General features: G+C 48.2%; 12 protein-coding genes and 2 pseudogenes across 22 annotated transcripts in view; 6 read left to right on the top strand and 8 right to left on the bottom strand.

Annotated features, from left to right (window-relative positions):
• The window catches only part of Slc39a14 (solute carrier family 39 member 14), a 46552-nt gene extending 37058 nt beyond the window's left edge, over nt 1-9494 (bottom strand). For both annotated transcript variants that reach the window (XM_032917529.1, XM_032917530.1), the window contains exon 1: nt 9342-9494. The gene's annotated coding sequence lies outside the window, so the exon portion shown is untranslated. The remainder of the gene's footprint in view (nt 1-9341) is intronic.
• Nucleotides 9495-18181: 8687 nt separating this feature from the next.
• Nucleotides 18182-79398, bottom strand: Piwil2 (piwi like RNA-mediated gene silencing 2). Of its 2 annotated transcripts, XM_032917983.1 has the most exons (23): nt 79248-79398; nt 76629-76865; nt 73808-73895; nt 73540-73678; nt 72401-72607; nt 71584-71694; nt 62436-62553; nt 61661-61785; nt 60511-60591; nt 60127-60240; nt 52225-52413; nt 51527-51611; nt 48993-49082; nt 47338-47478; nt 44919-45032; nt 43629-43817; nt 42119-42220; nt 41074-41190; nt 40457-40545; nt 39825-39930; nt 23519-23772; nt 22611-22718; nt 18182-20439 (listed from the first exon to the last, which is right to left on the bottom strand). In XM_032917983.1, the coding sequence occupies exons 2-23, from the start codon at nt 76818-76820 to the stop codon at nt 20283-20285; spliced, it is 2916 nt and encodes a 971-aa protein (XP_032773874.1). In that variant the 5' UTR covers nt 76821-76865; nt 79248-79398; the 3' UTR covers nt 18182-20282. The 2 variants fall into 2 exon arrangements, with proteins under 2 accessions (XP_032773874.1, XP_032773875.1); XM_032917984.1 differs by lacking the exons at nt 22611-22718; nt 79248-79398 and having other exon boundaries at nt 76629-76848.
• Nucleotides 28824-30262, top strand: LOC116913692 (annotated as a pseudogene). Its single transcript, XR_004389637.1, has one exon. The product of XR_004389637.1 is annotated as a histone deacetylase 1-like (transcript).
• On the bottom strand, nt 73114-73259 carry LOC116914201 (annotated as a pseudogene).
• An 11630-nt stretch (nt 79399-91028) lies between the features above and the next one.
• On the bottom strand, nt 91029-95805 carry Polr3d (RNA polymerase III subunit D). Of its 2 annotated transcripts, none has more exons than XM_032918004.1 (9): nt 95687-95805; nt 95296-95465; nt 94564-94607; nt 93538-93689; nt 93272-93396; nt 92866-93034; nt 92253-92518; nt 91940-92092; nt 91029-91795 (listed from the first exon to the last, which is right to left on the bottom strand). In XM_032918004.1, exons 2-9 carry the CDS (start codon nt 95458-95460, stop codon nt 91673-91675), a joined length of 1197 nt encoding a protein of 398 aa, XP_032773895.1. In that variant the 5' UTR covers nt 95461-95465; nt 95687-95805; the 3' UTR covers nt 91029-91672. The 2 variants fall into 2 exon arrangements, with proteins under 2 accessions (XP_032773895.1, XP_032773896.1); XM_032918005.1 differs by lacking the exon at nt 95687-95805 and adding an exon at nt 95636-95663 and having other exon boundaries at nt 91673-91795.
• A 17379-nt stretch (nt 95806-113184) lies between these two features.
• On the top strand, nt 113185-124416 carry Phyhip (phytanoyl-CoA 2-hydroxylase interacting protein). The gene is made up of 5 exons (XM_032917638.1): nt 113185-113460; nt 117258-117442; nt 118747-118921; nt 121062-121179; nt 122390-124416. Exons 2-5 carry the CDS (start codon nt 117278-117280, stop codon nt 122922-122924), a joined length of 993 nt encoding a protein of 330 aa, XP_032773529.1. The 5' UTR covers nt 113185-113460; nt 117258-117277; the 3' UTR covers nt 122925-124416.
• Nucleotides 124417-130497: 6081 nt separating this feature from the next.
• Bmp1 (bone morphogenetic protein 1) lies at nt 130498-175387 on the bottom strand. Of its 4 annotated transcripts, XM_032917586.1 has the most exons (20): nt 175051-175369; nt 166755-166868; nt 163011-163175; nt 162721-162838; nt 162268-162446; nt 161746-161851; nt 159680-159804; nt 159038-159153; nt 150036-150138; nt 147884-148000; nt 147538-147683; nt 147204-147399; nt 146444-146569; nt 145638-145798; nt 145109-145289; nt 141479-141604; nt 135849-135976; nt 135264-135477; nt 133597-133847; nt 130498-131184 (listed from the first exon to the last, which is right to left on the bottom strand). In XM_032917586.1, exons 1-20 carry the CDS (start codon nt 175214-175216, stop codon nt 131050-131052), a joined length of 2973 nt encoding a protein of 990 aa, XP_032773477.1. In that variant the 5' UTR covers nt 175217-175369; the 3' UTR covers nt 130498-131049. The 4 variants fall into 4 exon arrangements, with proteins under 4 accessions (XP_032773477.1, XP_032773480.1, XP_032773478.1 ...); XM_032917587.1 differs by lacking the exon at nt 130498-131184 and having other exon boundaries at nt 133662-133788; nt 175051-175381; XM_032917589.1 differs by lacking the exons at nt 166755-166868; nt 175051-175369 and having other exon boundaries at nt 162268-162483; nt 163011-163125.
• A 735-nt stretch (nt 175388-176122) lies between these two features.
• Sftpc (surfactant protein C) lies at nt 176123-179093 on the bottom strand. Its single transcript, XM_032917862.1, has 6 exons — nt 179047-179093; nt 177722-177880; nt 177342-177467; nt 177009-177119; nt 176516-176672; nt 176123-176297 (listed from the first exon to the last, which is right to left on the bottom strand). The coding sequence occupies exons 1-5, from the start codon at nt 179086-179088 to the stop codon at nt 176526-176528; spliced, it is 585 nt and encodes a 194-aa protein (XP_032773753.1). The 5' UTR covers nt 179089-179093; the 3' UTR covers nt 176123-176297; nt 176516-176525.
• A 5858-nt stretch (nt 179094-184951) lies between these two features.
• Nucleotides 184952-192077, top strand: Lgi3 (leucine rich repeat LGI family member 3). The gene is made up of 8 exons (XM_032917778.1): nt 184952-185555; nt 186353-186424; nt 187050-187121; nt 187461-187532; nt 187646-187717; nt 188579-188748; nt 188906-189070; nt 189958-192077. Exons 1-8 carry the CDS (start codon nt 185350-185352, stop codon nt 190773-190775), a joined length of 1647 nt encoding a protein of 548 aa, XP_032773669.1. The 5' UTR covers nt 184952-185349; the 3' UTR covers nt 190776-192077.
• A 6715-nt stretch (nt 192078-198792) lies between these two features.
• On the top strand, nt 198793-202595 carry Reep4 (receptor accessory protein 4). The gene is made up of 8 exons (XM_032917499.1): nt 198793-199418; nt 200168-200240; nt 200612-200688; nt 200781-200901; nt 201339-201452; nt 201604-201739; nt 201867-202021; nt 202113-202595. Exons 1-8 carry the CDS (start codon nt 199387-199389, stop codon nt 202176-202178), a joined length of 774 nt encoding a protein of 257 aa, XP_032773390.1. The 5' UTR covers nt 198793-199386; the 3' UTR covers nt 202179-202595.
• Nucleotides 202596-205907: 3312 nt separating this feature from the next.
• Nucleotides 205908-225601, top strand: Hr (HR lysine demethylase and nuclear receptor corepressor). Of its 2 annotated transcripts, XM_032917497.1 has the most exons (20): nt 205908-206009; nt 208173-208768; nt 209999-210648; nt 211298-212084; nt 213283-213433; nt 213521-213705; nt 215349-215513; nt 216861-216950; nt 217099-217214; nt 218359-218440; nt 219070-219233; nt 219348-219584; nt 219790-219955; nt 220160-220229; nt 220507-220637; nt 220778-220897; nt 220992-221107; nt 223729-223893; nt 224133-224261; nt 224417-225601. In XM_032917497.1, exons 3-20 carry the CDS (start codon nt 210037-210039, stop codon nt 224477-224479), a joined length of 3549 nt encoding a protein of 1182 aa, XP_032773388.1. In that variant the 5' UTR covers nt 205908-206009; nt 208173-208768; nt 209999-210036; the 3' UTR covers nt 224480-225601. The 2 variants fall into 2 exon arrangements, with proteins under 2 accessions (XP_032773388.1, XP_032773389.1); XM_032917498.1 differs by lacking the exon at nt 205908-206009 and having other exon boundaries at nt 208037-208768.
• A 4333-nt stretch (nt 225602-229934) lies between these two features.
• Nudt18 (nudix hydrolase 18) lies at nt 229935-232726 on the top strand. The gene is made up of 3 exons (XM_032918018.1): nt 229935-230181; nt 231139-231352; nt 231559-232726. The coding sequence occupies exons 1-3, from the start codon at nt 230020-230022 to the stop codon at nt 232152-232154; spliced, it is 972 nt and encodes a 323-aa protein (XP_032773909.1). The 5' UTR covers nt 229935-230019; the 3' UTR covers nt 232155-232726.
• A 3010-nt stretch (nt 232727-235736) lies between these two features.
• Nucleotides 235737-252850, bottom strand: Fam160b2 (family with sequence similarity 160 member B2). 2 transcript variants are annotated; one of them, XM_032917690.1, is made up of 17 exons: nt 252736-252850; nt 246406-246484; nt 243844-244016; nt 242819-242923; nt 242608-242730; nt 241090-241335; nt 240818-241014; nt 240470-240578; nt 240171-240247; nt 239705-239894; nt 238924-239069; nt 238692-238820; nt 238481-238571; nt 238216-238359; nt 237784-237924; nt 237508-237608; nt 235737-237388 (listed from the first exon to the last, which is right to left on the bottom strand). In XM_032917690.1, exons 1-17 carry the CDS (start codon nt 252778-252780, stop codon nt 237250-237252), a joined length of 2235 nt encoding a protein of 744 aa, XP_032773581.1. In that variant the 5' UTR covers nt 252781-252850; the 3' UTR covers nt 235737-237249. The 2 variants fall into 2 exon arrangements, with proteins under 2 accessions (XP_032773581.1, XP_032773582.1); XM_032917691.1 differs by lacking the exon at nt 252736-252850 and having other exon boundaries at nt 243921-244016.
• Nucleotides 252851-256662: 3812 nt separating this feature from the next.
• Nucleotides 256663-273047, bottom strand: Dmtn (dematin actin binding protein). 2 transcript variants are annotated; one of them, XM_032917542.1, is made up of 15 exons: nt 272857-273047; nt 272577-272651; nt 271891-272046; nt 270679-270723; nt 270224-270323; nt 269830-269886; nt 269402-269554; nt 266931-267055; nt 265740-265848; nt 258938-259002; nt 258732-258780; nt 258579-258586; nt 258331-258396; nt 257991-258071; nt 256663-257872 (listed from the first exon to the last, which is right to left on the bottom strand). In XM_032917542.1, exons 1-15 carry the CDS (start codon nt 272872-272874, stop codon nt 257759-257761), a joined length of 1221 nt encoding a protein of 406 aa, XP_032773433.1. In that variant the 5' UTR covers nt 272875-273047; the 3' UTR covers nt 256663-257758. The 2 variants fall into 2 exon arrangements, with proteins under 2 accessions (XP_032773433.1, XP_032773434.1); XM_032917543.1 differs by lacking the exon at nt 272577-272651.
• Nucleotides 273048-281704: the final 8657 nt, after the last annotated feature.

Genomic DNA, 281704 nt, shown 5'->3' with positions numbered 1-281704 from the left:
CCTACATCAACAAGAAGCTGACTTCTTCCCAACCTTGCAAGCCACCCTTCCGGAAAAGAATGATGATTTGGCTCTTCAATTTAGTTTTGTAGGACCCTCAGCAAAGCCCGACTGGCCGGCAGGAATGGGTAATCACAAAACCTATAGTGGTGCACTAACATGCCTGCCTGTTTCCACACACAACACCACACACTTCCACTTCCTAGAAATATGAATGGCAAGTTCTGGTCACAGAAGGCAGACCCAAGCTGAACAGGTCCCTACTCTAATTGGATCTCCATTACCCCTCCTACTGACAATGTTACGAACATGACTACCTGAGCAGAGGGGTCAGAGGACACTCAGGATAGTAGTTTCTACTGTCATTAGCTTTCACCCAGGTGGCCCCTCGGCCTTTTAACATCAGGATACATAGTATGTTACAATATGTAACTATGAGTTACAATAATACAGAAGCTACAAAGTTAACAAGACTACTGCTTAGGACATATGCAAAGCCAGGCAGTGTCACACGCCTGCAAAGCCAGGCAGTGTCACACGCCTACAAAGCCAGCACTGGGGACACCGAGGCAGAAGACGGATGAGACTGAGACCAGCCTGGGTTAAACAGAGATCCCATCTCAGAAGAAAGATGTGGACTGGAGAGATGGCTCAGCAGGTTAAGAGCATTAGCCCCAAGCCAGACCACCAGAGTTGCATCCTCAGAATACACAGGCTAGAACCAGTTCTTGCCAGTTGTGCTCTGACCTTTGCCCAGATGTGTGTGTGTGTGTGTGTGTGTGTGTGTGTGTGTGAGCACATACAATCAATCCATGAATGTAAAAAGAAAAAACTTAAAGACAGATGGAGCAGCTACTTAGTATCTTCACTGCTAAGTTTTCTAGTTCTAATTTAAAAGGATATACATACATGCATGCATGCATACATACATTCGTGTGTGTATGTGTGAGTGTGAGTGTGAGTGTGTGTGTGTGTGTGTGTGTGTGTCTTTGCCTTTTCTCTCTTTTCCATGGATACCAGCCAAAACTCTAAGCAGACTTGGCCCAGACACTCTGGCTGTTATTTGTTTTTCTTAAGACCCTCCCCACACTCTTCCTGCAGCTGTGATAGCTGAAATGTCCTGAGCTTCTTCCTGTCTTCATCCCCTTCCTTCTAGCCAGTGTTAGCTTTACAACTCACTTGGCCTGTTTTTCTTTTGAACTCTAATAAAATGGTCCTTGAGCTTTAAGATAGATAGATAGATAGATAGATAGATAGATAGATAGATAGATAGATAGATAGATGACAGCAGATACAGTGGAGTGTCATGGAGTGCAGGCAGAGCTAAGAGGGCAGTCAGAAGGAATGATGTCAGCAGCCATTCTCTATATCCTGATGACACTGTAGATACAAGTGTCAATGGTAGCCAGGGACACCGCCTCTACCTCTGGATTCTATCATCAAGAAGCTCAGTGCAGTAGTGGTATGTGTCTTTAATCGCAGGGCTGGGGAGGCAGAGGTAGGAGGATCTCTGTGTATTTGAAGACAACCTGGTCTACAGGGAGAGTTCCAGGACAGCCACGGGCCACACAGAGAAATCATGTCTCAAATAAAATAAAAATTTCTATTTTAAAAAGCTCAGTGAAGTCAAATCTACAGTCTACATGCAAGTGTGTGTTTAGGTTGCTATCAAGACAACAGGAGCACAGCCTGCAGACAGTCTACACCCCAACAATGATAAGTGTTCACTGTTGAAGAAGGAAGCTATAAATAACAGGGGAAGGGCTTAAAAATGAAATGACTTGCGGTAGAGTGCTTGCCTAGCAAGCGCAAGGCCCTGGGTTCGGTCCCCAGCTCCGAAAAAAAAGAAAAGAAAAGAAAAAAAAATAATAAAATGGCTTTATGGTATGAAATTAGAGATATTTGAAGGTCAAGGCATGGCAAACGGGGCACTGACAGGTTTTGCCCTTTCCCCCTCTCCCCCTTGCCAAACTGTTAGATTCCATTCCTAAAGCTAGTCACCTCAGTCTACTCCCTTATTTGGCCTCTTCCGTCTGCTGAGGCTAACTACCAAGGTCCAGCTCTCAAAGTATTGAAGCCCAGCAATCAAAAGCCCCCTTTGGTTACCCTAGTTAACATGCCCAATTAAAGTAAACTCATCCTAGCCCTTTACCTAGATAAACTGCCATCTGCCTATGGGCCATGGCTGTCACTCCTACGCAGAGGCAGTCCTTTGTCCCTCAGGACAGAATCACTTCCTCTCCCTTGTTCCAGTTCCCTTCTTCCTTGTCCTTTGTCTCTTATTCCCTGTCCTTTGTCCCTCTGGAGCAAATTAATCTCCACTGTGCTGAGAACTTGGCTGTGGTGTGTTCTGTGCCTGAATTCCAGTCCTTTTACTATTAATATAGACATGGATTAAAATATCAACCGAGGGGCTGGGACATAACTCAGTTTGTAGCATATTGGCCTAGCACACATGAAGCCCTTGGTTAAAATCCAAGGCTGAGAGGCTGGGTGTAGTGGCACACACCTTTAGTCCCTCTGGGAAGGCAGAGGCAAGCAGATCTCTGTGAGTTCAAGGCCAGCGTGGTCTATCTATACCTTGAATACTAGGACAGCCAGGGCTACACAGAGAAACTCTGTCTTGAAAAACAAAACAAAAAGGCCCAAGGCTGAGTAAACCACACACCTGTAATCCCAGCAGGATTAGAAATTCAAGGCCATCCTCAATTACACAGTAAGTTAAGGCCAGCCTTGGCCACATCAGACCCGCTCAAGATTTTTCTAAATCATACCATATACGCAGAGGTACAACAAGTACATGCTATAGCTTAGCATCATTATGCATTCCCTGCTTTGCCTACTAAAAGGGACATGGGACATCAAGCAAATAGGCCTTAGGCTCTCTACCAGGCTAGCTCGAGAAGGGGCAGAGGAGGAAGTGGTAAGATGAAGGATTATCTTGTGACATTAAAAAAGTAACTGCTGGGGGAGAGGAAGAAGGGGGCTTATCCAAAGAGCACACAGGATGACAAGGAAACTCTTCAAAGGGGCAGGGATAGGTGCAGCTCATTGGGAGAGCACTTGCCTTGCACATGGGAGCCCTTGTTTCAATGGATGATACCATGAGAGGCAGAAGGGAATGGGAGGGTCATGACCATGAAATCCTAACCCACCGAATCAAAGCTAACACAAGAGAAGGGTCAGTTCTTCCTTTCAGCAGAATCTCAACTAATAAATGCAGCAGGAAAGACAGAAACCAGAAACAGAATCATTAGGCAAACACACAGTAACTACTGTGCAAACAAGATCCGCAGATGGATGGTACAGCTGCCGGGTCACAATACCCAAAGAAGTAGGACTGGACAGTCTCAAAGCACTGGCTGCAGTGACAAAGGGGAAAGCCATAACTAGTGAGGAGTTGTAGCACACACCAATTTAACCAAGGAATTGGCAAACACTGTAGGTAGGGACTTCTTCCAAATTCCTGATGGTCTAAATCCCAAAACAAGGGCTGATGACTCTGTGTGGAAGTGTCCTGGGCTTCAGCCTGGGATGACCACAGAGCAGAAGGCACTTTTCCTGAGACACTCTAACCCGACTCCACCCCTCCCCTCTGTCCTTCCTAGGTGGTAAAGAAGAACCTAAATGCATGATGGTCCTAGTCACAATAACTCACTGGAGGGCAAACAAGATTATTCAGCAAGAAAACACATGAGCCCACAAGCCTAACAGCTGAGTTCAAGTCCAGAGCTCCCATCAAAAGATTCCGATACCATGAGTGAAGACATTCATCTGTAATCCTAGCACTCCTGTGATAGGACGGGAGGCACAGACAGGAGAATCTCCCAGAAGCTTGCAGGACAGCGAGCCTGGAATATGCAGCAAGGACAGAGACATAAAAAAGACCCTGCCTAAGGGGTGGGTGGGGGAACTCCCTCATAGAAGCAGGGAGGGAGAGAGAGATGGGACTTATAAACGGGAAACTGGGAAAGGAGATAACATTTGAAATGTAAATTTAAAAAATCCAATTAAAAAGAAGAGAAGACCCCGCCTGCACAGGTAGAAAGACAACAGGACAACCCTGACGTGATCCTCTGACCTCCACAAGCTGTGGGAAACACGCACCCACGCATGCGTGCACGCGCACACGTACAATGAATACTTAGTATGATTCTCTAAAAGGCTTCGACAATTCTTCGATGACATTCTTGCTCAAAATGCAAGGCAGCATCCTAGAAAAGACCAGGGAACCTCTGTCAGAGATGGGAGGAGACACTAAGGAGAAATTCAGTGCGAGGTGGGCAGCACACCAGACCCCAGACACAGAGAAATGGTATTAGTATAGGGTCTGTGACATATTGAAAAGACTTACAGCTTATGATGCTGTGCCAATATTTGATTGTGTGCTCTTGGTAAATGGACCCCAGAGTAAGCAAATCTATTTCTACAACTCCCATGTATGTCTAAAGTCAGTACCCTAAGTTTAAAACAGCAGCTGGGTGTGGTGGCTCACCTGTGATCCCAGCAGTTAGGAGGATCACTGTAAATTCAAAGTCAGTCCAGGCTACGTATAAACTCTAGGTATGAGATGAGGCCCTGCCTCAGAAGGAAAAGAAAAGGAAAGGCCTGTAACTCCAGCTTCGGGAGAAGGTGATGTCCCCCTCTGGCTTCCACCACCTCCTGCATAGGCACATTCGTAAATTTAAAAACAAACAAACAAACAAACAAACAACAACAAACCTTCAAAATAAATAACACTTTAAAGTGAAGCCTAACGGGACAAGATATGAGAGCCAGCAAACCTACACCTGAGACCCAACCATCCCTAACTCCAGTAGCAGGGGAACCCTACGCCCTCTTCTGGCCTCTGTGAGCACTGCATGAAAGGAGTGCACAGACATCCAGGCAGGAAAAGAAAATGAAAAACTGTAAAGCGTGAAAATGAATAACCTACACAAGTAACAAAAGTAAAACCAGAGAGTTACTAATTCAAATCAGGTGTCACCTAAAAGAAATAGGATTCTAAATACACTTTGTAAATGTCTAACTAGACGGTTGCGTCTCACCTCCTGCAAAGGCTGTCTTTTAACCGTTTGCATAGGAATTCCACTTCACAAAACTTCATGCTTTGGGAGTGCCACTTGGGTGCAAAGTTATTCACTGCAGCCCGGTGTGTAATGGGGAAATGATGAACGCCCAGGGTTAACACAGATGTAAAAGATGAAGGGCAGATAGCACTTTTACTATGGAATATTCCACAGGGGCAACAGAGTAACAGCTGTAATGCAGGAGCCTGAATAGCAAAGTACCAGTACAGCCGTTAGGACCTTAGTAGGCAATGTCTGAAACGCTGCCCAAGAACATTTATTTTAAAAAGGGACCGGTGAGGGAAACAGGACAACGAATGCTTTCATTTTTGACTGCTCTGATCTTTGAGCTACATGACTATACATACAGTCTAGTGAAAATTATTTCATCAAGCAAACAAAGAGGGCTGGGAATGCAACACACAGGCAGAACACTGCCTAGTGTACCCAAGCCCCTGGGTTCTGACCCCAGTATCACAAACAAGGCATCACAGTTGATATGGAGCTATGATTTTCATAGACAATTCCCAAGTCTAGTCAGAGGACTAAACCCAAAGTGGTCATGATGTCCAAGTGTTAGCCTAGCATACTGGGAGAAAGTGAACCTAAATAATTACAATCACATAGAGGGTTTTTTTTAATTATCTCTTTACATTTATTTTGTGTACTTGTGTACAAACAGTGCACAGTTAAAGGACAATTTTTGGGAGTTGGTTCTCTCCTTCCACTATGTGGGTCCTGGGGCTCTAATTCCAATGTTGAGCCTGATACACACTTATCCACTGAGCCATTCCACAGCACTCCAATCACCCCCCTTTTGAAAGTTACACATTCAAGTCTTTAGGAGAAAATAAACTCCTAAAACTCTGTATTGGACCAGTGAGACAACTCAGTAAGTTGTCCTGTGGCCTTCACTTGTACACAAAGCACATGTGCCCAAGGACACACGAGCAAATAAATCATGTAATTTAAAAGCACAACAACAACAAACAAACAAACAAACAAACAAACCCCCTTGGTACCAAGGGATGAAACCCAGACCTCGTACAGACTAGGAAGTATTCTACCACTGACCAACACTCTCGCCTTATCTTCCTTCCACACTGCGCTCTACTGACTAATACCCCTCACTTCTTAATTGACAACTTGTAATAGATCTTTTTATAGTGATATTGGATGTCCTAGCGGTTGACCACAATAAATTTAGGAGCATCGCTTCATTCCACCAAACTCTAGTCTCTCCTGGACCTGCTCTGGCAGAAAGCTAAAGGGCCTAAGGAACTCTGGTGGCCATGGTTAGGGGTGAGGGCTTCTCTGACAGGTGAATTCCATACCTGCCAGGCCTTCTGGTGTGATATACATTGGAAGGTCCAGTAGGGGGCCCTGCTTCCCCAGCTGGTCTGGATGAACCAAGGGCCCTCTCTAGAGATTCCCTGGCAGTTGGGTTTGGAGTACTTGTGATGGACAAGCATGACGCCCTGGCTGGCAACAGTCCTGAGTTAGCAGACTCTGGACTTCTTATCTCCTGGCATTCTGTCAGCCTGGAAGTCAGAGAAGGCTCTAAACTCTAAGGTGTGTGTGTGCAGGGGGGAGGGGGATGCAGCATGACCCTTTTCTCCTTCCCGGCCGATTCTGAACCCTCCCTCTCTTTCCTCCAGAGGCTGCAAGAAAATGGAAGGGCTTCCCCCCCCCCCAAACTACTCCAGAAGTGCTGGGCGAAAACTGACCCCCTTCCCAGGGTGCCAAGAAAAATACAAGACTATCAGTAAATTCACCAAAGGGCCGGGGCCACTTCTTTGGTATTCACCAACAAATCTCTGTCATTAGCAAACAATGTGACTTGAGGACACCAATCAACCTCTCTGGATCCAGATTTCATTTTAAGTCACTCCAGACAACAGGGCAGCCTGTGGTTCTGCAAAGTGGCAGGTGTTACTTTCTTTGGGCATTAAATGGACCAGAGAGAAGACATCTGGTAGGGTTGTGAGGTGTGGGGGAAGAGCACATGTTGGGTGCAGGGAAGAAAAGAGGAAGGAGGTAGGAAGTCTTTGAAACCAGGACCGATCCTGTGATTGTATCCTACAATCCTGTATCCTACAAGTATCCTACACAAACAGGGGTGGGGATGGAGGATGGAGAGGAGAAAGGGTCCTTCCTGGCCATCACTAAGTCTTGAGGAGGAACAGTCTTGGAAGAAAGAACTTCTAGACTCAAGCAGAAAAACGCCCATCTTCTCTAAGATTGCCCAATGGCTCTATGAGCTATTTACTGGTCAGACACAGAAAAGTAGTCTCCCAGGAGGACAAGGGACACTTTATACCCTGTGAAGGAGGAGACAATTCACCTTATGTCTGGGTTCCGATGGTCCTTACAACCCAGCCTACTTGAGCAGCTGGGACACTAAATCTCTCAGTCCAACCCACAAAAAAATGGTGGCACCATGGAGGTGTCAGCCACATTCCAGACATGACCGCAACGTTCCACCAGTCAGTGAGAACAGACTCGCTATTGGAGAATGATGGGGCTGGGATCTGGACATCTAGCTCCAAAGCCCTAAGTACTTTGCCACTGTGCCTTACCTCAAACAGAGCTCCCTTCTCTAAACTACTCCAACCAGCAAGGAGACCCTTGTGTTGGTACTTAATTTCCACTTGCCACAGTCTGCCTGCACCCACCACGGTGGCTGTTGAGGGGCATAAACCAAACAGACACTGTATGTGGAGCCTGGGCCTTCTGCATCAACCATGGGTTTGGGGGTCTCCAGGAGCCTCCAAATTCTCCTCTTATCTACATGAAAGGCCAGTTACATAGCCTGTCACTTCTCAAGTTGGCTGCTTAGCCAGTTTCTGGGTTCTTTAACCCCTGTACCTGCCGCTGCACTGTCCAGGTGAACAACAAAAGACCAGGCGTAGCAGCAAGAAGTGTTCTGCCAGGGTCCTTCAGGAAGAACCCACACCCTGGGTCAATTGAGTTTCTATAGTCGCACTGATAAAACAGTCACACAAAGAGGACCCATACACCACCTCCTGACTTTGAAACCCTAGCAAAGAGCTCAACTGAGTTGAGAAAGAAAGGGGCTATATGGTTTTTAATTCTAGTTGTTGAAAGTTGTACTTCTGGACATTCCTCTGGCTGCTTGGCTAAACAGGCATGTTGGAACTCCTCAGTGTTTAAGATTTGTTTTAATATATGAGGATTATGGAACTGTACATATTTTGGATAAACAATTCAGGCTGGCCTCAGCACTAACCTGAACCACAACAGTGACCGGATAGTCACTCTGGAACCAGTTTCTAACATTCCCCAAAAATCAACAACTCCAGCAAATATATCTATCCCAAAGAGGAGGGGCTAGCTGGGTAAAAAGGGCTAATGCTACATTTCCATATCCAGGTTACTTCAAGAGGGGTCTGCCAAAGTTGCTTCTACCCTTCCATTTAGGCCACAGGAAAGCACTCCACCTCTCACCAAACCAAACTCACAGTCCCTCTTGAACACACAAGCCACGTAACTTATTTGGACTGGCAGATCAGTTAGAATCTAGGCCCGGGGAGACAGAAGATTCTAAAAGCTGAACCCACAACCCAGATAGGCAATTTTCCCGGTTAGAATGCACCTCAGGATCACAAGGTGAATCTGGATGGCTACTTTAGCTATAGCCTTAAAACTCCAAGAGGGAGTAACCGGTAACCAGACCACCTAATTTGGTCAGTCCCAACCTAAGAGAGTCCAAGAGGCATCGCTGCCGTTAGTCAAGAGAAAATTCAGCGCGGTGCCAACCTTGCGGTTCTCCTGCTCAACCCAACCAGAAGAGTCGGGCATCACTCTTCTGCCTGAGGGTGGCCTGACGTGGGGTAGGGAGGAGGACACATAGGTTCCTTGAATGCAAGAGCCAGACACCAGAACCTCGTCCGAGCAGCCGCCACTACAGAGCATCTGATCTGCCCATCGACTCCGCTTCCTCTGCGCTCTGTGTCCTGGGGCTCTAGAAAGCTCATCTCAGTCTTTCCGCTCAGCTATCGACCTCCCCGGCGTCCTTCTCTGGCTCACACATCCCGGGCCCTGCAGCTGATGGGACAGCGCTATGACCTCCTTCCCCTCGCCACCGTGGCAAGGCGATCAGGTGCTATCGGGACTGGACTCAGGGAGTACGCGGCCTCCCGAAAGAAGACTCCAGGTCCTCGGCTTGCGGGAGTCTCCAACCCCCACCCGGTGTCCCCCTAGCCCGGAGGCGCGCAAGTTCCCATCCTGCGTGCGCCCGTCCGTCCTCACCTGAAATCCTCCAGCCGGCAGTCGGGCCCACGCAACCTCACTATCCAGGCCCCCAGGCAGCCGGCGACACAGCTACTGAGTGGGTGCGTCCCTGCAGACAGCCACGCGCCCCCTCTACGTCCGGCCCGGCCGCGTGCGCATGCCCGGCCTTATACCCCGCGCGTCACCGCTGGGCCCGCCCCCGCCTGCTGCCCCGCCCCACTCCCCCGGGCCTGCCACGTGGGGCAACCAGCTAGCAGCGTTCAGTTACCCTGGCCAACCTGGTCCTCCGGCGTTGTGCATCTCCGGCTCACATCCTAGCTCTCTCGGCTTCATCCACCCTTCCTCTTGAATTCCATCCTTGTCTCACGGAGGCCCAGCAGGCTCAGCTATTCTCTGGAAACCTCCCATCTGTCCTTTTTTGACCCTTTGTGGGAAACTGTCACAGCCTGACCTCCATCCTGTCACACTCCTGACCTCCATCCTGTCACACTCTCACACTCCTACAAGAGAGCTTGGTAGGTATTTGTGTTTTTAACGCTGTTGATGAATCTAAGAGGCTTTTCTGTTTTCTCCAATTCTAAAATGTTCTGTAAGCAGAATGGAGCGCCTCGTAGACTGCGTTTCTTTTGCCAGCCCTGGCCAACCAAAAGAATCAAAATGCCTTGTAACGATCCAAATAAAAGATTATATTCATTTTTCAGATTTTCGCACCACTTTCTCACAGTAATCAGATTCCTAAGGAGCCAGGTCAAGCCTTAGGTTTTGTTTGTCCTAGGAGGGAGTCTTCCGCTGTAGGGAAGAGTCTATTGTGTTGGATAACGAGCCCCGGATATGCAAATTTCTTGAGAAAAATAAACCACCCACTAACAGCTTATTGTTCTTTTCAGCTGGATACTATTAGGATTATTTCCTCTATAGCTTAAGCAGGTGTCAGTTGGGGCTGGGAGGGCCCCATGGAAGGATCTCTAATGGCACTGGAGCCAGTGAGTGACCCGGTTTCTCTTCTAGCACAGGGAGCATGTCCAGTTGGCTGTAGTATCTCTAGATTGTTCAGTAGAGAGATGACATCTAAGTGTTGGGGGAAAGTTCCCTCAAGAAGGAAGTGTTAGGAAAGGAACTCAATGTCCCTAGAACAGGTGGCAGGAAGGACTCAGCTCAATGGCAGCTTGCTTTTGAGGGCTGGCTACTGCACCAAAGGGTGGGGTTGGAGGTTGGGGAGGTAATAGCCAGTCCTGGCAGTGCAGCCCTATGCAATCTCAGTTACTCTAAAGGAGGGAGGATCTCAAGTTCAAAGCCAGCTGAGGCAATTTAGTGAGATCCTTTCTCAAAAGGTAAAAGGGGGACTGGGTACCTGTTGGTTCAGTGTATGCTCGGGCCGCTGAAAGCCATGAGTTCGAGGCCAGCAAAACCAGGTCTGGTGACGCTCACCTGGAATTCAGCAGCACTTGAGAAGTGGAGACAAGGATCACAGGTTTAAAGTCTGCCTTGGGCCCCTGTAATGAGTTCGAGACCATACCTGAGCTATCTGAGACTCTTTTTGTAAATTAACTAATTAATGTCTTGCCTAGAATATGCAAGGTCTTAAGTTTAAAAGATATAAAAGTACTGAGGCCAGTCAGATTCTTCTGGCCACTCCGTTTTTCTAAAATTCAATTATCTTTCCTCTGTAATTACAGTATTGCAATGAGTAAGGGGGAAAGCCTGTGATGGTCCTCTCATTTACTTTCTGAGTAATTTTGAGGTAATGATAGCTCTTGCAGAATTTCCTTCAGAGTCTCTTCAACTCTATAATAACACTGAATATTTGCCTTGGTTAAAGTTACAGTGTTTTTCAGACATTATGTCATTCACTCAAGACTCCAAAGAGCAATGGACTGTCAGGAAGGGTCAGTTCCCCATCAGGCCACTCCTAGAAGGAGCACAGAAAAAGAATGAGAAACCCACCTAGAAATAAGGCATCTGATATTCCAAACATACAGAGCTCTGAATAGGATTAAGCTCATAAACACATCCCACAGGATTCCAGACAGGATGTCAGTACTACTAAAGCTTGCTTTAAGTAGTTGTCAAAGACTGCTCAGAGGGTATAGGGAGGAGCTGGGCATGATGGCCTATGTCTCCAATACTAGCACTTGGGTGGTAAAGTAAGAGGAGCAAGGGTTCAAGGCCAGTTCAACTCCACAGTGAATGTGAGCCCAACCTGGGTTAAGAGAGACCCTGTCTCATAACAAATGAGCAAACAAACAAAAGCACTACTGGGAAAGGAGTGATAGGCCACCCACCACAGGACCTACTGTGTAGCACTGTCACCTGTTTGTGGGAGAGGAGTGATGGGCCACCCCACCACAGGACCTATCTGGGTGGCACTGTCACCTGTTTGTGGGAGAAGAGTGATGGGCCACCCCACCACAGGACCTACTGTGTGGCACTGTCACCTGTTTGTGGGAGAAGAGTGATGGGCCACCCCACCACAGGACCAACTGTGTGGCACTGTCACCTGTTTGTGGGAGAAGAGTGATGGGCCACCCCACCACAGGACCTACTGTGTGGCACTGTCACCTGTTTGTGGGAGAAGAGTGATGGGCCACCCCACCACAGGACCTACTGTGTGGCACTGTCACCTGTTTGTGGGAGAAGAGTGATGGGCCACCCCACCACAGGACCTATCTGGGTGGCACTGTCACCTGTTTGTGGGAGAAGAGTGATGGGCCACCCCACCACAGGACCAACTGTGTGGCACTGTCACCTGTTTGTGGGAGAGGAGTGATGGGCCACCCCACCACAGGACCTATCTGGGTGGCACTGTCACCTGTTTGTGGGAGAGGAGTGATGGGCCACCCCACCACAGGACCTACTGTGTGGCACTGTCACCTGTTTGTGGGAGAAGAGTGATGGGCCACCCCACCACAGGACCTACTGTGTGGCACTGTCACCTGTTTGTGGGAGAAGAGTGATGGGCCACCCCACCACAGGACCTACTGTGTGGCACTGTCACCTGTTTGTGGGAGAAGAGTGATGGGCCACCCCACCACAGGACCAACTGTGTGGCACTGTCACCTGTTTGTGGGAGAAGAGTGATGGGCCACCCCACCACAGGACCTACTGTGTGGCACTGTCACCTGTTTGTGGGAGAGGAGTGATGGGCCACCCCACCACAGGACCTACTGTGTGGCACTGTCACCTGTTTGTGGGAGAAGAGTGATGGGCCACCCCACCACAGGACCTACTGTGTGGCACTGTCACCTGTTTGTGGGAGAAGAGTGATGGGCCACCCCACCACAGGACCTATCTGGGTGGCACTGTCACCTGTTTGTAGAACTGTCAAAGTCCACAAGGGCACCCAGAGTTGATAAGCTATCTCAAGCTGATAAGCTATGCACAAGAGGGATTCAATTAATCATTAACATAGCTCAAAATCAAAAGGTCCTAAGTCTCTGCATCTGCCCCCACGGGCATTTCTTCGGGAGGCGTATCCTGATGAGATGACACTCTCTGACTAGGTCCTACCTTGTCCATGACAGTATGTTCACTATACATAGTGACATCTGGAGCCTGGATTTTCCCCCACCATTTGCTTTTCCCCTCCTCCCTTTTCTCTTCATCTTCCTCCCCCATAAGCTTCTTGACTGTTCTGAAGTACATTTGATCCACTCTTTCTCAGACTTTTTGGAAACTCTTTTTTTTTTTTTTTTTTTTAAAGAAAAGCAATGTACTTTATGTCTCACAACCCTCTGTAACTCCAGGTCCAGGGAGATCTGACCTCCTCTTCTGGTCTCCATGGGCATTGTGCACTTCCAGGCATGTAAGCAAATCATTCATATATGTTAAATTAAAATAAAGAGAATAATAAAGTAATATAGTGCCACAACTCCAGTATAAATAATATAGCAAGCAATTTTTTTTTTCATGAAATAGGGTCTAAGAGTATAGAACATTTACCTAGTATGCTTGGGGCTTTGAGTTCAATTTCCAAGATCAAAACACAAAGGGCTGGACATAGTGACTCATGCCTTTCATCACAGCACTCATGAAGCAAAAGCAGTCGCATCTGTGACTTCAAGGCCTGTGACAAATTCACTAAATTTGATTTGGTGACCATTTTTGATTTGTAATCTACAGAATTAATATGATTTATGGAACTTGGATTTTTTCCTTCAAAGCATTTCATTTAATACTAGCTTTTTAAATTACCTATTTATTATCTACCTATTTATTGATTGTGTGTGTTTGTATGCATGTGGGCACCATGACATATGTGAGAGTGTGTGTGTGTGTGTGTGTGTGTGTGTGTGTGTGTGTGTGTGTGTGTGTGTGTGTGTAGATCAGAGGACAACTTGCAGGGAGTTGGTTCTCTCCTTCCATCATGTGTGTCTCAGGGATTGAACTCTGGTTCTCAGGCTTGGCATCAGTGCCTTTACTCTCTGAAGCCATCTTGCTGAGATCCCAAGTATTTTATTTCTGTCTTAACCTTAGACCATCACCTGCCTTGATTACAAGAGATTTCAATTGGTATCTGAACTCCCTAATGTAGCAGTTTGCACATAACAGATTCTCTATAAATATTTGTTGGACTGGCTAGCAACTCCCTCAAATTTCAGTGTTAGGCAATATTTAAGGGAACTGAACACAAGAAGCTGACACAGTCACAGCCCCTGCCAACATATATAGACAGATTTCCCGCAAGAGAGATGAGGGGAACAGCCTTGCAGAATAAGCCAAAGAAATGAGACACCCATCTTGTAGTGTGGAGGGTGGGGTTGAAGACTCAGAAAGCCACAGCCCTGAGTCAACTGTGTTGACAGGACAGGCAAGGAATGAGCAGGACAGCCAAGACTCTTCATCCTTCCTGTCAGTTTTGGACAGTGCTGGGTTTGGCCACCAGTCCACACCCTTTTCCCAGACTGTTAGATTAGTTATCAGTTTCTCTGGTTCTTCTTTTGAAGGGTAGGGTGAAGGGTAGGATGAATTTTCTATGTTTTTTTTTTTTAATGTTCTGGTAGGACTTAACACATTTAAGAATATCAGAGGAAACATGGTGTCCCATACCCCAAAATCTGACCCAAGGACCCATGTGAGGGCCAGCAGCCTCAGCTGTGAATCAGGCACCTAGGAGAATGTGTGACCCTGGAGTAATTATCAATGAGAATGCTGACTGGGCAAACAAATATTACCCATGTTCCAGTAATCCATAGCCTTTGTTTTCTCCCTGCTTTCGGTAATTTGATTCTTCTTTCTCTGTTTCTTTTGTTTTTGTTTGGTATTTTTAGACTTATTTGTGTATGAGTATTTTTGCTTGCTTGTATGTAAATGTGCCATATACATATCTGGTGCCTGCAGAGGTCAAAAAGGGTATTGGATTCCCTGGAACAAGAGTTACAGAAGGGTGTGAAAATGAGTGCCAGGAACCCAAACCAGGTCCACTGCAAAGGCAGCAGTGCTCTTATCTCTGAGCTATCTCTCTAACTGCCTTTAAAATCCTTTTGAACATTTATTCTGTGTATGGAGGGGTGCTAGAGTGAGTATGAGGAGGCCAGAGGACAACTTAGGGGAAACACTTGATTCAGACTGTGAGGCTTGGTGGCCCTGGCCTCCATGCATGCGGCACCCTGCCAGCCATGCTTGGCTTCTTTACCAGTTTGCCCAAAAGAACAACTCGTGGTTTAGTTGACTTTTCTCTGTTATTTTTCTGTCCTCTATTAATTTCTGCTCTGCTTTTTATTTGTAAAGACAACCTGGGCATGTGGCACACACCCAGAGGCCGTTGTGCTGCTTGGGATGCTAATAAGGATCCTTAACTTAAACCTAAGGGTATAAGGCCAGCTTGGTCAGCATAGTGAGACCTTCATCTCAAAGCTTAAAAATAAGAGGGGTGGGAGAGATTTGAAGAGTAGTGGCCCAAGCCTTTAATCCCAGCACTTGGGAGGCAGAGGCAGGTGAATCTAGGAGTTCAAGGCCAGCCTGGAATACAGAACAAATCCAGGATTGGCAGGGCTAAACAGAAACACTATCTCAAAATAAAAGGAGGAGGGGAATGAAGGCGGAAGAGTAAGGGAAGAAGAAGGGAAAACCATGAGCTGGGCATGGTGGTACACTGTAATCTCACCTCTGGAGAGGCTGAGTATAACCAACAGCATATTTGAAGCCAATCTGAATTACACAGCAAGACCCTGTTCCAAATCAAACGAAGCAACCGTCTCCAACACATACCTACAAAACTACCTTGGTCAACATGTCTCACTCTACCATTTTGCCTAATACTCCTTTTTGTCCCACCCCCAAGTAAATAACCTTTTTAAGGACTTTATTTTTTTAGTTCAGTTCACAGCAAAATTGTGCAGAATGTAGTGCCTCCCCCCAGCATTTCTCTGGCTCCCTGTACACACACCCACACCTACTACCAACATCCCTGGCCAAGCTGCATCTGTCAAGGAGGTGAGCCAATACCTACATACCATTAGGTCCCAGCATCCCTGGGTTTTGTAAGGATTCTCTTGCTGGTAGGCAGGCTATTAGTTTTGACAAGTCCTGGTATGTGTTCCCAATTACAGTTACATAGAAAACAACCCCTCATCATTCCCGACACCCTTCCTACTCAAGCTATTTCCGCACACTCCAAACTATTCACCTGAAGCCAACTGTCACTTTTCTCTGATTTTCCAAAGGGCTTTTCCAATTTATATGTATGGATGTTTTTGCCTGTGTGTATTTCTGCACTGTCTTTGTCAGGGTTGTATTGCTGTGAACAGACACCATGACCAATGCAATTCTTATAAAGGACAACATTTCATTGGAGCTGGCTTACAGGTTCAGAGGTCCAGTCCATTATCATCAAGGCAGGAGCATGGCAGCATCCAGGCAGGCATGGTGCAGGCAGAGCTGAGAGTTCTACATCTTCATCTGAAGGCTGCTAGCAGAATACTCACTTCCAGGCAGCTAGGATGAGGGTCTTAAAGCCCACATCTACAATGACACACCTACTCCATCAAGGTCATGTCTTCTAATAGTGCCACTCCCTTGGCCAAGCATATACAAACCATCACATTCCATTCCAAACATATAAGTCTATGGGGTCCTTACCTAAACATAGCATAATGGAAAATAAATTTAGTCCAACTTCAAAAGTCCCCAGTCTCAACAATGTTAAAAGACCAAAGTTCAAAGTCTCTTCTAAGATTCATCCATTCACTTAACTGTAATTCCCAAAGTAAGACAAGAAATGAGCTGGGTAAACTCCAAACTCTGTATCTCCATGGCTGATGTCAAAGCAGTTTTCAGATCTCCAATTCCTTTTCATCTTTGTTGACTACACCAAACTTCTTTCTCCTGGGCTGGTTCTGCTTTATTAGCAGCTTTCCTCAGCAGATAGCCCACAGTTCTGGCATCTCGAACATCTTAGGGTCCTCAAGGCAACTTCAGTGTTACAGCTTCTTGTTTCAGAGGCAGGCAGATCTCTGACTGACTGAGGCCAGCCTAGTCTACAGAGTGAGTTTCAGGACAGCCAAAGCTGTACAAAGAAACTGTTTTACTTGGGGTTTTATTGTTATGAAGAGACACCATGACCACGGCAACTCTTATAAAGGAAAACATTTAATTGGGACTGGCTTACAGTTCAGAGGTTCAGTCATCATGGTGGGAAACATGGCAGCATCTAGGCACACATGGTGCTGGAAGAGCTGAGTTCTACGTCTTGATCAGCAAGCAGGAGACTGCGTGCCACAATGGTGAGACCTCAAAGCCCACCTCCACAGTGACACACTTCCTCCAACAAGGCCGCACCTCCTAATACTGCTATTTCCTATGGCTAAGCATTTGAACACATGACTCTATGGGGGCCGTTCCTAGTCAAACTACCACAGAAACCCTGTCTCAAAAAACCAAGGGGAAGGGGGTGCCAGGGGTGGGGTGGAAAGAATGGGGAGGACAAAACAAAACCTGTAAAAACGTAGAATTCCTTCAACAAATTTAAAGAAATGCAGGGTTGTAAAGGTGTGTGGTAGTGATGTAAACAATGAGGCAGGTTACTGTCAGTGAGTCAATGGTTACCGATACACCAGAAAGTGTACATGAACAAGGGCATTTATTTGAGGGTTTGTCTCGGGGTGTGTGTGTGTGTGTGTGTGTGTGTGTGTGTGTGTGTGTGTGTGTGTGTGTGTGTGTTTTCCTGGAGACTGAACTTATATCATCAGGCTAGGGGAATAGCTCCTTCATCTAGCAAGCTATCTTACTGGTGCACTTTTCTTTTAAGGCAGGGTCTCATGTCTGAAGCCTGGCCTCAAACTCAATGTATAGCCAAAGGTGATCTAGAACTCTAGATCCTCAGACTCTGCCTCCCAAATGCTGGAACTTGAGAACTGATATCCATCTCCCTGCCTCCCTACATATTATAAATGTAACTTTAAAAAAACACAAAACTTCTTAGTGGTAGAGAGGTCACTTGTGGAGTGAGCTTCCGGTCCTCCCTTGAGCTAACAGTAACTGTTAAGAAAGACTGACAAGGGGGGGGGGATGTCTCAGCAGTCAAGACAACTGGCTGCTCTTCCAGAGGACCCAGGATCAATTCTTAGTACTCACATGGCAGCTCATAGCTGCTGGTAACTCCAGCAGATCTGACGCCTTCATGCAAACATACAGGCAGGCAAAACACCAGTTACACATGAAATGAAAATAAATAAATAGAAAAAAAAGCTGACAAGCCAGGCGGTGGTAGCACACACTCGGGAGGCAGCAGCAGGTGATCTCTAAGTTTGAAGCCAGCCTGGTCTACACAGTGAGTTCCAGGGCAGCCAGGTGAAACCCTGTCTTGAAAAATAAACAAACAAACAAATAAAAAAGAAAGAAAAACAAACAGCTCCCAGGTATGGTGGTACCATAGTATATTTATTTTTTTAGCACTCTTTGAAAATATATTAGTGGAGGATTTTCTATTAATAAGCTAGTGAGGGTTCTTATTCCCCCAAAGTCCCAAACTATTCAAGCACATACACAAACTTAAATGCATTATTACTATGTAGGTCTCCCAGTTTGCTCAGGGTGAAACCACTTGGCTCTCAATGGTGCTGCCCCTGACATGAACAATAATAAAGGAATAACTAACTTTTGCTTTTCTTTGAAGGAAAAGCTACTTAATAAACAAACATATTCTTTCAGACACAACTATACACATACATTGTTTTTATTTTACACCACAGGGCCCAATTACCTGGCCCTGAAACTGAAAAACAAGGCAAGGACATCAGGTATAGAAAATACATTCTGGCATTATGGTTAAGTGTCTGTTCTACCTAAAGAGAAAAGGAGTGCTAGGAATAGCAACGTCTAAAGACAAACTCAAAATACTCACAGAGAAATCCAGAAAGTGGAATGTGTTCAACCTAAAGACTCATTTTTCAGTCTGCTCTGTTTAATCCTATGGCTTTTACCTTTCAGGTCTCAGTCTGGCCTTGGTCACAGACTCCAAACACCAGGGGTTGTATTTGAAGACCCCAACATTTATCCCTCGCCAACCTCTGGGTGCTATACTGAACTAAAGGCTTTGCTGGTGTTGCCTTCAACCCCAAGGCCTGGCCTGGCTTGGTGAGTGCTAACACTGACTCCCACAGACCCTGTGGCTCTTCAGTACTTCCCAGTGAGCCTCTCCTAGCACACTGAATTTCTGCTCAGTCCCCTACCATCCATCCACCACACCAAAACATAAATAGATACACACAAATTTGAAGAGGTTAAGTAAAATTAGCTTTTAAAACCCAGTAAAGCAAGGGATGGTTCATTAAGCCTGAAGAAACTTGAAGATTCTGAAACAGAAGGGAAAAAAAAAAACACAGAAAACCAGTGCTTCACCCAAATACAGAAGCCCACTGGCGCTAGGAAAACTTCCTACATGTCTAGGCTCAGATGAGAGCATCACGTTTGTCCAAGCCAACTTTGGGAAGCATGAAACTTTGGGATTTTGAAAATTTCCAAGCAACACCAACCCACAGCTGGAAGAGACTCTTGCATAATCTCATTTATAGATTTTTGCAGAAAAAACCTACACTCTATCCAGAATGTTCCTAGGTCTGCTGAATGTTCTAACTGAATTTATTTCACATTAGTCACAAAGATCAAAAGTGTGTACGTGCACATGAATGTGTCAGTCAGGCTGCAGGAAAGCAATCTGATGGTCGTAAATGACTAAAAGGTCCAGAAAAGCAGCTCTAGCTGGACTCTCAGGAGGCCAAGGAGTGGCCAAACTCACTGGCCTGGGTCAAGTCAGCTGGCCTGACTGTGCCTTACACTGGTTTTCCTACACGTCGTCCATGCATGCAGACAGCTGCTCTCTCTGAAACACTAACTCTCTCTGAACACAGTAACTCTCTCCTTTAAGATCTGCAATGACTACTTCATTCATGTCACTTCTGGCCCAGAAATAGGATGATCCTGTAGGCATAAACTCTGGTTTATAAACTGATGCTCATGCTGCCTTGGGAGCTGTTTTTTACGTCCTTCACTTATTTGGTAGGAGGACTGGACACGTCCGTAGGCCCATGCTCGGCAGAGCAGCGGCACTGCTAACATCACTCTGCTCCATCAAGGCAGCTGCTAGCTGCTACTCAGAAACTTGCTTCCTTGACACCCGGCTTTGGTTTTGTTGTGGGCTTTGTGGGGACAGTGGTTTGGTTTTGTCTTTTGAGATAGGGTCTCACTCTATAATCTTGGCTAGCTTGGAACTTTCCATGTAGTCCAGGCTGGCCTTGAACTAAAGATCCTTCTGCTTCAGTCTCCCATGTGCTGGAGTAACAGGCACGTACCACACCACTCTACTATAATATCAGGGTTAAAAGAAGAACAGAAATCTAATTCTACAAGGATGGAGAAAGAGAAAATGCAAACGTAAAACTCCACTGCCATTTCTGTTGATTCTGTAAGAATGAGCTGAGCTGGAATCCAGTTGCTCCTTGCAGCCGGTGTCCAAGTTCCCAGTTACAGGAAGAACAGGTTCTCACATAGCTGGATGGCTGGTTCATGATGCAAAATCTGTCCGGATAGGAAAGCTAGCTTGTGGGCATACTTGCAAGGAGCTGGAACTCGGATGGTACCAGGCCAATTCCAGTACATGTGGCATAGTTTGAAAGTCAGCCTAAAGTTAAGAAGAAAATGCATTCTTTATTATTTCTACCCCCACCCAGGGGTGGGAAGGATTTCACTCTCTTGGGGATACAGCACTCCTACCAACAGACTGGGGGATTCTGAGAAACCTAATGTGGACTTTCAGGAATTGTTAGTTTTATATTTCTTTGTTTGGTTTGGTTTGGGACACAGGTTCTCAACTATCTAGCTTAGGCTGACTAGTAACTCCACTAGAACAGGTTGGTTCTGAGCTGCCAGTGATCTTCTTGCCTCAGCCTCTCAAGTGCTGGAATTATAGGTGTAAGCCACTAGGTCTGAGAGAGAAACCATTATTTTTCATCTGGAATTGTTTATATTTCCACCTAAGCCAAAGGACGGGTAAAATAAGTAAGCATGGGTGTTGGAATCTCTGTGCTGTCTGTGTATGAGGGGCTGGAGGATGGCTCAGCAGTTAAAGAGCATTTGGCTGCTCTTCCAGAGGACCCAGGTTTGGTTCCCAGCAACCACATGGCAGCTCATAAGCATCTGTAACTCTAGTTCCAGGGGATCTGACAGCCTTTTGTGACCTCTACAAGTACCAAACACACATGTGGTATACATGCAGGAAACACCATACATGTAAGTAATAAAAGTACAATAAAAGTAGAAAAATGAACAAAGGAAAAGGCTATAAAAGGGCATTTGCCAGTCTATTGGATCTGTACATCATAAATGTGAGAGTATGTCATAGTCATTTGACAGAGGTTGTCTGTCTTTCCATCTGACTAGCTGGCCAGGTAGGTTTTTGAGACAAGGTCTTACTATGTAGCAGTGACTGGCCTGGAATTAACTATGTCCTTCAGGCTGATGATTCTCAGTGATTCTCTGGCTTTAATTTCCTGAGTGATACAATTACAAACCTGTGGGGTTGGAGATTTAGCTCAGTGATAGAGCGCTTGCCTAGCAAGCGCAAGGCCCTGGGTTCAGTCCCCAGCTCCGAAAAAAAAAAAAAATTACAAACCTGTGCTGGCTACCATGCAGCCAGAGCATGCACTGTGCCTTTGTAATCCCTGCTACTTAGGAGGCTAAGAGATCAGCCAGGTGTAGTGGTCATGTATGCCTTTAATCCCAGCACTCAGAAGGCAAAGCCAGGCAGGATCTTTGTGAGTTCAAGGCCAGCCTGTAGGCCAGAACAGCCAGGGATACACAGAAAAACCCTGTCTCAAAACAAACAAAAAATCCCCCAAAACAAAAACAAACAAAACAAATAAGATAAAACCAGCCTGAGCAAAGTAGCAAGATCATTTTTCAAAATTATTTCTTCCATAATTTACTTATTTTTATTTTATGTGCATTGTTGTTTTGCCTATATGTATGTCCTTGTGAAGATGTTTGATCTCTGGGACTGAAATTATAGATAGTTGTAAGCTGCCGTGTGGGTACTGAAAATTGAGCCCAAGACTTCTGGAAGAGCAGCCAGTGCTCTTAACCAGTGAGCCATCTCTCCACTCGCATAAGACCTTTTTTTTTTTCTAAAATAAATTAATACCAATGCTTTATAGTGCACAGGAATGAAGGCTGTTAGTCATCCATGTTTTCTTTTTTCTTTTTCTTTTTTTTTTTTTTTTTCCGGAGCTGGGGACCGAACCCAGGACCTTGCGTTTGTTAGGCAAGCGCTCTACCGCTGAGCTAAATCCCCAACCCCCATCCATGTTTTCTAAAAGCTCTTCAAGTGATTTTTAATGTAAAAGCAGGCTTATTCCTCAAAAAAACTACCACTATTGTCAAGATCTGGGAGAGTCAAGGAGTAAAATATTGGTCTAGGGAGCTGGCTGAGTTGGTAAAGTGCTTACTGTATAAGCATGGGGACCTGAAGTCAGGCCTAGCAACTACTTAAGGTGATCTTGTAATCTCAACACAGGAAATGGAGACCTGGTCTAATTTGAGTTCTAGATCCCAGTGAGAAATACTGTCTCAAAAGACACTTGATGTTGACCTCAGACTCTATACCAATGCACAAACGTGTGTGCATGTGCACATGCAAGTGTGCACGCACACACACACACACACACACACACACACACACACATACACACACACACACACACACACACACGGAATAAAATATCTTGACAGACACTGACTAGTGACTTAGCTATTAGTCAGGATAAACACCGAGACTTATGCTTCTGACAGACTCACCTCTGCATGTGATCAGGGCTCAGATTTGCAGTGTTCAGAACACAGATGTAGTGTGTAGGTATGCCACAGCCCTGTCGCACATGATGAGCAAGAAGGTAGAAATCCACCCTAGTAAGGAAAGAACACCAACTAGTGAGATCACTGGAAGGCACTTGGAAGATAGCTGTAGCCCCATCTTACAAGGCTTAGAAACGAAAATGAAAAAGTCAATACATAAAAGGACATTTGTGTGTGTGTGTGTGTGTGTGTGTGTGTGTGTGTGTGTGCGCGCGCGCGCAAGCGCGCCACGCGTGTGCATGCACACGTTCATGGATGTAATCTCAGCACTGGGAAGGCTGACAACGAGGTCATGTATCTGTTGAGCTGTTGAGGGAATATTTGCGCTACATAGAGAGTTTGGGAGGTATGGTATGGGTTACACAAGACCCTACCTCAAAAGGAAGGAGAGGGAATATACTTAAAAAGTAAAAGCTTTGTTATTAAAAGAAAACTTAGGGGGTTGGGGATTTAGCTCAGCGGTAGAGCGCTTGCCTAGCAAACGCAAGGTCCTGGGTTCGGGTCCCCAGCTCCAAAAAAAAAAAAAAAAAAAAAAAAAAGAAAACTTAGAGCTCTGGACACAGCATAATGGTGGACTGCTTTGTCTGGTGTTTATGAGGCACAAGGTTCAATCTTCAGTGACAAAACGTGTGCATATGTGGTTGTGTACTTGTGTGTACATGTGTGTATGTATATCTATGGTTGATGAAGATGAACATGTTCACACTGAACTCCACCACTGGACTCAGGCAAAGCATGCTCTTTTTTTGAGACAAATATGAGGATTTCATTCCACACCTGTCCAGGAATATCCAAGCAATAGACACCCTGTCCAGCTTCTTCTTCAACTGAGGACCTGTTTGCCTACTTACCACTCACAGCTGGTTATGGTATGATCAACCACAGTCCCAGGGGAGGGGGTCACAAAGTGGTCAGGAGCAGCAAGGTACAGATTGGTGCTGATTTTCTTCTGAACTACAAATACCACCATCTTGGGATGGTAGTTATCAAAAGCTTCAAAGCACTTCTGCAGCTGAGGGATCTCGTAGTTGGCAACTGTCTTTAGCTGGCCATCAGACACTCCATCTCGGTACACCACAATCTTCTCTGGGAGACAGTGGTTCACCTGAAATGACACAGGGAGGAGGTGACTCCAGAGGCTCTGGGCTCAAGGATCACAGTGACAAGCTCACACTCATCCTGCAGGATGGAGAGTGACTTGGCAGTTAGCCCCAGAGTACATGACTGCCAAGCATGCCAAAAGCTTATAACCATTTCTATCTAGGTTTGCTCCAAGTAGCAAACAGGCCTGATACAGCCACAGTGCTATAAAATATGGAAGCAAGTCATGGCAGTTATGAGTCACATGCTCACTACCTACCCTCAAACAGAGTGAACAACATTCAGAGGTAATGGTAGGAGCCACACGTGGCTACACACACCTGCAATGCCAGCACTTAAAGGTCTGAGGTAGGAGGATCACCACGAGTACCTGGGCTACACAGTGAAATCTTGTCTCAAGAAAAAAAAAAGGAAGGAAAGAAAGTAGGAAAAGAGGAATCAAGGACTCAAAAATTTCTCTACAAAAATAGTGTTTATTAGCCAGTGGTTATTTGACTTGGATTTTTCCTTTTTTTTTTTTTTTTTTTTTTTTGAGTCTGGGGACCGAACCTAGGGCCTTTGCACTTGCTAGGCAAGCGCTCTACCACTGAGCTAAGTCCCAACCCCTTAACTTGGATTTAATGCTGACAACTGCCCAGGAAAAGAACCCGGAAATGTCATAGAAAGTCTAACATCAGTTTTCAACTTGTGGGTTGTGACAACTCTGGGGGTCAAACGACCCTTTCACAGAAGTCACATATCAGATATTCTTTAGTTCTTTTTTTTTTTTTTTCGGAGCTGGGGACCGAACCCAGGGCCTTGCGCTTCCTAGGTAAGCGCTCTACCACTGAGCTAAATCCCCAGCCCCAGATATTCATTATATCAGATATTTACATTATGATTCATAATCGTAGCAAAACAAAGTTGTAAAGTCACAACAAAAATAATTTTATGGTTGGTTATCAGAACATGAGGAATTGTGTTAAAGGGTTGCAGCACTAGGACAATGGAGAACCACTTGTCTAACACAAGAATATATGCTCAGATTTTGACATATAAGTAACACCCAGAGTTATCCTATGATCCAGCACAATGTTAAATCTACTTATGATAATAAAGTAAGTGGGTTCTCACTACTTAGCTAAGAGTGAGTTTGGTTCCATTTTAAGCTAGAAATTCCCTCAAAACTTATTTGCTTGATTTAAGTTCTGATTACAGTTTAATGCACTCACATTCCAGGTCCTTATCCCTTAACAGATACATCGTGAGTAAAGCTTAAATATTTACTACATTCTTTAAAGGTGACTCTACGTGAAAAACATTTTTATAAAGATTTATTTATTATATATAAGTACACTGCAGCTGTCTTCAGACACACCAGAAGAGGGCATCAGATCTCATTACAGATGGTTGTGAGCCACGATGTGGTTGCTGGGATTTGAACTCAGGACCTCTGGAAGAGCTGTTAGTGCTCTTAACCCCTGAGCCATCTCTCTAGCCCATGAAAAAATTTATATATATAAAATAATCTTTTCAAAAATTATCTTGCTGAGCATGGTGGCACACTTATAATCACAGCTCTTTAAAGTCCAAGACGAAAAGATTGCTGTGAATTTGAGGCCAGCATAGACTGCACAATAAATTTTGGCTTAGCCTAGGCTATGGGGCAAAATCTGGCCTCAAACATCCTCCTTCCAGTCATCTTTTAAAAGTTTAGTTCAATGTTTCAAGTTGGGTGTGTGGTGGTGCATGCCTTTAACCCCAGCACTCCAGGAGCAGAGTACCTAAATACAGAAACAAGTGTATCTCTGTGAGTTCATACCAAGTTGCTTACATAGTGAGTTCCAGACCAGCCAGGGCTATATAGTGAGACCCTGTTTCAAAAACAAAATGGGGCTGGAGAGGTGGCTCAGTGGTTAAGAGCACTGGCTACTCTTCCAGAGGACCTGAGTTCAATTCCCAGCAACCACATGGTGGCTCACAACCAACTGTAATGAGATCTGATGCCCTCTTCTGGTGTGTCTGAAGACAGCTACAGTATATTCATATACATAGAGTAAATAAATATATTTTTTAAAAAAAACAAAATGAAACAACAACAAAAAATAATAAATGTCCCCTTTTCTGAGATATCTCAAATATTTCAACATTTACAAACATTGAGCATTTAAAAACCCGTTAGTGGTACTTTTCTCTGCCTCACATGCCCCTCTTCTTTTGTTGCAGGACTTCAGTCCTAGTAACAGACAGTCTTGTATACAGAGTGAACCCAAAGTCTCCAGCCCCTAAACCAGGGTTTCTCAGCCCCAGAGGGCCAGCATTTAGAGATGGTGAGTGTTCACTGTTAGAGCTGCCCTGTGTTCTGTGGATCAGTGTTTACTGCATCCCAAGTCTCTGCCAGGAAGTGTTTCTAGATAACCACCCCAATAGGGAGCTCTGGCTTCAGCTACAGAGCACACAGAAAACTCAATCCACACTCAGAAGGTGATACACTGTGGTAAGAGGGCAACGAGTCCAGAACTCATATGGACCTTTTACAAATAGGCAAACAGAGAAAAGACACTGGACTTGGGGCCAGGAGCTCTGAGACTGAGTCTGACTTCACTGCTAGCTGTGGCTTCAAATATTGACGTTTCCGGTTGAAAAACTACATAAAAAGATTACCTCACCATGTTCTCAAGGTAGAGAGGAAAAGAAGTTATATGCACATGGATGAACAGCTTGGTGTGCCTGCATGATCTCTAGTGCTCACATAAAAAATCAGGTATAGCACTATGCACCTGTAAACTCAAGCCTCAGGGAACAAAGACAGGAGAACCCCAGCCCATACAGCCCAAATGGTAAGCTCTAGACTCCATCAGTGTCTGTTTCGAAAGTAAGACAGGGTGTGATGAAGATACAGACATGCAGACACATAGGCACACATACACACAGACACACACACACAGTTATAATATGATGTATATTTTAATAAATATATACAAAGGCTGTAGAGGCTGAATGTGGCAGTAAATGCCTATAATCCTAGCGCTTACAACACTAAGGCAGGAGGATTGTGAATTTAAGGCCAGCCAGGGTTACACAGCCTAAAACCCTGTTTCAAACTATCTTTTGTTGTCAAGCTAGGACAAGAAAATACTTGGAAGCACAGAGCAAGCACAGGATGATGAGTGGAGTGGAAAAAATGGAATCAAATTCACCTGGAGTGTTTTCTGCCACCACCTTGGTGTTTAGCCTGTGCTAACAAGTCAGTGAGTGTTTGGCACCAGACTATGTCAGCTTCCAGCCGAATTGAAAGACCAGCTACTAGCTATGAACACACAGAGAAATGCAACCCTAGTCAACAATGTTAAAAGCTTTTGGGTCACCTAGGCTGTCCTTACTTCATAAGCTATCAACTTATAGTCCAAGGAAGAAGGATTTCTGTATAAGGCCAATCGCAAGCCTAAAAGATAGCAACTATAGGGGTTGGGGATTTAGCTCAGCGGTAGAGCGCTTGCCTAGCGAGCGCAAGGCCCTGGGTTCGGTCCCCAGCTCCGAAAAAAAAAAGAAAAAAAAATAAAATAAAAATAAAAATCAAAGATAGCAACTATATATTGTAGAGCATGCTCTGGACACAGCACACTAAGTGGCCAGTGTAGGCCTAGGCTTACCCATCCTGATGCCCCTGGCGTTGGACACAGTAGGAAGGGTTCAGTGGACAGTACAGTTGCTGAGCTGAATGTTATGTTACATGAAGCTACACTCATCACAAAATGAACATGTAATGGCCACTAAATATGTACCATTGCTGTCTCAGAAAATTGCAAAATTTATTTGGTTTTTCCATTTGGAGACAGGGTCTCATCTAACGCAGGCTGGCCTCAAACTTACTTGTAACTGAGGCTTGCCTAGAACTTTTAATCCTCCTGTCTCTACTCCCAACTCTCTTGGCTCTGCAAAATTATTTTAATACTATCCAAATGCTCATAGAACTCAAACAAGACTGGAAGCCAGACACATAAAGCAAATGTCCCCGGCACACTGAAAATGCCATCGTAAAGAGATAACATGATGTGGGCAGAAGGTCAGCTGCCAAGTGCTTATCTAGCGTGCATGAAGCCGTGCGCTCCCTCTCAAGCACCAGATAAAATAAAAACCAGGTGAGGAGTTGCATGCCTGTAATCCCAGAACTCAGCAGACAGAGGGAGAAGGATCAAAAGTTCAAGGCCAGTCTCAGCTATACAGTAATTTTGGGGGCCAGCCAATATGACCTGAGAACCTATCTCAAAAATAATAAAAGAAAAAATAAACTGCTAAGGGAATGGAAGAGTATAAGGGGGAAGACCATGCCGGGACATACAGAATGTGGGTGACAGACAAGTCAGGCAGCCAGAGTGGAGAGTACTAGAAGAGCAGCAGTAAGGTTAGGCTGTGGCTGTATGATGTATGTGCATGATGCTAAGGAGATGCCAAATAGCCAGTTCTACTTGTAAGGTTCCTCCACTGACAGACGGCAAGAGCAAGCTGAAGAGAAGGGAGAGAGGCTACCAAGTGATCCCTTCAACTTAAGTGTCCCCATGACACAGAAGAGCTAAATATTGTGGCGCACACCTGTAATCCCAGCACAGGAGAGACTGAGGCAGGAGGCCATCTGGAGCTAAACAGTAAGACTACAAGAAGAAGAAGAAAAAAAGACACAGTAAATCTTCATTCCTTATAGTATTATTAAAAATAAATTTAAGTCAGACCTATTTATTGGGACTATTAAAAATCATTAAATTTTAGTCTCATTGACTTCTAGAGGGAGGAGCTGTCACAGTAAACCTGGAAGGTGTCCAGACAAATTCAAGAGGAGAGGGATGAAGATGAGCTCTGGGAACATTTACTAGGTCGGGAAGGAGCTCAGTGCACTCACCGTGTGAGTATTTTTTTTTTTTTCTTTTTTTTCCGGAGCTGGGGACCGAACCCAGGGCCTTGCGCGCTTGCTAGGCAAGTGCTCTACCACTGAGCTAAATCCCCAACCCCTATTTTTTTTTTATACCCATGTGAGTATTAAAGACAGTACTTGGACAGGAGAGCCAGGCAGCGAGCAAGATGGCACAGACTTAGGTCACCAAGAGGAAAGTCTGTTACTACTACGACGGGGATGTTGGAAACTACTTTTATGGACAAGGGCACCCAATGAAGCCTCACCGAAGCAGAATGACTCATAATTTGCTGCCCAACTATGGTCTCTACCAAAAGACGGAAATCTATCAAAGCCACTGCTGAGGAGATGACTAAGTACCACAGCGAGGACTACATTAAATTCTTGCGTTCTATTCGCCCAGATAAGATGTCTGAATACAGCGAGCAGATGCAGAGATTCAACGTGGGTGGGGACTGTCCGGTATTTAAATGGCTTGTTTGAGTTCTATCAGTTGTCCACGGGTGGCTCTGTAGCAAGTGCTGTGAAACTCAATAAGCAGCAGACAGACATCGCTGTGAATTGGGCTGGGGCCCTGCACCATGCAAACAAGTCTGAAGCATCTGGCTTCTGTTACGTCCATGATATCGTCTTGGCCATCCTGGAACTGCTAAAGTATCTCCAGAGGCTGCTGTATATTGACATTGATATTCACTATGGCGATGGCATGGAAGAGGCCTTCTATACTACAGACGGGGTCATGACTGTGTCCTTTCATAAATACGGAGAGTACTTCCCAGGAACTGGGGACCTACGGGATATTGGGGCTGGCAAAGGCAAGTACTACGCCGTTAACTACCCACTGCGAGACGGCATTGATGATGAGGCCTATGAAGCCATTTTCAAGCCAGTCATGTCCAAAGCAATGGAGATGTTCCAGCCTAGTGCAGTGGACCTACAGTGCAGCTCAGACTCCCTGTCTGGGGATCGGCTAGGTTGCTTCAATCTGACCATCAAAGGACACGCCAAGCGTGTGGAGTTCGTGAAGAGTTTCAACTTGCCGATGCTAATGTTGAGAGGAGGTGGCTACACCATCCGTAATGTCGCTCGGTGCTGGATTTACAAGACAGCTGTGGCCCTGGACACAGAGATCCCTAATGACCTACCATACAATGACAACTTTGAATACTTTGGACCAGATTTCAAGCCTCACATCAGCCCTTCCAATATGACTAACCAGAACACTAATGAATACCTGGAGAAGATCAAGCAGCGGCTCTTTGAGAACTTGAGAATGCTGCCCCATGCCCCTGAGGTCCAAATGCAGGCCATCCCAGAGGATGCCATCCCAGAAGAGAGCGGTGGTGAGGATGAGGAAGACCCTGACAAACGAATTTCCATCTGCTCCTCTGACAAATGCATTGCCTGTGAGGAGGAATTCCCTGATTCTGATGAGGAGGGAGAAGGAGGTCGCGAGAACTCTCCTAACTTCAAAAAAGCCAAGAGTCAAAACAGAAGATGAGAAAGAAAAAGATCCTGAAGAGGAAAAAGAAGTCACAGAAGAGGAGAAAACCAAGGAGGAGAAGCCAGAAGCCAAGGGGTCAAAGAAGAGGTCAAGATGGCCTGAGCAAGGCCTGCAGCTCCATCTTCTCCCCAAGTCCCTCACTTTCCCTCAATTTCTCAGATTTTATATTTTCTATTCCTGATTATTTATATAAAATTTATTAAGTATAATGTCCCCAGGGACCAGCGCACAGGGCAGTGGTGCTGGGAGAACTCTTCCCAGAGCTCCCTTGTCCGTCCTGCCCCAGGTCTGAGTTTTGAACCACGTAGGGTCCAGGTGAAAAGAAAACAACTGGAAGACAACATCCTGAACTGCACGTGCCTGCCTAGGAGCTCTGCTAGGACGCCTTGTTAAGCTTTTCAGCAGGGGTGACTGTGTCTTCTGGGGCCCCTTTTCAGGTTTGGGTAATATCAGCCATTTTTAGCTCGGTTCTGTTTCTACCTTCCCACCCACCCCGGGCAAGCGGAAAAACTTAAACTGCCCCATCTTCCCCCAATTCTGCAGGTGGAGGTTGTTAACCTAGCTTCCTTTTTGAGATATTTTCATTTTGTGAGACTCTTTGTAAATAAAACAGCACATTTCTATTAAAAAAAAAAAAAAGACAGTGCTCACCTAGTATATATAAAGTCCTAGGTTTCCAGCAGCATAGGAAAGGTTAGACATACTGTTAACAATGCTGGGCACAAGAGGGGCACACAGGAGTCAGACAACAATCATTTGCTTAAGGTAACACTGAACCACAAATAACGTGAGGAAAGGGAAGGGGGATTAAAATGCAGAAAAGGGAAGGGGGATTGAAATGCAGACAACATTGTCTCACGGGCCACAGGAACTTCCCCACTTTGCATCAGAACTGCCCAGGAGCCAGACATGGCAGCAGCCCCCTTTAATCCCAATGGTCAGGAGGCCGATGCAGAGGGCATAGGAACTCCACAGGAAGACCGACACGATCAACTAACCTGGGCCCTTGGGGTTCTCAGAGTCTGAACCACCAACCAAAGAACATACATGGGCTGGACATAGGCCTCCCTGTGGGTTCTGAGCAACTGGAGCAGGGGCTATCCCAAGAGCTGTTGTCTGAATGTGGGATATGTTCTTCTAGCTGTGCCGCCTTGTCTGGCCTTAGTGGGAGAGGAAGCCCCTAGCCTTATAGAGACTTGAAGTGACAGGGTGGGGAGATTCCCAAGGAGACTCCTGCCTGATCAGAGGAGAAGGGGAGGGAGAATGGGGGAAGTAATGTGGAAGGGGATGACCAGGAGGGGGACAGTGAGCAGGATGTAGAGTGAATAAAAAATTAAAAATTAATAATAATGATAATGATAATAATAATAAAGAAAAGGCCCAAAGAGAGACTGGGCAACATAGTGAGATCCACAGACACTGTGACTGCACACAAAGCAAAATAAGTGTAAAACAGAAAAAGTACTCCAGTCCCTGGGCTGTGTCAGCAAGAGGCTGAGACACCTCTGGAGCAATTTCTGTTTGCACTGTCAGAGCTCAGGCCAGAGCTGTTAAAGCTCAAATCAAATAACAGGTCAAATCAGGATCAGGGGCTTAGTCATGAGAGCTAAAGCTGTAGAGGCAGGCATCAGCTCTGCTTTGATTCTCACACAGGAGTGAGAGGTGACACTGGTGCTAAGACATAAAGGCTGAGTGGCCAGGAAGCACGCATGTAGACCAGGTCGCTTTCTTGGACATGAGGAGCTCAATGCACTAGATATGCTGGACAAGGGAATGGGTTCTGTGGAAACCCGCTTTCTCCTGCTGGAGAGTAAACTAGTCACTAAACTTCATCCCAAGAGTATCCTGAGACATTTTCAGATCCCATTACGGATGGTTGTGAGCCACCATGTGGTTGCTGGGATTTGAACTCAGGACCTCTGGAAGAGCAGTCAGTGCTCTTAACCACTGAGCCATCTCTCCAGCCCTCCTGAGACATTTTCATGAGAAATTTTGACATAAATTACAAAAGCATTTTATAAAGTAAATGATGTGCGGTATTGCAGTAGGCTCTAGTATTTTTCCAACTCTTGGGTTTTTTGAGACAAGGTTTCTCTGAGTAGTCCTAGCTGTCCCAGAATGCACTAGTACTGGACATAATTATAACTCATAAGTCAAATATAGCCATCTGCAAACATGTAAGAGAAAAAAGAAACAAGAGTTTGCCTCACTCAAATTTTAGTAATTACCTTTCCTTTGACATTCCATTTACATTAATATGCATTGAACTTGGTTGTGTGTGTGTGTGTGTGTGTGTGTGTGTGTGTGTGTGTGTGTGTGTGCACGCAAGGCCCAGAGAGGTAGGAGGAAGGGAGAGAGGGAGAGAGGGTCTTATGTAGTCCAGGCTGGTTTAAAACTCTGTATGTAGCTGAGCATGACTTTTGACTTCTGATCTGCCTACTTCCTACTCTCAAGAGCTGGGTCCCAGCATATAGTTAAAACATTTTCTTTCTTCCCTCCCTCCTCCTTCTTCTTTCCTTCCTTCTTCACTAACAGGGACTGAACCCAGGGCCACATGCTAGGCAAGTGTTCTACTTCTGAGTTAGGTCGCTGGTTTTCTTTTTACTTTCTGAATCACAATCCGACTAACGCATCCAGTCTGGCCTTGAATTTACTCAGTAATCCAGGCAGGCCTGGTACTCTTGGTAATCTCCCAGCCTTACCCTGCTGAGTGCTCGGGTTACAGACATGCATCACTATGCATGGCTCTTGTTTCTTTTCAGCACTGAGGAAGCTTTCATTGTCTGGCTGTTTTCAGGTCTCTACACAGTTTATTGTGGGCTCCTAAAGTTTTGACTTGTTTGAGCAAGACTCCTAGATCATGGGGCAAGATTATGATTAGTTGTGTAATGGCAAACTGAACATTCTGATGGCTCTGTATCACACCAGTATCTGGGGTTCTAAGTCCTGGACTGTGCCATTTCCACAGCACAGCAGGCCATTGTTACCTGTGTATGGCTCTAAGGGTATGGCTGACAATCTTCCCACATGCTTACTTGCCATCTAGTGATATTCTTTCATGTCAGCTTTGGTCTTTTGTCCACTTGGGAGGAAAGAGAAGTGTAGTGAGTCAGGGCTCTCCTATGTATGTAGCCAAATCTTGGCTGGCATAGTATTTACCCTGTAGCAAAGAGCTGGGACTGGGGCTGGGGAGAGGCTCAAAGCCAAGACAAAAATCCTTCTACCTCAGCCCCTGTGCTAGGATTACCAGTGTATGCCACCATGCCCAATGTTATTGCTGCACCACTTCCCCCATTCCTGGAACATGCACAGAGGCCAGATTGTGTTCCAAGTGCTAGATTACAGACTGCAGTCCTAAGCCATCAGTGATTTGTATAAAATGCAAAAGCAGCTGGCTGGATTTCATGTCTTTAGGAAGAATCCTATTTTTTCAATTACATGTATGAGTCTACGTGCCAGGATGTGTGCATTATTTTAGGGTAGTTCCAGGTGCCCTTGAACTGGAGTTTCAGGTGATTGTGAGCCACCTGATTAAGGTGCTGGGAATCACACTTAGGAACTGAGTCCTCTCTAAGAGCAATGTGGACTGTTAATTATTGAGCCATCTCGCATCCCTGGGTCTTGCACTTTAAGCGGCACTGTGAGCTAGCTAACTTCTGTGACACAGAGGCTGTGCAAACATTCATTATTCCTTTTCCTCATGTTTAAGGCCAGCTGTCCTAGCGGCATTTGTTGGAGGACTTCAGTTTCCACTGACTTGCCTCCACCTCTTTATCAAAGGTTACACGACTACACTTGTCTAATATATTTCTGTGCAGTTCTTTTCTCTTGAATGCCCTGCTTATCTTCCTGCCAATATCACACTGTCCTAATTAACACAGTTTTATAGTTAACTGTTTACATTCTGTAGCATCAGTCTTCAGACCGTCCTTCAGTGTTGTGTTGCATAGTCTGTGTCTTGATTCTCCGCATAAATCTTAGAATCACTTTGTTGATGTCCACAAAGAACTTGCTGAGATTCCACTGAATCTGACATTATAAGTGAGAACTGATACTTTGATGATTTCCAGTCTATCAATGAACATACAGTTCTTTTTCTTTATCAGTTTAATAGCTATCCACATGTGAATCTTGTGAGACATGTACATGTATATGTAGGAATGTACACACACACACACACACACACACACAAAGAAAAGGGGAGAGTCAGAGGCAGAGACAAGGTATCACTCTGTTGCTCTGGCTGGCCCAGAATGCACTACATAGGCTAGGTTAGCCTTGAATTCATAGAGCTCTGCCTGCCTCTGCTCCCAGATGCTGGGATTCAAGGCCACACCTCTATCACCATAGTCAGGTTAAAGTTCCAGCCAGAGGCTCATAGTGGAACTCAGATTTTAATATCTGAAGCAGGAGGCATCCAAATCATATCCAAGCCATAGTTTTCTATCTTTCTTTTTTTTTTTTTTTTTGGTTCTTTTTTTCGGAGCTGGGGATCGAACCCAGGGCCTTGTGCTTCCTAGGCAAGCACTCTACCACTGAGCTAAATCCCCAACCCGTTTTCTATCTTTCTAAACATATTTTAAGATTTATTTTATACGTATGAATTTTTGCCTGCATGTATGTGTATGTGTATGTGTGTATGTATGTATGTGTGTGCTGCTGTATGTATGTGTGTTCAGAAAAGGTATCAGATCTTCTGCAACTGGAAAGGGGTGGTTGTAAATTACCATGTGGGTGCTGGGAACTGAACCTGGGTCCTCTGCAGGAGCAGTGAGTAAGCTTAACCACTGAGACATCGTTCCACCCCAACTGTCTCCCTTCATTTAGAACTAAACTTCAGACACAACCACACATATCACTGCCATTTGAGACTAAAAGTGGTAACACCTAGGAGAGATGAACCTCTGTTTCTTTTCTTTATTGCATTAGTTAGGAGCTGCAATGAACAAGAACTGAGGGACAAGAAGCTGCCTTTGTTTGCAGTGAGCATGGTTATTTCTGTTAAATAACCACCAGGTGGCGCCACTAAAGCTATGCAAGTCTAATTCAGAAGGGGATTTCAAGCTATATGATCAAACAAACAAACAAAAACACCTACTCGTGAAAAACCTCTACATCCAGTAGTAGTACACTCATGAGAAACTTAAAGCTAGTTGCTTTTCCTCTAAGAAGAAGAATAATTTCCCCATGACTATTCTTACCCAAGAACAACAAATGAGGTGGCTCCAAGCAACAGACATTTGTTATCTCATGGTTTGAAACTTGCGAGATGAAAGCAAGATGTAAGTAGTGGGCTGAGGATATAGCTCAGTTAGTAGAGTGCTGACCTAGCATGCACAAGCCCAAGTCTGATCCCCGTATCCATAATGGATGTGTTGTGGTGCACTCCTCCAATCCCTGTGTTTGCAAGGTAGAGGCAAGATGATCAGAAACTCAACATCATCCTTGGCTTACACAGTGAGTTTTCAGCCAGCCTGGAACATATGAGACCCACTTTGTTGTTGTTGCTGGCTTTATTTTTTTTTTAAGTTTAGTTTTTATGTCCATTGGTGTTTTGCCTGCATGTATGTCCTTGTGAGGGTGTCTGAAGCCCTGGAAGTGGAGTTACAGACAGCTGGGAGCTGCCATGTAGGGAATTAAATCATCGAGCCATTCTCCAGCCTCTGTTGTTGCTGTTTTAACCATTTCTATCTTTTATCTAGAGTGCCTTTTTCCCATGAACAATGTTATATTTTAGTTTACTTCAGTGTAAATCTGATGAGGATGACACCTCTATTTCTCATTTCTCTGCACATCTTCATTAATGGATGTCATTTTCAGTGGACTCTGGATCCAGGGTTGGCGATCCCTGTCTTTTTCAGCACTTTGAAGTCATTCCTTTATATCTTATAGCTTCACTGTTTCTGTTGACAATCTATCTATTAATCCATTAAGGATATAACCTCTTCTTTGCTCTCCCAATTTATGTTTATTCCCAACAAAACTTTATAATGTGTCTAACTATCTTTGCATGTATACACACATATTTTATCTCCTGAGATCTGTTGGACTTTGTGTGTGTATGTGTGTATGAGAGACGGAGGGAGACAGAGACAGAAAGACGAATTATATATGTACACACACACACATAGAGAGAGATAGAGAGAGACAGAGAGACAGAGAGTCCCAGATGCACCATGCACCTGCCTGCTTGGTGGACTTTCTCAACTGATGACTTGGCGTCCTCAGTGTATGACCACTGCTTCTTCACTGCTACCTTCTCAGATACTGCTTTGATCCTTGTGATTTTTGTTTTTGTTTTTTTTGCTGCCTCTGAACTATTTCTATGCATATTCTGTATTCTAACCCCAAACTCCCCAAATCTATTAGCTTTCCTGTTTTTGTCTTTTTTGTTTGTTTGTTTTTGGTTTAGTTTGGTTTTTGTTTGATTTTAGCTTTTGTGTCTCTGTGTTTTAAACTGATTACTTTCTTCTTGCCTTTCTTTAGCTGTATTTAAAATCACTGTTATATGCTGTTTTGGATGATAGCATCCATGTCCACGCCCAGGAAATATCTAAGCTGATATCCTACCCTTCAGTCTCTCAGAATGTGACTCTTATTTTAGATAATGATACAAGCACAAAGGTAGGAATGTGTGAAAACCCATTTGTGGGACAGGAGAAATCAACCTCACTGTCAGCTTCACCTGAAAGTTCTTGCCTCAAGAAATAAATGTCTGCTCTTTGAGCCCTCCACCCATGACACTTTGTTATAACCTTCCTAACACATAACACACACATCTATGGAGTGTGCAATCTCAGTTACTAAAGTTTTCACTTGTAAAACTTGTAGATTTCAAAGCTTTCATCGTCCAAATTCTCAGTGCTGTTATTTTTATCTCTTTGAAGATTTTAAGTTGTTTTTATTTATTCATTAATTTTATTCTTTTTAACATTTACTTATTTGGGGGTGAGTGGCTATGCGTGTTACAGTGTGCTATGACATGCACGTGCATGTGTGTTACAGTGTGCTATGACATGCACGTGCATGTGTGTTACAGTGTGCTATGACATGCACGTGCATGTGTTACAGTGTGCTATGACATGCACGTGCATGTGTGTTACAGTGTGCTATGACATGCACGTGCATGTGTGTTACAGTGTGCTATGACATGCACGTGCATGTGTGTTACAGTGTGCTATGACATGCACGTGCATGTGTGTTACAGTGTGCTATGACATGCACGTGCATGTGTGTTACAGTGTGCTATGACATGCACGTGCATGTGTGTTACAGTGTGCTATGACATGTACGTGCATGCTTTGGTGTAGGTTTGCTCTAGGAACAGGTTCTCTTCTACCATGGAGGCTCCAGGGATCAAATTCAGACTGTCAGGCTTGTTGGCAAGTGACTTTAGCCACTAAGTCTTTGGTTGGCCTTCATCTGTGTCTTGACTACCCCCTCCCCCAAACACTGTTGGACTGTCAAAAGCGCTCCTACAAAGTTTTCAATAAGGCCCTCCAAGAAGACAACAACAGTGGGTAAGATCATCACAATCAGTTTTGTTTGAGTCTGTGTTTTGGAGCGTCTCACTATGTAGCTGTGCAGCCCTGGCCGACCTTGAACTGGCTTTAGCTGCCATGACCCACCTTGTAAGTGCAGGGTTTGCTCTGGAGTGTTTCCCCTTCCCCACCTCGGCTTTGTCCCCATGGTAACTGATAATCAGCCAGCACCATGGGACAGGGAGAAGAGAAGAAATCCCTGAGGTTGAGGTCAGTGGCACACACGTGTACTCCCAGCACTCAGGCAGCTTAAGCAGGGTAATCATATAGTCTGAGCCACACAGTGAACTCAAGGCCAGTGTGAGCCTTGTAGCAACTCTGCCATTAAGCTATCAGAACAGAGGCATCACAGGCTACATGTAAGTAACACTACAAAGATTATAGAGTGCGATCAATCACAAGAGCAATTAATCAACCCACCACACCCTTGTAAGCATCCCAGTGAACCTCTGAATACCAAGGCTCAGGTGAGTAGTCAGGGTTGGCAGTTCTCCACATGCCTTATCATATCTTGGTGCCAGGAAACAAAGTGTTCTGCCTTCACAAGGAGAGAACTACTGAAGTTCCTTGTGTAGTACTTCCTGATTCTGTTAGTGCATAGTATAGTCCTAGCTGACTATAATCTGATTCTTTCTTAAATTGAACTCCAAACATGGATATAACAGCTTTTAGTGAGTTCTTTCTCCTCTCCAGTGAATTATTAAAACTTTGCAAGATTTGGGAAAACACCTAAACTTCCAACTGATGGGTCTTCCAAGTGGGACAAGCTTGGGTAAAGTAAACTTCATTGTTCAGCCCTAAATTCTTGTTTCAACAATGACATTTCTGAAATTGACATTTGCTTGGAAATAGCATTAGATATGAAAAACAGCAGACCAAAAATTAGGATAATTCAATCTAGAAAATAAGAAAAAGTAGAAGCAGCAAATGAGAGAAACTCATCAATGCCCTGAAGCCAGATGTGATGGTGCACGCCTTTAATTCCAGAACCTATGAGGCAGAGGCAGGTGAGATTCTATGAGTTCAAGGGCAGCCTGGTCTACATATGGAGTTCCACCACAGCCAGGGGAACACAGAGATAGACCTTGTCTCAAAAAACAAAATCCAAAACACAACAACAAACACAAAACCCCAGTGAGAGATCTGGAGTATAGTCAGCACAAAGCATTTGTGTAGTTTGTACTGATGAGACCCTGAAACTGATCCCAAATATCACCCAAACAGAGAAGGGTGGGTACTGATATAAATAATATACCTAAGTTAGCAGGATGTGATAACCAGTAAATACAGAACCTTGGAGAAAAACACAACTTGATCATTTTAACCAAGGGAGGAACAGTGAGGGAAAATAGGAAAAGTGTCACAGAAGTCATCTTCAAGTTAGGCCCTAGAAGACAGACAGAGCTTGCAAGGAAAAATAATAAAGGAAATAACTGAGCTTGGTGATAAATTACCATATCACTTGGATCTTCTGAGACACACAAATCCTTATTGTCTAATATCTGACGGACACTACAAGAATCTTAATTTCATAAGAGACTAACTTCAGTCACATGGAGTCATACGTTTCCAATGGCCTACCCACTATGCAAAGGCCACAGTGACCCTAAGAATGGAAGCCACTTATCACTGCTTTGATGTCTTGGCCAGCACAAAGCTCAGAACCTTATTTGCTCACTCTAGACATTGTATCAGCTTAATGACAGCAATTCTCCCTGGGTGGCAATTCTCATAATTTCTTTGAAATTATGAGAAGTGAATTACAGTGAAGCTTTTGTCCTAAACCAAAATGAACAGTCAGCAGCTAATGGTAGTCATAAACAGTTGAGTAAATTAATAAGTTTTAATTGCTGAAATGTACTTCCAACTCAGCCAGTAAGGGCATGGGAATTATGTCTGCAGGCACCAGCTGGTCAACCAGGCAAACCTTTATTACTTACAAACCAAGGTGCAGTGTGAGGCTCTGCAAGCAGAAGCCTAAAAGGGGATTCTGAGCTCTCTACTAGGCTATAGCTTTCCAACTCTTTGATTTCCTCCCTTCCTCCCCCATGTCAGATCTCTACTCGAAACTTAAATAGGTATCCCTTAAAATGTAGTAATGTTAGGATTTCTGGTCTCCTCACCTCATAATACTTTTTCAAGGAGCCCACCAGGCAGAGCTTCAGGCTGTCCACAATCTCCTGATGCGGCATCTGGAACACCACCCTCGAGTACCATTTGGTGAGTGTGCTAGGCAGGTGGGGATGGGAAGGAGAGACACAGAGAGAGCCCAGTGAGCAGCCACTCCCACACAAAGGCCTGTGATCTGCTATCCACACAGAGTCCCTTCTGAATCAACTCAATACATATCATCTACCTGCCAAATGCATTTCTGGGGTCAGTACAAGTCTAACAACATGAGCTCAATCCCCAAACCCAAAGAGGGGGATAACTGACTCCACAAAGTCATCCTCTGCCCTCCGAACGTGGCCCCCACCACCCAACACACACCTTCCCCACTGACAACTCCATTTCTAAAATGACTAGTAAGGCAAGGTGCTGGCAGCCTCTATCCTTGCCAGAGGTACAGGGAGCAGACTGGTGCCTGTGATACGTATGTCAACCACACAGCAAACACAGACATGAGAGAGGGATGGAGGAAGGAACTTAGTGCTTCCTATACTAGGATTGAGTACCCAAGACTCAGCTGATGGATTTATAGCAAGATCAGGCATCAACATGAGGTGACAACAATAATACTTCTACATTTGCTTACAGATTTATGCTGGCAACAAAGCCAACCACAGAACGCATGCCTCTGCTGGGGTCGTGGTACACATCCATCCCAATCACCATTAATTGTTTCTAGGGTAAAACACAAAGACACAAAAGCAGAACTCAAACCCAAGCACTCCACTGCACCATCTTTGTTATCTCAATGTCAAAGCTCCTCTCATCTTATTTACATAAAAAAACAAGCTCTTCAAGAGAAGCAAAGACTGCAATCCACACAAAGAACAAAGCCAGATCTAGACTGGGATCAGCAAATATTTCCTATAAAAGACAAGTAAATCTGCAGGCTTTGAAAGCAGTCTTCCCAGGAGCCCATTAACTGCCTTTTGACTACAATGGATGCATCCAATGCCGTGTTTTCCAAAGGAAGTGAACTTAAGTACTGAGAACTGAATTTCAGATAATCTTCATGTCAGAAAATGCTGACCTTATTTTTTTCACCATTTCAAAGTGTAAAGTGCATGCTCAGCTCATGGTCTATCTAGTAACATGCAGCAAGGCAGTTGGACACCTGAGTCTACACTGAGAGGAAGAAGGATGACAGGACAGTAGGATGGGAAAGAGCCTGCCACTGAACAGACACATTTCTACATCACTCACCAGTGGAATATCTACTCCCCAGAGCTCACCACCCAGTTTACAGTTCATCTGAAGTAAAATTTTCTGAGCCACACTCCGAAGCCTGGTGGGTTGACCAATGGTTCGGACATTGATGACCTATTGTGACAGGACAAGAACATCATCAACCTTTTAGGAAATGTTAACAGTTCTAAAGACCAACATTTCTTGACTCCATGCCCTTCCTCCATCCCTTCCAACAAGGAAACTGCAATCAGAGGATGCTCAACTCCCTCCCAATCAATAGCACAGCATTTGTGTACAGCTGCTCCATACCCTTCTGTACACCCGGATCTCCAAGACTTGTAGGACTGAAGGTAATCACTTTGTATATAGATAGCTGCTATCCTGCACTGTTTAGGGAATAAGCACAGGGTTTCCCTTGTGAGTCTGATGAGCTCAGCAGAAGTGTAATTTTCTTTCAGAATGTTTTTAAACTATGTTTGGTTAATCAGTTGATGCAGAATCCACAGACAGGCCAGCCATGGTGGCATGCTTGTAACTCCAGTACTTTTGTATATGGAGGACGTGGGTGAAGGCAGAATAGGAATTTAAGGTCATCTTTGTGTACATAAGAAGTTTGAGGCTAGCCTTGGCTACATGAGACTGTCTCAAAAGACTACTAATAGTGAGGACTGAGTGTACTACATTAAGAAGCTTGAATTAGCATATGTCTGTTATTAATAATTCTAATTCTAGGGTCACTAGGCATACATGCACATAATAGGCACATGAACTTGTACAAAAACTTTCAAAATTATCTTATTTAGAGTAACATTTTTAAAGTTCCCTATGAAAACTATTTTTCCTTCTCTGAGTGAAGCCTACATGTCCAGCCTCAGCCATGAGGAAGCACCAGGGACTGTGAGGAGCAGAAGAGCTCTTAGCAGAGCTGCTGCTGCCGCTGGCTCATCTAATCAGAGCCTTCAGCACAGGTTCTTCCACGCTGCCCTGAGTGGTTACCTCAGCTTTCAGAGTTTTAGAGACACTGAACTGGAGCTCCATCTTGGGCTCCATTTCCACTTACCTGTGAGGGCACTGGGGACTGCACACAGCACAGTTTCTTGATGGCCCCATAGAGATCATCCCGTGTGCCCATGATGATGCAAACGACCATTTGTATCTTCCCCTAGAGGAGACAAGAATACACTGCCAGGATTTGATCACTCTGGGGATTTTCTTGGGACACATGACAGACAGGAACTGAGAAACAAATGACAGGCACTCCAACTAGAACCACCCTTGGAACCTCAACTATCACTTGGCTCAGGACTGCTGTTCATAGACAGGCGATGCATTACTAACACCTAGAGCTTGCCATGACCACTAATGTTTATTTACTAGGACTCTTAAGATTCTAGAAAAGGGCCAGACTTAGAAGTATGCAAGGGTTCTATGACTGCCTCTCTAACTTCCCTCAGTGACTTTCTTGTGCTTGTCAGTGAACTAAGCAATGTGTCACACCACAAAACTTCAGCTGAGGAAGTGTGGCTACACGGAAGAATACAGAGCCAACGGAGAAAAAACAGGGCCAAGTCCACAGTAGCTATTCCTCACTTTCTGTCTGGGGAGAACAGACACTGCCAGCAACATCCCTGGCAGGATCTTCTATCTCCCAAGACTCTTAGCCAATGTCAAAACAGAGGACCTTCCAGGAGGGGGATATCAAACAGAGAATACCAGAATGTTGAGAGACTCCAACTCCAGGATTGATCTTCCCAGAACAATTCAAGTCATCAGACTCGAGCTCAAACCTAATTTATTTCCAAAGTCTTCTACCTCCATCCTCTCCTTTGACTTCCTCCTCTGTTTACAAAGAGCTGGCGAGATGGCTCAGTGGTTAGGAGCACTTGCTGTTCTTGCCACTCTTGCAGAGGACCTAGGTACAAGTCCTAGAGCCCACATGGCAGCTCACAAATATCTGTAACTCCTGTTCCAGGTATTCATAGGCCTGTTTTGGCATCCTCAGGTGCCAAGCACACACACTGTGGATGGACATACATATAGGCAAGGCATTTACACGCATAAAAACTTTAAATATTTTTGTTTAGAAAGAGATAAGAAGGCGAAGTCTGGAAGCTGAAATGGGAGTGCTCAGATCCGGTGTTCTGATCAGTTATCAGGATCAGCTAATGTGTCTATGGCCAAGTTCATCACGGGGGGTGAGGTAGGGTGGGGGGTGTGCATCTGGGCCAGACCATTCTGTTACAACTCAGAACTGCATCCAGAAAGACAGTACTTTGGCACAAGTAATTCGTTCCTGAGCACAACATGTTCTACAGAGAATGAACTAAGTCAGCTGTTCTTTCAGCCAATTTCATAAGGAAAAGGCTAAAGAGAGCACACACGGATAAACCAATACACAATGTGAAATGCAAATAGCCAAAGGGCATGAAGAATACAGTTTCGTGGGAAAGTGAGAAGGACACGGGCTCCTGGTCATTATTAACAGAATGATAATCCAGATAATTTGAGACTGAACATCCAAATACTTTGAGAGATCTTTTAAGTTTACTTCAATTAAGTTACTTTATTACCTCAACTCCCAGTAAGGACTGAATGGTCCTGATATAGGTCTCTATTCGGTCATCCTTCAGTTCAACCCAGGCTGGGGGGCTTATGCGCATGCCAATGGGGCCAGCTATCTTTTCCAACATGTTAACCAGTTCTCTGGCTTGGTCCATTGCTCTCTTTGGATAAAAGAGTGCCCAGAAATGCATGGGAATCTAGGAACAAGAACATGGTATATTTAAACTTGGGGGATTTTACTATAAAAAAAGAAAAAAATTTGTACTCCTTCTGCTTGAGTCCCTCTGTCTTATATAATTTCTATCATTCTCATAGACTTATAAATATTGACAGTCTTATAATGGACTACAACAATGAAAATTGATCTACAACCACACCCAATAATATGAAAGAAATTCATGAACACAAGGTTAAAGAAACAAGTCAGACTAAAAGACTATTCACTTTCTAATTCTGATACACATACACACATACACACACACATACACACACACATACATATATACATACACATACTCACCCACACACACACTACAAAAACAGGTAAAAATAATCTATACTTTTCAGGACAGTTGTTATTCTCAGGGAATGAGGGTGGCAATAATCAGGAACTGTGGTAAGGGGTTGAGTGCATCTATAAATTTCTATTTTTTACTCCTTGGTGTTGGTTATATAGGTCTATTTAATTTGTAAAAATCAAGTGTGCTTTTCGTTTTTGCTGTATTTTAATAAATTTTGCTGTATTTAATAAATAAGTTGATGTTTTTTACATATAACCACAATGACCAACATTCAGAATGTTGGCTGAAACGTTCAGAAATAACTGTTGGGGTTGGGGATTTAGGTCAGTGGTAGAGCGTTTGCCTAGCAAGCGCAAAGCCCTGGGTTTGGTCCTCAGCTCCGGAAAAAAAAAAAAGGAAATAACTGTCTACTGTTTTATGCTTTAATGCAAATAACTAATACCTAGTTGTCTTAGAAGAGCACTGTTTTAATTTGATTTCTTTTATGGATAAAAATAATCCTGGGAATTCCCAGGGGCAAAGAGGAAGAGAGAAGAAAAAAGGAAGAACAACTGATGGGCTGACAACAGAGGAATCACCACAGTAACATAGTTCCTTCCCTTCAGCCTGTGGTCAGACAGAGGGCTTCCCTCCAGCACTGCTCTGCTACAAGATCTTGCTTATTAGCAAGTCACTCAGGGTGGAGTTTGGATGACACTTCTACTCAAAGAAGACACCAGATGACCCATTTCCATACTTTGGGAACACTGGTTCTCCAGCACTTCAGAGTTCACTCACAGTCAGAATGGAAGCATCTCTGGTCACTTCCTTAACCCAGTTCAGGTCCTCCGATGTGACAAATGAAGTATTCCTTAAGTTAATCCTCTCCATTGGTAGAAGACGGCCTTCGATCTACATAGGAAATAAAGTGCTGCTGACGTGGGGCTGCTACAGTCTTCAAGAAAACACTGCTCCTGTTGACTCTGACTTCTCAGCCACACACTTGACCTATTACATCCCTGCACCGTTTTCTTTCTTTTATAGATAGTCTTGCTGGCCTCTGACTTGCTGCTTAATGAACTGAGGGTCAATGCAAGAACAGCCATCACACCACCATACCACACGGTCTCTGCACTGTGCCTCAAGACTGGCTAAAACTTAGTTGTCAGATTTGCCAGCAAGTGTGTTTACCTGCTGGCATCACTGGCATTATTTCCTAATAAAAAATCTTCTGTGTGTTTAATGTGTATGCAAGTGTGTGTGTGTGGGGTCGCATCAGATGTTTTCTCTATTGCTTCCCACCTTATTTTTCAGACAGACTACCTAGAGTGGCTAGCTGGTCAGTGAGCACTGGAATCTGCCTGTCTGTGCAGCTTCCCCACACGGTGGTACAGACACACACCAACAGGCACTCTTTTTACGCTAGGGATTCAGAATTAAACTCAGGTTTCCTGTGCTTCAGGACATGATGATTTAAGTTTTCACACCAGGACCCATGTCGGGAAAGGAGAGAATCCTTCCTATAAGTTGTCTTCTCACCTCACGTACTCACAAAAAATAGAATATAACACATTATTTTCAAGACAGGGTTTCTGTGTGTAGCACTGGCTGTCCTGGAACTCACTCTGTAGACCAGGCTGGCCTCAAACTCAGAGATCCATCTGCCTCTGCAACTGAAGGTATGTGTCACCACTGCCCAGCACAGAAATTTTTAAAAACAATGAAAAATGACCCAGAACTCTAAGAATAATATAGGTTCAATCTCCAGCACCACAGAAAAACAGGTTTAAAAAGTTAAAACAAGCGGGGTTGGGGATTTAGCTCAGTGGTAGAGCGCTTGCCTAGCAAGCACAAGGCCCTGGGTTCGGTCCCCAGCTCCGAAAAAAAAAAAAAAAAAAATTAAAACAAGGCTGGAGGAAAAGGCACTTGTCTGACTAAATCTGATCCCCAAATAAGGTGGAAGGAGAGAACTGATCGCGCACAATGTCTTCTGACTGCCACACAGGCACCCACGGTGTGTGCTATACACACACAATAAATATATAAACAAATAAATACAAATATAGGTAAATAAACAAGACATAAAATAGATAAATGAAAGAAAAAACATTAATTAAAATTATGTAGGGGTTGGGGATTTAGCTCAGTGGTAGAGCGCTTGCCTAGCAAGCGCAAGGCCCTGGGTTCAGTCCCCAGCTCTGGAAAAAAAGAAAAGAAAAGAATGTTAAGAAGAATCTGGAGGGGGGCTGGAGAGATGGCTCAGCGGTTAAGAGCACCGACTGCTCTTCCAGAGGTCCTGAGTTCAAATCCCAGCAACCACATGGTGGCTCACAACCATCTGTAGTGGGATCCGATGCCCTCTTCTGGTGTGTCTGAAGACAGCTGCAGTGTACTTGTATATAATAAATGAATAAATCTTTAAAAAAAAAAAAAAAGAAGAATCTGGAGGCTGGGGCAAGGTTAGGGGTGGGAGTGTACACCATTTTAATCCCAGCACTCAAGAGGCATAGGCAGGTGGGTCTTAGTGAGCTGGGGGCCAGCTTGGTCTATAAATCAACTTCTAGTCCAACTATGGCTACACAGTAAGATCCTGTCTCAAAATAAACAAACAAAAGTTTGTATTGGAAAATTAAAATGAGGACAGTTCTAAGTTAATGCTTTGCTTGCTTCCTATTTGACCAGAAATTAGTAACTGATCTTTTGGAAATATAGAAGAAAAGTCTGCAAATAATGCTAGCAGATTAAGTCAAGATTCAGATGCCATGACTAACGTGTAAAGAAGTTTAAGAATAAAATCAAGGGCATACACACAACCTGTTTCCCTCACATGCTCATGTTTGTTCTCCACACTATTTAACAGATAAGAAACAAAAACAAAAACAAAAAAAAAAAAAAGCACAGTCAAGAGACTGGAACAACAGCTCAGTGGCTGTTCTGTCAGAGCTCTGGGTTCAGTTTGCAGCGCTCCTCTGATGGCTTGAGACCATCTCTAATTGTAGCCCTCAGCCGGCCTCTGCAAGCACCAGGCAGGAACATAACGCATACTCATAAATGCAGACAGAACGTGCACGTGAAGGCAACAAAACCAAAATGAACATCAAGGCCAAACTCCACAGTAAAACAAGAGGATGTCCTTGTGCTTCACACAACTCCAAGCCGCACACATCTCACACACCCCGGGTTCAGATGGTCTGCCCCACACGGGCCTCTCGTTTACCTTGTGGACATCTTTTTGCAGACTGAGCCCCCAGCGGGTCAGCTCATTGTTAGCTGTCTCATTTTGTGAAATTCTCTGCAGCAGGCATTCCAAAGCACTGTGGTGCTGTTTGGGGCTCAGGTTAATCTGCTGAGTCAAGTCCTAGACAAAAATAGAAATATAAGATAGCAAGTTCTAAGCATTATTCCTCCTCGCAGCATTCTAAAATGTTTCTGTGAGCAATCTCATGCTCAGTAAAATCAATGGAAAACGTCAAATGTAGCTAATGACTTTTGTAAATACTTCTCAGGAATGTGAATGAGTTACATAGAGAAAAATTAGTAACTTTCAGCAGTTACTGACTCTCCTTCTTGCTGGGTGTGGCAGTGTACACCTTTAATACCAGCACCTGTGGGGGTTGGGGATTTAGCTCAGTGGTAGAGCGCTTGCTAGGAAAGCACAAGGCCCTGGGTTCGGTCCCCAGCTCCGAAAAAAAAGAACCAAAAAAAAAAAAAAAAAAAAAAGAAAAAAAAATACCAGCACCTGTGAAGCAGAGGTAGGCAGATCTCTGAGAGTTCGAAGTCAACCAGAGCTGTATAATGAGACCCTGTCTCAAAATAATTGATTTTTTTTTAAGCTACTGGCTCTGCTCCATGACATCTGATTTCTTTCTCAAAATATCTTTTGAATTTAAAATTCCTAAGAGAACCTAAGAACAGGAACGGAGTGGGCTTGATTCTAGGGAAGTACTGGGAGGGTGGGGAGAGCCACATGTTTATGCTAGGACAGTAAACCACATTCAGGCTCCTACTTTTTCTTTCTGTATTAGAAAGTCAATGCCACCTAGGCTACTTTCCCCTACAAACTAGCCACAGTACTGTCACAATACAGACACCTTGAGGGATACTTAACAGAGGTGTGTGAGGAATCTGAATCATGTAAGAGTTCTTTGTGCTTCTGAGACTCATGAACCATACAACTATAGGTACATAGGTTTATGGACACCGAAGAGATCATAAAGTCATCAGGTTGCTGGCAGTTGTTGGGAAGTAAACATGAAGGAAATCTCCCCCAGGGCCTTTCTGCTTCCTGAGGTTCTCTGTAATGATACTCAAAACTGTACGGCATGTGGGTCTGGAGCAAACCAGAATAACAAGGGGGCAGAGGACAACTGGAACACAGCCCACCCGGTGGAAGGCAACAGTGAAGGTCTGACTGTGTGCTGCCAGGACGCCTCTTGGAGCTCCCAGAGCTGAGCTGATGATGCCCCCAGGGCCCCAGAGTTTCACTTCTCATACAAATTCACGATGTAGACGATGTAGAGAAGCACTACAGTAAATTGGTATTCTCAAGGAGTCTCATTTATGGCTCCATACTAGTTAGCCAATGTTCATCTCCTGGGGAGGATGAGGATAATAGGGCTATTACTTTTCACTTAGAATCCAGAGCCTAACCTATTCCAAAGCTGTCCAAAGCTGTGACATGTAGCATCCTTTCTGTGGTAAAGTATGTGGATAAGAGTCTACAGAAAGGAAAACTGGAGCCCAGAAGGACTCACCCAGTAAGTCAGAGCTGTACCCTACTTCTAGCTCAGTCTGCTATCCCAAAGGTGGCCACTCAAAGCAGGCGTCTCCCCAAAATAGCAGCCCCTCCCCCACAAACAGTAAAACTCCCACCTTCATGGCCCTGAAGTCCTTCTTCATCTTCTCAGGAATCCCCGTCATGAAGGAAAGCTCAGGCAGCAGCAGGATCTCACCCTTCAGCAACTTAGACAAGAAAACAGAGAGAAAGCAACTGATTCCAGGGCCCATTCAAGATAGGTACAGGTCTGCAGTAACAAACCTGCTGCTGAGAAACTTTTATGAAACTCCAAGGGAGAAGACCATAGGACCGGAAGCACTGCATGTATTCTGCCCTCTATATCTTCTGTCACATGCAGATAGCTATTGTGTTAGGTAAAACAAGGAGGGAGGGTCTCACAAGAAGAAAGAAAGAGACCTGGAACTGACGAGGCAGGGAGGGGCATCTTGAGGACATACCAGAGACCTGGAATAAGGGAGGTACCCAAGAACCAATGGAGTGACCTTAGCTGTGACTCCTAGCATTGGGGATATGAAACCAGAAGAAGCCATCTCATGTAGCCAGGCAGGAACCCTAGTGGAGCCACAGGCACACCAACCCACCCACAAAACATTTGACCAAAAATTAATCCTGGCTACAAAACATGTGGGACCAGGAGATGGAGCAGAGACTGAGGAATGGCTAAGCTAAGCAGTAACAGTCCTACTAGAGACCCATCCCATGGGCAAGCACCAATCCCTGACACTATTCATGATGCTCTGTTATGCTTGCAGACAGGAGTCTAGCATGGCTGTCCTCTGAGAGGATCCACCCAGCAGCTGACTCAGATAAATGCAGACACCCACACCAAACAGTGGATGGAGCTTGGGGACTCTTAAAGGATTTTAGGCCCTGGAGGGGATAGGAACTCCACAAGAAGACCATAGAGTCAAGTAACCTGAACCCTTGGGGCTCTCAGAGACTGAAAAACCTACCAAAGAGCATATATGGGCTGGACCTAGCCCCTCCACACACGTATGTAGCAGATGCACAGCTTGATCAACTGGAGGAGGGGGAGCTGTGTGTGGGATATCTTCCTCTGGCTAGGCTGCCTGGTCTGGCCTGCGTAGGAGAGGACACCTCTACTGCAGACACTTCATGTGCCAGGATGAGTGGAGGAATACCCAGAGGGAGCCTTCCCCTTCTCAGAGGAGAAGGGAAGGGGTGGGAGAAGGATTGTGGGAGAGGGTGACAGGGAGGGGGCAGCGACTGGGATGTAAAGTGAATAAACAACAATTTTTAAAAAGAAGAGAGAAAGAAAAAGAACAGTTGTTCCAATTGATCCTTAATCAAGCCCAATGTGTCCTGCTCAGTGGATCCTCAGCCTTCACCATTAAGAAGAGGTGGGGTAGGGTCATGGCTCAGTATTAAAAAGACTGTTGCTCTGAAAAAAAAAAGGGGGGTTTGGCTCCCAGAACCCCCATAATGGCTCAAAACCTTCTGAAACTAGAGTTTCAGGAGTTCAGACACCTTTTTCTGACCTTAGTGGGCACCAGGCATGCATATGGTACATAGATACACATGCGAGCAAAACATTCATACAAATAAAACAATAAATCTAAATTTTCTTATTTAAAAAAAAAAAAGACTGGGGTTGGGGATTTAGCTCAAAGCGGTAGGCGCTTGCCTAGGAAGCACAAGGCCCTGGGTTCGGGTCCTCAGCTCGAAAAAAGAAAAAAAAAAAAAAAAAAAAGACCAAGTGTGGTATCAAGGCAATTGTCTGGGCCCTTCTACTGATAAATGTCTACACCTCCCTCTTGAATCTATAGATTTTTGTTTTTAAGATTTATTTTTATTATTTTAATTGTGTGCATGTGTGTGAGCATGTGTGTGTGTGGTATATGCACATGAATACAAGTGCCCAGAAGCCAAAGGTCTGATTCCCCTAGATCTGGGGTTATATGCAGTTGATACAGTTGTGAGTCTCCTAATGTGGAGGCTGGAACTCAAACTCAGATCCTCAGAAATAGCAGGATGTGCTCTTAACCACTGAGCCACCTCCCAACCCCATAAACTTTTTTTTTTTTTTTTTTTTTGAGGCCATGTCTTACTAACTTAGCTCTGACTGGCCTGGAATTCACTACATAGACTAGGCTGGTCTTGAGATCAACAGGACTCTGCCTCCCAAGTACTGGGATTATAGGCATGCGCTACCACGTTCATCTCAGAGTTTTAGTTTTTTTGTATGTATAACAGCATTTTATCTACATGTATATATGTATCTGTTGCCCACAGAGGACCAGAAAAGGCCTAAGATCCCTTGGAACTGGAGTGACAGTTGTAAGCTACCATGTGGGTGATGAGAATGGAACCCAGGTTCTTCCAAAGAGCACCCAGTGCTCTTAACCACTCTACCATCTCCACAGGCCCCAGAGTTTTTAATCTTTAGATACAAGGAATTCTCTTTATACCTTTAACCCAAGTTGTTCACATTGTATTTATCTCCTCGTGGTGTAGCCTAGCAACTCTGACTAGGGGAAACTAAAAGCATGACCAATGTCCCAGCACTGCACACATGTGTACATGGATGAGAGCACACATGACAAGGAGAGCAAGATGGGGAGCATCATTCGTAGTACAAGCCACTCACCGTGCCATGGTTATTCTGTCTCTCACTGGGCCGGTGGATGAGCAGCGGCTGGTCATCTTCTTTAACTGTGATCCCATAGTTTTTACTAAAGCAGGACAGAGTGAGAAAGTGTCACCACTCTTACAACAATCTCTCCAGCTCTTTTCAGGGCTACTGCAGCTTACAATTTGCACAGTACCCTCATTGAGAATCCATCAGACACTAATCATAGTATATGTAAGTGGAAAATGCAGGCTAGAGCATTCTTGCTAACAGACAGAAAACAAAGGATAAATATATACATATATATATATATATATATATAGAGAGAGAGAGAGAGAGAGAGAGAGAGAGAGAGAACGCTCAGGAGAGAAGCATGTGGAAAATGCATCAGGCTAAAGGATTTAGAAATAAAAGTCTAATGATTAAAGATGAAAATTTCAACTCTCTCACCAGACAAAGTCAACAAGAGAAATACAATTGACTTAATTCACTTATGCAATAATTGCCAAAAGTACCAAAGAAGAACCAATTGTAAGAACAACACGCCACCCGCAGGCCAGACCCACAGATAAGCTCATTGGTCTCAGGTGTGTATTACCAGTTTACAGAGCTGTACAGTGTCAGGTACTGCATCATTAATGGTACTCAATACCCAGAGTCTGGGAGAGCATGGTCCACCCCTGCCCTCAGACCCAAGTGCAGCCTCTCATTTGTACCTGTAGTACTCCAGGAATGTGATCTCCTTCCCATCTGACATTACAAAGCTGTCTTTAGGGGTCTTGTTCCAGTCCACATCGTCAATGCGGTAGGTACGGTTGTTGTAGCGTGTGATGACAATGCTGCCCACCAGAAGCTTGCTGCACTCGTCCTGGAAGTGTTCCTTGTTCTGCTGGTAGATAGCATGCCTTTGGGAAGAGGCAAAAGACACTGGATGGCATCCATAACTCAGGCTTGTAGAGACGAATGGGGGCTCCAGAAACTGAGGCCAAGAGCCTAAGGTTGGATCTCAGCTTCACCCCTCAGTAGCTGTACTCATCACATGAACCAATTGTCGTTTTTTAGGATTTATTTTTATTATTTTAATCATGTGCATGTGGTGTGTGTATGTATGTACACATGACTACAAGTGCCCAAGGAGGCCAGAGGCATCAGATCCCTGGAGCTGGAGTTACAGGAGCTTGTGAGCTACCTGATGTGGATGCCAAACGGCACTTGGGGCATCTAGAAGAACAGCAAGTGTTCTTTTTATTTATTTATTTATTTTTTTCGGAGCTGGGGACCGAACCCAGGGCCTTGCGCTTGCTAGGCAAGCGCTCTACCACTGAGCTAAATCCCCAACCCCTCAGCAAGTGTTCTTAACTGCTGAGTCATCTCTCCGGTCAACCCCAATTCACTTCCTCTTTTTGAAACATGGTTTCACTATGGCATAGCCTTGACTAATTTGGAGCTTACTCTGTAGACCACGATAGACTTGAACTCATAGAGATCTGTCTACTTCTACCTCAAGAGTCCTGTGATTAAAGAAGGTCTGTGCCACCACATCCAACTAAACTGTTCTTTGTTTTTAACTGAGGTCTCCCAAAGAAAAGTCACTTGCATTGTTTTTAAAAAGTCCAGGCTAGGGGTTGGGGGATTTAGCTCAGCGGTGGCGCTTGCCTAAGCGCGCAAGGCCCTGGGTTGGGTCCCCAGCTCCAAAAAAAAAAAAAAAAAAAAAAAAAAAAAAAAAAAAAGTCCAGGCTAGAAAGATAGCTCAATAGTTTAGAGCGCATGTCCGCCTTACAAAGACCCAGGTTAAATTCCCAGCCCCATCTGGAGGAAAAGGTTCAAAACCATCTATCAGTCAAATTCCAGAGGACCTGATACCTTCATCTGACCTCAAGGCATGCAGTGGTGCACAGATATATACACAGGCAAAACACCCATATACATAAAATTTTAGAAATTTTAATTAAATCCTCATGACTTCCAAATATAAAAGTGAAAAGTTTTGTAATTTGTTCATAACCTCTCTTTTTTTTTTCCCCCTTGGTGACTATATTTTACTTCTTTTTTTAAAATTTTTATTAGATATATTTCTTTTCTTACATTTCAAATGTTATTCCCCTTCCCGGTTTCCTGTCCATAAGCCCCCATTCCCTTCCCTTCCCCTCCCCCCAATATAGGTGTTCCCCCATCCACTCCCCTTACTGCCCCCCCCCATATTCCCCTGCACTGGGGGGTCCAATCTTGGCAGGACCAAGGGCTTCCCCTTCCATTGGTGGCCCAACAAGGCTATTCTCTGCTACATATGCAGTTGGAGCCCTGGGTCAGTCCATGTATAGTCTTTCGGTAGTGGTTTAGTCCCTGGAAGCTCTGGTTGGTTGGCATTGTTGTTTTTATGGGGTTGCAAGCTCCTTCAACTCTTTCAATTACTTCCTCTAATTCCCCCCAAGGGGGTCCTGTTCTCAGTTTGGTGGTTTGACCTCTGTATTGGACATGCTCTGGATGTGTCTCTCAGGAGAGATCTATATCTGGTCCCTTTCAGCATGCATTTTTTAGTTTCATCAATCTTACCTAGTTTTGGTGGCTGTATATATATATGGGCCACATGTGGGACACGCTCTGAATGGCCACTCCTTGAGTCGCTGCTCTAAACTTTGCTTCCAATATTCCCTCCTATGGATGTTTTTTTCCCCTCTTAAGGAGTGGGAGCATCCACATTTTGGTCATCCTTCTTTTTGAGCTTCTTGTGGTCTGTGGATTGCATCTTGGCTAATTCAAGCTTTTTGGCTAATATCCACTTAACAATGAGTGCATACCAAGTGTGTTTTTCTATGATTGAGTTACCTCACTCAGGGTGATATTTTCTAGTTCATTCCATTTGCCTATGAATGTCATAAAGTTATTGTTTTTGATAGTTGATCCATTGTGTAGACGTACCACATTTTTTAAATCCATTCCTCTGTTGAAGGGCATCTGGGTTCTTTCCAGCTTCTGGCTATTATAAATAAGGCTGCTATGAACATAGTGGAGCATGTCTTTGTTGTATATTGGAGCATCTTTTGGGTATATGCCCAAGAGAGGTATAGGTGGGTCCTCAGGTAGTGCAATGTCCAATTTTCTGAGGAACCTCCAGACTGATTTCCAGAGTGGTTGTACCAGTCTGCAATCCCAACAATAGAGGAGTGTTTCTCTTTCTCCACATCCTCGCCAACATCTGCTGTCACCTGAGTTTTTGATCTTAGCCATTCTGACTGGTGTGAGGTGGAATCTCAGGGTTGTTTTGATTTGCATTTCCCTTATGACTAAAGATGTTGAACATTTCTTTAGGTGCTTCTCAGCCATTTGGCATTCCTCAGCTGTGAATTCTTTGTTTAGCTCTGAACCCCATTTTTTAATAAGGTTATTTGTCTCCCTGCAGTCTAACTTCTTCAGTTCTTTGTATATTTTGGATATAAGCCCTCTATCTGTTGTAGGATTGGTAAAGATCTTTTCCCAATCTGTTGGTTGTCGTTTTGTCCTAACCACAGTGTCCTTTGCCTTACAGAAGCTTTGCAGTTTTATGAGATCCCATGTGTCGATTCTTGATCTTAGAGCATAAGCCATTGGTGGAACAATAGTTCAGGAAATTTTCTCCAGTGCCCATGTGTTCGAGATGCTTCCCCACTTTTTCTTCTATTAGTTTGCGTGTATCTGGTTTGATGTGGAGGTCCTTGATCCACTTGGACTTAAGCTTTGTACAGGGTGATAAGCATGGATCGATATGCATTCTTCTACATGCTGACCTCCAGTTGAACCAGCACCATTTGCTGAAAATGCTATCTTTTTTCCATTGGATGGTTTTGGTTCCTTTGTCAAAAATCAAGTGACCATAGGTGTGTGGGTTCATTTCTGGGTCTTCAATTCTATTCTACGGGTCTATCTGCCTGTCTCTGTACCAATACCAAACAGTTTTTATCACTATTGCTCTGTAATACTGCTTGAGTTCAGGGATAGTGATTCCCCCAGAAGTCCTTTTATTGTTGAGGATAGTTTTAGCTATCCTGGGTTTTTTGTTATTCCAGTTTAATTTGCAAATTGTTTTGTCTACCTCTCTGAAGAATTGGGTTGGAATTTTGATGGGGATTGCATTGAATCTGTAGATTGCCTTTAGTAAAATGGCCATTTTACTATATTAATCCTGCCAATCCATGAGCATGGGAGATCTTTCCATCTTCTGAGATCTTCTAAAATTTCTTTCTTCAGAGGCTTGAAGTTCTTATCATACAGATCTTTCACTTGTTTGGTTCAAGTCACACCAAAGTATTTTATATTATTTGGGACTATTATGAAGGGTGTCGTTTCCCTAATTTCTTTCTCGGCTTGTTTCTCTTTTGTGTAGAGGAAGGCTACTGATTTATTTGAGTTAATTTTATACCCAGCCACTTTGCTGAAGGTGTTTATCAGGTTTAGTAGTTCTCTGGTGGAACTTTTGGGATCACTTAAATATACTATCACATCATTTGCAAATAGTGATATTTTGACTTCTTTCTTTCCAATCTGTATCCCTTTGATCTCCTTTTGTTGTCTGATGGCTGCAAGATCTTATCTTAAACAATGAAAAAACATAAGGAGAGGAGGAGGAATGGGACAAAGCACTCGTGTGCATGCACACAGATACAGACATACACACACACACACACACACACACACACACACACACACACACACACACACACACACCCCAGATTGATGGTTTCTCTAGGCCTGAGGGCAAAGAAGAAAACTGATGGTCAAAGTGTATGGGCTTCTCTCTGTAGTGATGAAAATGTCCTAAAACTGACTGCAGTGACAATGTACAGCATACACTATGGATGCACTAACAGTTGCAGAACAGCACCCTCCAAATGAGTATATTTCAGTCTGTATCTCAATAAAGCTATTTAATATGGTCACATTGGGGCTAGCTAGATGGCTCAGTGGGTAAAGGCACTTGCTGCCAAATCTGAAGACTTGAGTTTGATTCCTGTATCCTAAAGGTGGAGGGAGAAAATCTCCTCCTTCAAACTGTCCTCTGACCTTTACACATACATGTATACATACACACAAAGAAACAGATGTACAAAAAACCATACAAAAGCTGGAATGTAGCTTAGTGCCAGGATGCTAGTCAGTCATGCATGAGGCCTTAAGTTCTGTCTCCAGATTTACAAAAACAACAAGAACAGCAACAACAACAATAATAATAAACTAGACATATGCTTATTATCTCAGGTTTTTGTGGGTCAGAAATTAAGTATGCCCTAGCAAGGCAACTCTGGCGTGGATGCAGACAAGATTTTCACCCTGGCTGCAGCCATCTCAAGGTAGAAGTTTACCTTGAGAAGTTACCAAGATCACTTAAGTGAGCTACTCCAAAGGCTTGCTGGTAACATGGCCACTGGCTTCCCTTGAGTGAATGACCCAAAAGACAGTATGAGAGCATGCCCTAGACAGAAAGCAGTCTTTTCATACTCTACCTCCCACATATTCACAGAGATGTGTGTAAAAGTCCAGCCCACACTCAAGAGCAGACGACTACAAGAGGGCCCCACAGTACTATAATCGGGATGTAAGGAAGAGCTTCTCCTTGACCAAGAACTAATTGGGCTCTTCTTAACCAGGCTTCCATTTCACCACCCACTGCACTGACCCATTTTAGCAAGAATCCTACTGAGTCAGTTTAGCCAGAGTTCCAGCCTTGATATCTGATTGTCTTTCATAATTGATCAGCCTTCCTGCATAATCCCCCAGGTGATGTACGAGGTCTACTGCTACGATCTCTTCAGTCTGTTGGTTACAATCCGTCTACATGGTGTTTCTGATAGGAATTCCTTTCTATTCTCCCAACACTGCTAACGTTGAATAGATTTCTACTTCCCAAGTGGGACAAGCTAAGTAGTATATGGCTGTAGTGGCCAGCCACCTGGGGGGCTGTGGCAGTATTGCTTCTAGCCCAGCTAGGACTTTGGACCAGCCTAGGCAACATAGCAAATGTCCACCTAACAGTCCTCCTTTTTGCCTTGTGAACGGTCTTCAGAGTTAAGTCCATCCCTCCCACCATCACAGTGTTCCCCACCAACGGTCCTCACAAAGTCTACTTTACTATTCTAAACAGGTATCACAATCTTTTTTTTTAATTATTTTACTTTTTAAATTTATTTCTTCTATTTATATATACTGTGTACATTGTAGCTGTCTTCAGACACACCAGAAGAGGGCATCAGGTCTTATTACAGATGGTTGTGAGCCACCATGTGGTTGCTGGGATTTGAACTCAGGACCTCTTGTAGAGCAGTCAGTGCTCTTAACCACTGAGCCATCTCTCCAGCCCCACAATCTTTTCTTTAACAGAGACTATAACTAGATAAACTATAACAAAACTTCTGAGAAGACAAAATTTAAGGATAATTTTTTAAAAATAATGGTAACACGGACAGCTGATTTGTGACTAAAACAATGTAAGCTAGACGACAATGGAATATAGACAAAATGTTAGAAGAATATATCTACCGATTACAAACTTTAGTTTAAAAAGCAGAATAAATGACAGTTTTAGACAAACATCTAAACTGTCACCAGTAAATCCTAAACTAAATGGCATACTACCCTTCAGGCAAGAAGAAAATCATCCCAAAGAGAATCCTAAAGTGTATGGAAAGGAACACAGAACAACTACTATTTCAGAAGACTACAGAGACCTGCAGGAGACTGAGCCAGACAGCACTCCATCCTTAGGAGCAGGGGCCGCTCTCCCCTCTAGGAAGTTAAGGTTGTTGATGGGGAGACTCTCGAGGTCCTACTCCTCTCTGAGGACCCAAGAGCTGCTGGGAGGTTAAGACAGGATTTTCTTCAGTGGTACATAGCTCCTGGCAACTCAGCCTTCATCCATGCTCACATAACCCTGACTGCTGAGTCACAAAAATATGCTCAACAAAATAACACACGAGAGGGGAGAAGAGCAACTGGTTAGGAAGTAGCAAGGAATGATCAGGAGTATAAGAAAGGGTGGTGGGGGCACACTGACCAAATACATCATATATATATATATGCAATGTCACAAGAACAACATTATATATAATTAGTATGTGCTGATAAAACAACAAAAAGGAGCCAGGTGTGGTTGCACATACCCTTCCCCCACAACTTATGAGGCAGAGGCAGGCAGATCTCTGTGAGTTTGAAGCCAGTCTGATCTACAGAGGGAGATCCAGGACAGACACAGCTACACAGAGAAACCCTGATTTAAAAAACCCAAAACAACAGAAAGGGAAGTTTGTGAACCTTTAAAAAAAAAAAAAAAACCAAGAAGCACAATGAGGAGAGCACCTGACTACTTGAGAAACAGAACTCACTATGGTTCTGCTCACACAAGGTAGGATCACTGGAGAGCAGCACTGCCATGGTTCTGAGGGGAAGCCCCTCCTGCCTAGAACATCACTCAGTCTAAGGTAAAACTGGGGCTCACAGCAATTCCCCCTAGGTACCCTTCTCTGAGGAGATAATGGGGGACATGCCCTGCACCAGAGCAGGGCAACAACACAGAGGCAGTGTTAGGTCTGAGATATAATAGGTGGTAGCATAGGGAAGGAGGTGGGGGTATCCCAGCCAGCCAGAAGAAAACCCAGCCAAGCCAACCCCACCAGCACCTAGCAGACATTTGAGGATGGTCCTGAACTCCACTGGGCTAATCATTTAATCAGTTACTGTGAATGTAACAGCAACATGTAACACAGAACCCACTGGAGAAACCTACCTGCTTGTTATCATTCAGAAACATGTAAGTTATTCCTGGGAAATGGGGGAAATCTATTTCTAAAGACTGAGCTGGGGGTGGGGATTTAGCTCAGTGGTAGAGTGCTTGCCTAGCAAGCGCAAGGTCCTGGGTTCGATCCCCAGCTCCGGAAAAAAAAAAAAAAAAAAAAGACTGAGCTGCTGTGACCTCTAAGAAAATAACTTTTCCTTGGCAGTTTCCTGGCATCTGTAAGAACCAAAGGGTCCAGAGGATGAAAGTGGCCTTAACTGTAGAGGGTCCCCTGCTCTAGAGCTGGGTGGCTTTGTACTGCAGTCATATTAAGGGCCAGTTTAGATCACAGCATGACTTCCGGGCTAGCCTGCAATACAGACAGTAATAATACTGTCTCAAAAGTACAAAAGCCCCACCAGTTCCCTCAGTCTGTATGTGACATAATGGGGTGATGCCTGACAAGACTTAAAAACAAGGCTCAGAAGAACTAATTTGATCTTACCCACCCATGAAAATAAAGGAGCTCTAAAACAGCATATGCTCAGTCAGATGCTCACCTCAGCAGACTTCAGGAGAGAGCACATCCTTCCAGCTCTCTGTTTTGTTTTCTGAGTTAGAGTCTTGCACTATAGCTCAGGCTGGCCTGGAACTCTATATAGCCTAGGCCAGGACTGAACTTGAGGTAACCCTCTTGCCTCAGCCCTGAAGGTGTCACTATACCTGAATCCAGTTCTTTTAATACATTTTATGATTAACCCCACCCACATACAGACAGAGACAACAGGGTCCTGTGTCTAGCCTGTCCTCCAACTACCCGTTTCTGAACTCTGGAAAGTCATCGTGGTGATAAAGGTGGATCCCACTATTCACTCACATGACATCCAGTACAGAGTCATTCCGAATGACCTTATGAGAGACATCAGCGAGCAGGAAGAGACCCCCATCTGTCCTCCGGATACTAGCCGCATAGCCAGGCCAGATCTGCAATCTGAAGAGAGAGATGTTCTAAGAGTATCAGGGCCCCTATTTTACACAATCCTGATACTGCCCTTCCTGATAATAATGAGGAAGGTGGGGCGAACTGATAACCAAATCATTATCAGTACAAACTTATAGAAATATAAATAAAAAGATTTAGTTGATAAATTGTACTTATGACAATAAAATATTGTTGAAGCTTTTGTTCTATGTATAGTGGACATGATGAAAGTTTCTTTCCAGAATAATCAAAAATGAAGCAGAAGAAAAAACCACCAACCTGTGTTGCTGCAGTACCATGGCACTTGTAGGGTCATAGAAGTTTCTCCCCACAAGCTTCATATCCAAAAGTTTCATTACCCTAAAATAAATGGCAGGGGTGAGTTCCCTTTCTTCTTCTCAGAGCTGGGTGGGCCACAGAGCTACATATTCACTCGTTCTGCATTCTAAGCCTAACAGAAAAGTTGTCCAAAGGCTCCTTCAGTCTTAGCTATGGGTTCCTCTGCAAGCCTGAAGGTGCAGAAAAGCTTCTGCTCTTTGCATAATGTAGCCTATGTTTAGAACAGTCTTGCTGTAGAGAAGTTAAGCTAGAAAGTCATGCATCTACAGTGTGTACAGATGACTGAAGGCTCTCTCGGGACCCAACTCACTGAACCCAGCTTAATTATATTACTGACCACCATGCAAATGAACTAGTTTCCAATTTGTGAACAGCCCATCAAGGGAACTGTGTTTGTACCAGGAGCTCACTTTAAGTTCCAGTTCATTAAATGAGAGATAGTTTGGGATTAACACCTGGGCAAGGGGTTGGGGATTTAGCTCAGTGGTAGAGCGCTTGCCTAGCGAGCACAAGGCCCTGGGTTCGGTCCCCAGCTCTGAAAAAAAGAAAAGAAAAAAAAAAAAAAACACCTGGGCAAAACTGAGAGTCCCTGAAAAGAAGATAAACAATTATAAACTATGTATAATTTTTTAAAGTGTAGAAATATCTGTCACCAAATATATTTGTACTGAGGAGCCCTTCAAATATTAATGTCTGTTGTGGCTGAGTGTGGTCACTCATGCCTATAATCCCAGCATTAGGGAAGCTGAAGCAGGAGGGTCAGGGTAAGCCATCCTTAGTTACACATCAAGCTTGAGACTAGCCTGAATTATACAAAATCCTGTCTCAAAAACAAACATCTGGTCTGAAAAATTCATTAACTAATCCAAAAGAATCCATCTGCCTACTCAGTTACCCACATACCTAATGTCAGATATCCACAGCTGTCGAGTGAGAGAGAATTTTTGAGTGAGTTAATACTAAGATCACTCATTAAGTGCTTCCAAGCCCACCATGGACAGACACTGTGTATGGCACCATCCACATCTCCTGAGGAGCCTTATTCCAGCCATGGTGAGTGAAGGGCACAAGACTGCAGTGGCCTCCTTACCGCCGGAAGACAACATTGTAGAAGGGAATGCACAAGTCGGAACATGGCTCCAGGATCTTTGTCAGCTGAATCTTGATGCTGATCTCGGCATCATCAGTTTTTCTCTGGCTTTTTAACTCAACAAGCTAACAAATAAACATGTACAAGTAACAAGAAATGACAAAGCTACAAAGTCTTAACTCTAACTCAGAGTTCTAGAGCCCAAAAGGGAGCTTCTACTTCCCCCTCACTTTGCAGTTTGTGCTGGGCAATAAATGAACAGTAAATAAGTGAGACAATAAGTAAACAAACAAAATAAGTAAAAGTCAAAGTTGAAAATTTAAATCTTTGGTCTTATTTTTTAATTGATTTTATGTAAATGTATATGTGTATTTTGTATATACGGGTACCCAAGGTGGCCAGAAGAAGGCTTCAGACCCCAGCAACTGGTGAGGATGACCGACACCATCCAGTGTGGGTGGTAGGAACTGAAACTGGGTTCTCTGCAGGAGAATCAGGTGTTCTTCACTGCTGAGCCCTGAAGTTGAAAATCTGAGAGGTTGTCAAGAGACCAAACGCTTCCCACCTGTCCATTTAAGTAAGAAGTGTCACTTCTTACACTTAAGCTGGGGTGGGGGTGGGGAGATGATTTCTGCTGTGTTCTGCAGAAATCTGCCCTCTATCTAAAAATGCCAAGGTTCAAGTAAACTGTCCAGAAAACCTGTACTTTACCACTACTCAAACCATCAGAGCACACATGAATTTCATCCACACCACAATCTCCACTGGGTCTCACTTGTTGAAGCTTAACAGGAAGATAAAGAATAGAGCCATCAAAAGCAGTAACGTTTCCAGTGACAGATTGGTGGTCCTTCAACATGCCAAACCTCATGCTTTTGCACTCCACATTGGGGCTGCAAAATAACAAAGAGGGTTTTAGTTAATTTTGACTCAAACAGCAGTCTTTACCAAAGCTGCTTGTTACTTTAAGAAGCATTTTTTGTACCTGCACTCCACCTAGTGGCCACATGTGTAATTACATAGCTGACTAAAGAGACAACGACTGAAGGATACCTGCTGGAGTACAAACATTAGAAAATCTACTGGGCTTGGAGTGTATTCCTGCAGTTCAGCTACATGAGAGGCTGAGGCAGGGGGATCATCAGTTTAAGATCTCTATAAACAACTGAGAAAAGACTAGAGGTAAGGCAAAAAAAAACCCAAAATAAAACAAAACAAACAAAAATCCGTAATTCTATAGACAGTTTGCTTTACACATGTATGTCCTTCTAGACTTACAGGGGATCAGAACACTGTAAGAACATTGTAAGTATCTACAGCTTTACATGACCATACAATCTTGCATCTCTGCTATAACAACACCAAATCATAGCATAGAATCTCATAAGTATGGACGGCAAAGTTCAATAAAATTTCACAGTAAAACAAGCTGTGAACCAGGTCCAACTTTGGACCGACTGTGGTCTGCCAATCGCTGCTCTGCATCTTTACAGGAACACATTTTTAAAGCGTTTTTTCCCCTTTGTTTAAAAAATCCTTTTCGAAAAAAAAAATAAATATAAATAAATTTAAAAACCCCTTTTCGAGATTTCTTCTTCTGTGTGTGCGCACGTGTCTCTGTGTGTATCTGCAGAGGCTGGAGGAGGGAGCAGAATCCCCAGGCAGGAGCTACAGGGGCTGTGACCCACCTGTGTGCACGCTGAGCTGAACTCTGTTCTCTGCAAGAGCAGCAAGTTTTTGTTGTTTTTTAACCTCTAAACTATTTCTCCAGCCCCTAAACTGCTTTTGTTTTGTTGTTGTTGAGACAAAAGTCTCTGTAGACCACGCTGGCCTTGAACTCAATGAGATTCCCCTGCCTCTGACTTTCAAGTACTGGGATTAAAGGCATGAACCACAATATCGTACCATAAGGTATTTTTAATGAGATTTTAATCATTTTTCATTCATGGCAATTTAAACTTTTTATTATTCACTGCAGCAAATTGGCAGCTTAAAAAATTGTAACAGCTACCTTATACAATGATTGTTCTACTATATACACCAAGACACAATCTTGTTTTCCAACTGTAAAGTGTGAACGAATCCGACTTAAAAAAAAAAGAGCCAAGTATGTTCAAGTATAGGAAGACTTAACAAAATTCAAATGGCATCCCTAAAATTATTCACATAATAACATTTCTCCTCAAAAAAAACTGATATGCAGATTGGGTATACTTGATGCCAAATTCTTACATCCAAAGTGTTGATCCTGGAGTATTTGCATATACATAATGAAATATCCTGCGGATGAGACCTAAGTATAAACATGAAATGCACTCATTTTTTGTATATGCCCAGTCTAAAGGTAATTTTATATATTTAAAAAACATTTTTTAGGTTTATTTTTGTCGTTGTCTTTTGAAAGAGATCTTTATGACGTAGCCCTGGCTGGCTTGGAACTCACTGTGACCAGCTTAGCCTTTGCCTTGTGGATATCAGCATGCCTCGGCTTCCTGGATGATAAGATTAAAGTCCTGTACACTATTCCTGGCTCAGGTTTGTTTTATGTGTATGAATATTTCGCCTAACTGCACATATATGTAGCCTTCTGCAAGAACGGCAAATGCTCTTAGCCACCGAGCCATTGCTCCAGCCCCTTACATAATACTTTTGACAATTCTGCATATGAGAGTTTCATGATATGTAATTTTCTACTTATGGCTTCATGTCCACATTCAAAAATTTTTAGATTCTGGGGCATTTCAGGTTTCAGATTTTCGGATTAGGACACCTGTGCACACTTGGAGCAACATTTTGACATTCCCCTTCATGTTCACATTCCATGAGAAAGCTACAGGCAACTACTGCACCACATCATCGTTTTCCATATCATCAGTGTCTTCTCAATCACATCACCTTCACACCATGGCTTCAAAAGTCCAACTGGGCTCAGGGAGGTGGCTCAGCCAGTAAAGTGCTAGACCTTGCCCTAGTTTTTTTTTTTTTTTTTTTTTTTTTTATAGCTATGACAAAACAGCACAACCAAAATCAAACTGAGGGAGGAGATGGTTTATTCAGCATACAACTCTCAGGTCACATTCTATCACTAAGAAAACTAGGGCAGAAATTAAAAGCCAGGAAATTAGAGACAGACTACTGATTACTGGCTTGTTCAGCCAGCTTACTTTTTTCTTTTATAGTAATTTCTTCTCTCATATATTACATCTGGACAGCAGTTTCTTCTCCCTGCCTCCCTCCATGTCCCCTCCTCCCTCCCCATCCCCTCTTCCATTTCCCTTAAGAAAGGAGCAGGGTTCCCAGAGTTGTCAACTTAATATGACATATCAAGTTGCAATAAGATGAGGCACTTTCCTTCAGATTAAGGCTGGACAAAGCAACAACCCATTGGAATTACAAGGGTCCCAAAAGCAGATAAAAGTGCCAGAACCAGGAGTCCCACAAAACCCAAAGTTCCATAACCATAACACACACATAGAGGGCCTGGGTTAACCCTGCACTCTCTGTTGTTTTACTCCTGAATCCGGGTTTGTTGATTCTTTGAGCTTTTTTGTGTCATCCTTGACCCCTCAGGCTCCTACAATCCTCCCTTACCCTCTTAAGCACAATTCCCTGAATTTCACCTACTGTTTGTCAGCCTGCTTTCTCATACCTTCCAGGACCTACCTACCCAGAAAATGCCACTACCCACAGTGGGCTAGGACCTCCCACGTCAGTCAACCAAGAAATGTCCTCCAGACTTGCCTACAGGCAACCTAATGAGGGCATTTCCTCAGCTGATGTTCTTGTCCTACATAACTTGAGTTTGTGTCAAGGTGACATAAAACTAACCAGGATAACACTGTATCATGAGAGCCTAAGTGACTTTGCTCCTAGCACTCATGGTGGCTTACTTGTAATTCCAGTAACTGGGAGCTATAGACAGGTGGATCCTTGGAACTTGCTGGCTAACCAGCTTCGACTAAGTAGAGCTGCAGGTCCTAGTTAGGGACTGTGTCTTAAGAAACAAGGTTGACGCAGCTAAGGACACTACCCAAAGCTGACCCCTATGCCTGTGTGCATGCTCACACACAAACACCATTTAGATGTTACAAATCTCCAGTCCTACAAACACACGACTTTTTCATGGCCTAATCAATGCAAGAAGGCCCTCCTGCTTCATCAGAATATACCAGTCCATCCATAACAAAAACATTCTTCCCTCTGGCATCCAGCCCTCCTCTTATAGTCCATGCTAAACCTGTTTCCTGAGACTCTACTTGGTTGTCTTCGCTGCCTTCTTCCCTTGCCACCAAATGTGAGCTGTGCTCTGTTTCCTTATCCCTGGTAGGATATTGGGGGTTTTGTTGTTTTTGTTATTGTAGTTGTTGTTTTGGAGAAAGGGTCTCTCTGTATAACAGCCCTGGCTGTCTTGGTATTTGCTTTGTAGACTAAACTGAAGTCACAGAGATCTGCCTACTTCTGCCTCTTAAGTGCTGGGATTAAAGGCTTGTACCACTACTGCCAGGCTCCCTGGTAGGAAATCTTACTGCCTTCTTTACTGTTCTTTCCAGATTTCGAAATGAGTGGTAGGTTCATGGACTGTTCCTCATGGCCTATGTTCTTCCTGGTTTCTTTAATCTTGGGCATTTTCTCTGTAACATCCAGATGGATCCTTTCTTGGGTTGTTACAATTCTTCTGGGTCCTTTCCCCTAGCCATCACTTTCTTTCCTCTTTCCATTCCACTTTTTCTGCTTTAGTAGCTGTCCTCCAAAAGTTCGTATTTCTTAGGAGAGCCATTTTGGAAAACAGTATGGTAGCTCTTGAGAAAACTGAAAACAAATCTGAGGTGATGTCCTAATTGGTAAACTTCTTTCCTCGTAAGCACAAGTATTCGACCCCCAGAACCCATGTAAAAACAGGGCGTGATGTCGACACACCATCTCTCATGCCCTGTCCCTCTCCAGTACAGTGGTTCCTCCTCCTCCTAACAAACTCCCTCCTGCACTTGGGTGGAGACCCCCTTGCTCCACCAGAGTCCACAGTGGAACCCCCGTCAGGCCAGCCACCCACTCTTAGGCCTCCTCCTCTCTCTTAGTTGCTCCCACTCTACCCAATTTCCCCTCTCTGCCCTTCTCATCAAAATATGCCAGCTCCTAACTCAAGTGGACCACCTGTTCCACTACAGGCCATGCTGGCCACCAGAAGTCCAGGTAGGTCATTTTGAGATTCTATCTTACACCTGTCAGAATACCTAAGATCAAAAATACAAGTGACAGCTCATACTGGTGAGCATGTGGACCAAAGGGAACACTCCTCCATTGCTGGTGAGAGTGAAAATTTGCAGTCACTATGGAAATCAATATGGTGGTTCCTCAGAAAATTGGAAATTTACCTCAACCCAGTTATATTCCTCTTGGCATATACCCAAAGGACACTCCATCCTACCATAAGGACACCTGCTCAACTATATTCATAGCAGCTTTATTCATAATAGCCAGAAACTGGAAACAACAGATAACTCTAAACTGAAAAATGAATAAAAAAATATAGTGCATTTACACAGTGAAGTATTACTCAGCCATTAAAATGGAATCATGAAATTTGCAGGCAAATGGGTAAAACAACAACAAAAAAATCAACTTGAGATAACCCAGACCCCAAAAGATAAACACGGTATGTACTCTCTTATAAGTGAATGTTAGCTATTAAGTAAATAATGATAATTGTGCTACAACCCACAGACCCAAAGAGGCTAAGGTAACCAGGAGGGCTCAGGTTGGGGATGCATATGATTCTTCCTGGGAAGGGGAAATTTATTTTGTGGCTGGACTGGGGTGGGTGGGAATGGGAATAGGAGGGATTAGGTAGGGTGGGGATGGATGGAGGCAGAGAACATGAGGAAAGAAGACTGGGATTGGAGGACATTGGGGGAAGGAAATAGTAGAGAGTAGACACTCTGCAATCTTTAAGGTAACCCTACTAAGAAGTCTTAGTTATGGAGGATACAGAGCCTGAACCATCCATCTCTGTAACCAGGAAAGGGTATGAGTGGTGGGACTGGGACCAACCTAGCCACAAAGCTTTCAACCTACACTCTATCCTGCCTGCAAGACGTACTGGGGCAGTTGGTGGCACAGAACTTGTAGGAATGTCCAACCAATGACTAATCTAATTTGAGCCCCACACAAAAGAGGGAGCTCAAGCCTGACACTACTGGATAGGCAGGAACCAGAGGCTGGAGAGCCCAGAGACTTGAGATAGAATCAAACATGACTGGCCAACAAATAACTAAATTAATTAATTAAATGATTTCTAATGATAGTATGCTATCATTAGATCAGTGCATAATCCAGTCATCATCACAAAAGCTGCCTCCAGCAGCTGATGGGAGCAGACACATAGACCCGTAGCCAAACATTAAGCAAAGAGACAGTCTATATTGGAGGTCTTCCTTGGGTCCCTTCCCTGGGAGATCTGGGTACCCTGCAGAAGAAGAGAATGAATTGTGGGAACCAAAGGTACTAGAACACCAGAGAACACAGCCCTCAGAATCAACTAAACAGGACTCCTGGGACTTACAGAGGCTGGAACAACAATAGTAGAGCATGTATGGGTCTGTGTTAGGTCCTCTGCATATCTGTTGTCACTGTCGGCTTGAGGTTTTTGTGGATTCCTAACAGTATGACTGAAAGTGTCTCTGACTCCTTTGCCTGCTCTTGGGACCCTTCTCCTTTACTGGGTTGCTTTGCCCGGCCTTGATGTGAGGGTTTTGTACCCGGTCTTATTGCATTTTATTGTGTCATGTTCAGTTAATGTCCCTGGGAGGCCTGCTCTTTTCTTGGGGAAGGCATAAAGGGCAGTGGGTCTGGGGGAGAGGGAAGGTGATGAGGACTGGAAGGAGTAGAGAGGGGAAACTATGGTTGGAATATATTGTATGAGAGAAGAATAAATTTTTTAAAATTGTATAAATGCTTAAAAAGTATCACAATTTAAAAAACAAGCAAAAACTAGTAAGTTTTTCTGAATCTTATTTTAAAAAGAAGTTCCCCTTTCTACTTTCATGTAAAATTTAAAATTTTTAAAACTTTCTTTTTATTATGCGTTCTGTCCATGTATATCTGTATACCATGTATGTGTCTGGTGCCCATAGAAGCCAGAAAAGAATGTCAGATTCCTTGACTAGAGCTACAGATGGTTGTGAGTCACTTTAGACATGCTGAGAATTGAACCCCGGTCCTCTGCAAGAGCAGCCAGAGCTTGTAACTTTGGAAACACAGCTCTAGCCCCCTACTTTCATGTCTTTATGTATGACCCACTGTGTTTCGATGGAATTGTTTGCATGATGTTGTTTACTGGAATATGGGCAACTTTTCAATGACTACACCAGTGAAGAAAATTATATCCATTTTCTCCAACAACCATCAACTACCACTGTCTTACAGGGCCTCATCAGCCCTTCCTCCTCCACGATTAAGTGTTATCAGGCCAATTTTGTGTTGTTCTGCAAGATGACCACCCTGCAGTGAATTCATGAACACAATGGCCATGTCATGTTTAGAAGTTCTTTATGCAGCACACTTATCTATCCATGAGCTCATACATTCTCTCCATCCCCTCTCCATATTGTCAGATGAGGCTTGGTGGGAGTGATACAATTGTCCTGTTTAGAACTGAGCACTTCATTATTCTTAACACTCTGACCAGTTATCAGAGTATATCAAATATACATATATATGTATATATGTGTGTGTGTGTGTATACATACATACATACATTCATGAGACAAGATCTCACTCTAGCTAGGAATTTACTATGTAGCCAGACTGGCCTTGAATAAACAATAATTCTGCTTTGGCCACTGTACTGGTTAGTTTTGTATGTCACCTTGACACAAGTTAGATTCATCAGAGAAGAAGGAGCCTCAGTTGAGGAAATGTTTTCTTGAAATCATTGAAACCAGCCATAAGGCATTTTCTCAATTAGTGATCAAGGGGGGAGGGCCCAGCTCATAGTCGATGGTGCCATCCCTGGGCTGGTGGTTCTGGGTTCTGTAAGAAAGCAGGCTGAGCAAGCCAGGGGAAGTGAGCCAGTAAGCAACACCCCTGCATGGCCTCTGTATCAACTCCTGTCTCCAGGTTCCAGCCCTGCTGAGTTCCTGTCCTGAGTTCCTCCAATGATGGATTATGAACTGGAAGTGTAAGTCAAATAAACCCTTTCCTCCCCACTTGCTTTTTGGTCATGTGGTTTCATCTCAGCAATAGAAATCCTGACTAACACAACCTCCTAGTTCTGGGATTACAGGATGTGTCTGTACCTCATTTTTGCAGTTGTAAAAAGGAACTCTGTCATTTGCCGAATTGATGAGCCTACAGGACATTATCCAATGTGAAATAAGCCAGTGGTCAAGAACATGTACTTAGGTGATACACACCTTTGATCCCAGCACTCAGGAGGCAGAGGCAAGCAGATCTCCAAGTTCAAGGCCAGCCTGGTCTACAGCTAGGACTACCCTGACTGGAAAAACAAAACAAACAAACAACAAAGAGCAAGTACTGTTCTTGCAGAGGACCTGAGCTCTGTTCCTAGAACCTGTGTCCACAGCTGCCTGTAACTCCAGTTCCAAGTGAGTCTGACATCTCTGACCTCTTTGTACACCTTCATAAGTGTGCATATACCCATACACAGACACATATTCACATAATTTAAAATCCTTTTCAAAAAGATCTTGCTTATAGGTGGAATATAAAAAAAATCATACAGAGTGGGGTAATGGTGGTAAGAGATGAGGGAGATGCCCACAGGCAGCAGTGCTCTGGTGGGAGAGTGAGCATCAGTGAGTACACTAGAGCACACCAATGACTGTAAGTTATGATATGCTGCGAAAGGGGATCTTGTGTTCTCACAAGCACATGATGTTTCCATATGTCAGTGAGTGTCAGTACACACAGGAAACATTATGGTCTCCTCCAAGGTTACAATGACTGTCAGAAAAGTGCAGGTTTTTATCTTTACATTTTCTTCAAACATATTTCAAAACGTTTGTTTGTCATGCTTCCAGCCAATAACCTCTAGACCAAAGCTTTCCTACAATCTTCCAAAAAACCCCATAAACTCCTATGACACTTACACTTCAAAAGTAGGAAAAAGTCTAAAATGTTGGTATAAAATTAAAGTTCTTTTCTTTGATTTCAAACTGAGTTTATTTTTTAACATTTATTTTATTGTTTATTTTTATTTAACATTTATTTATTTTTATTACTTTTAATCATTTGTATGTGTATGTGTCTGTGTTTAGGTATGATGTTAGATCTACCTAGAGCTGGACTTACAGCTGGTTATGAGCTATCCAAGAGGGGAGCTAGGAACCAAACTCAGTCCTCTGCAAGAACAGTACTTGTTGTTAAGCACTGAGTCATCTCTCTATCCTGGACTGTCACTGGAGAGACACTAATGTCGGTATGATAATGTATGTACAGGAGGATCCAGGCTTCTGAGTTATGAATCTTAAACAAGTGGTAGGAGTTTAATAAAAGGAATAAAAATACAAAGATGAGCCAAGAGGTGATGGAAGGGTGCTAGGTGCTGCTCAGCAATGGAGCACTTGCCCAGCATGTGTGGGGCCCTGGGCTCAGGCATCAAACATCCAGAAAGACAGAAATGGCCATGGAAGAGCCATGCAAGCCACAAGCCCTGAGGTTACAGCCCATTACTCCCACATTAAATCCATTTCTAGCTTCATAGCACAAGCCTGAACCTATTAAATCAAAACCTGAATCAGGAAAAGAGCCAAAGCCAACATGAGCACTGTGGACTTCCTCTCAGAACCTTGAGTACAGGCTTATTGCGTGGGGACTCATCAGGAGTAATTCATAGCAGTCCTGAGCTATCTAGACCATCCCTGTCCTCTAGGAAGTGCACAAGGGAGAAAAACAGCTGTACATACCTGAAAGTCACATGATATTGATAAACTGCTTCGTTATGACACTGGATTTTGATGAGGTTCAGTCCTAAAGATTGAGGTGTTCCTTTTGATCCTTGCTTGACCAAAAGCTCTCTGGGGGGAAAAAAGGAAAAGAAAAAAAAGGGGAAGAGAAAAAAACAAAGCGCAAGCCAGGCATGATAATATACAACTTAGTTCCATCTACTCTAGAAGCTATGGCAGAAGAAGATCCCTTGAGCCTAGAAGTTCAAAGCCACCTGGGACTACATTAAAAACAAAACAAAACATATCATATACCCCAATAACAAACGAAGTGGGAAGATTTTTTCCACTTACAAATACACAAACTGGGAGTCAAGATATAAAAACACAGCCACATCTAGTTACACAGCAAAGTCATCTGGGCTGCCCTACAAATGACACCATAATAAACAAGGCCAGCTACTTAAGAACAAAGGATCTGTTCCACAGAGTGAGATGAGGTGTCACTGGTATTCCTTCTAGGTGACTTCTTTATCTTCAACATGACAGAGAACTGTCAATCTCATGTGGAAGGGAAGTGACAAACTGTGAGTCTGATTACTGGGGACACCCAACTGTTTATATTCACTGTTAAACCTACTGTACTTCTTCAGGAATCTATCTCTTCATCTATCTCCTCTCTATCAAAAGGCAAAACACACTCCAGTCCCTATCACCCCAGAACAATGTGGACTCACAGAACAACATCCACATGTCTATCCAGCAGCCCAAGAGCAGGTTGCAGGGAACTCCTCCCTTCCTTGCCATCCCTCCTTCAGAGTAGGTGATCTTAACTCACTTTTCCTTTCGCTCTATAGTCAGGACTGGAGGAGGATCAGAGGAGTGCAGTGAAGTTGGAGACAGAGTTGGAGGCTGGGGCAGCCGAGGGGGATCCCGAGCAGTAAGGCCAAAGGCACTGGGAGGTTTGTCCACTCCTCTGCCTATACTACCAGCTGCTCTTCCCAGTGGTAACAAAGAGACATCAGAACTACCTCTTCCCAGCATTCTGAAATGAGAAAGAGGCAAATCAGGGCTTTTCTAGTCTGCACCACATCTAGACTATCCCCTCGAGTGTATCATTCCCTGTATTTTTTTAAAATTAGATGTGAATTTTATGATTAAGTGGGGTGCAGGACAACACAGAGAAGCCCCCAGTGGTGCATGGCCCACCACTTGCTCAGGGGATCACTAATGGGGTATATGTGACCTCCAGCCATCCATGATGGGCCCTGTCTCAGCAACTATGTCTTTAAATTCATCTGCATTAAACTTAGAGAAGCATGGATCATCTCTGAGGTTTGGATCTTCTGGCACCCAGGGAACTTGAACTTGGCTCTACACAGAGCCTCAAGGAAATGTTCCTTACTCTGCATTTTGATGTAGATGGACATGATGACCTGGCCAGTGTGAACCCTGGCTACAGTCCTGGGGCTTCCCAAGGGTACCATACATACCTGTCTGGAGCTGAGACTGGAGATAGCATTAAGATCAGAGACTTAAAAGCCTCTACAAAATTGTTCCCAAGGTCCCTTGGGACAACCACGTTGGCAACAGGGTACACATACTCCCAAAGAGGTTGCTCTGTGCAGCCACTGCCCACCATTCTTTTCTTGGAGGGGATGCCCAAAGAAGCCCAAGCTCAGCCTTAGGACTGGTACAAGTCACTCTGGGTATGCCCTCTGAGAGCTGCCTTCCTGGGCAGAACAGAGGGGAGGGAATGTGACTCGTATCTTCTATTAGGGGACCCTATAACAAGTCAAGTGAAACTCTGAGGTGTACAGTAGGAACTAATCTCCCTTCCCAATGACTGCCTAGATAAGCAGCTACCAACTATTCCATGGATGCCTATTTAAAAAATACTCATCTGGAGCACACCTGTCCCAGAGCCTCTCTTTGCATCTGACACTTGACGTTTCAGGACAAAGTGACTTTACCCACCTACTCCATCCAACAGAAGCCTCTGCCAGCTTGCTGTCCCCAGCTGCCAGCACCGAAGGATCAGGCAAAGAGGAACGGGATTCTTCTCTGTCCTTGCGGACTACGTTAGCAGACAAGCCTCGACCTAGAACTCCTCTGCCTGCAAGAGTCAAACCTCAGCTGTTACTGTGAGCTGAGCATGTTGTACAATTAGTCTTCTAAAGACCATTTGGACACAGGAACTAAGCAACCACACATTCCTCCATATTTCCAGTTGACATCTACATACCTAAAGGAGGCACTTCTCGTTTTGAAGGGGCCCGCAATGCTGTGTCAAGACCCATGCCACGAAACATGGACACCAAACCCACAGACTCCTAGGGAAAGGTAATTAATTATTAAGGTTATCCTAAGAAACAGATCCTAGATACAATGGTTTTCTAAACGAAAAATCACCGTCCCCAAACCCTACCAATGTTATAAAAATAAGAGCTATCTGCTGGTAAGATAGTTCTGCACTAATAGAAGAAACTCCTAAGGCCTGTTGCCAAACTTGAGAACCTGAGTTTGACCCCTAGAACCCACATGGTGGAAGGAGAGAGCCACTCCTACAAGTTGTCCCCTGACCTCCACATGCATGCTGTAGCATGTGTATATGCACACACACACTCCATGCATGTACATATAAAACAAATGCAAAGGTAGTAAAATTTTTTAAAATGGATAAAATACTTCATACATTTTTTCAGTACTTATTTCCACATCTTATTAGACTTTAGAGTAAACGTAGTTGAGCTAAAGTTGAAGTGGCTAGAGAGATGGTTCTGCAGTTAAGTGTACTGGCTGTTCTTCCAGAAGACCCAGGCTCAATTCCCAATAACCACACGGCAGCAGAGAATCCAATGCCCTCTTTTACCCACTCTGGCCCCAGGCATATGTGTGGTGCACAAAAATTCATGCAGACAAAACACCCAAACACATGAAATAATAAATATACTCTCCCTCTCTGTTCTTCTCCTCTTCTCTCTTTGTGTGCTCACTGTTTCTCCCTTTCTCTCTCCCTCCCCTCCTCCCTTTCCCCATAGCAACTTCCCTATACCAAGGCCTTGGTCCTTGGGGCCAGTGGACTTGCCCACATGAGAGCAACTCCCCAATAAGTCTGCCTTTAATATAATCTGGGGGAAAAAAAACACTTAAAAAGGTCTACGATTTGGCTAGGCTTGGCAGCATAAAATCATGGCACTCAGAAGGCAGAGGCAGGTGGATTTCTGGGAGTTTGAAGCCAGTCTGGTCTGCACAGTAATTTCACAGGACAGCCAAGGCTATTATAGAGAAAGCCTGTCTCAACAACAACAACAAATTAATAATAATAATAAAACAAAAATATATTAATTGATATACAATATAAAACACCAAAAATAGTTGTGGTTTTCCAGGCTTTTAATTTTTATTTATTTGAAACAAGGTCTCACTAAGTAGCTCTGGCTGTCCTGGAACTCACTATGTAGACCAGGCTGGCTCACACTCACAGAATCCACCTGCCTCTGCCTTCTTAGTGCTGGGATTAAAGGTGAGCTCCACCAAACCTAGTAAGTTGTATTTTTAAAACATTTATTTTTATCTTACATGTATGACTTGTTTTGCCTGCATGTATCTATGTGCACTATGTGTGCTGGTGCCGTGGAGGTCAGAAGACGGCATAAGACCCCTGGCACTGAAGCTGCAGACTGTTATAAACCAACAGGTGGGTATGAAAGCAGCAAGTGCTTTTTTTTTTTTTTTTTTTTTTTCCTTTCTTTCTTTTTTTTTTTCGAGCTGGGGACCAAACCCAGGGCCTTACACTTGCTAGGCAAGCGCTCTACCACTGAGCTAAATCCCCAACCCCAAGTGCTTTTAACTGTGAGCTTTATCTTCAGTCTTCGGTTTTTGTTTGTTTAGTTGTTTGGTTGGTTGGTTTTATTATTAAATTTAAATTTATTTAATTTTAAAAATTAAAACTATTTTCTATCTTTGTGCATTACTGTGACTGGGTATATGTACATTGGAAGACAACCTTGAGAGCAGGCCTGCCTTTCACCTTTGGGACCAGTCCCTCGATCCTTGTTAGCCGGCACATACACCAGGTCAGCTCGCCTGCAAGCATCTGGATTCTCCCATCTCCACTTCCCAGGTCCCAGGAGGAGTAATGGGGTTAGACATGGGGTTACAGATGAGGACCACTGTGCCCAGCTTCTACATGGCTGCTGGACGTTCGAACTCAGGTCCCTATGTTTACATAGCAAGTGCATCTCCAACTGAGCCTTCTCCCCAGCCTTTTCCAAGGTTATTTAGCTACCTATGTAGCCAAGGTAAAGGGGAACAGGAACACTGGTTAATCAATTTTTCAGAAAAAAAAAAAAAAAGATCATTTAAGGATATAAGAAGTTTAAGGTTTTGTCTTTTTGACTTTTTAAAGACTGGTCTCAAACTTGCTATTTAATCAAAGATGAATAGTGAGCTTGATCCTCCTGTCTCCACCTCCGCAGTGCTAGGATTACAGATTTGTGCATCCACACCCGTTTTTATGGTGTCGGGAACCAATCCTAGGTTCTGTGAACGCCAGGCAGACGCTCCACTAACTGAGCTGCATCCTTGATCCCATCTTGTGGGGTTTTTTGTTTGTTTTTGTTTTTTTCTCTTAAACACTATTCAATGAACCGTATGACTGCACTGCTGCGGTAGTCCTGAAAGCTTTCTATTATGCCAACTTCAACTGCTAGGCCAATAAAAGGTACATACAGACAATAAGCATTTCATCTGAATAACCATACAACACTGCTCTCTGCTGCTGTCAACACTACAGCATCAAGCAGAGGAGAATCTCAACACTCAGAAGCAGCAGCTTCTGCTTCTGTTTAACCCCTTAACTACACAGTAGGATGGCAAACTGGAGAGACGGAGGGTGGAGGACTGAGACTAAAGCCAACCTTAAAACTGCTCCAAGTCCACCTAGTGTTTACCTTGAGGCACTTTCTCTAGGATTTGAATTGCACAACCACAAGATGCAACTACTTGTCAAGACAAACAAACAAACAAAAAATAAAAACAACAGCCCTCTGAAGTGGCCATACCTTTTGTACTGGCTGGAGTGGTGGGCTGGATTCCTCTGGCTTTCTAAACACAAGGCCTCTGCCTGCAGGTCCTGCCCTACCCCAAGCTGGTTCCAAAGGTCTAGGAGCTTGCGGCCAACAGCCTGGCATCCGAACACATTGAGATGGGTGGACTGGAGTGGGCCCCCTGAACAATGGCCGGACAGGATCCATTGAGAGGCAGTAGAAATGACTGTTGGTTCTGTTCCAATTCGTTACCTGCCAGCATTTTCAAAGGATTAAAAATTCACCATCTACTGTAAATAGAATCTTTTCCAATGAGAGTTGAGAGATGTATTAATTTATGGCTGTAATACTTCATCAGGAGTCAGTTTAAAACTATGTCCATTAAGCAGAATAATAGTCATAGAGTGTACCCTAGGGTCCAAGACCTGTCTCATTACAGGTTCTTAGCCTGACAATAGTCACAGCTTCTTTCATCTTGTACAATGGGGCTTACATGCAATCAAAAAGTGACTGATTGGGGTTGGGATTTAGCTCAGTGGTAGAGCGCTTGCCTAGGAAGCGCAAGGCCCTGGGTTCGGTCCCCAGCTCGGAAAAAAAAGAACCAAAAAAAAAAAAAAAAAGACTGATTACTGCTCAAGTCATATCACCTCCCAGCATGGAGAGGGCAGGTGGACAGGAAGGCCCACCTTCAGTCAAGGAGCTATTGGCAACTGATTGCAGGAGAGGTGGAGTCATTTCTCTTTATCAATATAGCCTCTAGCAAACTGAAAGACTGCACATCCAGGAGGGTATGGGAAGCACATATTTGATTTGATGGGTGTTTAAAAAGAAGACACAAAGTTGAGCAGATAGGGAAGGTTGGGCCTGGAAGGGGCTTGGGGACAGAATGAGGATGATCATAACACATAGGGGTGAAATTCTCTAAGAACGTAAATAAATAAATAAATAAATAAATAAATAAATAAATAAATAAATAAAGTTTCCACTGTTTACCTTTACTTTCTTCCAAAACAGATTCGCAAAGTAGAGGAGATTGGCCAAGTCAGATCAGTGACAAGGCCAGTCTCCTATAACAGATTCATGTCAAAGGTTTCTCTTTTAAAGCAAAAAAATAATAATTCTTGACAGTGGTGGTGCAGGTATTTGATTCCACTCAGAAGGCAGAGCCAGGCAGATCTCTGAGTTCAAGGAAAGCCTGGTCTACAGAGGGTTCTAGGATAGCTAGGGGTACACAGAGAAACCCTGTCTCACAAGAAAAAACAAAGGCTTTTTTCTTTAGAGGCAGGGCAGAGTTTTGCTATGGAGCCTACCTGGCTCGGAACTCTTGACACCCTCCTGCCTCAGGCTCCCAAGTGCTGGGATAACAGGTATGTGCCACACCACACCTGTCTTATTTTTGAATAGCTCAGGCCTTGAACTTGCAATCTTCCTGTGTGCTGGGATTACAGAAATAAGCTCCTGTGTCCCATTAAGCCTCCTGTCTGAGCTAAGAACATTCTAAGCACTTCCCACTAACCAAAGCTCCTTGAGCTTCTCTACCTAAACAACCTCTCAGGAACCCGCCCATCAATTAACCACCCATTGTAGAAAGGAACAATTTTTACATATAGATGGGTTCTGTTGTAGTTAACACCTCCATACCACAAAATTATTCTGCCAACAAGTATGTTTGGGTTTCGTTTCTTTTCTCCTATATGTTTTTCCCCCTCATCTATAACTGCATTCAACTTATTGGATTTAGTTGCTTTTCTGAATCTTTATCCAGTTTTTTGTTGTTGATTTTGGTTCTTGGATATTTTTTTTGTTGTTGTTTATTTTGTTTTGTTTGTTTTAGAACACCAACAGGCCTGAGGTCTCCAGAGAACAAGCTGTTGTTGTTTTGAGTCTATACTATTTGCTGGCTTGCATGGGTTCCACTGAATTCCTTCCCTCCCCTGCTAACTTAGGGATTTGCTCCTGAACGGGCCTCAACTCTAAGATACCTCAGGCCTCTTCAAAATCGCTTAATAATTTACGGATTTCACGTCTCAACTCTGTAAAAGATTTCTTTCATTGCCCTGACCTGCTCCTGATCCCTGAAGAATCTTTTTTCTTTCTTCCTGCTTTCCCTTTTATGCTGGGGAGCAGATTCAAGGCCTTATATATGTTAAGCATGCATTAGACCTTTGGGCTACACTCCAATCCCAGGAATCTCTTCTGAGCTTTTGAAAACCCGCCGGCAGTATTAGCTAGAGAAATCCAGCCTCACATAGAAAGAAGACAGATACTCAACTCAATTGCTAAAAGTGCTCCTCAGTAGCTTGCAGTTTTTGCCACACCACCCTAGCCTTACCCAAGAATCTAGAAGTCAGTTGCCTAACTGGCACGATGTTACAGCACAAACCTCTTGAATCCATTTTACCCTCCTATATTATCCCATTCACAGACTGGATGCCTCCTGCAGAAGGCCTTTTCTTCAAGTGGGTTTTCTCACAGGGTTAAATCTCAAGCACTGGCAGTGAAGGGTCCCAGGCCAGGCCTATCTGCTCCAGTTCTCCATGTGTGTCCTTTGGGCAGGGGCACTAGGCCTCAGGCCTAACCTGAGGCCAAGTCCGTCAAAGCAAATCCCACCCAAGGTCCACGACAGCAAAGTACCTTTCCACCAACTGGATTGTGCCAGCCGAGTCTTGCCTAGATTTCTTTTTAGGTCTTGTGCCACTGAGCCCCGAAGCGAGTGCTCGCTCGCTCTCTCCTCGAGCCACCTCCTTTCCCTCCTATTCCAGGACCCGCATTCCTCCAACACACTCAGCCTGGAATAACGAATTCCAGTCCACCTTGACCCCGCCCAGACCACCTCGTGCCTGTGGGGGAGGGGCGTGGGGTAGGAGCTGACCCAAGAGGGTGGGAGGGCCCTGGCTCAGAGCACCCTGCTCACCACCGGGAGCCTGAACTTTTGAAAAAGTCCGTCAAGCCTGCACCAGAGCGCCCTGAATCTTCCTAGCCGGCCACACCTGAGTCTCATCTTCTCACCTGGCCTCGAGTCGTCAGGGCTCTGAAGCACCCTGCCCATGCAGAACACCGCCTCATCCGCCACTTGGAATGAACCACGTGCCCTAAGTCCTGATTTCCGGATCGCCTACCCAGGGGCGATGCCCATTGACCAAACAGCCTGCCACTCAAAAGAGCCCATCACCTCATTGGCTCGCTCTTTCATGCAGCCTAGCTATGCGGAGGTTGCGCTAGAAGTTATGGGAGTAATTTTAAAGTGAGTTTCAAGGCGTTGCCCTGAATCCCTTTCAGTGGGATGCTCCTGTAAAGAAATTTAGCTGATATGTTCATGTTGATAGTGGCCTGCTCTGTCCTCCCAGATTAAAGGCTCTAAGGTGCAATTGATAAATACCAAAGCTTGATTGCGCTCAGTGGTGGAGCCCTTGTCCAGTTCGGGTCTGCACGGTGGGGGAAAAACTGTTCTCCAACCCTAATACCATGAGTACTATTCCACCAAGGGAAAAACCCAGTCTTATTTGGAATGGAGATAAAGATGGAAAGTATTGGAACTATCAGCATTTGTTAGGATTCTCTCTGAAGCTGAACAACATCTCTGTTTATGTTCCCTGTTGAGATGCTAAAGTTGCTAATAAATGTTTTAGCTTTAGGGTAGCAATTTTTAAAAAGCACACACAAATACAGCACTTGTCTAATGTATGCAAGGCCCTATGTACAATCCTCAGCACCTCCAAAAACTAACACTTATAAAGCATACACTATCTCCCCATGTGCCTGCCTGTAAGTGAAGGGTTTAGGAGTTACCTGGAAGAGAATGGGGGACAAGGGATGCGAAGAAGGACACCAAGACAAGAGTCTGATCAAGGCGACAATTTTATTTTTCTTCAAGGCTGAATTTATATCATAACATGGGTAACAGAGGGAGGGGGTAAGTAAAAAACATTTACATAGGCTAAGGACACAATATTCGTGTGGTCAGGGAGTAGGCTGATGTTGACAGGTTGTCAGAAAGGTCACAGGTTTGTCATATTATTAGTCAGCAGGACAACTTTATCATATTATTATTTTTCTTGACCACCAGATTTGTATTAGTCTTCTGCAGGTGGCTGGGGATTTTCCATGAACCCAGTCATACTTAATTTTAACATCAACAATGGAGGGCTTCAAGGGCATCGCTCCCAACACATGCCCACAGAGCCAGTGGGGGTGTGTGAGATAATATATTTAATTTGCTGTAATCATTCTACAATGAAATACATTTAAAACAGTACATTGTATCCCCATAAATATATGCAGCAACTTATTCGTCAAAATAGCACACACATATTGCTGAGGTAAAGTATTTTGAGGTAAAGGGCAGATGATATATATTTTTAACTCTTTATTTTATGCATATGAGTACATTGTAGCTATCTTCAGACCCATCAGAAGAGGGCATTGGATCCCATTACAGATGGTTGTGAGCCACCATGTGGTTTCTGGGAATTGAACTCAGAACCTCTGGAAGAGCTCTTAACCACTGAGCCATCTCTCCAGCCCAGAAAATACATTTTTTAATGGTTTACTTTTATCTTACATACATTAGTGTTTTGCCTACATGTATGTCTGTGTATGTATGTTTGTCTAGGTTGCCAAATCCCCTGGAACTGGAACTACAGACAGTTGTGAGCTGCTGTATGGGTGCTGGGAATTGAACCAGGGTCCTTTGGAAGAGCGCCAGTACTCTTAACATCTGAGCCATCCTTCCAGCCACAGATGATATAACAGAAAACTCATAACCCTGTCAGGCTCTAGAACCTAGGGATGAAAATGGGTCCATAAATATACACAGTACAGTTTTTCCTAGACATTCATATACTGTGGCCCTGTAAGAACCATGGACTCTGACTTCACTCTTGTTCTTCAGAAAATAAGATCACAAAGTCACGGCAAGACTGTGCACAGGAAATCACATTACTCTGCTGGCCTAGAAACTACAGAGAGGATTCCATTTAAGTAGACATATAACTTCAACGTCTTAGGCAGAAGTAAGCATAAATCTTCCCAGAAGAAACATACCCATAGCCAGGTCACCAAAACTCTCACATAAAAGGTGTTAGTAAATGAGTCCACACAAAAGAGTAAAACTAAAAATATGAAGAGATTAGAAGAAAGCAACATAAGTGTGTGGTGCCACACAACTGCAACCCTTACCCTTCGTGACCGAGGAGGGAAAGCTCTCAAAAACAAAATTCAAAGAAAACTTATTTGGGGCCAGCAAGATGGTTCATGTAGTAAAGGCACCTGCAGCCAAGTCTGGACCCAAGTTCAAGCACCAGAGCTCAAATGGAGTCAGAGCTGGAGAGACTACTCAATGGCAAAAATCACTGGTTGCACTTCCAGTCCCATGTCCTCTCGTGGGTTAAATTCCCAGCACCCGTATGGTTGCTCACAAGTGTCTGTAACTCCAGTCTCAAGGGATATGACACTTTTTTCTGGCCCTTCTAGTCTTTTGGGGAACCACACACATGTGGTACACAGACATACATGCTGGCAAAACACCCATACATATAAAAGGACAGTTGGGATTAATGGTATAAGGTGAGAGCAGACTCTTGTTCCCTGCTCTTTATAGGCCTACCAAGACAGGTACCCAGCCATGTGCACACATAAATTAACACATTTTTAAACTCTTCTCACCAGAAGACAAGGAGAAAAAGGAGGAGGAGGGAAGAAGAGGAAGAGGAAGAAGGAAAGAGGAAGAGGAGGGAAAGAAGAGGAGTTGAGGAGGGGAAGGAGGAGTAGGGGGAGGAGAAGAACAACTACAAACGGTAAACAGAGTATCCTGCTTAAAGTGGCCCAGCTTACCCACTCTATATTAAAGTTGTAAGCAAGATCAAAAGGCTGAATTACCCCCAACTAAACTTTGTATCCGACCTAACAGCCTTCAAATAGAAGTACCAGCTTTTCCCTGCCTTCAGATGCAAAGTAAACAAGTGATCTTTCTGGGTCTCAAGCCTGCCAGCTGTTGGACTATAACTATCCCATTGGTTCTCTTGGCTCCCTTCCCAGCTCTCCTTTTCATCCTGATTAGAAACCAGAGTTACTAAGAGGCAACCAAAGTGCCTTTCTCTGTAGTTTAGATAGGATTTGTCTCCATCAAATTCATCTTCACATCTGATTACTGGACAGGCGAGATGTCCCAGTGGGTAAAGATGTTACATCTAAGCCTAATTGGGCCAAGGGCCCACGTGGTAGAAGGAGAGAAGTGACTCTCATAAGATGTACTCTGACCTCCACATGTGTGCAGTGGCCTGTGTGTGCCCCAAACACTGAATGTCATTTAAAAAATTTTTAAAGAAAAAAAAAAATGTGGTTTCTAATATGGTTAGTTGGATAGTTCCTGGCAGTACACTCTTAGTTTCTCAAGTGGCCAAGTTAGTTTTTCACCTATCAGAAAGCAAGTCAGCTGTGACTTCTTTCTCTCACACATGTCTCTATTCACAGATCAACTTTGCCTCCATTATCTGCTTCAGTGGAGCTCCATAGATGCCAGAACTATAACTCAAAATAAATTACTTTCCTTCAGTCCAAGCATTATTTCACAGGCACATAAAACACTAAGAGGTTAAGTTGATGCTATCTTAGTTACTTCTCACGATCTGTAGGTTGACTGTGCAAGATTGTAGGGAGGGATCTGGTGAGTCTATTCGCTCTCTTTTAGCACTGTGGAAGACGTCACATGACAGCACACATGAGAAATAAGATGGGCAACGCAGAGAGAGACAGAGAGACAGAGACAGAGAGACAGAGAGATCCCTTCTGTGATATTATGAATCTATCAACATACATAACTTATTAATGGAGTCAGGGCCCTTATGATCTAATTCTTTTTTTTTTTTTTTTTTGGTTCTTTTTTTTGAGCTGGGGACCAACCCAGGCCTTGCGCTTCCTAGGCAAGCGCTCTACCGCTGAGCTAAATCCCCAACCCCATGATCTAATTCTTAAAAAAATAAAACCTCTATCAGCTGACATTTATAAAAAAAAAAAAAGAACAACAAATGAACCTTGTCTTAGACAGGGTGTGTATTCCCACACAAAATGTCAGGACCAAGAAGCAAGCTGAGAAGAAAAGAATTTATTCAGCTTACACTTCCACATTGCTGTTCATCACCAAAGAAAGTCACAACAGGAACTCACACGGGGCAGGAACTTGGAGGCAAGAGCTGATGCAGCGGCCATGGAGGGATGCTGCTTACTGGATTGCTTCCCCTGGCTTGCTTTCTTATAGAACCCAGAACTACCAGCCCAGGGATGGCACCACCCACAATGGGCTGGGTCCTCCCACCTTGATCACTAATTGAGAAAATGCCTTACAGCTGGATCTCATGGAGGCATTTCCTCACCAGAGGCTCCTTTCTCTGTGGTAGCTCCAGCTTGTGTCAAGTTGACACATAAAACCAGCCAGTACAAAGCTTGTGTGTATCGTGTGGGGGTGCTAATTTCATATTAAAACCATATCACCAACCTTTGACACCCTCTTGAGGCTACTAGCTCACTATTATGGGCACTTTCTCAGGTTCTATTTTTTGTGACAACATGAATCTGTTTCAAGAGTAGAGTCATGGTGACTACATCACTTCTTATCCGTCCCTGTTTCCCAATACTGCCCTAATGGTAGTTAAATGGTCTCCATGAATTTTTAAAGGGACAGTCAACTAAATCAAAGGTACAGTCAGAAACTGTTTGGAGTTGAATTCTGGAGAGACCACTTCCTCACTCCGTAGTACCAGATGTCTGTGTAGAGTAAGTAATGTTTGCTGAAAACCCTGAAAGACTGGAGAGACTACTGTAATCAGAACCTTGCCTTTCTTTGGCTGAAAATGTTTACACGGTTTAAAAATATGGTAAGATTATTTTCAGAAACCATGGTGGGCTGGTCAAAGTCACCTCACTGGACTGGGGCAGCAAGAACAGAACCTGAAAAAGGGCTCACAATACTGATCTAGCAGCCTCCAGACTGTTAAAGGTTGGAATACTATGGTCTTACTATGAAATGAGCCCTTAAAAGGTTCATTTGTTTCAAGGTTGTCAGCTGATAGTCCTTTGGAATTGGATCATAAAGTCTCTGGTTTCATTAGTAACAGTAAAATATGTTGATGAGTTACTAATTAGTAGCCCTACCAGGAGGTGCCAGAGGCTTAGAAGGTAGAACCTAGTGGGAGGAAGTTGGCTGTTGGGGTGTTTTGGAACTGGAAAGAAGGCTCAGCAGTTACAGTTAAGAACTGTTGCTCTTGCAGAGGACTAGCATCTACATGTTGTGTCACAACTGTCTGTAACTCCAGTGTCAGAGGATCGGCCATCTTCTTCTGGACTCCCAAGTATTAGGCATATATATGGTGCACTTAAATGCACTCCTACACAGCAAGTAAATATTTTAAAGAACAAGAAGGAAAAAAAAGAGTCCACCTAATTCCTTCCTGTCCCTGCTTTTCCTCTGCCATCAAGTGGGCATCTCTGCTCCGCTTCATCTTTTGCATGACATTCTTCCACACTACACACCTCCAGAGACAATGGAGCCAGCTTCCTGGACTGTGATCTTTAAGTTCCTTTCGACGGTTTCTACTAAATATGTTTTGTTTTGTTTTGTTTTTGTCGTTGCCGTTTTGTTTGTTTGTTGAGACAGTTAGTCCTTGCTATCCTGGAACTTATTCTGTAGACCAGGTTGCCTGGAACTCAGAGGTCCACCTGCTTCAGCCTCTCAAGTGCTGGGATTAAAGGAATGTGCCACCACAACCTGGCTTCAACAGCAATGAAAGCTAACAAAGAAAAGCTTAAGGACCTCATGTTCTGCCATGTCTCCCTTACCAAGACGCACTTTATGTGTTTGTGTGACACATAAATCTCGTGAATCCCAGACTCACCTTGGTGTGAGGCTAACCTTGAGCTTCTGAACCTAGGATTGTAAGCATGTACTATCACATTGTTTACACAGTGCTGGGGAAATAAACCAGGCTTTGTGCATGCAAGACAAGTGCTCTACCAAATCCATTTTTATTTTGTGTGTATGTGTGGTGTTGGTGGCCCTTTAAGATAGAATTGCATTGTATCCAAAACTGGCCTAGAACTCACTATGTATCCCAGGGTGGCCTTCAACTTACACCAACCCTCCTGCCTCAGTCCCCTGAGTGCTTGGATTACAGGTGTGTCCTATCATGCCTGGTTGACAGTTTGTAACTTATTTTAGAGGTTGTAGTTAGTTAGAGGTTCATAGGCAGCTCATGCCTATGAAACATGGGTCCTTTACTTGGTGCTCAATCTATGGTGATGGGTGTGCTAGCATGTCTAGGACACAGTGAACCCAAGTAGCAAAGATGACAACCTGGTTGGTACAGCTTCAGCCCATGCTCTGATGCTAGTTAGTTTCACTAGACAATGACCCTCACTATGGGCAATCTGCAATCAACCCAGATGAGTCTATCAGCTTTGTTTCCATGCTTCAAGTTTCCAAAAAGGGAAATCTTAAACTTGCCAGTCTGTAGTTTTCCAAATGAGAGCCCAAGTGGGTAGACTAGTGTCAACAGTCCAGTTAGTGCTATGAGAAAAACTTAGAGTTCTGTCATAGTGCAGTTCTGTCATGAGTGGAGAAAACACATCCATTTTCCAATCCACAAGTCTAGAGTGGATGCTACCATAGCAGCCCTTGGGAGCAGTGCTAGTTTCAGCTTAGCAAACAGCAGTGGGCTGGGGTCTGACATATAAGGGAACCTCTGTGAACTCTATGAGACAGTGGCCTTGCTTTGGGCTACAGAACAGAGGGACCAAAGGGACAACTGCCATCTCTCCTCCCAGTCCCCACAGCTATAGAGTTGAATGCTAGGTCATTGTATTGCAATGCCCTGTAACCAAAACACATATGATTTGCACATTGTTATTTCTTTATTCTTTCAACCAGGACAGGCTGACAAATCACTAGGTGCTGAATCAGATAGCCCACTCCAAAAGGGGAGCATCTGTCATGAAGTCTTGGCAAGTACAAGTTGGGACACTTTGTCAAGTATTTTGTTTTTAATAATTATTTATCCATATATGTGTGTGAATATACTATGGCACATGTGTGGAGGTTGGAGACAGAACACAACTGGTTCTTTCTCCTTCTACCATGTAGATAGGTCCCAGGGATTAAATTTAGGCTTGAGAATAAGCAACAGGTAACTTTACCTACTGAAGCACATCAACACCCTGACCCCATGTGTTAAATTTTAATGAAAGTCTAGAAGCAATCTAGTTGTTTCCAAAGGGGTTATGTCAGCTGGGTGTGGTGGTACAAGTCTCCAATGCCAGCATTTTGAGACAAAGTGAGGATGATTAGGAATTCAAGGCCAGCTTCTACTACACATTAAGTTCAAAGCTGGTCTGAACTACATGAAATCATGTTTCAAAAGGCAAAGAAAATAAAAGGGGTACTTTTTATTCCCAGTAGAGGGGCAGCAATTCCCAATGCTACCATAAAAGCACCACCTATGGAGGCTACCCACCTCTAACCATGCTATAAGCAGAAAAGGGCCAACCAAAGACTTAGCTCAGTTACCTACCAGGGTTGTGGGTCCCAAGAATGCAAACACATGTCCATATAAGCAATTCCCACCCGCTAGGATCACTTTGAAATTTATGAGCTCATGTGACACATTGAGGTAAAAGACAGTACCATTTGCACACCCACAGGCATACACAAAGGCTGAACCTGCTCAAAACCCAACCCACAAGGTTGGCCTGATCCTTTCTTCCTCCTGGAAGAGGGAGGGACATTTCAGTTGGACCAATTTTCTCATATTTGTTTAGAAAGATAGGTGTTGACCAAAACACATATGATTTGCACATTGTTATTTCTTTATTTTCTTTTTCTTTTTTTCGGAGTGGGGACCGAACCCAGGGCCTTGCGCTTGCTAGGCAAGTGCTCTACCACTGAGCTAAATCCCCAACCCCTTCTTTATTCTTTCAACCAGAACTTACTGTGTCCATCATGTGCAAGGAAATATTTTATGTACTAAATTATAGTTTATGCTTAAGACTCACCTATGCTCTACACTCATATTCTAGTGGGAATATCAAATAAGAAATGAAAGGAAGGAAAATGCTGTGGAGGAAAAGGGGAGCAGGGAAGAGGAGCAAAAAGCACCAAAGATGTGAGTTTTAGATTTACCTGGACCTAATTGTATAGCCTCAGACTCATACCTCTTGGCTATAGCATAAGAAATGCTGGCAACAAGCAGAGAGCACCGTACCTGAATTTGCTAGTTTATGTAAAGTGGCCAGGGAATGTCAGAGAACTGAAGGATTTCAGAATAAGACCTAGACACATCTGGGAAAAGTTGAATCTAGACCTGGGGAAAAGACATGGGGGGGGGTGCAGCCCGCTGTAACAGGGCAGCAAGGTCCATGCAGCTGGGACAAGATGCACAAATCTGAGAACGGTTCTATGTGTTATAAAGCATAAGCAAAGTATAAATACTTCGGTTTAATAAAAGCTTGCTGATCACACATGTCTCTTACTGGAACCTAGCTGATACCCAATGTCTTTATTTTCATTCTAATTTAAAAGCAAAAGGGGAAGGGGCAGGACTAGAGAGATAGCTCAGAGATTAAGAACATGTATTCTTGCAGCAGACCTGGTTTGGGTTCCCAGGATCCATGTGGTAGCTCCCAACCATTCATAACTCAAGTTGCAGGAAATCTGATGCCCTCTTCTGACCACCACAGACACCAGGCATGAACTCAGTACACCACACATGCACGCACGCGCGCACACACACGCGCAGGCAAATCATCATTCAAGTCTTTTTTTAAAAAAATTAAAAGCAAACTAGGGAACTGGTTCAGTGGGTAAAAGTACTTGCTGTACTTGATAACTTCAACCGCACATTAAAAGCAGCAGCAGACACAAGAGATTCTGTATCAACAGGGCATAAAGTTGAGCGCTGACTTCTAAAAATTGTCTTCTAACCTCCACATCTATGTACCCCCAACTTGTGCAACCATTTTAATTTTTTTTTAAAAAAAAAAACACTATACAAAAAGAGCTATGGTGATAACAATCTTCTTTTTTAAAAAATTAAGAAAAGGGGTTGGGGATTTAGCTCAGTGGTAGAGCGCTTGCCTAGAAAGCGCAAGGCCCTGGGTTCGGTCCCCAGCCCCGGAAAAAAAAAAAAATTAAGAAAAATAAACTGAGGGAGGACAAGTGTTTTTTTTCCCCCTCCAGGGTTACTCATGGAATTGAAGCCAATCCCAAACCTACAGAGCTGCTTTACACAAAGAAATGAACAAGTCTCTAGTTTTTTCTGTTTCTAACTCAATACATATACACACAGATGCAGGTGGTAATACATTTGCATTCATTTGCACCCTTGTATCAACTGCTTCCCCACTCCCAGTTATTTGCACATATTTGTTGGTAGAAATGGGTTCTTCGCTTCAGAGGCTCAGCTCAAAGCAGACTGGTCTCACTTTTCCAGCCTCCTACCGATGAGCTCTCTAACTTTGCATCTGGGACCTAGAGACAGGTGGTGAGAACTAACAGTCGAAAGCTTCACTGTAAAGGCACTTTAAACACTGTGTGAGAAGGCGGTACAAGGGTTTCTGTCCATGGTTGTTGCCTGCCTATACTTAAAGCACTCAGGAGGCCAAAGCAGGGTTGAAACTTTGAGGCCAGACTGAGCTATACAAAGATATTGTCTCACTTTAGGAAAACAAAACAAACAAACAAAAAAACCCAAAACAAAACAAAACAAAAAAAACACTTATAAATCCCAAAGAACTATGGACTGCAAAATACCAAACACAAGACCATTAGGTTACTCAAGAAGGGGAAAGAAAAAAAGCAGGAGGTTCTGGATCAGAACAGAGGATCCCACAGACACCCAAGGACGGTACATCAGCTATTTAAAAGCACAAAGAGCTAGAGCCCAGAGCTAGCCAAAACTGCCTTAGACCAGAAAGGATTTCCATAGCATACACTCCTAGGGAACCCCTTCTTCTCCTGTTCTCCATGATGAAAACCAGGAATACCACTACCTGACAGGGTGAGTGTGAACTTTTGGTTCCAAGACAATAGAGTCACTAGCCCACTTCTTCTCAGTAGCTGGTTGGGTAGCCCAAGAGGCTCTGTAGGAAATGCCCCGGTTGTGCTCAATAAACCAGACAAGAGGAGAAAGGGAAGACAGACTACAAGAAGTACCTAACAGTTCTAGAGCCACCTGGCAGTCTTCACAGAGTCTGGGCTTCATCACTGTAGATGCTACATGCTAGGGTGTGGCTTTGCTCCAACTTGAAAATGCCTCAACCCTGCTGACAATAAAGAAAGGTAGATGTTCTCCCAGGCATCACAGGCTGCACAATGACCCCAGTGAAGGAAGCAGGACAGGCAGCACTAGGCATGGCAGTGGGAACTGAGCATGACATGCTGACCTGGTGACACTAGGAGGCAGAAGAGAACAGCTCAAACACCAAGTCTCTAGTAGGAGAGTATACCCATAAAGTGTCAACCTCAACCTCACCAAGGCTGCTTTGTTCTTTTTTTTTAAAGATTTATTTATTATATATGAGTGCACTGTAGCTGTCTTCAGACACACCAGAAGAGAGGGCATTAGATCTCATTACTGGTGGTTGTGAGCCACCATGTGGTTGCTGGGATTTGAACTCAGGACCTATGGAAGAGCAGTCAGTGCTCTTTTTTTTTTTTTTTTTTAATATTTATTTTATTTATACAAGTACACTGTCATTCTCTTCAGACACACCAGAAGAGGGCATCCGAACCCATTACAGATGGTTGTGAGCCACCATGTGGTTGCTGGGAATTGAATTCAGGACCTCTGGAAGAGCAGTCAGTGCTCTTAACCGTTGAGCCATCTCTCCAGCCCCGCAGTCAGTGCTCTTAATCTCTGAGCCATCTCTCCAGCCCCTGCTTTGTCCTTTTAAGCACCACTGGATGAGGTATAATGGGAATCTGGCCACTCTTGACCAATACCTTTATGGAAGTTAGTCTACCAGCCACTCTATGCAGGAGAGGGTGCAAAGAGTAAGTGGTCTGCCTACCACTTCACCTAAAGACCCCTGCTGGGTGCCATAAGGCACCTCTAACTTCTTCCAGCAAGAACTCCAGCAGGAAGCAGATGGCTCAGACAACAAGGGATAGAAGCTACAGAAGAGCTAACATGAACATTCATTCATTACATGAGCCCTGGGTGGGGATGGGCTGCAGAGTAAGGATGAATGAGAGCTGAGGTTTATGGCTCAGTGGTGCAGCACTTGCCTAGCATACACCAGGTCTTAGGCTCAGCACTGAGAGTTAAAAAATTTAAAATGCAATGGAGTCACAAAAGTAGGGATGTGAGCAGAACCACTTACTTCTTCAGAGTATAATGTTCATTTGCTTAGAAATAGACTGAGGCAAAGGAAAGGAAAACTAACATTTATTGAGCGCCTATGGGTATGTGTATATATGTGTATACATACATACACACCCTTATAAAATGTATGCCTGGTCTTGTGCAAGGAGTTCTCATCTACAACATTCCATTTGATCCTCACACCAACCCTGTGAGGTAGGTATTATCCTCATGTGTCAGGTGAGGACTATGAGGCTCAGAAAGGTTAGGTAGTTTGTTCAAGGACACTGAACTAGAAACCAGTGAGCTGGGACTGAGTTTTAAGTCTCCGGCAGTTCCATCCTATCCCGGTTCTTTCCTACCCCCTTGAGCCCTCCCCTCCCTACCCCTGTAGCCCATGGCTCCCCAAAAAGAAGCCTGCCCCATCCTGCTCTGGGAGGATGCAGTCAGTTGAGGATTAAGACATAAATAAAATAAATAGCAGGGTCAGGTTCCCAGAAGTGAGGACGTTTCAAGTCCCACTCATAGCTGCTGGGGGGGGCGGGGGCAGCATGGGCCCTAGTGTGGGGGTTGGGGGGACTGGGACTATAGCCACCAAAAGCTGCAACAAGTGGGTTAAAGAGGCCCCAACTGGGCTGCATGTCTTTGAGAACAAAGGTCTGGAGCAGGCAGCGGTCATGGGCAGTCACCATCCTCCTCCATCTGTCCATTTCACCGGTGTTTGTGATCCAAGAGAGATTCAAAATCAGGAGAACATACAAGTTTGTGCTTCACATGTCCCAGGACTGTCATCTCCCCTGTCCTGCTGTCCCCAAGGCCCACAGACACCAGTTCCTGCCATTCAACAGAGACATCAGTGAGAAACACACACTCACACCCAACCCAGCCCTCAGTCCAGTGACCCAAAAGTTCCTTACTGCCTAAGCACAGGCTGTTTAATACTTCCCCAAGCCTCTCTCTGGCCCACAGGGGTTGTACCTGCAGGAAAGAACAGGTTGTTCCCATGGTCACATCCAGAGTCACCTTGCCCAGGAGAAGCTGCACCTTCCCTGATTTGCGGATGAGTAGCTTGCCCACTTGACCCTCTGTCAGGTCAGCCAAGGTACAAGCATTCTCCGCTAGCCTGGTTTCCTGTGGAGAGAAGCAGCAGGTAGTTACTAGGCAACAGCTTTCATGAATGAATCCTATTCTGTTTCCCAGAGAGAAGCACAGCAGCAGCGATCTCTGCAACAAGGGCTATGTCCTGGAGCTATCAGCCTAGAATTTCCCCAGAACTCGCTCTTGAGCATACCCGGTCCTTTTCTTGCTTTATGACTACCATCTGTCCATCCTCGCCCTGCACCTCCGTCTTGACAGGCTTGATGTCCTGAGTAGGCGGCTGCCCAGGGAGGGTATCAGGCAGCTGAAGGAACAGCAGCTCCTCCTCCTTCGTGAGGCTCAACTCCCTCAGCAGCTCTGCCACAGACACGTCCTTTGGAAGACCAGGGGTCTTCCTGGCTGCTCTTGGAGGGGCTTTCACTTTCGCCTCCTCTTCCTCATCCCGTGGCTCCTCTTTCACTGCCCAAAGTGAGAAGAAGGAAAAGACATCAAGTAACCCTACCGGCTAAGCCAGGTCTCTGTTCCCAACCCTTCATGTCCATGTGCTTCACTGTTACTCAGTCAGAAGTTACACAGAGGAACAAGAAAGAAACTCAAGAGTGCGTGACTCCTCTAAAACGGGACAGCTGAGGCCAGGCGTACTGGCACAGAGACATGTGGACTGAGGCGGGAGCTTATGTCTTGATTCCATGCCTGTACTTCTGAGTGGGAAGGAAACGGAGACACTGCTGAGCTGCAGTCTTGGAGGTCATGTGAGGGCTTCTGGGGACAGCTAGGGAGGAGGGGAAGTCGGTGGCACGGGTTACCTTTTACAGCTGGCACATCCACCTCCATGTCTTCTTCCTTGGGGCCAGCAGAAAAAGGCTTAATGTCTGGCTCTTCACTCTCCTCCTTGAAAAGCCACCCTGAATGAGCCAGTGGCAGTTGTACTGGCATGTTCCGTGTGTCATTCTTTAGCCCTGGGTCATCGATGAACTGCCGAAGAGTGGGGGGTCACATTAAATGTCAGCATGTGTGCCTATGTCACAGCCCATTTCGGGACCTGTCTCTCTCCTCACACATGGAGGCAAGCACTCTTTCCACGGAGCTGCACCCCCAGCCCCACTTTAGTGCTCCTGTGACCAAAAGCCCAAAGATGTCCCTGGCCTGGCTTCCTAAAAGCCCTCGTTAGCAGATACAAAGAAACCAGTCCCCCAGCCTGCTGGTACCTACATCATCCTTCTCCAGCATGCGCAAGATCTGCTTGGTTTCTTCATCTGTTTCTCTCTTCTCTTTTTTGATGTTGATGATATGAGAAGGCCCCATGTCTGACATATCCACAGTCTTATCCCAGTTCCCTGCAGGAAATCATGCCGTTCACTAGGGTTAAATAAGGGGGACAGCAACAGCAAGGGAAACCAAGCTAGGAAAGGAGAATCCCATGTTCTGCTTTCTCAGGTGGTCTGAACCGCAATCCAGACCAGATCCCTTCCTGGTACCTTTTTTTTTCATCATTTCTGCTGGACCCTGCTCAAAGATGGAATGGGACTGGATCACTTCTGGGCGGCCACGTCCCCGTCCATGACCCTCACGCTGGCGGTCTCTGTCCCGTTCACGCTTTTCCTTCTTCATAGTTACTTCTTCTTTTGGCCTGGGGATGAGGACAGATAGAAGGGTCTGCCTCAGGAAACAAACCCTCCTCACCCACCTCATTTCAACCAACTGAGCAGCGTTTGCGAGCCAGAAAAGACACCATGAGAATCACAACCCCGTCCTTTGTTACACCTGTTACATCTGATAAAGCACGGCCTTTAATTTCCTCTTACTTTACCTCCTTGTCCAAAATGTGGGCTTTCTGTTCTGTTTTTGTACTGCCTGGAAGTAGAAAGACTGGAAAGCAGAGGAACTTAAGAGGAGTATGAAGAGCTTTGCTCCACCTCAGCAGAATTAGGAGGAAGCTGAGGTGGAACCTACTGGGTGGTTGTCCAGCTCCTGAAGGAGGACAGAAACTCAGCCCTTTCCTCTCCTTGACTTCTTTCTCCCCTTGGGTATTCTCTGACACCAGCTCACTGCCATACCATAGACCCAAAAGCATAGACCCACCTCATCACGGACTTAAACCTCCAAAGCTTGAACGTCCAAAATGAAATGCCCCTCTCTGTAAGTTGATATCTCAGCTATTCATTGCAGTCAGACAGACAGATGGATGGATTGACAGACAGGCAGAGCCAGGCATCGTATACACCCTAATCCCAGGGCTCAGGACATAGATCTGAGAGGCAAGCAGATCCCTGGGAGTTCTAGGCCAGCAATCTACACAGTGAGTTCCAGGATATGAAAGGCCATGTAGAGAAACACTGTCTCAAAAGCAAACATATCTCTACATAACCTGGGATTAAAGCATGAGACCCACTGGTGAATAAGCCAATGGCAAAAAGTTAAAATTCCCAGGCTGCACACCTAATTACTTCCTCAGACTCAGAGCAAAAGAGGGTGAGTGGTGTTCATTAATCCTATGTACTTACTCTTCTTTGATCTTCCGACTGATGATATTTGGGGTGAAGGTTTTCTGAAAAGTAAAATACAGTACTGTATTTTCGCAGTGCTCAACAGACCAACAATTCTGGGAAGGCTTGGAGAGACAGATCTGCCAGCACTGACAAATGGATGACACAGGGAGACTACCGTAGCTTTATCCTGTTTGTTCTGCTTTCTTTTCAGAGTACTCTTATATTTACTGTTATGCACATAATGGGAGAGGACAAAGAGCAGTTACCTGCATGCTTAAGATTCATTCATCACGGGGCTGGGGATTTAGCTCAGCGGTAGAGCGCTTACCTAGGAAGCGCAAGGCCCTGGGTTCGGTCCCCAGCTCCGAAAAAAGAAAAAAAAAAAAAAAAAAAAAAAAAAAGATTCATTCATCACCACTAGATTATTTGCTTTGTTACTGACATCCACAGAGTTATGAACACTCTACCAAGTAAAGCAATTTTGTCTGACTTTCATGGGAGTTTGTAAGGTGCCCATAACATAATAAGCACTTCCGAATGTCTTGAATTAACTAGGTTCTCTGCCTTTTAATTGCCTATGAAACCATGTCAATGTCTTGTACCAGCACCTAGGCTTGAAGGTCTCTCGATACAGGCTGACATCCCATCAGGGACAAATGGCCGTATATGAATGAACATCACGAATTGCCTCCCTTCGGCCTGGAACTCAAAGCATTTGGGTTTCTGTACAAATGCGCTCGCCGGTACCTTCTTGACACCGCCAAGGGTGAGGTCCCGGGAGCGGATGGAGGGAAGGCGGCCTGGCGTAAGCGGGGGAGCGGGCCGCCGGCCGACAAGTCCCCGGCCCCCAGAGAGAAGGGGTCGGGGCCCTCCAGGATTGCTGGGCTCGCCCGCGGCGTTTCCTTCCGACATGGTTCCTAGAGGAAAGTAGGCAACAAAGTGACTCCAAGGGCTGGATGCGAGGACCCTGGGCGGAACCCCACCCACGTAACCCCCCCCGTAGCCCCCCCGCCCCGTCCGTGCGTCGTTCCCGCCGCACCACAGCTCCTCCCAGTCCCACGTGGCGAGGTTTCCCGGAGCGCCCCACCTCTAGCTTTGGACTCGTCACATGCCCTCTCCCCGGGACTGCATGACGTACCTGTGTTGAGGCTCTACGCTGAGTTTCACGACCTCACCTCTAACGAGACCAACCACCGGCCGCCGGTCTCACGGCAAGGCGGAAGTCTGCGTGGCAAGAACCGGGGGCTGCCATCTTACCCTGGGGCGGAAGTGACATCAAGGGGGCGTGACCGGACCATAGTATTTATCAGACGGTGCCTCGCTGTCCTCCGCCTTCTCTTCCCGGTTCTTCCCGGAGTCGGGAAAAGCTGGGTTGAGAGGGCGAAAAAGGATATGGGAGTGGATTCTGAACTGTGCGGGGGTGTGACTCGTGGGGGTGTGTCTCTGCGCCTGGATGGCAGTGCTAGTGCGGTCCGCAGGGTCGGGGGGGGGGACGCGGGGGGGCCTCCTAGGTCGCCTACCTGCTGTACGTGGTGTACTGCGCAGCCTCTGGGAACAGTGGGGTCGGCTCTCGGGATGCGTCTCCGGACATAGGGAGCCTTGCCCTCAGGCCGAGGCTGGCTGCAGCTTCCCTGCATTGACCTTGGAGTGGTCACTGTACCTTCCGGCTTGTCCCTTTGCTCGTGAGCGCCTTCCTTAGCGGATCCCTGAAGTCCTAACGCAGTTTGGACAGAGCAGCCAATAGCTCTTCTTGCCTATCTGGGTTCATGATTGCTTAGTCAAATCTGGAAAGAGCCTGGAACTGAAGTTTGCTCTTAAAGTGGGAGGTTTTTTGTTTGTTTTTTTTTTTTTGATTGGGAGTGTGTGTGTGTAGTGTGTGTTTTTAAGACAACCCTACTCTTGTAACCCTATCAAGTCTGGAACTTAAGTAGACCAGGCTGGCCTCGAACTTGGCAGCAGTCCTGTCTCTTCACAGACACCCATCAGTGCACAGATTACAGATGTGCACCACCAATCCCAGCTGAAAATTTTTTTTATTGTAATGGATGTATACATTTAATATATACAAATATATATAATTTAATCTGTGGGGAAAAAGTCATTTAATGTTACACCACAGAGATCCCCAGTACGAATTAAAAACATTATGTAGTTCTAGGGAAGGAACCTATTTCTGCTAGAATTCCATAGACTGCTAGCATTAAAATATTAGTGATGTACTGTAACATTGTGCCACACAATACTGTATCCTTTGTTGGAAACAAATGACCAATAGGAGTATATATGTATATATACATATATATATACATATATATATTTTTTTTCCTTAATGCATTCATTTGAACAGGTATATCGTTAGAAATAACTAGTGTACATTTGATAGATCCAACTTTTTTGTTTTCTTTTAGATTACATCCCTAGGAGTTTCAGAAGAAGTACATATTAAAAGTAAACTTCATTTTGATGCCATACACACGCAGTTACTTAAAGGAAAAGTAAAATGATGTGGAGAGTCAGGCATGTTGGTGCATGCCTATAAACCCAGCACTTGGGAGGCAAAAGCAGGCCGGTCCAAGTTTACCAGCTTGGACTACAAAGCGAGACAGTGGTAGAGGTGATGATGGTGGTGATGGTGGTGTGGTGATGGTGGTGAAGGTGGTGATGGTTGTGGTAGTGATGATGATGGTGATGGTGGTGATGGTGGTGGTGGTGATGATGGTGATGGTGGTGATGATGGTGATGGTGGTGATAGTGGTGGTAGTGATGACGGTGATGGTGGTGATGGTAGTGGTGGTGATGATGATGGTGATGATGATGGTGATAGTTGTGGTGATGGTGGTGGAGGTGGTGGTGATAGTGGTGGTGGTGGTGATGATGGTGATGGTAGTGGTGGTGATGATGGTGGTGGTGATGGTGGTGATGTTGATGGTGGTGGTGATGGTGGTGGTGGTGGTGGAGGTGGTGGTGATGATGGTGGTGGTGGTGATGATCAGCAGAGCCTAAATTCTGTTTACTTTGCCTTCCCCAATTGTAAGATCTAGCCCTTATATCAAAACCAGAGTATTAATATTTTTTGCAGTCATGGTACAAGACATTTCAACACTACAGAAATCCTTGGAGCTGCCCTTTCAGATACAGTCTTCCTTACTGCCTTCTCTTCCTTCCCTCACTCCTCCCCCCACTAATCTAGTCTCCATTTCTAACATTTTGTTATTTCAGAAGATAGAGTCTTATTATGTATCTCTGGCTGACCCGAAACTCACTGTAGAGACAAGACTTGACTTCAGACGTTCAGTAAAGTATCTGCCTCTCTGCTTCAGCGGGTCTAGAATTAAAGGAATGTGCAATCCTGCCCAGCTTTTGTGGCTGCACTTTTATCCCCATAATTTTGTGGCTATTATCCAAGTGATATATATCATTAGTTTGTTCCTTTTCCTACTTTGTATCTGTGGTCTCTTTAATCATCCTTTGAAAGACATCTGGCTTGTTTAGTTTGTGTCTATTGTGAATAAAGTTGCTGTGAATAACCATGCAGCTTTTTGTGTCAATACAAATTTTCTCTGGAATGAGTGCACCTGTTGATTTGTATGATTGAATGATTAATCTTGGAAACAAGAACAACAAACTGGCTTCCATGGTGGCTAGACTATTTTCGATGAGTATTCTGTGGGTCATCATCAATGCTACTAATTGTTTTCAAAGAGTCCTTATGCAAGAGGACTGGAGGTGCCTCCATGATTAAGAGACTTGCTGCCCTTGTTCCCAACTCTTAGGTAGTGGCTCTCAGCTGTCCATAATTTATTTTCAGGGGATTTGGTGGCCTCCGAGGTCACCAGGCAAGCTAACAGTGCACATGCATGCATGCAGGCAAAAACCGTTTATGCTCATAGAATAAGAACAAATAAATCCTTTTTAAAAAAAAAAAAAAAGTGCTGTGTTAGCTTGTCGGTGGTGGCATGTGCCTTTTATCCCAGCCCTGAGGGTGGTAGTGGTGCTCACCTTTAATTCCAGCACTTGGGAGGTAATAGGTGAGTCTCCCAGCCTAGTCTACTGAGAGTTCCAGGACAGCCAGGGCTACACAAAGAAACCATGCCTCAGAAAAACAAAAAATAAAAAATACTGCGCTAAGATGTATCACTACTAAAAAAGTAAGAATAAAATTAGAGAAGGGCCTGAGAGATCCCCACTCCTCTCTGAGGACTTTCCAAGTGGTTAAAAGTTGATGGGAGGAAAGGAAACACATGTTCCTTCAGTGGTGTAACCATTGATAAGATGTTCATGTTCCTTTAAACAGCCCCCAGTAAAACTGATTGAATCACACACACTAATAGTAGAAGGGCAGCTAGCTAGGAAGAGGAATAGTGGGCCAGTGTCTGAGCTAGTTTAATGTCAACTTGACACAAGACAGAGTCATTGGAGAAGAGGGCACCTCAGTTGAGGAAAATGCCTCTATAAGATTAGGCCTTAAGCAGGTCTCTGGGGCATTCCCCTACTTAGTGATGGAGGGTGGGGAACAGTGATAGGTGGTGCCAAATAGAAGACCTCATACTAATACTATCCAAACTATTCCACAAAATTGAAACTGATAGAGCACTATAGAATTCCTTCTATGAAGCCACAATTGCTCTTATACCTAAACCACACAAAGACCCAAAAAAGAAAGAGAACTTCAGGGTTGGGGATTTAGCTCAGTGGTAGAGCGATTGCCTAGGAAGCGCAAGGCCCTGGGTACGGTCCCCAGCTCCGGAAAAAAAAAGAACCAAAAAGAAAAAAAAAAAAAGAAAGAAAGAAAGAGAACTTCAGACCAATTTCCCTTATGAATATCAACGCAAAAATACTCAATAAAATTCTGGCAAACTGAATCCAAGAGCACATCAAAACAATCATCCACCATGATCAAGTAGGCTTCATCCCAGGCATGCGGGGATGGTTTAATATACGGAAAACCATCAATGTAATCCATTATATAAACAAATTGAAAGAACAAAACCACATGATCATTTCATTAGATGCTGAGAAAGCATTTGACAAAATTCAACACCCCTTCATGATAAAAGTCCTGGAAAGAATAGGAATTCAAGGCCCATACCTATACATAGTAAATGCCATAGATAGCAAACCAGTAGCTAACATTAAACTAAGTGGAAACTTGAAGCAATCCCACTAAAACAGGGACTAGACAAGGCTGCCCACTCTCTCCCTACTTATTCAATATAGTTCTTGAAGTCCTAGCCAGAGCAATCAGACAACAAAAGGAGATCAAGGGGATACAGATTGGAAAAGAAGAAGTCAAAATATCACTATTTGCAGAAGATGTGATAGTATATTTAAGTGATCCCAAAAGTTCCACCAGAGAACTACTAAACCTGATAAACACCTTCAGCAAAGTGGCTGGGTATAAAATTAACTCAAATAAATCAGTAGCCTTCCTCTACACAAAAGAGAAACAAGCCGAGAAAGAAATTAGGGAAACGACACCCTTCATAATAGTCCCAAATAATATAAAATACCTCAGTGTGACTTTAACCAAGCAAGTAAAAGATCTGTATGATAAGAACTTCAAGCCTCTGAAGAAAGAAATTGAAGAAGACCTCAGAATATGGAAAGATCTCCCATGCTCATGGATTGGCAGGATTAATATAGTAAAAATGGCCATTTTACCAAAAGCGATCTACAGATTCAATGCAATCCCCATCAAAATACCAATCCAATTCTTCAGAGAGTTAGTTAGACAGAACAATTTGCAAATTCATCTGGAATAACAAAAAACCCAGGATAGCTAAAACTATCCTCAACAATAAAAGGACTTCTGGGGGAATCACTATAACTGAACTCAAGCAGTATTACAGAGCAATAGTGATAAAAAAAAAAAAACCTGCATGGTATTGGTACAGAGACAGACAGATAGAATAGAATTGAAGACCCAGAAATGAACCCACACACCTATGGTCACTTGGTTTTTGACAAAGGAGCCAAAACCATCCAATGGAAAAAAGATAGCATTTTCAGCAAATGGTGCTAGTTCAACTGGAGTTCAACATGTAGAAGAATGCATATCGATCCATGCTTATCACCCTGTACAAAGCTTAAGTCCAAGTGGATCAAGAACCTCCACATCAAACCAGATACACGCAAACTAATAGAAGAAAAAGTGGGGAAGCATCTCGAACACATGGGCACTGGAGAAAATTTCCTGAACAAAACACCAATGGCTTATGCTCTAAGACCAAGAATCGACACATGGGATCTCATAAAACTGCAAAGCTTCTGTAAGGCAAAGGACACTGTTGTTAGGACAAAGGGACAACCAACAGATTGGGAAAAGATCTTTACCAATCCTACAACAGATAGAGGGCTTATATCCAAAATATACAAAGAACTCAAGAAGTTAGACCGCAGGGAGACAAATAACCCTATTAAAAATGGGGTTCAGAGCTAAACAAGGAATTCACAGCTGAGGGATGCCGAATGGCTGAGAAACACCTAAAGAAATGTTCAACATCTTTAGTCATAAGGGAAATGCAAATCAAAACAACCCTGAGATTTCACCTCACACCAGTGAGAATAGCTAAGATCAAAAACTCAGGTGACAGCAAATGCTTGGAGAAAGAGGGACACTCCTCCATTGTTGGTGGGATTGCAGACTGGTACAACCATTCTGGAAATCAGTCTGGAGGTTCCTCAGAAAATTGGACATTGAACTACCTGAGGACCCAGCTATACCTCTCTTGGGCATATACCCAAAAGATGTCCCAACATATAACAAAGACGCATGCTCCACTATGTTCATCGCAGTCTTATTTATAATAGCCAGAAGCTGGAAAGAACCCAGATGCCCTTCAACAGAGGAATGGATTTAAAAAATGTGGTACATCCACACAATGGAATATTACTCAGCTATCAAAAACAACGACTTTATGAAATTCATAGGCAAATGGATGGAACTGGAAAATATCATCCTGAGTGAGGTAACCCAATCACAGAAAAACACACATGGTATGCACTCATTGATAAGTGGCTATTAGCCCAAATGCTTGAATTACCCTAGATGCACAGAACACATGAAACTCAAGAAGGATGATCAAAATGCGAATGCTTCACTCCTTCTTTAAAAGGGGAACAAAAATACCCTTGGCAGGGAATAGGGAGGCAAAGTTTAGAACAGAGGCAGAAGGAACACCCATTCAGAGCCTGCTCCACATGTGGCCCATACATATACAGCCACCAAACTAAATAAGATGGATGAAGCAAAGAAATGCAGGCCAACAGGAACTGGATGTAGATCTCTCCTGAGAGACACAGCCAGAATACAGCAAGTACATAGGCGTAATGCCAGCAGCAAACCACTGAACTGAGAACGGACCCCCGTTGAAGGAATCAGAGAAAGGACTGGAAGAGCTTGAAGGGGCTTGAGACCCCATATGAACAACAATGCCAACCAACCAGAGCTTCCAGGGACTAAGCCACTACCCAAAGACTATACATGGACTGACCCTGGGCTCCAACCTCATAGGTAGCAATGAATAGCCTAGTAAGAGCACCAGTGGAAGGGGAAGCCCTTGGTCCTGCCAAGACTGAACACCTAGTGAATGTGATTGTTGGGGGGAGGGTGGTAATGGGGGGAGGATGGGGAGGGGAAGAGCATAGAAGGGAAGGGGAAGGGGTTAGGGGGATGTTGGCCCGGAAACCGGGAAAGGGAATAACAATTGAAATGTAAATAAGAAATACCCAAGTTAATAAAGATTAAAAAAAAAAAAGAAAAGAAAAGAAATGCTGAGCAAATCATGAGGAGCAACACAGGAAGCAGTACCCCTCTATGGCTTCTGTATCAGCTCCTGCTTCCAGGTTCTTGCCCTGCTTGAGTTCCTGTCCTGACTTCCTCTGATGGTGAACTGTGATGTGGAAGTGTAAGCTGAATAAACCCTTCTCCCCTCAAATTTCTTTGGTCATGGTATTTCATCAAGGCAATAGTAACTCTAAGACAGACAGGGAGTGGGACAAGTGAGGATAGGGGGTTATGGCTATGATCAAAATGTATGATCAATTCTCTTGCAATGTTTATGGAATTTCCAGGAAGAAGACTTAAATCAGATATTTTAACATACCGTTTATTTGTTTATATAGGGTCTTTTGTTTCCAAGCTTGTTAAGTAGTCATTTATGACCTTGAACTTCTGATCCTGCTAACTTAACCTCCAGAATGCTGGGGTTATAGGTGTGTGCTTTGGTTATTTTTCTACCACTATGATGAAACACCATGATCAAAAGCAACTTGAAGAGAAAATGTTTGGTTTGGCTTACATACCCTAAATCACATTGAGGGAAGCCAATATAGTAACTCAAACAGGGCAGGATTCTGTAGGCAGAAACCACAGAGGGCTGGTGCTTCCTGGCTTACTCCTCATGGCTTGCTCAGCCTGCTTTTATATAGAACCCAGGACCACCAGCCCAGGGGTATTCCTATCCACAATGGGCTGGGCCCTCTCCTGTCTATCACTAAGAAAATGCCCTATAGACTTGCTCACAGCCTGATCTTATGGAAGCATTTTTTCAGTTGAGGTTCTCCCCTCAGATGACTTTATCTTGTTTCAAGTTAACATAACACTAGTCATGACAGGCACCATGCCTACTTTATAGAAATGAGACCCAGGGGCTGGAGAGATGGCTCAGTGGTTAAGAGCACTGACTGCTCTTCCAGAGGTCCTGAGTTCAAATCCCAGCAACCACATGGTGGCTCACAGCCATCTGTAATGAGATCTGATGCCCTCTTCTGGTGTGTCTGAGCAGCCACAGTGTACTTACATATAATAAATTAAAAAAAAAAAAATGGGACCCAGGACATTGGGCATACTAGGCAAGTACTCTTACCAATTGAACAACATCCCCAGCCATATTTTTTGACATTTTAGAAATTCCTAACAGTGGTTATTATAATCTGTCTAGGGACATTCTCCAGTTTTTCTTTAATTAAACTCTAGACTTTGAACACTTCGTTCCTATACCTCTCTATTTTCTCCCAGAGACTGAGGGCTTGGATTCTTTCATGTAGCCTCAACGGAACCTTGTAAACTATTTTTAGCTGAATCCTGCATAATGAATGGGATCCTAGGAGACCTAATTTTGTTATTAATACCTCTTATTGCATGTTATGCTCACAAATGCCATAGTCAATACAGTCATCATTCCTACTGATAAGTAACTAACAAACTCAACCATCATTTGGGGAGTCTGACTGTAGGTTGGCTTGGGAAGTTATAACCAGATTCTGTAAAAACCACATGTCTGCGAATTCTTAACGGGCATCAGAAATACCAAGTAAGAAATCTTTAAATACTTAGCCTTAAAATAAAAGGAGTGTGTGGTACGAGAACGCTGCCTGAGTTCAAGCTGTCATTCGCTTCCCCTCACAGGGGATTAGTTAGCTGGTTCCTCCGCATGTGTCTGGACTTCTAGACATTTAATTCTCAGGGTCTCCCGGCCACTCCCCCCTTAACCCTGTACTCTCTTTATTATCATCGTCTTGTTAATCAGTTTCATATCTGCATTAGTTTAATTTTTAAAACTGATCATCACTGTGTGAGTGTGGGCACATGAGTGTCACTGCCTGTGTGCGAAGGTCAGAGAACAGCCTGTTCCCTCTAGAGTCAGTTCTGAGAACTCAGGTGGTACACACATACTTGCCCCCATTAGTCTGTTCCAAAGCAGACACTGTATGCATGTCTCAGGGCTTGTGCAGAGAAGTCTCTTTGCCCCACATACATACCCCTGTCGGTCCACACTGCTACTTGGATGTCTGCCAACCATCTAAGACCAAGGTCCACGTGCAGATTTCTAAATATTCCTGAAATGACAAGAAAGTGGCCCCATTGTACTGAATGGCAGCTAGGTCCCTTTAGTTGTTATAGCAAAAATCTGCCCTTCGAGCAGTGGGGGAGAGGGGATCAAAACCAGGGCCTGAGGCACACTAGGTAGAGTGCATTTCCAGCTCACCAAAAACCCTTGCAGTTCCTCTTCTCTTACAGATTCCCACACCACGTCAGCTTTTCTAGATTTTCCAGAATCTTACCAACACAGCCACCACCTTTCTGGTGCAGACCACCATCACTTTTGGGGACTCCTATTATTATAATAAGCTCCTGCCTGAATTCTCTTCCAGATGGGCCCCTGTGGTCTAGTCTCAATACCACAAGTGACATAATCCACATCAGGTCACATCTGTGCTCACAGCTCCCAAGAGATGTCTACTTCAGAGGAAAAGCCCTAGGGTGGCCTCCCTGGCCCCACATCGTCTGGCCATCTACCCACACATTCTCTCTGGCCTCACAGGTTGCCCCTGTTACTCCAGGCCCACTTCTGCTTCAGGGCTCCTGCGCCTGCTGCTTAGAACTCTTTGTTCTCTTAGAATGCTACTCCCGCCTCCTTCCCTGGTCCCCGTTACTGTCACACAGAAGCCTTTTCTTTTTCTTTTATTCAAGAAAGGTCTTCTCTGTGTAGTTCTGTCTGTCCTGGAACTCACTCTATAGACCAAGCTGGCCCCAAACTCAAGAGATCTACCTCCTTCTGCTTCCCAAGTGCTGGGATGTAAGGCATGTGCCACCATTCCCCGGTTCTTAATTAAAGTTGTAAAAACCAAACCAAAACAGCCTCCCCTGACTCCTTCTATTTCCTGACTTCTTTTTCTCTTTCCCACCAAATCAGCTTAGCATCTGCTTGTTTGTGTGTCTGTCTTCTTCCTACTGGGACATAAGCCCTATGAGGAGTGTCTTGGTTGTGGAATAGATGTCCATCATCTATTCCTTCTGCCTGAAACAGTGCCTGCTACATAACGGGTTCCCAACAGACTTTTTTCCCTTAAAGACTTATTTATTTTATCTTCAGATACATCAGAGGACCCAACAGATATTTTAAAACGAATGGATGAATTCCAGTCTGTGTTGAAACCAAGGAACAAGTCTGGCTGTAGAAATATGATGGTGAAGGCTGGGCCACAGTGACACACACCTTTAGTACTCTGGAGGCAGAGGCAGGCTGATCTTTGTGAGTTCAAGGCCAGCATAGTCTACAGAGTATGGGACAGCTAGGGGTACACAGAGAAACCCCGTCTCAAAAATCAAAACAAACAAATGAGAAAAGAAAGGAAGGAAGGAAGGAAGGAAGGAAGGAAGGAAGGAGGAAAGAAAGATAGATAGATAGATAGATAGATAGATAGATAGATAGATAGATAGATAGATAGAAAGGTGGGTTGGTTTCAGGGGGTAAATTTAACTCTGATATCTTTTGGGCCTGGGGTGGGTACAGGTGAGAAGCAGTTATATTATCATATTTTCTTTCTTTGACTTACAGTACTAGGATCAAACCTAAGACATCATGCATAATATTCGGCAGTGCTTTGTTTAATTGATGGTGGTAATATGTACTCCTAAATATATAAATACAACCTGCTCAGTCTGTATGATGTTACTCCTAGGTATATGTTTTCAAGGCTGGCCATTTGTTTTGTTGTTGTAGTTGTTTGTTTGTTTGCTTTAAGACAGGGTCTCTCTATATAACTCTGGCTGTTCTGGAACTCTCTATATCAACCAGGCCGGCCTTGAACCCAGAGATCTAGCTGCCTCTGCATCCCAAGTGCTGGAATTAAAGGTGTGCACCACCAGGCCTGATCTTGACCATGTGGAATTAAATAAGGGATTGGTGTGTTCTTCTGGGAGAGACAATGTCTCCTTCTCTCGATGTTCCTTGGTTGCCTGTAGGTCTTAGTCTGTTTTGAGACATCATGGACTTTGTCTTTTGGTGTCGTTCTTGTCCAGTAAGCTTAGGCAGCAGTGTTGGTGAGAATTCATGGGTGCAGCTTCTCTGACTTACCTAGGAGGAACAACCTCAGAGTAAACTCCCTGGCCCACTGGCTCTTACAGTCTTCCCACCTCCTCTTCTACAGTGATCCTTGAGTCTTAGGTGCAGGAGTTGTGCTGTGGATGTATCAACTGATGTTAGCCCTGCACTGTATTTTAATAGGTTGTGGGTTTCTGAGTGGTCTCCATCTATTGTAAAGAGAGGCTACCTTGATGAGCAGTTAGCAGTACATTTAGCCATAGGCATTAGGATACATAATTAGGATGTATTAGGGACTATGCTGGTTTAGTAGTTTGTTGTAGATTCTTCTCCAACTATGACTTCACTAGCTCCAAATAGTTGGTTAGGTTTCCAGTACCAGGCATGGTTTCTCTCTTGTTGAGCGAACCTTAGGTCCAATTAGAGTGCTGTCTGTTACCACCAAGGAATGAGTATCAACTATTCCACCCTTAGGGTTACTCTCGCGCCATGCTGATCTTATACTTGACAGATGGCATAGCAGAGTAGTAGCCCTGGCCTCTTTCCTCTTTTGGAAGCTTGAATTGCCTTCAGGTACCATAAGGACTAGTCCTCAGGGAGAAGGCTTCCAGGTCAGATCCAGCCTGGGTCCTCTGGGTCCTGTGTCCAAAGTGCATGGTGTCTCTCTCCCTTGGTGATGCAGACATAGGTCAGATTAGACCACATCAAAAGTGAAACCATGGGGTTGGGGATTTAGCTCAGTGGTAGAGCGCTTGCCTAGCAAGCGCAAGGCCCTGGGTTTGGTCCCCAGCTCCGAAAAAAAGAACAAAAAAAAAAACAAAAAAAACACCACACAGAGGCGTGGTTTTTTTTTTTTTTTTAAGTTGCCCAGGTTAGCATCAAACTCGTGATCTTATAGACTCATTCTCCAGATTAGCTGTGCCACTAGGCTCAGCCCATTAGTTTTCTTTCTAGATCATGAGAAGCATGGTTGCTGAAAGCTGCAGGATATCTAAATGTAGCTTCAGGCAGTAAATCAGCAGTGTGGACTCCTGCACTGCTCGTAGCCAGCCATTCCTCCTGCCTTTCACTAGGAGCACAAGCAAAGGGACAAGGAGTTTTATGGATGTGTGTACTTTGTTGGCTTGTGGGATCTCCACACTCTGCTTACCTAGACAGAAGATCTATGCTTTGATTTTACAAAGTGTGTAAGCAGTATTAAGACTGGAGCTGGTTGCATGGCTTAGCAGTTAAGACCACTTGTTGTTCTTGAAGAGAACCCAGGTTTAGTTCCCAGCACACACATGGTGGCTCCCAAACACTTATAGGATGCACATGCATACATGTAGGCAAAGCACTCATAAAATAAATAAATCTAAGGTTTTTTAGTCTGTAGTGCATCAGACTCTGCATTTGCTAGCCATCTCTCTACTATGAAGACTATAGTCTTTGCATTCAGACCTGAAATTCAATAATGGTTTTATAACTTTGGGGCTGGGCCTGCTTTCCATTAGCCTTTTAATTATGAGGCTGACAGATCAACCTCTCAGGTCTGCCTTCCGAATCACATGCATGGCATTGTGTCTTGGTGCTTACTAAGAGCCTCTGTTATTGTTGCAGTCTTGGCTTAGGTATAATGTTTAATGTGGAAACTCCCAATGATACACAAAAGTGGAAGAAAATATCTCATTAGAGTTTCAAGAACCCAGCTTTAATAGTAATTATCCACCCTTGTTTTATTTCAATCGACACCCACAAAGATAATTTTGAAACAAGTCGTAAGTATTATTTTATTAATTTATAAGTGTTACAATATATGTTTCTAAAGAATAAGGACTTTAGCCAGGTAGAGGTGGAGAACCCCCTTTAATTTCAACACATTGGGAGGCAGAGGCAGACAGATCTCTGAGTTCAAAGCCAGCCTGGGTTACCCAGTGAGTTCCAAGACAGCTAGGGCTATACAGAGAAATTCTGTCTTGAACAGGCAAAAAACAAAAACAAACAATAAAAATGTCAATCCTGTCAACTGTCACATAAATGGGTTGTTTTGTTTTGGGTAGTGGTTTTGTTCTGTTTGCTTTAGTTTGATTCTGACTTTGTTTTTAATGGACTCTGTAGCCCCGGCTGGCCTAGACCTCAAGGCAAGTCTTCTGTCTAAGTCCTACAAGTGCTAGAGGTGTGAGCCATCACAACTGTCTTATCTGTTAAAAAACAGTTTGTTAAATCTGCATTTTGGAAACTTTTTTTTTTTTTTTTCGGAGCTGAGGACCGAACCCAGGGCCTTGCGCTTGCTAGGCAAGCCCTCTACCACTGAGCTAAATCCTCAACCCCTAAATCTGCATTTTGATACCATGCTTAAACTTTCATAGTTCTTTTTTTTAAAAAAGTATTTATTTATTTATTTATTTATTTATTTATTCATTCATTTATTTATTTATTTATTTATTTATTATACTGTACACTGTAGCTGTTGTCAGATGCACCAGAAGAGGGCATCAGTCCCATTACAGATGGTTGTGAGCCACCATGTGGTTGCTGGGATTTGAACTCAGGTCCTCTGGAAGAGCAGTCAGTGCTCTTAACCACTGAGTCATCTCTCCAGCCCAACTTTCATAGTTCTTAAAAGTGCAATTGAGGCATGAGAAGAAATTTTGTTATAAACATGTTTAGTACAGTATTGTTTAGAATGAGAGAGAAAGAGAGAGAAAGAGAAAGGAGAGAGAGAATCAGATGAGTAGAGGGTTGGTTCCAAAGGGACCTGACAATGGAACCCAAGACAGCAATTAGCCCATATCATAAATCAAAGGGTTTTGCTAAGTCAGAAAAGCAGAATATAATCCCTCCACTTTTGGTAATAAACCTCATACATATATCGTATACCTATTTCTGAAAGGCAGGGAAACTAGTGACTTAGTGACTTTACTTCCCTCTTAATTTTTTTTTCTCTTTTCTTTTTTTTCGGAGCTGAGAATTCCCTCTTAATTTTTATAACGAAATGCTTGCATCTTTCTACAGTGACCTTGTGTGACTTGTGTAAGAAAAGATTACTAAACTAACATGCTGGCAAGGCACAGTGCCACACATCTTTAACCCCAGCACTCTGAGAGCAGAGACAGGTAGATCTCTGTGAAGTCATGGTCTATATGAGTTCAGGGCCAGCCATAGGCTTCATAGTGAAACCTTAAAGGTAACAAGAAGTCCAAACAGAACCAATGTAGCAATGCATCCACTTGTTTGGAGGATAGTTTTCCTATGCGTAGCTGGTTATACTTGGCTTGGCTTTGTTCTGACCATGAGTTTCCCTCCTGCTCTGAGTGGAGTCCTTTGAGGCAAGAAGAGGCATGACACAGAGGGCTGTGTCCTCACCTGCTTGTCTGGCTCGCGGGTACACAGTTGCACAAAAGGTCATTCATATGGCTGCTAACCCCACCCCCACCACCATAGCTCACGATCTCAGGCAGACTTCACGTGCCATCTTGAAAGGGTGAGAAGCATAGAGGACTCAGAACTTTCCTTTTACAGGAAGAGAAACTGAGTCACAGAATTTTCCCTTTCCCCCTGGCTGCCCTTCAGGTTGGTCTTGGCGTTTTAGGGTAGACAGCTGAAACTGTCCCTAACTGGGCGGTGATGTTTCAAATCTCTTCAGAGTTTCAACATCTCAGTGTGGGTGTGTGAGGGGCCGGGCCCTTGTGTTTGGCTGAAGGGGTGCTTAATCCTGCCCGTGTGACATACCACTCCACATTCTGTGGTTCATGATCTGACCAGACTCGCTCAGGTTCTCACGCCCATTTAAGGCAGGCCTGGCTTCTGCTTGGCTTTGTGTCCTGTGGAGTCGGCATTCTGTTATTGTCACTGACACTGTTAGGATCCACAGACCCCACATTGCTCTCCATGCATGTCCCCGATGCTCAGCTCATGCTTCCTGCTGGGGTCCTCAGTCGTCTGCTCTCCCCTATCCTCTCCTTTCCTCCCACTACCTCTTCTCATTTTCCATCTCCTCTGTGCGTGCTGGTCTCTCTTCTTGCCCCGAATCCCTCTCTGTACCCAGAACTTCATCGGACGCCATCTCTAAGCACTGATGGGCTTGGATCCAACATCTCCATAGGTGCCAACCCAGAGGATGTTCAAGTACTTTATACAACCACTGGTACGGGATTTACATGCAGCTTGTGTGTATCCTCAGGTATTTACTAATACCTAATACAACCTAAATGCAAATGAGGTTTAAGAAATAAAAATAAAAGTCTGTATATGTTTGACACAAATACAATTCAATTTTATGTAGCTCAGGCTAGCTTCAAACTCCCTATGTAGCTAAGGGTAATCTTGAGTTTATTGATCCTCCTCTGTCTCTACCTCTCGAGCACTAGATTACATGCATGCATTGCCACTCCTGGGGTGAACTTTGTACATTCTAGGCAGTATTCAAATACTCTACCAACTGAACAAAATCCCTATTACCACAAATTCAATTTGGAAAAAAAAAAGGTGTTGTTTGTTTGTTTGCTTGCTTGCTTGCTTGCTTCAACATAGAGTTTCTCTGTGTATCCCTGGCTGTCCTAGAACTTGCTCTAAAGACCAGGCTGGCTTCAAACGCAGTGACTGGCCTGCCTCTACCTCCCAAGGGCTGGGATTACAGATATGTGCTACCACCATCCATCAGAAGAAAAAGTTTTAAATTTTATTTTATTGCATGTGTGTGAGTAGGTGCATGGGGTCTTTTGCCTGCATATATGTTGATAAACAAGTTGTGTGACAAAACTTTTCCTGGAGAGAGAGAACATACACATCTTCTTACCCAAGTTAGGGAGCCCATGACAGACCAAGGTATGGATAACACCAAAGTCCAACTTGGCAAAGCAATGAGTTTTACTAGGATTACTTACAGGACTAGGAGTGAGGGATTACTTACTGGAGCAGAAATGACTCAAAAACTGATGCATCACTAAAGCCCACTCCCAACAGAAAGCCCATCCAGCATGGGTGACAGTTCACAAAGTCAGGAAGCTGGAGCACACTGCACAGTCCAGCAGGTTAGCAGGTATCCTTTCCTGGTTCCTCTGCTAATCTAAACCTCTTCCCAGCTGTTCAGCTGGATTTTGTTTTTTCCCAGAGAGCTGGTTTGGATTCAGAGCCTTCTCCATTTGTCAGAGTCTTCTTTGCAGCTCAGCCTGGCACCTCTGAGAGGGACTCTCAGACTATTATTGCTTACTCTGGTAAAGAGGGGTCCAATGATTCTGGTCAGTTTCAGGAACTTCCTGAATGAATTTTGGCTTGTTTACCTTCCTGCTTAAGGAGCTTCCCTGTAGGACTGAACATTTCAATCTTGGAGGAAACTGTTATATAACAGCACCAAATGTGTACAGTGTCAGCAGGCACCAGAAGGGGGCAATGGGATCCCCTGGAACTGGAGGTAAAGATGGTTGTAAGCTGTGACTTGAACTTGGGTTCTTTGCAAGTGCTCTTTTTTTTCTTCTTCTTCTTTTTCTTTTTTCTTTTTTTCAGAGCTGGGGACCGAACTCAGGGCCTTGCGCTTGCTAGGCAAGCACTCTACCACTGAGCTAAATCCCCAACCCCTTTGGAAGTGCTCTTAACTCCTGAGTCATTTCCCCAGCCCCTAAAACATATTTTTGGTCCCTGGTTGTATCAGTAGGTACAGAGGAGCCAACCAGAGGCTCCTTATTCTCTTCAGTGTATCCTCCAAATGCCCCTCCTACGCCTAGAAGTCTGCAGGCTCTTTGCAGGGCAGAGACTGCCACCATAAGAAAGATAGCAACTCTCACTACTTGGCTGACATTTCTTGGGTGACAAGCCCAGAGCTAAGTGATTTACATAATGATCTCACTCCACGATAACAATAAACTTGTATTATCATCCCACTTCACAAATGAGATAGTCACCAGCCGAGGTCACATAGCTAGAAAACTGTAGACCTGAAATTGCTCCTCTGTCCATCAGACTGCAGAACCTTTGCTTCTTCATCATGGTATTGCCTTTGGGTCACTGTTGCTTCGATCAAATTCCCTTGAGTGTTCTTTTGGGGACTTCCAACCCTCACCAGTCCTTGGTTGCAGACAAGCCTCCTGCTGATCATCCGTTTTGACTGTAGTCTCAGGGCTTTGCTGGTCTGAGCCTGGAGGGTGGTTGGGATGAGAACACTCAAAGCTCTGTGCATTCTTCCACCCCCCACATTTTTGCCTCTGTGCATCCCTCCCTATTTTACAACACCTCTCTCCCACTCCTTTTCTTTGGGACTCTTAAGCAGCTAGAAGATTCTCCTTGGATACTCCAGAGTCTCCATGGCTGCGGAGCTTGTTTCTTTTGATAAGAGTTGGTAAGAAAATGGAGCCGTGCATCAGTGAAGGTCTGCTAGAGTGAAGGTCTCCTAGGAGACCACCTAGACCGAGGATAAGGTCCCACCAACCTCAGCTCAGACACCTCTTTAGAGACCTTTCCCTTACCCAGCCTCCTGAGACCGTGGGTTAAGCTCCACCCCTCTCAGAGCATCTTAAAGTTTGGGGGCTGAATTTAAGCCCGAGATTTCCAAGTAGGGGGTGTGTTGAACGGACTTCGGGACGCATCTTGTCTTGGAAGAATGGGGCAAAGGTGGCAGAAGCCACAGCTGCTGCCTCCAAGGACATCTGTATAGCTCCCAGGGGACCCTCTGCCCTTTCCCCCTCCCACAAGCCTGGGCGAGCAGGGACCAAGCTTGCTTGTTATCACCTGACGCTGAGCAGCCACTGATCCCATTGGTGGAGCCAGATTCGGTCTGGCTCTCCCGTTCCTTCTCGATTTCTCTGCCTCTCTTTCCTCCACGCTGCTTTGATTTCGCTCTTGCCTCTCTCTTCTTGCGCGTTCACTCGCTGGGTTCCGAGCAGCGTCGTTTTCTTGCCGGGAGCAGTAGCGGTAGCTGCAGAGCCAGACAGGAGCTGCCTGTGGGGCATGGAAGCCGACTTCCCAGCAGCCCAGAGAGGAGCGAGCGAGCCCCACTGCCTGTGACCCAGGCGTCAGGCTGCTGTCCCCTGCCTGGAGAGCTCATCATCCACACAGAGTCTCTCCTTTCCTTCTCTTCCAAGTATCCCTCTGCAGGGCCAGCTGAAGCCAGGTAAGTACGCTTCTTCCCCTAAACCATCCTGCCTATTCTAGGAGGTTAAGGGCTGTGGCCACCAGGGTCCCGTAACTGCCCTGGCTGTACACCTGGGTCGCCAGGCCTGGCAACCTTGTTCCCTTTCCCCTAAGTCCTTGGCAAAGAGCTTAACAGCTGGATCTGGTCTCTGAAGCGACACAGTTAGTTACCCCGTGACCATTCTGCGCAGTCGGCGACGCCAAAAGGTTCAGCTGGGTGGGGGTGCTTTCCTCTGGCATGCCAGTAGCTTTTTGGAAAGGGCTTGGGGAAGGGGGTCCAGTGTGTACAACGTGTCTGCATGGCTGGGAGGAGGCTGGAGACTAGCTTGCGTAGATAGGTCTGTCTCCACGCAGTTAGGTTCCTTTGGGGTTTCTGACCGGCTTGTAGCATGTTTCAGAACATTTTTATGCGTGAGGTACATGTGTGCGGGGGCAGCGTTTATCTGAGTAGCCTGTGGGTATATGTGGTAGGGGCTCCAAGAGGCAGTATTTTTAGGGGGTGGACATGTCACTTGTCATGTGGGTGGGAGTACATGTTGAGGGAGTTCTGTAGCAACCAGGCTGTTTCTACGTGGGGAGGGGCAACTTCGAGGCAATAGGAGGTGGATAGGTGGGAAGTGTGGGCACAAATCTCTGTTTGTGGGTAGACTTGAGTAGGTGTGCAAACCTGTTGGCCTGTGAAGAATCAGTCTGACCCAATGTAGCCAGAAGCAAACATGTTTTCAAAGTCTATGTGTTGGAACCTACAAAGGCTCCATGGAGAGAATACCAGAATTCAAGCAAGGATTGACGTGTGCTCAAATCTACATGTGTGCACAGGCAGCCTGTGGGTTGCTTGTCCTCTTTCGGGAGGCGGCATGCATGTGTTGGTGCCTGTGGCTTCCTCTTTTCCTCAAATATATCTTGTGACGATGAGGGGCACATGCATGCGGGTATGTGTGGACATGAGCATGTGTAGGTTGTCATGAAGTAGAAATACTGGGGCATTCTTAGAATGTGCAAGGCGGGGGGGGCATATCTATGCTTAGGTGGGTGTGGAGGAATGAGGATGTCTATGAAGGCATATGCCAAGGTATGTGCGCACCCCTCACCCATATGTGTATGTGCATGCTTGCCTGCGTGGGGGTGTGTACATGCTTGCTTAGGGTGGATTCACATGGGAGTGTGGGTGTTCCTAGGGTGCTGCCTCAACCTGTCCCTCACTGGCTGCCCTTCCCTAGGCATCTGGGTGTAGAGAAGCTGAGTTGATACCCACCCTTCGTCCATGCTGGCTGGCTGCCTTTGTAGTGCCAGCTGCCCCCATTCTCACAATCCTTAGGCTAGGGTGGAGAGCAGCTCTCTCAGAAATGGAGAGAAGAAGGGATGAGCAAGTGCCTGACCTGGAGTCTCCACCCACCACCAAAGCTGCCCTGGCCTCTAGGAAGAGGAGGAGGGATCAAGGAAAGTGAGGAGGGATCAAGGCAGGGACAGGTGTCTGCTCAGGGCAGGTGTAGGCTGGATCCCATGTGGGTGGGAGCCACTCAAATCCTGAGGTGGGCGTATGTGTTCATGTTCGTGGGTGGAAAAATCTCCCTCAGAAGCGTCTTGTCAGTATCCAGGGCATTGTTAACCCCTTGCTGCTGCACACCTCTTCCCAAAACCTTATATAGCAGGATTTTCTTAGGGTTGTTTCCAGATACCCAACCCCATTTGTCTCAGTTTGGAGAAGACCTGGTAGGACTCCCGTAGATTTCCTGTGCATGAAGCCAGAGACATTTGGATGCAGGGTGGGAAGCTGAGTTAATAGTGGACTTTGAGGGACACCTGGGGAGATAAGGCCATCAACCGTACCCTCGCTCCGCCTGTACCTGCTACCCAGGTAGTCCACAGGTTAATGTAGTGATGCCAGGCACTGGAGCATGCTTAATTGACAGGAAAATGTGGGTTGGATTTTCTGGGAGCTATAAATAAAAGTACCTGATTTTGTAGGCACAAGGTGCCCTCACCCTAGCTCCTGGGCAAGGGAAGAAAAAGAAAAGGGTGGGGGGAGGGAGAAAGAGAAGGGGGAAGGGAGACTACCAGCAGGGAAAGAGTTGCTATGAGATGAACTATAAGAGAAAAGCCAGGAAAGGCCCTGAGCGAGTCTATCCATAGCTGTGTGTTTCCTCCCTGAAGCCCCCCATTCCTGGGAGAACCAAGCTATAGACAAGACCAACTAACTCTAGCCCAGTTAAGCACAGGCAAGAAAAATAGTGGTGTAGTCCTTTCATGCCTAAATGGCACAAAGGCAGGATAGAGCTGAAGGAATGGGAGTAGGAGGCAAGGGAAAATTCAGTCACTTGAAAAATCACTGATAGGAAGAAGAGATAAGTAAACAGGAAAAGTCATATATCAAAACATACGAGAGAGAGAGAGAGAGAGAGAGAGAGAGAGAGAGAGAGAGAGAGACACACACACACACCACCACCTTAGTCCATAATAAAACTTGGCCTCCAGAGTATAATTTGCTGTCTGTGTGCCCTTGGATATGTCAGTATCCCCAACTTTGGTTACCTGTCTGTAAAATAAAATAAGGAGAATAATAGTACCTATATATCTCCAGACTAGTGTGAGATGCCATTAGTTTATGTCGGCCTCCAATAGGTGTCAGTGTTAAAGTAATTCTTTAAGCTGAGTGTAGTGGTGGTGGTGTGCACACCTTTCACCCAGGCCCTTGGAAGGCAGAGGCAGATTTCTGAGTTGGAGGCTAGCCTGGTCTACAGAGTCCCAGGACAGCTAAAGCTACACAGAGAAACCCTGCCTCAAAGGGACCAAAAGTGACTGGACTGTGGTGATGTACGCTTTTAATCTCAGAATCTCTGTGAGTTCATGGCCAGCCTGGTCTAAAGATCAAGCTCCAGGACAGCCAGGGCTACACCTGTCTTGACCTCCTCCCCCACCAAGACCTAAAGTAATTCTTTAAAAGAGCAAGTGAGCAGGCATCTGCCATGCTAGCATTTGGGAGGCTGAGGCAGGGGGATAATGAATTTGGAGTCTGGGGCTGCAAGCATCTCAGAAAAGAAGAAAGAAAGATAAAGAAAAGTCAACTGAAATCTGTGAAAACAGAAATTGTATGTCAAAGTAATGGACAAAAAAAAAAAAAGAAAAGAAAAGAAAGAAAAAAAGCTTAAATCAGGCTATGGCCCATGCCACCCCGACCCACCAAAGATATATATCCACAGCATTTGTCTCTCCGGCCCTGCACAGCAGAGTCCCTCACTGCTCCCTCCAGTCTCTCCCAGGGAGGAGAGAGGCCTGAGAGGGCCCAGGGTCTTGGCACCTGTGGACTCTTGGCTGCCCTTGGCCTGCCACCTGCCCCAGTCCTCCGGCTTCAGCCACTCAGCAGGTGCTTCCTGTGTTCCTCCTCCTCCCTGTCCTCTCCCCTCCCACCCTTTCTCTTTTCACGCCTGCTGGCTGAGGGCCCCTCCCTCCTTAGCTCCATCTGCTGCAAATCTGTCCCTCTGCCCAGTGTTTGCAACATTCCCACTGCCTCAGCCACCTGTCAGGGGCCTTCTGCTCTGAGGACCCTGTACAGCGGGCCAAGAGACACCCCCTCTCCAGAGGATCCCCCATCTCACCTTGGGTCCCTCCTATCCAGTCTAGCCCCACTGCAGGCTTTTCTATAACATTTATGAGGCAGCAGTATTTGATGGTATACAAGACTCCACCTCACCAAAACAAAATGGGGGCACCACGTTCCAGAAAAGTCTGTGATAGGAGGGAGGTGCTAATCTTTCCTCTGGCCCTCAATCCCCACAGGAGCCAAACCTGAGGGGAACATGGAGCTGCTGTCTACCCCCCACAGCATCGAGATCAACAATATCACCTGTGACTCCTTCCGTATCTCCTGGGCCATGGAAGATAGTGACCTGGAGAGGGTCACCCATTATTTCATTGACCTGAACAAGAAGGAAAATAAGAATTCCAACAAGTTCAAGCACCGGGTGAGTAAAGGACGCCCTGATACCTTCCCCAGGCCCTGTTCTACAAGGAAGCAAATAATGAGCTCTCTAGACAGATATGGAAGAACCAGATGCCTGGCCAAAATTCAGACTCTTCTCATGGGGTCATTCTGCCAAAGTGATCTAACCATTCTGAGCCTTCCTGTCTTCCTTGGTAAAAATGGAATGATCACGCCACCCTTGTAGAGCTGTTGAAAAGACTCCATGAGAGAGATGTTTTCATGTTCTTTGGTCCAATGCCTAGCACAGCTCCAATAGCACGGCTCCAATGCTGTTATTCCCTCCGTGACTAGAACTTCAGGCAGCAGCAGAGCTCTTGGGTGTGTGTGGGCAGAACCCACGATCTCACATGTCCAGATAATGTTCCAGAGCCTAGAAGTTGTGGTTGGGCAAGCAACATAGAGCGTGCTAACACACACACACACACACACACACACACACACACACACACACACACACACACTCACTCACAGACCGTTAGCTGGGCATATGATGCTGGACACAGTCATAGGGATTCTCTGCTCCTTCGCTGCCCACTGGTCTGTTTCCTAGAAAAGGCATGTGGGTAGTCTCTCCTCGGTGTGTCCTCTCCCCAGGTTAAAAGCCACCATAGGAACAGGTGGGAGGAAACCTCTCATCTTCTCCAGCTGCGTGCAGAGGCAGGGGAGAGTTCAGTGTGAAGAAGCTGGCTCTGAGGGTGATAGCCTTGGTGTGGGCGCTCTCTCTCTCTCTCTCTCTCTCTCTCTCCTTCCCTCCCTCCCTCCCTCCCTCCTTGTCTCCTTCCCTCCCTCCCTCTCTCCTTCCCTCTCCTCCCTCTCTCTGGATCTGGCTCCCTAGATTTGGGTGTCTTTTGGCAGGCCAGTTGCCACGGTGACGTGAATGTTCAACACCACCCCCTTGGCCCTCCCCCCAAAGAATAAGGCATATTTTTCTCTTCCTCCCTGACTTCCCAGCATTTGCTGTTGCCGTGGAGACAGCACTGCAGTGTGCAGATTTCTCGAAGTCTCCCTCAAAAATGAAGGTCTTGCCACCTTCAACTTTGGGGCTCTCCTACCAATTGGCCTTTCCCATTACATCTCAAGAAAATGGGGCATCAGGGAGCTTGAAGGAGGTTGTCCCAAGTCACTGCTTGCTCTTGTAGTGAGATGGTGCCTGGGACACAGAGCTGTGGGGTCTCTGAAACTCCAACCCTCCTCGGGAGGAAGAAGGGAGACCTGGAATAATGCCAAGATCAGGTGTGACTTCAAGACTGATGCTTGGTTCTCCGTCTGTACCCCACTTCTCAGGATGTCCCCACCAAGCTCGTGGCCAAGGCTGTGCCTCTGCCCATGACAGTGAGAGGCCACTGGTTCCTGAGTCCCCGGACAGAGTACAGTGTGGCAGTGCAGACAGCAGTGAAGCAGAGTGATGGAGAGTACCTGGTGTCTGGCTGGAGCGAGACTGTGGAGTTCTGCACTGGGGGTAGGACTGTGATAATACCCGTCTCCATAACACATCTAGCGTGTTTGGGCCATTGAGGGCGGGTAAGAGGGAGCTCTTCACCACAGCCCAGCATACTCGGAGACACCTGCTGCACTCTGGCTGCTATGTTTAGGCCAGAGGGAAGATACAGAGCCTGCTTAGAACTCTGCACATTGGCAAGACCTACACGAAGGGTGCAACTACTTTTCTGGGTTGGGCCAACGAGGAGCAGTTATATACATACATTTTAAAAGTTGCTTTATTTTCATTTATGTGCATCTGTGCATGTGTTCTCACACATACATTTGAGTTCCCACGGAGACCAGATGAGAATATTGGTCCCTTGGAGCTAGGGTTACAAGTGGTTGTGAGCTGCCCCACTTTGGACTCTGGTCCTCTGCAAGAGCAGCAAATGCTTTTAACTGCTAAGCCCTCTTTAGCCCTAAGAATATGTATTTGTAATTGTGGTAAATAGTGTAACATCAAACTGACCATCTGAACCATTTCTCTTTCTTTCTTTCTTTTTTTTTTCTTTTTTCTTTTTTTCGGAGCTGGGGATCGAACTCAGGGCCTTGCGCTCCCTAGGCAAGCGCTCTACCACTGAGCTAAATCCCCAACCCCTGAACCATTTCTAAATATGGAAGTCCTAAGTGGTTTTATATGACCAATTTTCCGAACTTCTCCATCTTGCAAAGCCAGAACAGTACACCCTTGAAGCCATTGCTTTCCATTTTCTGTCCTCTGGGCCATCCCTTCCTTCCGTCTGTCTTTATGATCTTTGACTGTGCATGTATATGAGTGAAATCAAGTATTTGTTCTCTGGTGAACAGCTTATTGCTTTTACTAGACCATCAATAATACACAGGTGCTGTGTATTTGTCAGAATCATTTGTCAGAATTTCCCTCCCACTTTAGGTTAGGCAGTATTTCATTGTATCAGATAGATAATGGGTTTGTTGTTGTTGTTGTTCTTCTTCTTCAATAGTCTACCAATGATCATTTGGTAGGGCAATAACATTTTGTTTGTCCTAAGTCTCCCCTTAGCCTGGAAAACTGGTCCCATCTGATGGTCTCTTAGAGCATAACTCACAAATTCTAGCATGAACAAATGCCACTTTGCATATGCTTGTCGCTGATAGCCAAGGAGCTGCCCCAAAATATTCTATCCCTTTGGTGTCCACGTGAGATCTGCTCCAGATTGCTCTCTATCACAAGGAAGGGGCAGAGAACATTCTTTGCCCTGGGGCCTCCAAGGCTGCTGGCTCCATCCTCTGCCAAAATCTGTGCCCCAAGTCTCCTTGAGTTGCCGGAGCTCTACTAGAGAGGCACTCTTGCGCTTTGAAGGAAAGGTATCTTGGTTTGCCCCACTCTGCCCCACAGAACTGAATATACAGTGGGTGTTCAATTTAAATTGGGGATCTGAAAATGCTGTAGCTGGGTCCACCCTCCTCTTTCCAGAGACCAAGCAAACAGAAATGTAGTGACCACAATAAATAAAGGGCACTTTCCTCTAGTTTGTTTTAAGGTTGTCTAAATCTGCCTCGCTCCCAAGGCCCAGGTTCAGCCTCCCTGGTATGTTTATGGGGAAGCAGGCACATTTCCTGTCCTGGTATCAACCTTCTTTATTTCTCCCAAATAGAGAGCTCAAGTAGGCAGCTAGTGCCTCGGTCCTTCTACAGAAATATTCACCTGAGATCCAGGCTCTGTTATTTGATTCTTCACTAACTCCCACTTATAATTACACTTAGCCACCAACTTAGTTGTGGGACAGGCTCTCACCTCCTAGATTTAAAGCCTGCCGCCCAAAGGACCTTGTATTCTCCTTCTCTAGTCTTTATGTTTCCTATCAGCCCTCTTTTCACATAAGGGCGTCCTGGTATGACAGTCCTGGAGCCCCTCCTGTGATAACAGGTAGTCCTCAGCCTTTTCTGGACCCAGAGCCTCTAGCAACACTGACCCTGAAGTCAAGGGAACAGACAGCAAGCAGTTCTTCATATTTGCTGGCCTGTCCCCACCTGAGTCCAGGCTGTTTCTGAAGCTCCTCTCTTGGCCCAGAGGGTGAAGCCACCTGCAGGCTCTGTGGGTGGTGTAAGGAGAGAGAGGTTGGCTCACCTACCTCACTCTGCCTGGACTCTTACAGACTATGCCAAGGAGCACCTTGCCCAGCTGCAGGAGAAGGCTGAGCAGATCGCTGGCCGCATGCTCCGCTTCTCTGTGTTCTACCGCAACCATCACAAGGAGTACTTCCAGCATGCCAGGTAGGACAAGTCAGAGCTGCTGGTTCCTCCCCAGATCCCCCTCCATTCCAGAATGCTGAGGCAGGAGTATAGCTACAGGTTTGGGGCCAGCCTGGGGTACATAGCAAGACCCTGTCTCAAAAAAAATTTTTTTTAAGTGACTGATACTTTGGGGTTGAGACTAAGAAAAGATCAAGGTAGTTGAAGTAGGGCTTCCTGGTAGAGGATCCTGCTGGCAAGACAAGGTCAGGTAATATGTTCTGGGTGTGACTCTGCCTTCTGGGACAGTTCCTTTGCAGGAGTCTATCACACACTATCAGCTATATCTCCATTTCAGGACCCAGGAGCATAGGGGAGTGGGGAGGGGGCTAGATGAAAGACTCTTGAGCATGGAAGGCTCTGGGGAATCTCAGTTTGTTAGCTTCCAAGCTGAGTGCAAAGGAGTCCAAGGCGCTAGAAAACCATTTTGGGCAAATCTTTTAGGGTACTGGTGAGAGTCAGGTATGAGGAAGCCAAAGGATGGCACTTGGAGGGTCCCGCCCACATGGTCCAACCAGAGGGTCCCACCCACATGGCCCAACTAGAGTAGCCTCCATCTTATTTGCCCACGTGTATGTGGTTTTCTTGTGAGAGAAAGGGAGCAGGGGAAGAGACAGACAGACAGACAGACAGACAGAGAGAGAGAGAGAGAGAGAGAGAGAGAGAGAGACAGGCCAGATCTAGTACTTCAGCCTTCTGATGTTGAGCTCAAGGCACCAAGGGCAGCAAGTCACTTGCCTCAGGACAGCCAGGCCCATGCAAGCGTGAGGCTGGGCCAAGGCTTGTCCACCCTCCCCCATGCCTGCTTCAAGTCCATGTCCTTCTGAGCTAGGTCAGGGCAGTCTGCCACTGTTACTGTCTTTATCATTACTGGCAGCTGGGGTGGGGCGTTCCCCACTTGCCCCAAGAAAGTGGCAAAGAACTGGAGCCTTTGGTATTTGTATTGAAGAGGCAAGGGTCCTGTTTAGGCTCCTTCTTAGGTGGCAGCACACACACTAAGGCAGAGGCGACTCATCCTCAGAGTCTAGTCAGGGAGACGGTTCTTAATGTCTGCGAGCAGTGGAGGCTGCAAGCGAATAGGAATGCTGGAAGCTGGGCTGGCTCCCTGTCTTCTTTACACATTGCAGCCAGGCTCCAGAGAACTAACCCGTGGCATTTTCCTCTCTCTTTGGCATTCCTCCCTGGTGGGCAGGACCCACTGTGGGAATGTACTACAGCCTTACCTGAAGGACAACAGTGGGAGCCACGGCTCCCCTACCAGTGGCATGCTGCATGGCGTCTTCTTCAGCTGCAACACCGAGTTCAACACAGGCCAGCCGCCCCAGGACTCCCCTTATGGCCGCTGGCGCTTCCAGATCCCTGCCCAGCGCCTCTTCAACCCCAGCACCAACCTCTACTTTGCGGACTTCTACTGTATGTACACAGCCTACCACTATGCCATCCTGGTGCTGGCACCCAAAGGCTCCCTGGGGGACCGCTTCTGTCGTGACCGTCTGCCCCTCCTGGACATTGCCTGCAACAAGTTCCTGACCTGCAGTGTGGAGGATGGAGAGCTGATCTTCCGCCATGCTCAGGACCTCATCCTGGAGATCATCTACACCGAGCCTGTCGACCTGTCCCTGGGCACCCTGGGAGAAATCAGTGGGCACCAGCTCATGAGCCTGTCCACTGCTGATGCCAAGAAAGATCCCAGCTGCAAGACCTGCAATATCAGTGTGGGCCGCTAGGGACTCCTGGGGAGCTGGAGGGCTGGGGAGAGATGACAGGAGGGTGGGGCATGATATATGGCTTAGGTTTGGGGAGCTGGCTTTCTCTCCCCTCTCCCTGCTCCCTCACTCTGTCCTCTTCCCCCTCCCCCTGTGTTGGAGACAACAGAAAGTGGTCCTCTTAGTTAGTGGCGTGACCCATTCCAGGTCTGGTGGACTTGGAGAGGGGGGTTATCAGCAGGTGATAACCTCCCTTTCTGTTTCCCTCTTCTGTCTTTTGACTTCAAGCAGGCCTCCCTGAGTCCTCAGGCATCTCCCAGAGTCCTCCCCGCCTCCTGGGCCAAAGCCCATGTGTAGCCTGACCTCCGTGTAGATGCAGAAAAGCTGTGGGGTACCTCCTTCCTAGCCCCACCCACCCCACTCAGGGCCACCCCAGACAGCCTCCTTCTTACTCAGCTGGGCCTGAGGGCTTTTTCCGCCTCCGGACTAGGCCCCTCCCTTTATAAATAACCTCCTGCACTGCTGTCTTGCCCTGGCTGCTCCTTATCCCCCAGAGCCCATTTCCCGCATGGGAGAACCATCCATCCCTTCCAACACTGTCGCTGGACCACTTGAGATGCCCTCCCACTCTCTGGGAAAGCACCTTCTCATTTTTTAGTTTGGAGGGCTTGCTCTGGTCTCTTGAGCTTTTCCTTTCTTCTCTCTGGGGACGATAATATCCTCAGCAAACCTCCCTCCTTGCTCAGAGAGCACCAAGGTCTGCCAGGGTCGAGGAGGGGGAAGCAGACCCCTGAGACCTGTTCCTCAGCCAGAAGCGGGCCACCTCGTGTCTTGACAGGCCTGACAGAGCTAGAGAACTCCGTGTGACCCACAGAACCCTGGCACCCTGCCCAGCTGTGCACTTCGCTCGCTCACTCGACCGCTCTGCCTGAGAGTCATGACTGTTCTGTGCCCTGTGAGCCAGATGTTGGGCTCTCCATCACACTACTACCCCTTGCTCTCTGGGCTGATCCCCTGGGGAGTTCCTGATGAATTCCCCCACAGCTCCTGGTGTTTTCATCTTGTTCTTACTGTTGTCTGGATTAGGAGGGTGGAGAGGGTGGACTCCCTGAGACAAGATAAGCAGGTGGAGACATAGAAGAGGGAGGGACATTTAACATAGTAACATTTTCAGAGGTGACAGAGATGATACACGGGCAGCTGGACTTCTGTGAAGGACAGAGGAGCTGGCAGACCCACAGGGCCATACCTCTGAGGGACAGGTGAATGGCTGGTTACCAGAGACAGGACTGGTAGACAGTCAAGTACCTCACTACAATGTGCCAAGAGATCTGGGATCCTGGGAAATGTGTGGAGAAGAGGATTTGACACTCCCCACCCCCAAGGCCCTTCCCCTCTGCTGACAGCATTGCTGTGGTTGTGGCCTGTTGCCTTGTCCTCTGTCCCTGGGTGGGGCACACCCTCCTGTGCTGTGCTTGCCTTGTGCATCAATAAACCACAATGGCCCAAGGGCTCCATCTGTCTTGGTCCATTTAGGCGACTACAGTGAAATGCCACAGACTCAAAAACTCTCGCCATTCTAGAAATTGAGAATTCTAAAAGCAAGGTATCTTTAGATGAGATGTCTGGGGAGGTCCTGCTTTCTGGTACATTGACAGCTGTCTTTGCCTCGCTTCTGTGTGCCCTACACACCCACTATGATGGAAGGGGTGAATAAGTTTCCCTAGCCTTAAATTTCATTTTTGATTTTATGTACATGTCAGTGTACCATGTATATGCCCAGTGCCTGGCCAAAAGAAAGCACTGAGGACTGAAGACCATGATGCAAGTGCTGGGATTTGAACCTGGGTCCTCTGAAAGAGTAGCCAGTGCCCTCAAATGCTAAGCCATTTTTCCAGCAGGCCCTCTGTTTTTTTTTTTTTAAAGGTAGGGTTTCTAGTCAAGTTAGCTTCCAACTCCCTATGCGAGATGCACTTGTACTTCTAATCCTCCTGTTCCTGCCTCCACAGTGCTGGGGTTACAGGTGTGTACTGCCACACACCTGTATGTTGTATGGCACCTGTAAGTTTATATGAGACTGAACCCAGGGAATTTTGCATGCAAACACTCTACTGTGCCACATCTTAGCCTACCACACCACCCAGCCTCTTTCATAAGGGCACTAATCTCATTCATAAGGCCCTACCCTTAAGAAAGGCAAAGCCTCCTAAACCCATCACCACGGAAGCTGAATTTTGAACAATGAACCTTGAGTTTGGGGCATATGCAGGGCAATCACAGTAGTGCCTCTGAGACTGAGAAGAAATGGATGGAGTAGCCAAGTTGCTCTGTCCCCAAGAAAGGTCTCATGGGGATGCCACCTGAAGCCACATGAACATGCCCCATTAGCCAACCCAATAGCATCCTACAGTGGCTGGCAGGGCTCAGAATACAGGGGTACAGCTTTACCCCAGTTGAAGAGACTTTGGAGACCATGTGGTCTCACCCTGTACTTTCCAGAGGCAGCACTGAGGTATCTAGGGAGGCCTCTTATGGCTATGTGCCTAAAGCCCCTGGGCCTCTGATGGAGTCCTCCCTACAATCTCGGCCTGTCATGGCTCAGACTCAGGTGCCACTGGATTTCCCTCTCGAACAGCCCTGTGTCCCTTCCTCCCTGGCAGGACTCCTTGGTTGCAGATCTGAGTCACCTCTGTGCCTATTATTATAGACTTATTAAAATGGTTCTCAGCTGCAGTGGAAATGTTCCAGAACTGTCAGAGGCACCTTACCAACACCGCCTGAGTCAGGGTCAGGTTTACATGTGTCATGGCGCACCGCCACCTTGGAATAAAGAAAACTGAAGGGCAGTTCACCTCAGCTGAGGGCGTGCTGGCAACGGATTGCTCCTTCCACACAGCAGCTAAGTTTGTCTACATGCTGTGGTATTATCCCTGCCTCACGTATAAGACACTGAGGCATGAAATTTAGAGGCTTGTACCTGTCTGTGCCAATTCAGAAACGGGAATCTTACATTCAGCGGCCCGGGTGGCTGCCTTCTTTAGAGTATGTCAGTTTATGGAACGGTTAGACCCAGGCAGTTAGACCCTATCTCCCACGTAGTGACCCTTTCCACTGCTCTTCCTGCTAACCCAGAGCGCCAGGGGGCGCCAGAGAGTCACAAATGTCACAGAGGCTTATTTTAAAGGAGTGGGTGGCAGTGAGCTCAGGATGGGGAGTGGATTCTTTTGCCTCTAGGAAGTATGGATTCTCAGAGCTCTTAAGAAGGGTGGGCTTCTGTCTCCCGTTTGGACGCCCTTCTTTTAGAAAGAGGGACTGGCTCTCAGTCGTCATTTTAGGGGACAAGAGTGTAGAACAGAGTAAGCCTGTTTCTTTCTCCATCTGGATGGTGGGCCATTCTCAACACATGACCATCCCTAGACAGAAAGTACCCAGCAGAGAGAAAAGTGTCAGAGGATTCACTACAGGCTGTACATACTGGCATTCTTCCTAGCTTAGGGTCTAACCTGACCCAGGAAAAGGAGATGCATACTACATACACACCATCCACAGGAGGCTCAAGGTAAGGCCCAAGGTAGACTGTAGCAGAAGGATCTGAGCTTGTCTCCAGCACTGATTGTAAAGGGAACTAAAGGCTAGTCTCGGGGTTATAGGTGGCTGTCCCCACTGTGCAGGTACAAACGTGGCCATACCCCTTTCCCTCCGAAGTACACATGACCCCCACATTCTCCTCTGCACTGCTGTGCACCCAACTTCCCCCTCCTCCCTGGCCAGTATCTAGCTATACTTTTAGTTCTTGGTGGAAAGGATTTCTGTCTGTTAGAGTAGAGGAACAGAAAGCCAGTTTCAAGGGCTCTGGAATTTCCTCTGCCTTCTCTTTGTGGCTTCTCTGATGTTAGGAAAAGAGGTAGCTGAGATCCCAAGGAAATGGACAAAGAGAGACTGTACCCTGAAATGGAGGGAGGCCTGATTTAGGAAGCTGAGTTGAGGTGCCCATAAAAGTGTGGCTGCAGCATCTGGAGAAGATTGGAACCAGATGTTCCAGGATGGGGGACAGGGAGAGCGTCAGGCAGGAACAGCAGTTCTGCTCAGGAGGAGGCTGGGTTGTGTGTGTGGGGGGAGCAGTGTGGTAGCTCCTGTCACTCCAGGGAGAGCACCTGGCTGCCTCCCCCCCCCCACCAGTTTTCCAAGGCAGGCGCCACTGTTTTTGCAAACTGGAGCAGCCAAACTTTTCACAGATTCCAGAATCTGCCTTGTGTGTAGGGACAATCAGGCACAGGGTGGAACTTGGGAAGGACCCAGAAAGGCCACCAGCTGGCCAGAAATATGTCCTTACTGCCCTACAGGCACCTACTTGCTACAGGCTAAATATCACACAGAGAGAGGGAGGGGGGCAGAGGCAGAAAACAAGTGTACCCAGAGGTGTGTATTCGGACCAGGGATAGAGAGCAAGGCAGAATGAGGAGCTAGTTGGCAGAAAAGGCCTGATCATTAAGAACCTACTATCGGGGGTTGGGGATTTAGCTCAGTGGTAGGCGCCTAGGAAGCGAAGGCCCTGGGTTCAGTCCCCAGCTCCGAAAAAAAGAACCAAAAAAAAAAAAAAAAAAAAAAAAAAAAAAAAAGAACCTACTATCGGCCAGGCAGAGTGACAGGTTGACTTCAGAGAGCATTTCCTTCCTTCTCCATAACCATGTCAGGTGTTCCTGTCATTAGCATGATAGTACAACACGACCCAGTCTCAGAGAGGTTAAATAAGTCATCCAACATCACACAGCACCTAGAGATAGAACTAAGGTTCAACAATGTGCTGGTGGTGTTGAATCTTGGGACCTTTCTGCTTCTGAGAGGATGAGAAGAAAGGAGAGGAAAAATTATGAGGGCAGAGTTGGGCACCCAACTTTCCTGATTTGACAGTAGATGCCATGGTGGGCTCTGGGTTCCTTTGAAAGAACCTCAGGGGCTTCCCCACACTGGGCTGCATTCTGGTGGCATTAGAGCCTGCATGGTGGGCTTTCTTGACTGTCTCTAACTATAACAGGAACTGACAGTGGGTAGCAGGTTTAGGGAGCAGACAACCAGAAATGGATCACATGGTCAGTGTCATAGAGGTAACTATCTTTGGGGTGTGCTGGCCTCACTGCCAAAGATTGAGAGGTTCTCCCAGACAGCATGGTTGAGAGACTCTGTGGCTTGCTTCTCTCCTCCTGACTCGGACTAGAGGTGTGGTGTAACTCTTCCCTGGCTTTTCCATAGCTGGGTGTTTAGGTCCTTGGAACACTCATGGAGACAGTTAAAGGAGCCACTAGGCCTTTCTCGGCCATGGGATTACAGGTATTGCACTGGAGTTGACCTAGTTCTGATTGCTAGGTGTTTAGGGGTGAGGATGAGCTGGTCCTAGAGGGCACCATGATTTACTCAACTCGTAAAACACATTTCCATGGGGCCAGCAGTTAAAAGTACTGACTGCTCTTGCAGAGGTTCTGAGTTCAATTCCCAGCAACCACATGGTGGCTCACAACCATCTGTAACCCAATCCAATATCATCTCCTGGTGTGTCTGAAGATAGCTACAGTGTATTCTTTTTTTTTTTGTTTTTGTTTTTGTTTTTGTTTTTGTTTTTTTTTTTTTTGAGCTGAGGACGGAACCCAGGGCCTTGTGCTTGCTAGGCAAGCACTCTACCACTGAGCTAAATCCCCAACCCCAGCTACAGTGTATTCTTATGCATAAAATAAATAAATCTTTTTTTAAAAACTAACATTTTTAAAAAAAAAAAAAGTTTCCACATCCTGCAGTCAGCTTGGAATAGTTCCCTAAGGAGGAGAGCACTGCTCTGCGTTCCTCTCATCTACCATCATCCTACTCTGGTATTGTGTTCTTAAAGTCTCCACCTCCTCCTTCTCCTCCCCTCCTCCCTCTCTTCCTCCTTCCCTCTTCCCCTGCCCCTCCCTTGTCCTTCCCCCTCCCTCCCTCCCCTCCCTCACTGCCACTGTATACTCATCACCCTTACTTTGGGCTACCATTGCCAGGCTACAAACAGTGCAGAGAACCTTGAACTAGCTACAAGGACCTGCTCTGTGCTCTTCACATCTACTCCATACACTTAATTGGGAACCCATACTGTGGCTCCAGTCCTACACAAAGCTAGGTAGGTCTCCATGATGCTCTGCACCTTCTACTATTGGCACACCGTCCCCTGTCAGTCACTGCCTGCAAATGAGTGAGATGCCATGTTATTATTGTTCATAAGAACCCATGCCCACCCCCCACCCCCCTCCCAAAGTGAAATAACATGTGCATCTCAGTGACTGGAAGCTTCTAGGTTTAGAGAAGGTTGTGATCTTCTTGTTCCTTTGGGCATATGCCTTGAGATCTGGGATTGTGTTCCTTTGGATTTTATAAGAACCTGGAATAGGGAGAACTGTGACCACTGAATACAGTCTTTCCTGAAGGAGTCGGTAGGTGATCAGAGGGTATGGGAGATGTCAGGTGACTCCAGTCATTCAGGAATCCTTGGCCTCTGCTTGTGGCCCTACAGGTTGTGTTGGACATCCCTACAACAGGAGGGGAATCAAGGGTAAGTGATAGCACCTCTGGGTATCTCCTGTGCACAAGCAGGGCTCCAGTCCTGTCTATGGGGGATGGCTTCAGGCTGGCAGGGAAACAGCCGGTGTTCTGGAAGGGCCCAGGTGCACTGTCTACTTTCCACCACTGCTTTCTGCATAAAGGCCTATATGAGGTGTACCGTGCATGCTGCTCCCAGGGGGTGGTCCAGATGGCCTGGTACAATCCTACATCTGCCACAGGGAGGAGCTTGGGACTGATGGGAGAATCCTAGCCTCTCGGGGAGTCCTGCGTTAAGGCAAGTCACTGGCTTCCTCCAGCCTCAGGGAATAGCTAGAAAGGGAAGACAAGCCTTGTCCCACTTCCTTTCCCTGTGAGGCGCCTTCAAAAGTCCTAGGGGAGCCTCCTCAGAAAGGAGGGGGCAGGGTTCTCTTCTGGCTTTTCCAGGCTCGAGTCTGGGCCTCACTGCTGGCAACAGCTGGGAGGAGACTGGACAGACAGCACCCTTTGTCGCCTGGGGAGAGGGGCCCGAGCTGGGATGTCTACTCAGTCCCAGCCACCCTGTCTGAGTAGAGGACCCTCAGCTGGCATTCAGCATCTGCAGGTCAGGAACAGACCTGTCTTAGCTAATGTAGGCCTTCCACTTGTAGTGGGCTTGCCAGCTAGACATTCTCACCCCCTCTTTCCTCCCTCCCCAGACCAAGAGACAGAAGAGCCAGATGGACAAACATACCCTAAGCCTCTTTTATATGCCTCTTCCCTCCTCCAGACGGCCTCTTTATAGAATGTTCTACTCCTGTTGTGTGGGAGAACTATAAGCAGCGTGTGTGTGTGTGTGTGTGTGTGTGTGTGTGTGTGTGTGTGTCCACCCCAGTGCGAAGTCACACCCTTAGGGGTTCTGGAATGTTGAGAGGGAAGGGCAGCCAGCAAAACCAGGTGCTTTGGCTCCATTACTGGCCTCAGACACCCAGCAAGCTCGAACATCTGGAAGAAACCACCATGCCCCCGCATCATAGACAGCATCTGGCACAGGATATTGGCTGTAACACTTTCTGTTTATTGGTTGGGGTGCCCTGGTGTGGCCAGTGAGCCTAAGAGAAGCCCTGTCTTACTTATCCACTCCCTCTTCTCCAACTCCCCACCACAGCTCTGAGGGGTACCCAGAAAGCATGGAAGCGGTGGGTCAAAATAAAATCAAATCAAGGCTGGAGAAGGGGCAGGAAATGTACATTACAATGAAGATTAGGGCCACTGGCTCTACACAATACAGCGTGTAGGGAAGGCCGCAGGGTCCTGCATAGAGACTGTCTTACCCCAGGCAGGGCCCCAAGGAGGAATGGTCACTTCAAGTGTCTTGGTGGAAGCTCTGGTTCCCTGGCCCCACTGACAGGAGGCAGTGGGAGACTGGCTTAAGGAGTCCAATTCTCCTACCTCCTGACGACGCCTGGCCCACTGGCCCAGTAGGTCCTGGTGCCTGGGGGTGAGGGACAATGCATCACCATCTGCCTGTCACCCCCACCCCCTGTTGTCCAGTCTGGGTGATCTAGGGAAGCAGGACTCCAGTTCCCACTACTGAGCGGGGCCGTGGTCACTTCCTGCTGTGGAGTGTGTCCTGGAACTTGGTGCTTGTGTACCGCAGGTGAAAGCCTTTCTTGGAGATGGTGTCATCAGAGTGGAACTTCACCAGGACAGAGTCTCCGGCCGAGTACACTTCCTCAGGAGGCTGCCAGGGAGAAGGCTGGGCATGAGGAGCTGGGATGGGATTGCACTTGCTGGCTTCCCTCCCTGAGGTCCTTGGTTTCAAGATTCCCCATGAAGCAGGTGGTGCTTGACTGTAATCCCAGCACCCAAGAAATGCAGCCAGAGGAAGAGCAGTCTGAGCTCTCTAGTGAGAATGAGACCACTTGGTGTGTGTGTGTGTGTGTGTGTGTGTGTGTGTGTGTGTGTGTACGTGCGTGTAGAAGAAAGAAAGAAAGGAAGAAGAAGGAAAGAAAGGAAGAAAGGAAGTATGAGAGAAAGAGAGGGGAGAGAGAGAGACAGAGACAGAGAGATAGAGACAGAGAGACAAAGAGAAAGAGAAGGATTGATGGATATAGGGCTGGAAGGACGGCTCAGCAGTTAAGAGTACTTCCTCATTTCTAGAGACCCTAAGTTCAGTTCCCACAATGGGTGGCTCACAACCACCTATAACTCTAGTTCTATAAGATCTGATACCCATCTAGCCTTCTCAGGTACTGCACAACCTACCCCTCCACACACACACTCACAATTAAAAATTGTATTGTTTTTTTAAAAAAATGAAGCAGTTTCACGCCACCAGGAATTTAAGGGTAGCTTGTTGAAAGATCAGAATCAGAGCTGGGCAGGTGTAGTGGTCTTTATCTCAGCATTTGGGACACTTAGGAGGCAGAGGCAGGCAGACCTCTGTGAGTTCAAGGTCAGCCTGATCTACATAGTAAGTTCTATCCAGCCAGGTTTACAACTTGCCTAAAAACAAAACCAATTCACCAAGCTAAGCTCAGAGCCAGCCATTGCATGCATGCATGCATTCATTCATTCATTCATTCATTCATTCTTTCATCTATTTATTTTCTCTATGTATATATAAAGGGTTAGAGGGTGTCATTCCTCAGGTGCCAATCTCAATTAATTAATTAATTAATGAGACAGGATCCCACTCACCTAGAACTTGCCACGTAATGGTTGGCCAGTGAGCCCCAGGGGTCTGCCTGTCTGTCTCTCTGGTGCTGGGATTATAAACCCATGCCCCTCAGAGGGGATGAACCAGCCCTTCTGTCTACTAGGCTAGCTAGGCAGGGAGCCCAGATGTGGGCTCTGCTGTCCTTCACCTATTTCCACTCCTGCCCCAGCTATGGTTCTAGACCCAATTTTTGCTCTGACTCCAGACCCTGAAGAGCAGCCTCAAGCCAGGGGCCAGGGACTGAGGGAGACAGGCGATGTCTTTCTGAGGTGACTTTATGCCCTGGCCCTCCAATCATAAAAGGAATCATCCTCTACAGCCTTATAGAAATTTCTAGTAACTGTGCCAAGGAGAAGCCCTGCCTGAGTTCCTCTCACATCCCCTCTGCTGGCCCCAGCCTGGGAACGTCCCTGGAAGAACCCCTTTGGTGACACTTCATTTGTTGTGTGTCTATGCAAGTAGGAAGCACTAATCTGACAGCCAGGGATGCCAGAGGCAGGCAGAAGGCTGTACATAGCCTCTTCCCCCACAGCCTGCTCCTCCTTGGCCCAGCCTCTGCTGCTCATACTAGGTTGTAGTTCAGCCCCTAAGGGGAGGTCCTGCCAGTGCCTTTCTTGGGGCAGCAAATGAGAGGAGAGAGAGGCAGGAGCCAGGGGCTGCATCAGAGTGTCTGTGTGCGTGTGGATGCCTGTGAGGAAAATGGTGAAGGAAGACAGGAGGAAGAAGGGAGAGGAGGAGGGAGAAGGGGAGGGAGGGAGACAGCCCCTCATCTGTTACTTGGAGGAAAAGAAACATGTCCATGGGTTGGGCCTGGCCTTTCTTACAAACCTGCCAAAGTGACTGTGCCCCCAACTTCTGCAGATCCTCTCTACACAGACTCAGAAGCAACCCCTAGGGGCCTGCTTGGATAAAAGCAGCAAAGGCTTTAGGACACAGTGGGCTCTCACCAGGGGAAGAGACAATGGTGTGGTCCAACCAGTCTAGTGAGAGCCTAGCTCAGGGCCCCTGCTTCTGGTTCTGGCCCTAACCTCTGTCCCCCATCCCCCACCAGTTCAGCCCTGGGAATCAGTGGTGGTGGTGGGATCAAGGGCTGAGTGGTTCAGGAAGAACCCTATCACCTCCATTTCCAGATAAATGCAGTTCTGCAAGCCAGATCAAACTGGCCCCAAGGGAGCTTGGGTGTGCGTGGGGCTCAGGCCAGGAGTTGTGGAAACCTTCGCACTACCCAGAAAGGACCCTGGTTTCCTGAGTAAGGATAGTCCAAGCTGTGAGGGTCTCTGTGAGTGCCCCAGGTTTCCCATATTAACTTCTGCAGAGGACCGGGCAAGTCCTTCCACTCAGCCTCCTACCCTGGGTCTCCAGGGATGCTAGCTGCATCAGTGCTGGGTTAGGGTGAGGGTCCAAAGTGAAGTATGGGGTCAGAAGGGTGCTCACCCCAGAGCCACAGTAGCGCCCCAGTCTAGGAGCTGTGCTGTCGTAGCCATCGAAGAGCTCCATGAAGTCATAGCCACAGTCGGTCTCCTCCTCCACCTCGAAGGTCTGGAACACCAACTCCACACCATAGCCTTCCTCTGCCACAATCACCCACTCGCAGTCCACCCCTCCGGGGTAGTTGTTATCACCAAACTGGGCATGGGAATAAAGGTCTTTGGTCTTCACATCTGCCCGCACTTGGCCCCCACACTCTGCAGGGGGTGGACGACAAGATTCATCACCACTGACGACCAATCACGGTGATGACCGATCACAAGGCTGACCACTGCGTTTACAGTGCTGTGCACTACCTCCCAGAACCACAGAGACAAATTCGCAGCACAGAGGCCACGGGCCAGTGACAGGTGGGATCTGACTTAGCCTCAAGCAAGTGCTCTGCTCTGCACCTCCAGATAGAGATCCAAGGAGGAGGCTAGGAGACACTCTGGGGTGAGACCCTAAGTAAGAGGGGATGTAAAGTGGTAGTGTCTGTACTAAAGAAGGACCCTCTTGTGTTCTAGCTAAGGGCTGTTGTAGAAGGGCCAAGCACTGTCAGACTTTAAATTTACAGAGAAAACCTATGCACTTGGGTTTTGTGTATGAACCTGATTTTTAAGGGTTGGCTCGAGTTTAAACAAGCAAGCAAACACTAACCAAACAACAACAACAAAACAAATAAACTCCACTACTTTCGGGTAGATCAAACACAGGTTTACAAGCCAGGTGGAGTTCCAGCCTCTGGTTTGTGAACCTGTGCTGGGCACGGCAGATGGTAAGCAGGGCATGAACACAGCAAACACTCTCCTCTGCGTGCCCCTGGACTTCCTCTTACACCCTAGGGTCCATTTCTGTGGGCGAGGCGGGAAGGGAGCCTTGATGGCAGCAAAGGAAAGGGTGGGGGTGTGTGGACCTACCAGTTCTGGGATGCCTGGGACCCACCAGTCGACAACGAAACCCAGTACTGATATCCTTGGCCTGTCTGCTGGCCGCCGGGGACTGGTCTCTAGCTTCTCTCTGCAACTACAACTATGTGGTTCCCACTGCCATCCCCACACTCCCTGCTCTAGTCAGACCAGGTGACTTTCTGTCCACCCGTGTGTGAGCCCCGCTTGAACTTTGCACCCTTCCCCCACCACATGGAACGACTCTTCCAGCTCCCTCAAGCCAGTTTTTTCCTGTTTCTTTTTACCTAGTCATGATTTGCCTTATACTGTAATCATCAGCGCCCGGCTTATCTCTCCACTGGACTGAGTTCCTGGGGCAGGCGGGGAACTTGGTCAAATAAACAAATGCAGAGCAAGCTCCTTGCGGACTGGAATCTTCTCCTCTTAGCCTCATTTTCTGACCTGTACTTAGACTGTGCTCTCCTTGTTCCTAGGTTCCTTAACGATGCTTCCTCTGATTGCTGTCCCACCACCCTGTTTTCTGACCTTCATGATCCCTATGACTTCTTCCCTGCCCCTTAGTGTTCACTCTGATGATCTGGTCCTCAGAACACAATATTGGCCCTGGGGCTACAGGGCTCTGCTCTATGAACCCTCAAAGGCCAGGGTTGGCAAACAGAGTCAGCATTGTGCCCAGAGCAAACATCAGTGCAGGGGTGTCACCTAGCCCAAGGCCGGCCTCACCTGTGGAGTGGGAGGCCTGGAAACCTTTCCTCTGTACTGAGTTGTCTGAGTAGAAGCGCAAGAACATGCGGTTGCCGGTAGCCAGGACTGGCTCAGGCTTCTTACTGCCACAGAATCGGCCGAGGACTGGCGCCTTGGCATCACGCCCATCAAACACCTCCAGGTGGTCATAAGCACATTCAGGCTGAGACTCAATATCCATCTCCACAAAAGTCTGGAGGATACAAGAAAGGAACCAGGATTAGAAGTGTGGCTAGGGCAGCTGGGGGCAAGGAGCCCTGAGATCTCTGTATCTCTGGTCTCTAGCTCATACACAATCAGGATCGAAATCAGGGCTGTGGGATGACCATGAGGGAGGACTCAGGAATGGGCAGTGTCAGAGACATCCCCAAAATATATTCAGAAATAGGGCTCCTGTTCATGAAGAGTCATTTGCATATGAATGGGTAGATCCGGAGGCTTAGCCAGGCCCCTCTGTATAGTCAATACCTTGGACTCACACAAGTCTTTGTAGATGGCAGAATCAAATGGTCACATGACCTGGGGGATCAGGGTGTCCATACAGGATGCCAAGTGGTATCTTACCAGCTTCACCCGGTGCCCAGGGGTGCTGGAGATAGCCCACGTACACTCCTTCTTGCTGGGGTACTTGTCAGGCCAGTTGGGGCTGGTGATGGTGCCACTGGTGGATGTCACTTTGTGCTCACAGCCGGCTATAGGAAATGAGTGACAGAAGGGGATGACCAAGGACCTCCCACTCTAGTGCCTCCCATGAAGAAGGGGCGCCCCTCCTGCTCACTCCGCGGCTCTGCCTCTGGTCCTCCATTCACAAAATGGACCAAAGACACACACCATTTCTTCATCATTCATTTACTCATTCTAGGAGAGAATTTAATGACTTGGTTTCTAATGAACCCTTGGTTGAGACTCCTAAGGGCAGCAAAGAGGTCCACCTTCTGTGACCACCTGGCCATACCACTTCTGTCCAGCTGTCACACTCTCCCTCGCCTCAGCAACCTGGGAACGTTTGTAGGTTGTGAGGCTCTGTCATCTTTTGGGCCTCAGAGGCCTCCATAGTCACCATTAACTTTGACACCTGACTCAGTCATCCCCAAACTCCAGTCTCATTTCCATCACAGGTGACAGCAACAGGCAAGTGCCACCACCCATCATGGCCTCTCCTCAGTTCTTCAGGTTCTTGTTTCCCCTTACAACCTCATTCTGGGTTTTCCCAGCATGTATTACCCTCTTGCATTTTTTCCCAGCATGCTTAGAGGTCCCTAAGTATCCACAAGGGATTTGATCTAGAACTTCTCCCAACTATCAAAATTCATAATGCTCAAGTCTCTATAAAATGGTGTAATAGTTGCAGAGACCCCCACGCTTACCTTACTATAATTGCTCTCTCTTTCCCTCCCTCTCTCTTGTCCTCCCTCTCCCGACCCCACAGGTCTCACATAGCTTCAAATGTTCTTGAACATCTAAGCCCCTGCCTCCATCCCCTACGTGCTGGGATTATCAGCATGTGGCTCTCGTGGCCAGTCTATATGGCTCTGGTAAGCAAACCCAGGGCACTGTACATGCTGGGGAAGAACTTCGAGCTACATCCGCCACCCACCCTGTGCACTTTAAATGTTGGAGGTCCTTAGATCATATTTAACATAATGTAAATGGATTTTTTCATTTGTTTGTTTAGATAGGGTCTTTCTACATAGCCCACATAAGGCTTGAACTCATAATCCCTTTGGCTCCTGAGCCCTGAAGTTACAGATGTGTACCACCACATCCAGCAACACACAGCACTGTTTGAGGAATAATGACAAGAAAAAAAAATCTGTGCAACATTAATACAGATGATTGGGGGACTAACTGTGTTTTCAGATGGAGGTCGCTTGAATTCAGGTCATGGACCCATCACCTAGAAGTCTGTCTTCCACCATAGTATAGACCAGTTGGCTGTCCTCAGCAGCCAGATGACATGGCTGGTCACCAGAATGCTGACAGACTAGAAACCCCATTCAGCTGGACCTGGTGACATGTGCCGTAATTCCGGCTACAAGGGAGGCCAAGGCAGAAGGACCACAGGTTCAGCTGTAGAGTAAGTTAAAGACCAGATCAGGCAACTCAGCAAGACTTTCCCTCAAAATAAAGAACAAAAGGAGATCTGGGAGTGGAGCTCAGAGGCAGAACACTCGCCCAAGATATGTAAGTTCAATCTCCAATACAAAGCAAATGCACAAATAAACAAGAGGAGGATTCTAGAGAGATGGAAAAGTCAAAAAAGTGCTTATGAGCCAGGCATTGGTGGCACACACCTTTGATTCCAGCACTCGGGAGGCAGAGGCAAGTGGATCTCTGAGTTCAAGGCCAAGCCCGGTTTACAGAGAGAATTCCAGGACAGCCACAGCCACACAGAGAAACTCTGTCTCAGAAAGCTAAAAACAAACAAACAAGTGCTCACCAGACAAAAACGAATGCCAGAGGTCAACCCCCAGCACACACATAAAAGCCAGATGTGATACCACACAACTAAAATCTCAGCACCAGTGAGGCAGGGACGGGAGGATCCCTGGAGCTATCGAGTCCAGCCAAATCACTGGGCCCCAGGCTCAGTGAAAGACTCTATCTCAAAAAATATGGTGAAGAGTAATTGAGGGAGACTCCTAATGTCAACCTGTGTCATCCACATGCAAGCCCTACACACACACACACACACTTGAACACATACACATACAAAATAAATAAACAACTAGAAAGAACATTTGTGGCGTCCTGCCTCTCCAGGGCCTCCAGATCATTAGATCCTCATTACATTTGTCCCTCACCAAACCCATCTACCAGCAACTGTCCCAGTCCTCCAACCCGCTCAATCTACTGTCCCTCCCAGCAGCAGACCAGTCACCCTCCTGATGCTTGAAGAAACGAGGCCCTCAGATAGGAGCTCTTCTTGACTCTCCTTCCTGGTGCCTCTGAGGAAATGTAATGCCTCCCTGTGGAAATGGACCGCCCTTTTGGAAGCTGGGGTTCATTGCTGCCAGTAGCCAGGAAACACACAAAGAAGACCACCTTCTCCCAGTTCTGGAGCCCGTGAGCTCCTGAAGTCAGTCTCCCATGTCTCTCGCTCCTTTTTCCCAGCTGGTCTCCCAGGTATCTGGTCACCACCACACCATCGTCACCTACACCTCCTCTATTTATAGCAACTTGAATTTCACACAAAACATGGCCTCCCAAATGCACATTTAAAAGCTGATGCTACTGCTGGCTGCAAAGTCAGGTGAAGGCTAGCCTAGACTATGGTGTGAGACCCCATCCCAAAACAAAGCAAAAGAGCAGTGTGTGATTTAGATCTAAAATGTCCCCTATACGCTCAAGAGATAAAGATTTTGTCCCCAGGGCAGCAATATGGCTCTTGTACTGTCACTGGATCATGAGGTATCTGATCTCGTCAACGGCTTACTCCACTGAAGGGTTTATAACTGAACAGACTGTTGAGTTATACAGAAGTCATGTAGAAGGCCTGGAGGAAGAATGCCCCTCTAAGGATGTGTTCTTGAATGGTCCATACCTTGGTCCTGGTCACTGCTGCCTCTTTCTGCCTCTCTGCTCCCCCATACCCTTCTGGGTCACCATAAGTTAAGCAGCTTTGCTCCTTGCTCCAGCATGAACTCCCTGCCATGATTTTGGCTTTGCCTGAAGTCCAAAGTGATGGAGCCCAAGAACTATGGACCAAACCCTTCCGGAACCAAGATACAAGTTCCCCTCTTTACGTTGTTTTCTTCAGATAGTTTTTTGGGTGATAAAAGGTTGCTAATACAGAAAGCAACCAGTCAATGTGTGGTGGAACTGTCAAGGGAAAAGAGACAGGTAGACACAGGCTACACACTGAGACCAGGGTCAAGGTTCATCTAACTCTTGAGTCCTCAACACTCTCTCTCTCTCTCTCTCTCTCTCTCTCTCTCTCTCTCTCTCTCTCTCTCTCTCTCTCTCTCTCTCTCTCTCTCCTTCCTCCCTCCCTACCCCCTTCCTCCCCCTCCTGTGTGTGTGTGTGTGTGTGTGTGTAGAACCTGCCTCTTTGTTGTTATGTGGGAGCTGTCCCCACCACTCACCTGCAGCTTCTGGTGGCCCCTCTGCCCGCCCTACCTCCACGCCAGCGTTCCTGCTCTGCTTCCCATATACGCTCATATCTCTTCTCAGGCTGGGTGCCATTTCTGCGCACATTCCCCAAAAGAACCTTCAGCAGAATCAATTTCTCCATGGGAGCCAAGCATGAGGCCTGATCTGGCATTAGCCCACCTCCAAGGGAGGAATGGGGAGTGTTTCTAGGTGTGCCAGAAGGTGAACTGAGGAGCAAGCTCCATCCCTTTCTATCTAAACTGTTGGAGAATGTGGTTTGGAAAAGCAGAGGACTGGGTTCAGCTAGCTGAGGGCAGCAGGTGCTCAGGGAGTCAGAAGTTCAGTGCCCAGGCACCCTCGGTGCTCGGTGGAAGCTCTCAACTTCACGCAGCTTCTCCGGCGGGTGCTTCCGTCCTCTGAACTCTGCTCAGAAGCATCTTTATTTTCACCTGGGCTGTTCACTCAATGACAGCTAAGAGTCATGTGTTAGGGACTATCTCTGTGAGCAGAATAATGATAGCAATACAGCTCCGCCCTCGGAAGGGCAGGGTCTTACTGTTTATCGTGCAATGAATGAAGAAACAAGCTCCAAGGGGTTAAATGACTCACCCTCAAGCCACATGTTCAGTGGTAGAGGCAGTGTTAGGCTGTTGGGATTGCACTTGCTCAAGCCGGTACAGGGCACAGAATTTAGAAGTCAGAACAGTGTTGTATCCTGTCCGAAGAGGCACTGGGTGCTTTGTGTGTTGTGAGGGTAGATGCCTTTTAACAGTCTGAGCATACCTTACACAAAATGCTTGGCACCAGGAGTGTTTGTAAGAGAGAAGAGTAGGTAATCAGCTATAAGGATGGAACTCAAACCGCAACTAAATTCAATCACGCTTCATATATACCCTACAAACATGGCCCAAAGACCATTTCTTAAATTGTAAAACTTAGGGCTGAAGAGATGGCTCAGTGGTTTAGAACACATACTGCTCTTTCAGAGGGTCAAAGTTCAGCTCCCAGGACCCACATCAGGGTCCCAGCCTCAGGAGAATCCAAAGCCCTCTTCTGGCCTCCACTGGTAACTGCACTCATGTGCACACACATGCCCCCTCCCCCAATTAAAAATAAAAGAATCCTTAAAAAAAAATCATCATCATCATCATCATCATCATCATGTGGAAGCCAGAGGACAGCTCTGTAGAGCTGGCTTCCACATTTATGCAGGTTTGTACAGATGAACTCAGGCGGGGCTGAGCCATCTTGCCAGTCCCTGAAGGTATTTTCCATAGTATTTTCAGTGCGCCTGTGATTTGATTACAACCAATCACATGAGGTCAGGGGTAGAATTTCCTACTTGCAGCATCATGATACAGAAAGTTCAAACAGCTTCAGATTTTTAGGACATTCTGGATTTGAATAGCCAGGTTGAGTGCCTATCATGTATATTCAGGACTGAAAGTGGCAGCCCTGCTTGGAGTCCCAGTGCGATGGCAATACACTTAGCTGTGTGACTGGAACTGCTCCAAAACTTCTGATCTACCTCCATCTTCCACTGCTACAGGGTGAATAAGCCGGCCACTCGAGGGCACACAGTTACCCAAGTGACAGATCTAGGCCACCTAGCTTCAGAATCAGTATTCTTAGCTGCTATCTTATAGCCATAACAAACAGAAAATCTTGGGTTCAGGGATTTTTGTTTTGCTTTTTGTTTTTTGTTTGGCGGGGGAGGATTTCAAGATAGGGTTTCTCTGTATAGCCCTAGGTATCCTGGGACTGACTTTGTAGACCAGGTTGGCCTCGAACTTACAGAGATCCATCTACCCGAGTGCTGGGTTAAAGGCTTGCTCCACACCCAGCCTAGACTCGGGCTTTAAGAGCCTAGAAAAGGACCTTCAGCACCTGTGGACTCTTCTCCTGATGTGGACAAGGGGAGAGCACCTGTGCATGTGACCTGGGTACCACAGTGAAGGGTGGTCGGAGCGCCACACAGGAGGTACCAGCTTCCTTCGCTCCAGATGGAGACATCTGCATGGGGGTCATCTCTGGACACTGTGAGGCGCCTGGCCAGCTGTGGTCACCCTCTCCATCCTCCTCGCCCTCTATGCAGGTCTTACCTTCCTTACAGTCATGTTTGTTGTCGTGAAGGACAAAGCCGCTGCGACACTGACACTCGTAGCTGCCAAATGTGTTCACGCAGTCTTGCTGGCAGCCACCATTGTCCTTGGAACATTCATCCTTGTCTGTAGACACAAACAAGAGCAATGGGTCTATGTGGGCTGAGGTCTGCTCAGGGGACGTGGGAGGCCTGGCGGGGATTCCTCCTGTGGGAGGGAGTGCTCTCGCAGGGGGACTGGGTGCAGAGTGGAAGGTCAGGGTGATGATGGCGTTCTGGTCACCGCACCAGTGGGGCCAACTGGGTGGGCCTCCTTTCTGGGCAGAGAAGTTAGAGGTGGGCAGAAGTGGGTGGAGGGAGGGCTGGGGTCTGGAGCTGACCAGCATGGGGACCTCTACCATTACCTGCTTACTGGACAGACGGACAAGTGGAAAAACAGACACAGGGACAAGCAGACTGCAAGAGAAAGGAGCAGGACGCAGGGGTCCCTCTTTTACTTCACAACAGGAAATGTCACAGACACCATCAAAATGGGAGGGGGCAGGGGGAGAGGAGAGCACCAGTTCTGTCCAGCCTAAGGAGGCGGCCGGAATGGCAGAGTGGAGGCAGGGAGTAGGTGGGGCTCCAAAGCCCCCAGCCCACTCCGTCCGAGGTGAGCTTCCTGAGTAATGAAGGGTCTGGGGGCCTGGCAGGCCTCATTGGGGGGTCCGGTTTCTTTTCTGCACTCGGAATTTGAGCTGATGGGGGCGTCCCCGAGGGGGCTGCAGAGCTGGCCTCTTTTCTGAAATGAGAGAGAGAGAAGGAGAAAAGGGACAAAGGAGTGGGGGTGGAGGGGATGAAGGGGGTGGAGGGAGGGCAGGAACCAGGGAGGGCAATCAATAAAAACTAGACCCAGGGTCTCCAGACAGGTGGACAGAGAGGAGTGGGGCGGAGGGGCAGGCAGACCCACATGCAGGACGGCCATGTCACTACGGCTGGGTTAGCAGGAGGCACAGCAACAGGGAACCAGACTGAGCCTGTGGCACGGAGAAGGGCTGGAGGGATGGCACACTTCCGAGGCGTGCACACGGGGGAGAGAAGCTCAGAGTCGCTGGGAGAGCGGAGTGCTGGGAAGGGCTATGGAAATGCTCTGCTCACCCTCCTTCTGACAGCTGCCTACAGAGTTGTGAGACACAGACATACACACCCAGGAACACAACCATAAACACAGCCCTGTGCATAAAAGAACTGTTGTACAAACGTTGAAACACAGATAGACATGTACACAGGTCAGGCATCACACACACACACACACACACACACACACACACACAAGCACATACACAAGCACACAGTTACAGGCTTGTGTGCCACACCCTTGTTCTAAGTCCATTTGCCTGGCACAGAAGCAGGCACTCAGGACAAGTGTGTAGATCCCAGTTACACCCAGAATTCCAGAGATGAGCCACAAAGTGGGAAGACGGCTGCAGGCACTCCACTGTCCACGCAGGTTTGTGGGAAGTGGACACTGTTCCCAATCCAGCCTAAGGACTGGAGCCTGGGGACTGCAGCACTGACTCCTAGAAGGCCCTATTTCTCATGCTCAGGTGGGCTAGACCCATCAAGAGTCCACAGGAGCGTGGTCTAAGAGGTAGAGTTGTCGATTCCCTTCCCAGAACTTCTTTCTCTGGCTATCAGGCCTGACCATGGGAGTTAACATTATGCTTGTCTGTGAGACATACCCTGAGGTGTGTGGGGTGCCTCTCCTGGGACTCTGATAGGAGGTCCAGGGAGCTCAGCTCACAAAGTAAGCCATGGCTTCCCAAGCATATTTGGACCCTCATGCCTTCTTCATATATGCTCCCCAAATACCTAGTCCAGTGCTTGGGACACAGGTGGGGTAAAAGAAAACTGTTAAGCCAATGAGTGGATGGGTACGTGAAAGACTGAAGTAATGTGTGGGGCTGTCAGTTCTGTGGATGGCTGCCTGCACATCTAGGAGGGGACTCTGGCACACCCTGAAATGTGGACGGCCCATTCTGTGACTGAAGAAGACATTGCAGGGGATCAGGGCAAGGGAGGTGGCACAGACCCCAACAAGGAGATGGCACTCACCCTACAGTGCCCAAATGCCCCGGAGGTGCTGGGGTCAGACTGAAGGTCTTCAGGCTCTGCTTCTCCTTCTTGTCTTAGGGTCTCCTCGATGGGTGTCCCAAAAGTCCACACAGCCCCCTCCTGGGGGTCACAGTCACATGCCCCAGGCCCTGAGGCTGAACTCTGATGCTCATTGATGAGGGTCCTCTGCAGGTTTCTTGTACAAGGGGCAATGCATATATATGCATGCATGTGTGTATACATATGGTGTGAGCATGTGTACATGCGTGTACATATCTCGTACAGTGTTGAGTGCTATGTAAAGGGTGGGGAGACAGGGAAGTGACTCCAAACAAACATGGGTACCCCCACATCCTCTCCAAGACTGGAGTAGCAGAAGGGCAGAGACAGACAAGAGTAAGCAGGTAATGGTTTCTATGAGAAGCCCAGCCTGGCAGATATTCTATGCCCTCAGCCCTCTGGAAAGCATTTTTTTTTTTTTTTGGTCTAAGTGGGCCTAGGAAAGGATGGGCGGGCTTGGTGTTACACGGAGAAGGTCTCAGCAAGCAATGGGGTAGGGGACTGGGGGCAATAGCTCAACAGAGCATGTTAAGCAGAGCAGAAGAGCTGGCAGTGCCAAGCAGGGAACCAGTGCACGGGGACAGGTGCATGGCATCCAGGTGGGACAGGCAAGGGTGCAGGGCAGCCACATAGGGGGCTGAAGGATGCGGGACCCTGGGTAAGGAGGGGAGAAGGGAGGCAGCGTGGACGGAGTCATGGGCTTCCTGGGCCTGCCCACCCTATGTCCACCCCACCAGGAAAAGTCAGGCTGAAGGTCCCTAACCCACCCTTCCACAAGCCACCTGCTCCTCCAGCCTGCCCACTGGCTTCCTGTTCTGTCCACACCCCACCGTAGAGTGTTCCTACCATTCACTGCTGGGTCTGGGCCCTTTTGCTCCTTTCCTCACACTGACCTGAGGGCTTAGGGATTCCTAGAACAGGGGAGAGGTCTCCCAGGACCCCAGAGGTCCAGCTTGGGATGGCTGGGTTTGGACCACACAGAGAGGGGCTGCAAAAGGGCCAAATAAAGCTTAAGGGTGGATGAAGCCAGGCCTTCCACGGGCAGGGGAACGGGTAGTTTTGTTACTAAAGGGCAGAGAGGACTTCTCTTGTGGGAAGGCCTGGCATGAACCCAGTGGGCTGGGTGGGCGGGGTCTGATTAGAAGTGCAGCTGCTGCAAGATGGACTACCCCACACAGTCCAAGACACCTCCTTCTTCTCCATCCTGTGTTTTCAGGCAACTGAACCCCTGTCCTAGGGCCTCCCCTTTCAGGCCTTGGCTTGCCAGCCTCCTCATTTCTGCCCTTAAATGCTCTGCCCCTCCCTAGGCCTGGCATAACTAAGGTTTTAAGGGCTTCCCAATAAAGATATTCAGGTGCCCCAGGGGCTGTACTGATGGAGGATAATAAGTTGGGGAGAGGGGGCTTAGGAGACCAGGGAAGGCCAGAGGGCTCCATTTGTCGGAGGCAGGGCTAGAGAGCAAGGAACCCAGGGTTACCTGAGAAGAAGTGGGCCTTGAAGCCCTTTTTGGACACAGTATTGTCAGACTTGAACTCCACACGCATGTTGTTGTACTGGGAAGTGATGACCTCTGGTTTCTCGGAGCCACAGAACTTGCCATGTAGTTTAGAGTCGGCTGTGAGTCCGCTGCGCACCTCCACGAAATCATACTTGCACACCTGCCAGAGAGCCCAGCTCTGGATGCTGCCTCCAGGAACCCTCTCTCATGACTATTCACTCACTGGGAAACTGTCAGGCTCAGTGTCTGTTCTCCCAACAAAACCACATCGCAGAGCCCCAGAGCAGCTGGCCCCAAGCCCTTCCTCATTCCACAGGCTTCCAACCAATGCCCATCCTCATCTGCAGATGCTCCTTCATGGCCCTGCACACCCTCCAAGCTTCCATGTACTGGAAAGTCTCTGTTTTCCGAGCCTAGTATCTAATTCTCCCAATGGTGGAAGGCAGGCACTGAGCCAAGCTCCTACGCCCCACACCTTCCTACCCACCTTGGCTTCAGAGGCACTTACATCATTGCCCTCAGTCTCGAAGAAGTCAAATTGCAGGGAGATACGGTACTGGGTGGGGGCCACCAACTGCCAGATGCAGTTTTTGTTGGGAGGGTACTCTTTGGGCCAACCGGGGCTGGTGATGGAGCCATTGAGCTTGGTGAGGAATCCACCGCAGGCAGCTGGAGGGACAAGTGAGGCAGCATCATCCACCAGGAGTCCCCACGCTAGGAAGGGACGTGAGGCTGGGCAGCAGTCAGGGGGAGATGGGAGTCTATGGGCCCACAAGTCAGAGGCCTGGGACAGATGGTAGGGCCTTTGAAGGTGAGCCCAGATTCTAAGATCAAAAGGGGCTGCATACATGGCCATTTCTACTACCTCTTCTGGAAGATGGGCCAGGAATCTGCTGGGAGGGGACACAGAGGGGCCTGGTGAATGTATAAATGGGCAGTCCTGGGAGGCACCCAGAGGCATTGGTCAAAGGCAGTAAGACCAGCCTGATCTGGAACTGCTATCCTGAAGGTCTGTCACTAGCATACAGGCTTAGACTCTCTGCAAACAGTGGCATCTGAATGGTGGATCATGACCCTTTGGAAGATGGTGACATCAATCACCAGATTAAGATCAGTATTAACAAGGGAGTCAGAGTAAAAGCCCCTGATGCCAGTGTGTATCACACTCTGACAATGTTCTGGGGGCTGACGTGTAGGACACCTTTCTCCTTCGTGACTGGGAATGGCACTAGAGAACTTTTCCAGCCTGTCCCGATATGACTGACTGAGGACACAGGAAAGAGCCCAATAGTCCTGGGATAGTGGGACACTCACCTTCACACCGACGCTTGTCTGGGGCCAGCTCATAGCCGGGGTCACAGCTGCACTTGTAGCTGCCCAGGGTGTTTAGGCACCGCTGCTCACAGCCCCCGCGGTTGGGCCTTGAACACTCATCTACCTCTGTGAGAAAGAAAGAAAGAAAGAAAGGGGTGTCACCAACCACAGGCTGGACTCTGCTCCTTCCTCCTGCACTGAGCCTGAGGTTCAAGCCCAGGGTCAGGGTTCCTATGACCTCTCTCCCTATGTTGCAGGGAGGAGTGAACTAAAAGCCTCACTTGCCTGTTTAGCCCTTATTCCTGTCTTCCCATATTCCTTTGGCTGCTGAGAACCCACAAGGAAATTCTACAGAACCTTCTTCTGAGCATTCAGGCTAACTGGCAGCTACCAACACCTCCTTTGTACTAGTCCCGCCAAAGTACCACCCTCTCGTTTCTCCTTTATTCACTTCATGACTCCTAGTGTGGGGCAGCTGTTATGCCCACTGTATAGGTGAAGAATTGTGGCTTGGGGAAATAGTGTGTCCTAGACCACATAAGTTTAAAAACATCCTCCCTCTGCCTTGATCCTTCCCTCCACAAGTCCCACTCCTCACGGGGATGAACTTTGACCTTTGGTAGTATTTATCCACAGTGTTTTAACAGTATCCATGTACCTGCATCTCTGTCATGGAGTCTTCACATGGAATGAATGAAGAATAAAGAGACAAGGCACTGAGCATCCACAGAAGGAGAATGTGGGACAGGAGAGGAAGTACCTTTGAAAAAGTTGACTGCAAAGCCAGCTTTGTTAATGGACCCATCGGAGACGAACTTGAGCCAGAGCCGACTAGATGTGCTTTTGATGTCATCAGGCTTCTCATACCCACAATATCGCCCAATGAGGTTGCTGCTCTCACTGTGCCCATCTCGGACCTCCAGGTAGTCGTAGGCACAACTGTCATGACGCTCGATCTAGGAGGCAGGGGCTCTATCAGGGAAAGGAGTTCTGCTTTCCAGGATCCCCATCCCCAGAGCCTTCAGGAAAGCAGACTGTCCTGGAAACCAACATAAGCATTGTAGGGTGGATTCGAAGGGTCTGTGCCAGGCTACCTCAAAGGACTGGAACGTGAGGCCCACGTGGAAACCCTCAGACACCTGGATTCGCCAGATGCAGACTTTGCTGGGCCGGTAATCGTCGGGGTAATTGGGTGACTGGATGTGACCGTTATCCTTTTTCACGTCACCACCGCAAATGGCTATGGGAATCCAGGATGGGGTGGTAGTGAGATGGAGCACGGGATAATGGTGGTCAGCAGGCCAAGCCCTGCCTAAGTGTCCCTTCCCCACTCTTCCAGCATACCCCATCCCCGTTTCCCACCCTGCTAACCCTGCTGGAGAACCAACAGGAGGGAGTGGCTCTGGAATGTCCCAGGGTCCCCTTCCTCTCCCTCAGTACCTTCATAGACAGCAAAGAAGCCCTTTCCAACCCAATTGCTGCTGCTTCGGAATTCCACCCAGAGGCGGCTGTCGGTGGAGACAATGGGCTCAGGGAGTTTCCCCCCACAGAACCGGCCTGCAGACAATGAAGACGGATGACGCTTGAGTCCCAGGTCTCCTCATGTAAGCCCCAACTTTCTGGGAGGCTCGGGGCTCCAGTCTGCAGCCCCTACTGTGCCTATTCTTATGATCACCACAAGAACCAGAAACCCCTTGAGACAGGGCAGGAGCTGAAGAACATGTGTGCTTTACTGACTTGCTTTTCATTGTTGATATTTTGAGGGGTTTGTGTTTTGGAAACCCTTGTTGTTTGTTTTAGACGAGGTCTCACTAATTAGGCCAGGCTAGCCTTGAATCAAAAGTTCAAGGCCTCAGCCTCCCCAGTGCTGAGATTATAGGCCCAAGTGAGTGAACTGAAGCATGACTTTGTGCATGTTTGGCAGGTACTCTACCAGATGAGCTACTGTCCAGACCCTAGCCTTGAACTTTTGGTCTCAGCCTCCAAAGTCCTGGATTAAAGTTTTATTGACCTATTTTTTGTTTTTTTGTTTGTTTGTTTCTATGTGTAGCCCTGGCTGTCTTGGAACTCAGTCTGTAGTCCAGGCTGGTCTCGAACTCATGGAGACCTGCCTGCCTCCTGAGTGCTGGGATTAAAGGCATTTGCCACCACTGCCCAGCATTCCTGACCTTTCTAAAGTGAAGCTACTACCACTACTGATCTATATGAGATCTCCATGTAAAGAAGCAACAAGAGAGAAATAGTGTGAAAGCAATTCCTGATACCAACAAATAGACAGTTTTCTCTACATATAATGTCATAGCCTGCTCTTCCGAGCATGCCAACACTGGGTCAAATTCAGGGAATGCTTTTTGGAACCCCAAACTCCAGAATCTGAGGACAGGGCCAGAAAGCAATTCTGCGCAAGTAAAACTCATTAAGAATCAACACAAAGGTTGAGGCTGGCCATCTGTAAAATTCTTTGCAGTCAAGAGTTGATTGGGGATGACTTGTGTGTTCCTGAAAGACAGAGTGTTCTCTCATATTTCAAGCAAGGGACAGAAGGTGGGTGCTGGCCTAGGGATGTCAGTTATGAGAAGGAAATCGTAATCTCGGGGGATGTCAGTTAGAAGGAAATCGTAATCTCGGAGACCTAACACATTGCAGAGGAGATTCAATGCCAGTCGCTCTGGGTGACTAACAGGTCTACTAGAATGTCAGAAGCAGAAGTGAGGAGTAATCAACTGATAGCATGTGGCTGCTCCTCCCAGATGACGGGACAAAGGTGCTGAGGGGGTAGGCAGCCCGAATCACTTCCGGCTACAGACAACACAATGAACAATGTCACACAACACCTCAAGCTTGATGCAGATGTCCCGTTTGCTCTAATTCTGTGTCCACTGACCTGCCTCTATAGCCAATGGTTCTTTAGATTGTGTTGTGGTTAAGATAGGACCTTGCTATGTAGCCCAGGCTATCCTCTAGCTCAGGATCCTTCTACCTTTGGCCTCCCCAGAATTAGAAGTACAACATTACTCTGCCTTGCTTTGTCCCGTGGCTTTGAGCGATCTTTATCCCACTCACTTCATATGTGTGTGTGCACGCACATGTACACAGACGTGCAAACACACACACAATTAGTGACAAATACCATGTACAAACAGTGCCAGGCCAATGTTCCAGGCCTATAGTTATTAAGGTGAGTTAAGGGTTGAAAAGGGTCTATAGCAGGTTAAAAGCCAGGCCATATCATGGACACCCAAAAATTAGACCTTATAGATCAAGGAAAGCCCAGTGAGGGTGTGAGCGTGGAACTACGGGATGCGAAGAGCAGCCTGCCAGGCATCTTTGTATGTTCCTTTGACTCCCCAATCCTCATAGTGAAAGAACAGCTCTGGAGGGTAGCCCCAGAGCTGCACGAATTACTGAAAGTGTGTCACACACAGGATGCGCCCACTGTCACAGCACTAGTTAGTGTTGGGACCACTGGGACAAATTATATCAGAGCTTGTAGGTCTCGCATCAGGATGTCACCCCACCTAGAGTACTGGGTCCCAGCTGTTCCAACAAAGAACCGGGGGACCGAGGGAGCTCGGGAGCCGATGCCCTTTACCTCGGAGGGGCGCCTTTCTCCAGAAGCCGTCCCGCACCTCCACATAGTCATACCAGCACAGGCGGCTGCGGTACAGGTCCATAGATGTGAAGTTCAGAATAATCTAGGGGGAGAAATGAGGGGTGAGGAGAGAAGGTTACATGGCTCCCCCTCCTCTTGCCCCTGGGGTCAGGCACATGCCCACTGCCTAGCTGGTGGGAAAGTTAACCATCACCAGCCATGGCCAGCATTGTTCCCACATGGCCCTCACCAGACTAACTAAAAACACCCGTCCACTGTTCCCACTACCAAACACCCACAAGGGCTCAGGGCTTCCACTGCCTTGCACTCCCCACCCGAGTAGAGGGCTACTGTGCTGGCTTAAATAACCAGCCTTGCTTCCTCACAGTCAATATAAATAATGATGTCCTTAGGAAGAGGGCAGGGCCAGGAAGGGCCCAGAATGGTGTGAGGGTCTGTGGAGTGGGGGGGCGGGTCTGAGATGGGAAGGAAAGGCCAGAACAGAAGTTGAGACACCAATCATACAAACTCCCTGGGCTCTGATTCCCAGAAGGAGCATGGCGACTTAGGGAACTAATGTCAGGTCACAGTCCCTCTGGGGAAATGGGTTTAACATACATATCTGTCCTTATGAAGCATGTGAATGAGATTACATAAGTATGAAGACTGTACAGAAAAAAATGTAAACCCCAGCCCAAGGGCCTGGCTTTGAATCAGCCCTGTATTTCCTCTAAATCCTAGGGTCAGCCACACAACTTCAGTGTCAGCCAGCTCATGTGATAGCCTCTGACCCCACGGTATTCCTTGGAGACAGAAAGAATCACACTATCAACCTGACAATGCCCACAGCCCTCCGGTAAGTCTCAAGGCTCCATAACCAAGGCCAAGAACTTTTTAAAAAAGATTTTACTTTAGAGATGGGCATGGTAGCACATGTCTTTACTCCCAGAACTGGAGAGGCAGAGGCAGGAGGATCTCTGTGAGTATGAGGTCAGCCTGGTCTACATATTGAGTTCTGGGACAGGCAGGACTACACAGAGAGATAATATATAAAAACTAACTTTAGTTTATGTGTATCTGTGTGTGTCTCAGTACATGTGCATGCATCACATGTTTGTAAGCTGCCTGCAGAGGCCAGACGAAGGCACAAGTCCCTCAAGGTAGAATCACAGGTGGTTGTGAGCCAACCCATGCAGGTCCTGTGAATCTCTTAACTGCTGAGCTATCTCTCCAGCCCCCAAGACAATGAATTTTTAAAAGGCAGAGGCTTTCCCTATAAGGGGAAGTACTTGCTTGGAAATATCCAGAGAAATCCCCAAGTCCTCTGTGCCATCAGAGTCCCCGCAAGGTTCCAGGGTCAGGTTTGTTGTGGCCTGTGAGGTGTGTGTGGATGGACACTCAGCTAATGGGCTTTCCTGCTAAACAAGGGACAGGGCCACACCTCCCCTTAGCTTCAGTGAAAAGCTAGATGCTGAGAGCAGAGGATAGAATAAGGCAGATTCCAAGTCAGGCACTAGTACCCAACGTCCATATCACTGTCAACAGGACTGGTTCCTGGACACTTTCTGAACCAGCGCTGTCAGCGCTGGGTTTGGATGTTTATTGGCTTTTCATGTCTTTAGTGTGCATATGTCCTTTGACCTCTACACACATGGAGGTCAGAAGACAGCTCTCAGGAGTCAGTTCTCTTGATCCATCATGTGGGTTCTGAGTATCAAACTCAAGTTGACACACTTAGTGTAAAGTCATCTTGCTACCTACTGAGTGGTTTTACCTTCCCAATCCTTTTTTTCCAGCCTCTCAGTTCCATGACATCTGTCCTATTCTCTGTGTCCCTCTGGACAACATCCCAACACACCATGCCCTAGGCTCATTAATGAGCCTGTGCCCCTTCCACACCCTCCACTCCTAGGACCCTGCTCCCATTTCTGCAAAACCTCTTTCCAAGCTCACCCCACCAGCAGTTCCCACTGTGACCATCAAGACGTTTCCATCGCCCCTCCCCCTTCCCACTCCTTAGTCCACAGTCCCTGCTCTTCTTTCCACTCTATTCATGTAAGTTTATCAACTGTAGTAACTTCAAATGTATCGGAATGGGACTGTATATTTGAAGAGAATTGTATGTGTGCTAAATTATTAGTCATTATTATGGAAAGTTATTGCTACTATTACTAACCTCAGCGTTTTCAAAAAGTGAAGCTGCAAATCCATTCTAGCTCTTTTCATGGAGTCACAATGTCACGAATCGCATATCCCATCCCTTCAGCCCCTCAGTTCCCGCCTCCAGCTGGCCTGGAACTCCCTATGTAGACAAGGCTTACAGAGATCTGTCCATCTGGCTCTGTTTTGAAAGTATAAACCCCTCCATCCAACCCATTATCCATTTTAGGGAAATGACCAAATGCTCCCACAGAGGGAAGCAGCCAAGGGCTGGTACGGCAGCCTTCAAAGTGAGGCACGATTGCTGGCCTGCACCGGATCTCCTCATACTCAACATCCATGGTGTGAACTCCAGACTCACACTCCTCTTCCAACTTAACTGTTCTCACCTAAAAACTACAAGCTGGTCACACCCAGATCATTGACTTCTGTCTGTATGGACAGCCACACCTGCTGTGTGCATGACTGTACCACTGGGCCCCTAGCACTGATAAGCTAAGTCCCCTGCCTTCTACCCCCAACTTCCCACCACTCCTTTCTAGGCCATCCTTCTAGCCACGCCTTCTGTCCATCCTCCCATCCTATACCCACACTAAGCTTTATCCCTTGTTCTTGGCTTTGCTTTGCCTGAACCACAGCAATCAGAGTCAAGGTTTTATTATGTCTACCTGATCAGATCCACCCTCAGCTCAAAGTCCTTTAATATACATAACATATGCATAACTCAGAAAAAACTCCCCACTTTGAAGGATCTTTTCCTACCTCACCTCTATTACCTCTGACCTTTTCTCCTACCATTCCTCCTTACTAGGCTGTAGGCACATGAACCATGCCCATCCTCAAACACACTGAGCCTGTCTCAGGACCTTTGTCCTTACTGTTGGAAGCTCTCACCTGATGCCTGCAGATGCTGCCCTACTTTTGATATGCCATCCATGAATGGGGACTTCTCTGAAAATCCCACATGAGTCACTGTCTCCTTCCTGTTGATTCCTCCCCAACATGCACCATCATCTCCCTGCTTCCAGGGACTTGTTGACGCATTCCTTATCTGTTTCTCCTCCAACACGGAAATGCAGACCCAGGCAGGCAGAAATCTCATTTGTCCCCCTCCACATGTAACACTTAACAACTATCTCTAAAATCCATTTTTGCTTTTAGGAATCTTCAGGCAGGCTTGCCTAAATCTATAAAGATGGATGTATAAATATGTCTACTGAAGCATTTTGGGTAATAATGAAAACTTGAAAAAACTTACAATCAACTGCCCTTCACTAGAAGAGAGCCCATATCTTTAATCCCAGCAGGCACGAGGCAGAGGTAAGCTTCTGTGAACTCTGTGAGTTTGAGGCTATCCTGAGCTATAGAGTTTCAAAGACAGTCCGGGCTACACAGAACAACCCTCTCTTGAGAAGCCAGAAAGGAAGGGAAGGAGGGAGGGAGGAAGGGAGATAGGAAGGAGGAAAGAGACAGAGAGACAGAGAGAACAGAAACAAAGAAACAGAGACAGAAACTGAGACAGATACAGACACAGAGAGAAATGAAGAGGGTTGATGGACGAGCAGCCATGAAAACAGATGGGGTGAATCTATCAAGCTGACCCAAAGCAAGGGCGGGATCTGCTGCTGAGTGCAAGGCTAGCTGTAGAAATCCATTATGTGACAGGGAAGTCCTCTTGGCTTTATGTGTGTCACATGGGCAAACACATGAAAGCATTCCTATGCTTAGTCCCTGTTGAGAAGTGGGATGGATATAAAAGACTGAGGAGGAGAATATTCACTTTTTTACATTGTGTTTATGGACTGCTCAGGCATTTTATATCAGGCACACGTTATTTTTATATATCTAACAAATGACAAAAATATCTGTCTTGGATTGCCAGATGGAGGAAGGGATGCAGAAAGCTGAGGCACAGCACCCTTACTCCCACACTCACACCCCCTGTCCCTCATGCTGGCGGCCTCCTGGGCTGCCCAGCAGCTGGAATGAGAACAAACATCTACTTTCCCTCACACAGACCAACATGGAGGGTGAGCTCCAAAGTCACCACACCCAGAGGGCCGAACCCCAGAGGCCCACCCAAGACCTCCCAAGGGGTTAGACAGACAGTGGTCACCTGACTTGGGAGGAAGAGACCTGTGTTGGTGGTCACTAGCATCCTCAACGGAGACACGACACTGGCTATATTGAGACCAGACACAGCTAATTAAGAGTTGTACTGACTTCTGTTGTGTGGACACAGCTGTGCCCTGGTGGCAAGGGCACTGCCCTTTGCCAAAGAAAATCTGGCCAGCTCTACTGTTTCCTAGCCGAGGACTTGGGGTATTGAGTTCCGCTTCCTTGAGCCTAGATTTGTCTACAGATCGGAGGGGTCTCAACCGCTGCATTGGAGACATGGGGATTACGTGAGGTACAGTGTATCCATCTGTGAAGAGGTTCCCTCCCACACGGTGGTGCTCTCAAGGGTGATCCAACAGAATACTACCCTTCTCGCTTGGGAAGGAGCTACCTGAGGCTATTAACCACATCATCCCTTAGACAATTCACAGGCTTCAAGGTGGCCTACCCCGAAATCTTAGACTCATCACTGAATCCCTTGGTGCTGTTTTTATCTGTGAGTGAGTAATAGGACCTGCCTCACAGGGCTTTAGGGAAATCAGATGAGTAAAGCTTACTTCATCATCTGGTGCAAGGTAGGCAGACAGTAAGCATGAATTTCATTTTTAGAATTCAACTTACTTAAGTCTTTGCAGCACTGGGCGGTGAATCCTGTGTCTTGGACCTGCTAGTCAAGCCCCCTGTCACTGAGCTGCACATTGCTAGCCCTCCTCGGGAGTCCAGTCCTATGCCACCACTCTAAGCTGTTTGGGACATCTGGACATGCAGTGGTTCAGATCAGAATCCTGGAAGTAGGGAGAGACAGTAGGGCATCTTCTGGAAGCTGACTAGTGCTTATCCATCCTCTAATCCTCATATAAATCCACACATCACTGGGCCCGTTTTGCAGGTCGGAAAACAAAGGCACAGAATGTTTCCTTGTCTGGGGAGCACTGCCAAGTCTCAAGGTTGGCTGCTAATTGCATGAGTGTTGGTTCACCATAAGGGACTCTTTCTCAAAGGTGACATGCCAAGACGGGTCTATCATCTGCACTTGTGGCTGTAAGCTAAGCACTAAAGTATGGGTGGAAAACAACTTCCCTGCTGCCAGATTTGATGTCAAAGTCCAAATGCTTGGGGAGGTGGCTTTACTGCTGACAAATCAGGCATTTCCCTGGGTAATTTACATGTAAGTGCTGTGAGCCTCACTTCCCTGGTTACACAGTAGAGGTGACAGGCTTAAAGATGACTCTAGGCTTTAAGAAACTATGTATGTCATGTGCCTGGTTTATTGCTTGGAACACGATTGTTCTAACAACAAATCCAGGGCCCAAGGTTACAATTTTAAAGTGAGAGACAAAACAAGAGTATTAGAAAGTGACCCTTATTCTGAAAGTACCAGTTTCTAGGGGTCCTTTAAAGGTTCACATCCCCAGGGTGCCATCTTGGATTTTTTTTTTTCAGACAAGATTTTATAATGGCTGTCCTGAAACTCACTATGTAGAGATCCATCTGGCTCTGCCTACCAGTGCAGAGATTAAAGGTCTGTGTCAGGGTGCTGGTCTGGACTCACCTTTCTTTAATTGATACATGTCTACAGCCATGCACTGGTGTGTTTATAATTTTTATCTTGAATCCACATCTTTCCCTGGAGCTCTGAGCAGGGTTCTACAAAGGGATGGAGGTCTTTTGGAAATTATGGAGGTTTTCCAGGCCAGGGAGACTCCTGAACCAGGGCCCTATATAACCACTTAGAGACATGAGAGCTGGCCCATGCAGTCAGAAACTACTGAGGAGGAAGCTGATCCAGGCCATGTGACCTCACTTTTGATGTCTGGGTCACATTCCTAACCAGGAAAGGAAGCCATGTTCCAACTTGACTGTTCCTCAAGGACCAGGCTCTTTTGTGTATCTGCACATCTCTGGTCCTTGGCCCTGCACTGGGCATTTTGTAGGATTACAGGTCTGTCGAAGATCATCAGAACAATTGTTGAAATGCTACAGCAGGGCCTCAGAACAGAACAGTTTTATAATCACAGCAGTGTATCCATATGTAGCTTCTAAGCGACCTTGGGCCAGGGACCGACTTTTGCAAGTTCATTTTCTCATGAGCAGAACAGGGACCATGTCAGTATCAATACTGTGATGCCACCATGGTAATTTGAAGGCACAATCCTGGCTGGAGATTACAGCTTAGTAAAGCCTTTGCCTAACTAACCCTGGGTTTGATTCCCATCATACAGAGGAACATAACACACGGAAATCACTGAACTCATGTTTAACAAATCATAAGCTCAATAACTATAAGCTGTTATTATTACAATTGTATCGCCACTATTACTTATGAATGAGATTCCCAAAACCTGGAGTAGTAGAGACCCTTGGGAAGGCAGTGAGGGCTCCGCCTATTCAAAATAGCAGAAAGACTTGCAACTTCCAGATTTGGAATGAGAAGAACAAGGGATGAGATGGCTTTTGAGGGAAGATGGCAAGATGCTAGCTAAGGGAGAGATAACAGAATTACCAAATTCTCAGTCAGAGTCTGTCATAGGAAAGCACGATCCCCAAGCCGCAAAAACAAAAGCCATGCACCGTCTGGAAAGCCGCTGCCCAGACAAGGAGCTCCTCTCTAAGTTGACATTTGTCTCTGGGCTTCACAGATAACGTCAGAGGACAGTCAAATAACTTGCAGATGTGATCAGTGTGTATAATCTCAATGGCTCACAGCAAAAGCTTTCTCAACTTTGAAGAGTCATGTGTGTGCCCACACCCGTGTACACGTGGAAAGGCAGTTATGAGCCGATTCTGGGAACATGTAAACCATTAAATCCATCTGCAATTAAAAAGACAGTCTTTGGCTACTTAAGAAAGGAGTGCTTGGAGATGAGAGTGTGTGTGTGTGTGTGTGTGTGTGTGTGTGTGTGTGTGTGTGTGTGTGTGTAAGGGGTGGAGTATGGTGTACTGAAGCAAGGCCTACTGGTGAGTACATTTCTCTTTTTCGAAAGGGACTTTTTCTCAACTGTTGGGACAGTGGGTGTGACTTGGTAATGCACTCCAGCTCTGTATTCAGCTCTGTATTCTGCCAGATAGGATCCTATGCTGGGGGAAGATGTCAGAGGCTTCAGAGGAGTGCAACAGGTGGTGGCCTGTGGTTTGGGATAACGTCACCGAAGACCATTGCTAAGTTGTGAAAACCTGCAACTGAGCAGGTCAATGGGAGTTTGGAAGGAGATCTTACACTTCCTTTGGCTTGTGTCCTGCTCAATATTCTGGTTAAAGCTCAGGATAGCACCACAGGTGGCATACTTATCTAACAGGCAAGGACTGAGGTGAGGCTAGTAGGACTTGCTGGACAGTGGAACTCATTTTGATTCTAAACCCTCTTTGCAGGAGGTGTCGCAAGGCTCCATGAAAACAATGTAACACTAAATTAAACACCACAATCCAGTTATGGAAAGGAATGTCGCAGCTCACTCTTGGGAACAATAAAAATATGAAGGACACAGAAGGTCCAGGGTTGACCGAGAAATCTAGACTTCGTGTGACAAGGCTTTGCCTGGGCCTAAGAAGTCACGGGAGGGGCTAGAGAGCTGTCGATGCTCTTACAGAGGACTGGAGTTTGGTTCCCAGCACCCTTATAAGACAGTTCACAACTGCCTTTAACTTCAGCTCCAGGAGGATCTGATGTCTCTGCCCTCCTTGGGCACCTGCACTCGCACACATATACCTTATGCTCCTCCACATACAAATAATAAAATTTTAAAAGAAAGAAGAAGGGCCTTCCTGCATTGGGAGGAATCAGGAGGTGAGTTCCAAGGAACTGCTCTTGAGAAGCCCTGAGAGTTTTCAGGGATAGATAGGCACTCCCATTTTCTCTGAGACTCTGTAATATTAAGAGTTGGAGAGAACAGAACAGAATAGTAAGAGGGGTACCAAGCCCTCATAAGCTCGAATAAAGCTAGTCAATTGTGCAGTGGGAGATTGCACTAGGTAAGCTCATGGGTCCCTCGTGCATTTGATGTCTGCTCTGGTCACCTGAATGAGCAGCAGGCAAGGAAGGGCCTGAAGGTCCCAGAACAGCAAGGAAAAAGGGGTAGGAAAGCTAGCCACAAGCGGAAGCATCTTGCTGGAGGCATTTGCTTTGTTCTTAGCTGTTCTTAGGACCACAGCTTGTGAGGATTGGGAATCCCTGAGTCAAGTTCTGACTATACAGAGGAGAGAGCCAAGGGCTGGGGCTGAGTGGTTCACCCAAGTCCACCCAAGGCATCCCAGAAAAGGCTGGACTTGAACCCAGCCCTAGAAAGGGTTTACATCCTACCCTGTCCTTGTTAACTGTATGACCTGGGTGAATTACTTAATTAATCTTCCTGTAACTCAGTTTCTTCCTCTGTGAAATGAAGACCCAGGGTGGTCATGAAAACAAAGAGGAGCCATGTGTTGAGCGCTTTAAAAAGCACTCAAGGAGAGCTGGACAATCCCGATAGAACTCCATGGTAACCATACATAGCAGCTCTATCTTCGGATTAGCCCCGATGGACAGCTCGCCGAGGAGGAGGGAGGCAGAGCATGGCTCCATTTGGTGGGAACCCTCCTCCTTACATACTTGATGCATTTACGCCAATGACCAGGTAGGTCGCCCTTCTGCCAGAAGTCCCCTGGGCTGGGCCTCCTGGGGGTGATGCTATCCCATGGCTGGGGTCCCAACAGAGGAGGGGAGACTCAGACAGGTGGTCAATCACAATTACCTTCTCCCCCGGTGTGACAGAGATACGCCATACACAGTGCATGTGGGCAGAGTAGCCATTGGGATACTCAGGGGAGGAGAAGTTGCCAGTGCTGTCTTGGAGGGTCTCACCACAGGCTGTCAAGGGAAAAAAAAATGTGACTGAGCTGCTGACTGCAGGTGCCAGACCCCAGGGCCCACCCTGAGCCTTGGAGGCCTTAGGGGAGACAAGAGTGGCTGAAGAAAGGTGTTCTGTCCCTTTAAAAGGTACCCCTCCTCCTTATATATAAGCATAAACCATCCTACTTCCCTGGTCTAGTGCTGCCAGGGTAACCAGATGCCCCGTTGCCATGGAAACATGGATTCCAGAGTTGAGGTCAAACATTTGGTGGGCCTCACCTCCTCCTCACTGTCCAGCGGAGAGGCTAGTTGCTCCCCCTTGTTGCCCCTACTATTCCTCTTTCTTTTAGGCCCTTCCTAACACCTACCAGCCTAGCCTCAGGTTGGTCCTTAACCAAAACACTGTCCTTCCGTATTGTCCCTCCTTCCCAACCCGTCTCGGAGACTTACAGCTGTTACTATCCACAGGTTCCTGGGCCCTGACCTCTGTCTTCCTTGGACCCTACCTTCCAACCCTCCTGCTCTGTCCCTTCCCTGCTCCAACCTGGGCATTTGTAGAGCTTCCGGGCCTGAGCGATGTCCCCCTTGCTGAGTCGGGTCCTTTGGCCAATGGAAGGCTTCACCCCATTCACCTCATACTTGGGAACAATGGTGTCCAGGAAGATGCCCCTGAGAAGGACATGAGGAGACTGAGGACATGAGTCTGCCGGAAGGTGGATGAAGAAGGAGGGTGGTGTGCTCATCTACAGCCACAGGGCATGACTCTGCCAGGGCCCAGACATTCCTCAGCAAGGTCAGGGAAGGGCGGAGATGTCTCACCCTGTCATTAAGCTGCCCACTGACCAGCAGCCACCCTGTTCCGTGGCAGCTATACCACAGGAGCTGGAGGGAGCCCCAGAAATGCTCTGAAAGTCCAGGGACCCGGATCCTTCTGCTCAGACTGACTTCAAGCCACAGCCCTAGGACAGCTTCGAGTTCCTATCTGTCATCTGCGACACCACCCAGCTGCCACCTCCAGACCTCAAATCCAGTCCCGGTCGACTTCTCTCCTGACTTCCCAGGGTCAACTCATTACCCTCTGACATGGCAGTGACTGGAGTAAGGCCAAAGGGTAACTAACTGCAGCTTCCACAGTGGCCAGCCAGCTCCTAGGGCACAGTGTCCCTCTTTCCCAATTCCTTCCTGCTAATCTCTGTCTTTCCATTTGGGAGGGGCAGAACAAAGAGGAGACGGCAGTTCTCCCCTCCCCAGGGTCCCTGACTCACATCCAGCTGGGAAGGACCCAGCAGGGGGTGTGAGTATGATGGGAAATGGAAGGAGGGTCTGTGGGGGTGGAGGGCTAAATGACTTCACTACCCCCACCCCTCCCCCACCTCTGTCTCCATTCCCAGATCCTGAGCTGTAAGAGTGGGTCAAGAGGAGCTTAGAGAGGAAGGGGTTGGGCCACCACCCAGACAGAGACATGGGTGCAGGAAGGCCAGTCCAGGAAGGGGTGTGAGGAGAGGTGGGGACATTCCTCCCAGTCCTACAGGAGGGTCTCCTCCCATGGAGCCATGGTTAAGGATGTATCTTGTGAACTGGCAATGGGGACCAGTCTAGGGCAAAAGTCAAGCTTTGTGCAAATTAGCCAGTCACAAAATAGACCAAGCTGGTCCTGCTCTGTGACCTCTGCAGAAGCAAGACAATCAAACGTTCAAGGTCTGCAGGTTAGCGAGAGCGCAATGGTCAAGACACCAGAACCCACATTGTGGAAGGAGAGAAACAGCTCCTGCATTTGTCCTGTGACCACCACAGGTGCGATGTGGCATGTATGTGTACATACATACACAAATATAAATGTGTGAGAGGAAAAGAAATAATTTTATATTCAAATCCTGTCAGGGCTACATGGTGAACTCAAGGCCAGTCTGGGTAAGTTAGTGAAACCCTCTTTCAAAAAATAAAAATTAGATGGCTGGAGAGATGGCTCAGCAGTTAAGAGCACTGACACCCACATAGCATCTCACAACTGTCTGTAATTCCAGTTCCAGGAAATCTGACAGACAGACATGCAGGTAAAACACCAATGCATATAAAATAAATTTTAAAACGTTTAAAAAAATAAAAATTAATGGGACTGGGCATATAAGACAGGGGACAGACAGCACTTGCCTGGTGTCACGAGGCCCTGGGTTCATCTCTAATACTACAGAACAAAACAAGGCAAAGAGGGCAGACAGCTAGAGGTGTTCCCCTATGGGTGCCACCGGAAAAATAAAATGCCGTGGTGGCTGATGAGGAACGAGCCTGGCTCCTTGGCGTTGGCATACTTTGGAGACCCCATAGAGCAGGACCTGAGAACTGAGGTGTTTAGTCTTCTAGACCACAAACCCTAACATTGCACAGCAATGGGCTAGACCATGCCTGCCTGCTTTGTACTAATGGGAGAGACTACTAAGGCAAACACAGCCTCCAGCCCTTTGTTTGGGGGCTGCAGACACCCAGAAGGCTGTCCTTGTTTTTGGTGCCAGCTAGGGAAGGGCAGAACACAGAAAAGAGTAAGTCTGCAAGGAAATGGCTTCCAGAAGGTAGGCATGGGTTTCCCTGGGCAAGGCTCAGACCATTTCTCACCTGGAGAACGTGTTCCGGGCATAGTGCATGATACTGTCAAAGTCATAGGTCTCTCCCAAGGACTCGACTTCCTGAACTTCCATCTTCAAGAAGTTATACTCCTGCCCTGCAAAGACCGTGAGAAGAGTGGGGGTGGGGCCGAGGGAGTGGTCAGTGTCCTCCCTGTACCTGTGCCTCTCTGAAGGTGAAAGGGAAGTAGAGGGGAAAGGGGACAGGACTTATATAGAGGAGTCCTTCCCAGCAGAAAAGACTGGAGAGCTTGCGGAAGGGAGGGTCGGGAGACCACTAATAAAGAGGAAGGACAGAGATTTGCAGGGCCATGATGGAGAAGAACAGAACTAGCAAAGGGCGGGAGATGGAGGGCAGATAAGCCTGTGGGGATATCCAGTGACAAGCTGACTGCAGTCCAGCCTTCTCACTAGAAGAGCTGGCTTCTGGTTACTCAACCTGACTCCCATGTGTCAAACCCTTAAGCAGCTCCAGAAGCCCTAGGATGGGATCCAGACCCTGGGGTGTGTGTACCTGGCTGTATGTTCTCCCGTACAATAGAGACATGGCGGTCCCGGTCGGGCCGCGTGTGCTCGTGCCAGAAGCCAATGACATGGCCCAGCTCATGGACCACGATGCCAAACTTGTCACAGTTCTTGCCGATGGAGATGGCCTGGGGGCCCCCACCTCGGCGACCCACGTAGGAGCAGCACCTGGAGGGCGGGGCCAGCTCAGGGGGGTGGTCCCGAGCTGGGGGAGTGCATCCACTCAGGGGCCGGGCCAGGCTGCTGGGGGCTTATGCAGGGGTGCAGATGGCCCTGGGTACTCAATGCGCAGGCTTTATGCCAGGGTCTGAGCCATGTCAATGGGAGATGCCCATAGCAGGGAAAGGGATGGATGGCCCAGCTGAGGGCAACAAGAGTGCCTAGGGCAGAACCTGGCTGGGGATCACCACCAAGGGTATAGCGCCCAGGGGTCCCTGCTCACCCGCAGGGTCGGTAGGTGAATACAATATAGCTGTCCTCATCTGTGCGCTCCAAGAAGGTGACACAGGTATGCTTCTCCCAGTGTCTCATGGCCTGCCGGAAGACTGCCCTCTGGCTGCCTGTGGAGGGAAAAGTCGACCGTCATACTGTCAAGCGAGTTGGGGTTGGGGCCACTTTCACCCACTGATACAGTGTTACAGCCAATCTGCAAGCCTGGCTGGGAGGGTGCGGACTGGCTAAAGGCAACAAGGCCAAGGTCAGGTGTAGGCTCATTCTCAGCGGTACACTCACCAGTGAAATTCCCTCCGATGACAAACGGGATGACCCCATCGGGCCACACTCGCTCTGGTCTGGATGTCGCTGCCCGCCTGCTCCGAGGCCTGCTTCTCCATCTGCCTCTGCTTCCCCTCTGCGGCTGCCCACTCGTGCTCTGTCTACCCAGAGCAGAAGAGTTCCCTGGAGTGGAAAGAGGAAAGAGTCAGTGGTAGCAAGTGAGTGGCCAGGAAGAGGAGGAGACACTGAATAACTGTACCCATTATTTGTAGGTTCTGGATTCACAAATCTGCCTACTTTGCTAAAAATTTATTTGCTACTTTCAAATCAATACTGTCAGGGTTTTGAGATTATCCATGGGTATGTACAGGGCGGAGGGAGGGGGGATGGATGATCCAATCAATGTGTGCACAAGCCAAGGTCAAACAAAGTATTCTGCCTGCCTGTTTCTTTTAGGTGAACTGAGTTATTTACAGTGGTTTCTAAGCAAAGTGCCCATGTGCTGTCTTGTGTTCCCAAAGCAAGAAATCCGGGCTCATAGTGATACAAGCCTGTTATCCAGCTCCTAAGAAGGTACAGTATAAGGATTGAGTTCAAAGCCAGCCTGAGTTCTACACTCAGTTTAAAGCCATCCTGGGCAACTGAGAGAGCCCCTATCTCAAAAATAAAAAAGTAGAAATGGAACTGGGCATGTACCTCAGTGGTAAATGCTTGCCTGGCACGCAAGGCCCCAAGTTCAACCTCCACACACACACACACACACACACACACACACACACACACACACACACACACACACACACCCCACATACACACACACCACATACACACAAAACACACACACACACACACACACATACCACAAACCAACCACACACCACTAACAAACAACACACACACAAACACACCACACACACACCCACAAACACAAAAAACACACAAACAACCCACACACCACACACACACACACCCACACACACACACACACACCACACACACACACCACACACACACACACACACACACACACACACACACACACACACACACACACACCACACACACACACCACCACACACCACACACACACACACACACACACACACACCACACACACACATCCACACACACACACACACACACACCACACACACACACACACACACACACACACCACACACACCATACATACACAACACTCACACCCATATCATACACACACCACTTCCAACACATACACCATTCACACACACACACACATACCCTACACACACCACACACACATACACACACACCACACACACACCACACACACACCACACACACAAAACACACACACACCACACCAACACCACACACACACACCCACACACACACACCACACACACACCCCACACACACACCACACAAACACACAACACACACACCACACTCACCCATCCCACACACACACACCACACACACACACACACACACACACACACACACCACACACACACACACCACACACACACACACACACACACACACACACCACACACACACACACACACACACACACACACACACACACACCACACACACACACACACACACACACACACACACCACACACACACACCACACACACACACCACACACACACACCACACACACACACCACACACACACACCACACACAGACACCACACACACACACACACACACACACCACACACACACACACACACACACACACACACACACCACACACACACACCACACACACACACACACACACACACACACACACACACACACACACACACACACACACACACACACACACACACACACACGGTTGGCGCACAAAAACTGGGATAAACCTTCCTAAAGAAATGCCCACATTAGATATATTTGCTTGGGCTGAAGCCAGTGCCGCTAGCCACAAGCTCAGTATTAATGAACTAACTTTATATCAAATAAGGTGTCTTTAAATGAAACACACATAAAAGTGGTCATATGTGATCAATTTACAGAAAATGTGACTGAAGGCTGGTGGGAGCTTACATTTCTCCTAGGAGCAATGACTCAGTATCTGCTAATTCATTCTTCATGGTGTCTACGTGAAACAACTGTAAAGTTCTGCAAGAGCTGTGAGGCTATGCTCTAAGTATCTGGAGCTGCCACGGACGGTGGGAACGGGCTAGGACACTCATTTCCCAGGAACTGTGGGCACCCAAGGGATCTGAAGTTTGGACAAAAGCTATGTGCTTTCTCAGGGCTTCTGGGCCTGGATTCCCACATGACACTGAAGCTCCCTGGCACTGGGGCAAGCGTCACTGTCTGTGTCTGAATGTAGAGGAGACTAAGGACAAAGTTTTGCCCCAGATCACCTGGTGGGCTGGCCGCATGCCCTGGTAAGACTCTCCCCTGTGCCTTCTCCATTAATCTCCACTGAAGTCCTGTAAACTTCTTTAGTCAATAAGACCGTTTGATGCCAACCGCCCTGCTGGGTAGTTGGCTTAAAATCCCTAAATTGCTCACACCAGGATCGTCCCTCCGGCTAGAAGGTGGCCTGGCCCACCCACCTGTGCCCAGAACTGAACCTCAGTAGGAACCCCTTGTTTGAGCAATGGGAGAGCTCCCTGTGGACCATGATCCAGCACCATCCAGGTTGGGAGAAGCCAATCCGCCATTGTCTTTCCCCATCACCAATGCCATATAGGTTGGTAGGTGCTTGAACACGAGAGAACAAAGAGCTTTGATCCCAGCTTTGGGACATAAGTCCTTTCTGTGTGGCATGGAAAGATACCAACTGTACACATAGAACAAAAGAACACTGTAAGTAAAAGTAAAAAGTTGAGTCTTGGGGTCAATTTGGGATGTTGAAGAAGCTCAGGAGGATAGCTCCAGAGAATACATAGATGCTTGCACACTGGGACCAGGAGACTCAGGACCAGGGCTATAATATTGGCCAATAGCATCATTGATTGGGAGACAAAGGTTTAGATTCTAGTTCCAGCCCTGCCTGTCACCTACACATTGTATGTGATACTGGGTAAATCACTTTACCTTTGTGAGGCTTAGTCTCTGCTCTGGAAAACATGAGCGGTCCTGACACTTATTACTTGTCTTGGCTGGAGTTTTTGTCAAGTTGATACAAGCTAAGGTCATCTGGGAAGAAGAACTCTTGAGAAAATGTCCCAATAAGACTGGCCTTATAGGTATGTAAGTCTGCCAGGTATGGGCCCACTTATTGTGGGTGGTGCCACCCCTGGGAAGATGGTCTTGAGTGTATAAGAAAACAAACTGAGCAGGTCAGGAGGAATAAGACAGTAAGCAACATCCCTCCATGGTCTCTGCTTCTATTCCTGTCTCGGGTTTCTGCCTTTGTTCCTGTTCTACCTCCTCTAGGTGATCCTGTATCCTGAGAGGTGTAAGACGATGTAAGTCCTTTTCCTCCCCAAGTTGCTTTTCCTCATAGCAAAATCACACCCTAACGATGACACTCGTGGAGGTGGTTGGAGGCAGTCAAGTAGAATAATACTTTTGAAAGCATTTTGTAAGCTATATGTCAGAAAAATACTGCTTTTTGACTCCAGTGGGTGTCAACATTTATTTCTCTTCTGGGAGAAAGATAAATAGATCCCAAAGGAAGGCAAGCCTCTGTGTTGGGTTCAAGTTCATGGCCTCTGTCCTGGGAGGGCCTGGCTGGAAATGGAGGGGGTGTGGGTTCTGAAACATCTCTGGAACACGGAGAGCCAGCCTATCACAGTGTACCTGCAGCTTTGATGGACGACCTCCGGGCTGTTTGCTGTCTGAGAACTGCAGCCTGCTGCACCCGGAAGGCCCTCAAGTCCTCCTCATCCAGGGCAATGTCCCCAAGAAAGGCAGCTGGAGAAAAAAGGAGCGGGAGACTGAGTTAATCCCCTTACCTGGGCTGCATTCATTGCAGTTTCAGCCCTAACCCTACAGCAGTTCTGATTCTCCAGTACCACATGAGAAAGACACAGAACAGCAGATCAGCTTCGAGAATCTCCTTATAGCTTCCTTGCCTTTTACTTCAAATCCCAGCAATGGTGAAGTGTTATGACACTCGCTTGTAACCAGAGCTATTCAGGCAGCAGCAGAGGGATCACTCAGATCTGGGGTTTGGAGGCTACCCTGAGTAATGTAGCAAGACTTACCCTATCACTTAAACAGTGAAATGACTCTGTGAGCAAAAGCACTTACCTCCAAACCTGATGACCTGAGGAAGGAGAGAACCAACTCCTGCAAACTACCCTCTGATCTACACCACACACACACACACACACACACACACACACACACACACACACACACATTTATGCATGGTGGGAGGAGAGAAAGGGAGTAAATAAAAAACGTTAATACATAGTTCCACGAAGATGCAATTGTGTCACCTTTCCCATCTTCAGCAATTAGTACCTATTATGGGCCAGTATTAAGTCAGAGACTAGCAACAGAAGAGGCCCCTAGCCTGTTGGTGCTAATCTTTACAATACAAAGTTCATACAAATAATGACTCAGAGAATTCTACAGAGAGACAAGTGCTCTGGCAGTGAGATACTTTGAAGCAAAGTGTGTGTGTGTGTGTGTGTGTGTGTGTGTGTGTGTGTGTGTGCGCGCGCGCGTGCATACAAATGTTCCCACCATGATCTGCTACTTATAAGAGACTCCAGAACCATATTCTCTGCTATGGTGGACTGGAAACTCAGGAACCGTGAGCCAAAATAAACCTCCTCTGAGTCAGTCAGTCCTCTCCAGTGCTTTGTGACCGTGTTAGGAAGATGAGTAACTGCTGCCTATCTGTGAGCCTGTGCCAAGTAAGTGGTATCACATAGTAAATACCATTTCAACCAAATCAGGGAAGTATGGACTATGGTAAGATGTCTCATATGCTTGCCCATCCCAATTACACTTGGCATGGGTTAGGCAAATCTAGGGGGCTAAAACTTAACACCAAGAAGTCTAGCTAACAGGGAAAGGTTGTTGCCCCCCAAACAACCTAAATTTCTGGGTCCTCCCTCTGGAAAGACCCAGGGGTAGGACAACCCCACCACCATGCCCAGAAGGTCATTTCCATTTCTGGGCCTGGGAAGAGAAGCTTCTGGAGAGATGGATTAAGCAGCCTGTCTTCTTTCGGAGAAGTCTAGGGCATGAGGAAGCAGAGATCTAGCACTGCCTGCTTTGGAAGGAGCCCAGATGTAAGCTTCACACTGGGCTGGGCTGGGCTAGGGGAGGTGGGAGGCCAAGCTGGAGACGGAAGCACAGCTGCTTCCCTGCAGCCGTGTGACATTTGCTTCTCATCCCCGCAGAGTCAGCATTACACAGATTGTTTTAACCTTGAGGCCTTACACACGGGTTCCTCCTCCCCAGTTGGCCCCACTGGGTGGATACATATACATTTACTTTATCACACACTTAGTCAGACACAGATGGGTAATGTCCCTATGGGCATATGGTGACATCCAAACCTATGCCGTCTGTGCAGAGCCACCGAGGTCAGAGACTCCACCCCTGCACATGTGAGCAGCACTCAGCATTGGAGTTTGGGTAGAAAGAACATATTGAATGAATGAATGAATGAATGAATGAATGAATGAATGAATGAAATCATGCCAGCTTTCCTCTGGTCTGCAAATACACGTGCAGAGATACACACTTACTCAAACACAGATCAACCGGATGTAGCAGTGACCTCAGCAGTCAGTCATCAGGCCAATCTTTCACTTAACAATCTAGGAAACTGAGGCCCAAAAGGAAACTGGCTTAAGTTAGACTATCCTAAGTTTCTGGAAGGACTGATTTATATTCAGGCTTCACCATTTCTAGTTTGGTGGATTTACTCAAGCTCATTACCTCTCCAGAACCCATATTGTAAATACTATATACAAAAATAGACTCTCAGACACACACACACACACACACACACACACACACACACACACACAATACACACAGTCACAGAGTTCTTAAAAAATACAGATACAAGCTCCAACACACACAAGCCAGTGGCAAGCTCTGAACTCATTAAAGCCAGTAATAGTAGTAAGAATGACACCTTATGTAAATGTCTGTTGAAATTTACCCAGCGCCTTCCAGTTCACAAAGTGTTCACTCATTAATGAGTCCATTTAATCCTGGCCCACCCACAACATGCCCAGTAAGCCATTCGGCACCCCTAGGAGTGTCCCATTACAAACATTTGGAGATATAACCTTGAAGCTAGATGCCGCCCCACTTCCTTGACTTCAGAGATCAGGACCCTGGGGCCAAAGAGGAAGGTGCATGTCCAAGATCACCAGCTGGTAACTGGTCAAGAGTCTCTTTGGTGGGTTGGGGATTTAGCTCAGTGGTAGAGCGCTTGCCTAGGAAGCGCGGCCCTGGGTTCGATCCCCAGCTCCGAAAAAAAAAAAAAAAAAAAAAAAAACCAAAAAAAAAAAAAAAAGTCTCTTTTGGTGCTTGGGAAAGCTTTTCTTAAGATGACACCCTTCATGACCCAGGGCTTAGTAACTGATGTGACAGAGATAGAAGAAACCTCTCGGTTGCATGCAAAAGGGGATGTGGTGGGTTCTTATGTGACAATATCACAGGACCACCTCACACAGCTGTATACTTTGTACTTTTGCACAAATGTGGCACCTCCAAGCTTTTACACGAACATCCATGGGCATCACCAAACACAGTTGTCTCCCTACAGTGTCACTTCCAGGACCCCTACAGATGGAATAGAATCTTGACATGCTCAAGTCCACATATAAAGTGGCATTGTGTTTGCATAGGACCCACCCATGCCCCTCCTATGTTCCCTCCCTTTTTTCTTCTTTTTCTTTTTTGAGGCAGGGTTTTATGTGGCCCACTCCACACTTCAAACTCCCTATGTAGCCAGAGACGACCCGGAGATTCTGATCCTCCGGCCTCTGTTCCCAAAAGCTAGGTCTACTACAGACATGAACCTCACCGCACCTGCTCAAACTCAGAGTTATGTGTATGCTAGGCAAGCATGCTACCAAATATCCTCACCCCTCCTATATACTTTAGATCATTTCTCGATGGCTTATACTGCTTAATACAGTGTAAGTGCCAAGTAGCTATTGTACTGCATTTCTTAGGCAATAATGAAAAAGTCTATAGATGTTCTGTCCAGACCAACTTGACACCTTACAGAAGGCAGTTGAGCCCATGCTGGACTATGAGCAAAGAGCGAGTCTTTGGAAGGTGACACTAGTCTTTGAATCTGGTTTGGCTCCCACTAGCTGACATTCATGTGAACTTTTTGAAACCTCTAGTTTTCTCCAATCTAAAAGAAGACGTACGGTATAATCCTAAGATTATGTCAAGGAATAAGGGTGTATATATGAAGCACCTAGCACCAAGCCCAGAGCACAGAAAGCAACTGCTGAACATCCAGTTCACTGTGCTCACCACATCAATCCTGGAGACCCAGTCAGCTCCAGACTTTGCCTAGACATACTGGGTCTCTTGCACTCACTCCCCATCTGAACAAATCTATGGACAGGCACTACAGAACCATGTTGGCCTATGAGTCCAGGCAGTGTGGGACCAGGGCAGGGCAAGTAGAAGGAACAGGGTTGGCTACAAAGCTCAGCTGGATGCCCTGTGGTGGAGATGTCATGGCTGAAGAATGCATGGGAACAGAATGGGGGCAGGGTGGGGTGGGAGGGGAGCTGATGGCCAGGAATTGGGCTGACAGCTGGTCCTTCTGGGATCCTAACCTTAGGAAGCTAGACAATCTAGATGCAAGAGAGTTCAGGATGCTTTCCTGGCCCAAAGGAAGCCCTATGGTCAAGATCAGGGTCAAAGTAGCAACTGTTTTCAACATAGGATCAGAAGTTTTGGGGTTGGGGATTTAGCTCAGGGGCAGGGCGCTTGCCTAGCAAGCGCAAGGCCCTGGGTTCGGTCCCCAGTTCCAAAAAAAAAAAAAAAAAAAAAAAAAAAAAAAAAAAAAAAAGAAGAAGTTTTTGTTTTGCTGTCTTGCTGTTAACCAGGCAGGAAACACTTGAGGCTCTGTAGCCAGGCCCAGTATTGGATGGGAAAGATCACAGAGACACACATATCAATGTTTATGTGGACCTAGAGAGCAATCTTTGTCCCTCAGATCACCTTCTGGACTCCAAAGTCCCCTCCCCTTGGCATGGCCAGGCCTCTCACCTCCTGAGTGGAGCCTGGTTGGTGTGATGGAGCTTCAAGGCCATGTATTTAGGGCAGGCATGTATTCTCCTCAATGGATGAAGACTTGTAACCAAGGGAAGAAGTACTTAGGGCCCCAGACTACACAAATAGATTCATTCCCTCATCCACTTACACACCGGTGAGCATCTGTGCCTGTGCTCACACAAGGGCCCAACACACGCAGGTGAATAGACCTGCTATGAAGTACAGACTCACATACAAATACATACAACTAATTCCCTGTGCAGATTCCAAGGTGTTCTTACATATAAGAAAAAAAGAACAAAAGCATTTCCTCAAAGAAAAGGGACTCCTAGGAGTGGACAGAGGCACACGCATGTGTCAGGAGGAAGCAAGAGCAACTAAGTCCCCATATTATACCTCCTGAGAAGGTGGCCTGCTTCCCACCACCACCAGTGTTTCTCCTAAATCACTGGAGAAATGGAAGTCATAAGAGTTCCTTCTATGGCCAGCAGTGGTGGTGCATGCCTTAATCCCAACATTCAAGAAGCAGAGACAGGTAGATCTCTGTGAGTTGCAGGCCAACACTGTCTACAAAGCAAGTTCCAGGCCAGCCACAGCTACGCAGTGAGATCCTGTCTCAAAACAAAAGAAGAATCCCTTCTTCCTGAGGCTTCTAGCTGGTCCCTCTCCATTAGGGCCCATAGAGATGTGTTTTCTGCCACCCTTGGGGCACCTAAAAGTGAGGGTGACTCAGACAGGGAAAAGGGTCTTAGGTGAGTGAAGTGACTCACTCAGGATGTCTGGAAGAGGGAATGTGGTCTGGTGAGAGATCAGATCATGTGCTTCCTCTGAATTCCATACCTAGTCCACAAAGTCCCGGGGGTGAGGGTGGTAAGAAGGGCCTGTAAGTACAGTCCACCTCTCCTTCGCAGACAAACTGGCTGTCACCTGATGTGTCAGTGGTAAGACATTAGGCTAGGAATCTCTGACATCCTCTTCCATGGTATTCAACGTAAGAAACCAGAGTTTCCAGTAAATAACCTGAGAGCAGGCTTGGTAGAATCAGCCTTAAGCACGCCAACACCCCAGGTTGGCTTCAGGCCCAAAAGTTCAGGACCTTTCCCAGGACATCAAGGGTCTTAATTTTTGTCCTTACTTTAACAGCAGCCATAAGTGGATGTGGTGGCTCACCCCTATAATCTTAGCATGTGGGAGGCTACGGGCAGAGGATGATGGGTTCAAGGCCAATTTGGTGAGACCCCATCTACAAAAGTAAATAAATAAATCTAATGCAAACAGTCACTAAAGAGATAATTTCAGATGATGAGGCCTGGCTATGTTTAGAATAAACTGCAAGGTCCCGTTTGAGCTGGGAGAATCAGAGAGTTTTCAGTGCTAGTTCTCTGTGTGGGAAGAGGAAGCCAGAGGGTGTAGAAGGGGCAGTGGAGGAGGAAGGAGGAGGAAGAAGGGGTGTACCAGCCCCTTCCAAAGGAGGCAGAGACAGACACTTGCCACAAACACTCCTAGCACCTGCTGTCAAAGCTATGGAGAGGCCAAGAAGCAAATCAAAGCAGGAAGAAGCAGCAGCACAAAGAGAGTTGGTGGGCCTGTGGCTGGAAGGAACAGCAATATATATATATATATATATATATATATATATATCAGACCAGTTTCCTTCAGGGGTGATCCACAGGACATAGGTATCAGTCACACCCAAAAAGAAGGCCTGATCTGACCCTGAAGCTTGGCCCTGTCAGGCTCTAGGACCTCTCAGCCACCTCAGGCCTGGCTGAGCTCCCCACCAGCCTCACTTCACCCTGGTAGAGAACTTTCTCCAGAGCCCTTGTTTGAAGCTCCAACTCAGCCAGCCCCACCCTAACATGAAATCTGAGACTGGGGATGGAGCCCTGAGCCTTTGGTTATTCCCAAAAATCACATTTTCAACATGAGCATAGCTCCCTACCCATTCTTTGAGGCTGTGCTCCTTCCTGTTCCTGTACCTCCACAAAATCTTCACTCTGCAAACCTTCCCAGATCCCTTCAATCGCTTTGCTCTGCCCTCCCCATTACTAGAAACGAAGAGGCGATGAGAGAACCTTATTCTTCCTGGCTTATGCTGTGTAACACTAGTGTGCTCTTGGACACTTGCTTAGAATGTGATCCCTTTAAGAACAGAGATCTGTCTGGCAACTCTCTGCACCTCCCACAACACCAAACCCAGCCTGAGACATCTCAGGAAATGTGCATCACTGAATAGATAAGAGACACAGAAGAGGGCCAGGGAGATGTTAGCTTTTCCTAAAATCCAAGTCCATGCCCTCTCAAAGACATTAACCAGGAGCTGGAGGCACAGAGCACAGGGAATAGACATTTAGATCGTGCTTACTATATCTTAATAATAAGCGAATTATATATGGTCTAGATTTAGCCCTCACCACCAGCTAGTTCACTAATGAGAAAACTGGAGTTCAGAGACTGTGCTCAGCTTCCCTGGTGGCTAACGAGTTCTTCAAATCCCATGCCCTGTTCATTCTTCTTCCTGCCCTCCTATCACAAACATTGAGATGGAGACTTTAAGGTCCCGATTTGACTACAGCCCACCAGGCATGGAAGAGGAAGAACTGAGGAGTTTAGCTTGTCCTGGCCAGAGTAAAATGGTCCCTATCCTACCTAAGGGTGGATGGAGCAACAAGAGTCCCCGATCAGGCCCCCTGTGCCCCCTTTGCCCCCTGTGCTCAAGATAGTAGCTGCCTGTCCCAAGACTTTGTGTCCATTCCTTGTGTTCCAGTTTCTGGCTCTAACTCTTCTCAGACAGGCTGAAGTCAGAAGTGGGAAGTCGAGGAAAAGTTGTGACATCTTTGTCCCCAGTGTGTTCCAGGCAGACTGCTCAGGAACATCAATTAGGTCAATGGCCTGAGTGTCTGGTCATCTGGTCCACAGCAGGAGGGTTCTCATGAACAAAGATCACACACACACACACACACACACACACACACACACACACACACACACAAAGAGCCCTGACCTTGACTAATTAGCCTCAGGTGTCTGCGGGGGAGAGAGCTGATGTAGAATATCCGAGTTCTCTTTGTGAGGCTCATTTGCTATCCCAACTTGGCTCTGGCAGAGCTCTCCTGGCACACAAAGGCACAGGTAGGTCCCCCTGCATCCCACCCCCCACATGACTTCCCCGATGATTTCCCTGACTTTGACAGCTGTCTCTTGAGTGCTCAGAGAGCTGCGGCTGCTGGCTAGATTCATAGACTTGCCTATGAAGGAGATTCCATAGAACCTCCGGAAAAAACTTTCTCCTTCTACTGGGCTGAGTAACTGGGAAATCTATCCCTTTGGAACTGCAGGCCTTCTGGGCATCAAACCAGACAGATGCGCGGCACTATGGCAAACAGACAAGCAGGAAAACACCAGTATTCCACAAAACAGGAGGGATAGGGGAGAAGGGACACACACACACACACACACACACACACACACACACACACACACACACACACACACACACACAGTTTGGCCGGTAAAGTTTCCCTGTGGAGAAAAAGCCTCCTTGCCAGCGGGATTCGCTGGGACCTAGGGAGGTTTCCCCAGGAATCCTCTGCGAAGGCAAACGGCAGCCGCAGCAGTTTCCACAAACAGCAGCAAAACTTCAGTCCTAAAAGTCCCCCAAACTTCCCCCTCCCTTTCTCCCTCGGTCTTTTGTTCCCCCACTGCATTGCCAACCAAGCAGCTCCCAGCTTCCCACACTGGACTGTCCTCCCCCAACCCCAACTCCAACTCCAACTCCAACCCCAACCCCAACCCCTGCCCGGCCCGCAGCCTCGATCCCAGCCTGCCCACGCCCGGCCTCCGTGCGCCCCCGGGGGAGTCGGGAGTCGCTCACCCGCCTTGCAGGGGTCTTTGTAGTTGAGGAGCTCCGGGGCGTCCTCCTCGCCCAGGTCGTAGGTGTAGTCGGCCAAGTCCAGCGGCCGGCCGGCGCGCGGGAGCAGCAGCAGTAGCAGCAGTGGCAGCGACAGCAGCGGCAGCGGCGGGCGGGCCACGCCGGGCATGCTGGCGGGCAGCGGTGGCGGTCGCGCCCGGACGCGGGAGCGGGGCGACCGGGAAGGGAGCGCTGAAGGCGAAGGGGAGGCGCTCTCCCCCCCGAGGCCACCTCTTCCCGTCCCGTTTCCTGTCTCCCGCCCGCCCCCCGCTCGACCCGGCTCACTCGGGCTCTGGGCTCCGGCGTCCCCTCGCCCTCCTCTCGGTCGCTCCCTTTCTTTTCTCGCCGCCCTCCCACTCCCCACCCCACCCCCCCCTTTTAGGGAAATGAGCTCGCTGGAGGGCGGGTTTTCGCCCAGCTCAGCCCCCCTCGGGGCCGGGACCGTGCTCGGCCGGCCGGGAAGCACGCCAGCCGGGCGGGGAGGATAAGAGTAGCACCGCCCGCCCCGGAGGGGGATCCGCTGCCTGGGGCCGGGGCCGGGGCCGGGGAGGGGGCGCGGGCCCGGGATGCCCGAGGCACCGCTCCGCGAGGGGCCCCCTAGAGGCCGCTGTCCTGCACCCGGCGGAGTGCCTCCGGGCACGGGACACGCTGTCAGGTCGGTTCCTTCCTCTTAGACCCTGGATCAGCGATCGTTCTCTCAGCCAGAGACTCCAGAGTCTCTCTTAGACCTCAGCTCTCTCGCTTCTCGCTGTCTCTCTGTCTAGCTGTCTCCCCGCCTGTCTCTGCCACTGTTCTTCCCTGCGGACACACCGCTGGAGGGCGCCTAACACCCGTGTATGGCACCCAGGTCCGGTCCCCGTCCCCGCCTTTTGCTCTGTTCCTTACTACCTGGGGTAGGGCCAAACCCCCATCAGTCTTAGATAGAAAGGATGTGGCAAAGCGCCCCAACTCTCCAAACCCTCTTCTTTCCAGGATGGCTCCCCCTGCTAGAAGCCGAACTGAGAAAATGTGGAAGAAAAATAAGTGCCACTCTTTGTTTTTCAATAGGGCTGCTTTATTCTTTTGTAGTAGGATTCCCGAGGCTGTAGGAGACACCTTTCCTCCACAGGTTTCCACCCTCTTCTGTAGAGTATGGACAGGAGCAGCTTCCTGCTTATCTGCCAAAGACCCTTTGCGGAGGGTCTTTCCTGTCCCGCAGCGGTTTCTGCACCCTGTGACACATAGAACTGATGCTTATCACGTGAGGGAGGGGAACTAAGGAAGCAACCCGCTTGGGTCCGATGTGGGATTTGTCTGGGAGCCTTCCATCTTCGAGCTTCCTGAGACCGCTGACTTCAAGAGATCAGATCCCTAGTAGATCCCCTGACAAAGCAGGCAGCCCAAACCCTCCCAGTGTTGCTCAGGCATCCCGAAAGGTACTGTTGCTCACCTGAGGGGTGCTAGATATAGTACAGTGGTAGCTCTCCACACAAGGTGCTCACAGCAAGGCCCAGGAAAGCCAGGTCTCGCCCAGAAGAATCAGAATCAGATCCAGCACTGTGCCCTTCTTCCTGGCCCAACTTAGAGGTGGGTGTGGAGGGCTTGGCCTGGAAAGAGCACTTGCTTTCAGTGTCACCTGCATTAGTGCAGGACACTAAGCTGATAAGGCAAATTCAGGAGGGTCAGTTTTCCTCACTAATTCGGAGAGGGACTGGGTTGGAAACAGAAGCCTGTAGGGGATGTATGTCTGAGCTCAGCCAAGGCCAGCAATTTAGCAGGTCACCTGAGAGGTGGTAGGGAAAGTGGGACACAGGCCCATGTAGAGAGAACACGTCTGGTCCAGGAGCATCAATACTACACAGGGTGGACTAGTCATTCTTTCAAATGTCCCTCTACTCAGCCCTTGGAGGGAGACAGTTTTCTCTCTTCGCTCACACACCCACCTGGAAGTTCTTGAATTTTCTAGCCAAAGCCTCAAGACTAGGGATGCTCTCTGGAGCCATCTTCATGATGTAGCAGTAGGTTCCTGGAGCTGGCTTATAGGCGGTCAGGAGCTAGGCATGTAACACTGGAGGTCATTTATGATGTCCCCTTGCCTTGCCTACTCCCCAACCCTGGTTCTCAGCCAGCTAACTCCCTGTAGATTGTTCATGGGGGACACATTTAAATCAAGCCTCTGAGATGTGGCAGGCAGGCACAGAATGGGGAGAGAGCTCTGGAAATGCTACAACTGGGCAGTTCCCATAAAGTCCTGGTGGTCCCTTAGGTGTCCTCACCCGCTGGTAGTCATATAGAACGATGCCAGTGGAGCCAATAGAGAAGGTAGCAATGGTGTCTGTGTGTTCACTCAGGGCGAGGCGTTTCTGAGTTTCCGGTGCTCCTCCAATGCTCATCTCAAGGACCTAGGGGAAGGGTGTCAGAATGTGGTCTGACATTTCTCTTTCTTCCTTCAGCCTTTTGGTGCCCATATCTACTCAGAATCCTCTATTCAAATGCAATTCCTTCTTCCCTGAGATCTCAGGAAGGCTAAACATAACTTTCCTGTGTTGGAACAGCTGGTGGAGGTTACACTAGGCCAGGGCCTAGGGGAGAGAATCTATGCTGGATGGCCACCTCATCTCCGCTTGTGTCACCAGATATGCTCTTGTCTGCTCACCATCTCAGTATGTTTCTGACTCATGTGAAGGCCCATGAGCAGAGCCCCTACAATCACCACGACGACAAGGACTACCACCACAACCACGATGAGAAGGCGTTTGAGATGCACGGGGCAGCAGGGAATGCGAAACTGGCTCCTGGGACCTGCCGAGTAATCCTGAGAGAGCAAGGAAAGCAGAGAGACAAATGGGTGGTTGCAAGGATGACTCTTCTCTCCCTGTACAAGCGGGACACCCTCTTATGCCCCTTTAGGCTTTGAGTGTGCAAGGAAGGGCTGAGAAGATCAGAGAAGGTTTTTGGGAAGGAAGGCTTTGGGGAAAGTGTCTGGACTCTAACAAAAGCCATAGATACTTAGAAAGTTAGAAGCAAACTCTATGTTTGGAATAATCCAAGAGAGCCAGTTACCAATCTCTTGTTCTGTTTTCCCAACACGCCTGGCCGCCCAGACTTAGCCAGAGTTTTTGTTCCCTCAAAGGATCCAGGTAGCACCATCTCCATGCCTTTATATTCCCTTTGTCCCATCCCAATTCAGTCCATGTGCCATCTTCATATTTTTTACATTTACTTATTTAGTATGTGTGCATGTGTAGTGTGAGTGTGCATGTGTTTGTGCATGTGTGTGGTATGCGTGAGGGTGCATGTGTGTATGGTATGTGTGAGTGTGTGTGTGTGTGTGTGTGTGTGTGTGTGTGTGTGTGTGTGTGTATAAGTCAGAGACAAGTTTCATCTCCTTTCACCATGGGAATTCTAGAGATTAAGCTCAAGCTGCCACGTCTGGTAGCAAGCACCACTACCTACCGAGCCATCCTTTTCTTAAAACCATATATCTATGACCCAGGTTGCCTTTCAACTCCTTATTTATCTAAGGATAACCCTGAATGATTATCTTGCTTACACTTCCAAACTGTGTGCACCTCCATGCCTGGATTATGTAGAACGAGACTGAACTCAGGTCTCCATGCTTATGAGGCTCTCTAACCATTGGTCCACATTCTGGCCTCATGTCATTTGCTCTGTGATGCTCCCTATAGCCTCCCAATTACTTGGTGGCACTATCAGTGTTCTTCACAGTCCTTTCTATTGATCCCTCTGTGGCTCTCAACACCTTTATTCAGGAATTCATGGCTGTCATGCCTGCCTCTGCCAAGGACTTAGTGATCATGGTATCTCTGTCCTAGCAGCCCACCCGTAAGCTAGTTGAGTATATGAGTCTAGAAAAAGAAAAAAGCCTAGTGGGGGATGGACAGGCAAATCCAATATACTATGTGTGTACAATTGTACACACACACACACACACACACACACACACACACACACACTCACCGGTGGGCTCTCCATCAGTACCTCTTTGCTACCCATGTCCATTTTGTAAGGTCTCTCTCTCCTCTCCTCATCTCTCTGGTGTGACCAGTGTCTTATATATATCATCAGAGAGAGAGAGAGAGAGAGGGAGGACAGAGGTGAAGGACACCCTGTCTGCCAGCCAAGTCCTTGGCTTTGAAGCTTGTTTGTTCCTGGCTTTTCAGAGCCTAGGCCCTGATAAGCCAGCTGCAAGAGCCCCCAAGGGCCCTTGGCCTAGGCACATGAATCCTCTTGGCCACAACGAGAGCAAACCTGGATGAGGTAAGCAAACTCACCCTCAGGCCACCTGCTCCTCTCACCGTGGGTGTCTTTTTGGCATGTCTGCCTCTCTTGCTGGCACCTGCCCCTGCAGCCCTGTGGCTTCTCTTCTTCTCACAGGCCAAACTGTTCTGGTGGCAGCCAAGAATCCGGCCATCCCTTTTCACAAGATAACCTCCTCAGGCTCAGACACGAGTTCCATTCAGGGACTGAAAAAGTGGCACTTGTTGATGAGGCTGGAGAGGTGGCTGGTGGAGGAGCTGGGCCTGGGACAGCACCTGGGGGTCCATTAATGTGATTTCTTAGGGTCGGATTCCTCTTTACCCAACCTCCTCCCACACATGCTGTCCCTCACCTCAGATTTGCTTCCTAATTCTGGAAGTTCTGTCCCCACTGATGGGAAACTATTACTCATGGGTGATGAGTACTGTTTTGTTCTTTGCTCTGGGCTTGTCTGTATGTCAAATGTTCTGGTGGTCTATCCCATCTTTCTAGTGCTGAGGATCAAACTTAGGGTCGTGAGCATGCTTGGGAAGCCATCTAACTGCCGAGTCACATCCTTAGCTCCTGACATTTTCTTCAGCCAAGATGACCTTGCACAGGACTGAGTGTGGTCCCAGCCATCTCTGCCCTTCTACTGTCCTTTCTACCCTTCTGTCCTCCTTTCTAAATAACTTCTAAACAAGCCCAATTTTATTTAACCAAATCTCAACCACTTTCATGACCTCCTCTTCCTCCTCCTCCTCCTCCTCCTCCTCCTCCTCCTCCTCCTCCTCCTCCTCCTCCTCCTCCACCTTCTCCTTCTCCTTCTCCTTCTCCCCATCCCTGTCTTCTCTCTTTCCCCAAATCCTCTTCTGTGCTTTGGGTATTACATCACACCTACCAGTGACTTAGAATTGCCTCTTCCTTCCAACTTGGGGTTGGATACATGTCTCCAATTCCCCTTTAAAGACTTATTTATTTTTATTTCATGTGGATGAGTGTTTTGCCTGCATGTTTGTCTCTGCACCACCTGTATGCCTGGTGCCCTTGGAGGTCAGAAAAGGACATCAGATTCCCTGGAACTGGAGTTCAGACAGTTTCAAACTTCCATATGGGTGCTAGATGTCAAGCCTGGGTCCTCTGGAAGAGTAGCCAGTGCTCTTCCACACAGGTACCAGGTTGTCGTCCAGATTGTTTCCAGGACTCCTCATGGACAACTCTCTAATTTGACTTGAGTCCCTCGACAAGAGGGAATTCATACCTGGTACTGGAAGCCTTGCTGGCTACTCGATACTAGTGATGGTTATTGGAGGAAAATCTACAACCACTAAACCAGCATAATCCCTAAGAATAGTCTATAAACATTTGTCTTAACACCCACGGAGAAGTGTAGTCTTCACCCCTCATCAGGGAAACTTCTCTTTGCAGCAGACAGAGACCATTACAGAAAACCACAGCCAATCAAAATGCAGAGCTGTGGAATCCAGTCCTAGTGAATACATCTACAAAACGCTTCACATCTGAGGCTCCGGGAACATTGCAGAACAGGAGACAGAAAGATTGTAAGAGCCAGAGAATCAGGTTCAGGGGATTTGCTGTAAGACTTGTCTCCTAGTGACAGCAGAAGCTGCACACGTGAAGTCTCACTAACCTGACTGCCCAGATGAGAGACGAGGATGGCACCAAGCAATCTGCCAAACTGGATGAAAAAAAGCCCACAAGACCCGAATCCTACATAGAGAACTATGGGCGACTGGGAAAGCTGGGGCTTGGGGGTGGGGAAGGTGGCTCTCCCCAGGGAAGAACATACCCATTGGTTTTCCAGTGCTAAATGCAAACATACATGCAATATCAAAAAATATGTTTAAGATTGATTTTTATTTATATAAGTACACTGTAGCTGTCTTCAGACACACCAGAAGAGGGCATCGGATTCCATTATAGATGGTTGTGAGCCACCATGTGGTGGCTGGGAATTGAACTCAGGACCTCTGGAAGAGAGCAGCCAGTGCTCATAACCACTGAGCCATCTCTCCAGCCCCTATCAAAAAAAATTTAAGAGAAATATAAAAAACTTTCCAAAAAAATGTTTTTGAAGTTTATCTTTTGCCTGCATGTGTATCTGTGCACCATGGGCATGCTATGCCTGTGGAGGCCATAGAATGAGCCAGATTCCCTGGAGGTGAAGGGGGAATTGAACTCCAGCCCTCTGCAAGAACAACACATGCTGGTGACCTCCAAGCCATCTTTCCAGTCCCTTGCTTTTATTTTGAGACAACCTCATCCCCCCACAACTGGTCTTCAACTGGTAGCAATCCTCTTGACTCCTGATGCTCTACTCCATCTACTGTTGAATGGGTGAGTGCCAAACAGAAACACAGAGCCAGCTCTGCTTGAACTTTGAAATGTCACCCAGTTCCCTAGCACCTTGTCATTTCCCTTTGATCAAGAGCTGGCCCCCTTCTCTCCAGCCCTGGCAGCCTCCCCTGCCCTCCAAGGATCCCCTCTCCAGCTGGGGGGCCTCAGTATCAAGGCTGTACAGCAGCATGGCATCTGAGATGAGAGTTCCTGAGACACTTAGCAGAGGGGAGAAGGAAGGAAATGTTTGCTCCCATTGTCCTCCTTGGCCCTCTAACTGCCCCCTTAAATATTTGCCTAAGCCTCTCACAGCTCAGCAGAGTGTCTTAGAATCAATGGAAGAAGGGGAGGGCTGAGGGAAGGAAAGGAGAGGGGAGCCGGTTTTCGCTCCCCTTGGTTGTGTGCAGGTGACAGATGTAAAAGACAGCCTGCTTGCACTGCCCACCCTTCTGCCCATCCCCCAGGCACCCACTTCTACCCCGGGTTGTCCTGGAAACCTGGAGATTGATGGCTGACTCACACACACTGGGCCTGAGCCAGGTGGGCAGCAGGCCAGCAGGAGAGCCAAGAAGAACTGCAGGCATCTCGGGGTCCCTGTGGGCATCTCGGGGGGCCGCGGTGTCCAGTTGTGGTACTCATTCCAAACAGGAACTACAGCTGTGGCTTGCCATCATTGCTAAGTGTGGGGAGAACACTTCTGTTCTCTTGGGTCCTCTTCAGCTTGACATAGACCTCAACCTTGCCCCCAGACCAACCCTATGGTACAGCCCTCTTTACTTGCTCTCACTGAAGCTAGTCTTGGCTATGAATACACTCACCCCGAAAGGCCAAGCAAGAGTCAATGGCACATGCTCTGTGACCTGTCCCTTAGCCCCAGATTCTGCAATCCTTTCACGGTCCCTCATTGTTCACTTGCCTCTTAGCACACACGTGTTAACTGGAATCTGCTATGAAAGATGGGAAGAGGGTCGTCAGCCTGTCTTCCCAAACAGAAGGAAAAAATATGTTGAAAATGTTTTCTTTGTAGTTCTGTGAACCTGTCATGTCAAGGACCATGCACACAGCCTATATGTAATCGTACACAATCAAAAGACGGTTAGCAAACACAAGGGGTCTCCTTCCACAAGTCCCTAGATCCTTCCTTTAGTACATGAGGTCCGTGCTCCCCATGGAAGCTCTGGAACCCACAGGAAGTCCTACTTTTCAAGACTTTACCGTGTTCATCTCTGAAATGGGCCTACTGCCTCCTGACTTCCCCACTTCACAAAGCTGTCCTGACACTCCGATGACTTCATGGACATGAAAGGCCAATCGTCATCACTGTCCTCTACTTCATCCTCAGGGCACCTCTTGCTAGCTAAGACTCGGATCCAAACTCCTCCCCCTTGTCTCTGGGTTGCCCTCTGTGACAACCCTGGCAGAGGAAAACCTCACAGTGGCCACTATCCTTTGCCTGCTCCCAGCCCCTCAGCTGCACAATCCAGGACAAGATTCACTCTGCCCTTTGTGTACTGGGCAAAGCTGTGCCAGGGACGAGTGGGCTGGCTGTCCAGCTGCCCCAGTCATCCTCCTTACCCCTCCTTGCCCCTTTCCCTCACGCTGGCTCGCACAAGGCAGCACGGGCAACTGGAGTAGCAGAGGCTAGTGGGTGTCAAAAGTCAGGAGTATCCCAGGCTGCAGGAACAGACTTTAACTTGGAGTGGAGGTTTCCCCCGCAGCCTGAAGCTAGCACAGCTGTGGTCTCACTATGTGGTCAGGCTGGCCTTGAACTTTTGATCACCTTGCCTTAGCCTCCCTCTAGAGCAGGAGCTCTCAACCTGTGGGTCCAGACCCCTTTGGGGGTCAAACAACCCTTTCACAGGGGTCGTATGTCAGATATTGACATTATGATTTATAACAGTGGCAAATTTACAGTTATGAAGTAGCAACGAATTTAATTTGTGGTTGAGGGGGGTTCACCACAACATGAGAAACTGTATTAAAGGGTCACAGCATTAGGAAGGGTGAGAACCACTGCTCTGGAGTGCTTGAATACAGGCATGCGCCACCATACCCGATTGGCTCACATATTTTTTTGTTTTGTATTTGAGACAAGTTCTTAAGTATCCCAAGCTTCAAACTTATGTAGCCGAGAATAGCCTTGAACTTCGTACCTGACAAGTGCTAGGATTACAGCCGTGTGATGCTGGAAATCAAATCACATTAATGGCAAACACTCTAACAATTGAACTATAGTCCCAGCCCCATGCTGGGGGCTCGAACCCAGGACCTTGTGCACACTACCACTAAACTATATTCACAGACTTCTACATCTTTTACAAAAGCCACTGCATTTATTTATCTGTTTGTTTGTTTGTTTGTTTAGGTAAGATCATGCCTGTGGAGATCAGAGACTAGCTTCCACAACTTAGTTCTCTCCTTCCACAATATGGGTCCTAGGGATTGAACTCAGGTCATCAAGCTTGGTGGCAACCTGCTGAGCCATCCTGCCAACCCACATGCCTTTGCCTCTTTAGACAAAAATAGTTGTAGAAAGAAGCGTTGCTGTTATAGTTTTTTTTAAAATATCTTTAGTCTGAGGTTTTATAAAACACTCTCCATGTAGCTCTGGAAATTTCCAGAGTACTTTTGTGGCAACATGGAAGTGCAATAGACAAATAGTGTCTTTCTTAGGTGAAGTATATTGACCTCGGAGACTCCATGGAAGGTTCTCAAGGAGCTTTGGACACTAGAGTTACCCTTTGAAGAGCACTAGTGTAGAAAGATTTCTGAGTACTTGAAGTTGAGCTTCGGGTCCTAAGGCTACACTTTCCTTATCTGTAGATGGGAATTAACGTCCCTTCCTTCCAAAGGGCCAGCCAATTAACCTGCCAAGTACACGGTAGAGATAGGGAGTTTGGCTGCTTTTCGATTTCTTGTAGCCTCAGTTTCCTTGTTGACAGAGCAAAGACCTGAGCTGGAGCACACCCAAGGCTCTTCCGACTCTAACGGACTGTGGTTGTACGGTGTGAAACTACCACACTTCCCACTCCAGCGGCTACCTTTCCCTTTTCAGCTCACAGGCACAAAAGCACACTCTGTTCCTCAGCTGATGCAAACAAGCTCGCACCCTCAAGCTCCCAATCTCGCATGCCAACCTGGATGTATATGAGTCACTTGCGACATACCCCTTAATTCTACGCCCCCTCACTACCAAGACATACACACAGGTGCACATAGGTCCGCAGATCCATGTGCACCCTGCCTGTGCACATTCTCATATCAATGCACTCTGCACAGACAGCTCTGGAGATCAGACACAGAGGCTGGTGGCCTGGTAGGGCACGCTGCGGACGGGTGCTACCACTCCATCCTTTGGCTGCTCTCCCGCCAGCTCCGAGCCTGGGCCTCCCCGCTCCGCCCCCGCGCGCGCCCCCGCCGCCTGCGCCGCAGTCCGCGTCCACCAGCCCTGGCAGCCAGTAGTTGCGGTCCCAGTTCCGCGCAGCGCTCCGGAGCTGAAAGGACTGCAGCCAGCGCCCGAGGTCAGGAGGAATAGGTGGCGCCTAGAAACCGGGTGGCACCAGAGCTGCGGCAGCCGGGAGGTGGACGCTCTCGAGGGGGCCAGAGCAGCTTGCAGGGAGCAGCGGGGCGCCGGCAGGCTGGTGCTGGGGAGACCCTGCAGGAGGCATGGCCGGGCTACGAGCCAGGCGGGGCCCTGTGTGCCGGCTACTGGTGTTGTCCACGCTGAGTTTTTACCTAATGCTGCAAGCCAGTGCCAAGAGGCCTCCTAAGACGCCCCCCTGCCCACCCAGCTGCTCCTGCACCAGGGATACAGCCTTCTGCGTGGACTCTAAGTCGGTGCCCAAGAACCTGCCTTCAGAGGTCATCTCCCTGTGAGTGTGTGCCTAGCCTTGGGGGTGGGGAAAGAAAGGAAGGCACAAGAAAGCTCTGGAAGAGAGAAAGCCTGCTCCTCTTTTCAGAGGATATAGACCAGGAGCACTCCAAGGCTTCCTCAGAACTGAGGACTCCAGCCCCCAGTCTGCAGGGAGCACTGCAATCCGTAGAGCAGCCATAGCTTGGGTAAACCAGAGTTCATGGCCAAGGATGAATCATCACCATCAGCAGCGCAATGAGACCTACTGTGTGTGGGTTGGAGGGAGTGGACAAGAGCATGCTGGCCCCTCCCTGTGAGGTCACACCAAGGACAGAGAGCAGAAAGACTAATAGCAGCAGGGGGAGGGGTGACAAGTGAGCTTCCCTTCGTGGTACCCTGGCATGGGCCAGACTCCTGCCACTGGGTCTGCTGTTCTGCACATAGTTGGGCCAACCTCACTTGCAGCAACTGGCCTCTAACTCCCACCCCTTGCCTGTGGGACTAGAGAGGCTGTGAGGTCCCTCATCTTGCTGCCCCATCCCTCAGCAGCACCGAGATATTGTGGGTGTTGAGGAATGGTGCTGGTAATGGAACCTGCTCTTGGCTGGGAGGGAAGGTGAGCCTAGGGCCACTGGTGCTTCTGGAGGCAGCAGGGGAAAAGAGTGGTGAAGAAAAACATTGAGTTTGGAAAGGAAAGGGTAGCTGCAGGTGGGGGCCAGCACTGCTGAACACAGAAGCCACTGCCCTGTCCACCTCTGTCCACAGTACAGGTCCTTCAGACACTTAACACAGTCTTGGCTCATGTGTTCCCTGCAGGACACTGGTGAATGCTGCCTTCTCAGAGATCCAGGACGGAGCCTTCTCCCACCTGCCACTGTTGCAGTTCTTGTATGGATGGCTTTGTGGAAGGGCGGGTGGGAACATGGTAGAACTCGACAGATGCTGAACTGGGGTGAGAGTAGATGGAGGGAGGGCTTGAAAATGCAGATGCCCCAATAGAGTATGCTGGGGAAGGTGGAGTGACATGGGGTCAGGAATCCAGGCCGCAGGGAACCTGCACACAGAAGCCAAGAGTGTGGGATGGGGAATGTAGACTCCACATCTCTAGAGGGTCCAGGGAGTTGGGTTGGAATGGTCTGGCCCAGTGCCAGAGACTGGCCACTTCTGGGAAGGGGGTCGTTCTAAACACAGGTAACCCTAGGGATCACAGTTCTGGAGGCATGGTGGACAGCAGGGCTAGATTAGGTGAGGGTGAGGATGAGGATAAGAAGACTGGATGAGGAGATGCCATGGAAGTGAGCCAGGAGCCAACTTGGCAGGATAACTTTGCCTCCCACCATATCCAGGGGCAAACAAGGGAGCTTGTGGCATGGGAACAAGTTCACACCTGGCCATGCTGTCCAAGGGTCCTGAGGTATGGAGGAAGGATAGCAAGGTCTTGAGGAAGCTCAAGGGCGGGGCAGTAGGCATGGGCACACCCTTGCAAATTCTAATTCCAGCTTTGTCTTCCCAGGTTACTCAACTCCAACAAGTTCACGCTGATTGGAGACAACGCCTTCACAGGACTGTCGCACCTGCAGTACCTGTGTGTGGGAGGGAAGGGTCAAAGGCAGGGTGGAAAGAGGGGGCCCAGCCCTTACAGGGATGGGAGGGAAAGTGCAGGGAAAAGGCTGGGAGGAGGGTAGGGAGGGAAGAGCCCTGGAATCCCCTGGCTGTAGGATGGGTAGGAGGTCATTTCTCCCATGTTCCTGTCACCTTGCCTAATATCCCATCTCACCTACTGTGGTGTGATGTTTGTTGCCCATTAAGGAAGCCTGTCTCTGGCTCCTATGCTATTGTCTGGCCTTGGATGTTGGGAAATCACTGCTGGGGGGATGGCCTGGGACTCTGAGTGGTAACTAAGACAAGTTCTCATTTTTTCCAGCTTCATAGAAAACAATGATATCTGGGCTCTCTCCAAGTTTACCTTCAGAGGATTGAAGTCCTTGACACACCTGTGAGTGCCTGACACCTGTACCCACAGGTGTGGGACTGGATGTACCCCATGGGGCCCGTGTGGCCTCTAGATTTGGTCATGATCGTTAAGTGACCCCAGGTTCTTTCATGCAGCTCTCTGGCCAACAATAACCTCCAGACACTGCCCAGAGACATCTTTCGTCCCCTGGACATCTTGAGTGACTTGTAAGACCTGAATCTTGCTTCTTCCCACAATGCCACAGAGGACATACCCCCCTGAATCCTGTCTCTTCCCTCAGTGCCACAGAGGGCATACCCCTGGAAAGAGAGGAGCAGGAGTCAGAATTTGGGTGATCAGAGACTAGGAGGATTTGGGTTTGAGGGCTTTGAGAAGGTGAAGTCAAGTTAAAAGGTAAAGTCAAGTTTGGAAGACTGAGAGCCATCCAAATTGGGGTTCTCTGAGACCCACACAGCCTTTCAAATGCACATTAGATGTGTAGGGTAAACACATGTGGCTTTTTGAATGGTTGGTTTGAGTTAACTTTAAAGAACTCTACCCGGTCCCCAGCTCCGAAAAAAAGAAAAAAAAAGAAAAAAGAAATCTATCACACTATCACATTTGCAGCCGTTTGGCATTATTTATACAAAAAAAAAAAAAATCAAATAAAATGGAAGCTCCTGAATTCTGAGGAATAGGGACATGACATAGAATGGGATAGGTTACCCGTTGTGAAAAGTGCCTGGACTGTGATCTCAGATACTCAGGAGGCTGAGGCATGAGGATCATGAACAGTAAAACTTTGCCTCCTGATCAAGAAGTAAAAACAGGACAGGCAATGCAGAGCATTGCCTAGAATGTGCAAGGTCCTGGGCCCCAATCCCCAGTGTTACAAAAATTAAAATTACAAGTTAAAAACCAGACACCTGGCTAGGTAGATAAGCAAGCAGGCAGAGGCTTAGGCAGGTGTGTGGAGGCCTGGTCCAACCTATGTGTGAGCCTTTTACAGCAGCTTCTGAAGGCCAGGTAGGCTGGTGGGCAGAGCAGCTGAGGGGCTGCCCCTTCTGTGTCCTGCCCTCGCAATCCAGGGACCTCCGGGGCAACGCACTTAACTGTGATTGCAAGGTCAAGTGGCTGGTGGAGTGGCTGGCCCACACCAACACCACAGTGGCACCCATCTACTGTGCCAGCCCGCCCCGCTTCCAGGAGCACAAGGTGCAGGACTTGCCTCTTCGGGAATTCGACTGCATCACCACTGGTAGGATGTCCCCACCCCCACTCCCTCCAGCCTCCCAACTGAAGGCCACCCAGCTAGCCACACCCAGTTTTATAGCCAGGTCCCCACTACCACCTAGTGGGTTGGTGCCTTATTCCTTGAGGTTGATTCCACCCACCTACACCTCTTGTCCCTGCAGATTTTGTCCTCTACCAGACTCTGTCCTTCCCAGCAGTGTCTGCGGAACCCTTCCTTTACTCCAGTGACCTCTATTTGGCTCTGGCTCAGCCTGGTGCCAGCGCCTGCACCATCCTCAAGTGGGACTATGTGGAACGACAGCTTCGTGACTATGATAGAATTCCAGGTACCTGCCTGTGTCCTGCCTGTGCTGCTCCTATCCAGGGGGGAAGCTGTAGGAGGTTCTTTTGTCCAATTCCAGTCAATTCCTAAAAGAAGAAGGAATGAAAAGTGGTTTCTGCCTATAAGGAATTCATAACAGATGAACACTTTGAATCAATTCTGGCCTTGACACATATCAATACACCTATTTTATAACATAAATTAAAACATTTAACTTAAAAAGTATTGGAGAAAGAAATTATCCTATCAGGATTATCCTATCCTCTGAAGAAGGCCAGCATATACAAAATAATATGTATAAAATACATTGGGAGGCAAGGCGGGCAGGTCTCTGTGAGTTTAAGGTCAGCCAGGTCTGCATAATAGAGAGACTCCACCTCTAAATAAGTAAATAAATAAACAAAGTATTTAATTAAGTGAATAATTAAATACTAAGAGCGGTGATGAAGCTCTGTTGATAGAATGCTTGCCTTGCACACACAAAACCCCCGGTTCATGATGGTTCAAACCTATAACCCAGCATTTCAGAGGTAAAGGCAGGAATCTGGAGAGTTCAAGGGCAGACTTGATTATATAGCGATAACCATCAAGCAAAACTTGCTGGGGTATGGTGGCTCACATTTGTCATCCCAGCACTTGGAATGCAGGGAAAGATGGTCGCCGCAAGTTCAAGACCAGCCTAGTCTACACTGTAAGGTTCAGGTCAGCCAAGGGCTTCTTTGTCTCAACAAACTAAACTAAACTCATATGGACCTTGAGTCCTGGGAGAGGCTGCACTGGGAGTGGAACTCTGTAGCAGATCTCAGTTGCGGAGTATGTTTGGAGGCTGGTCTTTAATTTGGGTGGGGCTTACCCGACACTGCCTAACCCAGTATGCTTCTGTCCTGGCAGCCCCCTCAGCTGTGCACTGCAAGCCAATGGTGGTGGATGGCCAGCTCTATGTAGTCGTGGCCCAGCTGTTCGGTGGCTCATATATTTACCACTGGGACCCGAACACCACCCGCTTCACCAAGCTGCAGGACATCGACCCACAGCGCGTGCGCAAACCCAATGACCTGGAAGCTTTCCGCATCGATGGTGATTGGTTCTTCGCGGTGGCTGACAGTTCCAAAGCAGGTGCCACCAGCCTCTACCGTTGGCACCAGAATGGCTTCTATTCCCACCAGGCCCTGCACGCCTGGCACCGCGACACTGACCTGGAGTTTGTGGATGGTGAGGGCAAGCCACGGTTGATTGTGTCTAGCAGTTCTCAGGCACCTGTCATCTATCAATGGAGTCGTACTCAGAAACAGTTTGTGGCTCAGGGAGAGGTGACTCAGGTGCCTGATGCCCAGGCTGTGAAACACTTTCGTGCTGGCCGAGACAGCTACCTGTGCCTTAGCCGCTACATTGGTGACTCCAAGATCCTGCGCTGGGAGGGTACCCGTTTCTCAGAGGTGCAAGCCCTTCCCTCCCGAGGTTCACTGGCCCTACAGCCCTTCCTGGTGGGCGGTCACCGCTACCTGGCACTGGGCAGTGACTTCTCCTTCACCCAGATCTACCAGTGGGATGAGGGGCGACAGAAATTTGTACGGTTCCAAGAGCTGGCAGTACAGGCCCCTCGGGCCTTCTGCTACATGCCTGCAGGAGATGCCCAGCTGCTCCTGGCCCCCAGTTTCAAGGGACAAACACTGGTTTACCGACATGTTGTGGTGGACCTTAGTGCCTAGAGGGAGCCTAAGTCCTTTGGGTTCCTCAGGGTGGTACTGTATGATGGTGAAGACCTCTGTGAGCAACTTGTGGCCCCAAGTGAGGTCACATGTGGCTAACCTGTCTATGTAAGACACACACACACATATACACAGAAGTGGGCCTGGGCACACTCCAGAGACTAGCCCAGAGAAGCCATTCCCATTACTGTAGTCAGCACCTACATATGCGCCAGGCACCCAACATCCAGGTCCTCCTCCATGTGTGCACCAATGGCTGCTCATCTCCAGTGCTCCCATACCCTGCTCCGTCACTAGTGTGTCTGACTGATTCAGTGGGTACAGGAAGGGGTGAGCCACAGCCTTCTCTTCTCAGCTTAGCCTTCTGCTCTCTGGCCTTTCCCCTGGATGCTCAAGGTGTTTGTGTACCTGTTTAGCATTCACAGTTGCAGCCTCCCTCCAGGTACGCCCACACTTCCAAGTGTGTCTGCCCATGCCATGCTCCTTCTGCATGTGGACACTGATGGACAAACTCGGCTACGTACTTGTGTATACCTGGCCACACTCCTACTTCCGTATATGCACACGTCTGGGAGTGCGTACACGAGCAGACGGGGTGCTGAACAAACCGGCTTCCTTGTAATCGCCTAGCTGCTCTTCTCGGAGGGTGCCTACAGCACCCACACTTTCTCTGCTCTCCCCAGTGTGCCCCCTATGTGGCTAATAAGGATAATAACAGGAAGCATGGCTGTGGCCTTCCGGGGACAAAGCCATTTCATCCCGAAGCACTAATAACAAGAGGCAACAGCAACTGGGTTCTTAGCAGTACAGTATAGCTTTCTTCTCATTAGAGTTTCCTTCTGTGACTCAATCCCAGCCCAACTGGACACGGGTGGAAAAGGGAGGCTTTCTCTGGAATAGCTATTGCTTTTTCAAGCTCGGGCCATCTCCTTTCTCATCCCATCTTTGGGATGTGGACCCTGAACTGTGATTGCTCCTTGGGTGGATATAAAAACTAGACAAGGCAAGAATCCTGGGAGAGCCTGAGCTACTTGTATGGGTGCCAGGAACGTGTTGGTAGCCCTGGCACCCATCCACTCCATGGAGATGCCCCCCCCCCAGGCACAGCTCAGTGGAGGCTGGACCAGGGTGGCAGGAGGGACACCTGGAAACCAGGCTTCTGCTGCCCTCTGCTGTCCACTGGGAGCAGCAGCCCAGAAGCAGGAAATGGCCAGGCTGAGAGAAATTCTTGTGGCCTGATGCTGGAGCATCTGGGGATAATGCTGATTCCTTTGCTTCAAATAAAGTTCCACCCCACTGCTAGCTTTCAGGTGTCCTCAGGTGTTTTGTTAGGAGCAGAGACAGGGTTGTGACACTTGTCCCTACTGTACACAGAGACCACACCAGCTTCCAGGCCCTCTTCCTCTTGGCTCCTTTCCCTCAGAGCAATGGACGCCCTCAAGGTCAACTGGCGGTAGGGTCAGGAACTCATGGTGATGCCACCCAGGTGCTGGACTGAGTGATGAGTCTCTTCCGCCTGGGTCTGACTCACGGGCCAGAGCTCTTTCCTGGAGATTACAGGCATGGGGCCTGTTAAGACCTAGGTCTGTCCCTTTGTCAGGATGTCTCTAAGCAACATGGCAAAGACATGTTCAGCCCTCTGTAGCCCTGGCTTTCTACTGATCATCCCCGAGCTCCCCACTGGGCAGATGTCTGTCATTGCTACCACCACCACCACCAAAGTGAGGCACCTTGGAGTTCTGAGTAACACCTTGGTCCTTTCTTCTCCCCGTTTTTAACCAGATTCCCCATTCTTTATCTCTGAGGGTTTCCAAATGAGCATTCTTCCCCTGCCCCCTTGCCCCACTGCAACCTTCATGCAGGCCTGTCCTCATTGCTATAGTCTCCAGGTCCCTCTTGCCGGCCTACTTCTCAATCCTTCTGGTTGGCCTTTCCTGAAACATCTCTTTATTATGTCACCTGCTACCCAGACTCCTGTTGTTGGCTCTGAGCTCTTATGAAAACAAATCCTTGGCTTTGTGCCTGACATGAAACTAACTCCTCAGGACCAGGTGCCAACAGACAGCAGCACTGGTCCCTCTCCTGCCTGCTTCCATTCTGTCCACTCCTGAGACAACAAGGCTCAGGCCGAAGCAGTGACCAGGGTCACTATGGAACGCGACACATTTTGAGAAGAATACACAGCAAGCACCATGTTGCAAAACTGCCATGCTCAGCTGCATGACCTCTCTCCTTGTCACCATGCTCAGCTACATGTGACATTGTCTCCTTGTCATTCCTTTCCACCTCTGGACTTGGAAAAATGGGAACCCATTGCCACCTTAATGTGAAAAGAAATGGGGAGAAGGACAGAAATGATGATGGCAACCCCAGGAGGGGGTGCTGGCTTGTGTACCCCCACACATACACACACAGTCCTCTTTCCTTCTCCTGTTCCTCATCTATTCTCCAGGGCCCCTTTCGTTTCTCACAGGTCATATATATGTCTATCTTAGGGTTTCTATTGCTGTAAAGAGACACCATGACCATGGCAAGTCTTATAAAAGAAAATATCTCGTTGGGGCTTAGTCCATTTTAAGTACAGTGGGACGCATGGTGACACACAGAAAGACATGCTACAGACCTGCAGACAGCAGGAAGAGAGAGTGACCCTGGACCTGGCTTGGGTGTTTAAAATCTCAAAGCCCACTGCCCAGTGACACACATTCTCTAATAAGGGCACACCTCTTAGTCCTTCTCAAGTAGTGCCATTCTTCTTTGATGGCACTAACATTCGAATATATGAGAGGAGCCTATGGAGGCCATTCCTATTCAAACTACCACCGTTGTTTTAATTCCCATTCAGACAATGTCCATTTGTATCACATCTCACTGATCTATCACAAGGGAAGAAGACCAGGTCTGAGAACTCCAGAACATGTATCAACCCCAGACTCTGAACTCCAGTCTGGAACACACATGCCCAAATGTCAGCTTGACTACTTTGCTTGATGTCAACTAATTTCTCTGAACCTCAAATCCTGCAAACCTACTTTGTAGAGTCCTGATTCACTTCACTTACTGAGGAAAAGCAGTGAATGGCACTCAGACACTTATTCTGCCTATATGTGTCTCGGTCTCCTATCTGCAAAGTGGGTCTAATGATGCCTGACCAGCAGGGTCATCTATCATGGGATAGACTAGTGCATATCAGGCCCACCTTAGCATCCCTTAGGAGATTTAAGTGCATTAAATACAGATGTATGTTGATCCCCTTCAAGGCTGTGCCGGGCACATAATTATGAGCTACACTGGTCTGCAGGATTGTATTTGAGATGGAGTAACTCCAAGCAGGGGAGTTCTTGAGAGTGAGAAAGGTACTCCTCAATGACAAATGCTCTCTGATAGCGAGGGTTCCTCCATCACCTGCAGTATCCTAACCTGCCTCCTAACTCCCATCTGTGCCCACTATCCCTGGTCACAACTTGCAGTAAGGGATAGGTCTAGGTTTCTGCTAAAATCGCATTCAAGAGCATGTGGCAGAACAGACACCCTTGAATCCTTTCTACCCTGCCCCATGGTTGCCTTTCTCCCTTCATTCCTTCCTTTTGAGATTGTCTCATATAACCCAGGCTGGCCTTAAATTCACTGTGTAGCCAAGGATAGCTTTGAACTTCTGACTCTTGCTTCCAAATGCTGAGATTTCAGCTGTATACGACCATGCCACTTTTATGCGCTGCTGGGTACTCAGCTCAGGCAAACACTATACCGGCACAGCTACCTCCCCACTGTGCCCACTGAGGTTGCCAAGGGAGCTGGCTTTAGTCTCCCAGACACCTTGGCCTTCTGTTGCCCAGTTGCAAGATAAACATCGATCCTAACAAGCCACTCCCTTCGGTGGAGAAAGACATTCTCTCCATCAAACCTTGAATGCCAAGCTTTCTGTGGTATGGCTGCCTGGTCACCTGCCTGAGAGGGTCAGCCATGAGTCCATGGAGCTGCTTAGCAACTCAGGGTGACTGGATCACTGTGTCAACAGTTCAGGGCCAAAGGCTACAAGAGCCAGAGTCTACTTCCTCCATCAAAGCTTAGGAGGGTAACACTTGGCTGCCAGACCCCCCCTGCCCCCCCCCCCCGCCCTGTGAGGAGCCCAGCTCCCAGCACCAGACCTCTGACTTCTTGTCCTTTAACTTTCCCAAGCACAGGCATCATGGCTGGGAGTCTCTCTATGGGTGAGCCAGTCCCAAGGTCCCAGCTGGGAGAGCTCAGAGTGGTCACAAACAAGCTCTTTCCAGCAAATAAAAACAGCTGTGGTTTTCTTTCCTTTCCTCTCTTCTTTCTCTTCTCTTCTCTTCTCTTCTCTTCTCTTCTTCTCTTCTCTCTCTCTCTCTCTCTCTCTCTCTCTCTCTCTCTCTCTCTAAGACAGGATTTTACTAGGTAGACCCCAGGCCACCCTTGCAATTAAATCCTCCTGCCTCAGCCTCCTAAATGCTTGGATTACAGACGGGTGCCACCACACCCAGCTTAAAGCGAGGCTTCGGTTGGCTTGGGGAGATGGCTTAATGGGTCAAGTGCCTGTTGCATACACACAGAATCTGAGTTTGGGTCCTTAACACCTAGGTAGAAAGCCAGGCATAGAGCCACATCCGGGTAATCCCAGAACTAGAGGAGTGGAGACAGAACCTGGGAAATTAAAGGCCAACCAGTCTTCCTAAAATTTAAGTGAGCTCCAGGAACAACAAACGCCCCCCCCCCACAAAAATAAGTCGAAAACCGGACATGGTGGCTCCTGCCTTTAATCCCACCTTCAGAAGGCAGAGACAGGCAGGTCTCTAAGTTTTAGACCCTGTCTTAAACAAGCAAACAAAAAATGTAGAAAAACAATTGAGAAAGACATCCTGACGTTAACTGCTACCCTCCACAAGTCCCCTGCCTGCAAACACAACATGCACAGCTGTGCGTGCACCACACAGAGGCTGTGATGCTGGAGTCAGGGAAGAGGTTTAGAGTCAACCAGTGGGTGGACATACCAAGGGACATGGAGTCACATGGGTTTCCCAAATGCTGGGCTATCTCTTCCTTCCTGTAGAGTTCTCTACACTTCCTAAGTTGGTCCTGTCAGTTACGCCCTTCTGCCTTCGAGGAGATACACAATACTTTTTGTTTGATGTTTTTGATGTAGTCCTGGCTGTCCTAGAACTCAATATGTAGACTAGGTTGGCTTCAAACTCACAGAAACCTACCTACACCTGCCTCCCAAGCGCTGGGGTTAGAGAGGCATGCCATCACACCTGCCGAAAGAATTCCATCTGAGATGCCAGAGAGATGGCTCAGCAGTTAAGAGCACTGGCTGTCCTTCTAGCGCCCACATAGAGGCTAACAGGCCCTGTCTCTCCAATTCCAGAGTTGATCTGACATGCTCTTCTGGCTTCTGCAAGCACACGTATGCACACATACATGCAGGCAAAACACTTACACACACACACACACACACACACACACACACACACACACACACACACGGGGTACAGTGCTTTCCTAGCGTGCAGGAAGCTGAAGCCCTGGGTTTGAACTCTAGCATTGCATGAACCAAACACTATGACATGGGCCTGCATTTAAGAAGAAGAATCAGGAAGATCAAGGCCTTATCTAGACTACTTAGGACACTGTAACAAAGGAAAAAAAAAAAGACGGCTCTTAAAATGGTGTGTCTGGGACCTTCTTAATGGGATCCTCGAGGCCTTGGGTGTTTTTTGTTTCTCCAAAAAAAGTATGGGGGCAAGGGCATTAGGAGCAAGGAAGCAGTAAGGCATGGGGAGTTTCTCCTGTGGGCAGGTTTCATTGCTGGCTCCCACCTCCAGCAATACCAATAAAATTGATGATAATAATTAAGACTATATAATCACCAAGTGTTTGTTTGTTCCCAAGAAGTCTCCTTTCCCATCATTGCCAATTCCATCCGCATAGATGGTGGGCGGCAACTGTGCTCTAATAAAAGGCAGTAACTGCCCCTGTTTCCACCCCCACAGCCCTGGGGTAGCTTGGCTTGCATCCTTACCTTGACTCTGTGTGTGTGTGTGTGTGTGTGTGTGTGTGTGTGTGTGTGTGTGAGGCACTGATCTCCCTATTTTCAGTTGGAGCAACTGAAACAGAGGGCAGATGTCACAAAGGGAAAAAAAACCCATGTGTAAAAAAAACAAGTCCACAAAAAGTCTTTCTCTCCTTTGTGGCTTCCTCCCTTCTTGCAGGTGTTACCAGAGTTAACTTCTGTCTGTCCGTGACCCCTACCAGGTCCTCTTGTACCCAGCTGCTGCTGACTCCTAAGAGAATGGACCACACCACACATTTAGCCACTGACCAATATATACTGCTTGGTAACATTGCCCATTTACTTCAAAAGCACGTTTCTTATTTTTTTTTAAGGATTTATTTACTTTTATTTCATGTGCATTGGTGTTTTGCTTTCACTTATGTCTGAAAGTGCCAGATCCCCTGGAACTGGAGCTACAGACAGTTGTGAGCTGTCATGCGAATGCTTGGAATTGAACCTTGATCCTCTGGAAGAGCAGTCAGTGCTGAGTCATCTCTCCAGCCCCCTGAGCACGGTTCTTACTGTTGGTTTCGTTAAGATCTTTGCAAAGATTAAGGCCATGGGTAAATCAAAGAAGCGTCTTCTTACAGTAGATAGTTGACAGAGACCCACAGTTGAACAGCATAAAGAGACTGTGTGACTTCGGAGCAGTCAGACCGAAACAGGATGTCTCCCAGGCCTCCCTTCAAGGCACCAGGATCTCTGCAAAAGTGGAGACAGACAGATTGTAAGAACCGGAGGTGGTGCCTGCTTCCACAGAAACTGTTCTCCAGACCCGATGGGCAGATGCACACATGAATTCAGAGACTGACAGCACACAACCTGCCCAAGCGCAAGCCAGACAAAAATCTAAGCACGGAGGAGAGGAAGTCTTATCCTTAGCCATGAAGCTATTCAAAACTGATAACTGCAGGAAGAGGGGAAATTCGTCTTCTCCAATGGAGTCTCACTGGGTATGTCAACCATACTCCAGGGTAGGCCTCATGCTTCATAGTAGTTGGCCAACAGAAATCAGACTCCATGGTTCTGTTTGTTTTGGTTTGTGGTTTGTGGTTTGTGGTGTGTGTGTGTGTGTGTGTATGTGTGTGTGTGTGTGTGTGTGTGTGTGTGTGTGTGTTTTCACATACTCCAGTATGTGAAAATAGGGGGTTTTTTTTGGTTGTATGGTGGTGGTGTACATCTTTAATCCTAGCACTTGAGAGACAGAGGCAGGTGGATCAAGGCTAGCCTAGTCTACAGATGGAATTCCCGGACACCCAGAGGTTCAAAGAGAAACCCTTTCTCAAAAAAAAAAAAAAAAAAACTAAGATGACGACGACGACAGTTTGTCAAATGTTAACATCTCCAGTGTGGCCAACCTTATAAGAAGCTTTAATAATCCCATCAGTTCACACAACAGCAAGCACCAAACAGCAAGTGTTGATTTTAGAATTTTCTGGGATATGTGTATCCCTGTCTCAGAAACAGGTGAGATTTCAAAATTCTTCACTCAGTCTCCAAGACATTGGGGTCAGACTGCCCAGGTATATGGACCATGGAAAGATGCTTTAGAAACAAGTGGAGCCTTGAAGCTGTCAGGAGGGTGATTCTCCAACCCCACTCGCCCCTCCTTTCTATCATGGTCAGCTGGACTACTGGGAGGATAGGATCAGATCAGAACCTGCTTCCCCTCAGCCAAGTACTCATTTCATTCTCTATCCCATCTTACAGAGATGGAGAAATGATAAAAGGGCATCGGAAGAACACTCCCGAGCCCTCTTTTATTGCCTCTCCTTTTGTTTGCTTGCGAGAGTGTATTGATATACCTGTAACCCAGCCTGGACTGGTTGGTAATTCTCCTGTCTCAATCTCAGAGACTCATGTGTGCGCCACCACACCTAGCTAGGAGTCCGGGTTGCTGTTGCTCCTCTCTATCTTTTCACCTGCTAACCTTTCAGATCTGGAAGACGATTCGACCCGTGGCCCCACCTCCGAAGTGCGCGGAGCATCGCCGCTTTAAGAGACCGGCCTTTTGTCTCCCTGACCTCGTCCCGCCCCTCTGAAGGCTTCATTGCGCGTGCGTCTGGAGCTTGAGCTCTGGGGTTGGGCAGGACCTGATTCCGTGCAACTTTCAAGTGAGTTACAAACTCCGCCCCGGAGACCGGTGCAGGTGGTCGGGCGCTCTTGGACCCCGGCGGTCCGTGAGAGCGGAGGTCCGGACCTGCCACCCGGACCCGAGACTCACAGCGAAGCCCTAGACGGGTTGACGAACGGTTCTCTGCGGCAGGGATTGTGGGACTGAGCCGCCAGGATTCGGCGGCGCGGGGCGGAGGAACGCGCTCGCCTGCCCGCCTCGGTCCTAAGGCGGCTTCCTCTGCGAGGCCCTCTGTCCACTGGTTCCGGGTTTTCCCGGCTCTCCGCACTGCAGGGTCGGAGTCAGGAGGGGTGATCTCCACCTCCACCGAGGGACAGGTGTACTGCAGCACCACTCGTCACCCTATCCCCGCTCCTGAGTGAGCGTCCCTGCGGTTGTCTCTTGAGATCATCCCTTAGACTGTCAGGATGGTGTCTTGGATGATCTGTCGCCTGGTGGTGTGAGTATGGCCACTGTGAGACACCCGCCTCCCCTTATTCCCGGATGCCAACCTGCCTTTGGGTGGAAAATGGGAAAGTTTGGTAAAGAAGGGAATTTTCTGAACTCCATGACCCCGTTCCCCAGCACACACTTAACGGTTCTGGAGGTCTGAAGTGGGACCTGGTCATTGCATACCTTGTTTCCACCCTGCAGCCTTCTGGCCTGACAGAGACCCTTCCAACATGCGCACACGCTGCAGACAGGTGCTGGTAGGGCTCAGGGCCTTTACCACCCACAGTCCTGTGAGAAGGTGATTAGGTGCTGCTGTGGGCGGAGAATCCAGATGCCTCCTTCCCATCTGGGCAGCCACACGACCCACCAAAGTAGCTTCCTCTCTGAAGTCTGCACCTCACTTTTGAATACTCCAACACCTGGCTCAAACACCCCTCACTGCGTGCCGGTGGCCCTGATTACCACTGTAGTGGGAAGGGACAGCCTCGTGTTCTCACCCACCTTGTTGTGTGTTCTCAGTCTGTCCTTGTACCCATGGGCCACCAGCACAGGCCTGGGCAGGCTTGGGATGTTTGTAAACAGGAGGGTGGGGAGGCAGCCTCCAGGGCACTGACTCAGGCACCCAGGCTTGTGCAAGCCAAGCGGGAAAAACAGGGCAGGCACTGCCATCTTGCACCCAGGACAGGGGGAGCAGCCACCTGGCAGGGAGAGGGCGGGGCATGGTGCCCCTCACACTTCCTACGGCTGCTGTTCCAGGCTAATATTTGGCATGCTGTATCCTGCATATGCGTCCTACAAGGCTGTGAAGAGCAAGAACATCCGAGAATATGTGAGTGCAAAGAGCGGGGTAGATGACAGCCTTGAGGAATGGTCAGGGAGGTGTTGGGACGATGCAGGAGGGCCTGGGCTAGCCTGTCAGACCTCAGGGGCTCAATGGTAGAACAGATCGTGAGTAGAGCAGTTAAACGGAGGGAAGGCCAGTCATTAACGTGGCCATGGAGGACCTTGTGGGCGAAGCATGCTGGGGTGGGCACTGGAACGAAAGGCAGTTTCTCAGGGGCTCCAGTCTAAGCAGATGTGGGAAAATGTAGCCAACAATGCAGTGGAACTGGCTTTGAGGAACATCTGGGCTGGGCCAGCTGGGGGCGGGCATTGGCACCTCAGGCTTCCAAGCTGAGCCCCATGCACTCTGACCCACAGGTCCGGTGGATGATGTATTGGATTGTCTTTGCGATCTTCATGGCAGCGGAAACCTTCACGGACATCTTCATCTCCTGGTTTGGCACAGGGATTGGCAGGCCATGGGTTAGGAAGGCCCACTCACCACCTGGCATCTGGTTCACACTAACCCCTCCCCTTGCCTCCACAGGTTCCCGTTTTATTATGAGATCAAGATGGCCTTCGTGCTGTGGCTGCTGTCACCTTACACCAAGGGGGCCAGCCTGCTTTACAGAAAGTTTGTCCACCCGTCCCTATCCCGCCACGAGAAGGTACCCCTGGGGGGGTAGATAGAGCAGAAACAGAGGAGGGTCTGTCAGGGAAGTGTGTCAGAGAGAAAGGCCTGCATGTCAGGTTCAGGGAGCCAGAGGTGCCTGGGTCTTATTTCCTGTTCCTCTGTAGTTTTACTGAGGGACTGTGATAGGGGTTGGCTTTCCTCATCCACCTGGATGATACACATGGATGACCTTGAGGGGTGTGGCAAGCCAGCAGGAAGTTGACATGGCATAGAAGAATGGAAGGGATACCCACTAAGTTGTGGAGTGGGTGTGTAGTTGGGGAACCCTGCTCTTAATTGCTTTTCTGGGACTTTACCTGTGGCTCCTGGGTGCTAAGTAGTGCCCATGGGATTTCGACAGCCAGTGGCTTCTTGGGGTCTGCAGAGATATGGCCCTTTTGTTGATCTGAGATCTCCACCCTGGGTCTGCAGGAGATCGACGCATGCATTGTGCAGGCAAAGGAGCGCAGCTACGAAACCATGCTCAGTTTCGGGAAGCGGAGCCTCAACATGGCTGCCTCGGCCGCTGTGCAGGCTGCTACCAAGGTGCTCTGGGCCCTGGTGCTCACAGGGAGCGTCACTCCCACTCCCAGTATCTTTGAGCCAGATCAGTTCTGAATCTTGTGCCCCAGCGATTAGCCTTCTCCTTGCAGCCTTCCTGTGCAGCTAACAGTGCCTCCCATCCCTCACCTCCTAGAGTCAAGGTGCCCTAGCTGGAAGGCTGAGGAGCTTCTCTATGCAAGACCTGCGCTCTATCCCTGACACCTCTGCCCCCACCTACCAAGATCCCCTCTACCTGGAAGACCAGGCACCCCGGCGGAGACCCCCTATCGGTAAGTGGGGAAGGGACAGAAAACCAACCTGGGAAGGCGAGCCTCTCTGAAGGACTAAAGGAAAACTGGCATGACCCCAGGCTTGTATAAATGTCCAGCTCTGCCCTCGATGGCCTCTCTCTCACAGGATACCGGCCAGGCGGCCTGCAAGACAGTGACACAGAGGACGAGTGTTGGTCAGACAATGAGATAGCCCCCCAGCCACCTGTTCGGCCCCGAGAGAAGCCTCTGAGTCGCAGCCAGAGCCTCCGTGTGGTCAAGAGGAAGCCATTAGTTCGAGAGGTAAGTGTATCATTGGAAGGATTATGGGAGGGAGGTGGGCAGAGCTTCTATGCCCACATCGCTCATGGTACATTGGCTTTCTCTCCCCAAGGGCACCTCACGCTCCTTGAAGGTCCGAACCCGGAAAAAGACCATTCCCTCTGACCTGGACAGCTAGAATCTGCAGATTCAGGCCACCTTACCTCCGGAGCCAGCAGGGGACCTTTCTCTGCTCCTTCTGGCTTCTGCCTAAGGCTGTGCCTAAGGGGCACATGGTGTGCTACCCTCCAGGGGGTACACCCACAGTATACCAAAGCAGGCCAGGCCCAGGGTTATTTATTGCCTTCCTCTGCCTTTTACTTTCCCAGACAGGGAACCAGAGCCCCACCAGTCCCTACAGACAAAACCAAAAGTCCAACCAGCTGTGTTCATTCCTTCTTGTCCTCCAAAATACTTGACAGCCTTTTCCAAGGCCTGGTGTGTGTCCATGTGTGTGTGTGCGCAGGTGTGTCCTAGCTGAGTGTTTTGTGGTGGTGAGTGAGGTCAGGCTTGTGAATATTTTTATAAATAAATACCAGTGTTTGGCCTCTCCTGATTTGTCTCCTCACAACTCACTGCAGGCCAGAAGATTTCTGTGCCCCATCCTACCTGCAAGTGTTCTTATGGTTGCTCCTAGCGACCCCCGTGGAGTCGGTGTGGAGCCCAGTGTGTTGGCACAAGCCCTTAATTCCAACATGGTTGAGGGTAAGAGGGCAGGAAAATCTCTGAGTTGGAGTCCAGCATAGTCTACGCTAGTTCCAGGTTAGAGAGGACCTGGACTAGAGAGACCCTGTGTCAAAAAACAAAACAAAGAGTCCGACTGATCTTGAAGACTCAGAGTCAGGAAAAAGCACTGTCCCTTAAAGGAAGGCTTATAGACTGGAGGGCTTATAGAAACTGCACAGAGGGAACCTGGGGAGGCAGGCTAGGTCTTCATGAACCTAGAGAGGTCACAGTTCAGTAAACTCCTGCAGACATTCCGGTACGACCAGGGTGAATTTGCACTCTAAGCCACAAGAGGGCAGCAGCTGCCTAGGACCAGGCTGCCCCCACCTTCCAGGTCAAGGTGGGCGGGGCTAGGAGACTAGCCAAAGCCTCACCCTGCTGGGGCCTGGCTGCTGATGGGGCAGGCGGAAGGAATGATGCCCAACCCAGCAGAGCCAATGATAGCCCTTCTCTGATGCTTGCAGCTGATGTGTGGCCTTCTCCATCCATAGAGATCCAGACTCTTGCCCTGGATTGGCTTTAATCTATCTCCTTTGATCCCTGGGTCATCTGCCCCTGAAGTAGGAATCACATGGTACCTGGGGTCCTCCCTCCTCCCACCCCATCTGTCCTTCCCACTTGGGACTAAAGAGTGCTGGTTGGAGGGAAAATATGAGCTGCTAAATTGGAGTGGCCTGTGAGGATTAACTCTTGGTGTAGGGATTATCTGGGGTTTATTGGAGGGAAGGCACTTAATCTGTGTGGCTGATTTGGCCTTGCATGGATTGGGATTGAGTGGCTTTTCTCTATAGCATTCTCTCTCTATATGGTGCTGATTTTTTACTCAAAAGGCGCATTGCTGGATACTGTAGGGGTGAGAAGACAGGAAGTAGCTACTATTATTATGACCCCCATTTCCCAAATAGGCACACAAAGGGCAAATGACTTGCCCAAGGTGTCCTAGCTAGTAAGTGGCAGGATTGGGCTTTGGACCAGGCAGTCTGGCTCCAGAGTTGATGTCCTTAATCACTATTCAGTAAACGGGCTGTTCCTTGCCTGGGGGGGGAGGGGCAGGGAGAAGGAGCCTGGCATGTGTGGAATATTTGCTGCACACCTGACATTGTGCTGGGCATTTCACAGAGACGGTGTCTTTGAATCCTCTCAAAGGGGCCTGTTGTCCATCTTCCAGGTGAAAGGCTTTCTCCTCCATAGAGCTGCTACCTGAGAGGTGGGCAAAGTCACTTGGTCCTCCTGGCGGAACTGCTGAAGCCACTGTCCCCAAACTGCAGAGTCCACCTCCGCCCTTCCCTGTCCTACTTGGTTCTCCCACTCCCACTCATACATCTGTCTCAGAGCCCTCTTCGTGCAAGCCTCTGCCTGGCCTTGCTTCTCATGGAGAGACTTTGGTTCTCATCCTGACTGTGTCAGATCCATTTTCATTTCTCCTCTGTCGTGACTTTAGCCTTATTTCACTGTTGTATCCCAGCCCCAGTCTACATGGTTGAACCAAGCTGTGGTATTTTTATAACTGCGTGATTCGTCGGTGAAATCCTGCTTAGTGTTTAACTTCGGTGCTGAAACATCACCCGTTCCTCTGGGAAGCCTCTCTTACTCCCCAGCACAGGGTTAGAAGGCAGGGAGTCATTGATGAGCACGATCATATCTCCAAGGGCAGCCTCCAGCCTCAGCCCAAGGCCTGACTTCTCCTCTGAGGCCTGAAGAGGACTGCGACTAAACCAATGCACACATCAAACGTCGTAAACCTCTTCAGGGTGGGAGTGAACTTTTGCTTTGGTGTCTGTGCCCTGTGTCACCTCAGTTCCCCCATACAGCTTTCAAAACCTTAGTGTCTCTGGTTCAGCTTGGTGAATGGCAGGCTAAAATCGTACGGTTCCTAAGCATCCTGAGGCCACAGAAAAAGAAATGAATAGAGGGTCCGGGTGGTAGGCATTTCTGGGCAAGTATAAATGTGAGCTGAGACCTGGGACACTGGGTAGCACCTGGATATCCCTCAGACCAGCTCTGCCTCTCTGGGAACTACCCAGACACACCTCTACCCAGCACAATATTCCCCTGGAGAAAGTCCCTGGCCCACCACTGATGCTTTGGCCTGGCCTCTCAAAGGGAGGGTGTCTGGTCTTGTTCCTACTTTCCAAGGACCACCAGTTTTCTACTTGATACCAGTGTGCCTGGGCTCCCCGGTAGGATCAAGGTTGGGAAAGACCTGATACCAGAGACCAGTCCCTAGCACATACCTTCTGTGGCTTCTAGTCCCACCCCCACTCCTCAACTTTCCCTACCCTTCCTGGCCTGCTACCATGACAGCTGGGACTTCCTTCTCAACAGTTGTTCTCTCTGCCTCTCACCATCCTTTTAGCCCTCTGCCTCTGACTCCATCCATCACTGTCCCTCTGACCTATGGCCCTTCATTGGCCTTGTCACTTTCCCCTTCTCTGGATTCTGTCATGACACACAGGATCCCATGGCTTTATGCTTAGCTGCCACTCTCAGAAGTATTCTAAGCTTCTGGGTCCCACACACACAGCCTTAACCCAGGCTGAGTTGGGGGTCCTGGCAGGCACTGGAGGAGTTTCAGGGGGTAACTGTTCAGGTCCTTGTCCCCATTTTTCACCCAGCATCTGGGATGGGTGGCCACTAACAAGCGACCTTCACCGCTGGTGCCTAGGGTTGGGGGGATTCTGGGGGCATAGCTGGCATGGCTACACACACAGGTCCCAAGCTCAGCCTGGAACACAGCGGAGGCTAGATGGCAGTGGGGGAGGGCTAGAGAGAGGAAAGGCTCCAAAAGAGGAATTAGGTCAAGGATGTGGGTGGGTGGGCGAGAGGAAAGGATAGCATCTACCCCAAGCTTCCTCCTAGCTCCAGCAGCATCTCCTCATTTCCCTTCCCTGTCCCCTCCCCCTGGTCCTGGGAGATTTCTTCCGATATCCCCCTTCCCCATGTCCCCCACCCCAAGCATGGCCACAGGGGTGGGGGTGGGGTGGGGGGAGGCCAGCCTCAGCTGTCTGAAGGATGGAGGGGCTGTGGAAGCAGGGCTAGGTGCCCAGACGGCCGCGTGTGTGGGAGGGGATGTCCTCAGATGCCCTCCACCCGGCAGTCCCCGCTCTGACGTGGGTGCCCCCCCTCTCCCCGCCCGGATTAGTGGCAGCTTGGCCTGACTCTCCGGGGCTCCTTCCCCCGCCCTGCCTGCTGCCCACCCCTGGGCAGGGGGCTACTCTGCCTGAGGGGCACTGTGCTTGCCCAGGTAAGGGGCTCTGGGGTGGAGAAAGGGCAGCCGGCTGTGAGTGAGGCTATGCCTGTCAGCACGAGTGTGTGTCAGCATGTGTGTCAGCGTGTGAGGGGTCGGTGTGGGCTAGGGCTGGGCCCACGAGAGTCTGGGGGTGCTAGTCTGTTTGCCAGCTCCATGGTCTGGTCTTGTGACCACATACTGGGTGGCTTTCCCCCCTGTGTTTGTGTCTTTTGTGTATGTCCTCAGCTCTGCTCCATCCTCAGGCACAGCAAAGCCAGCTACAAGGACTCTGGCCTGTGGCATTGGCTGAGGCAAGGATGGGGAATGTGGTGGAGTGGGGTGGTACTTCTCCTCACCTCCATCTCCACTAACTCCTAAGCATTCCAGAAGGCTGTCCTGAGAGCTCTGGTCTAGTCCAGGCAATATAATCTGACAGGCAGATATGGCGACTGGAAGTGTGGGGATGGGTATCTGTTCAGCTCCCCCGAGACAGTCCCTATCACCTTAGGGGAAGACAGCCACAAGCCCCTAGGACTCTGGATGGCCCAAGTTTCCACTCTGGACATTTCTAGGCCTCAAGCCATAGGATTCTCCCACAAGCCCCTGCTAAGGTAGGCCAGGGAACTTAGACTGGTACCGCAGGCACATGCCATCCCACAACCCTGCCCTGGAACCAGACTGGGAGCCAGAGGCCAGGCTAGACCCCCTGCTGCTCCAGTCCCTGTTAGACCCTCCTCATTCATCTCCCATAGCACACCAGGGACAGGCCACCCCCAAGGGAGTGAATAAGAGAAGGAGTATGAAAAACTCAGCCATGTAAACAACCCCTGCCCACCTGCCCACCACAGACTTGCTGTCTGCACAATGACAGTAGCTAGGAGGATCTGAATCAACAAAGCCCAAGTTGGAGCACGCAGCTAGTACCGACCTCCTCCCCCAAGAGTACCTATCTTGTTCTCAACCGTTGGTGAAAGGCTCCTTGCCTTCACTCACTCCTGTCCCTTAAATGAAAGACCTTGGGCTCTTCATGAGCCCCAGAGATAGTGGAGTGACTTGGGACCAGGTTGTGGCCACCAAAATCCATTCCTTCCACGGTGATGGGGGAGTAAGCGGTGTGGCTTCTGTTTCAGACTGGTCTCAGAAGGCAGGGGAGTAGAGGGGCAGACGGTGGGTGCCTTTAGGGAAGGGAAGCACCCGTTGGGCGTGTGGGTTTCTGTGTGTGTCTGAATCTGTCTGTGTGTGTCTGAATCTGTCTGTTTGTGTGTGTGCTCTGGAACCACCCCCGCAGAAGAGCAGGGATGCTTCCTCGGGTGGAGGGTGCCCTGTTTGCCCATTTCCTCTCCTACTCAATGTTCCCTCCCAGGAGCCACTCCCATGGGCTCCTCTCCAGGCAGGGCCTGGGAGCACCAAGAACACTGAGGACGGGGCAGCCCAGTAGGCAATCCCAATTGGAGCTTGCGATGATTTGTGTGCTTCTGGTTCCCTCACCTCTCTGGACTCATGGTAGAAACCAAGGCGCTTAGACCAGGGAACAGACCAGATGTCAGTTCAGGCCCTCCCAGACTCCAAAGCATAGTGCTTTGTAACGTGCGCAGAGAGGGATGCTGGGAAGGGTCTTGGTCAGGACACCATGAAGAGTAGCTTAGGCAGGTGGTGATGAGGAATGAGGTAGGGAAGACACCAGCCATTGGGGTGTGCCCAGAGCTGAAAAGGACAGGGAGAGAGTGGTCCAGCAGGCATCGGCCTGCTGGCGTGGGTCGCAGCACCCATCACTGACCCGTGAGAACCCGACTGCCCCTGCCAGCTCTGGCACTGACCCCTCCCTGCCGCCCCGCCCTAGCACCCCGGGGGGCACCCCGCCTCATCCTGGCCTGGTCCGGCCCCTCCCGCCCTTTGCTCCAGTTCCCGGGCTTGGCACCTATAGTGGGGGTGCTGCCCGCCTGCCAGGCTCCGGGCCGGGCCCACGGGAGGGTGGGGCGGCTGGGAAGCTGGCACACTGCCCCAGGGGAGCCTCTCTCGGCAGGCGCCCGGGTGCCGCGGGGGGGAGGGGGGAACAAAGGGCTCATTCTCCCCGTGCGCAGCCGGTGGCATCGCCGGGGCGTTGGCGGAAGCCCCCGGGGCTCAGAAGGGGGCAGGCCCAGGCGGGGCCGCCGAATCACGGGCTCCTGTTTCCCGCAGGGTGCTGGAGGAGGAAACCGGCGGAGCAGCTTCCCCACTCTCAGTTGCGCGTCTGGCGATGGCGATCAGAGGTCCTGCTGCGCTCTCCGCTGCGCTCTCCCTCCATTAGCCGCGCTACGCGGTGCTGCGCCCTCGCTGGTGTCTCGCTCCTGGCTCACAGGATCGGCCCCCCACTTCCAGGCACGACCCCCTTCCCCGGCCCCTCGGCCTTTCCCCCCACTCAGCCATCTCCGACCCGGGGCGCGCGTTCCCCCCGGCCCGGCTCCTTCTATCCCTCCGGGGACACCCGCTCCCTAGCCCCGGTTCGACCCTCCCCAAAGCGCAGCACGGAGTCTCGGCATCCCATGGCGCAACCTACAGCCTCGGCCCAGAAGCTGGTGCGGCCCATCCGCGCCGTGTGCCGCATCCTGCAAATCCCGGAGTCCGACCCCTCCAACCTGCGGCCCTAGAGCGCCCCCGACGCCCGGGGGGAAAGAGAGCGCGAGCGCGCTGAGCAGAAAGCGGGAGAACGCCCCGAAGCCGGCCCATGGGGAGCGAGTGCCCAGCACCGGCTTGCACGACCGCCGCCCACACTGCGCCCGGCCTGTGAAGCCCAGGTAAGCGCCGAGAGGGGGCGCGTTCTGGGCTAATTGTAATGGGGGAGTTTATGAGCTGATCCCAAGGTACAGGCAGGGAGTGAAGTGCCGGTGCCACTCTGAACTGAACCTTACTTACATCTTAACATGGAAAAGTTAAGGATGCCCAACTAAGGAGGCTGGACTGCGCGCAAGCTGTAGCTCCAGAAAATCTTGGCGCCTCCGCCAAAGCTCCCGTATATCCATCCCTCTTGGGGATTCCTCTGGCCGGCTATGGGACTGCTCCAGGAGACTACAGCTGATTTGATGCCACCTGTCATCCTGGTCCCTCGCTTTCGTGTTCAATTTTCCCTCGCTTGCGTCTCTCTGGGGCCCAGCCTGCTTTCCCCGCCTCCTTCCCTCCCCCCCTCCGGGCTGCAGTTAGCAACTTGCCCTGGCACTGCCGCTGGGCTTGGGCGCTTGACCCACCCTAGTCTGAAACCTCTTAATCCCTTCTCACATGCCGGCTCCCCTTGGGAGCCAAGATTCTAGCCCCCAGTAGTCGTCTTGGTACTCTTTGAAGATGCCAAGAAACTAGAGCCCATGTAGGGGCAGAGTCAGATAGCCCAGGTGTAGGCAGACACCAGCCAGCAGCCCTTGGATAGCTGCCCTGCCCAGTGACTGGAGCCTGCCAGGTCTGAACATCCCAGTCTTGCAAGCCTGGTGAGGGCTGAAGATGGGAGTGGGCAAGCAGCACCCCAAAAAACACAGACTGACGTTTAGAAAGAGTCCTCAGTGTTCCAAGTCTCTCTTTTACATATGGGTACACAAACTCAAAGGAGAAAATGATCTGCCCAGCATCCCAATAGCAGGTGACACAGAGTCAGGGCCAGGATCCAGCCTCCCTGTCCTCAAAGCTGAGTGTCTTCTACTGAGCTAACCTTTTGCAGTTTTGCTTCCTAACCATTTCCAAGACTTGTAACCAGACTCCTAGCTCCTTAAGGGCAGCGCCTTTCATCCTAGAAGTGACCACCTTCTATTGACTTTGGACCCCTAAATTCAGATAGGGGTCAGAATTTAGGAAAAGATATCAACTTCCTGCCATGAAATAGAATGCTTTTGGCCACCTGTGGAAGGCTGCTTTGTGTCCTACTGTTGACTGACACTTGATTTACTGGTTTGAGCCACTTTGGTGTTCCTAGGGTGGTGCTCATGGTTAAGATACACCGGCCCATGGGTCTAAGGAGTTCATGCTTTGTCCTTATGCTCCAGGACCCCCCCTGGGAGAGTCCCATGAGGGTAGGAGAGTGATGGAGAGTATGCCCAGCTTCCTGAAGGACACCCCAGCCTGGGAGAAGACTGCCCCTGTGAACGGCATTGTGGGACAGGAGCCTGGTACCTCCCCGCAGGATGGCTTGCACCACGGGGCACTGTGCCTAGGAGAACCTGCTCCCTTTTGGAGGGGTGTTCTGAGCGCCCCAGACTCCTGGCTCCCTCCTGGCTTCCTCCAAGGCCCCAAGGACACACTCTCAGTGGTGGAGGGTGAGGGTTCTCGGAATGGGGAGAGGAAAGCCAACTGGCTGGGTAGCAAGGAGGGACTGCGCTGGAAGGAAGCGATGCTGGCCCATCCACTGGCCTTCTGTGGGCCAGCATGCCCACCTCGCTATGGCCCCCTGATACCTGAGCATAGCGGTGGCCATCCCAAGAGTGACCCTGTGGCCTTCCGGCCCTTGCACTGCCCTTTCCTGCTGGAGACCAAGATTCTAGAGCGAGCTCCCTTCTGGGTTCCTACCTGCTTGCCTCCCTACCTGATGTCCAGCCTGCCTCCAGAGCGTCCGTATGACTGGCCTTTGGCCCCAAACCCCTGGGTATACTCTGGGAGCCAGCCAAAAGTGCCCTCTGCCTTCAGCTTAGGCAGCAAGGTGAGTGACAAAATACAATGAGTGCATGGGGTTCAGTTGTCCCTATCCCTGAAGACAACCAAACACTGGGCAGATCTATCTCCCCGCCTCTTTCCTGCCCTGCCCTGCCCTTGAGCCTCTACAGCCATTGACTCACCCACAGTTCACCCAGGATCAGGCCTTAGAAACCCTGCCCCTGAAATGTGTGTACCCTTATCATGGGGGCCAACTGTGGGTGAGATATGTAGTCCTCGTGGCCGTTTCTGGGGCTCCTTCCTACCAGGCCACCCCACATGCCTAGAACTAGGTTTTTTAAATGTTTGGAAGTCAAAGATGGGCATCATAGTGCATGCCTATGATCTCAGCACTCAGGGGGTCAAGGCAGGATTGTGAAGTCCATGCCAGTCTGGACTACAGAAAAAAAATCCTCTCTTCAAAAGCAAAACAGACCAAAGGGTGTGAGGGTCAAAGCACAGAATTCTCTAGGAGCTCCTGATGTCCTTTGTTAAGCATTAACCCTTCAGCCTCAGGAAAGCTTGGGAGAAGATTGGGGGCGGGTAGTATTACTTGAGAATCTGTGAATTCACCAGTGACTGTTATCAGTCCTGTTTGCTCTTTTAAATGCGGAGAGCATACATCAGCACTAGCTTAATCCTTTTTCTTCTTTTAGGGCTTTTACCACAAGGATCCGAACATCCTCAGGCCAGCAAAGGAGCCCTTGGCAGCGTCAGAGTCTGGGATGTTGGGCTTAGCCCCTGGTGGGCATCTCCAGCAAGCCTGCGATGCAGAAGGCCCCTCGCTTCACCAGAGGGATGGGGAGACAGGAGCTGGCAGGCAGCAGAATCTTTGCCCAGTTTTCTTGGGGTACCCAGACACTGTTCCTCGAACCCCCTGGCCTTCTTGTCCCCCAGGCCTGGTTCACACTCTCGGTAACATTTGGGCTGGGCCAGGAAGTAACAGCCTTGGGTACCAGCTAGGCCCACCAGTCACACCAAGGTGCCCATCTCCTGGGCCTCCCACCCCTCCAGGGGGCTGTTGCTCATCCCATCTGCCTGCCAGAGAGGGCGATCCTGGCCCTTGTAGGAAATGTCAGGATAGCCCAGAGGGAAGTAGCAGTGGGCCAGGGGAATCCAGTGAAGAAAGAAACAAGGCTGGCTCCAGGGCCTGTCCTCCAAGCCATCACACCAAGCTGAAAAAGACCTGGCTCACACGCCACTCGGAACAGTTCGAGTGCCCAGGTGGCTGTCCTGGGAAGGGAGAGAGCCCAGCCACTGGGCTCCAGGCACTCAAGAGGGCAGGCAGTCCAGAGGTCCAGGGAGCAGCAAGGGGCCCAGCTCCCAAACGCCCATCCCACACTTTCCCAGGTACTGGGAGGCAGGGGGCCAGGGCTTGGCAGGAGACACCAGAGACATCCACAGGAAGCAAGGCAGAGGCAGAGCAACAAGAGGAACAAAGAGGTAAGGGGGTGATGGGCTGCAGGAGCCCTGTTTAAGAAGGGCAGCAGGGCTGGGCCTTTACAAGGGAGTCCGTAGTAGGCCTTTGCGATGGGTCATACTAAGATGGAAGGGTTCATCCCTGAATCAACACAATCTCTGGCTCCTAGTGTTGGCTGTCACATCCTTCTAGCCAGTGGCTTCCATCTCTGTCCCTCGGTGCATTATAGGCAATACAATGCCATAGTCCAGAGCATAACTGCTTCCTTAAATGCTGATCAATAACTGTGACCTGGAGCATGACTTCACCTCTGAGGACCTCAGCTCCCTCCTCTATAAATTGGGAATAAAGGTGGTCCCTGGCTTATGAAGTCTACAGGAAGGATTAAGTGACTCATCAGGGAACTGAAGAACTCATGGGACTTAGTAAACAATAAGGTTTTGATGCCATGGTGGTTGGTGCCACAATCCTAGTTTAGGCCTTACCTCTCCTGAAGGACCACTGTCAGCATCTTTTGGCCAGCTGAATCATGGAGACTTGATTTGGACTTTGTGGCATGACAGCCTTTTGGGTACATCGTGGACTCTTCCGCTACACTGTGTCCGTCACAGAGGGTTCCAGCAATCCTGGAGCCAGATTGGTTTCTGCAGGATCACCTTATCCTCAGCCTCTCGGACTGCTGGGCCCAGAGGACCATCTCTGTGACCTGACCCTAAAGCCCTGCACCCTAACACGCCTCGCTCTGGGCTGGGAAGTTATTGGCCCCTCTGCTGTCTTGGGTTACAGCACCTGTGTTCTGTGTTGAAATTCTGACCTTCTCCCTTTCTGGTGACCTCCGACTGCCCATCTGTCTGTCCACATTGGAATCATCTCCTTGCAGTGTCACATAGCCACTTAGCCTTTGGCCAACTTACCCAAAGTCTATACTGGCTGGAATCTGCATGTGTCCAAGGACCATTGCTCAGGCTTCCCTAAGCCTTGGGCTAACCAACCCCTCAGCCTCCATTCCTGCCAGGAATATCTTCAGCTACTGCTCAGCCTTCTGTGTGAATCTTATACTGGACTGGTCCTCTCTTGGGTTCTGAATGAATCCTCACAAGCCTGGGGGCCAGGGGCTGAACTGACTGCATGCAGACAGGGTTGGGTGTTAATTCAGGGCTTTGACAAGCATAAGTCCCAGAAACTGGACTCCCTAAGCAGCTACCTGTATTGTCTCCTCAGGGCCCCGAGATGGCAGGATTCGGCTCCGGGAATCCAGACTTGAGGATACATCCTGCCAGCATCACTTAGCAGGTGTCACTCAGTGCCCAAGCTGTGTCCAGGCAGCTGGAGAGGTGGAGATACTGACCGGCCACTTCCAGAAATCACATAGGTGAGCGTTGTGTCTGACAGAGCCAGCAGCACCCCATCCCCACTCATGGGCTCCCCCCTCAACTCTTTGGCTTCATCTCATTTCCAGGTTACCCCTGGAAGAGAAGCCGTTGGAGGAGGATTCCTGTGCCACTTCTGAGGAAGGAGGAGGGTCTAGCCCAGAAGCTTCCATCAACAAGGGCCTAGCTAAGCACCTACTGAGTGGTCTGGGTGACCGACTCTGCCGCCTGCTGCGGAAGGAGCGGGAAGCCCTCGCCTGGGCACAGCGTGAAGGTGAGCCAATCTCCCTTGTGGGCCTGCTCCTGCATGTCCCTCCCAACCCACGTTTACCAGTGCTTTGGGGTTCCCAGGCCTACTCAGGAGAGCCCTGTCCTTCTTTTTTCCTATCTGTCCCTAACACGGACTCTTGGTCAACCCTGAGGTTTCTAGCCCTGGGTTGGGATCCTCCTGGAAAGTCTAAAAATCTGGTTCAGTCCAGTTCTCTGAGAACAATTGGGCTTATGGAGGGAACAGCCGGTACAAGTGTCTCAAGAGCCTGGGAGGTGAGGTGACTCCAGAGAGGTTAAGGGCAAGGAGTGGTGGCCTCAGAAGTTGATGGAATTCAGACAGAGGATAGAGAGCATTCACCTGGGTCCTCAGATCCAGACCACCCCTCTGCAGCGCTTTCTAGCAATGCTGTGAGCTTCATAAAGCACAGCCTGGCCCCACATGTTACTCCTTTTATAGAGATCACCAGTGTTACCATTCCACTCCAGAGAGGGAAGCCCCTAGTTGGTTCAGTCATGAGCCAGCTCCAGTAGGATCCTGCCACTCCCAGCCTGGATTCCTGACACACATCACCATCCTTCCCTTCCCGGATCATCAAGCTTGTCTGTCCCCTGGGGCCTTGGCACTAGCTATTTCTTCAGTCTGGAATGCCCAGGCCATCCCTTCCTACTTGATGGATAAGAGCTTACTCATCTTTCGGGGCCACTTGTGAAGTTCCCGGCCACGTCACCTTCATCTCCCCATGGCCTTTTCAACCAGGAGCCCCATAGTCATCCCTGTGTCTGTGGGTTGTCTCCCTGAGTGGGAAATGAGCTCTGGGAAGGCAGTACCTATTCCTGAGAAACTCTGAGTCTCTCGTGCCTACTTGGGACATGATCAGGTGTCCTGGGTCTGTGCTCAGTTGGGGCCTTTCTACCTGCCAACCATGGCTTCTCTGAACCTTGGCTCTTAAACAAACAAACAAACAAAACCCACTTCTTTGAGTAAGGGCAGGAGTAGCCTCTTAGGCTTTCCTCTTCTGATCTACTAAAGTCCCTGGACTTAGAGGAAAGGCCACCCGAGTAGCTGCTATACCTTTCCATTTCTGGTAGCAGTAGTTAGTACTTGGGGACTTGGGAGGTGGATGGGAAAATGTTCTGGAAGTGGTGTGGATTAGTAATGTAGGCACACTGGGGAAATCCCTGGGGCAAGGCAGGGGAAGGACTGGCCTAGGGAGCCGAGGCCACTACCATGCTAGGAGGACATGTTCCTAAGAGGGTGGCCACTGCAAGACAAGGCTGTCAAGTGAAGTATGAGGAATGGCCAAGGAGCCCAGCCCCCTCCTTCCGGTGGCGCTGGGTAAAATTGTTCCCTGCCTTGCCTATGCTCAGTGCTTCTCAGCCTTCCTAGTGCCCTTTAACAGGGTTCCTCATGTTGTGGTGACTCCACACAACAAAAAGAAATTATTTTTGTTGCTACTTTATAACTGTAATTTTGCTACTGTCATGACTTGTAATGAACATCTGATATGCAGGATAGCTAATACATAACTCTTGTGAAAGGGTCATTTGACCCTCAGAGGGATTATAGACCACAGATGAACCCTGCTATATATGGTCTCCCCTAAGGGGAGTGTACCCTGTGACCCTGTTCTGTTCTGTGGTCAACAGGCCAGGGGCCAGCCATGACAGAGGACAGCCCAGGCATTCCACACTGCTGCAGCCGTTGCCACCACGGACTCTTCAACACCCACTGGAGATGTTCCCACTGTAGCCACCGGCTGTGTGTAGCCTGTGGTCGCATAGCCGGAGCTGGGAAGAACAGGGAGAAAACAGGTGAGAAAAACAGATTTGCCTTTTTAGATTCGTATAATTTTCTATGTATGAGTGTTTGTCTGCATGTGTGTGTGCACCACATGTGTGCCTGCTGCTTCTGGAAGTCAGAAGAGAGAGGTGGTGGTCAGAGCCGCTGGAACCAGAGTTATAGACAGCTGTGAACTGCTGTGGGTATGTTAGGAACTAAACCTGGATCCTCTGCACGAACAGCAAGTAGTCTTAACCACTGAGCCAACTCTTCATCTCCCTTCTTGCCCATTCTTTAAAGAAGTCACCTGGGCACTGGGGCTGTGAATTTGGTCAATAAAGTGATTGCCAAGCAAACATGAGGACCTAAGTTCATGTCCCGATCACCTCCATTTAAGCTCGGCACAATGGCCCACCTGGGGATCCGAGACAGGCCTAGAGCTCCCTGGAGTTCATTGACCAGCCAGCTCTGTCGAATCAATGAACTCCAGGTTCAGTAAGAGATCTAGCCTCAAGAGATAAGGCAGACATGTGCACACATGTACGTACATGCATGCACTCACACAGAAGTCAGGTGCTTTCTTGGCACTTCTCGATTTAAGCAGCTTCCACGTTTGTTTAACATCGTGAAGTGGGTGGGATTGCCTCCATTATCCAGGTAAGAAGAACTCAGAGACCATCAATAACCTGTCCAAGGCCCCAAAACAAGTCAATGCTATAGCTGAGACTTTAGACTCGGGTTTCTGATTCAGTCCAATCCTTTTCAAGGTTTTCAGCTTCCACTGCAGGCTCAACTTAAACATGGCTAAAAAGAGTTCTAGAATCAGATACATTTTTATATGACCACCCCGGAATCTTGGGTGAAAAAAATTGATTGATTATTTATTGACTGATTGATCTATTATTTGTGTGTGTGTGTGTGTGTGTGTGTGTGTGTGTGTGTGTGTGTGTGTGAGAGAGAGAGAGAGAGAGAGAGAGAGAGAGAGAGAGAGAGAGAGAGAGCAATGCACATACATGCATGCACTTGCCACAGCAAGCATGTATGATGGTCAGAAGACAACATTTGTGAATCGATTCTCTCCTTCCACCCTGGGAATCCTGGGAATCAAACTAAGGTCCTTAGGCTTAGCGGCAATCTCTTTTATCTGCTGAGCCATCTCACTGGCCCCCACCTTAGGGTCTTGCAAAGCAGTGCAGCATACGAAAACCTCTGCATTCCAAAACCAAGAATTCCACATTGTTACAGATACACAAGCTTCCCAGCAAGCACTTGTTCTGTGGCTCCTGATTTAAATACCATGCACTTGGCCTTCTTCCTTGACCTTAACCTGTGGTTACCTTGCTTTCTGGACCTGCAGCTCTTCTCTTCCTTCCCCACAGGCTCTCGGGAGCAGCGCACAGATGACTGTGCCCAGGAGGCTGGGCATGCTGCCTGTTCCCTGATTCTGACCCAGTTTGTCTCCAGCCAGGGTGAGCCATTGTGAAGGGGTGGGGCATGCAGTGGGTGGATCCTGAGGGAGACAGTCAAGCTGTCTCTGTTGTTCCTGACCCTGATGACATGGCCGTCTGGTTGGTGAGGCCAGGCTGCTCCATCTCCATCCCTCTTCTACACACCCAGCGCTGGCAGAACTGAGCACTGTGATGCACCAAGTCTGGGCCAAGTTTGACATTCGGGGGCACTGTTTCTGTCAAGTCGATGCCCGTGTGTGGGCCCCCGGGGATGGGGGTCAGCAGGTAAGCATCAGGGCATGATGTGAGTGACAAGCGCCAATCAGTGGGCCCCTGTATTGAACAGTGTGCATTCAGATGACTGACCTTGATGGGGAGGAACCTTTCTCTGAGGGTGGGGTTGAAGAGGGACACCGAAGCTGGTGGAATAAGCCATTTCCTGCCTTCCCAGGAAGCAGTATCCAGACATTGACTCTAGCAATGCCTTTTCCCATAACCCCTACCACAAGTCCTCTCTCCCTGCTTCCTGGAGTCCTGCCTCGCTTAGCCTTTGTCACTTTTCCTTTCTGTTGCCACCCCAGCCATGGGACCTTTTTGTTCAATGTCAACTTTCTCCATAGCTCGGGCACCTGGCAGGCACATAACACGCACTGTGCAAAAAAATAATTTAATGAATTTTGTGATTCTATGATAAAACTTACTCGCTTAAGGAAGAGTTAATTTGGGGTGTTTAATTTTTTTAACATTTGTATATTAATTGTGTATTTTATGGGGGAGGAGCATAACACATGCCAAGGCCTACGGGTGGAGATCACATGACACATCTTGAGAGTTGGCTTTTTCCTTTCCAGTGTGTGGGTTCTCAGGCTTGGCAGCTGATCTTGTCTGCCGAACCATCTTGCTGACCCAACCCTGTAGACAAGTATAATTAAGAAAATAATAGTGAGCTCCTATGTTGCCATTAACATTTTTACTTTCCCCAATATTTGTCTATATGTTTTATTATAATTTATTGCTATTTGTGCCTTTTTTAACACATTGGTTAGACCATGCCCTGTGGAGAAGTCCATGAGGGGTTTTATTTTTCCGCTCTCCCTCTCCTTCCCTATGCTCCACCCCCACTCCTGGTTCTTCAAACATTTCAATCCCTTGCAAACAACTATAGGACTTAGAAGAACACATTATTAGAGCTAGAGAGATGGCTCAGTGGTTAAGAGCACTGGCTGCTCTTCCAAAGGACCTGGGTTCAATTCCCAGCACCCAGATGGCAGCTCACAACACCCTCACATGCAGGCAAAACACCAATACACATAAAATAAAAGCTAAAAAAGGAGTACATTGTTAACTCTTGAACATTGACTTCAGTTGTGTCTGCCATTTTTAAAACCTCTGCTTGGATTTTGGGCGTGGTGGTGGATGGGTTTAACAGAAGGAACCAACAGAGAAAACTCCCCCAGCTCCACAACCTTCCTGCAATGGAGATTCCAATCGGACCAAGGACATCAAAGAAGGTGAGTGGCTGGCTGGCTGGGCCTGGGACTGCAGGGGTTTGGTGGGGAATAAAGTCTCCAGGAGAAACTCGGTATTACTTTGGCAATCAACTCCCCTTCCCTGCAACACCCAGAACAAGAATGGCCATCCCTCACCTCAAGACAGCTGTCCTAACTCCTCCCTCCATCAAGATTTCCTGTTGTTTACTTGACACCTTCATTCATTTACTGTGTGTGAAGACATCACTCTATTCCTCTAACCCTGCTCTATCACGTTCTGCCGTACTCCCTTGAGACAAGGTCTCTCTCTGAACCTATATCAGTGGCCAGCAAACCGCAGCCAGCAATGGTCCCAGCTCCAGGCCACTCCTTCCTCAACCCGAGAGCTGGGGGGGCAGGTTGGTTGGTTGGGTTTTTTTTCAATAGGTATTGGAGATTTGAACTTAGATTCTCATGCTTACATAGAAGTTCTGTGTGCTTACCTGCTAAACTGTCTCCCAGCCCGAGACTTCTATTTGAAGCCACTATTCTTAGATGCTCTGCAACTTCTTTTAGGAAGGCAGAGATGGGACGACATCCAGAGAGCACAGTAAAGTTGAGGTGCAGACTAAAGGCCAAGTAGAAAGTCACATTATTTTCTTCTTCAACAGAGACCCCAGACTCCACTGAGAGCCCAGCAGAGGACCGAGCTGGCCGGTCACCACTTCCTTGTCCCTCTCTTTGTGAGCTGCTAGCCTCTACGGCTGTCAAACTCTGCCTGGGGCATGAACGGATTCACATGGCCTTTGCCCCGGTCACCCCGGCTCTGCCCAGTGTGAGCAAGGGCTCAGAGGGAGGGCCAAGAGCCTGACCAGAGGCTGGGTAGCCATCCTTATCTGACTGAATTGGTCCTGAGCCTTCTTGTCCCTCTATCCCTGCCTCCCCACAGGATGACCGCATTACCAACATCCTGGACAGCATTATTGCGCAGGTAGTAGAACGGAAGATCCAAGAGAAAGCCCTGGGGCCAGGCCTTCGAGCAGGCTCAGGCTTACGAAAGGGCCTGAGCCTGCCCCTGTCACCAGTTCGAACCCGGTTGTCTCCTCCTGGAGCTCTGCTGTGGCTGCAAGAGCCCAGGCCTAAGCACGGCTTTCGTCTCTTCCAGGAGCACTGGCGGCAGGGCCAGGTAAGCTGGCCTGCCTTTGCCTTCCTAATGCTATGGCTTCACCTGCTTCACACGGTCCTGGTCCCCAAAGAGCGCCCTGGTACTCAAAGGCTGCTCTTCTTTCAACCCTCTCCCACGTTCTGGAGATGTCACAACATGTCTCAGCCTGACTGCTATGGGCTCCCCAACCATTCTTTTTTTTTTTCTTTCCCTTTCTTCCCTGCAGCCTGTGTTAGTATCAGGCATCCAGAAGACATTGAGACTTAGCCTGTGGGGAATGGAAGCCCTTGGGACACTTGGTGGCCAGGTGCAGACACTGACTGCCCTTGGGCCGCCCCAACCCACCAGCCTGGACAGCACAGCATTCTGGAAGGGATTCTCTCATCCTGAGGGTAAGTATTCCTGGCATAGGGTAGAGGGAGCTAACTGGGGAGCTATCCTGAGATTTCATGTATCTAGGGGCCCCTAGAATAGCTTTGGAGGCAGATGGGTTCAAGATAGAAACTGAACACAGGTATGGGTGCCACAGGGACAAGAAAGATTCTCTGGGCCAAGAGGCTTCATCGTGGGTGAATGGCATCTGTCTTTTCTCTTAGCACGTCCAAAGTTAGATGAGGGCTCTGTCCTCCTGCTACACCGAACCCTGGGGGATAAGGACGAGAGCAGGTATGTAAAGTACCAAAGGGCAGCCCCATCTCTCAGTCACCAATGGTCCTCTCCTCCCCAACTCTCACCCTTGATGTCCAGGCCCTTGGAAGGGGTTTAGAATGGAAGTCTAGCTAGGGCAGGGGAGGGAGGGTCCACCTTAGGGGGAATGGTAGAAATTCCCAAGGGATAGATTCTGCCCTCTGGTCAGTACCACGGAAGTGGGAAGCTCTGATGGATCTCAGGGGTCTGAGTTGGACTCGACATGCATGATCCCCCTCCCAACCACTATCCCCAGGGTGGAGAACCTTGCCTCCAGCCTTCCACTCCCAGAGTACTGTGCCCACCAAGGGAAACTCAACCTAGCGTCCTACCTCCCCCTGGGTCTCACACTGCATCCACTGGAGCCCCAGCTCTGGGCAGCCTATGGTGAGTGCCCTTCCGCCCCTGTCCACCCCATACCTCTGCCTTACCCACCATCTTAGGGCACGTGCATCTGTGCCTAGGTTTGGAGGCTGAGAATACGTTTCTTATTTGATTTTCACTGTTCTTGCTCTACTTCCACATAGGTGTGAACTCGCACCGTGGACACCTGGGGACCAAGAACCTATGTGTGGAGGTGTCTGACCTAATCAGTATCCTGGTGCATGCTGAGGCACAGCTGCCTCCCTGGTACCGAGCACAGAAAGGTTAGTCCTTGGCTGGCAACACCAACAATCCAAGCTGTGGATAATGTGTGCCTCTGCCTACCCTGAGCTCACCTGAGCCATTTTTCTCCTGCAGATTTTCTCTCAGGCCTGGATGGGGAAGGGCTCTGGTCTCCAGGTAGCCAGACCAGCACTGTGTGGCATGTGTTCCGAGCCCAGGATGCCCAGCGTATCCGTCGCTTTCTCCAGATGGTGAGGAGGGAGGGAAGCCAGAGTCTATTCCCTGTCTCTGCCTAGCTCCTCTGTGTGTGTGCCCATCTCCTCTCCTGTGATCCCACTGTGTGTGTTCCCATCTCCTGCAATCTCGCTATATGTGCTCCCATCTCCTGAGATCCCACTGCTCACCCCTAGACCTGAAGGGAATTAGCTAGATTCAGGTACAGATGCAGAGAGAGCATGTTAGAGAAGCATGGTGGGGCTCAGAGAGGGAAAAGGTCTAGCAGGGGAGTCAGAATCCAGTGAGGAGAGGAGGCAATAACTGTAGAATGGGCATAGTGTTAAGGGTCTTGGTAGATCATCTCAGTTAATGGGTACCCTTCTCTTCCTCACTTATGAGCTAGGGAGGGACAGCTACTTTCTCATTTTATGGATGAGAAAACCGAGGCTTAGTGGTAACCCTGGGATCTGAGCTTACACTTAATGCCAACTCTAGGTTCCTCCTGGGAATAGGAAGTTTCCCCTTCCTGGTCTCCAAGGCTAAAAGAAACAGGTGCTCCCTTTTTTAAAGTTCACACTGAGGAGAGACCTCTAGGGGAGGCACTAGCTATGAAGAGAGGGCTGAGGGAGGAACGTGGGGGCACATGCCTACCAGGATAGATACCTAGTGGTAGAGATAGGGAGAGAAGAAGGCAGAAAAATCCAGACGGATAAGGGAGATGGGAGGCCATGGAAACAGACAGAGCTTAAAGCCAGCTTAAGCTATGTAACGAGATCTTGTCTCAGAAGTAAATGAGCCAGGCATGGTGGTACGTACCTATAATTCCAGCACTTGAGAGGTAGAAACAGGAGGATGTTTAGGTCATCCTCAGCCTCCAAGGTTAGTTTGAGGCAAGCCTGGGCTACATAAGGCCCCTGTCTGAAACTTTCCCTGACTACCACCACTGGTATATTAAATTGGGTGGTGGTGGTGCATGCTTTTTTTTTTTTTTTTTTTTTTTTGGTTTTTTTTTTCGGAGCTGGGGACCGAACCCAGGGCCTTGCGCTTCCTAGGCAAGCGCTCTCCCCCTGAGCTAAATCCCCAACCCTTTTTTTTTTTTTTTTTTTTTTTTTTAAATACTATTTATTTTATTTATATGAGTGCACAGTAGCTGTCTTCAGACACACACCAGAAGGGGGCATCAGATCCCATTACAGATGGTTGCGAGCCACCACGTGGTTGCTGGGATTTGAACTCAGGACCTCTGGAGGAGCAGTCAGCACTCTTAACCGCTGAGCCATCACTCCAGCCCCTGGTGCATGCTTTTAATCCCAGCACTTGGGAGGCAGAGGCAGGGAGATCTCTATGAATTCAAGGCCAGCCTGGTCTACAGAGTGAGTTCCAGGACAGCCAGGGTTATACAGAGAAACGGTCTCCCTAAAATTCCCCAATAACAACAACAACAGCAGCAACAACAATAATAATAATAATTGGAAAGGTGGGCCTGGTGATTTCAAAGTCCAGCTGAGTCCCAATTGTCCTAGAGAAAAGACTGTCACCCCTGGTAAGATATACACGTTTAGTGTCCATATAACATTATCCACCATGCACTGCTCACAGATACACATATCTGCAGATGCACACCCAGATGCTGTGACGTGCAGAGGGGAGCCTACAAGAACACCATCATCAACAGATGGCCTTGTCTGCTCTGGGTGTGGTTGGCTGTTGGCAGTCCCATATGACCCAGTGGGGTGACTCACAGGGAGGTCTGAGGGGCACTTTCTTACTGGGTGGCCTGTGACTGCTGTAGCCCCAGGATAGACGTGAATCTTTGGAACCAAGGAACCTTGGCAACCTCCTGGGACTTTTCTCAGAGATGTGGTTCACACACCTCTCAGCCCACCCAACCCCTGCCATCACCCTCTCAATCCAGGGACAATGGCTGAGGTCCTAGCTGAAGGGAGTGGGTTTAGCTGGTGGCCAGTTGGAGCATAGTGCTGTTACTCACTTCTTCAGGTGTCCCCTGGGCAGCTCTTCTGGACTTCACTTGTCCCTGCCTGTCACAGAGCTGACTCTGCCTGGCTGGTGACAATCCCCATAGCTGGGCCTGCTGCAGGAGCCTCAGCCTCTCCACCCACTGCGAGTCAGAACTTCTGTGTGGCCCTGCTTTTCCTGGATCCAGGATCCACCACCCGCCAACCCCCCAGGGCAGAAGCTACTGGTTTCTCCCCAGTTTGGCTTACAATGCAGGCTGTTTACAAAAACTTAAGAACTCCTTGTGAAGACAGTTCTGAATGGGGCTTATGCAGGACATCTTCCTGGGTTTTGGAGAAAGGGACACAGAGAGAACAACAGGTCAGGCCAGGGTCACAGAAGCTATGAAAAGCACATCCCAGGAAAGGCTGAGATTAGATCCTCCCACCCCAACTCCCCCACCCCCCAGCTCGAGTGTCCTCTGCTCTAAGCTCCTTCCAGTCCAGCCTGGACCTACCCCATTCCTTACCCCAAGCCCTCTCTCTCCTCCCTCTTCCTCCCTCTTCCTTCTTTTGCCTGCCCTTAAAGACAGCTTCAGCACTCTATTGTACCTGGCCTTCCCAACAGACCACATCCCTTCCTCTCTCTCTGAATCTCTGCCTTCATCCCCGTGGCCACTCACCCCTTTCTCTTCCTGAAGGTGTGCCCAGCTGGAGCAGGAACCTTGGAGCCTGGTGCCCCAGGCAGCTGCTACTTGGATTCAGGGTTGCGACGCAGGTTAAGGGAGGAGTGGGGTGTGAGCTGCTGGACCCTGCTGCAGGCTCCTGGAGAAGCGGTGCTGGTGCCTGCTGGGGCACCCTATCAGGTGCTTCGCTGGTGGGTGGGGTCTTCAAAGCTATGTGGGACTCCCTCCAAAGATCTGATCTAGACTTGGCCAGCTCACTCCTGGCCCTGGCCTTTGGGACGTCTGGTTCTGTAACTAGGGCTACTGCTTTCTGAAAGTTGGATGAGAAGTAGACTCACTGATCAGAGGGGTGGAGAAAGGGCGTATAGTTTAAGCCTCAACTTACCCTTTTGCCCTTGCCCTCCCGCCCCATGGCACAGGTACAGGGCTTGGTGAGCACAATCAGTGTCACTCAGCACTTTCTGTCTCCTGAGACCTCGGCCCTCTCTGCTCAGCTCTGCCACCAGGGAGCCAGCCTGCCCCCTGACCATCGTATGCTTTATGCCCAGGTGAGTGTGACTTGAAGACTGAGCAGGACAGATCTGTCTGAGTGGAGCGGGCTGCTGGCCTGTCAGTGCTGGATAAGGGTGTTCTTGAGAAGGGTAGGGAGTGAGGGTGAAGGCTGGAAAGTGACTGAAAATTGTGTCATTTTTCTTTTTCCTAGATGGACCGGGCTGTGTTCCAAGCAGTGAAGGTGGCGGTGGGGACATTACAGGAAGCTAAATAGGGGACCCTGGTGCCTGGAGGGGGGTGGGGTGGAGCAGGTAACTGAGTGTTCAATCTGCATGATTTCAACAGGGAATGGTACTGTGGAACTTAGGTGGTGTGATCCATTCTACAAATATCTCTGGGTACAAGCAGGGAACCCTGTTCCCTCACCCTGGCCCTGGCTCTAAAGGGAACAACTGTAGTGCTTACAGCTGCTCCCCTCTCCACGGTATCAGGTTCACCCTAGGGGTCCATGACTCCTTCTAAGCCCCACTCCAGGGAATAAGTACCCTTCCTTGGGGAAGCTTGGGAATTGTTTTGGTTTAAGCAACACTTCCTCTGGCTGCTTCACCTTGTGTTCTCCTTGGCATCCCCACGCCCACCCCTGGCTGTGCTACAGCTCACCAGCATCCACACAAAGTTCCGACTGTAGGTGTGCTGGACCGGGAGCCACAGAATTCTTCCCTTACTGTGGAGTTGGGGAGGAGAGGACCTCAGTTAATGGGCCAGACTGGCTGGAGGGAACACCATGGGCAGAACCACTGGGTCCCCCCGCTTCTGCCTCTCTCCTTCCCTGTCACTATTAAAATTGGTTGTTCAGTGACTGCTGCCAGCATAGTTGACCTCACTCTGCTGGCCATGTGGGCTAGGGGGAAAAGGCAAACACAGAAATCTGATCTGGAGCAGAAGCCAGTGGACAGGGTGAGAAGGGACTGGGGGACCTGGTGACAGAGACCTCACATACCACTGCCAGATCTTTGGGAGCCCCCCTGGAGCTTTCTGGGGACTGAAGATGTTCCTGACTTACAACGGGAAGGCAGAGTTCTAAGGACAGCACTGAGATAGCCTCCCTGGGTGGCATCAACCTGTGGAGATTACAGAACCCCCTGCCTCTGTCCCACCTGTCCTGTGCGCTCTGACTTGGAGAGACATCCAGGATAGCCCTGGCTCAACCCAACTACTCTTGGTGTCCAAGCCACCAGGACAGAGCTTCACTGCCTCAAACAGCTGACCCCTACCCTCATGGCCCCTCTGGTGCCAACAGCTGACCCCTACCCTCATGGCCCCTCTGGTGCCAACAGCTGACCCCTACCCTCATGGCCCTTCTGGTGCCAGCAGCTGACCCCATCCCCGCAGCCCCTCTGGTGCCAGCAGCTGACCCCATCCCCGCGGCCCTCTGGTACTGCCTTGTCTCCTACCTCTTCCTTGTGTATCTCAACCGCACACATGCGCCAGCTCTTGTTATACTTAACTGTTCCTGCTGTGGTTTGGGGATTTTTTTTAATTAAATAAAAGTTTTTATTATAAATAGAACATGTTTGGAGCATTTAAAAACAACCACAGAGGAACCCAAGATCGTCTCTCAACCAATGCAAGCGTTGCTAGAGTGTATTGTATTTCCTTCTAGCATTCTCCTCAGGGAATGTCGATTGCTCTCTTTCACAGGTGTGTTGTAGCTGGGTGTGATGGAACACACCTGCAATCCTGGTACTGGGGGAGGTGGAGAAGCAAGATCAGAAGTTCAAGACCAGGGGTTGGGGATTTAGCTCAGTGGTAGAGTGTTTGCCTAGCTAAGGGCTAAGGCCCGGGTTCAGTCCTCAGCTCCGAAAAAAAAAGTTAAAGACCAGCCTTGGCTACATTGTGATTGTTGACACCAACTTGAGCTTCATGAGACCCCATCTTAAAAAGAAAAGGTTAGGCTTTCTTATTGAAGAGTTTAGTCGTTTCCACTTTTATTTATTTTAGGCGGGGACTCTAGAGATCAGCCAAGTTTTACTGTGTCTCTTTCTTTACACTTACATTTAATCCCTGATAACATTTTGGAGTACAGATGATGTATTTCCATCTTATAGAAGAAACGGGGCAGTTTGGTGCTAAGTAAGTCACCAGAGGTTACACGGCCGTTTTAATGACAGAATGGGATTTGAACCAAGCTTGCTGACTCGAGACCCCTCGTTGACATTCTCATTTTAGTGCTTCATGGAGTTTAAAGACAGGCTTGTCTACATCTCCACTTCTTCTAGATGACTCGAGCACGTGTTCTTAACACTTTGCCTTCCTTCTAAAGCCTTGTCCTGATGTCACCCTGAACCAATACAGAACGCTTCCCAGGAAAGATGGGACACTGAACTTCGTTGTTTATTGGGGCAGATGACAGGGGTACTAAGGACCTCACTGTCCCCTGGACAACCCCCTCCCACTGTCACGGCTCCCTTGAGGGTGGATTTATCTGGCCCTTAAAAGCAGCAGTAGGACCAGTGTTCGCTTGTTCTAGGATCGGACCAAGAATAGAGCCAGCCCAGGCAGTGTCTGACCCTGTGGTCAGGGCCAGGGCCCTGTTGGCACTTTTCCCTGCAGAGGCCCTGGAGAGTCAGTGGCTCCTTGTCTTCTCTCTGACTCACCATGACACCCGCTAAAGAGCTGGAAGTGAGCTCTGGGTCGTATCTCTATGCATTGGCTGCTTTTCTCCTTTCCTTACAAAACTCTCCTACATTTTGTCTTAAAGTAATTGTAGACTTACATTCAAGTTACAACTATAGCATGGATCCGGGTGTGGTAGCACATATCTTTAATCTCAGCCTCAGAGGTAGAGGCAGGTCAATCTCTGTGAGTTCAAGGCCAGACAGGGTTACATTATGAGACCCTGTCTCTAAAAAAACAAACAAAACAAAACAAATATAACACATAAAACTTTCAGTCACCCTTGACCTAGTGCCCCCCAGTGGGAATATCCTATACATAGTCCCTTTACCACTGCCAGGACCTTAACAGCACATCCAGGACCCAATAATCCCATTCAGGAAGCCATAGCCTTACTGGAATCTCACCAGTGTTCCCATTTTTGTCCCCTTTTGTGTCCCAGGGTCTAGAAATGCCTGTGTCTGATCTACATGGTGACTGTGACTCCTCCAGAGTCATTTAAGGAACTACTAATACAGCCCAAGTCCCCTCCACCACTGCCCTTTCACCTGCCTCTTTGTCAGGAGACAGGATTTTCTACATTCCCAGCCCTGTCCCCGTGTCCCTGACTCTGCCTACCTCATATCTCCCTGCTCACAGACCACATACATGTGTGCATGAATGCACCCTAAGATGGCCTTCTCCCATAGGTGCTGGGAGAGCTGCAATAGTTGGACTATGTTTGTCTGAGGCTACCCACTCCATGGGTGTTCTCCACCTCAGAGGAGAGAAGACATACTTAGAAGGGGACTATCTCAGCTTCCTTCCCTGTCTCATGATCCCCTTTCTGTCCATGACTCACTCACCTGTCTCTGACCACTGCTCTTCCCAAGGCCTTTTTGGTTGCTTCCCCAAGCACTCTGGGAAGGACTGTACCCCCTTCAAATGCCTTCTGTGTGTCCCATTCACCATTTACAAAGGGCTTTTGGTGTCTGTTGCTTCAGTGTGGCTTATGACAAGGCAATTAGGTGCTCCGTAGCAGACGAGTGTTTTCCCTGTCCCCCATGATAATGGGGAATGGAACTGCGGTTGTGGCAGCCTTTGCTCTTCCAGGCAGTTGGGCCGGCTGCTGTTTATCTTAGGATGCTCTCCCAGCCTGCCCAGACATGACCTCACCCTCTCCCAAATCATCCCTGGGAGGCAGAATGGAGTCTCTGACCAGTGCTGCCTCCATTTCACAGATGGGAAAACTAAGGCACTGAGACCTCTAAACAAAGGGGGGGGGTGTCATGGATAATAGAGAAAAGAGAAGGAAAAGAGTGGAAAATAGAAAAGAGGAGGGGAAGAGAGTAGAGGTGGGAGAGGAGGGTAGGAGAAGAGAGAGGTGGAGAGGTGAGGAAAGGAGGGGAGGGGAGCAAAGAGCTTTAACAAGTGGATCTGCACCCTGGGGCCTGATCTTGCCCCTCTGCCATTGACTAGGAGGTCTTTAATGGCCTTGAGTGCCATTAAGTACTGCGGGCCACTAACTGTGTCCAATCTCACATAGATTTCCTGTCCAGGGAGTTTGCAATTGGCATCAGCGTCAGGGAGAAAGGCTGAGACCAGTCCTGTAGGGCCAAGATTGCCTGCCAGTCAAGTCTACAGAGCACAGAAGTGTTTTTGTTTTTTGTGGTGCTGGGAATTGAACCCAGGACCTTGTGTATGCTAGGCAAATACTCTACCACTGAGCTACACTCCCCAGTTTCCTCTGTGTGTGTGTGTGTGTGTGTGTGTGTGTGTGTGTGTGTGTGTGTGTGTGTGCACGCGCACGCGTGCTGGTGTGTTCTATGGGCTATGGCTTTGATATCCTACCTAGAGAATAGGTGGGCTGTCTGGTTCAGATAGTCAGTCCACAGCTCCTCCCAGGCTGCTATCTTGGCTTCTCAACAAGCATGGAAAAGATGGAAAAGGAGGGCTGTTACAGACCTACTGTACAGATGAGGACATTGAGGCCACCCAGGACACAGAGCAAGTCAGCCAGGAGTGGCTGGATGTCTGGTTTAAACTCCAGAGCTGTGTCAGCACCACCAAGCCACTGTCCCCCAAAGGAGGTACACAGAGCCAGCAGGAGGCTGGGAGGAGGGAAGGGAAGGCAGGGATGGAGTAGGAGCCCAGACTTGGCCTGCTCTGTGGATTCCTCCCAGCTGGCCCTGCCTTCCTGTCCTGAGTGGAGGTTAAAGAAGCTCAGAGGAGGAAAGTTCAGGCTGGGAGAGAAGCAGGAGCTAGCCAAAACAATCCACACCCTGTTCCCCATGGCCAGGACCTGAACGCTGGGTAGGAGGGCACCACCCCTGCCCTCTAAAGATGTAGTCTGCTTCAGAAGCCTTGAAACTACAAGGGAAATGCATTGAGCATAGGAATCGGATACAGGCTACAGTGCTGACTTAAAACTCTTTTTCATCCCCCAATAGCTTCTTCTCATTCCAGCCCTGTCCCACCTTGACCACCTGTCCTACCCCTCCTCTAAGGCCTGTCAATCATGTTTTGTTTTGTTTTTTCCCCCAAACCAACCCTTTAGCCTAGGACTTTTAAAATGGCTTGTGTCCGTCGACCGAGACAGAGCAGAATTCCTAACGCAATGTTATGTGTCTCAGAACATTTTAACGAAGTCAGAAAGTTATTTGGGGCCTATTTGTCCTGAGCACTTCTCTAGTTTGTTTATGGTAAGAGCTGGACGGTGGGAGCAAACGGCGGAGCCTCGGCTTCCGTAATGTCATCGGACGAGTGACGCCATCGACCCTGGTCACGGTGGTGTTCATCACCCTACAGGCAGGATGACATCACCGTCGGAACCCGCGCGGACAAGTGCGTGCTGGGTGAATTAGCTAATTGCTGGGGAGAGTGTGGAGTGAGCGACCAGCAGCTAAACCCCGGGAGAGGAGGGGGCAGAGGGAGGATCCCGGAGCCCCGCCCCCTCGGTAACCGCTGCGAGATGGCCAATCCGGGCAGGCCGCAGTGATGCGCAGCCTATCAGAGACCAGATGTCTCCCGGAGGTTCCGCGTTAGACTTGGCCCTCAAGGCAGAGGAGGGGGGGCGCAGCGGCCCACCGCAGCTCAGGTCCCTGCTGCCTGCCTCCGGGGGTCTGGCAGGTCCCGGCCTGCCACCTCCCCGGAGACTTGATGGCCACGGAGGGCCTGGCAGGGGCGCTGGCCACCGTGCTGGGGGGGAAGGGGTTGCTGGTGCAGAGCTGTGACTCGGAGCCGGCTGGCAAGCCGCTGTTGCCCGTGCGACTGCGGAAGAATGTCTGCTACGTGGTGCTGGCCGTGTTCCTCAACGAGCAGGTGAGCGTCCGACGACTAGCCAGCCTTCGGCTGGTCTCGGGAGCGTGCCGCCTGCCCTGATCGAAACAGGCGAGCCAACGGCCGCTGCCTGTGCGTGGCGATCCCAATGTTGCAAAGCACTCTCACACTAGCAACTGAGCTGAGGTTGTCCTTATATAGACTCTATAATATAGAAGAAGAAGCTGAGGTCCCGGGGCGGTTGTCTCATTCTCTAGACCTCGTCCCACACCAGGAGAGGCCTGTAGTATTCCTCCTTCCTTTCCAGGAGTCTAGCAGTGCCTGACATGCAACGGGGATTTCCTGGACTCTCCCGGCCCCAAGGGTAGATATGGGAAGCTTACATGCAGGCCTCCGACCCTCTGAGAGTTCTTTTTTAGTGATCACCTCTGTATAAGTCAGCGTTGTAAAATCCTGGCCAGGGGTTGGGGATTTGGCTCAGTGGTAGAGCGCTTGCCTGCAACCTCAAGGCCCTGGGTTCGGTCCCCAGCTCCGGGGGTGGGGTGGGGTGGGGTGGGGTGGGGTGGGGTGGGGTGGGGGATATCCTGGCCAAGTAGGGGTAGGCTGGTATGGAGGTGGAGCTGAGTTTCAAAGCCTCAGATCCTAGATTGAGGATCTGACACAAGCGGTTTGTAAGTCACATGGAAACAAGAGCAAGACAGTGGCATAAATGAGTCAGTATAGGAGTGGTGGCAGCCTTCAGGATGAGGCCTCCTTAGAGCAACGCCCAAGGACCTCAGACCCTTTCTACAACAGAAATTCCTCCGGGTCCAAAGTTGAGTTACAGCAAAAAGGAGGCAGCCACAGCTCTCAGCCTCACCAGGGCCTGGCTCCTGGGGATCCAGCATCATGAAGGTGTCTATCTACTAAAGGAGCTTTGGCCCACCATCCAGGTAGGAGCTGCTCTTTTGAAGCTCCCAGATTGGCTGGAAAGTGAAGATTGTCTTGCTTCCCTCTCAGGATGAGGTGTTGATGATCCAGGAGGCCAAGAGAGAATGCCGGGGAACATGGTACCTCCCGGCAGGAAGAATGGAACCAGGGGAGACCATCGTGGAGGCCATGCAGCGGGAGGTGAAGGAGGAGGCTGGGCTGCTCTGTGAGCCAGTGACACTGCTGTCTGTGGAGGAGAGGGGTGCCTCTTGGATCCGTTTTGTATTCCTTGCTCGACCAACAGGTACAACACACCTGGTAGCATTCAAGCACCTTTCTTACGTTTCTTCTTCTTAGCCAGCCATACTCTGGGCTTCTGCACATTGCCCAGGCTAAGAGGCTACAGGCTAAGAGTTTTGGGGTCTCCTGGGGTGTTTGGGGGGCCATTTACTCTCTCAGGCTCTACACTTCTCATATTGGCACTCTCCCCATCCTCCACATCTCTCCTAGGTGGAGTTCTCAAGACTTCAAAGAATGCTGATTCTGAGTCCCTGCAGGCTGGCTGGTACCCGCGGGTCTCCCTGCCCACACCGCTCAGAGCTCATGATGTTGTGCACCTGGTAGAGCTAGGTGCCAAATTCTGCCAACAAGCCACGCACCCTCTCATTCTGCCTCAAGAGCTTCCCTGCAGTGTGGTCTGCCAGCGGCTGGTGGCCACCTTTACAACAGTTCAGTCAGTGTGGGTGTTGGTGGGTACAGTGGGGACACCTCACTTGCCCATCACTGCCTGTGGCTTTACCCCTATGGAACAAAGAGGTGGCATCAAGGTGGCCATCTTGAGGCTACTACAAGAGTGTCTGACTCTGCACAGTTTGGCAGTGGAGACCAAGGGGTTGCTTGGGCTGCAACATCTTGGCAGAGACCACGTGGATGGTATCTGCCTGAATGTGCTGGTGACAGTGGCTTTTCGGAACCCAGGAATCCAAGATGAGCCCCCAAAGATTCGGGGGGAAAACTACTTTTGGTGGAAGGTACTAGAGGAAGACTTACAAAAACAGCTTCTACACAGACTCCAGGAATCTTCTGTTGTCCCCCTGACCAGATAGATCCCAGCAGTGACCAAAAGCTGTGCAGCCACCCTCCCTCTGAGGCAGTGAAGAGACTGGCAGTCAGGGGTCTCATTACACATTACTCGGGTACAGGAACTACACATTGAGCCCAAAGGGAGGGTGCCATGAATCCAGTCATTCTGAGGGCACACGATGCTTCTCTTTAAGTTTGAAAGGAGCTTCTCGAACCGTAAATGGCACCATCTTCTCTGTCCACTTTGGAAAAGGCCGCATGTCAATCCTTCCAACCTCACAGGAATGTAGAGGGGGATGGGACAAGGGGGATGCATCCCTCAGGGCAGAGTCCTCATTGCTGAGTAAAAAGGTGTTGCTTAACTTGCCTACTTGCCTAAATGTCTGTGTGGGGAGGATATGGGGCATTGTCCCACCCATAGCCACCCAGGTCTTTCCTTACTGATTCTATGCAGGGGTGTAGGGCTCCTGGAGTAGACATTGCTCCTCACTGAAGCCTCGACCCACCCAGGCTCTCTTTAGTGTTTCTGTCCTGTTGGGGCAGGCGTGGGACTTTGAAGTGACCACACCCCTAATAAAAACAGAGCTCAGACCTGTCCAGGTGGTGAATGGTTTGGTCTGGTGAAACTGCCTATGGAACAAGAGCTGAGGACGACACCTTGGCCTCTGCCTGCCTTTTTCTCTTTGCGCTTCCTGGGCCCTGACCTGTTGTTCCATGTGCTCTCCGGTCCTGGGTTTTTGGTTCATGCCCTATCCTCAGTTCATGTGCCCCAGGCTGACTGTGAACTCTTATAATGTAGCTGATGATGACCTTGAATATCTGATCATCCAGCTTCTGCAAAACTCAAGCACTTTTATCAACCGTTAACACTCCCAGGCCATCACAGGATTCTGTTTTCTTGACACATAGACCAGGCTGACCTCAATCAAGTTTGTTGTGATCTCCTGCCTCCGATGCTTGAGTCCTGGGAATACAGATGTGCTCCAGAGGCCAACGCCAAGCTGCTTATCATCATCATTATTATTATCTGATGAAAACCTTGAGGCTGGAGAGGTGGCCCAGCTCAGCATTTAAGAGCATGTGCAGCTCTTTCACAACCACCTCCAGTTCCAGGCTTCCCAGCACTGTCTCTGGCCTCTGTGGGCTCTCCACTCAATGCGCACATCTCCAATGCAGACATACATAATTAAAAATAAAAATTTAAATAAAAGCCAAAAGTAGTGGGGCAAAGGAAATGTATCACGTGTTGCTAATCATCACATCTAGGGGAAAGATTTCCGACTCAGAGGAGCAGGGAAACACACTTCCTAGCATTCCGTTTTCACAGAGGACAGGATTTAGCTTGAGGAGCCAGAAAACTCGCTGATCCTTTGCCTAGTGCCTCTTCTGGTAACCATCTTGTCTGGTTTCTAGAGAGGAATCCTTAGAATCTCTGAAGACATTTTTCAAATGCTAAAGCAAAGCGAAGTGTGGTGGCATATGTTTTTTTTTTTTTTCTTTTTTTCGGAGCTGGGGACCGAACCCAGGGCCTTGCGCTTGCTAGGCAAGCGCTCTACCACTGAGCTAAATCCCCAACCCGGCATATGTCTTTTACCCCGACATCTGGGAGGCAGAGGCAGAAGGATCTCTAGGAGTCTATATAGCAAGTCCCAGGACAACTAGTACTACAGAGAGGCCCTGTTTCAAAAGGAAAAGGAACAAAATAAATGGAAGTCTTTCCTATCTTTTTTACTTTTGGGTGCTGTGGGTTGAGCCCAGGGCCTCACACATTCTGGGTAAGCAGGCTACCTAATGATCCCAGCGAAAACCAAAACCTCTTATTCAGGTCAGGACTCCTTCAGGCCTCCACACACAGAGAAGGGCAATGACATCCACTCCCACTATTTAGCCTCATAGGTTTGTTTTTTTTTTTAAATATTTATTATGTGAGTACACTGTCACTCTCTTCAGACACACCAGAAAAGGGCATCAGATCCCACTACAGATGGTTGTGAGCCACGATGTGGTTGTTGGGAATTGAACTCAAGACCTCTGGAAGAGCAGTTAGTGCTCTTAACCACTGAGCCATCTCTCCAGCCCAGTCTGGTAGTTATTGATCCTGAGTACACATCACTGTCACCCAGAGAGTTCTCAGTTCTGTCCACTCACTATAGTGACTAAGCTGCTGAAACCTGCTGGGTGCTGGCATTTTGTGCTAGACTGGCACGCAGCAAGCTCCAGTGACCTTCCTGTTTCCTTTACCCATGGCACTAGGATTTCAGAGGTGTATGCAGCCACACCTTGATTTCTTACTTAGGTGCTGGGAACAAAACCCATGTCTTTGTTAGCATTTTTTCTCACCCACTGAGCCATCTCCCCAGCTTGGCACTGTTATCTCAAAAAGAAGCCTATATTATTCTTTTTTTTCTTTTCCATTTTTAGGAGCTGGGGACAGAACCCAGGGCCTTGCGCTTGCTAGGCAAGCACTCTACCACTGAGCAAAATCCCCAACCCCTGCCTATATGATTCTTAAAAGAATGTTTTTTAAGATGTGTGTATGTGGGGCTGGAGAGATGGCTCAGCGGTTAAGAGCACCGACTGTTCTTCCAGAGGTCCTGAGTTCAATTCCCAGCAACCACATGGTGGCTCACAACCATCTGTAAAGAGATCCGATGCCCTCTTCTGGTGTGTCTGAAGACAGCTACAGTGTACTTATATATAATAAATGAATAAATCTTAAAAAAAGATGTGTGTATGTGTGTGTTCAACTCAGACTTTCAGTGCAGGACCCTTAGAGGCATCAGATCCCCTGGAGCTGGAGTCACAGGCAGCTTCCTTACATTGGTGCTGGAAACCAAACTTAGATCCCCTCCAAGAACAGTGTGTTACTCATTCAGCCACTCTCCAAGTGGCTCTAGGATGCTCCATTGGAACCCTACTGGGGACCTGCTTCTCAAACCTCTTGATTGCCTGAACCCCTGGATACCCTTGATGACTCTGAATACTCATTCCCATACCACTTAAAAACAAAAAAACCATAAAACAAAGTTGTGGAGGCTACCACACCCATACTGCCTGGTGACTCTTGGGGACTCTAAAGCTCCATTGTATCAGAAGGGAATTGAAAGTTTCTCTGTGTAGCCCTGGCTATCTATAGATGAGGCCCTTGTGAAACCCAGAGATCCCACCCTCCCACCCCCGCTTTTGCCTCCTGAGTGCTGGGATTAAAGGGTTGTGTCACCACTTCCTAGCTAAATAAGGGTTTTTATCCATAAAAGATACCTTTAGATCTCTCCAAACATCTATGGGTAAGTTTTCATCAGTACCAATTGTTATGACTGATGTGGTCACATAGCCTACAAGAATGAGGCTACCACACTGCCTGATGACTCCTGGTGAGTCTAAAGCGGGAAGCCTCAGTTGTACCGGAAGGGAATTGAAACAATGTTGCTCAGCCAAGAGTCAGTTCCTGGCTGGTATTGAGGTGTATCAAAGTTGCAATGTCGGGACTCACACTACCCTCTCTCTCCTTCAGGGCTGGAAAATGAATTGGGTTTCTCTTCCTTGGGGTGAAAGACAGCCTACAGGGGCAGAAAAGCTCTGGGAAAAAGAAAAGTAGGCTGGGGGATAGTCAGCGTGTCCACACAATCACAATGTTTATTGCTGTGCTGTTGTGAAAACACCATGCAAATGCCAAAGTGCATTGAGTATTGCCCAGCCCCTCAAATGTGTAAGAATCTCAGAGTGTAGACCCACTCCACCAAGGTCTGCTCCTGTCCCACATCAGCACCCATGTGCACTCGCAGCTCACACGCACCCAGCACGCGCACGCGCGCGCGCGCGCACACACACACACACACACACACACACACACACACACACACACACACACACACACAGTCAAATTCATAGCTCTCACACACACAGGAGTGCGTGATGTTCTTTGGAGCAGCAGAGAAGTCCTCCCCCGCTGGGAGGAATGCGGGAGAGGTAGAGGTCATGGAGTTTCCTCCTCTTTCATGTCACCTCCTGGCAACCTGTGCCCAGCTTCGAGAGGCAGCATGGGCAGGAAAAGGAAGCAAAAGGGGCTCTGGCCTGCTCCTCCTTGCCCAGAAGCGAAGCCAACAACTGCAGGCCTGTTGTGAGGTAATGCCTGGCGCCGCCCAAGTGTTCTTGCAGGTCGAGACAGATTCAGGCCGGGTGGGGTAGCAGCCACAGCCATGGAGGACATAGGAAGAACAATACCAGAGCTATCTATCTGCTTGTGTCTCAGCCTATCCTTACTAGCTTCAGGAGTCTGGGGTTGGGGTGCCCGTTCCCATCTGTACCTTGAGTTCCTATGCTCCCCAGGATCGAATTCCACTAGGATCCCTGGGGGTTGGGCAAGATTCTGAGGGCAAGGCCCACCACCCCTGGTCAATGACCTCTCTGCCCAGGTGTTTCCGACTTGCCGAGACGGGTTCAGAAGGCGCCAGAGAGGAACCAGCTGGAGCTGGAACCTGGCACCCAGCTCCCAGCTCCCAGGCTCTCGCCTGCCCTGGCTGCAGCTGCGCCAAAGCTCTGGTTAGCAGCTGCCCCCGCCTGGGCACAGAGCATACTTTGGGCATCTGCCATGAGGCAGTTGGAAATTTTGCAACAGTCTCCAGGAGGGTAGAGCAGGAAGAGGGGGCTCCCCCTCAGTTCCCTTCTCTGTCTCCTTCACTACTGTTGATGAAGCCATGGAGAAACCTGCCCAGTCTCAGCAGCTTCCATGATACCTAACGTAACAGACAGGGTTCTTGGCCACCTATCTCTCCGGACTGGAGTTTTAGCCAGCCTCAAAGGCAGCAGTTCATTTCCCTTGCCCCTGGAGCTATTTTGTGTTGTGGCCCTGGTCACAGTATAGCAGAGATAGTCACGAAACACATGCAGGGCAACATCTAGGCGCTCACTGGCCGTCCTCCAGCTACTCTCAGAAGGCTCTCAGAACACCAGTGCCTTAGAAGCCAGAACCTCCCTGAAACTTCAGCTCATGTCAACAGGTGAGGTCTGTGGCCGAAGTCCCCACATGGAGGACTGAGTGACAGCATGGCCAGGCAGGAGACTGCCCGTGGGCAGAAGTACAGGCAGGAGTCTTCCCCCACCCATCATGCTCCTGGCTCAGACTTGCCCTTCTGGAGGTGGAGAGAAGTTCAGGTAAGGACCATGTGGGGGAAACTTGACAAACGCAATGGCAGCCAGCTCCTTGCAGAATTCCTCAAGTACTACCACGCCCTGGAGTAGGGTCTGATGGTCCAGACTGTGGAGAGACAGTGGCAGGTAGGAGACGATGGCATGGCTGGGTGTCAAGTCCAAGTCCACAAGGCTTGACCCAGGACAGACTCCTCAGCGCTGCCTTCCCATCCCTTGGGTACTTACTGCTCTCCGGGAAGCTGGCCCATCAGTTGCTTGCGCACCAGGAGCAGTTTGCCTGAAAACTGGGGTACCCTCTGAATTCTTTGCATTAAGTCACCGATCACCTAGAGCCCAGAAAAGACTAAAGTGAGAACTGACCATGTCCCACAGGTACCATCCCTTGGGAGGCAGGAGGACAGGACTGAAAAACCTGTGTTTTTCCTAATCCTGGGAAGGGTGCTTATTCCAGTCCCACCCCTCGCCTCACTCTGTTCCTTCCTGTCACACCCTCAACCTTACCCTGACAAGCACAGAGAACAGGCTCCTGCAGCCAGGGGCCAGGCTGATGTAGGGATCCAGGAGGTACTCATGGATATGGGGGTGGGGGAACAGGGCGAGCCGGGACAGGACTGAGGTCACTTGTAGGTTCAGGCTGTAAGGCTGGAGGGAACAAGATGGACAACGCTGAGGGCTGGCAGCCGGTGCTGAGCCTGTTTGCACTCCCCAAGCAAGGCGCCTGGCTGGTGTGAATGTGTGCGGGGGTGGGAGGCTCACGTGATGTGTCTATGTCATGGATTCCCTGGGGGTGAAGGCCAGAGCGTGTTAGGGCGTGTGGAGAAGAGGCGAGTGAGACAGGGCTTCTCGCCTGGGGAAAGGTAAAGGGGCTGTGGAGCTGAGGAACCAAAGAGGGGTCCACCCTGGAGTTTTCCTAGACATGGTCTTTATGGCTACCTGGTCCAAAATCCGGGCAATTCGATCGAAGAGCACTTGGAGGAAGCGGCCCTCAAAGAAGGGCCTTTCAGGCTCATAAGAGTCCAAGGGTGCTGGGCCCAGGGGCCAACCCCAGTGGGCCACACGGGAGCTGCATTCCTGGAACTGAAGCAGAGGAGAGGAAGAGTTGAGGAACCCCATAAAAACAGTGTGGGGTTGAGACTGTATCAGTATCAGGGGATATTAAAGAACCTAGAAGAAGAGGAGCTACTGGACCTTCACTCACCAGGCCGTAGGCATCGTGGACATATGTGTCATATCCATTCTCCTCCAGGAAGGCTGATGTCTTGGCTTCCTCAGGGACCAGGCAAAGGAAGCTAAGAGACAGGGGCCTAGGTGTGGAGGCGCCTCCCCAGGTTTCCCCCACTCTCTGCTGTTCACAGGGTCCCAAAGAAAGAATATAATTCAGGTGTCCGATTGCCTAACCTTCTTCCCACCTGTTAACAATCTCCGTCACTGCTGTTTTGCCATCCGAACTGGTGGCAGGAGCTGGGGGAGGCTTTGTGGAGGGTTGAAGGCCAGAATCAAGGAAGCCATCGGTGAAGTAGGGGTCTTCCTCCAGATCCCTGCAGGCAAGGAGATCACTATGCCCGATGAACAGAGCTGAGCGGGTGTGCATGCGTGTGCTGAGTCCTGGGCAGCACCCTCCTCCCTCTCTGCTTCACTTACAGGTTATCCTCATAGCTCTCTGGCTCTGGCGAGCCCCGAGCCACATACAGGCGGCCCTCAAGGTTCTGCAGAACCAAACTGCGGATGGCTCGCTCATGGGGTTTCTGCAGCAGCTCCTCAAACAGCCTCAGTGTGGCAATGCTGATCTAGAACGAGAGGGGCGGGGCAGCAGGGGACCCTCCTACCATCCCTAGCTTCTCTCTCTCTCTTCTCTCTCTCTCTCTCTCTCTCTCTCTCTCTCTCTCTCTCTCTCTCTCTCTCTCTCTCTCAAGACTGGGTTTCTCTATGTAGACCTGGCTGACCTGGAACTTGCTCTGTAGACCAGACTGGCCTCAAACTCAGAGTCACCTGCCTCTGCCTCCTGAGTGCTGGGGTTAAAGGCGTGTACCACTACTGCCTGGCTCCTCTTGGCTTCTTAATGCCTGAGAACCAATGCCAGATAAAGTGCTTTAAGGTGGGGTCACCTTTGTTGGTTAGGGGCTAAAGAAGGTGTCCATTTTTCTTCAATGTGCTATCTTAGGTAAACTCATTGGCTTCCTGGGTCTCCTTTCTGAATTAGGAAAAAATGGCACTATTTCACAGACAACTTGAGTCTCCAAAAGCCCAATGAATAGAAAGGCAGTTTGCAAGATACACATGACAAAGACAAACATGGCTGTCAGTCACATACTGTCACTGCTTTGGCTTGAGGCCTGAGGCTGGGCTACCTCAGCCAGCAGGAAAAGAACCTCCTGGAAGCCCTGGTGCGTGGGCTGTGGCACACACTGAGAGGAAAGCTTACCTCGTCAGAGAGATGGTCACAGTGCATGATGAGGTGTGTGCCCAGAGTATGGGAACTGTCCTCCTTGGATGCAGGCTGCTGGTCAGTGCCTAAGAGGAAGGTCATGGCCTCCTGCAGCAGAGCAGGGGAGCGCAGCTGACGGAGCAGGACTGTCAACAGGGCAGTGGAGGTTAAGATGCTCTGCTCAGACCTGGGGGACAGGGACAGGGACAAAGCAGGGGGCAGTCAGTGGGCATACAGAATCTTTCCATTTTCCTTCTATTGCTGGCTAACCTCCCCATCTCTCATGAGTTCCTATAGTTAGGGGTAGGGAGGCTGTGCTCCAGCCCACAGCACTTAGAGCCATGGACGTGTTAGACTTGGTAAATATCAATAGGAGGTCCCAGGCCTTTGCTCTGATAAGAGCCTTGTAGGGTTGGCCAGACACAGACAAGAGCCAAGGACAAGGAACTGAACAGACACTTACACGTGCAGGAGTTGGGGCTGCAGGGTCTCTACAAACAGCTTCTCAGCCACGGCCTTTGCCAAGGCATCTGCAACCACCTAGGAGCCAGAGAGCATGTCTCCTGCATTCAAACTCCATCAGATTCATTCCTAAGAAATCATGTGCCCTCACACAGCCCCCAAATACGTCAGAGAGGCCTGGCTAACCAGGGCCAAGCTGGCATCCGGACCCAAGTCACCATATATCAGCTCTACTCCATCACTGCTGTGGGACCCTCGTGGAACAAGCAAGAAGGACTTGGTCACACCTGCCCTACTCACCGAGTGTGCCTCTGTGATAAGGTGGTCGCAGTAATCAAACCAGCCCAAGAAGGCAGCCAGAGCCTCCTTGCCAGGGAAAGCGGTTTCATCAGATGGGGCACTTGGTAACCTAAGAGAAAGGAAAGCAAGAGTCTGGAGAATGGGCAAAAGCTTCAGGCTCTTCCTGAAGAATAGCTGAGAGGTGGCCTCCACTCCATCTAGAACTTCTGTTGCTGTGGTCACATTGTGGAAGTGAGACTTCTGGGAGGCTGGGAAGGGCCCTTGGGATTGGCTCTCCCCCCAGGAAGAAGGTAGCTAGACTAGCAACCCCTGAAGGTATTTCCCAGTCTCCCTAGGCTAGGAACCCACCTCCAACTGATGCCCTCTAAAGTGGCAATGTCTGCTGGGTCAAGGCAGGCTGGCATGGACCGGTACAGTTGGCAGAGGTGCTCAGCTATCGCCGTACAACACGAGGTACTTTGTGTCAGGTAGGTGGCAGCTGCTGGTGAGGCCACGCTTACCAGCAGCAATATGTTCTCCTGTGCCTTCAGGGCCAGTCGACTCTTCTAGGGGACGGGAAGATGATGTCTGAGACAACAGTCCTCTCTACCCCTCCCACCCTCCCAGCTCTGAGGTCAGACCTTGCTCTTGCACAGCCCAAGCAGGGAGGTGATGAGATTGCTCTCCCCGGGCCCATTTTCTGGCCCCTCAGTCTCAGCAGGCAGGTGGACGCTCAAGGCTGGGACACCACGGTATTCCTTATCTAGTCCAGGATCCCCACTGGGAGCATCGCTGTGGGGACAGTCCTTGTCCCTGTAGCTGGCTATGTCTTTAGGCGGAGCTGCAGACCCTCTGGCTGTCTTCTTCTTACCTATCATCTTTTTACCCTGAAAGAAGGTGGGGTGAGGCCAAGGTCAGAAAGGAGACCACTCCATCCCACAAGGTGCTTCCTTGTGAGTGCAGGGTTAAGAGTCAGGAGTGGCCCCTTTGTCCCTTCTCTCCCCATTCTCCTCCTCTCTTCTTTCCATGTGCTCATGGCCAGCCTCTCTCTACTCCTCTTCTCTATTCCTCTCTCTCTCTCTCTCTCTCTCTCTCTCTCTCTCTCTCTCTCTCTCTCTCTCTCTCTCTCTGCCTTTCTCTGCTCCTATTACACTCTTAACTCCACTCTCCATGCCCTGAATAAACTGTTCTATACTAAAAAAAAAAGAGTCAGGAGTGGTGGAGCACTCCTGTAATCTTGGAAGGCAGAGGGAGGATCACAAGTTCAAGTCCAGCCTGGGCTACACAATCTCACTGAGTATCTTGTCATAATACATATTGTAACTTCAGAACTTGAGAGGCTGAGGCAGGAGGATTGTAAAACTGAAACAAGGGGTTGGGGATTTAGCTCAGTGGTAGAGCGCCTGCCTAGGTCCTCAGCTCCGAAAAAAAGAAAAAAAAACTGAGACAAACCTGAGGCGCGCGCGCGCGTGTGTTTGTGTGTGTGTGTAGACAGACAGACAGACAGAGAGAGAGAGACAGAGCACCTGCCTCCAACAGCTAAAATAAGAGCCAAAACAGATGACTCATCAGGTAAAGGCATTTGCTACAGGAGACTTAAGAGACCCAAGTACAATCCCCAAAAGCCATGGAAAAGTGGAAGGAGAAAACTGACTCTACAGAGTTGCACTCTGACCTAAACATGCTTATACACACTCACACATACACTCACTCACACAAGCACACACTCACTCATATACAGATATACACACTCACACACATACTCATATACACTCACACTCATTCATACAAGACAGGGGCTGGAAATATGGCTCAGTTGGTGTGGGGTTTTCCTACAACACATGAAGCCCTAGGTTCAATCCTCAGCCCATAAACTGGACATAGTAATACATGCCTCTAACTCAACACTAGTGAGAAAAGAGTTAGAGGAATCAGACGTTCAAGGTCATCCTTGACACTACGCAGTGAGTTTGAAGTCAACCTGGACTATAAAAAACACCTTTTACCTCACTCCACAAAAAAATCCAAAATGCAGAAAAAGAATATAGAGCGGGGGGAAAAAAAGAGACTCATCTGAGAGTGTCCGTGGGCTTTCACAGCAGGGTCAAGAGGGCTTGCCTCTAGGGTTCCCACGCACTGTTCCCCACCGAAGCACTTACTTCCAGAATGTAGGCCAGCAGCTCTGGATCCTGCTGTATCTTAGAGCAAAGGACACTGGTGAACTGAACTTCTTCCTTTTCGGTGAGGGATCCAGGGGCTGTTCCTCCAAGTCGGAGAAGTTTCTGCAAGAGGAATAGGACAGACACCCAGAGGGATGGGGCGTTGGGAAGGGACGTCCTTAGCCCGACACCCTCTCTCCTTGGTCCTCACCTGCACGGGCCTGTGGACACTCAGGTAGTGTAGCAGGGGGTGCTGCACCTGGGCCAGGACCTTGCTGAAGAACTGGAATACCTGCTGCCGCATGCCTGGGGGATACTGAGACGGAGCATCCTGTCAGAGGTGTGCCCCTGGGCTCAGAGCCTTCTTCCCTGCCAGGCCTCTTCTCTTCCACACAGTGTGTAAGACAGATCTTCCCTTCTTGCCCCTGTCCCTGGTTGTTATTACTGAACACAGCACTCCATCCATGTCTACTGCCTTTGTATCTGGGTTCAACAGCCTCAGATCAAATATATTCTGAAGCATGAACAGACCTTTTTCTTATTACCTAATTACTGGAGCCTCATGGGTTTCATAGTTCTTATATTTATTAATTAAAAGCAACCTAGAGATGACTTAAAGATACAGGGGAGTGTGTGTAGGCTATCTAAAACCAGTCATCTGTGGGTATCCATGGGACATTGGTTCTGGGCATGTGGTTATCATCCACCAATCTAGTCATCATCTCTCTGTCCCTCTCTCTTTCTGGACCCTATGTAAATCTGTATTTTACTTCCTTTATTTATGTATATGTGCACACACATACATGTACCACATTGCACATGAGGAGGTCAAAGGACAACTTGCTGTTCTCTCCTACCATGTGGATCCCAGGAACCAAATTCAAGTTGTCAGGCTTGGTGGCAAGTACCTTTCCCACTGAGCCATCTTGCTGACCCTCAGGTCCCATTTATATAAGTGACTTGAATATCCACAGACTTTGTATCTGAGGGAAGAAGCAGCAGGGTCCTGGGACCAATCCCTGGGATAGCAAGGACCCACTATGTGTTATTATCCTGGCCCTCAATCTCAGCACCCAGCACCTCGAATAGAGCCCTGCAAACTGCTGAGTGATGGGGTGATTTATCTCATCTAGTCCCAGTATTTGTTCCATCAGATAGAGAAGTGCAGGCAGGAAAGCTTGGGATAGGGGTTTGACTGGGCTGGAAGTTTCCAGATGCTCCAGGAGCATTGCCCACCTCCGCTTTGCCCAGAGTGCACAGGGTCTCCAGGATCTTGTGTTGTAGCAAGTATTCCAGACAGGGTCCAGCCTCACCAGAGGATGCCTGCTGCTTCTCCTCATACACCAGGATGTCCAACATCTGCTTCAGTCGCCAGGGGATATCTGTTTTCTTGGCTGGGGTGTTTTCATCTAATTGAGGTTAAAGACACAAGGGTAGGTAGGTGACAGGAAGAGCACCAGACTCTTCTCACGACAAGCCCAGAAGAAGTCACACCTGACATGGGCTGAGTGCTACCAGGAAATGGAAGTTTACAGTCAATAGTTCTATATTTAAGGACAAAGTGGCAGGGATAAGGCCCAGGACAGGGGCTACTGGCTGAGAGTGTGCTTGCTCCAGTGTGTCATCAAGTGTACAGCAACACTCCTATTAAAATGAGAACAGGGACCCCTTATGAGCAAAGGAAGACATGGGTCCATAGAAGATGCTTTGAGAGTTGCCCATCTATTCCAGGCCTAAGTGGGCAGTTACTGAGTCTGTCCAGTGATTGTGGGCTATATTTTAGCAGCTTCCTTCCTAGCATGTCCTAGGACCTGATCTTGCCCCTTTTCCATTGTGGGAAGTCACGAGAAAGCACAATCTGTTAGTCGGGTGGGTGCTGCACCTAGGTAGAGAGAGGTTCCCAGCTGGCCTTGGAGCACCCCCTAGCTTTCCTTTAAGGCAATGGCTGTTAAACAACGCAGCTTGCTTCATCCTCTCCCTGTAACTCTGTTCTAGAGACCACTCTGGAGCTTAAAGGCCTAGATGTAGAGAAAGTGCCAGGTCAGGTGGAGGACACTTAGACAGCTTTAGGCTGGGCTTGGTAGGATAGGCTGCAATCCCAGCTTCTCAGGAGGCTGGTGGTGCAGGAGTATTTAAAGTTCAAGGCTGGGGCTGGAGAGATGGCTCAGTGGTTAAGAACACCTGCTGTTCTTCCAGAGGTCCTGAGTTCAATTCCCAGCAACCACATTGTGGCTCACAACCATCTGTAATGAGATCTGATGCCCTCTTCTGGTGTGTCTGAAAACAGCGACAGTGTACTCATATACTTAAAATAAATAAATAAATCTTTAAAAAAAAAGTTCAAGGCTAACCTAAGTGAAATCTTGTTTCAAAATAAAATGTAAAAGGGTGCCAGGATGTAGCTCAGTGGGGCATGGAGACAGGAAGGACTGCTCCACATTCAACCAATTCCCAATACAGAGAGAGAGATTGCAGATGACCTAGTATAAAAGAATGGCTCCTAACTGGAAAGAAATTCTTCCCCCACTCCAAAACATCTGTCAGTATCAAGAGACATTTATGGATATCACAGTTGAGAGAGGCGATATTAGAATCGAGTGGGGAGAAGTCAGAATTGCTGCTCAGCAGATAACACAAGTTATTTACCCTTCAATACAAACAGTCCCATCTCAAGTGTCCATATGCCAAGATTGAAGGACCCCTGGTCTAACAGAATCCCCGAGGTTCCCCTCACAGTGCTCAAAGGCCATTTTAAGTTCATGGGCTGGCTCAAGCTGGAAAGAAAGCTTCTAGAAAAGCCATAGGCCCAAATACAGTCTGAATTCAGGGAGATGAAAAGCTACTGATACAGGATCTGGTTACCTGGCAACCAGGCCTACTGACTACTAAGCACCCAATCAGATTCTGACCCTCTCTGAGTCACGGTGGGTTAGTGCATGAATGCTTTGGCTCTTTGGGATGTCAGCCAGGAGGGAAGGGACCCAGGCCTTAGCTCTTCTTATACTTTTTTTTTTTTTTTTTAAGATTTATTTATTTATTTTATCCATGTGAGTACACTGCAGCTGTCTTCAGACACACCAGAAGAGGGTACCAGATCCCATTACAGATGGCTCTGAGCCACCATGTGGTTGCTGGGAATTGAACTCGGGACCTCTGGAAGAACAGTCAGTGCTCTTAATTGCTGAGCCATCTCTCCAACCCCCACCTTGTACTTCTTAAAGTAGCCATGGCAAAATGATTTATTACACATCTTTCTCCTTTTCCTGACTCTCTAAGACAAGGTCTTATGTATCCCAGGGTGACCTTGAACATCTGACCCTCTTGTTCCCATCGCCATGCACTATCGCCTGGTTTATGCAGTGAGGACTGAACCAGCAGATCTCAGCACAGGCTAGGCAAGCATGTTGCCAACTGAGCTACATCCAAGCCCTGTTGCATTTCCTTTAATCAATAGTCCTAATGACAAGCACTTGGGACTGAAGGCCTGAGAACTGCATCCAGTTGGAAACTAAAGCAAGCGGAGTCTGGCCCATGAGGTCTCCTTCTCCTCATTCTCACTTATCACTCACAGCCCCTCTCCCAAAAAGGTCAGAGTGGGATTCGCAACTTCACCATGAAGACCAGCAACAGCTAGGGCTCTGGGTCTTACTCCCATGTGTCTGTATCCCTGGCTCAGGACAGAGATGTCCTGGTGTCCAGAGAGCCCTGGCATGACCTTCCCAAGACACCTGTGGTCACTCTGCCCATTCTCCCCAGCTCCCCCTCCTTGGGTCCCAGGCTGGTGAGCAGCAGGCTTACCTGTGCTCTCGATATAGTAGTGTGTGATGCCTTTCCAATGCTCTACGAAGGCCTGCAGCAGGTCAATGCTGGGCTCCCGCTGCAGAGAGAGCAGACACAGTCTTTGTGGGAGTGCCAACCAGGGGCCCATGAGCACCAGCACTCACAGGAGCAGGCCTGCTCCTGTGCCTGTTCAGTGTCCAGTGAGTTCTAGGTCCTAGAAAAAGCATTCTGTTCCCAGCTTTTCAAAGGGAAGAGTAATTCATCTCTCCAGGACACAGCAGCAGTCTCCCCAGAGGATGTCTCCCACATGTCCCTACCCCATAGGCTCTGTCCCCAAGAAGTAAGCATGTTGAAGGAGGAACAGACACAAGAATTTCTGCACAGCCCAAAATCCATACATGCTACAAGAAAAGGACTGCCATCAGTACAGGGGCTCCTGAGCAGAAAGATAACAAGAATGATACACAGGGGAAAACACATTGGGTTCCTCGGTGTTGGTGTCCAGGAAAGCCTAGGTTCAAAAACATGGCAGGCTCTACTCAGACAGTTAACACTTCTATACCCTATGAAAGAAAGGCCTTACTTATAGAGAGCTCCAGTCTTTTGTCCCAGGTCGAGTTCTATACCCCTAACTCTTGCCCACCTTCTTCTGTCAGCCTAGAAGCTTCAAACTCTGCTCTCTGCAAGCCCCTCAACTCCTCCTCCCCAAAAGTATTCTCTCCACTATTGGTCGATGTTAGTCATAGGTGCTGAGTTCGAAAGAGACGCTCACCAAGATTCTAAGCCTTCATTTCTGAATTAGCAGAGGGAAAGACTGACACCCAGCGAGTTCACTCCAGTTACTTTAGTCAAACATACAAGGTTAACTGGGGCTGGGAAAGGTTCCAACTACAAAGTTATCTTGCCCTTTGCTGCTCCCACACAAATCTCAGTCCCCTTTGGCCATGGCTAGCCATAACAAAAGGAAGAACTCCAGGTTTGCCAGGAGTACCTTAGGACCAAGGTTCGTGGAGCTGCAAGCTCTCATGTAGCACCAAGGGCAGATTCTCTAGAAAGACATTCCAAGGTTCCGACTCACAACAATTTCTAAGGCTTTACTAATTGACCCAAACCCAGTGAAGGCTTTAAAGCCTTCCTTGAAACATTTTACTCAAAGGCAGACATAAAGGCTTTATTATATATATATCTCTACACTCCATCCTCCCCCTCTAGCTCGCACTGGCCTTGAACCCAGGGTGACTAACGGGCCTGAGAAAAACAAAACAGACTAAAAAACCCTTCTTTCCTTGTACAATAAATGTTTACAGGCAGAAATGCAAAAGACAGCTGGCAGTGGCAGCCCTGACTGATGATGTAAATGTACCCCTACACCTAAGGTTTGGGAAACACTGCAGAAGGGGTGGGGGTCGGGGGGAATAGTAGGTGTCAGAGGACCAGAATGTCTGCTGCAAGACACTGTCTTCCATGTGACAGGGAAGCTACACCCTGTGAAATCTCAACAACATGGTCACCTAATCAAGACAATATGAGCTGGCATAGATGGGGAAAGTTCAAAAGGCCCCACCTCTAGATGAAGAGCTACAGACAGTCAATAGCTGCTGAGAGACGGAAAACGTTTTCCCAGGGACTAACACCCTGGCAGATTATCCAATACCAATGGTCAGCCCCTAACATGTGTGCATATGAGCAACACTGGATGGACTCAGCAAGGGGTATGTGTTTGAGTGTGAATGTGTGTGTGTATAAGTGTGTGTGTGTGTGTGTGTGTGTGTGTGTGTGTGTGTGTGTGTGTATAACAACAATTAAAGAAGAAGAGGTCATTAATGTGAGAAGGGCTGGGGGCATGGGAAAGTTTGTAGGGGTTAGGTAAGGGGTTGAAATGATCTAAATACAGTACTCATGAAAGAATCTGAAAAAGAATTTTTTAAAGGAAAAAAATAATTGTTACCAGCACAGAAATGCATCAACAATCCCTACCATGGGTGTTAATTTCTTCTAGGTCTTTGCTCAGGCCACAATGTCCTGGGGTCCATTGTTCCTTCACACTTGTCTAGATCCTGAGATTCCTCAGTGAGGTCAGTGAAGAGTTGGGCAGCTCCATAAAAGCCTAGGTACCACAGAGCAGGGCATCTTCTAGAATCAGTCATTTGACACATATCTTGTGAGTGCCTTCTAGGTGCAGTCTGCTTTGCTATATGCCATAAGCAACCTAATGGTAACTGAACCTCCAGCAAACGTGCTGTCACCAAGAAAAGAATATAAAATTGCACCCCAGACCAGGCCTTATAAGGAAGCGCAGAAGTGGAAAGGGACCTCTTAAAGGGAGTCACTTCTAGAGGCTGGAGCAATGGCTCAGTCAAGAGCATTTGCTGCTCTTCAAGACAACAGGAGCTTGCTTTTCAGAACTCATGTCAGATGTTTCTCAACTGTCTGTAATTCCAGTTCTTTGGATCCAACCCCCTCTTGTAGCTTCCATAGGCACTTGCACAGATGTGGCATAGATTTGCATATACAGAAAGTAAAAATAAAAGTAAATCTTAAGAAGAGAGGAGTCACTAATGGATCCCTTTCAAGATCCTGCCAAAGAACAGCAGCTCTAATTGAATCAAATTTCATCAGTGCAAGGGAGACATTCCCCATGAAAGATCTGGGCAGAGGGCATTAGAGGAAAGGATAGAAGAAACATGTGGGTCTCCAAGGCCAAGCCAAGAAGTCTTTTTTTTTTTTTTTTTTTTTTTTTGTAAAGCTCTGTCTGGTAGTGTCATGCAGGAGAGGAGACTAAGGGGGAAGATGTTTCACTAGCCATGGCACAGGGAAGTTAGGAACGACTAAGTCAGAGACTTTGAAGCTCTCCCCACTCTCCTTGCAGGCAGTAGGCTCTTCTTTCAAAATTAGTTGTCACCAGGTGTGGTGACAACATACCTTTAATCCTAGTAGTCAGAAGGCAGAGGGCAGGAAGATCTCTAGGGTTCAAGGCTAGTCTGGCCTACAAAACAAGTTCCAGAAATAAATAAATAAATAAATAAATAAATAAATAAATAAGTAAGTAAGTAAGTAAGTTCGTTCCAGGACATCAAGAACTACAAACTGGGATCCTGTCTCAAAATTAAAAAGATTAGATGTAGGGTCAGTGACCCTTCCAGAAAGATATTACCCACAGCCTTCAAGATACCTCATCCCAGGCTGGTAAGACGGCCTTGCTGAGTTAAGAATCCCAGGATCTGGGGTGGGGGATTTAGCTCAGTGGTAGAGCACTTGCCTAGCAAGCGCAAGGCCCTGGGTTCAGTCCTCAGCTCTGGAAACAAAAAAAAAAGGAATCCCAGGATCTCTGACCTCCGCATGCATGCTGTGTCACGCCCTCCTCTCATGCATGCTGTGGCACACACACACACACACACACACACACACACACACACACACACTCATGCTGTGGCACCCCCCCCACACACACGCATGCTGTGGCACCCCACACACACACACACACATGCTGTGGCACCCCCCCACACACACACATGCATGCTGTGGCATCCCCCTCACACACACACACACGCATGCTGTGGCACCCCCACACACACATGCTGTGGCACCCCACACACACACACATGCATGCTGTGGTATCCCCCTCACACACACACACATACATGCTGTGGCACCCCACACACACACACACATGCATGCTGTGGCACCCACACACACACACATGCATGCTGTGGCACCCACACACACACACACATACATGCTGTGGCACCCACCCACACACACACATGCATGCTGTGGCACCCACACACACACACACACATACATACATGCTGTGGCACCCACACACACACACACACATGCATGCTGTGGCACCCACACAACACACATGCATGCTGTGGCAGCCCTCCCCCCCCCACATGCATGCTGTGGCACCCCCACTCACATACACACAGGAAACAACTGTAATAGTAAGACTCCTCATCATCCAAAAGGAGTGGCCAGATCCATCATATTCATATGCTACTATCATTCAGGTTCTGACAGACTGTGAGCTTCCAGAGGGTCAGGACTGCAGGCTTTTTGATTTGTTTGTTTTCTTGGTTTTTTGAGACAAGGCTTCTCTGTGTAGCCCTGACTGTCCTGGAACACCATCTATAGTCCAGGATTTAAAGTGTACTCTGCTACTGTCCAGTTTAGGGCTGTTTTTTTCATCTGGCAACCCCAGAGGGCTTTTACCTACTCTCAGAAAGCTCCTGAAGACACTCCTGCCATCCTTTCTTGTCCTAGAACGTCCTTGGATCCTCGGCCAGCACCCCAGTAACCTCACAGCTTCTGCGATAGGCTCTTATCTAGCCTCAGATCTCATCTGTAAGCTCCAAAAAAAACCCTGTGCCAGACTCCAAGCAAAAGACATAGCGACGCAGGAAAGGGGGCGCAAACATCAACTCCTGGTAGAGAGAAGAGTAGGGCAGAGCGCTCTGCCTAATCAACGGCTGGATACCAGACCAAAAGTCTGTTCAACAGGTTCCTCTAAAAGATAGCAATATTTTTAGAAAGAGCCACAAGGATCCCTACTGTTTGGTTGGGAAGGGGCAGAAAGTGGTACTCTGAGTGGTTCACATTTGACTTGATGTTCCAACCTAAGGGAAGACCTAACTCCCCAGACAGTGGAGCTGAAAAGAGGGATCCCTATGTGGCACAAAGCACACTTTCTGAGCATGGTCTATATGTTGTACCCTGCAAGTAACCTGCCTAAAAGTATGTCCTTCGCTCTCTGCATCTGCAGTCCCTGGTGCCTCAGCTTTCAGCACTCGGAGTAGAAGGATCAAGAAAGCTTAGGGTTGTCCACACTTTCAACCCTCCTTGAAAACTGAGCTGTGTCCAAAAGGATGAATTAGTGTATCAGATCACTTTCTAAGATGACACTTGTTTTTATTTGGGACAGGAAGGAGAAGAAATAGTGAAAAGGTCATTTCTTCTTTCAAAATTAGTTGAAAGGTATCCTAGACCCTGTCCTTCGCAGCAGGGAGGACGGTGGGGAGGGGGAGGTTACAAAAGTGTCTCCCTTTTCTTGACCAGCTTTCTGAGGGCTGAGCCAACTTACAATAAAAATAGCAGCCAGGCCTGGTGGCACACACCTTTGATCCCAGCACTCAGGAGGCAGAGGCGGGCAGATCTCTGAGTTCAAAACCAGCCTGGTCTACAGAGTGAGTCTGAGAACAGCCAGGGCTATGGAGAAACCCTGTCTCAAACAAACAAACAAAAACCAAACAACAAAAACAATGGATGTTCTGACTGCGGAAGTACAGGGGAAAACGATGGGGTCAAACCTAAGATTGTTTCACTGGAGACAATTTGATAAACTAAACACATCAATTAGAGGGTGTTCTTGTACAATGAGAAAAAAATAATTAACTTTCCAAATAGCTTCTCTCAAGGCTGCTAAATGAAGTGACCCACTCACAGTGAGCGGCCAGGGACATGCACTCCCAGAAAAAAGGCCCAAACACAAACTGACAGTTGTAAAAACAAAACAAAACCAGAAAACTAAACCACCCTTCCATGCAAGCCCCTCAGGCAGGCTGATGTCCCAAACTCAAGGTCAGTTCTGCTCAGTGGCCTGAGACAAGTCAAGGGCTGCTTCCCGGTTCTCGCGACCACCCACTCCTGCAATGCTCACAATCACCTTTCCTGAGGACTTATGTCACTCAGGACCGCAACTCCCATGCTAAGAGGGAACTCAGTGCGGGAACTCCTGCTCCCAGTAGTTGTCTAGCTGCTAAGAGAGGAAGGGGAGGGCCGTTGTCAATCCCAGGTGAGGAGGAATGGAGGAACGTCAGGAACGAGAATGGAAGACAGACAGCCTGAGGAGGAGGAGTGGGGGCAGATCTGGGAGAAAGGGCTGGTGACAAGGGGACGTTTAGGGAGAGAAGAGTTAGAAAGCTCTCGGGCGCAGGGAACGTTACAAGAAGCCGTGCGGAGCGCAGGATCCGGGGACTGAGGAGCGGGTCAGGGGCAATGGGGCACAGGAAGCACAACAGGAAGCAGTGCGGAGGCCGGATCAAGGGATCCGGACTCAGGATCAAGAGATCCGGACTCAGGATCAAGGGAGTGTGCCTCAGGGTCACAGGAGTCGGGCTTTAGGATCAGGAGAGCGAGGCGCAAGGTCGCCGGAGCCAGTCGGTCTGGAGAGAACCCCGGAGCTAGCCTAAGCGCTCCTGGCGGCCGCGACTAGCAAGGGAGGGTACCCGAAGACCAGGCCCGGAAGCGGCGTCGGGGCCAGGGGAGGGGCCCTGCCCAAGGGACCCAAACCCGCCCGCCTCCCCTGCCCGCTCCCGCCCCTCCGGTCCGACCAGGGCCCAGCCTCACCGCCCCCACGGCCTCCTGCAGCAGTGCCCCGAGCCGGCTCAGCATGATGGCGACCCGGCCCGGCTCGCGGCCCGGCTCCGGTGGCGGCGCGGCGGTGGCGGAGGAGGCGGCCCAACGGGCGGGAGGCGGGACCCGGCCCTGAAACCCCGCCCCTGCCGGAGGGCTCCTGGCGCTCTAGGCCCCAGTGCTGGCCAGGTCCTGAAGGAGCGGTCCAAGGTGGGCGTCCTGGGGAGCTGATGACCTTCAGCGAGCTGGTCTTCCCCTAAGGTCCCTTTGAGTAACACCCAGAGACTTCTAATTCCTCATGCACCCTCAGAATCCTACCAAAACAGTAGCCCTGCCTGGACACACATGGCTGTGGAACGTTTAAAGTGTCGCGGTCTTGACAAGCTGTGTCAAGGACACTTCAGAAGGCAAAGACACAATAGGGAGGGGAAAAAAAGGATTAGGTAGCTCCACTGTTGATATTGATGACACGTTTAAATGTAATGGGTTAGGTTATGGCTAATATTAACTTCACCTATTCAGTACTTTTATTTTTTATTTTTTGCCCCTCCCCTGTTCAGTACTTTTAAAAAAGTAGTTATCGGAAAAGATGTATGCTTATGCTAAGGTTTGCAGTTTGGTTAGGAATTGATCCAAAGGGTCTCAACCAAATCTGTCTCATGTCCCCCACTCTGGAGGAACAGAAGGCAGTACACCTGCAATCAATCCCAGCGCTCAGTAGTATCAAATTCAAAGAGGTAGTGAGATCCTGTACCAAACACATGCTCACAACACACACATACACACATGCTGACACACACACTTGGAACACAGAGATACGACACACACACCACACTCACACAAAACACCCACTGACACCACACACACACACACACACACACACACACACCACTGAGAGAGAGGTTGAAGACATGAGATGTTTAAAACAAAAACCAAGGGGTTGGGGATTTAGCTCAGTGGTAGAGCGCTTGCCTAGCAAGCGCAAGGCCATGGGTTCGGTCCCCAGCTCCGGAAAAAAAAATGTCTTTCTCATTGGACTTGGTGGTGCTGGCCTTGAATCCCAACATTTGGGAGGCAGAGGCAAGTGGCCATGAGTTTGAGGCCAGCCTGGTCTACACAGTGGGTTCTAGGACCACCAGGGTTACGTAGAGACTTTGTCCCAAAGAACAAACAAAAATAATAAAAATAAACAGTAAAAGAAAAATTAAACAGAAACCAAAACAAACAGTAAAAGAACAAGGGCTGCATGAGGCTCTTGGTTCAATCCACAGTATCAGATATGTAAATAGATAGATGGATAAATAATACATAATTAAATTATTTATATAAATATGTTTATGTAAACTTATATATTTACATACATTATAAGTAACTAAGTTACTTAGATCTATCCTAAATATCCAGGCTATCCTAAAGCTCACAGTTATCTTTCAACCTCCCAAGGGTTGAGATTATGGCCTGTGTTACCAGGCCTGGGCTGCGTTGTAAATTTCAGGCCAGTCTCAGAAACATAGTGAGGCCTCAAAAGCAAAGGGCTGGGAATATGCATTGGACTCGATGTCACATGCGTCTGATCCCAGCACTCAGGAGGCAGAGGTAGGCAGATCTCTGAGTTCGAGGCCAGCCTGGGCTACAGGGCAAATTCTAGGACAGCCAGGGCTACACAGAGAAAGCGTCGAAAAAGAAAAAGGAAGCAGAGTTGTCATGTTGTTTTTTTTTTTTAAATTATCAGATATCTTTGTTGCTCATTGATTTCATGACTGTAAAGTCAACTCCTGTTTTCTTTTTTCAAGACAGTACCTCATGTGGACCAGGGTAGACTCAAACTTACTGTGTAGCTGAGGTCTACCTTGAACTCCCAATCCTCCTTTCCTTAGTGTTGGGATTTGGCATATGTCTGGTAAGTCCACTGCTAACGAGCGCCCAGAGCTCATGCATGCTAAGCAAGCACTCTGTGCTGCACTCTAATCCCTCAGCTCCTGATTCTAAATGGTAAGGTGTTTAGTACAAAGAACCAAAACAAAAGCTTTGGTAACCACTGAAATAAAGTTGCCCAGGTTTTACATCTTTGTGTCCGTGAGAAGGAAGCAGGAAGGGCTCTCTCTAAGGCTTTGCTTGAGGGGTCAAGAGCCTCACTTTGAAGGATCCTAAATTCTCAGGAGTTACAAATCCTTTAGGACTTATGTCAAAATTCACCCTGCCACAAACATTTCCAGTCAATCTGGTCATATGTTGCTTCCGTTGGTAACCAGTAAAGTTACCATTTTCTGCAGCGACTATGAGTTCTAAGTAGAACTACATAGTCCATGATGTCTGACAGCACACGAGGAGCCCAGCCCTGCTTCCTCTGGGCAAATAGCTAGTGATGTAGCTCTGTAGTAGAGTGATTGCCTAGCATGCCCAAGACCCTGGCTTTGATTCCCAGCAGTGACCACTCCCCTAAATGCCCTCCCCCAAAAATGAAAGAGGAGACTGCTCCCTGCCCCCATACATCATCTACTCATTGTTGGGTTTCAGGTAAAACGTTCTCTCCTTTTTTTGGAAGGAGTCAAACAATCTGTCCTATTGGCCTCATGGGCTTGTTTCACGGATAACACTGTAAACATGAGTCGACTTAGAATCCTTGTTCAGGGGTGGGAGTGTAGGTCTTTTAGGCAGAATGCCTACTTGGCACACTCACAGCCTGGGTTGGCTCTCCAGCACCAAGTAAAGCAGGCATGATGTACACCTGTCATCTCAACACGCAGGAAGTGAAGGCAGGAGGTGGTTCAAGTCAATCTTCAGCTGTAAACTCCATTTGCATAGCAATAAAATCATTGTTTCATTTTGAATGGTTCTGATCTATTTGCTTTTTGGCCAACTGGGCCTCTTCCCACATGCAAGCACATCCCCGGTCTTCTTTTTGATCTTCCAATCAAACTGTGCACTCAGGCACACAGCTGCAAGTGGAAGGCTTCACCGAGGCAGTCAGAGTCACCGACACCTTCCCTGGCTTCGCTTGACCCTCTTGTTCTTCACTAGGTCTCCATTCCTGCTTCCTCTGCTTGGTGCTTAGCAGTCAGCTGACCACCTACTGGTAACATTTTCTATTTAGCTTCCCTGCTGCATAAGCACCTTGGGTCCTAGGGAGGCCAATATATTTGAGATAATCCTCTGAGGCTCCCTCTCAAGTTCCCTCTAACTGAAACACAGGTTTCTGTCTCACAGAGCCCCTGGAAAAGTGGCAAGTAGCACTCTATCTAGGCCAGCCCTCGTTCCTGTGTTCTAGAGAAAGGAAAATCACTATGAGTATTGTCTCTAAGCCCCCTCCCCTCTAGCTCCCATAAAACCTTTCCCAAGGCTTTCTCAACCTGATGTCACCTGTCCCTATCCCTGTGACTCGGGTTGGTGGCTTATAAAGAAACAAACATGGGTTATTGGTTATCGGTGTTGCTCAGTTGGTAGAGCACACACCTAGCAAGCAAGAAACCCTGGGTTCGATCCCCAGCACTGACTAAACCATAGCTATTGGTGCATTCCAGAACTTATGAGGCAGAGGCGAGAGAGATGGGAAGTTCAACCTCAGATACAAGTTCGAGGCCAGTGTGAGCTACATGAGACAAATAAAACCCACAAATGTGTGGTATATGCCTGTGATCTCAGCACTTGGAAGGCAAACGCTAGATCAGGAGTTCAAGGCCAGCCTTTGCTATGGGAAACCTTATTTCAAACAAAACAACAAAACAGAATAAATGAATACACAGTTCGGGCTGCTGGCCTAAGTCTATTCTCCCAGCTACTTGATACTGAACCAAGAAGATGGAAACTTCCTGGGCTAAAGAGTGAGAGATCAGGTCCAGCCTAGGCAACTGAGTGAGAGTCTGTCTCAAAATTAAAAGTTTTCCAAAGAGATAATGCATAGGCATGGATGGAAACAATAGATTTAGGGACCCAGTGCAACCTTTTAATTCCAAGCAGTTACCCCTCCCAGCATGATCACACACACAGTGGACAGGGAGTGCCGGGGTCTGGGTAAAAACGAAACCCAGATCTGGGCAAAATAGATATATATATATATGTATAATTATATACATGTACATATGTGGACAGACAGGACCGGAAGTGCAATTAGGTAGGGCAAGGAGTCGGGGGAAAGGAAGCAGCAGAGGGTGCCCCAATAAATTACATTCTGTAGAGAGCACAGTAGGAGATGCACAGCAAACGGAGGAGGGACCTGGGAGCCTGAACTCTCAGAGATGCCCCAAGCTAGGCCTCTTAGTCCTATGTAAGGGAGGCTGAGGCCTGGGCTCTGTGGTCCCTGGACAGGTGATAGAAGGGTGCAGTCTATCTGGTTTTGCCTGGAGGCTGGTGGTGGTGAGGCGTCGTGTGAATAGCGTCTCTGCTCTTAGCCAGAGCTTTGAATAAGCCCTGGGTCTCGAGCAAGACGTTTGAAGCTTAGGGGTTGCAAAGAACAGGACATATAAGCTAGAGGGAGGATGACCTCCCACCTGGAGGCCCAGGTAGAGCCTGCTTCTGCCGGTTAGAGAAGCATCGGGCCTGAGTGCAGGAAGCTGGCAGGAGTGCAACTGGCTGGAGCCTTTGGGTAGACAGGCACAGGGTCCCAGAGCTGCCGCCCCCCCTGTACAGGATAGCAGACAGACCTCTCCACTAAGCTCCCTTCATTTCTCCTCACTGTCTCCTGGGGACCCTCATGTGGGGTGACAGACAGGGAATGGGTGCAAACATTGACTGTGTGCTGGAGTCTGGGCTGGGTTTGGCGAGGCAGTGGAGCCCAGGGAAAAGGTAAGGCCCCCTGGCCCATCGTGGGGAAGGAAGTCCATGCCTCATGACTCTGGGACTGTGCACTTCTTGGCTCTCTCCCTGAGGAATGGAGCCGACACTTAGGCCCAGCCTCCTGCTGCTCCCAGCCAGCAGAGGAAGAGGAGTCACTGTGGGGTCTCACAGCCCCAGCTTCAGGGCCTCAAGCAGCAGAAGGAAGGTACTGTCACGGGGACAGGGCGAGGAGCTGGCAGGGATGTCAGAAGAGGGAAGCTTTCTTCTTGAGTTCGTTCCGCTTCCACAGGGCCAGCTTGCCAAACTCCTCAGGAGACATGGCGAAGACCCTAGAGAAGTCCTCTGCTGACAAATGCCTCTGTGGGGACATGGGCAACTGAGTGACTAAGGAGGTAGCCTCTACAGCCTCAAAATCAAAGGCAGTGCCACTGGGTGGCCCCTCCCCCATGCCAAGCTTCTTTTTTTTTTTTACATACCTCAAGCCTCATGCGGTCCACACCGGGAGGCAGCTTAGTTCTCCCCTTGTTGGTCACCACCAGCATCTCATAGGGATAGATCTGGAGAGGCAGACAGAGCCCTCTTAGGCTCCTAGTCCCCTGTCCTCATAACCCTCTTGACTCCCTTGATCCCCCTGCAGAGGCCACTGGGATTCATGCCATCTTGCCATTCATCTCCCTCGGCTTCTTCCCTGCTGCCCGCCACCCCCCCACCCCGACCCCGTCATCTCCAGGAGCACCCTGCGCGCATTCAGCTTGGCGGACTTCACCACCCCCCTGAAGCCCACCCCATTGTGGTGGTCAGGTCCCCTGCCCTCACCTTCTGCTCCAGCACACAGGGCAGGGAGTTCCCCCGATCCATCCTCCCCCTCTGGCCCTCTCCGTTCTGGGGAGACCAAAGCCGCAGTGAGCCAGAGTGGGTCAGGGGGACCTTCTCAACCTTACCCTAGGCGTGAGTCTTCAGTCTTCACCAAGCAATTTGTCGGCCCGAATCCCCCACCCCCACCAGTACCCATGCCTGGCTCTGGTTTCCTGAGCTTCTCCTGCTCCCCTCCAGGGGGCACTCACCTGCAGGCCTAAGGAGATAAGAGCCACAGTTTAGAAATTCAGAAGCTGCACCTTCACCTTATCTTAAACAAACCACTGTCCACACCGGACAGAAGCTGTCTATAAACTCTGTGGTGGCCCCCATCCCAGAAACGTGTGAGCCCCAGTGCTCACCTGGGCTCCCAGCCTCACTTCCGGATGGGCTGAATTCTGTGGACTGTAGCTAGGAAATGATACAAAGTAATCAGAGGAAGCTGAGGACAGTCTTCAACAGTCAGCCTCCTTTCCTCTGAGGGCTTCCCCATCACCCAAGACCTCCAAGTGCATGGCCACTGCAAACGCCTCTCCCAAGCAGCCCCTGCTTGGTGGGAAGGCCTTACCCGACTCAGGGTGGTCCTGCCATAGGAAGGAAGGGACGAGGACTTAGATGTTCCCGAATGCAAGGCTGAAAGAGACAAGAGGGCCCAGCGTTAGTCCCTTGACCCTGACAGTCCTTCCTAAGAGGGCTGCCGCTACAGCTTTTCCTGGCCAGAACCCAGCAAGGCTTCCACAGTGAATATGCTGTGGCTTTTGCTGAGGCCATGGCTTCCTTCCTCTCTCACTAGAAGTGAGTCAAAAGCCTAGTGTGAACCCCAGGTGACGTTGAGGCTCATTTCACTTCAGCCACCGTGAAGTGTGAAGTAAGTTCTAGATAATCACATGACAGCTCTAAGTGAAATCTTGAAGGTATGACAGTGGCATCAACAGCAGTCAACTTCTGGCCTTTTGACAGCACAGTTCTGACACAGTATCATCTTAGAACAGTGAATGCAGTCAGGATATTTCCCATTTGAGGCTATGTAGCTGCCTCGGTGGGGAAGAGGACTTGCTCTGCTAGTCTAAAGACCTGAGTTTGGAGCCTAGCACACAGAGCACAGCTGTGTGTACCTGTAGCCATAGCACTATGTGGGGCTGAGACAGGAGGATCACTGTCAGGCCAGCTTCCACTTCAGGTAAGGCAGACAGCAACAGTTCAGGACACCCAGTGTCCTCTCCTGGCCTCCACATATGAACACACCTGTATAGTTGTTGGTCTACACGACACACACACACACACACACACACACACACACACACACACACACACACACACTTCCTGTTTGCATTACCAGAGATCATTTGTAACTTGTGCCTTTTGTAAATCACTAAATTTTTTAACACTAGGAGTTATAATTACAGAGATTAGTTGCAACAAGGTTCTTTGTTTGTTTTTAAATCCAGGGGTGTATGTAGCCATAGTTGGCCTTGAACTCAAGGTCTACCTGCCTCAGACTGCATCCAAAAACTAACATTCCTTTTTATTTGTTTGTTTGTTTATTTGAGACAGGGTTTCTCTGTGTAACCCTAGCTGTCAGGGAACTCACTTTATAGATCAGGTTGGCCTCAAACTCACAAAGACCTTCCTGTCTCCTCAGCCTCCTGAGTGCTGGGATTAAAGGTATTTACCACCACACACAGATAGAAGCTACCATTCTTAGTGTGGGCAAGCCCGAGAACTCCTTTGTCTGTAATTAGTAGAAATGGCTGACATCCTATTGCAGCTGCTTGACGGGCGTTTTGTTAAATGTCCAGTGTAGGTAGGTTCAACACCTTAAGCATCAGTCCTCTAAAGTCTACTGGAAGTTCAGTGCCCGAGAACACAATAGGTCTGGGGAACTCAGCGCTTATTCTCAAATAAGTTTAGCATCTCTAAACTGAAAGTTCAAAATCTGAAATCCAGTCTCCTCTGGATTCCAACGTTCTTCAGTCTTGTTGGTATGGTTCTCAGTTTTGGATTTGGAAGTGTTGGCTTCAGATTTTTCATTTTAGGATTAGGGCGTCTCCAATTTGGTAAAGTTTACTCAAATATCCTAAAATTCAGGAAATGAAACCTCAAATCCTAAGCATTTTGGATAAGGGATGATACACTTGCACAGGAAATGAGCAGCTCTCAGGGTTGGGGATTGGCTCAGGGTTAGTTGCTTGCTGTAAGAACAAAAGAACCTGAGTTCAGATTCCCAGAACCCACTAAGGGGATGAAGGGTAGGGAGCATGAAAGAAAGTCACTGGTTCTCTTCTTTTCTTTTCTTTTTCTTTTTCTTTTTTTTTCCTCTGGAGCTGGGGACCAAACCCAGGGCCTTGCGCTTGCTAGGCAAGTGCTCTACCACTGAGCTAAATCCCCAACCCTAAGTCACTGGTTCTCATAGTCACCATTCACTGCTGAAGCACATCATGAAGTTGTAATGGTAAGGAACCATTTGGATATTTTGATGGACAATACATCAAGTACATATAAAAAAAATGTTCACTCCAAATCACTCTCAGAATGCGTGCTGGCTGTTTTTATGTCACCTTGACACTACCTAGAGTCACCTGGGAGAGGGGCACCTCAATTGGGAAAATGCCGTCAACAGACTAGCCTGTGGGTTAGCCTGTGGGGCAGGTTCTTGACTGGTGATTGATGTGGGAGGGCTCAGCCCACTGTGGGTGGTGCTACCCCTATGCAGGCGGTCATGGATCATATAAGAACACAAACCAGGCAAGCCAGGAGAAGCAAGCAGTAAGAGCACTCCTCCATGGCCTCTGCATCAGTTCCTCTGTCCAGGTTCCTGCCCTGCCCTCCCTGGATGATGTCTTACAAGCTGTAAGACAAAATAAACCCTTTCCTTCCCAAGTTGCTTTTCATCATGGTGTTTTGCCACCGCAATAGAAACTTTAACTAGGGCAGAATGTTTGTGTTTGAAAGTGTAATGTCATGACTCTAAACAGTTAAGCCTGATTAGATCTGTCAGGAACCACCCGACACAGGACATATATATCCAGGGTCTTGTGCGGGAGTGATGGTAAGGGGGGCACTTGACTATTTAACTTTACAAAGCCAAAGGGAAGTCACAGAGCTTGTTTCTTTAGCTGAATAGAAGAATCTGGAACACTGAGACTGTATCCACCCCTTGGGATGGTTTGTATTACTCCCGTTCTCCAGGCCTCAACTACAGACTTTATATTCTTTAAAATGTCCTTGGCAAATCTTCCCACCCACCCCAAACCTGAGTCCTGGGCATTCTTCGTGCATCCTAGCCATGGTTACTTTACTGGTCCTTCAGTTCTGGATGCGCCAGCAAATGCCTATAATTACACTTGAGAGGCAAAGGCAGGAGGACAGAGAGTTCAAGGCCATCCTCAGCAAAATACGAGTTTGAGGCTAGCGTCAGTTACCTAAGATTGAACGTTTAAAGCACAGGGACACAGTGGTGCATGCCTTTAATCCCAGTATTTTGCAGGCAGGGGTTTGGAGGCATACCTCTAACCAATCAAACAAACAAAAACAACAGCCTCCTACCAAGCAAAACAAAACAAAACAGCAAATAAATTCCCAGACATACTGTGTCTCCCTTATTCCAGTCTTCTACACCCTTCCAAAGAGCTATGCCCTGGAGACTGTTGCCTGGCACTGCAGTCCCTCAGCACCTTCCTTACCAAACACTAGCAACAGACCAGCCCATACTTTCTCTCTTACTTAACATCACAAAGCAAAGACCTTGCAATATTCCCACCAAGCAGTCTAGCCTCTGGCTCAGGTGCCCTGGTCCTTCCCTCAGTGATGGAGCTGCCTCCAAAACACAGGGCTTCATTTCCTGCCCTGCTCCTCAGTGTAGATTTTCCTTTTCTTATTTATATGAGTATACTGTAGCTGTCTTCAGACACATCAGAAGAAGGCTTCAGACCCCATCATAGATGGTCGTGAGCAACCGTGTGATTTTTGGGAATTGAACTCAGGACCTCTGGGAGAGCAGTTAGTGCTCTTAACCATTGAGCCACCTTTCCAGCCCCAGATTTTCCTTTTCTAAAGAACCGGGTGTCACCTTGTAGCCCTTGAATACATGGCTCATTATTGAGCATGCCAGCTAAGGCACTCATGTTCTGCAGGCCTAGTTACCCAGTTTCCCTTTCCTTTCTCCGTGGATAACCTTACTTTCTTTTCCCATTTCCTACACATATTAGCTGCAGGCCCTCTAACTCTGGCTTGCCAAACTCGGTTCCCAACCATTTGCTCTACATGGATAAAGCCCCGACACCTCTCCCTTATCCGCCCTTCTAACAGCTCATAGGATTCACTTCAGTGGATTTGATCTGAGCAATTCTCAGACCTATCCCATCTTCTCTGAACCCAAAAATATGTATTATTGTTAGGATAAGGTTTCAGCATATTGCAAATCTTCAAAAATTATGCGGAGTTAAGAAGGTAGGAGCAGGGCCAGAGAGATGGCTCAAGGGGTAAAGGCAAAGGCCTTGAAACCCTGACAATGCAAATTTGATCCTTTACATAGAAGTAGAAAAAAATAGAACTGACTCTACAAAGTTTTTCTCTGATATCTACCTGCAACATACATATAGTATACACATAAACACACACTGACACACACAGACACACACACATGCATGCACACACGCATGCATCCACTAAAACCTTTTTAAAAGGTAGGAACTTGGAACTAGAGAGACGGCTGCTCTTCTGGAGACCCCCAATTCAGTTCCCAGCACCCACACTGCAGCTCACAATTATGTAGTCCTAGGGAAATCTTATACCCTATTCTAGCCTCTGTGCATTCGTGCAGTGCACAGACATACATGCAGACAAAACACCCATAAATAAAACAAATAATTTTTTAACAGGGTCTCATTATGTCACTCGAGATGACTTGGAACTCCCTACTAGGTCATTGTGGCTTTGAACTCACAAAGATCTGCCTTTGTCTGCTTCAAAGCACCAGAATTCATGGTTAATGGTGTACACCACCAAATCAGGTGCTGATAGTTTTGTTTGTTTGTTTGTTTGTTTAAATGGCTTATTTCCTTTTATTATATGTGCATTAGTGTTCTGCCTGTTATTCAGGAGGAATTGTCTCAGGGCTAAGGGCAAACCCTATGTGAGCTGACATTTGGTTGCTGGGAATTGAACTTGGGTCCTCTGGAAGAGGAGCCAGTGCTCTTAACTGCTGAACCATCTCTCCAGCCCTGCTCTAAAAGGTTTGTATTTTGAAACAGGGTCTACTAAGTTGTAGGCTAGACTCAAACTCACTCTGAGCCTTGGTAGACCTTAATAACTAACTAACTTCCTTTCTTCCTTCCTTCCTTCCTTCCTTCCTTTCTTTCTTTCTTTCTTTCTTTCTTTCTTTCTTTCTTTCTTTCTTTCTTTCTCCTTCCTCCTTCCCTCCCTCTCTCCCTCCTTTCCTCCCTCTCTCCTTCCCTCCCTTTCTTTCTTTTGTTTTCGAGACAGGATCTCTATGTAGCCCTGGCTGTCCTGGAGCTCTCTATGTAGGACAGGCTGGTCTTGAACTCACAGAGATCCACCTGCCTCTGCCTACAATTACTGGGATTAAATGTATGCACCACTATGCTCAGATGCCTTAAATGTTCAATTCTTTTGCTTCAGTCTTCCGAGCAGCTCAGATTACAGGCCTGGTCCACAGGCCTGGCCAGGTATTTCCATACAGAGGTAGAAGCCTGACTAATATGTCCAGCTACAATCCAGTTTGGAAGATTGTTTCCAGAGAAGACCTGTAACTCTTTCCATATCTTGCTTCCTTTTTGCAATGAAACCTTGCAGTTCCTTGAATCTGGGATTCTAGTTTCATTTCTAGTAAACCTACATTTTTGTTATTGTTGTTTTAGAGATAGGGTCTGTGGTATTTTAATAAGAATCATCTCCTCACAGGCCCCATGTATTTGAATGCTTAGTCACCAGAGAGTGGCTCTGTTGAAAGGATTAGAAGGATTAGGAGGTGTGGCCTTGTTGGAGGAAGTATGTCACTGGCTTTGAGGTTTCAAAAGCCCATGCCAGGCCTAGGCTTTCTCTTTCTCTGCCTTTGAATCAGGATGTAGCTCTCGGTCACTACTCCAAGTGTCATGAGGGCCGCCATGTTCCCTGCTATGGTGATAATGGACTAAGCCTCTGAAAATGTAAGCAAGCCCCAATTAAATGCTTTCTTTTATCAGTCACTTTGCTCATGGTGTCTTTCACAGCAACACAACAATGACTAAAACAGGGTCTTCCCCCCACCCCCCAGCCCAGGCTAAACTCCTGGTTCTGGTATTAGACTTGTGCCACTGTCCCAGCTTGGGTGTCTTGCTTTGACCAATAGAATGCAAAAACAGTGATGTGTCATGGCTTCCAAGGTCAGATTTTAAGAGTTCTCATGCCTCTCTCTGGGTGTGCTTAGCTCTGTCCCTCTATCTCCAGTTACCAGGCTCTAGAGAAGTCCAGGCTAGTTGGGGTTGCTCAAAGGCCCAGAACTCAAGGCCCCTTCACCCACTTCTCTGCCTCACTGCATGCTTCTCAGTGCCCATGCTCTCTGAGCTGCCACACTGGTTCAAGCTCCCAGCCTCTGCTACTATGCTGTTTCTGACATTTGCAAGGACCTTCTGCACCATTTGTTTGCCTCTTCTAAACTTAGGGGAGGCTGGAGAGGTGGCTCACTGATTAAATTCATTGGCTGTTGTTCTAGAGGACCTGGTTCAATTCCCAGCACCCACTGGTAGCTCACAATTGTCTGTAACTCCCGGGGATCTGACACGCTCATACTGACACATGCAGGCAAAACACCAATGCACATGAAATAAATAAATTATTTAAAAAAAAAATACTTAGGGGAGCCTACCAGGCCTTCTCACTGGCCTTTCAAAGTACTCACTGATTTTTTTTTTCCCCCCCCGGAGCTGGGGACCGAACCCAGGGCCTTGCGCTTCCTAGACAAGCGCTCTACCACTGAGCTAAATCCCCAACCCCAAAGTACTCACTGATATTCTGTCCCCTCACCTCCCACACTGCTCCAAAAGCCAGGTAGATTTACATGTCACTTTCCCCCTGGCTGGAAGAAATGGCTGTATTTTTCACTCCTAATGTCCCTTAGTAAGTGTCCATTAAGTGAAGTCAGGGCTCTCACCCTGATCTCTATCTGTTCTGGCTGTCAGCCCATATTCTTGCCCTAAAGGAGTACACATGTGGGCCTCACACCCAGACTGAATCTTAAAGATTCAGTATAGACTAAAATATAATGGTTCAATGACACACACACACACACACACACACACACACACACACACACACACACACACACACACACCCCACACCCTGGCCAGATGACCCGAGCCTACTCACAGCACTCACAGGTATGGAAGGTGTCCGGTCAGGCAGAGAGGCGTGTTTTCTCCGGATGGGCAATGACTTTTCCATCTCTTCTTTCAAGATCATCTTTCCCAAGTTGGAAGTAACCTGTTTGGGGGTGGAAGAGAATGGTGCCAAATCTAAGACAACAGCTTCCCATCTCTGAAAAGTGCAAATTTGGGGTTCAATCCTGGAGGATTAGGGATGGCTTTCCCTGGTGACTAGTCCACTCCTGGAGCCCAGTGATTTCACTGGACACTCAAACGCATTAGGTTTTGCTGAAGATGCTCAGTGGTACCCTTCCACAGACGCTTCTCTACTCTGGGTCACCAGGGCAAGAGCCTCTCTTGACAACCTCTGGATCAGCCTGCTGAACCTGGTGCTGGTGCACTCTTTTTCCTGTGCTTTGGATCTGAATGTCCAGGAGCACTGTTCCAAAAGCAGCCCAAAGCCCAGGAATCCTGGTTCAAATGTAGCCATTTCTATGCCACTAGTCTTTGAGTCTGGCTATGGGGCCAGAGTGTTTTTCACTTAGATGGTATGAGGGTGGTGAGGGTAGAGAGGGGCAAGGTGCTACAATGTGGGATGATGTCACAGGTAGGCAGGTACAAGATAGAATGAGGCCTGTCATTAGACGAGAAGGAAGGATGGGCGGGAGAAAAGTTTGAGGGAAGGGGAGGAGACTGGAACGGAAAGGAGGAAGAAACGGGGCGACTGGGAGAGTAGCTGCGGAGAGAACATGGCAGCTGACGTTAAGATTCCATGCTGTGGGGGGGTTGGGGATTTAGCTCAGTGGTAGAGCGCTTGCCTAGCAAACTGCAAGGCCCTGGGTTCGTCCCCAGCTCAAAAAAAAAAAAGAACTTAAAAGTTGCTAAAAAAAAAAAAAAAAAAAAAGATTCCATGCTGTACCTTTATGGGTTGTTATGCATGTTCTTAAGGGATGGATGTGTACTGGACTTTGTATGTTTAGGTGGGCAATTATATCTTATCAATTGGATCAAAGGTTATTGTGTCATGTGCAGATTTAAGTGGAAGAGAGTGTGCAGCAGCTAGAAGACACTGGGCTGACATGGAGTTGGGATGTGTGTTTCTGGCAAGATATCTGGCAGATATCTTGGGGCACTGCAGTGCCAGACCTAGTGGGGATAAAAGACAGCATTTTATTTTTTATATTTTTACAACAACACTACCTTACTGAGTTCCTCTTTCTGCCGCTCCCTGATGGCCTTAATCTCCTCTTCAGAGTCATCATCTTCCTCCTCCTCCTCTTCCTCTGCCCCCTTTCGAGATGCCTTCCGCTTCCTCCATTCTGTCTCTAGGAGATAGAGGCCCCAGAGTCAATGTGGCCACTCAGCTACTGGCTTCTCCATTGTGGATCAGGGCTGGACTGTGAAGAGAACACTACAGTCTCCTCCTCCCTCCCTCTCTCCCTCCCTTCACCCCCCCCCCTCTCTCAGAGACAGGGTTTCTCTGTGTAGCCCTGGCTGTCCTGGAACTCACTCTGTAGACCAGGCTAGCCTCAAATTCAGAGATCTGTGGCCTCTTCCTCCTAAGTGCACCTCTACCTGGTTAAACCCTTTTTATTTTGTACTTAATCAAAGAACAGTGCACCATCTTAACCACTGAGCCATCTCTCCAGCTCCCGTTCATTACTCAGTCACTTAACAGACATCTCTCAAGCTTCTGCTATAGCCAGACCCTGTGATAGGGGATTTGGGAAATGAGGGGCCTTGGTCTCCAGATCCCGGGCTACACAGAGAACCTGTCTTGCAAACCCAAAACAAAACAACACAAAAGAAACGGAAGTTACAAAAACTGAGGCAGGGTCTTGCAATGTTGCCCATGCTAGCCTTGAACTCCTGAGCTCAGCAGCAGCTCTGCCTCAGGCTCCCACCTAGCGGGGGTACTGTTATGTGCTGCTATGCTGAGAACTACAAATTCTTTAAAAACAGACAGACAGACAGACAGACAAAAAGTACTGGGCTGGAGAGATGCCTCATCATTTAATAGCATTGGCTGCTCTTGCAGAGAACCTGGGTTCAGTTCCCAGCACCCACACAGCAGCTCACAACTGTCTCTAACTCTAGTTCTAGGGGAGCTGACGCCCTTTTTTGGCCTCCCTGAGCATTAGATACATACATACATACATACATACATACATACATACATACATACACAGACACACACAGACACAGACACACAGGAAAACACTCATACACATAAATTAGAAATAAATCTTTTGGGGTTGGGGATTTAGCTCAGTGGTAGAGCGCTTGCCTAGCAAACGCAAGGCCCTGGCTTCGGCCCCCAGCTCCGAAAAAAAGAAAAAAGAAAAAAGAAAGAAAGAAAGAAATCTTTTTTTAAGATTACAAAAAAAACAAACAAAAAGTAGGAGGCTGGAGAGATGGCTCAGCAGTTAAGAGCAATAATTGTTCTTCCAGAGGTCCTGAGTTCAATTCCCAGCAACCATATGACAGCTCACAACTGTAAGTTCAATTCCAGAGGATCTGGCACCCTCACAGAAACATAGAGGCAGAATATCAATATACATAAAAAATTTAAATCTTAAACAAACAAACAAACAAACAAACAAACAAACACAACAGAGTACAGAGCCGAGAAGGCATGTGACTTAGTGCTAGATATGTGATTAACGTGTAGAAGGCCCAGGACAGTTATAATAAGTGTAACAATGCAAGTAACATTAATAATAAGACAGTAAAAATAAACAAACTGGATAAGAAACATATTTAAATTCCCTAAGGCCAAGACACTTCTCATTTATTTCTCTCTTTTCCAAATCTCCTACCACAGGGTCTGGCTACAGCGGAAGCTTGAGAGATGTCTGTTAAGTGACTGAGTAAATGGGAGCTGGAGAGATGGCTCAGTGGTTAAGGCCAAGCACTGTTCTTCCAGAGGACCTGAGTTCCATTTGCAACCTACATGGGGTGCTTCACAACCCCCTGTAACTTCAGCCCCAGAGTGACCCTTTGCCTTGGGCCTCCTGGGCACTGCACTTTCACGCACATATCCCCACACACACATGTACACATGTACATATAGTTCAAATAAAATAAAACCTAAAAGGGGTTGGGGATTTAGCTCAGTGGTAGAGCGCTTGCCTAGCAAGCGCAAGGCCCTGGGTTCTGAAAAAAAAGAAAAGAAAAAAAAAATAAAAATAAAACCTAAAAAAGTAATAATGAGTACCAGGCATGGTGGGACAAGCCTTTAACTTCAGCACTCTGGGGGCAGAGGCAGGTGATTTCTGAGTTTGAGGCTAGCCTGGTCTACAAAGTGAGTTCCGGGACAGCCAGGGCTATTACATGGGAAACCTTGACTTGAAAAACCAAATGATGATGATGATGATGATGATGATGATGATGATGATGATGATGGGGATGTTGATGATGATGGGGATGGTGATGGTGATGATGATGATCATTGTAAGCAAGTGGGGAAGAAATGATGGACAGGCCGTGCACGGCAACACAAAGAGATACAGGGGGGAGGTAAAATATGAACTGTCAAATGAGGAAGGTATAAAAGACAGAGAGAGAAGTAATAGGCCATGGGGTGGGCTAGAACTGGGTTCACAGGACCAAGAAAGAGTAGTGAATGAGGATCCTGGCCTCTTTCTTCTCCTTTTCCCAGTTTTTCCTACCCACAACGGCCAGCGACGGGGGACACGGCCAATAGTCAGTCTCTATCTTGGCTGGCTGGTTGGGATCAGGGGGCTGTGCTGCTGGGAACTTGGATGACTCAATGATGAGGTCCTCGATGAGGTGCTTGCTCTGAGGGCTGCCTCCCACCGATTCTGCAGATAGATCCAGGGTCAGTCCACACACCACCCACCCCTGCTAACGGAACAGCAGCCAGTCAGCTTGGCCCCACCCTCAGCTCCTGCTCCCTCACCTTCCTTCACACCCACGAGAACTCTGCTGTAACGGTGGGCAGGACACATGAAAGAGCATGGGGCCTCACAGGGAGAAGCTGTTTGCCCATCCCTCTCTGGCTCTCAAGCACAGGGCCCAGCACCGCCCCACCAGTGTATGCTAGGAAAAGTACCCAGGCAGTCAGGAGAACCCTCACCTCTCTGCTTGTAGATGGGTGGCTTCTTGTAGATGTTGGAATCCGGGCGGGTAGTCTCTGAGAGACAGAACAAGAGAGGATGAGAAAGGGGGACATGATGACAGGGGATGGTGGCTCCAGGAACAAAATGGAGGTAAACAGAATGGGGCCATGAGCAAGACAGCTTGAACCATGCCTCATGAAGGCGGGGGACTTTCTGCACTTTTCTGGGTTGGTGAGAAGGAAGAGATAGTAAGGCCACTGTCACTGTTAGTTGTGCCTGGCATCCTCGTAACATAGGGTCCAGCTAGATCTAGACCCAAAGAGTAGGGACTGAGAGTAACAGGTCTGGAGGCTCTGAAGGAAAACTGAAGTCCCAAGGAAGGAAGGTAGCTAGGTTGACAACAAAACATACCAGGGTGGTGGAAATGGGGCAGGCTGGTCCTGGGGGTTCCTGTGGTCCTTGGTGTTGAAGCCTGAGAGATGATTCCAAGTGTCTGGCTCTCCGCCCACACCTATGCAGAAGTACACAGCTGGTAGCCATACCCCTTCCCACTCCCGTGTACACGCATGGATTTACCTCAGGTCACCTTTCCCATTCTCCTACACCAGCAGCCCCACATCCCAACCCCAGGTCAATGTCATGGCAGAGGAAGCACATTCAAGGACTCCATCTGCCTGCTCAGGGTGCCTACCCAGAGAGAAAGGGTTAAAAGAGGCCCTGGGTCAGGCAGACAGATGAGTTGGCCAGGGACCAGCCAGCCAGGATTTGCTGACTCTATCATCCCCTGGACTTTGCTGGACTGAGGCTGGGCATGTTGGGGGAGGGGAGCTGAGGGCCCAAACAAAACAGAACTAAAGTCAACTGACCTCTGGAGAAGGTGGTGGGGATGTGGATTTGGGTGACAGTGAGCACTGTGAACAGAGAGAATGATCAGAGTCACAGGTACGAAGGATTAAACACTAGACTCTCAGAGGGACCATTTCACCCCCATCTACCCAGCTTCCACTACTTTCCTAGCCAACCCTCTTCCTCTGGAGTCCCTGCTGCTCTCTGCCCAGTGTTCTCCAGTCTTTTCATGTGAAACACCAATCTGGGGGCAGTGTGCCTTATGTCCCGAACTAAGTATGAACCTGACTGCAGAGCAAGACAAGGAATGGAGGGGCCAAAGCAACAAAACAGATCCAGGGGAATCAGCTCTCCTGAGTCACTTGGTACTCAAGTTTTCCAGTCTGACAGCTATTCTCCAATATGGTTGCTTTCTCTTCCTAAAACTCAGATTGCATTGTTTTAATGTTTACTTTGTGTGAGTGTGGGCATTCACATGCTAAGGCACATGTATGGAGGTCAGAGGATAGTTTTCAAGGGTCAGTTCTTTCCTTCTACCATTGATTCTGGAGATACCACTTAAGTCCTTGGGCTTACATGCATCCAAGTGATTTTACCTGCTGAACTACCTCACCAGCTCATGCCTTAACTTACTTACTTTCTTCTCTCTCTCTCTCTCTCTCTCTCTCTCTCTCTCTCTCTCTCTCTCTCTCTCTCTCTCTCTCCCTCAACAGGGTTTCACTATGTAGCCTTTTGCCTGGCCTGGAGCCCACCACCCACCACGCAGACCAGGCTGGCTTCCAGTCCTAGAGATCTGCCTGTCTTTGCCTCTGCATACTGTGATTAAAGGTGAGCGCCACCATGACCACGACCCTTTCTTGAAGACAGGTAACAAAGCTCCTGACCAAGCACTGCCCCATATAATTCCCTCTGAGGTGCATAAGAACCACCACTTCTATGTGACAGAAGGGCAAACTGAGGCTACAATGTTTCACCACTCCCTCAGTTAGAATTTCCGGAGTTCCTTCTCTGTATTTTGATCTTTCCGGCCTCTCCTTGTTGCTACTGTTCAGCTGTAGCTGCTCCTGCTATTTTCGGCCCACACCTCAGTCTTCAGTCTGCTGCTCACTCTGCCCAAACAAGTGCTTACTCCTGTGCATAGTCTGTTTCAGCCTCGAAGAAGGACTTCAGGGAGGATCCCCACTCCTTGCTCACCCAACTCCCCTCAGCCTGCACAAATGACCCCTTCCTACCTCCCGACTTCTGGGAAGCTCTACGTGTTCCAGGAGGGAATAGGTAAAATGGGGCTCGTAGATCATGAGGTCAGGTCTCTCAATGTCCAGGATGGCCTTGTCCTTGGGGATGGCGGCCAGGTCTTTGTAGCCCAACACCTGGTTGTCCATCTTGGCCTGAAGGGAAATGGTCCAAATGGAAGAGTTCCCCAATAGCATCACTAGGGCACTGGACTCACTGGCTGGACTTGGTTATCAGGAAAACATGCTAGACGTCAATTCTCATGTTAACAGCTCTATTCTGTTCCTTCTAGGGACCTAGAATGAGAGCTTATTTTAATTTTTGAGACAGCATTTCATACAGTCAAGGCTTGCCCCAACATCTCTCTGTAGCTGTATCTGGACTTGAACTTCCTATTATTTTCACTTCCCAAACGCTGTGACTATAGGCTTGCCTCACTCATCAAGCTCTCTCTGGAAGGTCTCTAAAAAAAAGTTCTTTGCCTCTGAGGCTCTTTGGAACTAGACCAGCCCTTTCCAAGGCAGCAGGAAGCCTCCGCTGGGATCTCTGGGTCTTTCCACCTGCAAGAGTTCACAGGACCTCCCTCCATGTGGAAGTGGAGAAATTGGGGGTGGGGGTGGGAGTAAAGGGGATCCGCCCCTCCCTCCTCCCAGCTGAGGTGCAGGTGGCCAACATAAGTACTCACCACGATGTTGGAGGGAGAGCCGGGTACACTGGAGTCTCTGGAGGAGCTGACGCTCCCCGGGGAGGTAAGAGGTTGCTGGAGAGAGCGAGAAGGTGGCGGAGTGGGCATGCGCGTGGGTGCGAGGGTGTGGGAGTGGGTCTTGCCCTAGGCCTCAGGATGGGGTGGGGTGGGAAAACCCGGAGTGCTGCGCGGAGGTGGCCACCAGGTGGCGCCGGCGACTCCGGAGCTGACCTGGGAGAGCAGCGGTCCCCCACCCTGGCCCGGGGTGCAACCCGCTCACCTTCTGCAGACGTTCCATGCGGCAGCCACTGGCCGGCCGCTCCCTCGGAAGCCGGTGCGCACGTGGAGAGGACAGACGTCAGGCTCGGCCTGGATCCTGCAGCGAGGGCTTCACAACGCTCTGTGGTGTCCTCATTCCTTGGGCCTCTCTGGGCTGTTGACTGCGGGTGGCTGGAAGGACAGTGAGCCCTAGTAAGAGCGTTAGGGTGCGCAGGGTTCAGCACCAGGGAGTTGTGCGTGTATGTGGCCAGGCGGCGGCTGCGTGAATCGGCTGCACTTGTTTTTTAAGCCATTGTTCTCTGGCTTCAGAGGAAATGACGGCAGGGGTCAGCTGGCATACCAGGGTGGACAGGCTTCTATATCCTCAAGCTTGTCACCCTTGCCCTGGCCCTGCTCTGGTCCGGGCCCTCTCCCAATCGGTGCCGGCCCCTCCCACTCCAGCCTCTGGTTTCACTCCCCATAGTTTGCTCAGCCAAATCTTCTTTATTTTCCCCAGAAGGTTAACAAGGGGACACTGAGTCATTAGTTAAGACTCGAAGCATAGGGAGCCAGAGGGCCGAGGAAGAAAAGCCCATGGGGGTCGGGTGGGGTGGTGAAGCCATGGCCATGACCTAGCACGCGACTGCTCATCCTCCAAAGCTAAGGCACTTGACTTTTCTCTGTTCCCTACCGGTAGGCAGTATGCTGTGTAGACACTAAAATACCTCTGGGGCCTGGGCTATAAAATACCACAGAGTGCCCAGAGCATTCTCAGGGGCTGTCGCACTTCTCTATGAGTGTCTGGTGGCCCCCTTTTACACTGTCTGTCCTGAGGAATTTAAGCCAGTCTATGTATTAGGTGATGGCCACAGCCCATGCCCTCTCCTTGGCCACTCCCTCAACTCTCCTTCTTTCTCTCTCCTCCCAACACTCAGCCACAGACTGAGGAGAGCTGTGTCCCCAAGGGGAAAGAGGAGGATCATGTGGTGGCTTCAAATAGGACCTCTCAAGCCAGGATGCCTTAAGTCACTTAAGCCTTAAGCAGTGACTACTCCTCCTCTGTGAGGGCTTGGGTAAGTCATTTACACTCTGCACACGCTAACATCCTAGCACTTGGGAGGCTGAGGCAGGAGGACTACTTTGAATTCCAGGCCAATATGGGTTCCATAGAGAGTTCCAATCAGCTTGAATTATAGTGTGAAACCTTGTCTAAAACAGTGAAGTGAGAGGTGGCAACAGTTTCTTGTCATGGGCTGCTCAGACAAGCCAACAGTATTCATTTACTTATTTTTATTTATCTTTATGTGTATGGGTGTGTGGCCACCACATGCATGCCTGCTGTCCGTGGAGGCCAGAAGAGGGAGGGCATCAGATCCCCTAGAACTGGAGTTACACATGAGTGGCCATGTGAATGTTAGGAACCAAACCTGGGTCCTCTGAAAGAGCAGGCTCTTAACTCTCCAGCCCCAAAGAGTGAGTAAGTTAGGGCACACAAGGTGAGTGAAACATTCTCTATTCTATGTAGAGGGAAAGCTATCAATAGTACTTCTATGTCCCCAGGGATTAGTCAATTTAGGGGGCTTTCTGTAGCCAGTCATGAAAGAATGAAGTCCCTGCTTTGTTTCTCTCTTTCTGGGGGCAAAGCCATGTCCTTTTAAGTCACCCCACCTCTCCTCACAGGGTTGTACTGTACAGCCCTGGCTAACCTCAAATTCTCAATCCTTCTACCTCAGGCCCAGGCTTCCATATGCTGGGAGGCCTGTATCACTATGCCCTCCCAATCTTTTTCACCTGCACCTTACCTCAACCATTCTGCTACCCTCATGTCATCACGCCAGTCAGCAGTCCTTATCCCACTTCCAAACCTCAGCCCACATACTCACCTCTGCCCACCCTTTGGCCTCCTCATGCTACCTCATCCTCCTAGATCTACGTGGAGGCCATTGCCATCCTGTTCTAGTTGCCTTTTGCTAGTGCTAACTTGGCTGAACTTTGCAGAGAAGGTGATATTTAATGCTAGATGCTGTTCTCCAGGAGTAGGGTGCTTTTCTCCCTGAAATGAGCTGGCTACTGACTTCCAGAGGGCAACTGCAATACCCCAGCTGCCACTGAGGAACACATTCACATTCTGTACTGGATACTTTGTGTGTGCACTCTTGAAATGCTGGAGCTTGAATTTAGTGCGCTCTTCTCCTGAGCTACAGACTTTTTTGTTTATGTTTTTTGAGACAGGGTTCAGTTAATCAGGGTGGCTTTGAACCACTCTCTAATCGGTGTAGGCCTTTTAGCTTGTGACCTTTTCCTGCTTCAGATCTCAAAGAGCTGCACTGGGTACTGAATGCTAGATACAGGTAAACACTACACAAAGATTATTCTAATTCGTTCTTACAAGTCCTGCAGGGTAGACCAATTTCACAGGTGAGGAAACCAAGGTCTGGGGAGATAAGGACCAGTCCAAGGTCAACTATCTCAAGTTAAATGCCTTTGGCATGGCATGGTGCAGTGTCTGCCCAGTAATGTGCCATGCAAGCCTTTTTAGAGTTCTAGAACCAGAGGCCAGGTGTGGTGCTCCCAGCACTCAGGACACAGAGACAGGCAGATTTCTGAGTATGAAGCCAGCCTGCTCTACAAAATGAGTTCTGTAGCCAGAGTTACAGAAAGAAACCTTGTCTTGAAAAAACAAAGCAAACAATTCTAGAACCAAGGCATCAGACAGCCAGGAGGAATGTGGAGCTTGTGGTAACTAACAGGCTTCTCACTCTAAAGCCTCACACTTCTCTAGCCTTCTTATTGCTGATTTTGAACTTTTTAACTAGGTATCTGATGAGCAAAATGCAATGTGCTGTGGTACACACTGAAGAGCTGTCAGTGTTCTCTCACTAGGCTCTGAATTTTACTCTGCTAATAGCCATTGTCACAAAGTCTATACCTATAGCTTAGTCCTAGAGGTGAACACTTACCCCTCTATTTGCCCATGTACCACCTAGGAGTATGCTTCTGACTTATCCCCCACCCACGCTGGGCATCTCTTCCCCACTGAACACAGAAACAAGCTTTGTGCTGAGCCTCTTGAAGAACAGAATGGTGAGCAAAGGACTGATTCAGGCCCCTCCAGGAAGAGAACTTGCTTGTAGATAAGTTCTATGCAAAGTGGAGAGGTACATACCCCAGATAAGGCAGTGGGGCTACAGAAAGTCAAGAGAGAGGTATGCTGGGGGAATGGAGAAGTTTCCTGTTAGAGGGCTTAAAGCAGTGGTTCTCAACCCTCCTAATGCTTCCTAAATAGACCCTTTAATACAGTTCCTCCAGTTGTGGTGACCCCAAACTATAAAATTATTTTTGGGCTGGAGAGATGGCTCTGTGGTTAGGAACACTGACTGCTTTTCCAGAGGTCCTAAGTTCAAATTCCAGCAACCCCATGGTGGCTCACAACCATCTGTAATGGGATCTGATGCCCTCTTCAGGTGTGTCTGAAAAACGGCTACTGTGTACTCTTATAAATAAAATAAATAAATATTTTAAAAATATTTTTGTTGCTACTTCATAACTGTAATTTTGCTATTATGAATTGTGGTGTAAATATCTGATATTCAGATGGTCTTAGGTGACCCCTGTGAAAAGGTTGTTTGACCCCAAAAGGGGGTCATGACCCACAGACCTAGAGGGAGAAGTCTAAATGTGAGGTTGCTAGCAGGGAAAGTCAGAGTGTCATCCCAGGACCCACTTTGGGGGGGTGAATGAAGAGGGTTTAGTACATCACATGAAGTATGGACTAAATGCCAAAGGGAAGGGAAGGAGGGCAGAGGGACGAGAAGGCCAGCAAAGCCAGAGGCCAGCACTGGGGAGGAAGTGAGAGAAGGTGAGAGAAGTGTGTACACAGGAGGAATGGGAGGCTCTAGCTAAAGCCTTGGGCTTGAAGCTGCAGCAGGGAAAAAGAATTGTCAGCACCCAGGCAGAGGACAGGCTCTGGAGAAAGCACTTGCTTCCCAATGAGAAGGGGAAGGGCAGCGAGTTGGGTAGTAGCCAGTCAGAGGGTCTCTCTACTTTACCAGGAAGGTGCAGGGGAGCTGTAACGGGCACTCTGGAAAGCAGACAGCGAAGCGAAGGCTGACAGGAGGAATAGTGCTCTAGCACCTCACCTGGAACACCGGGGAGCAGTGGCTGCCCGTCAGAGCAAAGAGTCCCAGGGGATGTGGCCAGATAGGAAACCCACGGTTACATGGGAACAAGCTCTAGCATCCTTACGCTCAGGAACATGATTCCAAACACCAGTGGGCAGAGTTATATAATAGTCAGTGTTTACACACTATCATGATCAATTTGATGTTCTTGCCTTTCACCTTCACCCTGACATCTCAGTCCTATGAACTGTTCCCGCAGGTTTGTAGAGTGGGAAACTGAGACTTGAGTAAGTACTGGGTCAAGGATGCATTTAAGCTCACTGACCACAGTGCCACTTCAAGTCGAGTTACTGAGCTCCTCTGTCCCTTCCCCCTCTCAGGTCCTCCCCAGCTGGCCCCTGCCTGAGGTGCCCCAAAGCACTAGGGTGTCTCCCCAGGCTCTGTCCGGGATCTGAATCCCCTCGTGTATCAGAGCACACAGACTTTTGGGGAAGTGCCAATGGCACAACCTTACCCAGGTGGGGACATTTGCGTTTGAATGAAAGGTTTTGGCTGTGAGTACTTTGTTGGTTTGTTTGTTTTAGTTAAGATTTCTCTCTGTATCCCAGGCTGGTCTCCAAATACATAATCCTAACCTAGGATGACCTTGAACTGCATCTCTGGAATGCTGACACCTTCGGCCCTACTTAACTTGGCTTCACGTGCTGTGGGGATCAGCCCAGGGGCTTCATGCAGGCAAGGCACTTGGCTAAGCTACAACCCCAGGTTATGAATAAGGTTCTTGCTGGGGACATTTGAGGCTGTCAGAAGGTCAACAGGGAAAACTTTTTTTTTTTTTTTTTTTAGAGTGGAAGATGAGAAAGGAAAGATGGATGTGGGCGGAAAGGAGGTGTGTGGGGAGGGAGGGTGATTTTTCAGCTTCTGTTAAGTCACACAGCACAGGCATCTGCCTACTGAGCCCACGTGGAGTCCCCTCATCCAAGCTAATTTCTCACTTTCCTCCTCCAGACCTGATCCCTCTCCCATCCTCAGGCACAGTCCCACTTACTTCATTCAGTACACTCCCCAAGTCCTGTAACCTCTGTGGGCACAGACAAAAAGGGCAGCTGCAGCAGGAAGGGAAGGGGAAAGAAGGGAAGGGGTGGGAGTAAGGCACCATAGCGGAAGCAGGAAGCAAGTCCAGGTGTCGGAAGGCCCTTGAACCTCCCAGGCTCAGGTCAATAGCCAGCAGGCTTCCGTCCTTCCATCTCAGCCGCACCCACCTTCAGCTGGACGCCCCAGCCTTATCTGAGCCACCAGCCAGGCCCCACCTCAAACCACCCACCCTCTCATCTCCACAGCAACCAGAGCTTTGCAGCTCCCCAGGATGTGGGTGATAAGACTTGCCTGCCCACTGGGATGGCCAGGTTCGCACCCACCCATCCCAGGTCTATTGTTTCAGGCCGGGATGGATCCAGATTAAGCGCTTTGGACTTGTAGAAAGGAAATGTGCAAAACTCAGCAGGCAGATAGATCCACCATCTCAGGTGGTGTCTGGTCCAGCCCTTGCTCCCATCCTAAGTCAGTCCTGCTTTGTCTTTGCCGGTGCCTGTGCTGGGGTTATTCATATAGGCGGGCTGCTTAACACATTGGCATTTTGCTCACTTATGGATGAAAACAAAAAGGACTAAGAGATGAGCTTACCCAAGGCCACCCAAAGGAAGGCAAGCTGGGTGGAATTCCACGCATGCTGTGTTTAAGCCAAAGGAATTTCCTGTGCTTTCCAGTGCATCCCCAAAGATCCTGTTTTAATTTGAACTTGGACCTCTCTGCCTCTCACCTGACCTGTACAGCAGGAGCTGGGAGTCGGGATTGGGTGAGGTTAGAGGATCTGCTGGCCCGGGAACAACTGAGCATCATCAAGCCCTGCTGGAGAGGTCATAGACAGTATAGGAATTCACCAAGCCTGCCCTGCAGGCTTCATCAGTCAGGCAGGCAGGAGGGCTGTTCTCTGTCTCTTTCTTTCCCTGTCTCTTTCTTTCTTCCTGCCTTCCGTTTTCCTTCTTCTCTTCTCCCTCTCCCCCTCCCAGCCCCACTTGCACAGTTGCTGTGGCAACAACTCAATGCCAGAAATAAAGACAGGCTCCAGCTAGGTCACCCATTCCCAAAACAGCATCCTAGGGTGGGAGAAGGGTGGTGTAGTCAATAGGGTGGGGACTGGGCGCTCACTACAATGAATGTGTGTATTGTAGGGTGGGGTGAGACACAGGACAGCAGGGATTGGGCCTGCTGAGGCCAGTGGCTCACCAAAAGCCTTGTCAAGTTTACCATTGGCCTCTCTTCAAGTCAACAAGGCCCTGTTACTTTCTCCTCTCTCAATCTCTCTCTCTCTCATGCAATGTTCTCTGAACCTTTCCCTATTGCTTTGGATTGGTCATTCCTAATGACACCTAAAGACCGAATGACACCTGTCACACTGAACAAGATCAGGCAGCTTCAGAAGAGAGTAATGGAGTCCATCTCTCCATGACAACAGATATGCCTGAGCTCATCCCAGTTTTTCTTAGGTTCCCCTCTTGACGGAGTCGATGGCCATTTCTGCACACTCTCCTCAGAAGAGGTAAGTTCCTCCTTTCTAGGTCTCTGGGCCCCTCAGCCTTGCTTGTCCAAACATATTCCTGTTCAGTCCTGAGAGACAGCTGGATTGGCAGGTCTGGAGAGGGGAGGAAACTGCCACCCTACATCCTGATTTCAGAATTCAGAAGATGTCCCCATGCCACTCTCCTCACACATGAGCTCTGAAAGCTCTGTGAACATCGCCCACCAGTGGATAGATGCTCTCCCAGCCCCAGAAAGGCCAACAAGACTCCCAGGAGCATACAGAAGGCAGAAGAGCTCTGCCCAACACATGGCTGCTGACAGAACCGCACATGGGTGCATACAGGGACTCTGCAGCCAGCCCTCCTTGCCAGAGCACTCGCCTACTCTCCCTGCCAGACCCCCACACAATGACACATGATGCTAAGGACACCTACTTGCACCTACCCACTGGCCCTCCGTTATCTATGCTCACAGCTACCTGTCGTGGTCTGCTGAACCATCCCTGTCGTGAGCATGTGGACCCCAATACTCCCAGTGCCTCGCCTGACCCATCCTCTGGGGGCTTTCCCTCATAACTCCCATAGCACCACTGCCTTGCTTGTCTTAGACCTACAGCCTGGCAACCAGTCTTCTGGGAGGAGACACACAGGTGTGCCTGCCCAGCAAGTGAGTGCTGTGTGTCTAGTGCTGGGAAAGGAAAATCCCTTAGGACCCCAAGGCTCTCCTCCTCTGTTCAGCACCCAGTCTCTCTCAGTACACTAGCTTCTGGCAGGCAGAAAGCCTGGCGGGTGAGCACTGCAGTCACGCCCTGCTACACAGCCTCATTCTTCATTGAATCCCTACCCCAACCTGACCGACCTCAGCTGGGAGGGGCTCTAGAGTGGGCTGTAAACCAGCAGCTTTGGGTTCCTCACTGAACCCCCGCTACTCCGGAGGGCACCTGGCCTGGTGGGAGGGAAGCTGGTAAAGATGTCTTGCATCATTCAGCAAACAGCTAACAGCTCCCTGGGCTGACTGTGCCCCCATGACCCCACCCCTTGATTCTGGCCACAGAAACTAGGGTAGGCAAGGTGGAGGACCCATGAAAGGGGGTCCTGGAGGCCGCATGGACTCTGCATCGCAATAGCCTAGGTCCTTCCCCCCAAAGAAGAAGGGAGTTGATAAGGTCAAACCCAGCTGAGCTCCTCATCTGGTCACCTAGGCCTATTCTCCCACTGACCATTTTCCAAAGCTGACCCTGTCCTAGCGCCCCTGATATCACCCAAAACCATGCACCAGATCCAGAGGTATAGCCCAAAATACCTACGGAAAGAAAAAGAGGCAAGAGACCCTGCCACCTACCTCCTCCCAGACAGTGGGGGGCCCAGGCTCTCTGAAGCCCCAAGAGGCAAAGGGCCTAGGCCTTGGTCCACGGGTTTTCCGCGTTTTCTCAGGAATCTAGGTAAGAGGCAGCTCCTCCAGGAACCCAGCCGCGCTTTAGCAAAGCACAAAATAACAGGAAGAAAGCTGGCTTAGGGTGGGTGGGTGGGGTGGGAGCTGGCAAAGGAGAGGAGCTGGTCTCTGCTCAGCGTCTGATCTCCTTTTTTCTGAATCCCCACCCGCTTCACCAGTACCCTGCTGCTCTGCAAGCCACCAGCTTGGGTTCCCGGAGCTGGGGAGTCCGCGTCTGGTATCTGGTGGGCGGGCAGGACGAGCGGTCGCTGGGCGGGCGGGCCGCTCCCCACCAACAACTGATAGTGGCCAGCCCCAGGGCGTGTGTGTGTGTGTGTGTGTGTGTGTGTGTGTGTGTGTGTGTGTGTGTGTGTGTGTGTGTGTGTGTGTGTGTGTGTGTGTGTGTTGTGTTTGGGTCTGGTCAGTTCACCTCAGCTGCTGCTGCAGCTGATCCATTTCAAACAAGGGGCTCATTAGCTGGCATCATGACGAAGCAGAATTGGCCGCGCTGCGTTTTCACCCTTTCCCACACCCGGCTCTTGAATATCCACAGCCCCTCCAGCAGAGTTCGAGTTAGCGGCTGTAACTAATAACTGAGGAGAGCTATGCCCATCCAGCTCTCCGGGCACCTGCAATTCAAACCCATTCAAAATGCTCCACCATCTTCCAGAAGCAATTGGGAGGCTCTGTGAGAAATCCCACCTCTGGGTTGGGGAACAGCAGGGGTACCAGAATTGA

This window comes from Rattus rattus, chromosome 12 (genome assembly GCF_011064425.1).
Source record: "Rattus rattus isolate New Zealand chromosome 12, Rrattus_CSIRO_v1, whole genome shotgun sequence".
Lineage (NCBI taxonomy): Eukaryota > Metazoa > Chordata > Mammalia > Rodentia > Muridae > Rattus > Rattus rattus.
This window is presented reverse-complemented; position numbering and strand designations above follow the sequence as displayed.

Bases quoted from the DNA above. Each gene is read 5' to 3' on its own strand.
- Piwil2 (XM_032917983.1), bottom strand. From the start codon at position 76,820: ATGGATCCTGTCCGGCCATTGTTCAGGGGGCCCACTCCAGTCCACCCA. The intron at 52,414-60,126 runs GTGAGTGAATAG...CTCTTCCCAAAG, and splicing joins GACTCTGTACTGGATGTCAT to GCATGCTATCTACCAGCAGA. The intron at 47,479-48,992 runs GTGGGAGTTTTA...ATTTTTGTCTAG, and splicing joins AGGACTTCAGGGCCATGAAG to GACTTGACTCAGCAGATTAA.
- Polr3d (XM_032918004.1), bottom strand. From the start codon at position 95,460: ATGTCGGAAGGAAACGCCGCGGGCGAGCCCAGCAATCCTGGAGGGCCC. The intron at 93,397-93,537 runs GTACCAGGAAGG...GATTTCCTGCAG, and splicing joins AGAAATGATGAAAAAAAAAG to GGAACTGGGATAAGACTGTG. The intron at 92,519-92,865 runs GTAACCCGTGCC...CACTTTGGGCAG, and splicing joins GGATGTGCCAGCTGTAAAAG to TGAAAGAGGAGCCACGGGAT.
- Phyhip (XM_032917638.1), top strand. From the start codon at position 117,278: ATGGAGCTGCTGTCTACCCCCCACAGCATCGAGATCAACAATATCACC. The intron at 117,443-118,746 runs GTGAGTAAAGGA...CCCACTTCTCAG, and splicing joins CCAACAAGTTCAAGCACCGG to GATGTCCCCACCAAGCTCGT. The intron at 121,180-122,389 runs GTAGGACAAGTC...CCTGGTGGGCAG, and splicing joins GAGTACTTCCAGCATGCCAG to GACCCACTGTGGGAATGTAC.
- Bmp1 (XM_032917586.1), bottom strand. From the start codon at position 175,216: ATGCCCGGCGTGGCCCGCCCGCCGCTGCCGCTGCTGTCGCTGCCACTG. The intron at 163,176-166,754 runs GTACACTGTGAT...TTTCCACTCCAG, and splicing joins GTCGTCCATCAAAGCTGCAG to GGAACTCTTCTGCTCTGGGT. The intron at 146,570-147,203 runs GTACTTCCTCTC...TCTTTCTCACAG, and splicing joins TGCAGTCAACTTTTTCAAAG to AGGTAGATGAGTGTTCAAGG.
- Sftpc (XM_032917862.1), bottom strand. From the start codon at position 179,088: ATGGACATGGGTAGCAAAGAGGTACTGATGGAGAGCCCACCG. The intron at 177,120-177,341 runs GTGAGGACACCT...TTACATGCCTAG, and splicing joins TTCTATATGACTACCAGCGG to CTCCTGACCGCCTATAAGCC. The intron at 176,673-177,008 runs GTGGGTGTGTGA...TGCTCTTTCCAG, and splicing joins GAAAATTCAAGAACTTCCAG to GCCAAGCCCTCCACACCCAC.
- Lgi3 (XM_032917778.1), top strand. From the start codon at position 185,350: ATGGCCGGGCTACGAGCCAGGCGGGGCCCTGTGTGCCGGCTACTGGTG. The intron at 185,556-186,352 runs GTGAGTGTGTGC...TGTTCCCTGCAG, and splicing joins CCTTCAGAGGTCATCTCCCT to GACACTGGTGAATGCTGCCT. The intron at 189,071-189,957 runs GTACCTGCCTGT...CTGTCCTGGCAG, and splicing joins TGACTATGATAGAATTCCAG to CCCCCTCAGCTGTGCACTGC.
- Reep4 (XM_032917499.1), top strand. From the start codon at position 199,387: ATGGTGTCTTGGATGATCTGTCGCCTGGTGGT. The intron at 200,902-201,338 runs GTACCCCTGGGG...CTGGGTCTGCAG, and splicing joins CCCTATCCCGCCACGAGAAG to GAGATCGACGCATGCATTGT. The intron at 201,453-201,603 runs GTGCTCTGGGCC...CTCACCTCCTAG, and splicing joins CTGTGCAGGCTGCTACCAAG to AGTCAAGGTGCCCTAGCTGG.
- Hr (XM_032917497.1), top strand. From the start codon at position 210,037: ATGGAGAGTATGCCCAGCTTCCTGAAGGACACCCCAGCCTGGGAGAAG. The intron at 216,951-217,098 runs GTGAGCCATTGT...CTACACACCCAG, and splicing joins CCAGTTTGTCTCCAGCCAGG to CGCTGGCAGAACTGAGCACT. The intron at 220,230-220,506 runs GTATGTAAAGTA...CACTATCCCCAG, and splicing joins GGGGATAAGGACGAGAGCAG to GGTGGAGAACCTTGCCTCCA.
- Nudt18 (XM_032918018.1), top strand. From the start codon at position 230,020: ATGGCCACGGAGGGCCTGGCAGGGGCGCTGGCCACCGTGCTGGGGGGG. The intron at 230,182-231,138 runs GTGAGCGTCCGA...CTTCCCTCTCAG, and splicing joins CCGTGTTCCTCAACGAGCAG to GATGAGGTGTTGATGATCCA. The intron at 231,353-231,558 runs GTACAACACACC...CATCTCTCCTAG, and splicing joins ATTCCTTGCTCGACCAACAG to GTGGAGTTCTCAAGACTTCA.
- Fam160b2 (XM_032917690.1), bottom strand. From the start codon at position 252,780: ATGCTGAGCCGGCTCGGGGCACTGCTGCAGGAGGCCGTGGGGGCG. The intron at 238,572-238,691 runs GTGGGAAGAAGG...CCTGTCTCTTAG, and splicing joins GTGACGGAGATTGTTAACAG to CTTCCTTTGCCTGGTCCCTG. The intron at 237,925-238,215 runs GTAGCCATAAAG...TGTTCCCTCCAG, and splicing joins TTGCCCGGATTTTGGACCAG to CCTTACAGCCTGAACCTACA.
- Dmtn (XM_032917542.1), bottom strand. The intron at 267,056-269,401 runs GTAGGAAAAACT...TCTATCTCCTAG, and splicing joins CCCGTCGCTGGCCGTTGTGG to AGACAGAATGGAGGAAGCGG. The intron at 259,003-265,739 runs GTGCTGTGAGTA...TGTCTCTTTCAG, and splicing joins GACACCTTCCATACCTGTGA to CCTTGCATTCGGGAACATCT.